At 46.0% G+C, this 286,464-nt stretch overlaps 6 protein-coding genes and 1 long non-coding RNA gene across 17 annotated transcripts; 2 read left to right on the top strand and 5 right to left on the bottom strand.

The window, feature by feature from the left end:
- Positions 1-241: 241 nt before the first annotated feature.
- Positions 242-38,188, bottom strand: PDPK1 (3-phosphoinositide dependent protein kinase 1). The gene is made up of 14 exons (XM_058157272.1): positions 37,996-38,188; positions 21,155-21,379; positions 20,512-20,554; positions 20,078-20,215; positions 18,726-18,870; positions 16,599-16,696; positions 16,438-16,513; positions 14,486-14,554; positions 13,638-13,734; positions 8,123-8,296; positions 7,106-7,323; positions 6,017-6,074; positions 3,344-3,496; positions 242-2,947 (listed from the first exon to the last, which is right to left on the bottom strand). The coding sequence occupies exons 1-14, from the start codon at positions 38,017-38,019 to the stop codon at positions 2,840-2,842; spliced, it is 1,626 nt and encodes a 541-aa protein (XP_058013255.1). The 5' UTR covers positions 38,020-38,188; the 3' UTR covers positions 242-2,839.
- A 100-nt stretch (positions 38,189-38,288) lies between these two features.
- LOC131185422 (interleukin-9 receptor-like) lies at positions 38,289-58,755 on the top strand. 4 transcript variants are annotated; one of them, XM_058157942.1, is made up of 10 exons: positions 38,289-40,413; positions 40,803-40,897; positions 41,563-41,683; positions 42,892-43,088; positions 43,305-43,450; positions 44,129-44,306; positions 46,272-46,365; positions 46,789-46,873; positions 46,988-47,809; positions 57,529-57,630. In XM_058157942.1, exons 2-9 carry the CDS (start codon positions 40,816-40,818, stop codon positions 47,378-47,380), a joined length of 1,296 nt encoding a protein of 431 aa, XP_058013925.1. In that variant the 5' UTR covers positions 38,289-40,413; positions 40,803-40,815; the 3' UTR covers positions 47,381-47,809; positions 57,529-57,630. The 4 variants fall into 4 exon arrangements, with proteins under 4 accessions (XP_058013925.1, XP_058013923.1, XP_058013922.1 ...); XM_058157940.1 differs by lacking the exon at positions 57,529-57,630 and adding an exon at positions 58,625-58,755 and having other exon boundaries at positions 46,789-47,809; XM_058157939.1 differs by having other exon boundaries at positions 46,789-47,809.
- Positions 58,756-59,688: 933 nt separating this feature from the next.
- IL21R (interleukin 21 receptor) lies at positions 59,689-81,626 on the bottom strand. 6 transcript variants are annotated; one of them, XM_058157936.1, is made up of 9 exons: positions 81,217-81,626; positions 69,050-69,140; positions 66,575-66,689; positions 65,999-66,198; positions 65,260-65,414; positions 63,903-64,074; positions 63,484-63,577; positions 62,957-63,041; positions 59,689-61,228 (listed from the first exon to the last, which is right to left on the bottom strand). In XM_058157936.1, the coding sequence occupies exons 2-9, from the start codon at positions 69,093-69,095 to the stop codon at positions 60,404-60,406; spliced, it is 1,692 nt and encodes a 563-aa protein (XP_058013919.1). In that variant the 5' UTR covers positions 69,096-69,140; positions 81,217-81,626; the 3' UTR covers positions 59,689-60,403. The 6 variants fall into 6 exon arrangements, with proteins under 6 accessions (XP_058013919.1, XP_058013916.1, XP_058013918.1 ...); XM_058157933.1 differs by having other exon boundaries at positions 69,050-69,134; positions 80,072-81,626; XM_058157935.1 differs by having other exon boundaries at positions 80,072-81,626.
- A 136-nt stretch (positions 81,627-81,762) lies between these two features.
- IL4R (interleukin 4 receptor) lies at positions 81,763-107,262 on the bottom strand. The gene is made up of 9 exons (XM_058157938.1): positions 106,873-107,262; positions 96,912-97,047; positions 95,566-95,738; positions 94,832-94,989; positions 93,698-93,845; positions 85,558-85,657; positions 84,185-84,263; positions 84,058-84,098; positions 81,763-83,841 (listed from the first exon to the last, which is right to left on the bottom strand). Exons 1-9 carry the CDS (start codon positions 106,931-106,933, stop codon positions 82,965-82,967), a joined length of 1,773 nt encoding a protein of 590 aa, XP_058013921.1. The 5' UTR covers positions 106,934-107,262; the 3' UTR covers positions 81,763-82,964.
- Positions 107,263-110,295: 3,033 nt separating this feature from the next.
- On the top strand, positions 110,296-115,031 carry NSMCE1 (NSE1 homolog, SMC5-SMC6 complex component). 2 transcript variants are annotated; one of them, XM_058157944.1, is made up of 7 exons: positions 110,298-110,481; positions 110,593-110,714; positions 110,842-110,919; positions 112,788-112,934; positions 113,042-113,158; positions 113,919-114,039; positions 114,399-115,031. In XM_058157944.1, the coding sequence occupies exons 1-7, from the start codon at positions 110,364-110,366 to the stop codon at positions 114,482-114,484; spliced, it is 789 nt and encodes a 262-aa protein (XP_058013927.1). In that variant the 5' UTR covers positions 110,298-110,363; the 3' UTR covers positions 114,485-115,031. The 2 variants fall into 2 exon arrangements, with proteins under 2 accessions (XP_058013926.1, XP_058013927.1); XM_058157943.1 differs by having other exon boundaries at positions 110,296-110,714.
- KDM8 (lysine demethylase 8) lies at positions 111,062-118,659 on the bottom strand. Of its 2 annotated transcripts, none has more exons than XM_058157946.1 (8): positions 118,462-118,659; positions 118,226-118,389; positions 117,977-118,109; positions 117,689-117,730; positions 116,052-116,201; positions 115,547-115,639; positions 115,153-115,355; positions 111,062-112,491 (listed from the first exon to the last, which is right to left on the bottom strand). In XM_058157946.1, exons 1-7 carry the CDS (start codon positions 118,522-118,524, stop codon positions 115,191-115,193), a joined length of 810 nt encoding a protein of 269 aa, XP_058013929.1. In that variant the 5' UTR covers positions 118,525-118,659; the 3' UTR covers positions 111,062-112,491; positions 115,153-115,190. The 2 variants fall into 2 exon arrangements, with proteins under 2 accessions (XP_058013929.1, XP_058013928.1); XM_058157945.1 differs by lacking the exon at positions 111,062-112,491 and adding an exon at positions 112,928-113,206.
- Positions 118,660-260,427: 141,768 nt separating this feature from the next.
- LOC131185013 (uncharacterized) lies at positions 260,428-264,957 on the bottom strand. Its single transcript, XR_009152075.1, has 3 exons — positions 264,904-264,957; positions 260,575-260,694; positions 260,428-260,486 (listed from the first exon to the last, which is right to left on the bottom strand). It is a non-coding gene; the product is annotated as an uncharacterized LOC131185013 (long non-coding RNA).
- Between the last annotated feature and the right edge of the window lie 21,507 nt (positions 264,958-286,464).

Consider the following 286,464-nt stretch of genomic DNA (forward strand, 5'->3'; position numbering starts at 1 on the left):
GCTAAGAGACATGGTCAAGAGACAGGGACTCCACACTTATTGGCGGAGTTCCATTTCCAATTGCCACTGTAATCTAAGGACTATATGAACAATATTAGAAATGCTTAGTTGCTCTTATTGATGCCTAAAGAGTTCCCTTTAGGGAATAACACCCATTATTGAATGCAAAGGTTCATATATTTTGCCACAACAAATATGTAGCTTTGGTTCATTTTCCTCAATAAATCAATGAAAATCAATATTGCTTTTTACTAATTTGTTTAATTGGGTTCTCAACTAGTTTTAGGACTTATATGGAAAACAGATCACATTTTAGGTCATATTTATGCAGAAACATTGAAAATTCAGAAGAATTTACAAACTTTTAAGCAACACTGTACAGTTGTAAATGTTTTGTACATTTGGAATAAAATAAAGTTTACTTTTTTTACTTCTCCTTTGAAACAAAATTGCTATTGATTTTTGATTACCGGACAGTGGGAAATTTCTTGGATTTGCAACAACCTAATAGGGACCAGTTGCAGGACTGGTCAGGCCTCTTACTATGATGTCCCAATCTGGAGGTAGGCAGCTACTTTGAACACATTCCCCAGTAGTAACTGATCATCCAACCTTCTTGTTATTCTCTCTCCTCTTCCGGGCTAATGTTTCTATTAGCATTGTACATGCTGCAAAAATGCTTTGGACTTTATGCTGGCTCAGCACCTCTGTGCTATTCAGTAAAATAACCTGGATTTATTCCTGACTTCTATGCTGCCCAAAGGCCTCTTCTTTAAATGAATCAACCTATATTAAACCATGCAACTTTTAAAGTAGCTGTGCTATTTTGCCCCTCAGGCTTGTGCAGAAAATTGGGTAGGGGTGGGGGGGGCAAAGAAAGCCAGGGAATTTTTATCAAAAGGAGACAAGTGCTGTGCTTAGATGAGAACCAAATCTTCTATATAATTTTTGAAGGCTAGCATTAATTTCCATAAATTCCCTTCACCCATTTATAAGACTGTCAACACCTGCATTTTGTTTCAAATTTGTTCCAAAGTGGTTTAGTAGTGAACTGAATTCTACCCTAAACCTGCCCAAATCCCCAGGACATTTCTGGTTTCTTCAATGATTGAAATAAAGAAATGAAAATGATCAGCAATGTGCAAATCCAGTTTGAGCGCTAATCCCCCCCCCATTCCACCATGCAATACAATAACACAAAGGAAACTCAACTTTATGCTCCCTGAATCCTGATCTGGTTTAAGGTTTTGGTAGGATCTCGTTATGTGTATCTGACTGCTTGACCTGGGGAAAAAGACCCGGGAGAGCAAAATACAGGCTTTTCTCATTGCCCAAAGTCCTTCTACAGTAGATCAGCCCCAAACCCAGAATGTCCTGACTCTGCCATGGCAAACCTCCTCATGGGCTCCTGCCAGAAGAGGCCTCTTTTGTGTTGCACAAGAAGTATCCCTTTGAATAGAGGCGTCAACATCTTCATCTGTTGGATCAGAAAAAGCCAAAGCGGCCATCGCTTGCTCAAACGCCTACTCTCAGCATGTAAAGGTGACAGGAACAGAAATGGGGGTGGCGAGACAGTCCAGAGCTGGCCCTGCACAAAGTGAAGGATTCCTGGAGGTGAGGAAACAACACCTCGCCTATATTTCAAGAAATGTTTGAGCGTGACAGTTTAATTGGAAAAAGACAAAAGAACAATATGAAACATATGATAGATATGACTCAAGTACCATACATTTTCCCCTCCTCTGTATCAACATTTTTACATGAACACAACAATTAGTCCAATTAATAGAGGGGCTTAAATATATTTAAATCATGTAAAATATTTTCAAAGTTGCTAAAAGGTACAATGCTTGGCCAATGAACAATACAGGAATATTTGTACACCTCGTTATACAAAGAGACAACAAATCAAGTCATCAGTCGTACAACAGCATTTCGTTTGGCCTTCTTGCCACACAAAAAGCCGGGCCCTGCAACCCTTTGCCCCTGCCAGACCTTGGAAAAAAAACCGTTTGCTCCCTCTTCTGAAAAAGTGAAGAGTCTATTTATTACGTCAATACGATTTTGTACTAACTAGTTCACCTTTAGTATTAGTTAAAATCATGCTGGTAACTTTTTATGCTCAGTTAAACATGTAAATGCATCAAATTAAAATTTCATGTTTTAAAAATGTCTGATACTAGAATGCCAGGATTTCAAGGGTCACGTTCACCATTCCTTTCACTTTCCATATGTGCCGGAGTGCATCTTGAAGGCAGACAGGCTGGCAGGCATTAGAAGTACCATCCTTGGAGATCCTGCAACTGGACATGACCTGGAGAATTTTGTGGGTTTACACCCAGAGTGATGACAAGTGCTGGATACCAAAGAACCAACGGTTAGAAATGAAAGTGACGGCAGCAGCATCAAGGGTGGCAACTTCTCGTGAAGAGAGATTTCCAAGCTCCCCAAAACACAGTTGCATGATTAATCAGAAGATCACAGTAATAATCCAGGCCCCACATGATCTGGGCTCGGCTACCTTAACTGGTCTAGGACGAAGCCAGCAATGCAAACTCCACTCATTTGCAGCAGAAGCCAACGTAATCAGTATCAGCAGAATGTGGGTGTGTGGGGGGGGTGTAGAAGCTCCACCAGAAGCACAAAAGCAAGCAAAGCAACCCTGAATTCCACTGGCTGGGCTTTTCCTCCTCCTCCTCCTCCTCCTCCCTTCTCCTCCTCAGAAGGAGAACTAGTTCGGCCCTGGAGCTGGAGGTGAGCCGGGCGTGGAAGAGTCCTCCGTCTGGGGGCACGTGGCACTCTAGCAGCAAAGGAGTGAGATGGGCACTGAGGGGCAGTCTCATTTTGCAGCATTCTGGTGATATCTGTGTCGCCAAACCTCTTGTATCTTTTTGCACCACTTATGAGCATTCCCACTTGGGTCCATCAGGTAGTATGTCCTGTTAGGCTGTAAGTAAAGAAGATTTAGCGCCTGTTCATTTCAGCAGCCAGTTAATATACTGCCAGCAGCACGTTTGGCTATAGGCACAAAGAACTCTATGCAAGCTTCTGCCCAGTGGGTCTTCCCCTTTACACGTCATCCAGTGTCCTAAGGCAAATGAACAGGGCCGCTCCTACTTTCTGCTGCCCCTAAAAGGAAATGGCTGCAGACGCCAAGCTCAGAGTTGCTGGCATTTTGGTCTATTTTGTTTCCCGATTAGGGATTTCTCACAGCTCCTGTTCTCAAAATAGCCTAAATGCCACCCCCCCACACATACACTTCAAAATTATTTGGATGAACATCCCAGCATAGAATTTGCAATTCAGGAAAACTCCCCTTGAACTGGCTGGGCAGGTTACTTACTGTGTGGACAAAAAAGGTCTTGAAGTTCTTTGCTTCTGGTCGGAGTTCCAGTGACCAAGGAATCTCGCCTTTCAGGACTTTGTTGACGGGATCAACATAGTACAGGTGTGGCCCTTCCGTAAGCAGCAGCTGTCGCCGGCGGGCAAACAGCCCCTGTGGAGAAGCACATCGCACTCAAAACCCATTAAAGGCTTTAAAAGCATGATCAGTACATAAAGTTCTATGGGATACTGTTTGGAACCTTAACTGTCTAGTTTCAGAAAATGAAGGCGTCACAAAAAGCGATTGTTATGCCACAACTACTATAACAAATCCCTTAAGTCGGAAAGCGAAACAATTCAATGCTTTCCAAAAAGCAGAGTTGAACATTAAAGCTTGATTTAGACTTGTCTGCAACTGTTACATTGTGAAGGGGCTGATGTTATAAGCATAGATGCGGATGGTTGTAGACGGGCCAATGCACACACCTCCCAAATCTCAACTGTAAGTTGTGTGATGCGCCTCCCGCATGATTAGTTGATCCAACTTCCTGTTGGACACATTGTTGTTTGAGTATCTCTATCCATAAAATTAACATTTACAGAAGTATAAATGCAATAGCCAGGCAACCATCTCCGAATGAGAGAGACAGACATTCCCTGACACAGAAGTCTAAATTGCCTTGCCAGAGTTCCCATCTCACCGGAAAAGCCCTAATTCTCTGCCCCCCGGCCAAGGGTCGCCTGTCTCCCAGATCAGGATGTTAACAGGGTCTGATGGGAGCAGTCATCCCAGGAAGCCACCAGCATGTCTTTTTCCCAGAAAGCCTTGGGAAGAGATGGAAAAGGAAACCCTAACCCGCTTCAGGATGGAAAGCCATGGCTGTTGCATGTTTGCCTAAATTACAGTTTATGACAGTTTTCATTTTAGTGCATTCCTTCTTTGTAAGTTGCTTTGGGCCTTCTTGAGTAGAACTGCATATAAACTGTGGCAAATGAGAAGAAATAAAATAAGAACCAATGACAATTGAATCCAAAGCTGCACACAGCCTTAAAAATGTTCTAAGTCAGGAACGGGGACATTTTTTGTCACCAGGGCTAGTCTTTATTGTTTTCTGTAGGCTACAGAATTAGGGTTAGGAGAACCCCACTACAATGTCATTAAACTAGAGCAGCACCAACATTTTTGACCAGGCATGGATAGTAATCAATGGATAGGTTCCCCTAACACAGATGCTCCAGCTGTCCCTCTTCTTATAAGCCAACAGCCCATCCATCGCCCAGGATATCTGCAGTTGTCATGCTCTGGTTCCCTTCAATTTAAAATGCCATTATTTGGGCTGTGCCTTCTCTGCTGCTGCTCCTACCCTCTGAAATGCCATCCTCCTAGATGCCTTTTGAGTCTCAGCCCTGCTTTGCTATGGAAGGCAATGACAACACGGCATTTTAAACAGGACATGAGCCAAAGTGTTTTGGGATCCTGAGAGGTGAGCGAAGAGCACTTTTTTTTAATGTTCTTCCTTTAGAGTTAACTTTTTGCACCTCCTACACTTTTCCTGTTTTCACTATTATAAGCTTCCTTGATTCTCTCGGATTTGGAGGCTGTATGTCCAATTAATGATGATGATGATAATGATGATGAGAGGCTACATAGTCAGCCAGATTTTTAGACTGACTTTTATTCATCTATCAACTCTTCCCCAAGAACTGAGATAGGTAGTTGCCGTTGTTTGATGGCGTTCAAAGATTTCGTCGCAGGATGTAAGCTGTTCCAAGTAAAGCTGCCTTGTGCAATTGACTGACAGGATTTTGTCAATGCGGATGGAGTCCAAGTGGTGCGCCAGTTGTTTTGGTGCTTATTATTATTGGTACTATCCTTGCTTTCTTTTGCCACAGCTGTTCTATTTGAAACTCTTTGAATTTTGTAATTTTTCCCCAGTTCTTTCTGTTCTGTTTTGGTATTACAGTTCATTTATTATTCCATTTACCCAAGAACCTAAGTGCAACCAAAACACTGTTTATATGGCTAGTAATCCACTTCTTTTACAGTACCTGTAGTCATTAACAATGCCTCTTCCTAAACAATTTGCCTATCAAAAGGTCAACCCAAGAATCTGAATATGCAACTAAGGCAGCTTTGGGGAGATTGTTTTCTTTGCCTCCCAAATGCACCAGTGGCATTTTTCAAAGATTTGCTCGTCTACCACTCATTAGACTGTCAGAAGCAGCCAAAGCAAAGACATCCTTGGGCCTGCAGTTACAATGTGAGCATTCAGAGCACAATTTCCAGAACAAGTGACCTACCGATCTTGTTCTAGAATGCTCCACATAAAAGGCCTGGGGGCTCCAGAGCCGCCTCCCACTGCTGCTGCAAAGAGGTTGGCTACAATGGCTAACTCTGGTCCAAGACTTCTAGAACTATCTTCCAGCAGGCAAGCAATTTACCTGCCATTATTCTATGGCCCTCACAATTCAATGCATTCCCATTTCCAGGAATTAAACCACAGCTACGGCGACCCTTGCTTAGTGTCCCCCCCCATGGCAGCCTTGTGGCAGAGAAACTGGAAGGTGTCCCCATATTTTGTCTCCCTGAATTAAATATTTTGGGGCAGCTGGATTCCACTTTTGTAACTTTGGGGGTTTCTAGTGCTGTGTTCCCAGAAGGCATGTCAAGCGACAGGACCAAGCAACTTACCTTTCTCTTGTCTACAGGCCCCATTTTCAGTATTAAATTGTTTTCTACAAACTGGTGCCTAAAGAGAAAACATCACAGCACATTATTCCATCATCCTATCTTTGAGCCACACCAACTTGCACCATGAGACAGCACAACTCCTCTGAGAACCAGAAGAGGAACATCATCCTTTGAGACCAATTTTCACATGCCAAGAAAAAACAGCCCTAATAACATCAACAAAGACCCAACATTTTGAGTCACAAATTGACTGGATTCTTAGAGTTAATTTAATTAAATTTTCTGAATCTATCTCTTACAAATCTGAGAATCTCCATCCTCATAATCAAGTAGGAATGTATGACTTCAAGAATAAGAATTTGATAGTTTTTTTACAATAACTTCTGAGAACCAAAGCTTCAAATCTGCTGTTACATTTCCACCAGCTTCTCCATTCTGAAAGCTTACAGCGCTTTAAAGAAGGAATGGGGAACTTGTGGCCCTCTGTAAATGGTCAGGAGACCACCACTTGCCATCTTCTGGATGGCTACAAGTTCCAGAGGAAGTTTCTTCTGCTTGCTAGAGTTTTATGCAATGTTGTTTAGTGATTTTAGACAACTCCTAAGAAGCCTTCTCTTGTCGCTGCACTTCAAGAATAGCAGCAGATGTTCTAAGCCCACTGAACTAAGTTTTCTCAGCTAGAGAAAATTCTTACAGTGTTCCAAGAAAATCTCTTCCATGTTGTCATATAGAAGCCCTTCTTCCTTCAATCTGAACAATTACTGTACTTCATTTCATGTTAGTCACATTCACCTTCTCATCTCCTTCTGGTTTGATCTTAAATTCTGTGGTTGTTTATTTTTAAGCCCGCCCCCATTCTTTACTCCTCTAAGACCCTCCTCTATGTTCAAGAGATTAAGGAATTCTATGGGACAATATTTTATTTATTAATCATTTTTTATGCTGCCCATCTCTGGGAGGTGACTCTGGGAGGTTTACAGTTTATAAATCAAATAGGTAAATAATTAAAATATATTAAAATATTAAAACTACACAGATTAAAAATTCAAACATTTTTTAAAAACTCAGCTCCGAGATCTCGAGACTTACCAAGGATTTCCACCAGCCTGCTTTGCCAACAGCAACCTTTTCTCCTCTTCTGAGAACTGGAGGTCCAGCTCAAAGGAATTGCTGTCCAGGTCATGGATGTATTGTTCTATGTTGTTTCCAGAAGTCTGCAAGGGACCCATTTCTGGGGAAGACAGTGACTGAGAAGAGGTTGAGGTGGAAACTTGCATGCAGCCAAACTGACTCAGAAGGTTGTCATACTACAAAATAAAAGCAAGCGCCATTTAGCACTTCGCTCTGAATATGGAGATACTGAGACAGATGATGACATGACAGGGCTTTCTGCCTTTATTCCAAAGGTGCCTTTTTAAAAAAAATGATAACTGAACTTTCTTGATTTTTCTTGAAGATGTTTTGCTTCTCCTCTGAGAAGCTTTTTCAGTTCTAACTAATGGAAGGATTTGCAGTCTTTTCAGTCAACCAGCCATTAACACTTGTCTTGCTGTGCTGCACTACCTATGCACAACAGGAGTAATGTCATCTACGCCGTGCAACATAGCGAGGCATGAGTACATTGGGGTGGGGGTAGAGAACCACTCCACAAAGGCATGGCTCAACACCAGAGAACTAATCATCAGGGCAGGATTCAGCAGTCCTGGAAAGAGGCACCAGCTTGGTCCTGCTGGCCCCTCTTGATTTGGCCATCCCTGAGGCTCAGACCCAGGACACCATGGTCCAGGATTCAGCTCAACTATAGTATAATCCCACCCAGAAATGTCTAGGTGATGGATTTCTTTTATACCCAAATCAAAATGTATTTTTCAATCCCTACGACTGACTCTCTTCAGGGATGCAAAGCCAGTCTCGGAGTATAGACAGACCAAAGTTAATGCTCCAGAGGCACAAAGAGCATCCTTCTCTGATGGGGATGATAGCGCAAACATGAAGGCTGTGAAGACGCAGTGGACACCCCAAAGCTGATCCAGGCGCATCACTCAACGGAGGAAATCAAGGTTTCTTGAAATCTGATTCACCTTCCTGTCACCCTTTGGCACTTACATTCCCATAGCAATCCTCATCGTCTTCAGACATGGCGGGCAAGTAGGCTGTGAGCTTGGGTGGGGTCTGATGATGCAAATTTTCCCAGGTGATGAAATCAAAGAACGGGTGGGCCCTCAGAGGTCCATAGCCTCCCATTTCTTCACATCCTAACCGTTTGGTAGCATCCAGAACCTGATTAAGAAATGACAGTTACTTTTTCCCTGAAACTGCTCAGCTTCCGATGACATTTTATTTGGGAAGGGTTCCTCCCAAAAACACACAGCCGGAGACTTGAAACTTGATCTTAACTCTTTCTACAGAGGATCAAAAGATCTATGTGGGTCTAAATTACAAACTGAGCCCCCCTGGAGTGCAGCCAGGGTGAACCAAGCCCCTTAGCATAGAAAAAAGGCTGCTCCGGCTCTCCATGCTTCAGTAACAACAGCTAAGACAATAGTAACAATTTAACACATTTTTATAGATTGTTATTATAAACTCAATCCCTGGGAAAATTTGACTGGGATGCATTATTCAAAATATAGTTCAATAAAATATTTTATATTTAGAATTAAATGACAGTTACATATTTAAAACAAGTCATTCTTTGAAAAAGGTTTTCCCAACTAGAACCTAGAACTTTTTAGAAAAAGAACCGTTGGTTGTGAGTTTGCTAACCATGGAGAACAAAGAGAAAGAGGGGAAAAACAAACGGATCTCAGTCTCTATTCGAATATGGTAACGATGTCCCTGGTTTATGTAACTTTCATTGTTTTTACCTGAAGAATATGCTAATTACACCTCTTGTGATCTTAAATTTCTCTCCTGGTTAGAGGAGAGGCTGAAAGGATCACCTGATGGCTTTTCTGACCCCATGTTCATTGGAGGGAGCAGAAAGCTCTCTGGGAAGGTCAGCAAAAGAAGACGATGCCAGAAGACATGTTACCAGAGCAGTGGAGGAAGACCCCAAAGAGCAGCCCAGGAGGAGGAGCAACTTCTTAGAGAGAGTGGGCAAGAAAGAATGCTGGAAGAACCAGGAAAAGTTTTGGTAACACATGAGATAGTTCTATTACTTAACAGCATCTTGGAGATCTTCTAACCCAACCCGCTGCTCAAGCAGGAGACCCTAGACCAGAGGTGGGGAGCTATGGCCCTTTTATGATTGTGGACTTCAATTCCCAGAATTCCTGAGCCAGCACGCACAACCTCTGAAGGCAAGCTGTCCCACTGATGAATTGTTCTGTCAGGAAATCCTACATAACAGAGCCCTACATCACAACTTTCATTGCCACAAGGGTCAACAAAAGCAAAATTCTCCACTGTTATGCTGCTCTCCTTGACACACAACAGACTCCCTAACTGAGCTGCTTGATCCTGTGGCTAGAGTGGCAGTAGTTCCCCAGATTTATGGTCCCGGGGGACATTGTCTTCCTTTGGGCCTGGAATTGGGGGCAGCTTGGAAATTCATGGACACCATAACAGCCCACAGACCACATGCACATTACTGAGGGCTTAACTCACAGAGGGACTCCATGCTACCTCTGATTTAGATCTCATAGCAGTAGCAATATGACCTGGAGTTGGAGGAGTTATAACACAGCTGGTAGAGCAGTAAGAACCGGGCCATGCCCATTGCTGCCTATATGCCACTGCATTCAGGACCTTCAAGGGCAGCTCTTTGTAGAGCACATTGCTGTAGTCCAATCCATATGTGATGAGGCATAATGCCATCTCTGTAAAATATTTGTCAAGGCCTTTCATGAAACCTTTATGGAGAAGATAGATAAACTTTACAGGACAGTGTAGTCCAATTGATTTGCAACTGGTTGAACAATCCCAACCAAAGTTCATGTAAACATTTCAGCATCAGTCCAGGAATTACTGAGTTCCATCCTTAGAGCTAACTCATTCATTATTTATAAACAATTCCGTGGCTGAATGGAAAGGAAGCTTATTTATTTATTTATCTGATTGATTGTTGTTGCCGTTGGCTGTCTGGGGAATTCTGGGAGCTGAAGTCCACACATCTTAAAGTTGCTGAAATTAAGAAACACTGGATTACTGAGTTTGTATTACAAGAGTTTTGAGGATGAACTTTTATAACTTTTAACAAAGCTCAAGGAATCCTATTTTACAGAGAGGAAGGATGTCCGAGACCTGGAAAGAGGCTAATATATCAGTAATACCTAAAGAAGATCAAGCTTGACTTTAGGAAGAAATTACAAACCAGTATCATTACTGAATAATGACTACAGTTGTTCACAACAATCCTAGCTGATAGAGTGAAAATAATTTTGCAGAATCTATTCATGAGGACCAGTAGGGGTTTTCATGTAAAAAACAGCTAAGGGACAATGTTACAACTGTTTTGTATATTCTTTTGAAGGGACTTTGTCTTTGTATATGACAGCTTCATTGAGACTATTCTGTGCTGAAAAATGGAAAGGTTCCATATCCCCCACAATGGAGGAATGGTTGGTGAAGATACTGGAACTTTTGGAGATGGCTAAATTTAACCCCTTTGATTAAAGAAAAAAAAATACATTTATGGCTGACAAGAAACTACTTACTGACTTTTTGTATGAAAGAGGGAAAAAAGCCCTTACGAATTACGGTTTAGGGAAAAAAATTAGATAGGAAAAAATTACCTTTTTATTAAATCATAAGAGAAAGAGATAACCTTCTAACCATACTTGTATTTGCTGCAAAGGAAACCAGAAGCTTCCTGTGGTTTTTTTTTCCTGCACTGTTGTCCTTTCTTCTTTATCTGTTTTCTTTATTCTGTCTTGTTTTTATGTGCTTTTTAAAGCTTTTGTATTTTAAAAAAGACAAAATGTTCTCTTGCCTCATTTCAGTTTCATAGCTTATACAGTTGCAACTTCTACATTTCAGTCATGCTTGGATGTTCTGTCAATTTCAAACTGGACTTGATCATGAAACTCATTCATCTCTTCTTCTGCATTGGGGTGAAGCATAAATTTGAAAGATTTGTCACATTAAAGGGCTGACTAAAAAGCAATTGAAATCACTGGTCATGGACTGCATGGTGTCCTTGCTAGGTTGTTCCTTCTTTCTTGTTCATATTCTGAGAATTAGGAGAGAAATGTGCTGGGATATTTAAGGGGACTGAAAAGTGAGGCCTCAGGGGACCAGTTCCACGTTTAGGCAATAATGATGTCTAGCTTACAAAAAGAAAAAAAAAGAAAAAAAATAATAGAAATCTATAGACTTCTAAAAGGCTGACATGTGCAAGAGGGGTGAACTGGTCTCTGCTGAAAACAAGAGCAGGGCAAGGATCAGCAGGGAGCCAAGCTGAGCACCTGGAGGAATTCTCTAAGCAGTGAAGCAGCTGACCCACAACGGGAGATATTCAAGTCAAGGCTGGAGGGCCACCTGGGATGGGTTGCTGGATTCCTGCACTGAACACGCATTTCCATTACAGATTCCTTAATGTCGGTTGTTTATCTAAAAAGGTTGCTGCGGATAACGAAGAACGCTCTACTTTCCACTGAAGACAACCTTGGTAGTCAAAATAACTAGATATTTATTTTCTACTTTTCTACTGTTTCCCTCACTGACAGCAGCATCTGGATCAGGGGTCTCCAACCTTGGCAAGTTTAAGACTGGTGGACTTCAACTCCCAGAATTCCCCAGCAAAGCTGGCTGGGGAATTCTGGAAGTCTGCCAGGCTTAAAGTTGCCAAGATTGGAGACCCCTGAAATAGAGGATCAATATATTTAAACAGGCCTTGCCTGCCAATAGCCTATTTTTATTAGCATCATTGAGAATCCTCTTTCATTATTGTTCTTAATAACAGTGATTATTTCATCATGACTCACTATAAAAAATAAGGAAGATGACTTTGTCCGAGATAGCAATAGCACTTAAAACTTATATACTGATTCGCAGTGCGTCAAAGCCCCTTTTAAGTCAGCCTCTTGCCCCAACAATCTGGGTCCTCATTTTACCAACCTGGGAAGGATGGAAGGCTGAGTCAACCTTGAGCCTGGTGAGCATCAAACTGCCAAACTGCTGGCAGTCAGCAGAATTAGCCTGCAGTACTGCATTCTAACCACTGCGCCACCCCAGCTCCTGCACAGCAAGAGTGATGAGTATGGAATTTGTGTATGTATTTAAAGGAATCCTTTGGGACAGGAATTACTGACACTAAGTGATTTGGTCATGTGACATCACTGTTTATGACTGAATCAATTAGTGCCAGCACTTTAGTGAGGACTGTGTGGTCATTAAACAAGGTTCACAACTCCAAATATCCTGCCAACTATCCCATTAAATTTTCTTGTGGGAAACCAGCAGAGAATGTTGGATATGACGTGACCACAGGGATGCTGCGACAGTTGGAACTCCCCCTAAGTGCCCCCACACGCACACTTAGCAGTGCTGCGAGTTCAAATGGTTACTGAATGAGTGGTTGTAACCTGAGGGTCACCTGTAAAAGGAGTATTTTTTTTCCTATCCTACCTGTAAACATTTAAGCCCTCCAGAACATCTCTGGAAAGGACCACAGTTGCTTTATCTACCCAAAAAAAACAGCTGTTTCTTCCCTTCCCCAAAGGCTTTCGATGGGCCAAAAAACCTGGTAGCCCAACAGTATCCTTCACTTCCCAGAGGTTTTCCCAGCCCAGCCAGTCTGGCTTTCCCTTCTCTCAGTATCTTTGGTAAGAAACTGATCTAATGTGGCTATACAATAAATAAAATAAAATAATAAAATAAAATAAAACCTGCAAAGTGCAGGCCCTGCTTATTCTCATGATTTAATCTCCACTTGGGTCCTCTATCCCAGATGTTCTTGCTTCCGCTTGACGGGCACCTTTTTATTAGGCTGGAGACGTTCGTTTTGCCATCTATCTCCAGTCTGGGCTTTTGCTCTTCAGGCATCCTTAAAGCAGCTCTACTCCTCCTAGGATACGAAAGAACCGCCCTTCCATACTACCCTGAAGCAAGCGGGAGCAACAGCCCGTTCAAAGGTGGAGGGAGGCAGATCAGCGAGAAGTACACTTTGGCACAGCTCCCCTCTCATCCAGCATGTCGTGCAACTGTGTCACTAAAGCCTTCCTGGCCTGTTCCAACTGCTCAGCAGGGGCAGTCCCGTAGGCCTGACCTTTTGCTCAAGCAAGAAGTCACTTTGGCTAGAGAGCAGCAGCTCCAGAGTGTAATAAGTCAATGAAGACTCAATCATCCAGGCGAAAAAATTATTTAATTATTTAAAGCATACTTTGGTCCGGTTGCCCTGACTGAACTTCTTAAAAAGTTCCTCCACCTTAGGGCAGACTTGCAAAAAAGAGCAAAGGATGGGCAGGCAGCCCAGGGCTTGAAAGAAAACAAAACCATAACAGATTGAGAATTATGGCCTTGATTTTAAGTTGTGAAAAAGCATTAAAAGGTGTGAAAAAAGACTTGCTGGAGAGGAAGCTCTGATGGTTATCAAACTCAAACCAGTGGGGGATGGGGACTTGGAGAACACACTTCAATGTTTTACATTTGTTTTTTTCTTTGGATAGTAAAGTTTATTTACCAGAAGCTTTTCTACAAGATCTTTTGCCTTGGGAAAGAACTTCTCTGGGAATTCATATTCCAGTTTGATTATCTTTTGAAATATGAGATATTCATTTCTGCAAAAAAAAAAGGCACATTAAAGTAAAATCCTAGGTAGCAAAGGAAGAAAACATATCATATCACACAAGTGGGCAATTTCTTCATCAGCAAGGAAATAGTCTCTGCTGGAAAATCTATGGTGAGGGTCAAGATATTATACTGCAGTGACCAGGCCAAAGTTGGTGCAAATCTCCATTGAATGCATCCAACTAGACACTGGCTTGAACCATACATTCTGCTTAAGCTATGGGTGAATCATTGTTTGTCTCCAGAAGTTAACCCACATTAAGTTGCACCTTGTGGCTTAATACAATATATCAAAACCATTGTGGTCCAAACACTATAGTTTGTTTCTTATAATTGTATGAAACCGACAACTGTAGCATTCAACAAATCACTCAGCAGATGTCAAGCCTTAAACAATGATTAGCCAAAAACAAACAAATTGGCAGGAGGAAGAGCGACACAGCTTCAGCTGTAACCATGGAGAGAGTGGCTAGAGTGTCTCTAAAAGGTCCACGAGGAAGTTCCCTTTTTTATTCCCATTCCGTGTCTCTTGAGGGAATCAGAGTCGAGACGGGCAAAAGCAAGGAATCTAGCTAGGGAGCCTTATGAAGCACAGACACAGCACTCTTTCCACAGTCAGAGATTCCAACCCCTCCCTGTTTCTCCTTTGCTTCCCATTACATGAGCATTCTCTTTCAAATCGTACTCAGGAAATCCTTTCTAAAAACTGGAAACTTGGTACAATTCAGGACATTGCCTTACCCAGCTCGGAATGGTGGTAACCCTGCTACAAGCTGGTACACGATGCAGCCCAGAGCCCAAAGATCAGAACTTCATCAGCAAGACGGACAAAGGGAAGAAACAAAGCACAGGAATTAATATGACATAAGCCACTTATTGTCATGTCTGCTTTCAACTGCCAAAACCACCAGATACAGGAAAACATTCTGCAGAGTTTCACCTACTACCCAAGGCGTTTCTGGCAAAGGAACTTTGACAACCCTTAGTCAAAATCCAGTCTTCGTGACCTTGCAAAAGAGGGTCAAACTGGGGCCCGTTTTGTCTCTGCGGGATGATGTTCCATAGGGAAGGACCCACCACAGAAAAGGCTCTTTTTCTTGGTCCCACTATATGAACTTCCTTAGGGGAAAGGACCCACAGCATTCTGTCTCCTCACTCTGGTGGGTCAGGTAGATGTGACCGGGAGAAGATGGTCCTTCACATCACCTGGTCCCAAGCCACGTGGGGCTTTAAAGGTGACAACCCGCACTTTGAATTAGAGCCAGAAGCAAATCGGCAGCCAAGAGAGAGAGAGAGGACATGTGTGCACATCTAGGCCAGCACAAAACCATGCAGGCCACTGCATTTTGAACCAACGGAAGCTTCCCCATACTTTTCAAGGGCAGCCCCATATACAGTGCATTGCAAGACACAAGATGACTAGGATGTGACTGACTGGGAGCAGAGATTGTTGGTTCAGGAAAGGGTATAAATGATATACAACAAAGGCCCTCGTGGCCATGACTGCCACCTGCTCTTCAAGCAGGAGTTCTGAGACCAGGAGAACCCCCGGATTACACATTGGGTTTCTCTGGGGCTGTGCCAACCCATCCAAGACCAAGTATGGCAATTCTCCATGGAACCCAGAGCCATCCCATCATACCAGGGTTCAGTTTCAGCCCATTGCTCCCCATCCATCCCTTAACTGCCTCCAAGCACTGTGAGAGAGAAGTCACAGCATCACTTAGCTCACCATGGGTTGAGATACAGAGCTGGGCATCATTAGCATGTTGATGATATCTCAGCCCCTGGTGACGGATGATCTCACCCAGCGGCTTCACGTAGATATTAAACAAAAGTGGAGGAAGTACTGAGCCAGACCTCTCACTTCCAATCAACACTGACTGAGAGCGGCCACAGAAGAAGTGAAGCAGGACAACACAAAGCCCTATTCCATTCCAGAAGGATACTGATGGTATCGACGGCTGCCAGGAGGTCAGGCAGAGCCAGGAGGGATGCACTGCCCCATCCTGCTTCCACCAGAGATCATCCAGAAGCACAACCGATGCGGTTTCTGTCCCATAACAGGCCTGAATCCTGACTGGTCTAGATAATTCATTTTATCCAGGAATCTTTGTATATGAGTTCTTTCGAAGCATAGCTTTTTCAAAGTACTTACAACACTGTAAGGTTATCATTTAAATTTTAAACTAAAAACAACAGCTAATAGACTATGTATATAGAAGTAGAAAACATTATTGAAAAAAAACTTTTGTTCTTTCCAAATAAGTTCTGTTTCGAAGAGATATAAGTTAGTAAGAAGATGAAGAGTATTTTAGCTGTAAATATTAAGAAACTTAGTTTAATTTAGCTGTGCTTTGAAATATAGTATTCATCCTTTATTGAGACTTCACTAAAAAAATATTGCCTAGTAGGAAAAAAGAATAAATAATTATTGTCTCATATCTGGGCAGAGCAAACGTTGTTTTGGAATGTTCTATTGAACAAATGTTTATGAGTTTAAAAACTCTCAATAAATTTGACAGTTTTTAGGATCCTTTTTAATCACCTGGACACCCCCCCCATGTCAAAATTTAACTGTCAACAAAGACAATGCAAAAAGCTTGGAGAATAGAGGTAAGAGCGCAAAGTCATCTCCTTAATGAAGCTCAAAAGAAAGCATAAAAGTATTTAAACGCATATGCCAAGCTCACCTTTTGCAGGCAGATTTTTCTGTTAATAACTCTGGAGACACGTACTGTGCTGTCCCTACAAAGGAGTTTGCTCGTGCTGAAAGAAGAAATACAGAAGTAAGGGAGGGCACTTCTCAAGGCAGTGCGACTATTTCAGGGAATGAAAGATAAATGACACACACCTTGTTTACTATCTGCAGACAATATTTTTGCTGTCCCAAAGTCCGTAATCTGAATATGCATCTCACCATTTAACAAGATGTTCTCTGGTTTCAGATCCCTAAAAAAAAGCAAAATGGTTATATGAATTGATCATCTATTCCTCCCCAAGGAAATGTTTAGCTCTACATGCAATGTCCAGCGTTGAAAGTGATATAAAAAAAGGGCTTTATACTATTGCAGTAGCATCAGAAAGATCACATTAGTAAGATGCAAACCAGAAAAGATTTAGTAGGCACTGAGGGCCTAGAGCTCAAACGCTTTTAACAGTAAATTCCATTTTAAAAACTCTTACTGCAGGATAAAAAGAAACCAAACACTGGAAAAAGGTACTGTTGTACATGTTTGAAAATAACTTGAAGTATTATTTATTTATGATATGAAAAACATGTTGCTGCTTTAAAGAATCCTCTCATTAAATATAATGCAACCTTTCTTCTTGTTTTGTTTGTGCCTTCTAGGCAGTGTTGCCTCCTGCATTTGACTGAATTACGAAACAACACTTAGGACTTGATGTTGGAAAAGTACTTTCAAATGTTGCAGAATATAGAACATCTTCAGGGATTTGGGCCAGGAATTTATTCTGGGATCCTGCAAAATACATCCCTCCTGCAACATGGTGGCAAAATCTCTGCACCACACAACCTCTGACACCTCACTTACTGCAGAGTCCTGCATCTTCTGCTGTATATGGAAGAATCTGGTCTATGTTTGATAATATTCGTACCAAATCAAGAAAAAAACTGATCTGTGAAAGGGTAGAAAAGCTTGTTTCAATCTGTGCAAACCTCAAGTTTTTAGAATTCCATGAGAAAAATGACAAGAAGAAGAAGAAACGGAAAATGATAGCAGTAGATCAGAAAATGAGATCGAATAAACTGCATGTATATGTTATGCCTTCTTCTGTTTCTTTTTTTTAAAAGCACCACTCAAAAGGTAAAACTTCTGTGGAGCTTAAATATTGAGGTGGACCATAACTTTATTTGCTATTAGTGCTAAGGGGCAACTCTGATTATTATTTTTTATATTGATGGTTTCTTGCTTTGTTGTTGTTTCTTTGTTATTGTTGCCTTTGAGGGAAAAGGGGGTGGTTACTTGTTTTACTGCAAGCATAATACCTTTATGCTTTTGCATTTCATGTAATTTGTAAAACTACTCCACACTGAACTTTTCTTTCAATTTTTCCCCAAAAAAACCCAGGGGAAAAAACAGGTTTTTTTCTCATGGCTTCAAAATTTTCGGAAATTTTACCCCTCTACTCTGGAGTCTTTGGTGCTCTCTGAGCTTGGTTGTTTTCTTGCAGACGTTTCATGACCCCAACCAGGATCGTCAGTGCTAGTGCTAATTTCTGGATAGTCTTCAAGGGCAGCCCCATGTCAAGAAAGTTGCAATGATCCATCTAGGAGTGCCACTGAATCATAGCTTCATAAAGTTCACGTGTCTTACAGAAATACATGAAATTTGAATTAACCTCAGCTTTTTTTGTTTCATTTATTTCATAGACAAAGTCATCCATCAGAGAATTTAGGGAACAGGGAAGAGTTATTATGAGATGGCAGAAAAGGAAGGGAGGGAGGAAGGAAGGGATTCACAAGAAAAAGTTAAGACAAAAAACCTGAACTGTGAATGTGGCCAATTACATGAAATGTCCTTGTCTACCGTATCTGTAATTCAGGGCAGAGCTATCTCCCCAGAGGACTAAGGGTACAGGGATAAACCCAGCATCCTGCAAGTTCCATATTGACTGCAGCCACACAAGCACTTTGGGCATGGGACAAATAAGAGTGAGACAAAGCCTTTAGGTACATGTTTCCTTCCTTGCAGTGGGCAAGCAGAAAAGGCCAAAGAGATCAGTCTTCAAGAAAGCCAAGGCAATGCAGAGACCCCTTCAATATTTTTGCCCCACTCAGCTTCAGAAGCATGGATGTTCCTGGTGGCAAAGGTGATGCTGAAGAGAAAGTTCAAAGCCTCAACCAGCAGTGGCTGGAAAGGTGGCTCCCATAGGCCTTTTGCTTATACAGTCACACGATAGAGAAATAACCCACAACAGGCAAATGAATCAGGAGGTGCATCAATTCAAAATACATTACCTATGGATAATTCCCTTTCCATGCAAGTACTCTAATGCAGCCACAATTTCAGCAGTATAAAACCTCGTACATGTCTCATCAAATGAACCAATCTTTCGGATATATTTTAGAAGCTCTCCATTTTTAGCATAACTGAGACCAAAATCTGAACGCCAAGTTAAGGATTATTTCTACTGGGTGATTATTTCTACTGGGTGATCTAGACAACACAAGCATCTATTTGGAGACAAGGCTAAAGAGAAAGCCATGAGATTGGAAAGCGGACAGCCCAGGGGACACAACTGGTAGAGAGGAAAGATTTTTACTGGTCTTTAAGGCTCTTTCCTTGAGTTAGGTTTCTAAACTAGGTATTCATTAGAGCTACTCCTCGATTTAGAACCATAGCTGGCCCCGGAATTCCATTGTAAGTCACTGAGGTCATTAAGTAAAGTCAGATTCAAATTTTAGGACAATTTTTACAGTGGTTGTTAAGCAAATTATGTAATCATTAAGAAAATCAAATGGTCACTAAGCAAACCCAGCTTCCCCAATGGGCATTTTTTCATGGAAATCAAGGTCACATATACAAATCATGTGACCATAGAAGGGTGCAACTGGTTGTAAATATGAGCTCTTGCCTGGCGGTTGAATGGCAATCCCATGACTATGGGTTGATTTGACAGTTTGTAAGTCACTATTATAGGGACGTGGTGGCTCAGGGGCTAAGACGCTGAGCTAGTCGATCGAAAGGTTGGCAGTTCAGTGGTTCAAATCCCTAGTGCTGCCGTGTAACGGGTGAGCTCCCGTTCCTTGTCCCAGCTTCTGCCAACTTAGTAGTTCAAAATCACATAAAAAATGCAAGTAGAAAAAATAGGGACCACCTTTGGTGAGAAGGTAACAGTGTTTTGTGCGACTTTGGCGTTGAGCCATGCCGGCCACATGACCCCGGAGACGTCTTCGGACAGCGCTGGCTCTTTGGCTTTGAAACGGAGATGAGCAGCACCCCCTAGAGTAGGGAACAATTAGCACGTATGTGCGAGGGGAACCTTTACCTTTACCTTTAAGTCACTATTTGCAAGGCTTTTGTAACTCTGAACCATGGTTACACGGTCGTATGTTGAACGATATATGAAGCAGGTATTTTAGTTTTTTAATGTTCTCCATGACAGAACTGGTGCCCTCCTTTTTCTGCAACTCAGTCAGAGGCGGCTCCAAAATCTTAGGATGCCCATCCTGCTCTTGAAACCATCCAGAAGCTGAGGAGATTCAGCATTCAGCGCACACACTTGGAATTCCAGTTCAGTTTCAACCAGAGACACCCTTCCATTTTTGCCCACAATTTTTACTGCCAATTCAAACACAGGAAAGGATACAGAGCTTTTCTTCATCTTGAAATGTGAAGTAGAGCTTCACAAAGAACGGGTGATCCAGGCGGGACATCACATCTCTCTCCCTGGTCACGTAGGGGACCTTATTCTCTTTGATGATATGACGCTTCTCTAGAATTTTAACTTTTAAACAACAGACAAATTACTAGACATTTGGACCTCGATCAATGAACCCCACTCTCTCTCTCTGTTTTGACCAAGTACAATAGTCACACCTTACAGCAATAGCAGATGTGACTTACAGCAGGGGTCTCCAACCTTGGCCACTTTAAGCCTGGCAGACTTCCAGAATTCCCTAGCCAGCTTTGCTGGGGAATTCTGGGCGTTGAAATCCGCCAGGCTTAAAGTGGCCAAGGTTGGAGACCCCTGACTTAGAGGGTCATCAACAAAATACAACCCAAGAAGCAAGTGATACTCACTGGCATATTCTCGGGAAGTGGTCAATTCTCTGGCCAGGACCACCTGTTTTTAAGGGAAAGAGAAACCGTTACATTCGGAGCATGTGACAAGCACTTGCTGGCAAGACTGGCATATACATTCTTGTAGAGCCAGGTGTTCTCTATCTGGACACTGTCATAATCAGGGCCGACAAAAGGGGTTAAGCACACTAAGGCCTTGCTGAAGTTTGCTTGGTGAGGTTTAGCATCTAGAGGGCATCAGTAGTGCAAGCCTGACATGCCATGCTTACAAAATGAGTATGGAAAAGTATCAGGTTAATTCAGCCAGTTGCTCCCCATTGTAAGTCCTACTCAGACTGCTCAGCCATTCTTACCAAGTGTTTCTTTGTATTTTTTGCTCAGAGAGACAAGATCCACAATCTTATAGGGATTTGTGGCAATCAATCTGAAGAAAATGCAACGCTTTGGGGAGGAAAAATAGGAATGGGAAGCAAGGGAGAAAACCAAAATCTGTCTAATGTGGTGAAGATCAGGCGCTCAATGACCTAAGCAGACTTGTCACCAAGCGCAAAGGCTAGGAGAAAAGCGACAGCAGCAGCAGCAGCAGCACACCTGATCTGGCCCTGGGCCTTAGCACTGACAAGGAGCTGCCGCAGATACTCACTGTGGAAAAAGATCCTTCCCCGAGAATCTTCCCAAACTTAAAGTCCTCTGGGCGTTTCTTTCGAGGCTGTGGAGGCTGTTGCAAGGTGCTCTCCATATTCAGTTCCTGTCTGCTGCCACAGGCAGCAGCAACAGGTTGAAGGCTGGAATCCACCTGGTTCCTCACCATTGATGGAGATGAGCAGGAACATAAAACCACACTGGACTGGATAGGAACAGCATCATACTGCAAAGTAGAAAGCACACTCAATGTTGTGGCCCTTAATCGATCAACCGTCATAAGACAAAAATGGCCAGATCATGAAACCTTGCAGGTGCTTACTGTCATTTTGCACAAGCTCCCATGGCCTAAATGGGAACAGCTCAAGTCAGAGGCGATCTCATAGCATCCTGCCTAGTTTTGGACCCTGAAATGTCCTTCTCTTGCTTAGGGTTCAAGTGGGGCACCCGGTGTCGTCCCTCATCTTCATCCCATTTTTTCATCCTCTGCCAATGGAAACTCTGCTTTCTATAGGATACTGAGCACTCTTCTCATTCTTCCCATCACCCATCTCCTTCCACTTATGATTGTAACTTTGTTGGTTGTATCCTTATGATTTATATTGATATTGTTTCCTGATTGCTTATTTGTTCCCTACGACTTAAGTGTTGCACCTTATGATTCTTGAGGAATGTGTCTTTTCTTTTATGTATGCTGAGAGCATATGCACCAAGACAAATTCCTTGTGTGTCCAATCACACTTGGCCAATAAAAAATTCTATTCTATTCTATAAAAAAAAAGGGGTGGTGGTGGTTCCAGAGACTCAGCATTTTGCTATGAGACCATCAGAATCAAAGAATGTTTCCATGTAATCATCAGAAATTAAACTTTTTTACTTTATCTCCTTTATCAAAATGACCTAACCTGATAAGTGAATCCTGCTCTCACTTTAGTGCCCTAAGATTTTATGGAAGAGATCTCCCTGGAGCTATGCTCCTTGAAAAGAGAACCAGACGGATGCCCTCATGGAGCTTCATTTGAAAAGCTGCTGGAACAAAAAGTCCCCAAAGATTCCCCTCAAGGAATAACCACTCCCACTCACGAATTCTCTCCAAACACGCCCAGTGCAGTTTGCTGCTCCTCACTTCCAAAAGATCAGTCAGCAACCCTCCCAGCTTGGTAGCCCAGAAAAAAGCCCAAATTGCTTCCTGTCTGTGTGAAAATTTTGTGAGCAGGACCTGCAGGGATTGGCACCTTCTTTTAGCTGCCCATGAGCAGCAAGAGGGGCAAATTCGATCTTCGTTCCATCTTGGGTTTGGTTCTGATTTGGATCCTGGCAGAGTAGTACTTGACTAGTACTAAGTAGTCGACTAGTACCGTACTAAGTGTTGCACTAAACCTGAAAGATATTACTCTCTACTTAATATTGTATATACATACATAAATACACATACACCTAGACATACATAGACATTAAGAAGAGAGAGTCAACCTATTTTCCAAACCACCTGAAAGCAAGTCAAAAAACAATGGATGGAAACTAACCAAGGAGAGAAGCAACCTGGAACTAAGGAGAAATTTCATGACAGAACAATTAACCAAAGGAAGTGCTTCCCTCCAGAAGTTGTGGATGCTCCATCGCTGGAAGTTTTTAAGAAGAGATTGGACAAACATTTGTCTGAAATGGTTTCCTGCCTGAGCAGGGGGTGGACTAGAAAACCTCCAAGGTCCCTTACAACTCTGTTATCCTGTGTGCGCGCACACACACACATGGTGGTAGCTTGGTACTCATTGTTAATTGGTTCCTGGAGTTGTGATGAATTTTTCCCCATAAAAAATAATGTAGTGAGTCAGAAGGCAGTCGACAGTGACAAGTTTTAGCTTCTGCGTTGAGTACCAAACAAACGATGAATACCGGGGCAAAATTTTTGTGTCAAAATTATTGTGTACCAAATTTGAGGAGTTTCAAAGCAGTTGAGTCCCAAGGTACCACTGTACATATATACCGTACATACATATGCAATAATTGCTTTATTTTTAAAATACTTTCTCTTAATTCTTCTGTCAAATTGCCATATCTTTTTCTGATCATCTTCTTTTCTGGGCTTTTGCGTCACCTCTCAGAATTATTTACTATATTTCAGCAAACGGATGGCCTTTCCTGCCAAGACAAATCCAGAGAGCCTGGAAACCGTAAAAACAGCCCACAACCCTCATTATCCTGCAAAATCTGCAGCACTTCATAGACAAGCAGAAAGCCGCAGCTAAAACACACTATTGACCTCAGCCCACAGGAGACTTCAGAATTTGACATGTCTTGGATTTTCCAGGAGAAGGGCAATCTGGCAAGTCTCACCGCCTCCATGCGTAGCTGCTTTCTTCCCTGTCCTCACTGCAGTGGAATCACACTTGAAATAGAGCTTGGGTTCAGCCCTGCAGTGTAGGCCAGCTCATTCACAAAGTGTGTGAGCCAGAAGAGTCACAGAGATGTCTGCATAGACCAAGATATAAAGGTGACCCTAGTGCACCTGGCTGCATACACAGGCCCTGGAGCCCAAAAGCAGGAGAAAAACCTCTGGGAACCCAATACAGGAAAGCAATTAACCAAAGACTGGGGAGGAAGGCAAGAACAGTTTCTCAAATGCTCCAATTAGAGATCTGCCTCTTTCATGCATGGAGGGAGGAGACCCTGCCCACAAGGCAACATGCCGATAGCTATTTATAATAGCTCCAAATAGCCTGTCCAGGGACGGGGCTTTCTGCCTGCCCAGACAGTTGCTGAGAGTTCGACCACCTTTGCCCAAAGGACTCTGTTCTACCACAGGCAGCTTCCCACAACGAGATAGTTAATTGAAGCCTTGCTTTCCATTTTTGCCTGGCAAAATCTGGTTTAGTCTGCTCTCAATGACATCTTCTTCCTCAAAATGCAGCCATGTTGTTTCGAGAGGATTTTCTTCTAAACTGGCTCAGACTGGATTTACTTGGATCTTAGGAATTTATTTTAAGAAACCTACCTGATTCAGAGCCACATATAAAATAGGTATGACAGATACACCCCCATTTGCAATTTAAGAAAAAGACAAGCAACTTCAACTAAGTTGGTTCATTTAATCATTTAGACAACTATTGCCTATTACCAGAATGGGTTCCAGAAATAAAAAAGATCATGCACGAGAGAGCTTTCTCATCACCTCTCGATAACCAACTAGAAATGTCCCCAGGGATGCTGTGCTCTGACAACTAAGTCACCATACTTCTCTTCTTTTTCTGCAATTGAGTTGAGACCTTTGCTAGGCTAGAATGGAGGTTTCTCAAATACATTTCTCTAGAAGTTACAAGAAAAAGTTATTGTGTACTTAATAAAATCAAGGTGAATATGTATATTTGTGTTTGATCCAAAATCATCTATGCCCCACTTTAACTGAAAGTATACATTGCCCAATTAACACAAACTCAAAACAAGAATGTGCTGGGGACAAACAAGCTTCCCAGAATAAACTTAATACTAGACTACACAGTATCAACAGTAGAAAGCTTCAAATTTCTAGGTTCTACCATATCGCAAGATCTAAAATGGACAGCTAACATCAAAAACATCACCAAAAAACACAACAAAGAATGTTTTTTCTGCGCCAACTCAGAAAGCTCAAACTGCCCAAGGAGCTGCTGATCCAGTTCTACAGAGGAATTATTGAGTCTGTCATCTGCACCTCCATAACTGTCTGGTTTGGTTCTGCAACCCAACAAGACAGACACAGACTTCAGAGGATAATTAGAACTGCAGGAAAAACAATGGCTATCAACCTGCCTTCCATTGAGGACCTGTATACTGCACAAGTCAAAAAGAGGGCTGTGAAAATATTTACAGATCCCTCACATCCTGGATATAAACTGTTTCAACTCCTATCCTCAAAACGACGCTATAGAGCACTGCACACCAGAACAACTAGACACAAGAACAGTTTTTTTCCCAAATACCATCACTCTGCTAAACAAATAATTCCCTCAACACTGTCTATTTACTAAGTCTGCACTATTAATCTTCTCATCATTCCCATCACCCATCTCCTTCCACTTATGACTGTATAACTATAACTTTGTTGGTTGTACAATTTATGTTGATATTGTTTCCTGATTGCTTATTTGTACCCTATGACTATCATTAAGTGTTGTATCTTATTATTCTTGATGAACATATATTTTCTTTTATGTACACTGAGAGCATATACACCAAGACAAATTCCTTGTGTGTCCAATCACGCCTGGCCAATAAAAAATTCTTTTCTATTCTATTCCTATTCCTTCTCTTCGATAGGTTAGACACATCTAATTCCCTTAACCTTTCATCATATAGTTTAGCCTCCTTAAGACAAGTTATCTGCTAGGTTTGTCAAGAACCTGTTTGATATCCCATTTGGTGCAGTTGTCTCCCAGTTGATATCTGGGTAAAGTCCTCCATTACTACTGTGATGTTTTTCCTGCACACCTTAGCTAACTGATTCATAAAAAGTTCATCTATTTCCTCTACTTAGTTGGACTGCCTGTAGTCTACGTTCATGGCACTGTCATTCCTTTTTCCTTTGATATTAACCCAAATGCATTCAAACTTTTTATATTTGGTTTTGTGCATTTCTGTAGAGATGTAGTTGTTTCTTACACATAAGGCAACTCCATCTCCTTTTTTAGTAGGTCTGTTTCTTTTGAACAATTTAAATCTTTCTAGCAGTACATTCTAGTCATGGGTTTCATCCCACCAGGGTTTTGGTAATGACAAGAGTGTTATATCTGCCCTTGTGTATTAGGACTTCTTGTCCATCCTGTTTGTTCCTCATACTTTTGAGCATTAATGTACAGGCATCTGAATCCTTTATGACTGACTCTGCATTTGCTTCCTACGATGTTTTCATCCATGTTTTCCTTTCTTCTCACTATTTCTTATCTCGTTGTTTGATTTGTTATCTTAAGGTTTATGCCTGGAATTAGATCCTAAAGACTGGTCTACTTCCCCTTTCAATTAAAATAAAAGCCCTTCGGATATGCCAGGGCCATTGTTTTACAAACATGTCCCGATTTTTGTGAGGTGTAGCCCATCCCGCCAGAAGCCCTTCATGCACATAATGTAGACCAGTCTAGGAATCTAAAATTCTCTCAACCGCATCATCCCTTAAGCCGATTCTCCATTCCCTCAGTTGATGTTGACTTTCCATTGGAAGTACCGATGAAAACACCATCTGTACTCCTAGCTCTTTGGCTTTTGTGTTCAGCTGCTCATAGTCTCTTGATATTTTCAGGCTCGTTGTTGTATAATTCGTTCTCATATTTAAGAGAAGAAAGGAATAATAATCTGTGGGCTTAATTATTTTAGTAAGCCTCTCAGCTACATCTTTGAGCCTTACTTCTGGGATAAGCAGATAAGATTGCCCAGTCTACAAACTGCTGGGTCCTTTACTCTGAAAAGTGTGTCTTCTACCGCCAACATGTATTTTTTTCCTTTGGGGAAGTCTTGTCTGTTTTCCCTGTCATACTGTTCCTTCTCCAGGTGTCTGCATGCTTTCTTCCAGGTGGAGAAGATGACATCGATTGCTCAGCTCCAGTGGGGACGGATTGAACTGGACTCAGCTGGACTGCAGGGGGTGTTCTCAGGGTGTGTTTTTTTTTAATTTGGGTCTTCAGTAGGCATGAATACATATATGGCACACATATATACATATCACAACAGGATTAGTCTTTCCATGACCTTATGTTTTTCTCGTGACTATGCTATTTGCAAATGCTCTGAGTCGTTCCAAGGCAGGGTGCCTTCTTTCTTTTAAAATTTGGTTTAATGAAGAGTTATGTTTTTAGCAGTATTTTCAGCAAGGCATCCTTTGGTTTTCAAAATTGGTCTTTGTGGTTAATGTTGAAATAAGATTTAAATGTTAATTTTTTGCTCCCTCTTGTGGCTAGTGTTGAAGTAAACTTTAAATATACTGGTAACTCATCAAAGGCCAATCAGATTGCCTTCAAGATGCAGTTGTAACCCAGAGAGGAATAGAAGGAAAAAAAGTCACTCGGCTCATTTATTGTAACAGAATATATAAAAATGGTAAATTCTCAATTCCTCCCAGGCAATTCTTTTTAGTAGGGTTTCTTAATTTTGTCTAATTTGGTGGCCTTTGGGGTCCATCTTTATTTTAAAAATTTAAAAACCTTGAATATTTTTATTTTTATTTTTATTTTTTTAAAAAATGAATTTAAGACAATAAATTGGACTATTTTTTAAAGTCTTTGGGTCCCTTTTTCTTTTAAAGATTTTAAAAATTCTAAAAATGGAAAAACCTAATTATTTAAAAAAAATAAAAATTTAACTGATTTTTAAAAAAATTGTATTTATGCAGATTTTTATTTCTTTCAACCTTCTTTAGATCCCTTTCTTTTTTGTTGTCATAAATTGGTCTTTTCTCCCATCTCGAGGTGTGGCTGGTGGTGATGATCACCTCTCTGTTCAGTTGTCCTCCTTTCTTCTCTCAGGGGTCTCACTGATTTATTTCAGCTTTTGTGTTGTGCCACTGTATTTTGGCACCAACCCTGATCACGGCTGACCCATGATCACCCATCACGGTCGGTTGTGATGCACCAATCTCACGCTACTGTCTTAGTTCATTCATTTATTAACAAAATTATGAAATATAGCTTGTCAAGCTTTTTGTCTATAAAAGGCTGTGTTACAACTGTGAGCTTAGATGATATTCCTCAACTCATAAACTGATTGCAAAACCTCAATTCCTGAGGACTTTCTGGAGTGCATGTGGACCATCTCACAATCTCTCCAGAGATCCAGGATCCAGCCACTGAGCACCATAAAGGCCATCTCCATCTGAAACACCATTCTACTTTAACAGGGACATCTAGCTCACCAGGATGCTCCTTGAAAGTTAGGTTTGTAAATTCACTTTCTAATCACTTTCAAAAATTATCTATTTGATAATCTTAAGGCTATTAGAGATCTGCAAAATGACAATAGATACTTGAATTTACCTTCATTCAAGAATCAATGAAAAATTATGTATAAGAATTTAAAGATTTGCATCAAATAGCGAAAAGCTAAATAAGATTTTAATCCAAGAAAGGTGTAAATTAAGAACTTTATAAGAGCAAAAGGATTTTTGCTATACAATTTTGGAAGTAATTATTAATTATTAAACTTTCATGAGAAATAAATTGTTTAGTTCATCTTAAGTCATATCAGAAACTTGAGGGGACTAAAATTTTGAAGCATCGAAGGAAAAATATAGGTTTGCTTGTTTATCAGCATGGAAACAAAAGGACACAAAATGGTACCCTATTTGAAATATTTCAGAAGAAATCTGAAGAACTGGGACAGAAACTAGCAGTTATAATGTCAGCAATGATGTCTGTTTTTATGGATAAAATACATCTAAAAAGTGTTATATAGAAAAAAAAGATAGATGGAAAAACAGAATATTCTGGAAAACCTAAAGGATAAAGAACAGAAACAAACCTCATCTGATTGAGAAATAGTAGTCTATAAAGAAATTACTAAAATACTGGGGGGGGGGGAACTGTGGCTTATAAAACAGAACAGATAGTAAAAGTGGGGAACAGAAATGACCAGTCAAGAGAATGACCTGCAGAGTAACTATTTACTGGATCAAGACAAGAAAAAGCCTCCAAGAAGGAATACAAAGTTGGTTTATTTGATTAAGGTTAAATTAAGATCTGTTTCTATGAAACTCTGGGAACCCTTTATGATGTTTGTTGACATCAGGGCTGAAATGTTAATGATTTATGGATTTGCTTATAAGTAAGAGATTAATTATGGGAAGAAAAGCTATTACATAAAACTTTACACGTGAATTATTTAAGCTTGTTTGTGCTTGTGATAAAGATCAGAAGTCACCTACTTAAATGTTCCTTTTCTCTTTTTTATTTTTCCTTTTTCCTTTCTCCTGCACTTTCCATTCTCTATTTTTCTTTTTTTCCCTCTGAGTTTAGTTTAGTTTATATTATCTTTTGTTAGAATCTTAGGGCTGGAAGGGACCTTGCACACAAGGCAGGAGTTCTTATAAAAATCCCAGACACATGGTTCTCCAATCTCTTCTTAAAACCCTCCAGCAGCAGAGCACAAGTCAGGAAGGCAAACTGTCCCATTTGATTAATGTCACTTCATTAATCTCACTGTCATGAAGTGGTTTTTTTCTTTAAAAAGCATGTGTTTTGTGTGTGTAAATTTATATTACTTATACACAGGTGGTTCTAGGCAGCTTACAATATTAAAAATCCATCAAATTAATTACTTGATCAGCTCCATCTCCACTTATGGTCCCCAGGCCCACTGACAAAACCACATCAGGATCTTTGGAAAAAGCAATAAGGGGTAGGGGGAGAGAACAATCGTACCTTGTGGGAACTGATGTTCCTAGGGAAGTGGCAACCACTGAGAAGGCTCTTTTTTATGGTCCCACATCTCTAATAGAGCAAACTCTGCCCTCCTGTCCTGGAAAGTTGGAGACAGGACTAAAGTTCTCCATCTGGGTGGGATCTAGTGATGGCCTCTTAAGAAGAGGCATAAAGACCGAGGCATCATGCCCTCTCCCAGAGAATCACTTATCACTGCCAATTAACCACCAGGAGGCTTTAACCAGCCAGGGGAGACATGGATCTAAAATGGCTGAGCTCAAATTCCCTAGGATCTTGTCCATTTCTTCAGGATCAACAGGGTCGAACCATTCCCAGGATCTACCCTGAGCATCTCCACTGGGCCAGTAACCACGCCAATGTCTAACTGAATGAATCCGAGTGATTTTCTCTGCCAGGAAATCAACAAATTCCTCAGCAGGCCCCTGCAGATGAACCTTCGAGTCCTAGAAGTGATTATATATATTCACCAGTAAAACTCCAACACTAATAGCAATATATCCTTGTCACAGTTAGCCAATTGGTCAATTGCAATAGTTCAAGTTCCATTCAGCAGAACAACAAAATTCTGTAATGACCCTTCAGACTCAAGCCATTTGCCACAATAAGTGCACATCCTCTTTTCCATCATCTTTCACCTAAGTGCAATGGGATACAATCAGTTTCTACTATTCTATTGGTGGTTAAAAAACACACAATAAAAGAACAATCATAACATTTGCTCAGAATGCTCAAGTTTTGGTCTGAACATGGAACAGAGTATTTTGTTCTAGATTCAAAGCATGGTGGTTACTTCAAGTTCAGAACACTGAGAATATTGAACTACAGGTACAAACCCTGATTAACAAAACATAAATTAATGAAGATACTGGTCAAATGCAACCTTGGAGATCTTGTAGTCTGACCCCTGCCTAGTCTAGGAATCCACTGATACCCCTTGGACAGCCATCCAGCCTCTACTTAAAACACCTGCTGCAAAAGTCCTACGTCACTGCTCAGAAGTTTTATTCTCAAGCTCTTATATCAACTTGCTTCCTTTCCACTCCAGTTTGGCAGTGTCCTTCCTAAAATGCAGTGCACATATGCTAATCTTCTGGCAATGACTGAATTGTGTTAAAGGTGCTTACAGACCTTACAATAGAGCTTGCAACACATGGGCAGACTTAACCATATTTTCAACAGGAAACTATGAGCATCCCAGACCAAGCCAAATCCAAAAAACCCTAGGGAATTCCTGGAAGCTTAGCCAAGACAAATCAGCCCTTAACATAGAGATAAATCATATTTACACAACATTCAAAAGAGGCAATTAAAAAAACTAAGAAGGAAACAAAAAGGCCAGAACATATCCTCTCCAGTAGTCTACACCCAGACAAACAGTGATTAACACCAGACAAACAATCAAGCAGAATACCTACCCTAATTAAGAAACTACCAAGGAGAATAACCACATCACCAACACTGGCAGGTGACTACATATAATCAGGAAGCAAACCTCACACTCAACTAGCAAGGATAATGTTACCTAGTTGGGTAACAAAATGTCTGCTAGCAAACAACCTACTCAGAGAGCACAAAGGATTCCACAATATACCAATTGCTCTCCCTAATGTGGGATGGACCGGGAGCAAGTTTTGACAAATGCTTAGACTTGTTAGAACCAGAATTGCAGGGTGAAAGGGGACCTCTGTTTCACCAGGAATTCTGCACTCACCCTCAGAGCACCACACGGTCCCTGGATGGACTGCAAATTATTTTTCTTTCTCACTGCTCTTGTGTCCCTCTCTTGATCTGTCTCTCTCTCAGTCTAACTCCTTTACCTCCACTATCAGCATTGCAACCAAAGGCTGCAGGTTGGATCAGGAAACACAGAAGAGTCTGCATTATTCCAATTCTTGAGTTTAAAATATGGGAAGGAAAGGCATAACTTTGTACAGAGAGGCTCTTTTTCCTAAAGGCTGAAATATGCTTTGGTTTGTTTTTATTACTTTTTTCTAACATTACAAACAAAGAAAAGAAAAAAAAATACATTATTCCACCCTTGTGCTATACATAAAAAAGGAAGATTTGGGTCTTCGGATATGTCCTCATGATTGCCAAAATCCACGTTCTCGAGGTACAGGTACCGAGGTGTCCAATTTTCCAAGCGCATAGTCCACAAATGGTTTCCAAATCTTCCAGAAAATATCTTCTTTATACACACTTCTAATTTTAATATCACATGTCATTTTATCATTTAAAACTAATTTCCACATTTCAGAATTCCACTCTTCTAAAAATCACATCTAGTTTCCAATATCTAGCTATTATAATTCTACCTATTATAATCATAATTCTAATCAATTCTTTTTCATATTTTGTTAATTCTATTTCCTTAATTACCAACAATAATATAGTTTCCACTCTCAATATTATTACTTTCCCCATCATTTCAAATATCATTTTCTCCAATTGTTGCCAAAACTTTTTAACCTTATCACATTTATACCACATATGTTCATAAGTCCCCAATTCCATCTCACATCTCCAACATTTTTTACTAATTTTTTTATCCATTTGTGACAATCTTACTGGAGTCAAATACCATTTCCAAACAACTTTATAATTATGCTCTTTAATCCTTATAGATAAAGTTCTCATAATTCTACTATTCCAATTCACATTCCAATCTGACTCTGGTATTTCAATATTAAGATCTTTTTCCCAATTTGTCCTCATCACTCTTTGTAGTTTTTCATCAGAGTTTATAATCTTATAAACCCTGCTAACGAGTCCCTTTAGCCCAATTTCATCTTTCATAATCCGAGATACTAAATATTCAAATTCAATTTCACATCTATTTATCGAATAGTTTTCCCTTAATTTTTTTGTCCATTTTTCTATCTGTATTTTTTCAAACCAGCTTAACCCTAATTTTTCAATTATTTCTTTGTTCCTCCTTTCATTTTCTAAAACTTTTAACCAATCTCTAATAGTTTCTATATTTTCATCTTTAATCACTTCATTACGTCATTTGAGGAAATGACAGGTCTGAAAGTAAATTGGTCAAAATCAGAATTATTGATGGATAGTAATGGTAATGAGCGCGATAATATGCAAGAGCAATTTGGGATAAGGATTAAAAATACATTGAAATATTTGGGTATAGTGCTTTCACTCAAGGTTAAAGAATTGAAAAAACTTAATTATGATGTGGTGATGAAAGAAATTGAGAAGAAGATAGATAAATATAAAATGTTAAAGTTGTCTTGGTTTGGTAGAATTGCAATGTGTAAGATGATGTTGCTGCCCAAGTTTAATTTTTTATTCGAGATGCTACCGTTAAATTTGACAGAGAAAGATATTGAAGGATATCAGAAAAAATTGGACAAATTTTGCAATGGTGGGAAAAGACCTAGATTAGTGAAGAAAATGTGGTATCAAAATCAAAAGGAAGGTGGATTAGGAATCCCCAAATTATTTAATTATTACTGTGCATATGGTATCCGGATAGTGGTAAAAATACTTAAAGGTGAAGATAATCATTGGAGAGATTTAGAGTTAAGGGATATAGAGAAATTTGGATCAAGGTGGTTTTTAGATAAAGCAAACTTAAAATGTGTAATTAGAAGTTATTGGTTAAAGGGATTAAGTAAAATGTGGAATAAATTTGTTAAAATTTTCATTCCGGATATAATCTTTTTGGGGAAGACAATTGAAATATGCTTTGTATTTATGCTACAGCCAAGAGGCGCTGTGCAGGTCGCAGCCCCTGAATGCATCTTCCCATTTGCAACCAAAGCACCACACGTTCTGGGCCTAGGAGAAGATGGGAAACACCACTCTAATGTGGAATCAGGTAAATGCTAAAGCAGTTTCAGTAGTGGGCCAAGATGAAGAAAAAAAAGGCTGCATCATGTGGGCTGTCCTTAAAGAAAAGGCAGTCAGGCATTTTTGAGGTGAGATAAGCAGATACGCCCTTAGGCTACATCAAAAGAGGATAGTTAATACGAGAACCCTCTGAATTAAACTGAAATCCATCGTGTTCTGTAACACAACAGGATGACCAAAGGATTGGAAATTATGTTTTACCAAAAAAAATCAAAGTAGCTGGGTGCATTAGCCAGATATGAGCTGAAATATGATAGCAATAGCCTTTCCTCCTTTTAGATCCTGTGCCAAAGTAGTAAGCTGAAACCTAGTTAGACATCCGAATTAGACACCGTTCCCACGTTAATGTCCCAGGAATTGATTAAACCGCAATGGAAAGCAGTCTCTTTTTAGAGCAGCAAGCCTACCTAAAGGAACCTGAGGAATGCAAAACAAACATGCTCCCCCCTCCCCCGGCTGCAACACCGGAAAGCAGGAGGCAGATGCTGAGCAGAGCTGGGCTTGCCCACTCACCTCCGCAGGGTCAGGTTTTGTGCTCCTACCAAACTCGCCCACTGTTGAGTGGCTGGGGCAGGGGGGAGAACCTGTGGGACAAGAGTGCCTGCCCACCCCTCCTCAGAAGCGAGGGAGCACATTTTACATAGCACTGCCCCACAATAAGGAACTGGCACTCCAGCTGAAGAGAAAGCAGGAAGAGGAGCAGTTTGGCTCTATCTGTGTTCTCTGGCAGGTCCTCTTCCCCTCTGGAACCGAAGCTCACACTGACAGCAAGAGTCCAGCAGCTTTCCTCACCTCCTTTTCTCCAGAAGCAAGGTAAGCAAGCGGACTGCCAATCTTCCCTTCCGTTGAAATGGCATTTCATCCAAGGGGGTGAAAACAAGCCTGATACTGCCTGAGCATGTTTAAAAGTTATTAGCTCTCCAGCATAGCTTAGGGTTGGGGAGAGAAACAGTTTTCCACTAGAGCCAATCTAGCTAGTCCATTCATAGTCGCTTAGCCACCAGGCGATGCAGCACCCCAGATATTGTTGTCTTGTCCAAAGAGCTGTTAATCTAAGGCAAATCAGAGCATGCTTAGGCCTGGAGAATGCGCCTGCCCATCATACTCCCCTCCTTTAGTGCTTGATCTCACTTGCTGGGGAGAGGACCAATCCCTCCAAGAATGGGCTGTCAAGCCATGCAGAAACACAGTGGAAAAAGGGGAACAAGGTGCCTTGAAAGCTGCCATCCAGCATCCTCTAAAACGAATGTGTTAAGGGGAAAAGTATTTCACAACCCCACTGGCAAGTGGGCAATTGAGGGGTTCAAGAAAGAGATCAGAAGATCAAAGACTGACCTCTTAATGGCTTGCAGAAAAGCTCCTAATCTCTATAGCAGCAATATATATATATATACATACATATATATACATACATACACACACACACACACACAATATACAACTTTTTAAAGTTGCTGAACATGAACAACAGAACAGTATATTCAGCTGTCAATCTGATGTGCTAAAGGAATAGACTCTATACCCAGAGACCTTCTGGAAGACTGGAAATATGAGAAGTCTCATTAGGCTGTTTGCAATAACAAATGAAAACCAATCTGGTTCCCCAGTGGTAAGCAATATAACCTTCTCAGGGTGCAATCACCCCATTCTGTTCCAGATGTTTCTGGTTTGCAGTATTAATCAAAGTAAGGAAAGACATCCATAATACCTTTCAACACAAACCAATTTGCTGAGCCAGAGTCAATGGTTGAGACCATCTTGACATCTAGGCACAAGGAAAACAGAGCATTTGACACGATGAAAGTTTGAACCTGGTGAAGAAGGAATCTTATGGCAGCACAAGAACTTCTTGGATTTCAATAAGTCACACTGGACTAGGAGGGCCTGATAATGAAAGCCTGTCTAGGCAGGCCACTTGGGCTTCATCACTCTGGACAAATGGAGTCCCTCTTTCAGGCATCCTTATGTGTGCCATTCAGGTGTATGGCTCTCATTTCCCCTCTGGCATCCTGTTTCCTTTCATGAAATTTAATACAGATTCACATGCACTGACATTGGAATTAAACAGATTCCAATCAATACTTCCTCTTGGAAACAGCTTTCCTAGTGATGCTAACCTCACCATTGAGTTGTCAAATTAGTAAGTGTTGATAACTTACCGGTAATTGATATTGATAAGAGAAGGTCTGGCCTCTCACCACAATAAGTTGATGTTAACGCCAGACCCTCATTTCATTTTTAAAGTTAATTCCAAGTCTCACAAGGCACAGAAGGTGGCACTTTTAAATTTCTGTCGCATCCTTTACCATCCAAGACGACATAGCTGATATAAGCTAGATATATTCAGGAGCTTAAGAACCAAGTGCATCCATGGGGACAGGAACATGGAATGAACTAGAGAGATATGTAATGTCTTCCTCTATTAGTAGATGGGTCAGGGAATGCATTTCAGTGGCTAAAACTAAGCAATTATTTGGGAGAATTACTGTCAATCAAAGAAGCTCTGTCAGCTGGGATTACCTGGTATGACATTTGTACAGAAGCCAAGTGGTCAGAATTATTTCCTTCCATTAAACATGACTGGAAAAACACATGGGCATCTGTAAAAATGGCCTTCGGTTACTCTATACTGACAAGTGTGCTGTACACCCCACACTCTAATAAAATTTCTTTTTTGCCAAAAACTTTCAGATAACCAAAAATGAAACTTGATCTTAAAATGACAAGTTCTGATTTTCGAAATAGTCCAACCCCTGGAAAGTCTTCCTAAGAGTTGTAACTGTCACCAGCAGGAAATGCTTGTGTTTTGTAATTAATGCTAAGCTATTATCTACTACAGCACTATCAATTGTATGAATACCTAGATTGAATTATTTTTCAACTAAAGATAATGCATGCAACTAAGGAGCTAGCCCTCACCAAATGACAAAAAGTTTAAGCCCTAAACTTTCTAGCCAGAGGAAGCAGAGTTAACCCTTTCTTGTTGGACCCCCACCCCTTCAGTGACATGAAGATATGCCTAAGCGAAGACCACTACAGAAACAATGGCTTCTGGCTTCCTAAGAATTACAGTACAGGTAGTCCTCAACAGTTTGCTTAATAACCGTTCGAAGTTACAACGGCACTGAAAAATGTGACATAACCATTTTTCAGTTATGATCTTTGCATCATGCCTATAATCATGTGATCAAAATCCAGATGCTTGGCAACAGGTTCATATTGATGACCGTTGCTGTGTCCCAGAGTCATGTGATCACCTTTTCTGACCTTCTGACAAGCAAAGTCAATGGGAAAGCCAGATTCACTTAATAACTGGCTTTTCAGCTGCAGCTATTCACGTAACAACTGTGGCAAGAAAAGTCGTAAAATGGGGCAAAACTCAATGTCCCACTTAACAACATAAATTTTGGGCTTAATTGTTGTTGTAAGTCGAGGACTGCCTGTACTGTATTTAAAAAACTTTCTGTCCCAAACGAAGTTGCTTAGAAGTAATGCTCACGAAAAATCAGGAGTGATCATATTTATATCAAGTAGAGAACTGGTGACCTGGTTGTGTCATCATTTCAGAGACATTTCCTTACTCATGCACTTGGCCCAACCCTTAGTCCCCCACCACACTCCAGAGCACCCTCTCAGCACCACAAAGTTAGACTGCCATCAACCCGTTGTGTTATTTCCTTACCTAGAGAGAAAACAGAATGATCACAGGTGGGGGGAAAGAGCAGGGGGAGCAGGAGTGATTTCTGACCAGTTCCCCCAAAGACATTCCTTGCAAGAAATGACAGCAATGAGAACAGGGGTGACCACAGCAGCATTAAAGAGCCACAGCTCTAAACTTCTGAGAGTTAGTTCGGACTCCTGGTAAGAGTCACTTGGACTGAGGCTGAGCTGCGGCTCCCTCTGACCTTCCTTGCAGACGGCCGTCCTCTGAAGCACCGTTTTACCCTCCACTCGGGGCTCCAGTTCCCGGACTTCCAGGGGCTTTTTTTTTTTGGAAAGGAGAGAGGCTACATACCCGAGACTTGCCTTCCGTCAAACGCCCCAACAAAGCCTCTGATCCCACCCAGCACCTGGACTCGGGGCAGGGCAGCCGCTCTTGCGACTCTTCCGATGGACCGAAACCCTCCCGAGAGACCCGGAAGGGGACCCGGCTGCCGCGTCGCCGCCGAGGCCCCGTCCCGTCCCTTCCTGCCCGCCAGGCGCCGAGACCGGATCCCGCCGTCGCCCCGGCAGGAGCCGAGCAAGGCTGGGCGGCCGAGGGCCAAAGGCGGGGCCGACGCCGGGCGCCGGCAGGCCGAGACCCGCGGGGCAGGGCAAGGCAAGGCAAGCAGAGCCGCGCGCCCAAGACCGCCGCCGCCGCTCGGGACACAGGCGAGCCGACGGGCACCGCGCAGCTCCGCTCCGACCCATCCTGGCGGAAGCAGCTCCTCCACCGGCCGGGCCTTCGCTCCGCGCACCCCGGGCGGGGCCTGAGGAACAGCCGCCGGCCCTGCCGCCGCCACACCGACCCGGCAGCCGGCGCCGTCGTTCGCTCCCGCGCGCGAGGGGCGGCCAGCGCCGCCGCGAGGCCTACCAGGGGGCTGCCAGCGCTGGCCATGGGCCCGCCGGCCCTCCGCCGCCTCCGCCGCGCCGCCACCAGGAGCGCGACCCAACGGGACGCCCGCGTCCTCCGCCAGTGACGTCAGCCACAACAATGCCCGCTTCCGCCCGGAGAGGTGGGACTTCCCCCCGCGCGCTTCCAGACTGGCTGTCCCGAGGCGCTGGAACCCCGTCCGCCGCTCTCGCGAGACTCTCTGCGCGCCACCCCTCCCCCCGGATTGACGCAGCCATCCTTCGCGGGGCCTGCTGGGTAGGAGGCCCGGATGTCGGGGGCGGGCCGAGGGGGCCGGCGGCGCTTCGGGTCTTTTCGTGGGAGCCCGGGCCGAGCGGAGGCGGGCGGCGTCCTGCCCGCGCAGCGGCCTCCCCGGCGGGCCGCGAGAGGAAGCGCGGAGGGGGGCTAGTGCCTGAAGGCCAAGGGCCGCTTCCCCTCATTCATTCCGCGACTCCGCCCCGTTTTGCTGCCCCCTGGTGGGCAAGTGTGAGTCCTGCAGCGAAAGGCGCGTCATAAGGATCCCCTTGAAAGCGACTCGGGATCCGGTCGGGCCGCTTGCCCAGCGCTGAGCTGAGCGCTGCTTCCGCACTTCTGAAGCGAGCCATGGAGGGCTAATCCGCCTTCGGCTCCGTTGTCTTTCCATAGCTTGACCCGCTTTGCAAACCCCATTTCGCCCAGCCGGCTTATCACGTGGTCTCCTGTCTGTCTCGGCCCAGAAAGTCCGTTCAGTCGGTAACGGCTCCACGTTGTCTGGGAAGTTGCAATTGAAGCGTCAGCTCGGCACAGTATGAAGACTTTTGACCAGGGCTCTCCAACCTTGGCCACTTTAAGCCTGGAGGACTTCAACTCCCAGAATTCCCCAGCCAGCTTTGCTGAAAAGCACCTGAAAAACTTTGCTGGCTGGGGGAGTCTGGGAGTTGAAGTCCTCCAGGCTTAAAGTGGCCGAGGTTGGAGAGCCCTGCTTTAGACTGAGGTCTCTGTGGTGCTTTTCAGGTTCCGCCTCAAAAGGCCACCGTGCCTGAAGTTAACATCGGAGGGAACTTCCGGTGACTTCTTAAAAAGAACCATATAAGGTGCCATTTTAGGACCAGCATCCTGCCAAAGTGATGTGCCCTGTCTACCACCTTCCTAGGTCTTCCTGCCTGCTGGCAAAGAGCTGTTTTCAGGATCATTCGAAAGGCCAGAGAACGGGCCCGTCTGATCTGCGGCAGGATGATGGTATTCCACAAGGCAGAGAAGGTTCTCTTCCTCGTCCTAATAAAGAAGAAAATTCGTAGCTCAGGATTGAAGTGAGGGGCAAGGAATGGCAGAGCAAGACAGTAGAATATAAACAGAGACTAAACCCCACTCCTTATACCACTGATGGTGTTACCCGGTTTGGGTAATGAAACATCTGCAAAACAACAAACAAAATAAACAAAACCCCAACCCAAGCTCAGATAACACCAAGGACCCTTCTTGGCCCTGCCAGACAATTGGCCCCTCCTTGGCTAATTGGCCCCTCCTGCCAGCCCTGATGAAAAGGGGAGATGCAACTGGGGACAGGCCTCTAGTCACCCAGCCTCAGCCCATATGGGGCTTTATAGGTCATTGCCTGAATCTTGAATCATCAATGTGGCTGCGGCTGAAACTCCTTGAGCAGACGGCGTAACATGCACAAAATTGTGGACACACGTAACTGCACACACAGCTGCATTTTGAACTAGTTGAAGCTTCCTAATATCCTTCAAGGGCAGCCCTGTGTAGAACACATTGCAGTAATCCATAGGAGAGGTGACTAAATGTGAATGACAGCCTATTGCACCATGATAATTTAGAGGCACAGTGAACCTATTGGCACTGTGATAGGTTCACATTCTAGATTAGGGGAAAATTGGGCAAGGCAGTTTACATTTGGTCTGTTAAGGGAAAACAGGCATAGTATAGCCAAGATGTCCAAACCAGGCCATTGCCCTAAACTATATTATAGCTAGGGAATGCAATGTGTTCTATGCTTTTAATCCAGTATTGCATCAACTCAGCCTGGGAGTCTCCACCCTGAAAAAGAGTGTGAAGGGCTACAAATGGCCCCTTCCAACATGTGTCCATTTGGACAGAGGAACTCTGCTTTAGGATCATTGTCAGAGTAAGCTGTGAATTGTTGATCACCAACACTCTAATCTTGTTGGGGCTTGTCACATGTCCACACTTATCTGCTGGCCCTCCAGATCAGTTCCCCAATCTGAGAGACGGTTTCCCTCACTTACCAAGTTTGAAATCAGGCAGGATATTATTTTGGTGCAAGAACCCAGTGTCTTTGGAGACCACCTTCTGTCTGCTGGGTAAAGGGCATCTTCCTTTCAGTGGAAAAACTTGAGAAGAATATCTGCACCTTCCTGAGCAGTGACAGAAGAGCCAAGGGTAAGGAAGTGCCCTTATTGCTCCCTGTGATTACTCTGTGCAGGCATCAGAAAGAAATGCTGCTGCTTGGCCCCCACCACCACTCTTGGACTCGGTTAAAAGGCAGACCTCTGCTTCCAACTGGTTTTCACCAGAGGCTTGTTTCTCAAGTCTGCCCTGTTTCCCTTTTCCTCCCTCCCTCCCTGTAGGGTCTGCTTGGGTGGGAGGTTGGACTAGATGACCCACAAGGTCCCTTCCAACTCTTAATCTGTATCTGTAACTTCCTGATTGGGTCCATCCACCCAGGCGTCTGTTGCCAGAATCTGCAGCAGGGGGATTCAAGACTTGGTTTGGGGCTGACTGAGTTCCCTTCCCAACTAAGTCAGTGCCATGTCTGTGTTGCATTGCAGACATCCAGAGGTCATGGGAAAAGCCTCCTGTGGGACAGCTGCCTGCTTGACGCTCTGGGCTCGGTTCTTCCTTCTCTCGGCAATGGAGCAAACAGGTATGTATGAGGTAGCAGCAAGAGCACCTGCTTATAATGGGATCTGTGACCCCAAACTGATGATGAGCCAATGGAGATTGGCATCCAAATCTTCAAGGTCCAGGTGTCAGAATATTCCTCCCTCTCTCCCCCTCTCGTCAATTTGGAGAAAAGCTGGGCATAAAAGTGGGCACCACACCTCTGTAGCTCCTGATGAGTGTAGCGGTACCTGCATCGCGGAGGGTGGGCTCTTCTTTTGACCAGAGCAGCAGTGCTGGAATAAAACAGCTGTACGACCCCTACAGGCCTCAAAAGGCCCACCCCTCAGTTCCAGAATCCATCTGCTCAGAAGCCCCTGAGGTGTCTCGTGTTCCGGGTCTTGACTTCTCCAGGCTGGCTACTGATTTTAGATGCGATGCCAAACAAGATGCCCATCGCTGGTCCAAGGAAGAGAAACACCGTGTCTTTTTTGCATACATCAGGTGGCCGCTTGAGGGCAGCTAAGGGATACAGTACGGACCAGTCTTCTTCTTTGCTGCCGTTGAATGGTTCTCTGGGCTTTGGCAGCCCGGGGAGAGTATTGCTAAGCCTCCGCTGTAAAGGGAGTGTGTGGGGGACACGACCGGGCAGGGGGAGGTGGGGAGAATTGTAATCCTCAGTTGCTTTCCTCTCTCTCCCTCTCTTAGCGGAGGCTGCCAGCCGGGTGCAGTGTCTCAACAATTACGGTTTTCAGGGACGCAGACTGGACTGCCGATGGCACCGCAATCAGGCTTTGGAGGGAACTCTGTTCTACCTCAATTTCTCTGAGTAAGATCCAGGGTTTAGTGGAGGGAGATGGCCTCTTGGACAGCAGGGTGGTCATTTCACTGCGTTGGTCTAATGTGAATTTGACAGTAGAAGAAAATGCGCCCACCCATTCCAGCCCATCTCCTTGGTCTTCTCAGGGCCCTGGAGAAAATGGCAGCTGCCTCTGGCAAATGGTCCTCTTCCCACCCCACCCCAGACTACCTGCCAGGTACACTGCTGTCCCACAGCAGCACAGGCACCCCCCCTTTCAAAAAACCCATCCTATACATCTGTCCCTCCACTGCATGTTGCAGGCCCTCCCCGTCCTTTAATTGGACAAGCGCCTATTGTGGGAAAGGGCCTTCCTGCGTGGCTGCTTCCATTTCCCTTCTCCCAGATCACGCTCTTCCCAAAAAATAGTATGGCCAACCAAGGGGAATCCCCCCTGCCCATCCCCCACCCCTGTTTCCTCACCAACTTCCATTCTAGCATGTTCTGCTCAGGGAGCTTCTGGGGTTTGAGCACAGAGAGGAAGCAGGGACGATTTCTGGGGGAGTCAATAGGGGAGCCTCCAAGCAGCATGGACTATAATGTCCATCCTTCCATCGATGGCCATGTTCAGTTCTATAAATCCGTGAAAACATTTTGGGGATTATCTACTTGTTTCATTCCAAGAACTCTTTCCAATGTAAAATTAATGGGACAATTAGTTTTTGTGTTTGGGAAACTATTTCACTAGAAACAGCCCAAAATTTCCTTTGCCCCTTCTTGTTTTTTCACAACCACATATTCAGGATCCGGACTTTTGAGACATCGAGTGCAGGGTCGCTTTCTGTTGCAGGGGAAAGCAGGATGGGGAAGGGCCACTTTTGTGGAAAGACTGAAAACAGGGGGTGCCCCCAGCAGAAGGGCAACAAAGCCTGGATCTGCCAGCCTAGGGAGAGGCTGTTGGGCAGCATGGGTGATGCCTGGCTGGGGGGATCTTTATCTGCACCGAAGAGCAGCTCATAAAAACCTTTGCAGCAAACTTGCCAGCGGTTGCCTTACCCAAGTAAAATTTCTAGAGATCAGATGTTCATGTTCAGAGGGGCTCTTCTCCTGAAATGGAGCCTTGAATGCCTCCCTCCTTCGGTTGGCTGCCAGGCACTTTGGGCTGCCCCTGCTTTGTGCCCTTCCATGAGTGATGCTTAGGGTGCAGACTGAAGCCGTGATGGCCTTTCTTCTTCCAGCACCCTTGGACTCTCCAGTGACCTCATCTGCCCTCTTTCCGCCTCCCCTGGCACCCCTGATCACTTCAACTGTTCCGTGCACAGCAAGGAAGGCGAGTTCACAGAAAACGATGAGTACAAAGTGGTTCTGCACGTCAGCTCCTTGGGAGAAAACCAGACCAACGTGATCTTTCTGAAGTATAAGCCCAGACTACACAGTGAGTGAACGTGAACTGGAGGGGGAGGATGAGACGCCTTTCTGGTGACCGCTGTGTTCTCTTGGCCTGCTCTGGCCTCTGCTCTTCTTCTCCATCTCCACGTAGCCTGGGGTCCTCGGGAAGGCTGCTAGCGTCTTGGGGAGTCTCAGGTGGAGCTCAGCAATGGGAGCCTTTGCATTCCCGAATCATTTCTCCCTGCCCGTCTTCTCTTTCCAGTTCAGTGCGATCCACCCTTTGATCTGCAGAGCAAATGCAGTGACAATACATGCTGTGTCCGCTGGAAGAGGCCAAAGGCCTGTGAGGAGATTTTGGAGGACTGGCAGTGGGAGCTGGCATTCAAGGCTGTTCAAGAGCCCTGGGAGGTAGGAGAAGCCAAGGGAAGGTGGTGAGATGGGAGGCAGCCCTCTGGGATCCTGGTGCTCCCAAAACCACCAGGTGATAAGGAGCAGAAAGAATGTTTTCGGGGGCTGCCAGGTCTCCCCTTTGGTCAGGACTAGGTAACTCAGCAGAGACAAATTTGCATCCATTTGCAAGTGGCTCAGGGCTTGCTTGATCTGCCCTCCAGTATCCCCAAACCAATTTGCTCACATGTGCAGTTCTCCGTCTTGCAGTGCCAGCTTTCTCACCTGAAAAGTTCTGAAATGTGTTGGACTGTAGTGCAACTTGGCCATTCCCTGCCATCACTTCCACAATGACAACCATTGCAGGCCAGAAGACTTTAATGGCAGAGAGCCAGGTAGTTCTCAGGTGCAGGACTGAGAGTGGAGACACCTGCTGGAGGCCCAAAAGCTGGCTGATGTTGAGCCAGCCCCATCTCAATGCCAGGAAGAGGGTAGTCGGGGCATCCCACTTCTGGATTTAAATGATCCTGGCAGTTGTTGTAAGACTGCAGGTCTGTATGGGTGGGTGTGTATGGCGGGGAGGGGGGAGGAAAAAGGGGGAGATAGAAAGATTCTGCAGCTAGACCACTTCCTCTGCTTTTTTTTGGGGGGGGGTGTTCATTCATCCAGGTACTTGATCGTTTCCCTCTCTCCTCCTAGCAAGCACAGAGAAGGGTCTTCGTCAACTCGGAAACCTGGGTGCACATAGAAAGCTTTGAGTTCAAGAGCGATAGAGATTATGTTGCAAGAATGCGCTGCAAAACCCCGGAGGAGAATCATCACTATGGCAGCCACTGGAGTCCATGGAGTTCCTGTGTCACTTGGACAGCTCACCCAGGTTGGCCTCCAGGATGCAACGTTGTCCTGATGTTGAATTGATGCCAATTTCCCTGATTTCTGTTTCGAGTGGTCATATTTTGAGAGTTTCTTAAACCTTAGTATTAAAAAGCCATTTTGCAGAAATTTGTTAGAATTGTTTATACAGGAAATTCTCCTTTAGCAACCATAGGTGGGACCAGCTACTTGGTTGTTAAGCAGAGTGGTCACTCTGCAAAACCACAAATGTGCTCATGACTTTACTTACGACCTGTGAAGGTCATAAAAGTGACGTTTGGCCGTAATGTTACATTTTCATCACCACTGTAACTGCAAAGCCACTAAGCAAGGCAGTTGCTAAGTGAGATCTACCCGTAAAAGTTTAAGGCATCATGGAGTTAAAAGGCACCTCAGTGAGTGTCTCATTTAAACCGATGGATCTTCTACGGTATTTTTGACAGATTGTCCCCAACCTTTGTTTTAAGGGGCGTGCATAAGAGCACAATCATGCCTACCCTTCCTGTCCTATTGTTTCCTTTCGTTATATCCAATTAATATAGTTATTACATACTCATACTCATATATATGCTTATATATTGTATAGTTATTTCATGCTTATGTTTATATATACTGTGTGACAAAATAAATAAATAAATAAATTCCAGGGAGAGGCCTCCTATCCCACTGAAATTCCTCCTGACAGGTAGCTCATCTGTGTCTGCTTCCCTGCATTTTCCACCCAGGATGATACAAAACGAGCTCCCTCCCTCCTCTACATGAGCACATCTTGATGGGGGTTCTTTTATCTCCCCTCGGTTTCTATTTTGCAGGAAAGACACAGCCCACTTCCAGTCTCTGGCTGAGGTTCTGGTTATCCTTTTCTGAACTGGCTGCTCTCACCACCCCACAGCTGGAGCAGTTACCAGCTGTGGCAACGCTGATAAAAGGAGGATAGCTTTGCCTTCTTTGGGCCCCTGCATTGCACCCACCCACCTTTTCTTACTGCATTTTTCTCTTGCAAGATTTCAGCATATTTTTTTCTTCTCTTTTACTCTCAAACAAGAGGTAGAAAACAAATCAAATTAACCCTTCCATAATAGCCCAATAGTAAAATTGAATGTTAAATTTTTTGCCAAGTAGGGTAGAGGAAGGAAATGCAGTTTGCTGCTCTTCAGAATAACCTTTCCTAGAGATGCATTTAAGATGTCCAGGTCTTAAATGCACAGTCTTTTTCATTTATTTATTAAATTTATATTTAATTTCCTGCCTTTTACAAATAATTTAAGGTGGCAAAATTATACAACACGCCTTCTTCCAATTTTCCCCACAACAGCCCAGTGAGGTGGGCTTGGCTGAGAGAGAGTGATGGGCCCTTAGTCACCTTTCATGGTTAAGGTGGGAATTCAGCTCACAGTCCCCTGCATTCCAGCCTGGGGTCTTAACCACTAGACCAGACTGGCTTTTCATACACTCATCGCAATCTGAAAAGCGGTTCTGGGTGGCTGAAATATAATATTCAGAAACGGCTCAGGCAGGTACCCACCTGATTTGCTGGTGTGTGTGTGTGTGTGTGTGTGTTCCTCCGTCCGTACAGCCGAGGCAGATTTCCAAGACTGTCCTTCTAGCCAATCTTAAAACAAGCAATTCTAATATTCCTGCACGGTTGATTTCTTGGCGGGGCCTACCTAGCCGAGCTGACGTAGACCAGGTCTCAAGCCAAGCCTTGTGAACTCAGTTTGGCTAGGCACAACTCTTTTTCTTGCCCTTGGCAGCAACTGAAATGGACTTGAAGCCCATCAGCCAGGCCGGCAGACTGGCAGCTCACCTCACACGCTACATGAGCCAGCAAGTTATGCCTCCGTGGTGCCCAAATGTCTCTAGAGGAAATAGCATGCTGGGTCAGGGCCTTCCGAAGCCTCTCTGCAGTGCTTCCTGCATGTCCAGGGCGGTCCTGCTTGTGCTCAGCAGCTCCTGTTTCCCATCCCAGGTGACTGGCAGCAGCTTGATGCTCCCATCTACCTCCTGTTCTGCCTCGGCACCCTCCTGCTGTTGCTGGCGCTGGCCTTTGCCCTCTTCAAGAGGTACGGTACCTCCTTTCGCTTTCATGGTGGCTCCCCTGCAAAGTTCTTACACCTGGGAGCTGTGCCAGGCACCTGAGGTGGCTGCAAGTGTCCCTGCCTGTTTTGCTCTTCCCCTCCCTCCAGCTGGGTCAAGGGGGGCCCTTTCCCGAAGGGGATTTCCTTCCCGCAGTTGCAGCCCACACAAGGGAGAGACCAGGGCCTGGCAGGCTTAACAGGAGAGCCCGTTCTCCAGTGCCACTTGTGGCGGGGGTGTGTGGCATCTGGGCTTCCCTTGTTACTGTTGGGCTGAGTGGCCAAAAGCAGCAGCTCTGCGCAGGGTCTTGGGAGGGGGGCAGCCGTGCTGGGCGCCCCTTGTGAGCCAACTGGGGGTGGGGAGAGGCGGGAGGCAAACGGCAGGACCAACCGGCCTTTCCTCGGCCACAGGGTGCAGAGGAGCTGCGGGGCCAGCATCCCCACACCAGCCACCTTCTTCCAGCCTCTCTACCTGGCTCACCAAGGGGTTTTCAAGGTAACGGCCTCCCGCCCTCCAGTGCCGGGCAAAGGAATCGGCTGTCCCCACCCACCCTTCCTTCCTGTGGCTTTGGCGAGCCCGGCTGACGCTGCTGCGCTCTCCCTTCTGCAGGGGTGGGCAGGGCTGGCCCCGGAGGAGGCAGCGGAGGCAGTTTCTCGGCTCTCCTTTCTGCAGCTGCCCACCTGCACCATGTCGGGGCCAGCCAAGCAGTGTGCATCTCCGCTAATCGAAGAGCTCCGGGGGGCGGCACTGGAGGCTGAGCACCCACCCAGTGACTACTGCACCCTTGGCGGGGCAGCCAAAGGGGTAGCCCCCATTCCTGCCCACTGGCCCCAGCCGCTGCTGCCTCCCAGTGCCCACTCGGGACCTCCAGCTGGCTCACTTCCCCTCTGCGGCAAAGGCCGAGCCCAGGAGCCGCCCGGCACCCCCGCCGCTCTGGGAGGGCTGCTCCAGGACAGCGGCCGGAGTGGGGAGGTGTGGCCGATGCAGCCCCTCTTCCTTTGAGGCTCCTAAGTAACGGGAAGCACGGCGTTGGGAAACCCAGTCTGTGAATGTCAATGGAAGACTATTTGGGCATCAATGCATCACATCCTTTTATATAGATATAAAAGAAATATTTCATTCATCAATTTCATTGATTTGTTTTTTTACAATTCCTCCTTTTAGGAAAAAAGTGGGTTTGGTTAACAGAAAAGTAGAATTGTTGTGAAAGAAAACTTACATGTTAGTAATCTAATGGTACAATTGACCTGAATATATATTGTAAGAATAGTTTTCGTTCAGTGCTTCTGCTTTCTCTTTTCCTTTTGCATATAATAAAATAAAAACATGAGGACGGACGGACCACGATTGATAGAAATTTCTTGCTTGAGGGGACTGGACTCCAAAACACTGTGCAATTATGGGGAGCTGCCCTGCCTGCTGCCTTTGCAGGTGAGGAAAAGGGAAGCCACCAAGAATCAGATGCTGCAGAAGAAGCTGGTTGGTCTACAGTAGCCAGAAATTGAGAGAGTGGTAGCATCTTCGCAGATGGTTGGACTTCTCAAAACAGTCCACAAAGTGGCTAAAAGATTTAAATAGGGATGAGGTGGGAGTTGGAGATGAGGGAATTTGTCAAAGGTCATCAGCAAACATGGTGTCTCAATGCTGTGCTTAGGTAGGTCTGAAATCTGATCGAGAGAGATCCAGCCAGTATTCTTCACATCTTTAAAAATGGTTTAGACCAGCAGTCTTCAAACCTTTTGGGTCCATGGACCAGTGCCAGCGGGAAGCAGAGGAGATGATTCAACACATGCACGAATAAAGCTTCAGGCACTCACCCACTGCTTCGTGGCCCGATTCCCAACGAGCCACGGACTGGTACCAGTTGGGGACCCTGGTCTAGATGAGAGAATAAAAGGGGAGGGGCACCAAATTTGCAGACGACACCAAGCCGAGGGAATTGCCAATTCTTTGTAAGATAAGCTGAGATTCAGAGGACTCTTCACAGGCATGAGCATTGGGCCCTATCCAACAAGCTTCAATTCAGTGGTGAGAAAAATAAGGTCCTGCACTTATGCAGGAAAAACCAGATGCATAAGTACAGAATAGATCCCCGATCTCAGGTCCTTCCACCGCGAGCTGAAGACGTTGCTGTTTCGAAGAGCAGGACTAGCTTGAACGTAGTTTTAAATTGGGGTTTTTAAATCAGGGGTTTTAAATGGGGTTTTAAATTTGTATTTAAAAGTTTTAGGGCATCAATTGAACTGAATTTTCTATTTTTTTTTGCTGTTTTATATGTATTATATATTTTCTATTGTTTTATTGGCTGTGAACCGCCCTGAGTCCTTCGGGAGATGGGCAGTATACAAATATAATAAATAATAAATAATAATAGGTGATACCTGACTCAACAGTAGTAACTGAAAGGGTTTCAAGTATCCTATTGGACTACTCTTTAAGTATGAGCCAGCTGTGTGCTGCAGCTTCCAAAAAAGCCAACGCAATTCTAAGCTGCATCAACAGAGGGATAGTACCAAGATCACGGGGAGTGACAGCACTGCTCTATACTGGACTAGTGCGGCCACACCTGGAATATAGCATCCAGTTCTGGTTGCCACAATACAAAAAGGATGCTGAGATTCCTGTTCTGTTCTGTTCTCAATTCTATTCTACTGTACTATACTGTACATAACTCTCATTCCATATTTTATTCTCTATTTTATTTCCTATCCTACTCTGGTGATCAATTTCTTTCACCATCCTTTCCTAAACAAGAAATGGTTGAAAACCAAACCAAAATTGTGCAATACAATCAATCTAAAAAGGTTGAACAAATTGCAAAAAACGAATGGAAGAACTGCAACAGAAGACACACTTCACTGACTGAAGACATTTTGAGAATATGAAGCAAGCCAGGGAAATTTTGGCATAGCAGATTAGAAAAGAAGAAGGGAGACAGATAATACCCACAATACAAGCAGTCCTCGCTTAGCATCCACAACTGAGGCTGACAACTCTGGTTAAGCAAAGAGAAGAATCATGTGACAGTGGCTGGGCTCTTTATTTTGCTTCAGCTTTCAGCGTCAGAAAGACGTGAGCCCAAAGGGCAGGGGAGGGTTTAGGAGCTCAGCGCAGGAGGCAAACCATGCAGCCCCTTTCCTTTCCCCTCCCCCCCTCCCTTTGGGAGCCTCCCCTTGTTGCTGGGAAATCGATGGGTGTATTTACACTCTTTGGAGAGGAAAAGAGTGCAAGGGAATAAGCAGGCACACAACGGATACAGATAGTCTTCGATTTACAACAGTTCATTTAGTGACCGTTCAAAGTTACAACAGCACTGATTTGTGTGACCATTTTTCACACTTGCAACCACTGCAGCATCTGCATGGTCCGTAATGAAAATTCGGACACTTGGCAACAGACTCGTGTTTATGACGGTTGCCTTGTCCTGGGATCACATGATCCCCTTTTGTGACCTTCTGAAAAGCAAAATCACTGGGGAAGCCGGATTCACCAAGCAACCGTGTTTCTAACTTAGAACTGCAGTGATTCACTTGACAACTCTGGCAAGAAAAGTTATAAACTTTTGTGGCAAAATTAACTGTCTCACTTAGCAACAAAACCTTTGGGCTTAGGTTTAACCATTATTAGATAAAATACGAGAATTAACGAAAATAGAGGGAATTAAGATTAGACAATATGAGTACAAAGTTAGAGCTTTTGCAGATGATGTAGTGGTTACCTTAACAAATCCTATAAATTCAAGTAGATTTTTGTTGGAAGTAATTGATAAATATGGAAAGGTATCAGGATTTAAAATAAATCAGAATAAAACAAAAGTGATAATTAAAAATATGTTTATACAACAGAAACAAAAACTAGAGGAAATGACAGGATTTGAGGTGGTAAAAAAGGTTAAATACATAGGGGTTTATATTAGCTCATCGAACAAGAAACTTTATAAGAATAATTATGACTTGCTATGGCAAAAAGTTCAGAATGATATGAGTGTCTGGAAAAAATTGCAGTTGTCACTATTGGGAAGGATTGCGGCTATTAAAATGAATGTGTTACCTAGATTTTTGTTTCTGTTCCAGATGATACCAATAATTAAAAAGGATAAAAATTTGGAAGATTGGCAGATTGGGATTAATAAATTTATATGGCAGGGTAAAAAGGCGAGGGTTAAAATGAAAATAATACAGGACTCACGGGAAAGAGGTGGCTTAAAAATGCCTAACTTTAAACTATATTATGAAGCAGTAGCCCTTTCAGTAATAAGTGACTGGTTTAATTTAACGGAGGAAAGAATTTTGAATATAGAAGGTTATGACTTGTTATATGGATGGCATGCGTATTTATTTTATGAAAAAAAAGTGGATAGGGCTTTTAAGAATCATGTGTTGAGAAGTGCTCTTTATGGTCTGGAAAAAATATTCTTATAAATTAGATTACAAGATTCCTATATGGGCGAGCCCTAGACATGCAATAGAGAATATAAATATAGAACAGAAACAGGAAATGATTACTTATAAAGAACTTTTGTATGCTGAAGGAGGTAGATTGCAATTAAAATCATTACAGGTAATTAAATGAAGAAGGGAGGAATTATACTTGGTTTCAATATGGGCAAATAAGTGCTAGATGGAAAGAAGATCAAAAAATTGGTATAATGCAAAGGGAGGAAAATTTAATAAAGCAAATTAGAAATCAGACCCAGGAGCATATAAAGAGATTGTATAATGTGTTGCTTGAAATAGATTCGGAAAAGGATTTGGTAAAGGACTGTATGATAAAATGGGCACAGAATATTCAGGAACCAATAATGTTGGAAACATGGGAGAAAATCTGGGTTAGAAATGTTAAGTTTACACAAGCACAGAATTTAAGGGAAAATTTTTATAAGATGTTTTATAGATGGCACTTAGATCCCAAAAAATTATCATGTATGTATCCTAATATCCAAGCGAAATGTTGGAGGTGTGATTGTGATGACGCTACATATTTTCATATTTGGTGGACTTGCAAGAAAATTAAGGCCTTTTGGATAAGAATTTGGTGGATTATTCAAAATGTACTGAAGAAGAAGATAAAGTTCCTGCCACAATTTTTCCTTTTGGGAATTATAACGGATTGTACAGGGATTGAGACTAAACTGATTCTGAATTTAATAACAGCAGCAAGACTGTTGATTGGACAATATTGGAAGAAAGAAGAGGTACCTACAATAGAAGAATGGATACTGAAAGTCATTAATTTGGCTGAGATGGCTAAAATCTCAGCTTTTTTAAAAGACAATACGCAGGAAAGATATTTAATTGAATGGAAAAAAATGGATTGATTATCTACAAAACAGATATCAGATTAAGAAATATCAGATTACCTTTGAATAATTAGAAAGTTATTTTATTTAATGGGGAGGGGGTTGGGAGATGAAAAGCTTTGGATGTGGTTATTTGGATTGGAAGGGAAAATTTTATTCTATGTTTGGTTTATGTATAACAATACCTTGTGATTGACCCGGGAAGCCGGGGGGAGGAGGAGGGAGGGGGGTTTTCTGGGAGGGAGGGGGGAAAAAAGAGGCAAAAATGTCTTTGTTTTTTTAAAAACTTTTTCAATATAAAAAAAACCTTTGGGCTTAGTTGTAGTTGTAAGCCGAGGACTACCTCTGCAATGGGCAATACAAAACACAATTGGAATACTGCATCCATTTTTAGTCACCACAGATATCACCAAAAGATACCAAAAGATATCAAGACTCGAAAGATTGCATAAAAGAGCAACCAAGATGATGAAGGGGCAGGAAGCTAAACTTTATGATGAACGGTTGCAGGAACTAGGTATGTCTAGTGGCTAATGAAGACAAGGACTGGGGGGCTGACATGATGGCAGTCTTCCGACATTTGAGGGGCTTGCCGCAGAGAAGTGGAGGTCGACCTGTTCTCCAAAGCACTTGAGGGCGGGACAAGAAGTAACCAAGGAGACAAGCAACCTAGAACGAAGGAGAAAATTCCTGACAGTGAGAACAAGCATCTGCAGTTTGCCTAGCAAGCCACTTAGGAGGCAGGCCTCCTAAGCTTCGAATGTGAAACTGATGATTAGGGTCTTCTCAGTGTCAGGCAGCAGCAGGAGCTGCCCTGGGTTTGAATTAAACTAAGGCCAGAGCTGAGCTTGTTAACTTACAATTAGCACTTTTTAGAGGGGCTGCACTGTGGAGAAAAGCAGACAGGGAATGGAGTGCATGTTTAGGTGACCTCTCTGCCCGGGGCAGGGAGGGCGGGAGGAAAAAAATGGAGCAGGCACAGGCCAACACGACTAAATTGTGTTCAAGTCACAGTTGAGGGTGGCCTTATCAAAGGGCAGCTTAGCATTTAGCGGCAGCACCTGAAAGCAGGGACTTGAAGGGGCACTGACCAGGAACTGGGGTAGAGTTTGGGGGCTGGAGTGCAAAATTGGAATGAGGTATCAAGATGGTATTGGATGATACCAGATTTAAGAATCTGCCCTGGCAGAGAAATGTCCAAATACCACTGGTTTCTCGATCACTTAGGAGGAAACTGACTTTTTTCCTCCCAAGCTATATTTGTTATGTACCAAGAATTGTTGAGGGCCTCCAGTGTGCAGCGGGCAAACTGAATAAAGATAAGGCAGTTTATCTTTCTCACATTGCTACAAGATGCCTATCTGGGTGAGATTATTGCAACTTTTTAAAAAAAGGAAGAGGTGGCCATCTTGCTCAGAAAATAACTTTTTTGCATGAAAGAGGGAAGAACTTAGAACTTAATTGAGTCACAACAAGACTCAGTTTTCCTGCTGCTCTTTCATCCTGCATCATTCATATAAAAAGATGTTGAGATTCAGGAAAGAGGGCAGAGAAGAGCAACCAGGATGGTTAGAGGACTGGAGAGTAAAACATGAAGAATGGTTGCAGGAATTGGGAGTGTCTAGTCTAATGAGAAGAAGGACTAGGGGAGACATTTTTTTTATTTTTTTATTTATTTATTTTGTCACAACATTATATACTAGCACATATATTGAAAGGAAACAATAGGACAGGAACGGTAGGCACTTTTGTGCACTTATGCAGACCCCTTATAGTCCTCTTAGGAATGGGGTGAGGTCAATGGTAGACAGTTTTTGGTTAAAGCTTTTGGGAGTTTTAGAAGAGACCACAGAGTCAGGTAGTGTATTCCAAGCATTAGCAACTCTGTTACAGAAGTCATATTTTCTGCAATCAAGATTGAAGCGGTTAACATTAAGTTTGAATCTATTGTTTGCTCTTGTATTATTGCGATTGAAGCTGAAATAGTCTTTAACAGGAAGGACGTTGCAATAGATGATTCTGTGTGTTAAACACAGGTCTTGTCGGAGTCGGCGGACTTCTAAGTTTTCTAATCCCAGGATTTCAAGTCTGGTGGTATAAGGTATTTTATTGTTTTCAGAGGAATGGAGAACACTTCTTGTAAAATATTTCTGGACTCTTTCAATTGTATTAATGTCAGAGATGTGGTATGGTATGACATGATAGATAGTGTTTCAATATTTCAGGGGCTCCTACAAAGATGAGGGTGTCAAACTGTTTTCTAAGGCATCAAAAGGCAAGATAAGAAAGAATGGATGGAAACTAACCAAGGACCTATAATTAAGGAGAAATTTCCTGTCAGTGAAAATAATTAATCAGTAGAACAGCTTGCCTCTGGAGGTTTTCAAAAAGAGACTACACAACCATTTATCTGAAATGATACAGGGTCTCCTGCTTGAGCAGGGGGTTGGACTAGAAGACCTCCGAGGTCCCTTCCAACTCTCTTATCCTTCCAGTTCTGTGCTTCCAAGGTTCAGGGGAAGAAAGGGGACCCCCCCCCACTTTCCAGCCAGGGAGTAGGGAATCCACCCAAGCACCATCTCCTCACTTTGCCTCATCTCTCTGTTGATTGTACCTCACGTCTTTGCAGCCTTGAGTCACCTCCTCCATCTGCAGTGACCAATGTTAGTCAGTTCTCTTCATGGTTTGCTGGTCATTCTTTTTCTCAGTTCTTCTCATCCTCACCCCACCTCCCCAAAAATGATGTTTAGTCTTGACAGAACCTGGCTGGTTTTCTTACAGAAAGCGCCCAGGACCTCTGACAAGTGTGGCTAATCCTGACTTGCAGTCCCTCCAGCCATGGAGTGGTGCAAGCCCTTTACCCACTCCCCCATGCAAGCTCCAAGCCTTGGATTCCCCAGATGCTGTGAGGGGACAGTGCGGGGGGTGTGTGTCTGCTGGATCTATTGGTAGCACTGGCCCAGGCTGGGCAAAGCTTCCTAGATCAATATGAGTGACCTTGTGTGTTCGAGGCAGTGACGATTTGTGACAATTGCCTGGACAAGTCCTTGCAGGGGTTTTTTGGTAAGGTTTTCAGAAGTGGCTTGCCATTCCCTTCTTCCTAGAACTGAGAGAGAGTGACTGGCCCAGGATCACCCAGATGGCTTCATGTTCAAGGCAGGACTAGAACTCATGGTCTCCCAGCTTCCCGCCTGATGTCTTTAACCAATACACCAAAGCGGCTCTCCAACCTGTGGTATCCAACCTAAGCAGGTCCCCCAGCTGTCCTTCCTGTTCACCTGCTGTCTTTTGCTCACTAGCAGAGAACCATTGAAGTGGGAAAGAAGGTATAACAGACAAGACTGTGGTATGGCTGGCTCGTTTCTGTGGAGGCAGCCCTTGTGGCAAGTTTCTCATTCAACTATGTTGCAGGAACTTAAACCATGGTTAGTAAATCAAACCATGGCAATAACTGCAATATCATTTGATCCTATATGATTCCTAAATTCTTTGTAATTTCTTTAGCAGCAGATACTCTAGGAAGCATCCTCAGTTTCTTCTGGGTGGCACAGAAATAATGCCCTGCCCTGCTCCAGAACACAGAGTAATAGGGTTGGAAGGGATCTTGGAGGTCTTCTAGTCCAACCCCCTGCTTAAGCAGGAGACCCCCTATACCATTCCAGACAAGTGGATGTCCAGTCTCTTCTTGAAAATCTCCAGTGATGGAGCACCCACAACTTTGGGAGCCAAGCTGTTCCACTGATTAATTGTTCTCACTGACAGGAAATTTCTCTATTTTAGTCTGGATTACTCTTTAATGATCTTCCATCTGTTATCCTTCAGAGGATAATTAGAACTGCAGAAAAAATAATTGCTACCAACCTGCCTTCCATTGAGGACCTGTATACTGCACGAATCAAGAAGAGGGACGTGAAAATATTTACAGATCCTTCACATCCAGGACATAAACTGGAAACAACTCCTACCCTCAAAATGACGCTATAGAGCACTGCACACCAGAACAACTAGACACAAGAACATTTTCTTCCCAAAGGCCATCACTCAAATAATTCCCTCAACATTGTCAAACTACTGACTAAATCTGCACTATTAATCTTCTCATAGTTCCCATCACCAATCTCTTTCCACTTATGACTGTATGACTGTAACTTTGTTGTTGGTAATCCTTATGATTTATATTGATATTGATTGTTCCTGATTACTTATACCCTATGATTATCATTAAGTGTTGTATCATTAAGTGTTATGACCATCATTTGTGTTGTAAATGTTGTACCTTGATAAAGGTATCTTTTCTTTTGTGTACACTGAGAGCATATGCACCAAGACAAATTCTTTGTGTATCCAATCACACTTGACCAATAAATGCTAAATGTCAAAAAAAAAATACTTCTTGTCCTGCCCTCAGGTGCTTTAGAGCAGGGGTCTCCAACCTTGGCAACTTTAAGACTTGTGGACTTTAACTCCCAGAGTTCCTCAGCCAGTTCACAAGTCTTCAAGTTGCCAAGGTTGGAGACCCCTGCTTTAGAGAATAGGTTGACCTCTGTGAGAGACCCTCAAGAAGACTAGGCAAATGGCAAGAGCTATGGGAGAAGAATTATAAATTAACAATGTCCATTGCATATAAAGAAAATCAATATAAAATGTTTTATAGATGGCATGTGCCACCTGAGAAACTGGTGAAAATTTTTGAAGATAAATCAGCTAAATGTTGGAAATGTTATCAGTTACCAGGATCTTATTATCATATGTGGTGGACATGTCCAGAAGCCAAAAACTATTGGGAGAAAATAAAGGGTTGGTTAGAAAAAATGACCCAACAACATATTGATTTAAAACCAGAGCTGTTTTTACTGGGGATCCTACCAGAGAAAATTAGTAAGGAAAACATTTATTTGATTATACATGTAATTACAGCAGCAAGAACAGTTATTGCGCTAAATTGGAAAGCAGAGAAAATACCCCTGGAAGGAGAAATTATTAGAAAAAATTTAGATTGTGCATAAATGAATAGACTAACCTTGATGATTAAAGAAAGAGAGGATTCAGAATATTTTAAGATATGGGATAAATTGTATCATTGGTTAGAAGAAAGGTACAGATAAGCAATGGATAATTATGTAAGAAAATGATAATAATGTATTTGTGGAAAAATGGTAATAGTTCAAATGGAAGTGAAGAAAAAAGAAACAACAAAACAATGGAGCCAGGAAGAAAACACCGAGATGTCACACGGAAGGAATTGCTGATGCTTTAAATGTATGTTTGTTTATAAAATAAAAAACTTTATTAAAAAAAAGGAAGACTGCTATCATATCACCGCTAGTCCTACTCTTTCTTGGACTAGACATACCTAGTTCCCTCAACTGTTCCTCAGACCCCTTATAATCTTTGTTGCTGTTTCCTGCACTCTTTCTATGGTCTCAACATCTTTTTTGTAACATGGTGACCAGAATTAGATGCAGTATTCCAAGTATGGCCTCTACAAAGCAATATATCACTCCTTGTGATCTTGAAACTATCCCTTTGCTGCTGCAACCTAGGACTGCATTAGCTTTTTTGGCAGCTGCCGCACACAGCTGGGTGGGTCATATCTAAGTGATTGTCCATTAGGACCCCTAGATTCCTCTCACAGTTGCTAATGTTGAGCCAAGTACCACTTGCTCTATGCTTATGTATTTAGTTCTCCTTGCCTCTGTGTAGGATCTTACTTTTCTCACTGCTGAATTGCATTTTGTTGGATAGGGCTCAGTGTTCAAGTCTGTCAAAGTCCTTCTAAAGAGTTATCAATTCCCCCCAGCTTGGTGTTATCTGCAAATTTGATGGGTTCCCCTTTCCCCCCCTCCTCTAGATCACTTATGAAGATGTTGAAGGGTGCTGGGCCTAAGACTGAACCTCGAGGTATACACCACTGCATGCTCCTCCTTCATGTACAGATGAAGGAGCTCCGTTAAGGACTGCACACATGGAGTACAGTTGCAAATGCATCTGGTGGCAGCGCCGTCTACCCCATAGGTGGCTGTGTCTGGTGTGCCTGCCTGCACTGTGGGCTCAGGACCGGCTGCTGGACTCCATTCCAAGTCATATGAGAGTGCAGCAGTTGCCAGTTGTTGAGCCGCTGCTTCTTCCATTTAGATGAAGTTTATAGTTTAAGTGTTTGGCATACAATTTACTGATAACTCTCAGAAGACTAATGGGTCTATAATTGCCTGAATCATTTCTCTTACCCTTTTTATAGATTGGTATAATAATTGCTATATTATAATAATAATAACACAATCTCTTGGCATACAACCCATTTTATCTATAAATGCCTCTCCACAGCAGGGACAGAATCTAGCAGGGTGTGTGGGAATCAGCAAGATATCTAAATGATCTGATCTTCCCAAAACAAAAAATAGCTTTCTTCAGAGCCAGATTTAATATTCTCCCCTCAGCACTTCTCCAGGGTAGGTATAAGAGAACACCAATAGCAGAACGGGTCTGTCTATGTGGTAAAGGAGAAGTCAAAAATGTTTTATTGTACGTGAGTTATACAGAGTATGTAGGTCAAGATATATTCTCCCCTTACTAGAGAGATTGCCAGGGAGGACCTATGACTTTTATGTAGACTTTCTCCTCTAAGACTCAAACCCGGCTACCATGCGTGCAATGGCAAAATTCTGTGTCGCTGCAATGACCACAAGAAAAAAATTGCTTACAGAATTATAGATGTCAACTTGTGCCAATTTTTTGGAGAGGTCAAACAATTTTTGGAAAAATAAATTTACTCATACTTATCAGCTCTCCACTCATGTAAATTAGGGAGTGACCCTAATGGTTTGAGATCATGTATTTTCATAACAGGGATGTTATTACAATTAATGTATTATTTTTAATTTATTGTATGTCTATTGCTGGTCGATGACCGTAATAAAGTTTATATTCTATTATTCTATTCCATTTAGATGAGGTGTGTGTGCGTGTTTCTGGATCATCTTTTCTTCAGCCCTTTTCAAACTCAGCCATCCTTTGCCACTTCTTCCTGCCCACCAACCTTGGTCACCTTCGGTCTAGTATCGTCAGGGTGGTCCAAAGCATTTCATGTCATTCCTTCCTAACATTCTGATGCGTTGGAAAGAACAAGGCCCTTTACCTTAAAAGAACCCAAGATGTTCTTGTGGAATGATGCTTCGGTCTCAGCATGTGACACTACATGACCAAATCCTTGCATGAGAAAAACAGAGGTGTGCATGCGACAATGGCGTGGCCAAATCACAATCGGACAATGCATTATGACCTCCTCTTCCATAGCCTGTGACTATCCATATCACTTCTGTGAGGCTGAAGACCATCAGAGACCAAGGACAACAATTCTTGAAACTTTTATTTGTAGGTCAGTAGATGGTTGGTGTCCATCTGAGTGGTCTCAGAAAGCAGGAAGGGAATCCCGACCAGCCTCTCCCATGGCACGAGCCACAATCCCAAGATGGGTGGGAATCCCTAATTCCTGTAAGTCAGTTTTACTCTTTAAACATCTTTATCAACTAAACATTGTGCAGAAGCAAAAGGCCACTCTAACTGGCCTAAAGGAGAGAAGGAAAACCAAGGGGCCGGGATACCTCAGGCAGTAGAGAAGCCTGTTATTAGAACACAGAGCCTGCAATTACTGCAGGTTCGAGCCCGGCCCAAGGTTGACTCAGCCTTCCACCCTTTATAAGGTAGGTAAAATGAGGACCCAGATTGTTGGGGGGGGGCAATAAGTTGACTTTGTAAAAAAAAATATACAAATAGAATGAGACTATTGCCTTATACATTGTAAGCCGCCCTGAGTCTTCGGAGAAGGGCGGGGTATAAATGTAAACAAAAAAAAAAAAGGCAGGAGCGGCCCAATTCAGCCCTGGGTGCAGCCCAGGGACCTGGCAACTGAGTCAGACAGTGAGGAGGCTGGGGAGAATAATGGGCCAGTCCTGGAGTCAGGGGAAGACCTGGACGAGGGCTCTGCATTGGAGGCAGAGATGGAACCAGGGCCATCTGGGAGCAATGTGCAGACTCTGGAGCCTCCAGAGGCGGACAGCAGAGAGGCAGAGGAACAGGAGGAGCCTGTTCCTAGTGTATGCATGTGAAGAGCTGCCAGGAGGCAAGAACAGCTGAAGAAAAAAGGACAACTCGGGAGTAAGGCCAGAAGATGATTGGCCACTCCCATAAGGCTTAAAAGAGCAGCAACAAGCCATTGGGTTCTTTGTAGAAAAGCAACGTTGATTTCCTGGCTTCTTGTCAGTGTCTCTTGAACTTTGTGGGGGTTTTGCCAAGAAAAGCCTTTGACAGGTTGCCAAAGACATCAAAGGTTGGTGATAAGGCCGATGGACTGGTTATTAAGAATTTTGTTTTGGACTAAGCTGAGAATGAATTAATTCTCAGCTGTTTTAATAAAATAAGTTTGTTGAGGACTGAATTGTGTTTAGTAATCACTACTTGGGCCTTGGGCACAACAGGTGCAGGCCTTCCCATTTGCCTTTGATGCCCCAAGATCCAATCCCTCCATTCCCGCACTGCCTGTAGAGCGTTACGTCTTCACAAAAAGAAAGCTGGCCACTTCTGGCATGGGGCAAAGGAGGGGAGACAGCATCACAAGCCTCTGAGGCAGAATAATCCTGCAAGGGCTGGCAGAGGCCTGTGGGATCCTCTTGGACTGAGCCGCTGCTCAGCCCCTGCCCAGCCCACCTGAGTCCCTCAGTGCCGTGGGACTAAATCCACTGCTTGACATATCTTGGCAGAAAGTCCTCTTTTTCAGGTGCCCCCACAACAGGGCTGGGATCAGACTGGCAACTGCAACCTGACGGCATTTCCTCCAGCTCCCCATCGCCAGGGCTCCTGCACTCGCAGTCTGCAAAGCCGCTGTCCATGGTGTCCAGATCCAGGTCGTTGACGGGATCGCTTTCCCCCTCCCAGTCGGGAGAGGGGGTTCCCCTGTAGAGGCCTTCCTCTGGGGCTGGGGCAGAGAGGCAGGGGCGGAGAAGCGAAGGGGCAGGCAGCAGACTGAAGAATCCCTCCCGGCCCCCTGGGGGAGAGCCAAAGGGAGGGTGGCTTGTCCAGGAGGCCGGCCCAGAGGGAAAGGAGTCCTGCAGTGGCACCTCATTCCCCAGCAGCAAACGGCCAGAGGCCAGGCCAAGGCTGCTGCTGCTGCTGCTGTCGAACTGCAGGCTGCGATAGGCCTCCTTCTCGCTGGTTTCTGTCTCCTCCTGCAGCTCCTCCTCCAGAGCCCAGCATGGGTGGGCGCTGTTGCACTGGGGGCAGTGAGTTGCAAAATCCTCCGCCACCGTGACGGTGCCAATGGAGAGGTGGCCATAGCCCTGCTCCCATGTGGCACTGCAGCCCTTGGCAAAGGCCTGCAAGTGTTCTGGCAGGAGCGGGGCGGACATTGGAGGCTGCCCATTCAGGCCATCATTCCAGTCTCCCTCGGCACAGCTCAAGAGAAGGCGCTTGTGTCCAGTACCAAATATCTCTGGCACAACTATGCCCCACTCAAAGGCATCGAGGGTTGTTCCAGAGCAAGGGGCGCCCACCCATTTCTGTGGAGAGAAGAAGAGAAATGCATGCAGTTCAACATCTAGAGGAAGAGGGTGCCATCCGGGTGGTTAGTTGCTCCAGAGAATATTGCCGTGAGCACAAACCACCTGCCAAGGTAACTTTGTTGTATTCAAACGATCAGTTGCTTAGTTCTCATCTACTCTGCCACTGTGACAGCCTTGCTTGCAGCTATGCTAAACATCAGAGCTGAAGGTTAGCAGCATACCAAGGACCCTACTCTAAATCCTCAGGCGACTGGGGTGTTTGTGGAGATGCGGAACATCGTAGGAAACAAGGTGGAATCCTGTGAAGCTCAAACTACAAATGTTTCAGCCATCAGCCATGCCAGAGAATGGGACTCCTGCAAACAGTTCTGCCTGCTCTGAGCTCAGCAGCATGGTCAACGGAACCCTCAGTCCTCGAGAGCTCCAGAAGTTGCAGGGTCGCTCCCTCTCTTCTGGCAATGGTCAGCCCACAGAAGGAGGAGGATTTCTGCGGCCCATTCAGGCCTAAACCTTGTTAGAAGTAATTCTGATCAAACTTTAGGAAAAAACAGCTTCCTAATGTTGGGGGTTTGATGGTGGGTGGATGTGGACTCCCCTTCTTTGGATGGGTCCCACCAGAGATAGCCATCGATTGGGGATACTCGAATTTGGACTCCTGCACTGAGCAAGGGCAGTTGCGTGTGGGGAGGATTATGGGTGGCAGGTTCACACTTCACTACGACACCAGCAAGAAGAAACTAAAGAGGAGTGGGGAAGCCCTAGCTCAGCCTCAGAGGACTCCACTGGAAGGCCTTAGTCCAAACATTGTCCGTGGACATTGGCTATTCTCCTCTGCCCCTCCGATGAGCGGAATAGGACAACTCACCATAGTCAACTTGACCACGGGACAAATTGCTGTGGCCCAATTCAACAATTCAATTTAATTATTTAAAATACTGTTAATTTTAAAAAACGTTTTAATTGTTGTTATTCATATTTTATTTTGAACCTCCTTTGCCATCCTTTCTTTAATGATTTGATTCCACTGTTTCTTCCATATTAATATAACTTTTGTCCTGCAGTGAGTTGGCCTCCCCACCCACACAACCCGCTCCTTTATCCCTCTGTTCTTGAGAGCATCAGAACTGTGGCCGGACCAATGGAGGTTGCAGCTCGCAGCTCGGCAAGAGCTAAGCTTCTGTTATTGACTCTGTTTGCTGGCCATAGGAGACCCGTGTTGGTGTCTTTCCCTAGCAAAGAGGGCAGAGACCTCTCAACTGTTTACAAATCCCACCTGTGTTTAGTTTGCTGATGTGGGACAGAGGAACATCTGTACAGGCAATCAGGACTTGGTAGCGACTGCAATGTGTGATGTAGGGGGAGAGGATGAGAACTGAGTGTGCTTTTTGCTGGGATTCCACTGCCTGCTTGGGCAGGAAATGGCTTCCCTTTTTCAGCCAAGAGGGTTGCCTGCTTAGGCTTTCTTCTGCTCGCAGGAGGGTGATGGAGGAAACCATGGTGTGGCAGAGTAGGGCAGGTTGCCAGGGTAGGCTGGCAGGAAGGGGGTGGAGAAACTAACCAATGCTGTTCCCTTGCCCTGAGCTGCCCACAGGCTGCCCTCCTTGCCACAGGGAGCCTCTTCTGGGCTGCCAGAAGCCGTGGGTGCTTCAGGTATCCCTTGCAACTGCAGTCCTCCCCTCCCCACAAATTACTTTGGTTAGCAACTGGTAAGGATCCGGCTCTTACCTTGAAGTCTCCATTGTGCCTCAGGTAGAGGGGCTGGAAGAAGGGGGCTGGGCTGGGGGTGAAACAGTCCAGCTTCTTCCACAACCTGTGAGGGGAAAGGCAGGCCGGTCACCAGATGTTGTCCCACCTGCTAAAGGTCAAGTGCTAAGCAGGAGTCCCATCCCTGAGTTGTTCAGCAACTTTTGTTTCTCAAGTCCCTGAACCCAGGAGGAGTCTTGAACTGGAGGTCTTTGCCCCACTCAGTGGCTGGTCTCCCTGGAAAGAGGGACGGTTGTGGCCCCAGGCCATCTTGAGATGACAACAAGGAGCTCATCTGCACCCTGGGATACCCTTGATGATTCTCTGGTCTCCAGCCTCTGCCGTTGGCCCCTTGAGATGCTCGCAGGAGCAAAGCACACCAGCCCCAGCTGATGCTGACTTGGATATTGGGTACGAGATGAAAAGAACACATTGGACGGGGGAATCCCTGCAGTGGAAGGAGACGTGGACTGGGCAAAGCGTCTGGCTTCCCCAGTAATGTCACTCACCTCTGGTGCCACCCCAGGAAGGCCATGAGGGCAACAATGGAGCTGAGCACCAATAAAATCACCTCCAGCCATTGGTTTGCGCCATGCTCTGAGGCTAAAGAAGGGAGGGGAAAGAGTCAGTTCGGTCCCCCAATCTTGAACAGCTGGTGCAGAAAGCCTCCTGCTGAGGAAGGCCCCGGAAGCCAGGTTGGGGGCCAGGATGAAGGTGTGGGGCAGGTCCTTTGCTCTTCATGAACTCTGGACTTCTCTGGACTGAGAAGATAACTGGGTAACCCAGGAGAGGCAGGGCTGCCCTTGCTCACGGAAGAGGCCAGAGAAGGGGCTTGAGGTCAGGAGGCCGTGCCTGGACTGCCTGTTTCCCCCACCATCCTGGCTTTGAAGGGGAAGGCCTGGAAGGCAGAAGAGGGCATGGGGCTCACCCTTGTGCGTGGTCTTAAGGGAAGCCAGGGAGCTCCAGTCACTCCATGTTCCCTGGTAAGAAGAGGCCGGCTTTGAGCGCACCTGGAACTCGTACTCAGTGTTCGGCTTCAACTCCTGGGGCAGAAGCCGCAAGCTGTGTAGGTTCTGCAGGAGGGATTTCTGGCTCTGCTGCTGCACAGAGGAAAAAGGAGAGAGAACTCCTGGGGGTGCTATTCTAAGCCCTCAAAGAGACCCCCAGGAGTTGTGGGATTAAGCTGACCAGCTGGGTCAGCTGGGTCACCTGAATTTTCCTAGGAAAACAGTCTCTGAGGGTCGGGGGTGGGTGGGATGGATACCCAGCCATGCCCAAAGTTGCCCAAGGAGATGTTCTAGATAGCCCTGACTTTGATTAGGCCTCAGAGGTTATTTCTTGAGTTTTTTTCAAAGCAGCCCCCACCCCCACCCCCGCTAGCCTCCACCCACACACTGCCAAGGAGGTTAGGAAGATGCCAGCCACAGTGGCTCCTCCTGAGCTACCATGAGATGATGGCTTGCTGGGGGCAGCAGAAAGACTCAGCCTTGTTCTTGAATCTCAGTCCCACTCAGCTTTGTTTGTAGGAATGACTACAGGACATTGATCTCTTACAGATTAACAGAGTTGGAAAGGACCTTGGAGGTCATCTAGTCCAACCCCCTGGTCAAGAAGGAGACCCTGCCTACACCATTTCTGACAGATGGCAGTCCAGTCTCTTCTTGAAAGCCTCCACAACTTCTGAAGGCAACTTCTGTCCCATTGCATGATTGTTCTCACTGGTGCAGCCAAAAAGGTGGCATTTCCTTTTTCATTGTGCCAGGGAAGTGCCAAGGTCGGAGGAAACCCGGTTTAAAAATGCTGCTTTTAATAGGAAGTCCAACCCCTTCTCCCACCTTGGAGATGAGGCAGGCTTACCTTGTTAAACAACATTATTTGCATTTTTAAAAAGTGGGAGTGTTAGTCAAAAAAACAACAACAACGAAGAGGAAGGGCAATTGCAAAAAGTCATTGGTCTTTCCCAAACACGAATTTTCCAAGTAATTGTCTCAGTTGCAAACATAAAATAATGCCTCACCTTCAGATAAAGCTTTTCTGCTTTTCCAGGTTTTCCTCATGAAAGGAGGGAAGACTCCCCGCCTCACCCTCCTGGGAGGAAGCTACTGCCTGGCTGGAGGCATTGGCTGGCTTGCTCTGGTCTGGTGCCCTTTGAGGAGGACAGGCCAGCCATAGGCTGCTCTGGACTGATTGTCCTGTGCCCGTGTCATTCCTCCCTGCTGGTGCCTTCGGATGGCCTCTCGAGCCCCATGCCTTGAATTCCTCCCCTTTCCGCTCTGCCTCCTCACCTGCCAAGGGTGGCCTTTTTCCTTGTACCGCAACTCATACTGCAGGTTGTCGCTCAGTAAGTGGTACTCTTGGTCCAGGTATTTGGTCTCCCAAGAAAGGGTGTAGCCGGCAGACGATGCAGCTGCGGCCAGGTGGATTGGCGGATATGGCTTAACTGGGAAGGGAAGAAGCCAGACTGGGGCACCCCTAAGCAGGGCGGCATTCTCTCCCCCCCCCCAAGGTGGACAGAATGCAGGTGGCCCAGAGGGCTGAAGGGGTAACCCTCACTTTAACTTCCCCTCCAAAACCCGCCTGAGTCCTTTATTTGCTTTGTCCTGCAGCAACCAGAGACAAAGGTGGCTTCAGCAATGGGACTTGGGCAGTTGCTGAAACAGCTTTTTAGGGACACATGAAAGTAGAGCCTGTTTCATGGTCTCATCTTGCTCTTTACAGCCTTCTCTTTGCATGTGTTGCGTGCAAAGGCTGCGCACGGCCTTGAACATCAGTTTGTTCACTGCAAATGCCCTTAAAGACGGCAAGCCAGGCCCGTGTTGCAGCCCTCCCGCTGCTCCGGGAAAGCAAATCAGGGCAAGGAGCGATGGGAGGCTCCCTGAGGCTCTGGGGAGGAAGGCCTCATGGAGGAGCAAAGCGCCACAAGGAGAGCAGCAGCGTTGGGGGTCTCTTTGTGCAGATACGACCGGCCGCTGAATCTCTGGCACCTGCCCGGGAGTTCTAGCACAGCTCCTTGGTTGCACTCACTGTGGTTCTGGAACAGGAACGTCTTATTGCAACCTTGCGGCAGCCGCGGAGGCTCCTCCGCAGGACTTGCGGCGGCGATGCTGACCTCAAAGGCATTGGTGGCAAAGCAGAGCTTCTGCTCACAGAAGCAGGCGTAGCGTGCGTGGGTGACGTTGCCGTCGATAAGGTTGAAGGAGCAGCTTCCGCCGTCGCCACAGTTCCTGGGGAAAGCAAATGCCTCGGGAGGGTCCGGCAAAGAGGCCGCTTCCCAGGGACCGTGGAGGGCTTGCAGGAGGAGGGAAGCGAAATGGCCGAGGCCCCCCAGGAGGCTTTCTGGGCTCTCTCCTGCTCTGCAGGCAGAAGCTCTTGACTGTAAAACTCCCTGGAGGAGCCTCCCTTGCAACAGGAGAGCCGCTTCCCCACCACTGATCCCCGGCATGGGGTTGGCCAGGCAGGACGACTGTCCAGGCCGACAGAGCCTGGCTGGGAAGCAGCTGCAGCGGAGGCTCCTGCACCTTGTTCAGAGTGGCTGGAGAAGCCCAGGGGCTGGGGGGCTGGGAGGCTGGGGGGGCCACAGCGCCTCATCCTCATACCTACCACTTTGCGCTGAGGTTATACCGGGCCCTGTGAGCTGGGCTGAGGCCGCCTCCCCACGTGCATTCCAGCCGCTGGATATAGTCCGCGAAGCAGGTGAGCTCCTGGCACGCGGAGGCTGTGTGGGAAGCAAGAAGTTGCCACGTCAGTTGTGGTGCCACAGGCCTCCCAAAGGCCAAGAAGGCCCAGCCTGACACCACCACCCCCATCTCTACCCCCCCTTGCCAGCAGGTGAGTCTCCTGCTCTGTCCTGGAAGCCCTTTTTCTTGGGAGTCACTGAGCTGAAAGGTCTCCAGACCCTCCGTTTCCAGCAATGAAAAGGTAGCATCCTGAGGGCCATGCAGGATGGACTTTGTAATACTTGAAACATGGTTTCTAGAGTATTGTTGCACTGGCTAACCATAACGAGTTTTCTTGTTTTTTCAAATGCACTGTTAATAGTTTGCCATAAGCCTTCAGGTAAAAGCTTCTCATCAGGACTGGCCGGAGAGTATTGGCTACGTTGCAGAGCCGTTTCCTTTTCTGCTGTTCTCAGGCCTCAGTGAAGAAAGCAAATAGTCAAGGCCAACCTTGGGAAGCTCTGAGAAGGTGCCATACCCAAATCCATTTGGATGTTTTTCCTTTCCAAACGTTTCTTTTACTTTTACTCAAAATACAATGCTCAAAATACTATGGCTATTCTCACATATTACTGGATGTTGTAACTCTTGTGATGTGATTGGACAGGTGACTATTTCTAAAGCAATCAACTTTTGCTTTGAAGTCCTTTGTTGTGCTAACTATAAAAGTGAATGTAATCCGTTTTTCCTGGCTCCCCTTTTCATAGGGAGACACCACTTTATCAGAGTACTCTAATAATTTCTTTTAAATGATCTTCCGACTCGGTGGCTTATTGCAAAAGGTAAACTGAGGCAGAACCTAGAGTCAGGTTTGGCCAACAGTTCCCAGCGAGGTTGCAGGCGAAGTGGAGAAAAGGCAAGGAAGAGCATTAGGCCACCTGGTTGGCTTCCCTCTTTTTCCATTCAGACATCTGGGGGGGGGGGAGATAGTTTGCCATGTTCTTCTGTCCCTTTGGGCAAATGGTCACACGGAGTCTGCCAAATTACACAGTAGCACAGTCACCACATTAGCACCAACTTTATGTTAAATTAGCACCGAAACACACCACTGGCTTCTATATTCAAACATTTGCATAGCATCAGTGAAGTGCTGATTAAAATAACTAAATTAATAAAGAAGATACTAAAAAAAGGCCTTTCTGGTTTCTACTATTTCAGAAACTTTCCTCTCACAATTTCCTTTGGCTTTTTCCCGGGACTCACCTCTCTGCACCAGGCTTTTGATTTACCAATAGTGGGTCCTCCTTCCCCAGGCACAGGGAAGCAGCAGAAGGGAGAAGAAATAAATGGGGACAAAGATACACAAACCAGCAAAGCTACAAACATCATTCTTCTTGTACACACATGCAGGGGTGATTTGAAGCACCTTGGTTATGATCTGCATGGGATTTGCTTGTGAGTACACAACATCGTTCATCTGTCCACCCGTTGTAGGGCACTGGGGGAAGAGCTTTTCCCCACCTGCTGCATTGCAGATACCTTAGCATGCAAGTCCCGTGCTGGGCCCTGTGCTGTGCAGCCAGGATGCTTTTGGGAGTGGAAGGAATCAGGTGGGCCTGAAAAGCAAAACGCCGGGGCTGCTGGTTGTTTGGCTAGAGCTAGATTTGTCCCTTTGATCCACTAAGCCTCAGTTCGCCTGCTGGTGAACGGGGCGGCCAGGTTCGCGTCTGTCTGGTTATCTTTGAGGAGTCAAAGATGGCAACCGAGCCACTTCTCAAGGCAAGGCTTCCTATGTGACGGTTGGCTTGACAGGCGAGAGTCATTCCTAGCATCATATGGAAGAACATTGGCCCACCTGCCATGATTTTTTTGCTTGGGTGTTATTTTTTTGCTTGGGTGTGATCAAACTCATCAGCAGTAATTGAGGTGCATTAAACCTCGTTTCGGAGCTGGTCAGGCAGAAACATTTTGGACGGCTGTAGAAATAGCAGGGAGGGAAATCCAGGCCTCCACCCCAAAAGTAGACTAGGGTCCTGGATATGAGGTCTTACCCTGAAGTGCAGCTCTGGGTTTTCAGTGTGTGCTCAGCTGGAAGGGAGAACCGTGTGGCTGTGATAAATGAAACTGGGTATCCCAGACTCCTTGGGCAATGGGGGTTGTCCAGGCAGGCTTTTTAAACTCTAGGTCACCCTGGATCAGGGGTCTCCAGCCTTGGCCACTTTAAGCCTGGCGGACTTCAACTCCCAGAATTCCCCAGCCAGCAAAGCTCCTCAAAGCTGGCTGGGGGATTCTGGGAGTTGAAGTCCGCCAGGCTTAAAGTGGCCAAGGTTGGAGACCCCTGCTCTGGATAACACAAGTGCTGAACATGCTAGCTAGAACTTGCCCTCAAAATGTCGAGCCAGATTACAAGGCAACTTACTGTGCTGAAGGAGAAGCAGCACCACAGCCATCTGGCCCAGCCGCATCCTTTCTTCCTCCTCTTAGGACTGGTTCACTGGCTTCTTCTGCGTCTTGGCCAAGAAAAGTTAGAGGTTAGCAGTGGTAGCAAGTCAGGCGGCAGGGCTTATGGGCCCCCAGATGCAGGCCTCTAGGGAGTCAGCAGAGACATATGTATTTCAGGGAAAGGACTATTTTCCAACTCAAAGCAGAGAACCAAGTTTGCAATCTTAGCCAGCCTGCCATCTCATCAACCTAGAGGAGACCCAAGGCCTCAAAATCAGACAAAGTACAGCACATTGGTCACCTATGCAGAATTTCCGATGATTTTACAGTGTTGATGGAACCAGGTCCATTTGTCCTAAGAGGCTAGGATTTAATCCAGGGCTATTTGGAATTTTCCATAATCTTCTTTTCTTTTGCCTTGTAGAACACCTAATTTCCATAATATTGACTTATGTCTAAGTATATTTAACCATGTAGTATGTCTGTATTACTATTATCCTTCTCATATGTTCCACTTTCTTCTCTTATTGGTATCATTATGAATATTATTACTTTGTTATTATGATTATGATTATTTTGTCATTTTGCATGTACACAGAACTTATGCACTGGAGACAAATTCCTTGTGTGTCTAATCATACTTGACCAAATAAAGTATTCTGTTCATCAGAGAGATTGCCTTGATTTTGTTGTGCCTAAGTTTCCCAGTTTCTCAGAAACTCCAGGGATTGTCCAAAAGGCTGATGCACAGAATGAGCTGAGGCAAGAAATGTTCAAACCAAGGGGGAAATAAAAGGAAATTTTGGCATATGCCAGACATGCAAAGAGGCTGTCAGGCCGTTGTGAAGAGAAAGGTGAAATGGAAAGGGGTAAAAAGCTTATAAGGATGAAAAGGCGGAAAGTTTCAACTCATAGTTTACATTTCTTAGGAAGGAAATGAAACTTTGGCTCTCCGTGGTTGTCCCACTAGTGGAAGGAGGATGTGGCAGGTGCTGATTAGACCAGGAGAGGGTAAAAGGCAGTTAGCTAACAGAAATGCCCCAGGCCAGAGGGATACTGAAAAAAATAAGCAAAGGTGAGCTTTTGGTTATCTTTGAGAACTCCCGGAAGGCTGGTGAGGTCCCAGAAGACGGGAGAAAACAGATATTGTTCCTTCACATGAAGGAAAGAGCTCAACTCACTTAATGACTTGCTTAGGGACTTGGTTAATGACTGGATAGGAAAAGATATTGTAAATCTGTCATACTCACATAATTTGCTTAGGTACCGTGACACTTATAGTAGCAGCAGAGCTTCTGGCCCCAATTGTTGTCCCTAAGTGAAGACTATTTGTATCTAGGATGCAGAGTGATTTTGCAGTCTTAAAAAATGGTGTCATAAAGGCTGAGAAAACATGGACTTTTTGCAATTGTAATGTGAAATACTGTGATTGTTGGGAAGAAACTTCTATAGGTGAACTCCTTGACCCTTGTGAATGGCCGGCCAGGAAAAGTTGAAAACTTACAATGCACAGCAGTCCCTGTGACTGGACAGAGCCCCTGTTGTGGAAAGCCTCTGTTTGGCCCTGAAATCTTCCCAGTGGATAAATGAAAACTTAATTGTTCCTAGAATTTCAGCAAATTCCTTGGTGAAACTATTGAATCCTCCCAGCCCTGAGGTGCAGGGAATGCTGCGGGAGATCAGGGGGAATGGAAGAGCCAACATTATGGGCAATTCTATGCCACCCGGAACAGAGAGAACTATGGGCCACTGTGGAGTTATCAAGATGGGGATTGACTCATCTTGTTGGTTTTGAGGAATTACTCTGGTGAGCACAGGAATCAGTGGCAGTAGCCACGGATGCAGGAAATCCTCCCCAAGAGAGGCTGTTCGCCTGCTGCCTTTCAGAGAAGCACTGAATGCAAGTGGACCATTCTCTGGGGGCAAATAAATATGGCTTGTTTCCAGGGCTGCGAAAGAAGGCTCTTTTTCCAGTTGTGCCTCACCTATGATCACAGATGGTTCACTAATATAACGTCTACTTCAGTAAGTTGAATCATGATAAGACATCGACAGATCTGGGATGTTACGCACCCTGGCTTGTTCAGATAAAAGACTACTGTGGTCTTGTCAGTAGCTATTTGCACAATTGCCTAGGAAAGTTTTGAGGGCTTTTCATGCTGTTGAGAATTCATTTACGCTGAGCATAGATTAGAAGCATCTTGGCTGGATCATTGCAGGCAGCCGCCCAGATGGAGAGACAGGCCTGCTTGAGTTATTCCAGAGTAAAAGACAAGTAGTGGGGCTTGGAATCTAAAGTGGGGCTAGAATGACGGTTGATGTTTTCTAAGAGGAAATGGGTACCTTGCTGCAACGGATGCATTTGCATATGGGATAATTTACTACTGTAGTTTTAGTAACTGCTGAATATAATTCAATAACACCTTATCTGAAGCTGGAGTGCCAAGGTTGTCAACTTAAGCATCAAGTATTTAAGTCAAAGCAGACCCAGGCCCCCTGGAGTTGTGGGCACTCCATCACTAGAGGATCCCTGCCTTGAGTGACAGGGCTGGACTAGAAAACCCCGAAGTTAGGGAAGATGTTAATGAACATGGACATAATATACTTAGACTTCAGCAAGGCATTCGACAAAGTAGACCACAACCTACTTCATCGTAAGCTAGAAAAAAGTGGGCTAGATAGCTTCACCACCAGATGGATTCGCAACTGGCTGACGAACTGTACTCAATGAATAGTCCTTAATGGGTCTAAGTCTACGTGGAGAGCAGTGGGGTGCCACAAGGTTCCGTCTTAGGCCAGTACTCTTCAATATCTTCATAAATGACTTAGATGAGGGAATAGAAGGGGAACTTATTAAATTTGCAGATGATACTAAGCTGGCAGGAATAGGCAACACCCTAAAAGATAGGCTCAAAATCCAGATGGATCTTGACAGACTTGAACACTGGGCTATCTAACAAAATGAAATTCAATGTAGAGAAAAATAAAGTCCTACACTTAGGCAAAAAAAAACCCCAAAAGGACACATACAGACCAGGCTTAATAGCAGTAACTGTGAGAGGGATATAATATAATATAACAACAGAGTTGGAAGGGACCTTGGAGGCCTTCTAGTCCAACCCCCTGCCCAGGCAGGAAACCCTACACCATCTCAGTCAGATGGTTATCCAACATTTTCTTAAAAATTTGGATTTTGGAGTTTTATTGGACAACCAGCTAAATATGAGCCAGCAGTGTGCAGCGGCAGCCAAAAGAGTCAACACAATCCTAAATTGCATTAACAGAGGAATACAATCAAGATCAAGGGAGGTATTAAACTCAAACTATTTACTAAATCTGCACTACTATTAATCTTCTCATCGTTCCCATCACCAATCTCTTTCCACTTATGACTGTATGACTGTAAATTTGTTGCTGGCAATCCTTATGATTTATATTGATATATTGACCATCATTTGTGTTGTAAATGTTGTACCTTGATGAACATATCTTTTTTTTATATATACTGAGAGCATATGCACCAAGACAAATTCCTTTTGTGTCCAATCACACTTGGCCAATAAAAAATTCTATTCTATTCTATTAATACCTCTCTATAAAGCCGTAGTAAGACCACACCTAGAATATTGCATCCAGTTTTTATCACCACACTATAAAAAAGATATTGAGAGACTAGAAAAAAGTGCAGAAAAGAGCAACCATGATGATTAGGGGACTGGAGGCTAAAACATACAATGAACAGTTGTAGGAACTGGGCATGGCTAGTGAAGAGAAGAGAAGAACCAGGGGGAGACATGATAGCAGTCTTCCAATATTTGAGGGGCTGCTACAGAGAGGAGGGGGTCAAGCTATTTTCTAAAGCACCTGTAGGCCAGACAAGGAAAAACAGATGGAAACTGAACAAGGAGAGATTTAACCTGGAAATAAGGAGAAATTTTCTGAGAGTGAGATCAATCAACTAGTGGAACAACTTGCCTTCAGAAGTTGTGGGAGCTTCATCACTTGAGACTTTCAAGAGGAGATTGGATTGCCATTTGTCAGAAATGGTGTAGAGTCCCCTGCTTGGGCGGGGGGGGTTGGACTAGATGATCTACAAGGTCCCTTCCAACTCTGTTAATCTGTAAACCTACAGAAAAGAAGTCAAGGCAGAGGGAAATTTCAGCGGGAAATAGTGAAGATATTGCAGTCAATGTGGGGGATTTAGAATTGCTTATGGGGGTAGTATAGTTGCTAGGTGGAAGAATTAACAGAACAATCAATCAGTGGAAAGGCTTGTCTCCAGAAGCTGTCGGTGCTCTATCACTGAAGGTTTTTAAGAAGAGACTGGACAGCCATTTGTCTGGAATGGTCTGGGACTGTGGTTCTCAACTGTGGTCTGTGGACCACTGGGGGGGGGGTGCAATGTTGCCACAGGGGATCCATGAAGACTTGAAGAAACGTTATAATCTAAATCTTGAGTTAAGTCTTGGTGGTTGTGGCCATGGTCCGTGGCCACAGAAGATGTTTAAAGGGGATCCATGGTAAAGAAAAGGTTGAGAACCACCGGTCTAGGATTCTAGGGTCTCCTACTTGAGCAGGGGGTTGGACTAGAAGACCTCCAAGGTCCCTCCAAACTCTGTTATTCTGCTCAGTTCAAATGAAGTAAATGGTGATTTTGGAGAATCTTGTGGAAGAATAGATTGAGGTGGAGAATAAGTCTTATTACTGGCTTTATAAATAATATTAATCTTGACAGAGGTCAGATTCCAACAGTTCTTTGATATGAACAAATAAGCAAGATTTTGAAAAGAGAGATGAGGGGCCAGGACTGAAGTCTTATATAAACAGTCCAATAATTATTATGTACTTTAATTGAGTTTAAATTTCCAGAACCAGTTAGAATTGTGACATAGGACAGGGGAGGAATTAGTTGATGGGATGGAGGAACGTTTATGCATTCTGCCCATTTGAGTCACAGCAAAGCAGCCAGGTGGCTGGAGAAGAGAAAATATGGCCCCCACTTTCAAAAGTGGGACGGGGAAAACCTACAATTTTCAGGCCACTCAGTTTGAATTAGTACTTGGCAATATTGTGCAGCAGTTCATGAAGGGTTGGGTCAAGAACCATGCAGCAATTTCCAGAAATGAGCACCCATTTATCAAGAAACGAGACTTGTCAAACTAAGATTATCTGACTGTTAATCTGTCAGCACTAACTTCCTTAGTATATCATATCTTGATTTTATGAAACCGCTTGACAAAGAACATAACATTCTGATTAGTAAGCTAGTTAAAGAGTGAGCTGGCTGCCATAGCAATTAAATACTGAGTTGGTTTGAAAATAGTACTCAGCTGGATCACTGGAGAAAGCAGTTGTGCTCGGAAGAGTTAGCAGTAAAAGGAAAGTAGGCAATCAAAGAACAGGGTGGCTGGATGCCATCAAGGCCGACACCAGCCAAAGCATAGAAAAACTCAAGGAAACAGAGCAAGATCGGAAGACAAGGAGAGAGACCTGGCCCAGAGAATAGCCAAGAGTCGGATTTGACTGAACAGATAACATCATCATCACTCATCTGCAGACTGTCTAATAAGGTCTTACAAGATCCAGTCTTGGGCCTTCTGCTCTTTTGTCCTTTAGGAAAGAGAAGTCAAATGGCGGGTGTGAGGCACCTGGCTTAGTCATAGGACTTAAAAACGGACTTGAAATTGTAGCTGATGAAAACCAAATGACTCCTGAGTAAAGCACAACTATATTTGTACAAACGTACAAAGAAAGATACAAGGAAGCAGAATAGGGCAAAGGAGGGGACTAAGGGCAGTTAGAGCAGGGGTCCCCATCCCTGGTCCATTTACCAGCATTGAGCTGTGGCATGCCAGAAACTGGGCCGCACAAACAAGTGAAGCCCCGTCCACAGGATGCAGATGGCACGCCAAACCACTCCCGCTCTGGCTCATGGAAAAACCTCTTTCCATGGAACCAGTCCCTGGTGTCTAATTCCCTGGTGTCTGAATTAGAGGGCTGCCCCATTTGTACCCAACCGTGCTCTGAATATGCCTGGGAACCTCTTTTTTTACCAGTCCCGTCGCCCACACTTCATGCCCAAATCATGACTGAATTTGCAACTGGAAATCCTTTGTTTGTTTATTTGTTTCTTTGATCTGACTTGGCACTGCCCAGTCCAGAGATTCCGGCCGGGTCAGAGTATGATCAACAGAATAAAAAACAGTGTAATAAAAACCACCACAGAACCAAAGAATTAGACCAGAAAAGAAAGAAAAGAATCAGATGAAGGTGAATTGAGCACACCACGCAGAACATAGGCCACCAACATCCAGAGGTTGCTCCAGCCACCTTAGCCCAGGCCAGTCAGTGTGTATCAGCTGAGCAGTCTCTGTGGAGGCAGGCTGGCCTCCAAACGCCCAGGACGTGCCACGTAGGACTTTAACCAGGAACCCTACCTGGAAACCAACTGGCAAACAGTGCAAGTCCCAAAGCAAAAGAGCCATATGCCGAGTGCCCATCAGTGTTTGTGATCCTGCATTCTGCACCAGCTGAAGTTCTCAGGAGGCCTTCGAAGACAAACCCCACATAGAGTGCATGGCAATAGTCAAGCTGGGGGGCAACCAGGACATGAGTGACTATCTGAAGGATCTCCTGATCTAAGAAAGGGCACAACTGGCCCATCAGACACACTGCACACAGGACTTCCTGGCCACAGCTGCCACCTGCTCATTGAGCAGGAACACCCCCAAGGCTGCTCAGTTGGGAGGTGCAACTATCCAAGGTTAAAGATAAGAGGTGCCAGATCTAGGTGCTTTAATATCTATGGCCACTGGGTCTTGGGAAGATTGAGTCCTTCCCATCAAACCCCACACAACCTCTAGGCACTGATGCTGTCATCTCCAGCCAATGAGAGGATTTGCATTTTTAGAATTATTTGGAATAAGAGGCAGCATTGGCATATCCTCAATTTTGTTGCTCTGGACCAGTGCCTACAAAGCTTAGCCTAAAGCTGAATCTGCCGTGCAGGACCTCACCCATCCGTTTCATGTAGATGCTGGAACAAGGGAAAGAGGAGACGGAGCTCCATGGTATCATCTCAAAGGTGGAACTGGGAGAGACTGGCATTGGCCCCAAAGGAGGAGGAGTATAGTGCCACCACCTCCCAATTCCCAGAGCCAATCCAGAAGGATATCATGGTAGATGGCATCAAAAGCGGTGGAGAGATCAAGGAGCACAAGCATGGATGTACAATCTTCAAGTCAGATTCATCACAGGTTGCCTACAGGTGTGACAAGGCTGCCTCTGCACCGAGTTCTAGTCTTAAATGGGACTAGATGATCCAGTTCCTGCAGAATTCTCAGGAATTCTGCAGGCTTACCTTTTCAACAACCTTCCCTACATGGTAGTTATCTAAAAGTGTTGGGTCTAAGGAGAGCCTCTTGAGGAGGTGCAGTACCATTTCCTTCAAAACTGAACGTACCTGAAAACCCTGTCTATGTACTTCTTCAGGCATTACCAACTCATCCCAGACCACACCCCAAGATGGCGCCCCAGGCATCTGGGACAGACCGACACTCTGTGTGTGTGTGTCTCTCTCTCTCTCCCCAAAATCTATAGATTAATTTATAGATTGATGGGAAATTTTATTTTTCTATTTCCTATATTCATTCATTTCTCACACCTTTATTACTTTTACAAATAACTCAAAGCAGTGAACATATCCAACTTATTTTCGCTTCCTTTCCCCCTAGAGAAATGGGTTTCATGTATCAATTTTTAAAAGTATATCAAATAAAATACTTTCATTCTAAAAAACTAATTTTTATATAGTTTTTAAAATATTTTAACATTTAACAATTTTTAAATATTTTAACATTTTATTGTACACCAATAAAACACCAGAATCTGTATTTGAAAGAGATGGGTGATTCAGAAATGTGAAAAATTGAATGAATGGATAAATAAACAAACAAACAAGTAAACAAACAAACAAACAAATATTGTTAAAAGTCTATTAGAGGGTGAAAGTAAATTGATGGAATTTGACAGCAGTATGTGTAAAATTTCTAACTTAAAACAGTACTAGTGAAAAACTAGACTGGAAGAGCATCTTAAAACTAGAGGAAGAGACATCAATAACCTGCGCTGTGCTGAGGATGCTCTGATAGTTAAAAATGCAAAGGATCTGCAGTCTCTAGTAATGCAAGTCAAATGGCACAGTGAAAAAATGAGATTAATTAAATATAAAGAAGACGAAACTAATGACAGCAACTAATGTAACCAGAATTGACAATGAAGATATTGAAGTGGTTTATAGTTTCTGCCTCTTAGAATTAACTAGGAACCAGCGGCCAAAATGCTCTCTGTGGATTAGCATTTGGTAGAATGGACACGAAGGCATTGGAAAAGGTACTCAAAGGTGGTGATATCTCTATACCTGCAAAGGTCAGAATTGTGTCGGCTGAGATGCTCTAGCGAAGCAAAAGGTGGACTTTAAAGAAAGAGGGTAGGAAGAGCATTGATTCATTTGAATTGGTGTTGGAAAAGACTCCTGGGAATATTGTGGACAATCAAGAAAGAAATCAATGGATCATCAAACAAAAGAAACCAGGGTTGTCCCTGACCAGGCTCAAATTATCCCATCTAAGACACGTGTGAAGATCCAGCTTGCTGGGAAAGAGGAGAAGACGATGACTGGTAGCAGGGTGGATGGGCTCAGTTACAGTAGCCGTGGGGCCCAGTTAGGGGACTTGAAAGACCAAGTTGGAGTCTGATCCTTCTGGAGAAATTATCTACCTGTGGGGCCAACTAGGAGAGTAGGCAAGGCTGACTCAATGGCAGTCAATCACAATCAATCAATCAATCAATCAATCAATCTTTTTTCAGACTTCCATATAAGCCTGAAAAAAAACTTTGCAGCTTTAAGTTTGCTCGAAAGGATAGCAGTGAAGTTATTCTGCCAAATTATTCCTGAAGCCTCCACAGCCTCTTAAAGGCAGCCTTTTGCTCTAAGCAACACTCTGCAGACCAGCCAGAGAGGCCTTGTGGCCCATAGGATGAATTTGGGAGAGGCTGCCCTGCTTCCCCCACCCACCCCAAGCACTCCTTGTCTTGAGTTTTCAACCCACGGTTACTTGCCAGGAAATGGCAGCTCAGCAAACTTCCCCAGAGGTCAACTCCCCTGACTTCACTAGCTCAAGGCTCACACTTCAAGGCCCTCAGACCCCCGGCACAACTAGATCAAAATCCTTTGCCTGCTAAGGCAACATCAGGAGAACTGACTGATCGTCCTCCTCAATATGGAGATGCGAGTCTCCCTCTCTAGGTAGTTTAATTCCAAGGTTACTTTTTCCCGCGTCCCTCTTCTGTTAACAGACGTTTTGTGCATGTCTTGGCCTTGAAATTGAGGACTGTTTTCTCTTTCCAGAGAAATTCACATTTGCATACTGGCTGTCCCAGGGCAGAGGGCCAGCCTGGCCACTCACATATTCTGTCCCTCTTGAATACGGCAGTGGACCTCAGAAGGCCAAAGAAGGCCAACCAGACTCCTAGAGGTCTCCAAGAGAGGCCGTCGCTGCCCATCAGCCGTGCCTGGCATTCACTGTAATGCCATCTGGACAACACTCTTATCCCAAGCAAAACCCAATGTGGAAGGCAAGGAGAAAGACCCCCTCCTCCCAGCCTCTCCCCAGTGCCCAGCATTACCGTTGACCTTCTATTCTGGCGATCGTGTCTTCCAGTAAGCGCATGTAGCTTCCCCAACTAAACCTTCTGAAGTCAGTGAGTCATTGCTAAACACCAGAGCTGCCTGCCCCACATTTACTGTTTCAGAAAAAGGAAGTGGTGAACGAGGTGGAGCAAAACGTCCAAGCCAGCTCACCTTGCAAGTCACAGGCAGCCTCTTCAAATACCAGCTAGCATCCCAGGACTGCTCAGAGCCACTGCCTGCCCTCTGCTAAGCAGCTACTGGGCTCACTCGGAGGCGGAAGCTCTGGGATTCCTGCTGCAGAGGAAGGGTGGCCACAGGTGCATCAAGGAGGGCCATGTGTGGAGACAACATCCCCTTCTGTGCTACTTGCAGACAACCTCCCTGCAACTATGCGTGGCTAGCACGGAACTGGCCAGAAGTGTCCTCTACATGGCCATCAAGGGCCCAACAGAGGCAACAGGTGCCCTTCCTATCTAGATCTGAAGGCTCACAACATTCATCCGGGGGCCTTGAATGGTCTAAAGCAACAGATTAAATGCAGGATCGGATCATTATTCTCTGCAGAATTAAGTGTTCGGTGTTTGTTTTAGGCAGTGAGGTTATAAATTCTGCGTTCTTCTTTCAGAGGGCGAGTTGGTATTATGGCCTTCTCTCCGGGTAGCAGGAAATTGAATGTAGCCCTAAACGTTAACCCTGCTGGGAAGCAGCCAGAGCGTAGCGCTCTCCAACCGCAGCTGGGAAGATCCGTGGCTGCAAAGCTGTTGCTGGAAAGGTCACGGTGGCCTTATGAGCTTTTTCTCAGAAGCAGCTGGGGATTTCCACCCCTGCCGGGGATTCAGCGCTTGCAGCCAACACATTGTGGGACCTGGAATGGAGCACAGAAGGGATTGGGCTGACCAGGGGCTTATTTAGGAGATTAAAAGAGTCACAGGCGAGAATTTGTCTCTCCCCCTGTGAAATACCAAAGTGCCAGGGAAATGGACATTTTCCTGGTCATTTGGAGTCAGGCCCCAGGATAGGCAGCACGGGTGTGCAGCCTACACTAATTCCAGGCATTATTGGTCTTGGTGGCTATGGCTTTTAGCCCACACTTATTTTTATTTTGTTTATTGATCGATTATTAATATATATATGCCACCCAGCTCACTATACAAAGTAACTGAATAGCTCGCACTATAGTGCAAGTGCAAAGATAAAAACATTAAAATTAACAGGAATTAGTTAAAGCTAGGAAAGAAGTAGACAAGCGGTAGGTAGGAAGGCTTGTCTTCTTTTCTCTGAAGGCTGATTTAGTTGCCTGCTGCTCACCTCCGCTGTGGAGGGTTGATGGGTAAGCCGACGGCTGCAGGCAGGCTGACGTCAACCCTCCCCAAATCCCAGCTGTGTAGTGTGCGAAGGTGCACATCCTGTCTGCTGATTGGCTGGTCCGACTTCCTGTTCTGTGCTTTGCTGTTTCAGGGCCACCTAGTTAGAATATTACATTTGCAGAAATATAAACGGAACACACTCTGGGAGGAAGAGGCTCCAAAGGGCGGGGGGGGGGGGGAGGGCATGGCAGAAAAGGCCCTTCTCCCAGAGCCTGCCTGCCAGGGTCCATAGATGCCTCTTCTGCAAGGGTGAACGGGGCACACCAACCCCATTGAGGCAAGATGGTTCTTTAGCCAGCCTGGTCCCATGTCGCCACTGGGTCATATTACGGTACAGAAACAACGGACGGAAACTGATCAGAGAGAAGCAACCTGGAATTCAGGAGAATCTTCCTGACAATGAGGACAATTAGCCAGTGGAACAGCTTCCTTTCAGAAGTTGTGGATGCTTCATCACTACGTTTTTAAGAAGAGATTGGACAACCATCTTTCTGAAATGGTATCGGGCAGGCAGGGGTGTCAAACTTGCGTCATCATGGCATGGTCCTATGACCTATTGGGACTTTCCCCCCCTTCGCTGAATGGAGGTGGGGCCCACAGGCTGCAAGTTTGACAGCCCTGTTATAGGGTCTCCTGTTTGAGCATGTGGTTGGACGAGAAGACCTCCAAAGTCCCTTCCAGCTGTATTCTGATTGAAATCCCTCAACAAACACCTGGGTTTGACCTGCCTTGCTCTGTCTGGACAAAATTGAACAGAATAAGGTGTTTTACTGGAAGAGGTTCCTCTGCCCTGTATCAGTGGGGATGGAAGGATTCCTCTCATTGCAATTGTGGGCTGCTATGCAAACTATTAACATATTGTGCAAGATTGCCCATGACGTGCATTCTCTGGTTCCCTAAAAGATCTGCATGAAGCAATGCCAGAGGCCATCGCTTGGATAGCTGAATTGTACATCCAGTTATGATGCCATGGTCGTACATCCATAGACGTTTTATATACAATTACTTGGATTGTGGGCATATGTTTACTTCTCTTCTGTTATGTTCTCATGACACGCTAAATAATAACTACGGTTGTAAGACTACCTGCATACATTTATGCTGATTCTCTGGCAGGGCTGTGGCCTCCAGATGGTGCCTGCAGGAGAAGAATGCGGTGCTCATTGGAAGAGAACGGAGGGGTCAAATTGGCTTGAATACGCAGAGATGGGGGTTGCATCCTCCAGGCTTCTTCGCGGCTCTCCCCTTTAGAGAGAGTCAACGGCATCCTTTTGCCTTTACCCCGGCTGGGCACTCGCAACACGGGACCCAGGTTCTCCCCATGTGCAACAGCGAGGCTGGCCAGTGGCCAAGCATGCCTTCCTTCTGCCACTAGCACCAATTCTGGCTTGCCAAAAGGCCCACCAAGTCCTGTTCCACAAGCATCTCAGGTGGCAACTCTGCTTAGCCTATTAGAGCTGTCCTGCATCAGCCTTTCTGCTGCCCCCCCCCCGCATGTTGGGAACTCCCAAAGATGTGAGCCAAGTTATGTGTGGGTGTGTGGGTGTCACGAGCCATGCATTTCAACCATGGGTGAAGTCGGAACAAGGTACTCATGGCCCCAACTTGTGCAATGTCAAAGCTGCAAAAGGGTTTGTTTATTCAGTTATTTATTAAATTTATGCCACCCATCTCACTATCCAAAAAGACTCTGGGCAACTTGCAATGCAATAAAGTCATATAAAAGCATTAACAAGAAATAGGAAAAGACTGAAAACCAAGAGCAGGAACATGGGGTCTTCTAAGAACATGGGGTCTTCTCTCTGTCCACCACCCACCTCCAGCGCGCAAGGCTCCCATTGGGGCCTAAAGCTAACCAGCTGAGCCAGGCTTTGAGGCTCTTCCGGGAGGACAGGCGGATGGGGATGGATCTCACCTCAAGAGGCATGATGTTCCAAAGAGGGGGGCCATGGCAGAAAAGGCCCTTCTCCTGGACCCCACCGGCTGAAGCTCCTCGACCCATGGGGTCTGCAGCAAGCCCCGCGAAAGGGGCAGGTTAGTCCCATTGGGGCGAGGTGGTTCCTTTCATAACCTGGTCCCATGAAGGGCTTTAAAGATAAAAACCAACACCTTGAATTGGACCTGGAAGCAAACTGGGTAATGGGAGTGTGTGTGTGTGTGTGTGTATTAGGTCTGGGAGACTTTTAAAGGCCTCATGGCTCTGCAGTGCATGTGTGTTTGTGTGGCTTCCCTGAGCCCTGAACAGCAGGCCACCTCTCCTTCAGGTAGAGAAGAGGAAGCCCTGAGCTGCACTGCACTCCTCATTCCAAGCACAACAGATCTGAAAGGCCCCAGAGCTTGCTTTCCCCCTCCAGGCAGGACCCCAAACGGTCCTTCCAGGAGGACCCTTGCTCCAGCCCACCCTTCCCTCCTACCTGTGGCCTGTGGAAGAGTAAGGAAGGTCTTGGAGGTTCAACTCACAGCTAAGGTTTGGAAATGCAGAGCCAGGGTGGGGACGGCTCAGGCAAGATGCTTTCCAGAGCAAGGGGCATCACCCAGGCTTCCTTCTGTAGCCATGGCTCTAGGAAGACCTGCAATCAGGAAGGGGCACAAGCCAGGACAGATACACCCCGTGATGTAGGCTGCCTTACCCACTACCCACATTCCCTGTTGACAGTCCACGAAAGCTGAAAATTGTGAGGCGGGGAAATGGGCTTTCATCAGTGGGCTTAATCTGCTTTTATCTGAAAAGGTGCAACATCTGTTTATCACCAAGTTTAAGCACAATCTCCCTTTGTCCTTACTGAGTTCCCTGCCCCCGAGAAGCCTCTCTTTGATGCCCGGAGGAAAGGCTTCTAGACGGGCTCCATGGAGAACTCCGGGGAGGCGAGGCTGCTCTGGAGGGCACAGTTGAAGGCCCGGTAGCCGGAGAAGAAAGCGGCCTTCGGACCAGGCAGGCTCTCGGGCCCTCCAGAGGCCCGCAGAGCAGAAGCTGCCAAGGCCTCTCCTTGCTGTGCAGGAAAAAGCCACATTCCTGGGGCAGCTGCTCCATAAAGGGAGAAGGCATCTCGACCTGCTGGGAAGCCTCCAGAAGTGTCTGACAGTGGAAGAAGGCTGGGCCCAGTGCTGCCCCAGACCTGCTGGCTTTGGGCTTCTGGGGCAAGACAAGGCCACTTACTCCAGGCCGGGCAGAAGCCGCTCGCCGGCTGAGCCTCCAGGCTGCTGAAGGACTTGTAGCCCGGAACCAAGGAGGCAGCAGGACTGCTCTCTGCCTGAGGGAGGGCAGTGCAGGAGGGATCCTCCAGCCCGGGCAGCCAGTCGGCTTCTCCTTCGGGAGTGTATGGGCCTCGCCCTGACAAAGGCAGCTCCAGCCCAGAGCCCTCAGGCTCCACTCGGCAGGCTTGATAAGCCGGCTGGCAGAAACCCTGCAGGCAGACAGGCTTCTCTGGAGCAGAGCAGCTTTGGGCGGAGGTTGCTGGGGCCCCCGGATCCTCCACACTCAGGACGCCACGCAGAAGGTTCCTGAAGAGACCGGCCACGGCGTCTTCGTGTGGGACCTGCTCCGTCTCTTCCTCTGCCTCTTCCGGGCTTCCTGGTTTGACACCTCCGGCACTGCTGTCTGTGGTTAGAGAGCCTTTGCTCAGGAAGACTTCTTCGGGGATTAGAAAGGGCTCCCGGTTCACACTGAGAGGCTGGTGAGGGAGATCAGCACCACCTTTGCTCTGAAACGGCCTGCAGTTGGCATGTCAGGAAGGAAAGGCACGAGGATCAGCGGACTGCCAGGACACGAGGGGAGGCCCCTTTGCTTGTTGGCCTCCCCCCTCCTGCCGCCTGGCTGCTCATTGGCCTCCCTTGGTTTTGATGACACAGCCAGGAACAGCGCTAGAGCAGCAGACCCGGCCCTGGCCTTCCTTAGAGACAAGACCAGCTACCCTCCGCTCTACGTACCGTCTGTAGGGAGCCGTCTCCATCTTGCCGAAAACCCAAAGCTGAAAGAAGCAGGAAGACGCTTGAGGGTGCTTGCATGGAAGGCGCCCTCTCCCTCCCCAAAAGGAGCCACCCTGGAGAAGCCTACCCATTTTCCCGCCGTTATATCCTCTGCCATTTTGCTCTTGCGGGGACTTGGGATCCCATCCCACCATTTCCTCTTCACCCTGCAAAGCAAGAAAAGAACTCACTTCGTTATCTGAAGAAAGGCAGGAAAACTGCAGCAGGCATGAGCCAGGTGGGACAGACCCTCCTATGCTGGATGCCCCAAACGCCCGAGGCTTTAAGACCCCAACACAAAGGGTTTGTCTTAGGCGCCACGTGAATGGGCACAATATTGCCTCGTTCCCCTCCTCTACTTCAGACTGATTCCAATTGGTGGGGATGGGGATGGAGAGGAAATTGAGGCTGAGCTCTTTCGGAAATTCCTCAGGGCTTAAACTCTCTCCACGTCTAGTCAACAACAACAGGAGGTTGCTGAACGAGGCCAACCTGGGGTCAGTTGATGCCCAACTGTGTCTCTTGATTCTTGGTTGACCAGGGATGCTTTTGAAGTTGTATCTTGGTGGTTTGGGATGGGGAGGGGCAGGGGCAGGTTCATTCCTAACCAGACTGAGTGACTGGATTCATGGAAGATGTAATTAAGGACCTGCTAATCTTGGTTGCTCATCCCAGCTGGTCTCTTGGATGTCTAGCTCTTGCTTGAGTACCAAATGACGGCTGTAACTAAAAAAGTTTTTGCACAGATTCATCTTGAGCACCAATTGTGTCCTTTCCTGGATCAGGAAGTCCTATGGCTGTACTACCACCATGTACTCTACATGGGTATGCCCTTGAATACCCATGTAAAGTACATGGAGCACTCAGAAGCTGCATCGTGGGCAGAATGCATAGTTTGAGTGGTAATGGGTGCACTTTGCTTCACCCCAACAGCATCTCCGCCCCATAAACTCCACAAGTTGCCACACAGCTTTTGGGTGAAATTCAAGGTAGTCGTCGTTACCAACGAAGTCCTTTATGGCTCAGGGCCTGGATACCTGCATATCTCCAGGTATGTCTAGCCATTGCGCTAGATCCCGCCAAGCACCTGGTCCAGTTATTAAAATTATGTCATCTTGTGGAGAACTCGAGACAGGACTGTTCTGGTGCTGGCTGTGTCCATGGGACAGAATCCCCCACCCCAATATCTGCTCAACTCCACTCTGGGGTTGCCCAGGAAGGCTCTTCAGATAAGGCTCCTGCAAAAGGCAGTTTCTGGTCCCACCCTGGGTGGGGGGGATTCTATTCCCTGGTTGTCGAAGTTTCCTTCTCCCATAGAGTAATACTTGTTTACTATTTCCTACTTGTTTTTTTATTTAAATGTTGTCGGTGGCTGAGAATAACTTGAAGCAGCTTATAAAACGAACTGAGGCGGCTTATAAAACGAACAAACAAACAAGCTAACCAATAAATGAAACCCACCACAGGAAACAGAGGTAGCAGAAGAGAATGAGACTAATGATTATCATGCAGAACCAAACAATGGACGTCCAGGATTTCTTTTCAGAGCTGGGCTCAAAATCTGCAAAGGAAGGAAACGGTTTCAAAAAGAGAAACCATGGAAATCAACATCAATTCAGGACTGCCCAAGTGGCTGAGCTGGAGAGAATTTGGGCCGAGCATGAAGAAGGAGCAGGTGTGGGTGAGAAGCACTACCAGGTCTCTCCCTCTCTCTCCCTCTCTCCTGACCCTTCCTCCCCAGGCGTGCCAGGCCAGGCCACCTCCCCCCATATAACTGTTTCCCCCTCTTAATCTGGATGACCTGGCATCAGCTGATTCCACAGTAAAGCCTACAGAGTAGGTCACATGAGTGTTACAAAAGCGAGAGTGATGAGGGGAGACTTTAACTACCCTAGCATTGGTTAAACTCTGCCAAGCAAGGTTTTTCAGGAAATGAAGTTCTCTTGCTGACAACTTTCTTTGGGATGGAAAAGGCCCAGGAGGATGACTTGATGCTTATGGACAGAGAAGACTTGACACTGATTGGCACAACCAAGTTCCCACAGAACAAATGGCTTCTTGAGTGAAGAAATTCTCATCTTCTCCTTGGACCCACCACACTAGGAAGGCTACCTCCATTCATATCTTGGACTTCAAAAAAGCAGATTTTGGTGAACTCAGAGCAAATATCAGCAGGATCCCACAGCAGGAGGAACTAATGGGGAAAGGACTTCAAAATGGGTGGAGGTTCCCAAGAAAGCGTATTAAAAGCATAATGGCAAGCCATGAAGGAAAAATGGAGGACAATTTGAGACAAGGGAGCTTCACAGATCGTTGAAAACAAAGGCAAACTGGAAGAGAGGTGGTTGTGGTTACTCCCAGAGCTTTGGTCAGGGAAGATGAAGCTCTTGATGGAGTTGAGCTCAATGAACAATGCTCAGAACAACCTAAAAGGCTTGTTTGGTATTTTCAACACCAAAGGAAAAAAAAATGGAAACCTGCAGTTAAGTGGCAGGGAGAAAATGGTAAAAGAATTTAAAAGCTGCATGAGTTCAGTCTTCTCCAACAAGAATTGGGTATGTCTAGTCTAGTGAAAAGAAGGACTATGGGTAATGTGATAGCAATGTTGCAATATTTGAGGGGCTGCCACAAAGAGGGGGTCAACCTATTTTACAAAGTACCCAAGGCAGGAAAAGAAACAATAAATGGAAACTAATCAAGGAGAGAAGTAGCCTGGAACTAAGGAGAAATTAACCAGCAGAACAGCTTGTCTTCAAACGTTGTGGGCGCTCCATCACTGGAAGCTTTTAATAATAATAATAATAATAATAATAATAATAATAATAATAATAATAATAATAATAATAATAATAATAATAATAATAATAATAATAATAATAATAATAATATTTTAATTTGTATACCGCCCTTCTCCCGAAGGACTCAGGGCGGTGAACAGCCAAAATAAAATACAAAAGGAACAATACATACAATACTAAGAACAACCCTTAAAAAACTTATTCAAATGGCCAAATTTAAAATACAATAACCCCTATAAAATTGACAGAAATTTAAAACCCATAAAATCAAATTAAAAATTCTAAAAATCAAGCCAGTCCAGCAAGGCGGAATAAATAGGTTTTAAGTTCGCGGCGAAAGGTTCGAAGGTCAGGAAGTTGGCGAAGTCGTGGGGGAAGTTCGTTCCACAGGGTGGGAGCCCCCACAGAGAAGGCCCTCCCCCTGGGGGCCGCCAGTCGACATTGTTTGGCTGACGGCACCCTGAGGAGTCCCTCTCTGTGAGAACGCACCAGTCATTGGGAGATAGAGGACGGCAGTAGACGGTCCCGTAAGTATCCCGGTCCTAAGCCATGGAGCGCTTTAAAGGTAATAACCAATATCTTGAAGCGCACCCGGAAGACAACAGGTAGCCAGTGCAGTCTGCGCAGGATAGGTGTTACGTGGGAGCTTCGAACTGCTCCCTCAATCACCCGCACTAACTGGAGTCTCCGGGTGCTCTTCAAGGGGAGCCCCATGTAGAGAGCATTGCAATAGTCCAAGCGAGAAGTAACGAGAGCATGAGTGACCGTGCATAGGGCATCCCGGTCCAGGAACAGACGCAACTGGCGGATCAGGCGAACCTGATAAAAAGCTCTCCTGGAGACGGTCGTCAAATGGTCTTCAAAGGACAACCGTCCATCCAGGAGCATGCCCAAGTTGCGCACCCTTTCCATCGGGGCCAATGACTCGCCCCCAACAGACAGCTGCATCTGCAGCTGACTGTACCGGGGTGCCGGCATCCACAGCCACTCCGTCTTGGAGGGATTAAGCTTGAGCCTGTTTCTCCCCATCCAGACCCGTACGGCTTCCAAACACCAGGACAGTACTTCGATAGCTTTGTTGGGGTGGCCTGGGGTGGAAAAGTACAGCTGCGTGTCATCAGTGTACAGTTGGTACCTCACCCCAAAACCACTGATGATCTCGCCCAGCGGCTTCATATAGATGTTGAACAGGAGGGGCGAGAGAATCGATCCCTGCAGCACCCCACACATGAGGCACCTCGGGGTCGATCTCTGCCCCCCTGTCAACACCGTCTGCGTCCGGTCAGAGAGGTAGGAGGAGAACCACCGATAAACGGTGCCTCCCATTCCCAAACCCTCCAACCGGCGCAGCAGGATACCATGGTCGATGGTATCGAAAGCCGCTGAGAGATCTAATAGGACCAGGGCAGAGGAGTAACCCTTATCCCTGGCCCTCCAGAGATCATCCACCAATGCGACCAAAGCCGTCTCCGTACTGTATTCGGGCCGGAAGCCGGACTGGAACGGGTCTAGATAGACAGTTTCATCCAGGTACTGGGGTAATTGACGTGCCACTGCACTCTCTACAACCTTCACCGTAAAACGAAGGTTGGAGACTGGACGGTAATTTCCTAAAACAGCTGGGTCCAGGGAAGGCTTCTTGAGAAGAGGTCTCACCACCGCCTCTTTCAAGGCAGCGGGAAAGACCCCCTCCCGTAAAGAAGCATTTGTAATCCCCCGGAGCCAGCCTCCTGTCACCTCCTGCGTGGCCAGCACCAACCAGGAGGGGCACGGGTCCAGTAAACATGTGGTGGCATTCAACCTTCCCAGCGAGGAAAAGTATTTTGAAACAAACGTTTGCAATGCCAGTTTTTAAGAAGAGACTGGACAGCCACTTGTCCGGAATGATATAAGGTCTCCTGCTTTAGCAGAGGGTTGGGCGAAAGACTTCCAATTCTTTTATTCTGTTAACAAAAATAATATGCTTCACCTGGAAATTGTCAGTCCTTCTTTATTGCAACCCTTAGCCTGCCCAAAGCAAAGATAACAGGAGACCTTAAGTGAGACACAAGTTTAGAAGAAGCAAAACCATGATTTCAAAACAAATAAAGCCTCATAATCGAAAGGTGATGATAAAACAGAAGGTTTAACTAAAAGGAAAAGCTTCACTGGAAATACAAGTGGTTCTGCCCAATTAAAAAATAATCCTAAATGCTAAGGAATGGCTATTCCATAATCCATCCAATTATGCTGCTCACAGGCAGGTAATCAATACACGATTAAAAACCAACAGAAACAAAAGGGGACAATCACATAATAACTTCAAGGGTGCCTGCAGACAATCTAAATGAATCCCTACAGCAACAGCCACACTGAATATGTACAGCTGTATAGCAACAACTATGACATTTAATGGGGATGTTTTTGTATCATAATCCAGTGACTCTGGTATATAAGAAGAAATATAGAATATATAGGTGGAGATTAAATGAGACTCTGCTATAAGCAATCAAGAACTGTAAAAAAGAGTTTGGTATGCAAATAAAATATTCTTGAGAGGACAATTTATATTACAGAATACTAAATTGAAGAAACTGACAAAAGATTGAAGTAAAAGAAAATGATTTAAAATATCACCTGGAAGGAAAAGTATTTTGAAACAAACGTTTGCAATGCCAGTTTTTAAATGTTGATGGATGAAGAAATAGAAACAAAAATGAATTTTGTTAAATTTTTTTTGAATGAGCAAATATATCGAGGACATGGCTAATAAATTTCCCCCTGGTTTGCGTCAATTACCTGACCTTCGGACCTTTCGCCGTGAATTGAAAACGCACTTGTTTATCCAAGCGGGACTGGCTTAATTTTTTAAACTTTTGAATTTTAATAATTTTAATTGGGGTATTTTATGAATTTGATGGGTCAAATTTGACGGTTTTAAATTTTCGGCCATTTATAGAATATGTTATTTTAATTTTTGTTTTAATTTGTATATTGTACTGTTTTTTAATCTGGCTGTACACCACCCTGAGTCCTTCGGGAGAAGGGCAGTATAAAAATCTAAATAATAAATAAATAAATAATATAAACTGAGGAAAAAAGGATGGAGGAAATGCTTTAAAATTACAAAAAGTGAATTATATGATAACAGATATCAAGATTATTCTTGAAATGTCTATGTGTGTTTGTGTGTGTGTGTGTGTGTGTGTGTGTGTGTGTGTGTATTTGTAGATTTTCATGGGTATAGGTATGCAAGTCTTGGCGTATTTGGGTCTTTTCCTGTGTAAGGTTGAGAGTATCTTGGCGACGTTTCAACGAGGTCCCATTCGTCATCTTCAGGCTGGTACTTTTGGCTTCGTGCTTTTGCGAGCAAAGCGTGGTCGGAGCTACCATCTCTCTATAAATAGGGAGGTATCATCATAAACGTGATAATACCTCCCGCCTACCAGACATCTGGAAACTAGCCCTAGTCAACAAATGAGTCCGAGCCATGAAAACTGACACTGGACCCAGGATAACACATGATGCCACCACCAATCATCCTCACCAGATTCAAACCCAAACCCACCCCATGGACAAAATACAACAACCATCCAGAAGCCAGACCACGGCGGCATCACCAGCTGCTGCACCCCCCTCCAATCCCCACGCAAAGCAAGCTGACACACGCCGTGAGTACATGGCAGGACCTCAGACTTTGAGCCAAGCCAAAGCCTGGGATGCTGCATCACAGCCATCTGCTCAGGATGTTGCAGCACAGCCCATTACCCAGGTCGTTAAGACAAATGGGCACACAGGCACACAGCTAAGACCACACTCACACAGGATGCTACACAGCCCATTACCCAGGTCTTTAAGACTAATGGGCACAAGGCACACAGCTAGGACCACACCCACACAGGATGCTACGAAACAGCCAACTAATCTGCAATCATCAACTCCATCAACCAATCAACAACACAGCCAACCAACCCGCTTACAGCAACAAAGCCAGCACTCCCCACGTCCCCACCAGTATTTATAGAGAGACGGCAGCTCCGACCACGCTTTGCTCACACGAGCATGAAGCCAAAAGCACCAGCCTGAAGATGACGAGTGGGACCTCATCGAAACATCGCCAAGATACTCTCAACTTACACGGGAAAAGACCCAAATATGCCAAGACCTACATATATATATATATGAATCAAGCATAAATATATATTCTCTCTATATATATACAAGTGTGTGTGTGTATGCATGTATAAGAGAAATTTATGAGGTAAAACAATTAAGTAGGAAAAGGAACAAGGACCAGGCAGTTCACCTGCATCTGACTGCAAATGCTTTGAAAATGGAAGGATGCAACTTTGCAAATAATGAACCCTATTTTGGAAAACAGTTTGATACCAGAGATTTTCCAAAAATCTCCAAAAAACAAATCCTGCTTTCATTCCTAAAGAAAGGCAAATTCTTATTTTACCAAAAAAAATGACCAGTCAATTTCTTCACTGCATTAGAACTATAAAGTATTTAGGATGGTCTTAGCTGAAAGAATGAAAGTTGTTATGAAAGATTTTGTACATGAAGATCAATATGGCTTTTTGCCTCAAAGACAGCTGAGGGGCAATATAAAAATATTCTTAACATACTAGAATATAATCAATATATGCAATCAAAAATAAGCCGTCTTGATATTTCTTGCTGTGGAAAAATCATTTGCCAGTTTGAATTGGATTTTTTGTTTAACATTTCTTGAAACAATGGATTTTGAAAATAATTTTATCAAATGAGTAAAACTCACAAACAGCACAAATAGTAATGGTAAATCGACTTAACCTTGTGAGATACACAAAGGAACAAGATTAGCTTTCACAGCTGTTATTCAGTTTGGCTTTGGAAGTCCTTACGAGAGATATAAGAGGAAAGAATAACTGGGGTGAAAGTGAAAAAGTAGTTATGTAAAATAAAAAGCATTTGCACACAGTTTGGTTTTAATAGTTGAACTTTTCTTGGAGGGAATAGATATATTATTGGAAAAACTGAAAGAATTTGATAAACTAGTTGGAATTAAAATTAATGAAGAAAAAACTAAAATCCTAGCAAAAAATATGAGGATGGAAAATCCAAATGAATTGATAGGAAGGACACCCCACTCATCTGGCTGTTAGCGCCTCCACTGAGAGCCACTGAGGCCACTTGGAAGTTCATCTGAGCCCTCAGCGTCGCTTGTATCAGGGTGGAAATGGGGGTGGGGCCTTCGTGGAAGTTGTAAGTTCTTACAAAAGAGTTCTTTCAGCACTTCCAAGAAGGTTCCACCCCCATTTCCACCCTGATATAGGTGACACTGAGGGCAGAGGGTGAGAAACCAAGATAAAATATAAAATTCTGCAGAGAGTTAAAACTACCCAATCTTAAATGATCTTTGCAGCCTATTTTTTGTTTTGGATGAAGGATCTCTAAATGAGTCTCTGGCCTGAGGAAGGAAACAGATTTCACCAGGAAGGTTCAGGATTCTACTCGGGTACTAGACCAGGACTGTCTTAGAAGTGCAGGTGGCTCAGAAGGACGAGTTAAAAGGAGCAGGAAAGGGCTGCAAGGGAGCACCATGTCAATCTGGAGGTGCAGAAATGCAGATATTTTCCTTCAGAGCTCCCAGGCATTTGAAGGCACCACGTCCATTGCACAAATGCTGCTTCCCAGGATCCCATGCGCTTCTTGCACCAAGAGGAAGACGATAGTGTGAAGTGCATGGCCAAGGCTCAGGCAAGGGCTGAAAGTTAAAGGAGGCAGGGCTAGGATCTCTGGGGTCAGAGTGCAAGACGGATGACCCCACCTCAGACCGATATGGATGACCCCACCTCAGATATTTCTTCATTTCTTGCCTGAGACAAAATGAGGGATTGCTGCAATCTAGTGCTCCTCCAGTTCCTGATTTTGCGTGCAAACCCATTTCTGCATTCTTCTACAGTGTTTCTCGTGAGATGAAGGAGGCTTAGCATATTGTGAGATTTTTAAGCTCAGGATTCCATCCTTAAAGCCTGGCCTCGTCAAGACCTGCATTTCCACAGGCTTCCTTTATAAGCAGCTTTGCAGGACTGGTGATCTCCATGTGGTCTCCTCTCCTTCCTTTGTCCCACCACTTCTAATGGACAGCACTTTATGTGTTCACCAAAACTCTTGTCTTCCATTACTTGTGTGTTTCCAGACTTGGCTGGCTACTGTTCTAGAAGTGCAAATTCTGGTGCCAAAGAACTATAAATTGGCTTTTAAAAAGTATTGCATTGCTTCCTTTAGCAAAATGTTGCTGTTTCTGTCTTATTACTAGCCTAACATACCTAAAATGTTTAGTAATTAATTAATTCTTCTTAGGCTATAATTCCTCTGTTTCTGGTTATATACTATAGACAAGATTACATTTTTTACAATACAATTAAACCAATAGATTAAGTCCAATCCCTTTTCCCTGAAGGTATCTAATAAATTAAGGAGAAATTAATCAACCTGAATGGGAACAATCTAACTCCCCCCCTCAAGAGAAAGTTGTTAATTACCCTTGAAAAATTATTTGCTGAATATACACTGTAGAAAAATCTCCTTTTTAATCTTGCTCCCAGCTAATTGCAGTATTATAACATCTATTTAGAAATATAAAGAATGCTTAGATCTTCCCCTGGGAAGCCACTGCTGAAGTGTTGATGATGGCTGCATAATTCAGAATAGTTCTAACGCAGCAAACGCTCAGGAAGTTCCTCCATTTTCAACCAGAATGTCCCAAGGTTGTTCTGCCCTGGGAACCTGAGAGGCAGCTTCCCCAGAGCAAACGTGGCCTTCACCACACTCACCATTGAGCCATTCACAAGTAGTACTCCAATCACTCCAGGTGTCCCAGAGCTTCAACTCATAGCGCACACTCGCTTCGTAGGTGGAGTCTGAACGGAGCTTGTCCGCGAAGAAAATATGACGGGATGAGTCCTCTGGAACAATGATTTTCTTGGAAGAGGAAAACACAGGTCAGCATGCGTGCACACACACATACACACACAGAGAGCAGCAACACCAAGTGAGGGAGATAACTTTGAGGGAAATAGGCAAGATTGTTAGCTTGGCAAAGAGGGCTAAAACATTCCTGAAGTCTTGGGAAGCAAGACAACATTTGGAAGAAGCTGAGACAGACCCTCCCTGATCCACTGGGATCCAAGAAGGAGGGGAGATCGAGCCCAATCAGACCACAAGATTGTCAATCAAAGCAGCCTTTCTTTTCCTCTGGAATTGATCCCCTGGGCTGATCTCTTCTTAGGGGGCTCACATACAATGCATAGCCTGAACCCTGAAGTGGCCCCTTTCTTTCTACTTCTCCTAAATGCTGAGCAGGCCAAGGAAAGGGCCACAAACTCGGTAAGCTCTTTTGGAAGATGGCTGCTGAAGCTGTGGGGCCTTGGCCAGGGGCGGAAGAAGGGAAGGTCCTGTTGGCTTCTAGGATCTGGCAGATAATGGAGTTTAATGCATGTGCCTTCTTATTTTGTACATCTATATCATTTATGGATTTTTAACATTTTCTTAGCTTTTAAAAATGTTCTGAAAAATTTCCCAGCCCTGCCTACGTTTCTGCCCGTGTTCATAATATGCTACTGAATAGCAGGGCAATCCTTAGCCCCTGCAGACATTTGAAGAACCATTTGACAGCAGAAAAAGCTGTCTGAGGCCTCCTACCTTGAAATGCCTGAGCCTGCTTTCTTTTCAAAGGACAGACTGTCTCTGGCTGAAGGTGCTGGGCTCTGACCTAATTTAGAAGCAGGCGAACTTTCCCTTTCGGGTGCCACCAAAGAAGAATAGATTACCTGTAAGCTCCTGCTTACCAAAAGTCCAGCAATTCTCGTATGAGGCTGAGGGAGCAACTCCAAGTGATACGATGTTCAGCTTCCAATCCATCAAATCTGCATTCCTCACCCATAGAAAGGGAGAGCGGGATCCCTTACCTGTTCTCTATGGTTTTTGGGCCAATAGGCAACCTCGTATCTTGCTGCAGAGTTTTGAAATGTGCTCGATTTATTGTAATCCCTCTTCCAGGTAAGGATGAAAGTGCGGTCCTCCTTCTTCTTCTCGACCGTCAGGTTGATCAGGGGTCTGGGCTTCACTGTGATGGTGAAGAAGTAGAGGAGGACACTGAGATGGGGAGAGGCATCTGGGGAAGGAAAACCCTGCAGACAAAGCATCGGGTGGGGCAAGGAGGACAATTCAGAGCCTCTCTGTATCTTTTCTCTTTCTTCTGCTTTAGAGACTTTTGTCCGAGTGTTGGAGGAAGCCCCAGGGTGGCTCCTCCTGCCCTCTCTGTCATTCAGACTCCCAGGTTCTGTTTCTCACGCACCCCCTCTGCACCCCCCACCCTCCGTTCAACTGAGAACTCTCCAAGCAGAAGAGGAAGGAGGCTTGAGATATCAACTGTTAGGATATCACCACAGAATTCTTTGGGATCTTTGTCTGGGAAACAAACACAAGCGCCATTTGGGAAGCAGAGCCAAGGGAGGAACCGACGGGCATTCTCTACTAATGCACCCAGCCTTGCAAATGAATTCTCCCCATCTCCTTTTTCCTACCCAGCATATCCATCATGCCAACAGATGCTCTTTTGCCATCTGAAACCAAAGTGGCTATGACTTGGGATGGTCCTGGGGTGGAAAGAGGTTTGCACGAAAAGCCAAGGGTATCTCACCAATGGAGTCCATATCCCAGGTCTTGTTGCTCCAGACCTTGGCATTGTTCTCTGTCCTGGCCAGCGATATGGTATACTTGACTCCTCTGAATTTATTCCCTCGAATCACGCAAACACACCAGGAAGCAGCGTCTTGGTCCTGCTCATTCTTCAGAGGGCACTCCTCTGGCTTCCTAGAAAAACGTCAAGAGAGAGCACACAATCCTTTCTTCATTTCTGCACAGCCAGAGATGGTCTGCAAAGTGCCAAATACCCTCGTGCTGCTTGGATTGTAGAGATGCCTCCATCCACAAAGGGAGCAGCGCTCCCAGCCTTGGGGGCTAGAGGACAAGGCGTGCTAGGCAGGCCCACAAAAGAGACCACGGGAGAAATTCTGCTCCTGAGACACGTTTCTCCCTCTTCACGTTTGGAAGCCAGGGATTTGTGCCTGACCGGCCCGGTGTTGCAGGTGTTGCTGGTGACAGGCGATGTTGGGGCACAGCAGATCCTGCAGGCAGTAGCCCTCATCCAGTCCACAGCAATGATCAGGCAACCATCGGGGATCTGCCCCAGTGAGCGTCACGGGCCTGCTAGAGGCAGCCCACCTCCCGTCTCAGGATGATCTCCCCCGCAGGTGGTGTGGGAAGCACAGCCTTTCCCAAAGGGGAGGGGGGCAGTGGTCAGCAACCTCTTAAGGTCTGTATTATCCATGATGCCCTGGGAAGATTTCTTCTCAAGAAGGAAACAGCAGCAGCATAACAGAGTTGGAAGGGACCCCCAGCCCCTCCTTACTAGATTCAACAAGCTGAGTTGCTCTAATTTATTTAAGGACTCTGTCCACTCTACTGGTTTTTGTGACCAGAGCCCATTCATGATTGCTGAACAAGACAGGCGCTGGACGTCTCTCTGACTACTAACAGCTTCGCCTAGAAAAGATCTTGCAAAGCCTTCCCAGGACTCATTCCCCTCTGTTATCCATCCAGGAGCTCTCTGCAAGGGCTCCACCAGGAAGGGACTGTCTCCTCAGGGCTACCACAGTACTGTACAACTCTACCAAAAAGCTAATTTGCCTCTGCCAAATGGGACAGCCAAACATCTCATGAAGGAAGTGAAATTCTGCCAGAAGAAACAAGAAACATTATAACATCAAGCAAGTTGGATGGACACAATTACAGCCATGATGTGTGCACCACTAGAAAACCTGAAGAAACCTGAAGAAGGTTGGGGACAGATGATCTAGCTACGTTGTCTGAATGAATTGACCCTCTCTTGAGGACTTTATAACTGCTTTATAACTGATCCCACATCTCCTACCCTTGAACGGAGGACTGTTGTGCCCCTCAACACAACACACAGCTAATACTTACTTTGCTAAACTAGAGTTTTGGTAGAGCACTTTAAACTCCGCGGTGCAGTTGGTGACAGCATCCACCTCCCAGCGACAAACCAGGTTAGTTTCATAATCGGTATGGCAGCGTGGCTGGACATTCTTTGAAGACGCAACTAGGAAAGTATAAAAGAATAGTTACTTGACGAAGCTGATACGTTCAGACAAACAGTCTGGCACAGCTCAAGGGGTTTCCCCAAAACTCTGCAGCAGAATGGACCTTTGCAGAAAAGTGGACCTCCTAGGTCTCTTGGAGCAGAAGTGAAAGAATCCTAGAAAACATTTTTTGGATTGGATCACATCCCTCTACGCTTGGGTTTCCTCGGCCAAAGGAGCAGGACCTTCCCTCGGCCTGCGTAACTTTCTTTGGCTGGATATAAGCAAACCAGCAGCCTGGTTGTAGTCCAGTTCCTAGTTATAAATAGCACATGTTATAAACATGGGGCTGTGATCTATGCTACTGCCCGACTCTTCTCCTTAATTGCCCAGGGATGGAGCAGGGCTTTCTCCGACAGTGGCTGGTCCTGGTTTTAATGCAGACTTACTGTAGGTGGGTCTGCTGATGCCATGGACGGTGGGCAAAAGGTAGCTGTTTATGCCACCCCTTTTTCTGTCATGGAGGGGAGGGGCTCCTCCTTCACCTCAGCCCAGGAAGCAGAAATGACCCCCTCCTCCTGCTTGTCAAATAGCCCGACCCGAAAGGGTGGATGGCACCCATACTCTCACACGGGACAATGTGTTATCGTTAGGAGAAAATAACTGTAGCAGTAATTAACACGTCTGTCTCCAAAAGCCCCAGAGAGGCTTCCTGGGCACCATCACTGGCTTTTCAAAGAAGGTTTTAATGGGTTGGTGGTAAACTTTTATCTAGAAAACGCGACTTAGTAACAATGAAGGAAGCTACACCCTACAGCATGTAGTAGTAGACATAATATAGTGAATCTCCTGGTGGAAAGGCAACTGTGGGGACATATTGTTCTAAGAACATTGTTGTCAAATCTAGGAGTGTATTAATTGCTGAAAACAATCACAATATTTCTATAGAAGAAGAAGAAGCTTTCCACGCCTTCATTCTACACAAAATCAGGTTGACAACGGGAGCAACAGAACATCCTTTGATTAACGGCCTCAGCGTCACAAAAGGAGTGCAAAAATTATTAATGGACTCATCTTGTTCTAAATGGGTTGATACACATAATTTGTGATACTGCAAGTTTGTGGCTAAAGAAATTGAATAATAAATAATCATACTGAAAGTAGCAAGCTGATCCAATTTAGTGGCAATACCTACTGAAAACAGCGGAGCATCAACAATAACAATCTAAACACAGTTCTGATAAAGAACTGATGATTTCAACAGAAAAACCAGAAGGAAGACAATGTGGTAACAGCAACAGGCAAAGAGGGGCTCATTTGCAGCCCCCCCCCAATCTAAAGGCTGCATCTCTTCTGAGCTAAAAACTAGCCCCAATATTCCAGTTTTTCTTTTCTCTATGGCCACAGTTCCACCAAATGGACCACAGGCTGTAGAAGATTCATCTCAACCCTTGGGATGAGCCACCACCACAAACAATTCAGCAACATCCTTATTCTGGCAAACTCAGCCAGATTTTGAAGCACCTCAGCCTCTGGGGTACATACTGGAGGATCAGGTCAGATTCACATCAATACTAGAAAATATTGCAACGAAAGACAGTCAACATGCTGATGAGTGGAATAGTCTTGGTTAGCTGTTTCCCCCCATAGTGGCTTCAAGGAAGATGCAAGTCACTCATCAATGTGTGTACTGAATATTTAGCTGAATATTTATTTGATTTTTTATTTAATTTATTAATTTGTCAATTATATATAAGATAACAGGTAAAAGTATAAACATAATTTGGATACATGAAAAGAGTAAGTAAAAATTAGGACAGGGATGGTAGGCACGCAGGTGCACTTATGCACACCCCTTACAGACCTCTTAGGAATGGGGTGAGGTCAACAGTAGATAGTTTAAGCTTAAAGTTTTGGGGGTTTGGAGAAGAAACTAGAGTCAGGTAGTGCATTCCAGGCATTGACCACTCTGTTACTGAAGTTGTATTTTCTGCAATCAAGTTTGGAGCAGTTTACCTTGAGTTTGTATCTATTATTTGCTCATGTATTGTTGTGGTTGAAGCTGAAGTAGTTATTGACAGGCAGGACATTGTGCTAGATAATTTTGTGTACAATGCTTAGGTCAGATTGAAGTCTGCGTAGTTCAGATTTCCTTGACCTGACACCTGCTGATGAATGACCAAAGAGGATCTATTACAATCCACTCTGGCCAGCTTCCTTTCCCTTCTCCTACATGAATGATTAATCATGTAACTCTCTCTGTATTAACTTGGAATCTAGCAGGATGGAAGGACAAGATTTGCCTGTATTTCTGTCCAGTTTTTATCACCTGATTGTGATAAAAAGGGCTTGGCTGAGGATATTTCAAGACCTGGGTCAATGGCATGGAAAGGGAAAGGCTGAGCAACAGGCGATAGGCCATATGGATCAGGGAAGATGGATATGGCAATAGGCCATATGGATCAGGCAGAGATATGATCATAGGTGGAAGAAGTCCTCCGAAGATGCTGTGCTGAGCGATTTTTCTCTCCTGCTGACAAACAGCTAATTTCACCATCAAAGTTGGGTCTTGGATTTGAACGACCCAAGCTGGTCCTTGGACAACCATGGATCAAAATGGGAAAAGGAATCTGGAAGATTGCAATTTTCAGTAGAAGCCACCAAAAGTCGTGTCTCCAACTTTTCCTTTCAGCTGTTTGTTTGTTGGTTTGAAGAATGCCTGGGTTTTAATTGCATGTTTTGATATTTCCTTTTAAATGTTAAATCGACTGGTTGAATGCTGTTTTATTATAACCCCTTGCTGGATATTAAAATGAATTTTGTGTTTTTACTGCTTTATTTGCTGTTTCAATCACTTTCTCCGTATGGAAGTTGATGGCGATTCCCTGGGTAGTAATCTGATTTGATTTACATTTGTATTTTCATTATAGGGATTTCACATTTTATTAATTTTAAAAAGCTCTGGTCTTATTTTTTAAATTGTTGATGGACATTTCCCTATTTTTTCTACTTATTTTTATTGTGGGAAAGATTATCTCAATGTTCAATTTTGTTATGGTGCTTCCCCTGTTCCTTGAGGGGAATTGTTTACATCTGGCTGTAAAGGCTCAGCTACAGAATGGTCTGGGAATATATCAAAAATGCAAACAATGCATCAACATAAGGATTGGAAAGCCCTTGAAAAAATGCTTTTCAACATACGAGTTCAAACTGAAATTTTAGATTAAATGTTTGATAAAATAACAATGGTTTTAAATCAACCCAAAGATGGTATTCAGATGCAAGGAACAGCAGTTAAACGAGACTTACAATCAGATGTTTGGCATCTAATTTGTTGCTGGCAGATTTGAAGGAGGGATTGGCATCGGCATCTGGTCTGAAAACGGCCAACTGGTTGGAGAAGACTAAAAAGGGCAGGGATTCTAAAGACTCAAAGTGGACAGAACTGATGAGTGATGAACTGGATGTTTCTAAGAAGAATAATGGGGAAATGGACTGGTTATATCTAACTGGAGAACGAATGTTAAGAGATTTTTCAACCTGTAGAAGATTTTTTGAACAACAAATGTTGTGGCAATACTGCCTACGACAAACTTATCAGATTTTGGGACTGATATCCAAGTGTTGGGGAAAAAAACAGTTAAAATTTTAGGGAAAAGCCTTATTATTAAGAATCAGTTGAGGATTTTTGATCCTGGATGGACGTGGACTTTCTACGAGTGAAATACATTAATAGATTCTTAACAGAGGGCTTTGAAGTCTAACTGTTGGTTTTACCTGTTATCTATGTTTTTTTTTCAAATATATATTCTGGGTAGATATCAGGTCAAATTGGTTAGGTAAACTTGTAGAAATTCATTAACTGTGCGCCTGTTTCGTGGTGTGAGAGAAACTATTATTCTTGAAATATATCAGTATTTGACTGGGGGGAACAATTTGTGTGTAAGTTTGTTTTTCTTTTTATAGACATATTTTTGTCTTGGTTAGTTTTGCTTTATTCTGTATTTTCTTTTTTATCCTTTTTTGGAGTTGTATTTTAATGTTTCGAATAATAAATAAAAATACCGGCAGTAAAAAGTAAATGATAGCTGCTTCATCACCTTTTTTGCTCGGCTGTCAAATAGGACAGGTGTCGAAGGTCTTACCCAGAGAAAGTCCATTTTGTTGAAAAACCCTTCGTGTTTTCTTTTTGGGCCTCACATCTATGCCTAAAATCCTTGGAAGACTACGTGATAGCCTTATCAAAGAACTTGAACCAGGCTGGCAGTTAATACAGGTTAACTTCCCCTTTCCTGCTGCAGACAGTTTGAGTTTTGCATACTTCCTTAACAGCCCCACCAGTGATGGACAAAGGCTCTCCTGCTTTAGTCAGGAGCCCACCTTCTGGGAGAGGCAGCCTCTGCCAGGGGTGTGAATCCTTTGTGGCTTGTTGCCTGCTGCTTGCTAATCACGTGACTTTGTTTTCCAAAGGTATATAAAAGCTAAGCTTCACCCCCCCCCCTCCACCTTTGTACTGTACAGAACAAACAGGCTGCAATTTTCTGCATTGTTCAATATTTGGCTACTTTGCACCAGGGAAAATCAAACCCAGCATTTGGCCAGGCCAATCTACGGTTTGTCTCTGGGATTCAATGTTTATACACTCCCACAAACGTCTGTTTATTATTCTCTAAGTATCTGGGTGAATTTGGAAGAAACCTTGGCAGAGGTCACCTTACATACTGCAATGCGAGGCTGGTGCCTCCTGCACAAGTTTATATTAGAACATGAACTTTCCTGAAGAATTCCACTCCCTGTTCCTGCCATGGCCTTTTAGGGAGCTGCAAAGAAATGCTGCTGATACGCAGTTGTTAAACCAGGAATGCCAGTGGAACCTGCAAATTGTAGACAAGATTCTTGTAGGCAAGAATCAAAACATTGCTTTCCCCTTTACTTACCATCAAGACACTTTAGACTGTATTTGTCTACTAAATCACTGTTTCTCAACCTTGGCAATTTGAAGATGTGTGGACTTCAACTTCCAGAATGAATCCTTGGACAAGATGTGGGAGCTGAAGTCCACACACCTTCAAGTTGCCAAGGTTGAGAAACACAACTGGACTGTGGAAACAGGACCGTGTCTCTTCTGCTTTACACACCAGAGGGCAGGGATCACCGAGCAGGTGCTGTCAATGTCTCTGTACACTCTGACCCCCCCCCCCGGGGTCTCGCTTAGCTTAGACCTCCGTAGGAAGAAGCGTATCATGGCCCAGAGGGGATGCCATGGCTCTGATATTGCCCTGCCTGGTAGACATACTTTCTTCACTTTGCACAAATGTTTTTATTGATTTTTCATATTTCTGAACCACCCATTTCTCTCAAAGAGGGTCTACAATAAAATGTTAAAATATAAAACAGTGTATATACTTTAAGAGGAGGGAAGACATTAAAATTAGTCAAAAGGCGAGGGAGGGTTTAGGGAATTAAGCAGCCCCACGGCTGCAAGCTCCCCCAGCCCCACTTGCAAGGCCATAAGGCAGGGATGATAAATTCAAGGCCAGGGGACCAGATCCAGACAGTGGGGTGCTGCCTGGAAACGGCAAAGGACCAGCCCACAGTGCCTCTGCCAGTTAAACAGAGCTGGCAGAGGGTTGCAGGAGGCTGTTGCAGCCAAAAACGGAGCTTGGGAGCCTGTTTTCTCTGGCAGACGCTCAGGCCCCTCCGACATGTGACGTTGAGCTGGCCATGCCCGCCCTGGCCATGCGCCCCCCCCCCAGGTCAAACACAACCCTGATGCGGCCCTCAATGAAATCGAGTTTGACACCCCTGCCGTAGAGGTCTTAGCTCCTTTTCAGAAAGCCAGGAGACTGAGCCTGCCCCATCTCTGGTGGGGTGGTGGTGGTGGGGAGAGAGGAGCATTCCACAGGTGAGGACAACAAGAGAGACCAATGGCGTTTCAGTCCCATATTCGGGCTTGAAAAGAGTCTGGATCATCCATTTCCTCCAGGATCCTCTGGAGTGCAACACTACCACCTTCTCGGTCACCTTCCCTAAAATGGGAAGGTGGGAGACTGGACAAACCTTGTCCAGAATTGTGGGGCCAGCAGTGGCCTCTTAAGTAGGGAGCTGGGAACACCCCCTCAGGCAACGAGGATGAATTCACCGTTACTTGGACCCATCCCAGGCGCCTTAAGCAGCCAGGAGCAACATGAATCAAATGCGTTGGTGGCGACGTTTGCATTCCAAAGGACCCCGGCCACTTCCTCAGCTCCAACAAAATCAAACCCTTCCCAGATAACTGGACAAGTCTCCTCCACAGGGCTTGTATCACGCTTGGTATTCAACTGGGAACAAATTGGAGTGATTTTATCCTCCAGATGCCAGGAAATTCCTCTGCACCACCCTGTAGGTAGATGTCTGAGTCACCTTTTCCAAGAAGAGGTTGTGTGACTCTAAACAAGGCTGCTGGGTGCCAGCAACAAGAGCAAAGTGGTATTGCTGCTTAATTGCTCTTACCACCACAAAGTAAACCTTAATAATGGCCTTAACTCCTGTTTGGTCGAGTTCCTTCTTCCTTTTCCTCCAGCACCACGCCAGGCACCTTTTTCCAGGTCCCCCGTGGGAACCATATGGAGAGATGTGCCAACAGAGGCCACATTGTGCCTAAGACTCCACCTGACACCCTATGCCAGGGTCTCAGTAGATTGGTAGCTATTTCCCCAGCTGCCTCTGAAACCCAGTTGGGTTCATTAGTTGCTGGGGGAACCCAGACCCCGAACTTCTCTCTTTAACCAAGAAGAAGCAGAAGGATCTATAGTGGACCACCTGAAGACATTGCACATATCCTGTTTGGCTGCAAATGGCATTCTGCTGAAAGGACCGTTTGCTTAGAGCTCTTTTAAAACATAAAAGACAGTGAGACACTTATTTCCTCTTACATTTCTTCCGGGGAACAAACATGCACATCGCTAGCAAGACTGCAATTTTTGTAACATCAAAGTCAAAGAAGATAAAAGACAAAGAAGGTGTCCTAAGAGAGATTGGGTTGAATGCTGCATTTATTATGAATATGCCCTTCTCTTTTCTCTGTATTGGTTTTATAGCTTTTTATATGCTCAGATAACTAATCAATAAAACCTGCTGATTTAATTCTGAGTTCAGACATTCAATCTTTCTTTGGCCAGGGTGAGGATTTCACTGCAGGTGGGTTGAACTTTCCATTTTACCACTGGGTGGTCATTCTAGCTCCAAGTCTGGAGGGTCCCACTGGGCTCCCTCCCTCCCTCCCTCCCTCCTATCCCGCCTTTATTATTATTCTTACAAAACAGTCAAGGCGGTGAACAACATGCCTTCCATTTCCCCCACCACAACAGACTACGACCCAGGCATGGAAAGGATTGGGCTGAGGACTTCTGTGCTCACAAAAAGCTGACTTTGGGGGAAATTTTAACTTTGAAAAATGCACTCAAGCAGAATTTGTAGTTATTTTGGGATAACATCAAGGGCGAAATGCTCCCAGCTTAGACCGGCTCGGCCGATCCGGTAGCGATGATGGCTGGTAGTTTGGAGAACTGGTAGCGATTGCAGCTTGAGGCTCCGTCCACCCACCCAGAAGTCATTTTTTGAGCCCCTGCTCATGCGCTGGGGCCAAGAGAGGCGGTGGTGGTGGTGGTACTGCATGTGCAGCCCCGTGACATCCGCCCTCTCTCCCGGAGTGCCGCTGCCGCCCCAGAGCTTGCCTTCACCTCTGCAGCCCACTAGCACTTCTCTTTCTGGGTGCAGTGCTTCTGCTTGTTGGGCCACTTCCCCGCAGTGCTTCTGCTGGTGCCACCACGCAAGCCTCCCGTGAGGAAAAAGAGGGAAAAAGCAAAGCGGCTGGCTGCGGAGCTGCCAGTTTCAGGAATTGGCCCAAAAGGCAGAAGTGAGGCGCCCAGAAAGAGACCTTGCCTCAGAGCCGCCGCCCACTCGCCACCCACTCCCCCTTCGCCTTGGGTCGGGGGCTGGGGCCCAGGGACGTGCCATTCCCCGAGGCCCCCGAGCCGCCCCTGCTCGCCGCCTGTCTCAACCGGGTCGGGGAATGCACCATTCCCCAACACCAGCCTTGCACCAGAGCCGCCGCCCGCTCTCCCTTCGCCATGTGGCGTGTCTGCCAGGGAAGGCAAGTGCCTGGAAGTTACCGGAGCCCCTCTCCTTCTTGAATGTGCTACTGCCATCGCCACCCTGTTCCATGCGTTGGCTGCACAAGCGCACATCGTTTATTTCATTTTCATCAGTGGCAGGTTGGTTGTGCGCTTGCGGACACCCCCTACCAAGCCACACCCACAGAACCGGTAGGGAAAATTTTTAGATTTCACCCCTGGATAACATAGCTAGTTTCACAATTTACAATTACAATATAAATACAATTCTATTTTTGAAACTTTTGCAGAGGTATTTTTTTAAAAGTCCAAGTCTGATTTATCTTAGACTTGGTCCAGATTACTTCTACTAGTTTAGGAGGGTTTGAAGAAATAAAATGTAACTTGTGATGTAGTAACCCTTTTTAATACAGGTGATACTGTAGTTGAGTATCAACTCAACTGTAACTGCAGTTGAGCGACTGTCACTGAGGCAGTCCTAAAGTGAAAAGTCACATGACTGCAGTTCATCGGATCCAGCTGTGGTGATCAAGCGAATGACTGTGGGTTGTTAAGCACAATGTCACATGACCGCCACCTGCGGCTTCGCACCAGCTTCCCCATTGACTTTGCTAGTCAGAAGTCGGCTGTGTAGCTTGCAAATGGTGATCGTGTAAACATGGAAGGATGCATTGCTCGTAATGAGGGCTGACGGCCAAGCGCCCAAGTTGTGATCATGTGACTGTGGTGACAATACAACAGCCACAATGTCAAGGACTTCGGGAAAGTTTCCTTATTCAGGGCAAGTTTGTTTGAACTGTTTGCTGAATGAGTGGTCAGAGAGCCGGGGCTGCCCGTAGTGGAAGGAAACGGATGAAACCGGAATAACAAACTGGAACCTCTTGTAGTAAACCAGTAAAGAATTGCTTTGAGCAACACAAAACTGCTTTTCCATGCTCTTAAAACAAGGTTAGTACTTGGCTCTGTCCAAAATTTTGAATACCATAGTAGAATCTTTCTAGGGCATCTGCTGCAAATTTAAGCTGAATTCTCAGGTTTTGACATGGATCCAGGCAACATGGAGATTGGCTAAACAAATGAAAGTATACGTGGCTGTTGGAAAGTGAGGCGTTTGTTGTTGTTGTTGTTGTTTTGCATGAGGGGCCCAGGCGGAGACTTTGGAACAGCAGAGTCAACGTGTTGGGAGTTCTGCTTCTAAGTAATCTTCCAGGTTTCCCCCTCCCTCCTTTTTTATTACTAGGAGTAGAACATCTGAAGTTAACCCGGTTGAATTAATGCTGGTCTGTTGTTGATTGTTCAGGTCAGCACTAAACTCACTTAACAGGAAGGTCGAGGCGTCAAAAGTCGGGAGGCCGCCGAGAGAGCGGAGCTCCGGGCCCCGTTTCTGGCTTCTCGGGCTCGACCGCGGCGCCCCTCGCAAAGGCCACTCTCCGTGGGAAACTCGGCCGAGCGGAACCCGATTCCCGCCCGCGGGCAGAGCTCCGCCGGCCTTCCCCTCCAGGCCAGCCTGGTCGCAAAGCGGGGCAGCCCACGGGGGAGGGCCGGGACTTTGGCCACCCTTTGCCCTCCGCGGGCGGCCCCGCGCTCCCCGCACCGCTACGGCCGGCCAGGCTGATGGCGGCGGGCGGGAGACGAGGGGCCGTCGGCGGGCGACCGAGCCTCCGTCCCCGGCCGAGGCGAGCTGTCGGGCCGTCGCGCCCTCCCGCCCCACCCGCCGCCGGGACTCACGGTGCCACAGGAGGCAGAGCAGCCCCGCCGCCGCCGCCGCCGCGCTCCGCCACGAACCCATCGCCGCCCGCCGCCCGGGACGCGCCGCCCGTCCTCGCCGCTGGCGCCACAGCCGCCCCGAGCCCCGCCGGGCGCGGCTTCCCAGAAGGAGCCCGGGCGTCCCGCTGCCTCCTTCCGCGGAAGGGCAGGACAGGCTGGGCGGGCCACGAGGGCGGAGGCGGCGTCTGCTGGGGCTGAGCCCTCCCGCGGAGGCCGAGGGAAAGACTGGGAGAGGGCTCGGCCGCCCCCGCCTCGCGGGCCTTCGGGGGCTGCTGGCCCGAGCAGACGGAGCGCGCCCCGGACTCTGCCCGCGTTCCCAAGCCGAGCCCTGGTCGGCGGGGATCCGTCCTGGGTTGCGTTAAGCGGCCCGTCTGCGCCCTTTGGCAAAAAGCGGAGCCCGCCCGTGGGGTAGGAAGCTCCTCGGGCGGCCCGGGTCAAGGGGGTCCTTTGCTGGGGTTCCGGTTGGCGGGTCTTTGGGCACCGGAGCCGCTTCTAGGGCGCCTGGGCTGCTCTGGCTCTCCCCTTCCCCAAAGCCCAGCCGGGCATCCCTTTGGCAAATGCCATAAAAGCGCCAACGCTCTTGGTTCTTTCTCTTCCAGCCGTATCTGCCCCGGATGCCCCAGTTGGAGAGGAGAGGAGTAAAGACCCCCTAAGTCCCAAGGCAGGAAACTGCCCCCCCCCTCAGCAGAGGATGATGAGCCCCCCCCTTCTCCACAGACCCTTGGGAACTTACAGCTGCCTATATAGGTTATTTTAATGTCGGTTTTAATAACTTTATGTAATAAGTTACTGGTGGTCATTTTGATATACTTATTTATTTTTTATTTTTATTTATAATTACATTTTTATACCGCACCATCTCCCAAAGGACTCAGGGCGGTGTACAGCCAATATTAAAATACACATAACACTATGATATAAATATAATAAATAAACACTATTTAAAAACAATTTAAAAACAAATATTTAGTGGCCGAATCACTAAAACGGTCGAAGACCGATTAAAAACCCATTAAAATTTACTTAAATAGTAAAGATAAAGGTTTCACCTGTCTGGCTCTAGTTTCTTAGCTGAGGGAGCCAGCGTTGTCCGTGGTCATGTGGCCAGCATGACATAATGCTTCCCACCAAAGTGATACCTATTTATCTACTCACATTTGCAGGCTTCCAAATTGCTCCATGGGTAGGAGGTGGGGCAAGTCACCCCATCCTGCAACCCTTGGGTCTCGATCTTAATCTTAAATTGCTGAGCCATCGTACCCCTTTGATATACTTAAAATGGTCTAAAGACCACTAGTATTGGTATAAATTATTGGGGTTCACCACAATCAGCCATATCTTCTGTATGCTATACAAAACAGGATGAAGCCACAGCTACCAGTTTTTTAGCTGGTGTCGCTGTCAGATGCATTGTGTTCTTTCTATTCTCACAATATTTTAACCTATTCACTTTTTTCTACTTTTCCTACTTTATTTTCCTACCATGTTTTTATTACTGGCACATGATAATTTTTAGATGTTCCAGTGAATCATTTTGGCAACCATGTAATGTTGTTAATAATCAATTAGTGTCATTTTACACGAGCTGAGTATATGATCTATTGTTTCTTCTGCTTCTTTGCATAATACACACTTTGAATCCTTTGGTGATTTTTCAAGTTTGTACCTGTATGCGGGTTAGAGAGCCACAGCACTTTTTGCCATAACCACAATATCAAGCTGGATTGAAACTGAAATTCAGCCTTCACCAGGAATTCAGCCTGGTGAATTCCTGGTGAATTCCTGAAGGAATTCAGCCTTCACCAGAAATTCAGCCTTCACCAGGCTGGATTCAGCCTGTGAAGTTTTCACCAGGCTGAAAACCAAAAGGCCCTGAGTTCTAGGTCCATTTTAGGCACAAAGACAGCGGAATCACCTCAGGCCAGTCGCTCTCACTCAGCCCTAGGAAAGAGGCAAGGGCTAATCACTCCTAAAAACATTTGACAAGGAAACAGGGAGCAGTCCAGGCAGTTGCCAGAATAAACAGTGACTCAGAGACACAAAACAAAACAAAACAACCCAACCACATGGCAGCCTGGGTTAAAAAACAACCAGCGCCATCGACGACATACAACACGGGCTTCACTAGCAGACTCTGCTCACTTTGCAAGGTCTTTGCGGCTTTCCAGGATCCCCATGCCTGCCTCTGGGGAATGGAGTTCCAGAGGGCAGGGTTGCTTCCTCGATCCAGAAGATGGCAACATGGAGGCCAGTTTGGAGAAGTGGTGAAGGAGGGGGAGAATTCTAGTCCTGCTTTAGCATGAAGGTTGGCTGGCTGGCATTGAGCCAATCCCTCTCAGCCCAACCTCCTCACAGGATGATTGTTGGGGAGAAAATAGGACTATGAGGTAGGTATAACCAAATGCATAGGCATAGAATAGAAAGTGCCTGGCTCAATAGCTGCAACTGTTAGGTGTCCCAGTGGGTCACCGCTTAAATATGAGCCAGCCGTGGTACTGCAGCTGTCAAAAAAGCCAACACAGTTCTGGGCTGCATAAACAGACGGATAGAATCAAGATCACATGAAGTGTTAATACCACTTTATAATGCCTTGGTAAGGCCACACTTGGAACATTGCATCCAGTTTTGGTCGCCATGACACAAACAATTGAGACTCTGGAAGAAGGGAAGAAGAGAAGAGCCACAAAGATGACTAGGGAGCTGGTTCAGTGGTGGGATTCAGCCAGTTCGCACCACTTCGGGAGAAACAGTTGTTGGAAGAAATCATTAGGGCAGAGAACCGGTTGTTAAATTACTTGAATCCCACCACTGGGCTGGTTGCTAATCTGTACGATGAACGCTTGCAGGAATTGGGTATGTCTAGCAAGTCTCTAGGAGAGAAGGATAAGTGGGATCACGGTGGGGAGGCATAAGGCTCCTGCCTTAAGTAGAGGGTAGGACTAGAAGACCTTTGAGGTCCCCTGCTCCAGCTCTAAGGTTCTATGTTCTGTATGTTCACCGCCTTGAGTTGTATATAAAAGGGGCTAGAAGTGGGTAGACAGGCCGGTCCTTGCAGGCAGCAGCCCAGCACGGGACACCGCCGGAGGGGCCACCGATGCCAGGTGGGCTCCTGCGCCTTCCAGACCGGCGCTTCCAAAGGCCTCCGGAGCGGCCCTCTGGGGTCCCGTGCCGCTTCCTGGAGTCACACCCGGATTGGGGGCTCTGCTTTCCGTGGCAACAAAGGGACTCTCTCTTCCCCCGGGAACTGAAGGCGCCCCCCGGAGTTTCAGGCGAGCCGTCGGACCATCCGCTCCCAGGGAGGCGCCGGCGGGCGCCAGACAAGCGGCTGCTGCAGGCCTCCGCCCGCCAGAGGGCGCTCTGGAGACTGGAGGAGGTGCGCTAACCAGCTGCCCTGCCCGGAAGGCGCGCGGGGAAGCCCCGCCTCTACCGGAGCCCCGCCCCCGCCGACCGCCATGGCCGCCGCGCTGAGCGACGCGCACCGGCGCTTCCTGCAGGCGCTGCTGTCCCGCGGGGTGGTGGAGGCGGCCGAGGCGGAGCGACTGCGCCGGCTGTGCTACCAGCGGCACCCGGGTCAGTGCGGGGCCGCCCTTGTCTGGAGGGGCGCTCGGGGGCCTCTCTCGGGGTGGGGGTGGGGCGACGGCTGCCTGACGCTCCCCCCTCCCCCCTCGTGCCTCCCGGCAGCCCCCGGCGCCAACGACCCGCTGGACGACTTCCTGGCCGCCCTGAACGCGCAGCTGCAGCCGCTCTCCATGGAGATCCGGAAAGGCTCGGCGGAAGACAGCGGGGAGACCTACGTCGCCCTGGTGAGCTGCCGGCTGAGGAGGCGCCCGGCCCCCTTCGGGCAGCCTGACACGTGCGGTGGATGGCGGCCCCGCCCGTGCCGAGCCCCCAAGCCCGCCTTTGAGTCCCCCCCCCTCCTTTCCATCCCAGGTGAATCTGGCAGAAACCGACCTCACCAAAATGGCCACTGACTTCTCTGAAAGCGAGCTGGAGCTCTTCAAGAAGACGGTAAGTAGGCGGCCTTTGAGGGATGCCCAGGACTGCTGCTGGTGCTGCTGCGGTTACTCGGGAGGTGTTGGCAGCAACACCCGGGAGGAAATGAGCCGATCCTGACCTGCTCAAGGGTCCCTCAGCCTCCCATCCTTCTCAGGTCAGTAAAACCAGGTTGCTGGGGCCAATAGGCAGACTCTGTAAACCACTTAAGGGGGCTACAAAGCACTGTGACCTGGTAGAGAAGTCCAAGCTGCTTGCAGGTTGCGGGGGTCTGTCCAGCAAATTGATACGAGGGGCGTCTTCCCACCTCTGGGCAAAATAGCCTTCAGAGCTTGGTTTGACATGCAAGACAAAGATACGTCAATCGTGACCTTTGTCATGTTCTTGTGAGGACCCCCGTCCTGCTCCATCCGATTCATGGCAGAGGCAGCGGAAACACATAATTTGTGGCACTTTGAGAATGAAACCGTCATTGATTTGAATTGGAGCTACTGATGTAGAGGGATTCTGCTAAGATAGATAAATTCTGGACACCGGTTTTAACTTTACATTTGATTGAGTTTATCTTGGGGCTGGACTTCGATCTCTCATTCGTGTGACTGTTCATAGGATGGATCTTATTAAAGTCTGGATAGAAGCTAGAGGCATGTGAACTTCTGGACCATTTAAGGGTTTCTTGTATGCTTTCCTCTGTTTCACAAACTAACCGGTATAGAGGGATAAAAGTAACAGAATTCTGAGGAATATTGGCAAAGGTTTTTTGTGGCTAAGTGCAAGGATAGTAGATTTCCTTTAAAACTCTTAGGCAGAGTACTAGTTTTTGGAGCTGGAGCTGCTGAAGGCACTGGCACCTATGAGGTGGTCCAGCTTTAGATCCCCCTCAACCAGAATGCGCTGTTTGCTTCCTCTCCATTAATTCTGCTAAAGAGAATTCTTTGGGAGAGCAAGGAGGAGAGGAACTACCTCGTATAGCTTCTCCTGTAGTTTTAGCAGCTCCTGGATCACTAGTATTTTGTGCTATGAAGTGGCCTGAATATGTTCTAAATAATCCATATGAGGGCTCCTGGGTGGTCTCTGAGCTTGGTTGTTGGTTGCACTGGTGATGTCTATGGAGATTCTGAGTCATCCAGGTTATACTTGACTCAAAGGTGCTTTTTGCAGCTGGACTGTTTTTTTCCTTGAGGAAGACATTTTGTTTCTCATTCAAGAAGCTTCATCAGTTGTGGTGGTAGGGGGATGGAAGGAGAGGTACTGACAGGATGGTGGTAGACTGCACTGATGATGTTCCCTAGTCGGGTAAGGAAACGTCTGCAAGCAAACAGTCTACCTCAGAGAGCACCAAGGACCCCCCAGTTACACTCTGAGCTAGAGAGATTCTCTTTCATTGGAATAATCCAAGTGGTTTGAGATGACCAATCACAAAAACTTTACTGGAATGCACTGATGAAGTGGAGGCGATTCTGCAGGAGGTAGTCCTGACCTGACATTCTGATGTCCTTATTTTTTTTCTTGAAGCATATCACCAATTTTAGGATAAAGCTGTTTTTTTCTCTTCTGTTTTGGCCCATGTGTGATGTGCAAAATGGTCTGTAGAGATAAAAACAAAAATATAATACAAATCTCTCCAGGGCTGTAGCCATAATCACCTATTCCAGGAAAAACACATTTATTAAGTTCTAGTGGATGATAGTCTCTAGTTCCTACATGCATTCTGCCTCTTGGGTCCTGTTGGGCCAGGGGAGGAAGGGAATAGCCCATCAGGTCACACCATCCCTGATTGGAAATTATTGGGACGGGGGGGATGCTTAAGATATGGCACCCCATGTCTGTCTGGGGAAACAGTTTTTTTGGCAGAAGTAACATTAGATCCTTTGTTTTTGCAGCTGGACCTGATCCTGTTGTCCAGGAACGGCTTTGCATCGTCCACCGAGATCTTGAACTTGGCTGATCAGTTGAAGCCAAAGAAAATGAAGAAAATGGAGGTGGAACAAGTGCTCCAACAGCTGGTGCAGAAGAAGTGGCTGTGTGAGGTGGGCAAAGGTCTCAGTGATGACAGGCACATCACACCTCCTGCACAGGAGGGAGGAAGGGCTGATGGGCTCCAAGGAGATTGACAGCCTCTTGATTTGTTTTACAGAAAGGAGGGGAGTACACCCTGCACATCCGCAGCATCCTTGAACTGGAGCAGTACATCTTCCGCCATTACCCGGAGTCTGCCCGGAAATGTCATATCTGCCACAGCCTTTCTATTCAGGTAACGCTACCAACCCATCTTGTGGCAGATACAAGAGACATGGATCACCTGTAAAAAATCAGTAGTAGATTGGTAATTAACCGTGAACTAACCTTTCATGGGCTGCAGTTCAGTCATACCTTGTAACAAAATCTGTTAGTAGAAAAGAGGGCTACCAGACTCCTGATGCTTGGCTGCCACAGACTAATGCAGCTGCTGCCTTGCAGTTTCCAACTGTAAGCAGGTGATGGGCCAAACCCTTCACATTAAGATGGTCAACCCCTTGGGTGAATTCCTGACCATTTAGCAACTTTTCCTTGGACTTACTGCAGAAAAGGGCTTCTCCTTGCTCAAGTGGTTTGGCCTCTCTGGAAGCTGGGATCCCAGCACAGCACAAAGGCTGGGAGGTCCCTGGCAGTGGGTGGGCAGTTGTTTGAGGAGAGTCCTCCTGCTTGTAACATTCTATTTTGGAGGTCTGAACGACACAGCTTTGCCAGGTCACTTGAACGCACAAGGCTAAAAACAATTACAAATCACCAAATGCATTTCTAGACTTTCCTATAGAGCAGCTGGTGGTGATAGAATAAGAGGACAAGCCTAGCCAAGTCTGTTTAAAGGAGAGCTGCCATTCCCTTGCTTCCTTTGGAGGGAGATGAGGGCTTTAAGATTCGGCAGCATCATTTCGTCCCAACCCATTAAAACCTCTGAAGAGTCAAATTATCTGCTCAGAGGCCTGGGCATCTTCTGTATGTGTGACTCAATGGGACTGTTTCTATTTCAGAATCAAACATGTGAGAACTGTGGAATTGTGCTCCATTGCTCTTGCCTTTCCAAGTACTTTCAAACCCAAGCAGAGCCCCGTTGCCCTCACTGCAAGCAGTTTTGGCCTCACAGGATTCCAGGTAAAAACCTCAGGGTAGCGTGTCTGTCTGTGGAATTATGTTTTTTCCTAGGGAGGCGAGGCCAACCTGGCAGCAGTGTCTGATCAATACAGGCGATTTGGCCTTTATTTCATTTTATAAGACCGCTAAGGCTGCTGGAAGCGGCAACCTCCTTCAAATAGAGGCTTTTTAGAGGGGAGGACCAAATGAAAATGGTAACATTTCAAAAGCAGAGAACTAGCCGGACCCACAGAGCCAAAGCCTTTCTTTCCAGAAGTCGAGGTGGCCTGCCATCACAATAAAAGTGGGATGTGAGCCGACACCATTCTGGTTTATCTTCCTTCTTCAGCTCATCCTGCATTTTCTCTTTCGCTATGCAGACCTCCACCCTCCCAGCCAGCTGCCCTCAAGTGCCAGGAGAGAGAGCAGGAAGGCCTCCAGGACAGGCTTCAGGCACCAGCAATAGCAGCAGCAGCAGCCTCTGACCTCTCGGATGACACAGAGGAGCGGGTTCTTTCTCTGGGTGCACGTGGACAAAGTGGGGCTGTGCGGAGGTTAAAAGTTGAAACTGCACAAGTGCCTGTGCTGCCATCTTTATTGGCAGCCATGTTGCCTTCTTTTTGCTTTGAGTGGTGGTTGGGCAGTTGGCCTGCCACTTATTTACTGCCTGTGGAGCATTGTCCTCAACATTTCTCCTTTATTTTATAAAGGGAATCACTGTAGATGGGGGTCCTATCCCACTTAGCACAATAGGATATGCCTGAGCACCTATTCCACTCACCCAGCGGGGCCATCCCTGCCTCTTCTCAAAGACATTTTGCTCTTGGCATCAATCATCCTCTATGAATTGGTGGGATTTGAGTGGGTTGTAGATCCATTAGAGAATTTTAATTTCCTTGCATACCACCCAAGAGCGAATCCCTTTGGGATTCTGCAGGATGACTTACTTAAGCCGTAATGTTGGTAGCTGCGAGTGACATATTTTCTACTGACAAAATAAATTTGGGACTGAATATTGCAAAGTGTGTTATTCCAGGGCAATTGGAAGTAGCAGGAACCAGAAGACTAGATTATTCTGCTTGCTGCATCTGTGGGTAGGTGTGCTTTTCTTGGATCAGCCACAGCATTCTGTACCTGTACTGTGGTTCCTCTTGATCTGTTCTCAGCATAAACTAGGACCACCAGAAGCTAACAGAGAAGCTGGTGTCCAGGGCTCGGACATAATGCCAGTAACTGGCCGGGATAAACAGGACCTCTCCAGGGTTCAAGAAACACTCTTGAAATGCAGCTGCCTTAAACTTTGGAAACTTCACTAAGTCGGGGTCTTCCACATCAACCTGCAAAAGAAATGTCTTTTTTAGACTGGACACTTCAAGAAGCTCAGGAATACCCTTACAGCCTCAGAAGATGGGGAAAGAAATGTCTTTGATACTACGCGCCTGTGGCAAAGCCTTTTTGGGCTGTTAGCTTTAAAAATCACAGTGGACAACTAGTGGCCATTGTTTCGTAAATCACAGGTGCCACCCACCTGGCTGGTGTTGCGAAGAAGGTGCCCTTCATGTGGATACAGTTTTTCAGACTGATCAGGAGAGAACAGGCGGATGTATTTGCGTCCCATCACCTGAAAATGGGAACATAAAAAGTTAATTGCCTGTCATGATGGGGAGATGTCGTCTACCCCACCCTTCTCTCCCTTCAGATGTTCCAGACTAGGCCCTTGCAGGGATGGCACAATTTCTTCATGCCCCGAGAGTTAGAAGGAAAGCCATGGACAGTATCCTTTTCTCTACTAATTCACAGGGTGAAGTTAACAGTCTGCTATGAAGGCACTTGGAACACCCAGCAAATATCTCTAGTGCCCCATCAATAATTTGGACCAATTGAAGCAGTGGGAAATGAATTTTTGGCAATGCCAGAAGTTAGATAAAGATGGTGGTCCAGAGCAAACTATTGCCCAAAATATTATGTTAAGAACCATAAGGAGTCGGCCTTGTTTCTGCCCTGGCAAAAACCTCTGAAGGTTGTAAACAAACCTGGACCAAGAAATTTTGTTGTGGATCCTGATGAAGAGGTGAGATGGTCCCTGATGGGCCAAACCAGGCATTGATGGTAATCTCCTCTTCATCATTTTTGCCCAGGCAACAATAGTCCGGGATGCCAATATCTTCTTTCAGCTCTGGAATCTGGTGATGTCCCATCAGAAGTAAAAGTAAAGAGGGTGTCTGAGGTATTGCATCATGCAGAGAACAAGATCTATAGCTAACTTGCCATTAAAATTACGCGGCTTATGGGAGTATAAAATTTACACTGTAAAATATATAGCGTGAAAGCATCACAAAGAGAAGATGACACTTATATGTCTTTCACCACTATAAGACCTCAGCTGACTATTACATATGGGAGGCATTAGGCTAGCATGCCTGTTTGTTGGATCAACTCCACTGGCTCCTCTGAGAGCCTGCAGCAGTTGCTCTTCCTCTTGCACGCACTGCTCCTTTGACTTGGATATCAGAGAGACTGATGGCCAAATTTGGGCTCCACAGTCTGACATTCCCCCCTCCCCCATAGCTTGTGGGATGTTGCACAAAAGACCTTTGATCTGACATGGCGCTCTGCGGCAATCCACAGGCAAAGTTATTTCTGCCTTGGGATCCTTGGGACTCATGCTCAGTCCCTAACACTGATCCCTTCTCTTCCTTGCTCAAGATGCCTCTTCGGTAAAGAGTAAGAAAAAAGGAGTCAGGACAAGCTTGCTAAAAAAGTGAAATAATACTGGATGTAGCCATACACTCAATGCCATTTAGACTAAGCACAGCTATCTCATACAAATATATTTCCACAGCAAGAAGCACCAATCCAGTACTCCCTCTGCAACAATACCAATAGAGCTTTACTACTGGGGTGGGCAATGGACTTTTGCTATGGAATCTGAGGGTCCCTGTGATGTAGTGGCAGCAGCCTTCCCCCGTGGAGTGCTTTAGGGCATAGTTGTGATTCGGGCCAGCATGGTGGATGATCTGCATCCAGAGTCATGATGCAAAACATCCAAAAGAGCTCCAGGGTGAAGGGAGAAGCATGAGACAACGTGGCTGGTTTACAAGGGACAGGATCTTCCCCAGTAAGGTTTAATATATGCTAATTTGCTTCTGAAGTGCTGGTTGTCATTCAAAGCCCTTCATGTCTTGGGAGCAGGTTATCTGAAGGACTCTCTCTCCCAGTCACATCTACCCAACCCAGCACGGCAGGGAATGCAGGACCAAGAAGGGCCTTCTCTCTGGCGACTCCCTAACCTGTGGAATATCGTCCCCATGGAGATAAGATTGGCCCCCATTCTTGCAAAGCCGTGAAGCCCTGGGACCCAAATGAGATGGAGCCCATCAAGTGGCTTATCTGATTGTTATGCCAGGAGAATGACAGGTTCATGGTTTTTATATTGGGCTTTACTCTTGTAAACTGCCCAGTCACTGAGACTCAGGTGGGCAGCCATATCATTTTTCATAAATAAATTAATTGGGGGTGGGGGAGGCTTAGGCTTCTGACGACTTTTTTCCATCAAGAGATCTCTCTTGAGTGAAGGGTAATTGGAGGGGGCCGAGAAAACACTTTGGGGTGTGATTCGGGGCAAAGAGAAGCCCTGTTTTCTAGGATCCACAGTAATTTCTGCATTTACCTGGTCAAAAAGCTGGTGCTGAGCAAGGTATCCATTGGGATTCTGGCATGAAAAAGAAGAGGCAGAAGAAATAGACCGAGTCATGTAGAGCAGCAGAAGAGGCAAAACCAGTCTTTGCAGCAGACCCTCCCCCTCTCCCATTTGCCCCTGTAAAGACTGAGCCTCCCACTTTCCCTGAAGAGGGGCTCTAACTCCAAATCCTGCAAGGGAGGCTCCCCATGAAGGCAGGAATACCGACTCCTCTCCCTCCCCCTCTCCCGGGGACTCCGCTGAAGGAAGAGCTCAGACCTCCTGCTCGACGAACCGGCTGATGAACTCGGCGACCGTCATGAGATTTTGGGACCAATCGTGGTCGGTGTAGCGAGCACCCAGCTCCACCGGGACGGTGCGGTTGCCGGCCAACTGCCGCAGGTAATCCACGCTGCGGGAAGAAAAGGCGAAGCTTTGAACGAGATGCCCCCCCCGCTCCGGGTGGTCTTCGGGAGGCCCAGCGGGCCCAGGCTGACCGGGGAGGGGGAAGGCGGGAGGGCCCCTCACCTCCACTTGCGCAGGCAGGGCCAGTGGTCCACCACGCCCTCCAGCACCAGCGGCGCCCCGGGCAGCAGGAAGCGCTCGCGGAACCGCTGCAGGGACGGGCGCCGCGCCCGGGGCACCGCCGCCGCCTCCTCCTCCTGGGCCGGGGGCCGCTCCGTGCGCGGCTTCTGGGGGGGAGGGGAGGGGTCAGAGGGCGTCCTCCCTTCCCGCGAGCCCCTCCCAGCTCCTCGCCGTCCCACCTTGCAGGGCGGGCCGTCCGGGGCGGGCAGCAGGCGCTGAAGCAGCGCGGCCAGGCGGGCCATCTCGGGGCCGGGCGCGCCCAGCAGCAGCCCCAGGTCGCAGGCGCGCAGGGCCTCCGCGCAGGCCCCCCGCGCCCGGCACAGGCAGAGCGCGCGCAGCAGGCAGGCGTGGGCGAAGAGGCGGCGCCAGGCGCGGCCCACGCGCTCCCACGGGCCCTCCTGCAGCCGCTCCCACGCCCAGTCGCCCAGCCGCTCCGCCGCCTGCAGGCAGGCCTCCCGCGCCGCCGCCGGCCACCCGCCCCGCCGCCGCCGCCTCGGCCTGGCCCAGCAGCGCCGCCGCCTCGCTCAGCAGCGCCGCCGCGCCCGCCCCCACCTCCGCCGCGCCCAGCCCCGGCCCGGCCCGCGCCGCGCGCAGAACCTCCGCCGGCTCCAGCGCCGCCCAGCCGCGCCCGCCCTCCCCTCCCCTCCCCTCCCGCTCATGGCCCCCGGCCCGCAGCCAGCCGGTCGCCCGCCCGCCCGCCCGCCACGCGTCACTTTCGGGCGCCGCGGGAGCCCCGCGCCTGCGCAGACGCTCGCTTCCCACCGCCGCGCTCACCCAGCGGGACGCCAGGGGGCGGGCTGGCCGCGCCTGAGTCGCTGCGTGGGCGGGGCTGCGCCTGGGCCGGCAGGAGGAGCTTTGGCCGAGCTGCAGGCCCAAGCCCCGCCCCCGTGGGGGTGTGGCCTGGGAATGGAGATTTTACAATATCCTTCCTCCAGGAGTGGGGAGGGAATGGGGCTTTTGCAGTATCCTTCCCCTGCCACGCCCACCAAGCCACGCCACGCCCACAGAACTGGTACCAAAAAAAATTGGATTTCACCATTGATACATGAGCATGATTAAAGCCTTTACGCAAAACAGACCCTAAAGCAGGAGTCCACCTAACTTCACTCTTTCTCGAACAAGCATTCGTGTTGCTTTGTGAATCCTCCTCAATCCCTTCTCCATCTTGTCCCAGGCTGCAAGCTCAGTTTTCCAAATACTCTGAGACAAAACGAGGTGGATGAGAAAGAGAAGTGGATGATGGTGGGAAACAGGCCAGTCCAGTGGGAGCTGTTTTAAAGAACAGACCGGCAATCCCTTAAGGGTTTCTGCCTTCAGGAGTCTCCCTTGGCTGAGGGTTCTGTACACCATGGTCACAGTGAAGATTTGGGTATTTTCTGCCTAATGAGAACAGAGACATCGTCAGCGTGGTTGGGAAGAACTGCTCTGAGAAGTGGCACCTGGCTGTGGTGATCTTCTCTTCCCCAAGGATGAAGAGGTTACTGGGTCAGGTTACCCTGGCAGCTCGTGACAACGGAACAGTCATGAAGGCTCAGTAGATATAATTGCCAGAGTGATTACTTAGCACCCATCGTAGAAAGCCTTAAATTGTTCCCCTCAAATTAACATTCTTTTTTTCACAGACAACAGCTGGTCCACAGCTTGAACGCAACAGCTAAGATAAATTAAATAAAAGAGGCAATAAAATTCAAACCTAATTTAATTTGTGGTACATGCAGATGCTGGCAACACTTTTAAAATACAACAAAATATGTGAATGTCAGCAATCTCCAATAACTGCTTGGTTCTCATTACTGCAGAGGTCACAAAACAAAATAAAGCAAGATTAATGTGGCAAGGCCCGAGAAAGAGTAACTCTCCTTGAAGGACCAAGACTTGTGAATTCAGGAAGACTTTCAGGCCTCCAGTGGCATCTCTCCTTGGCAAGCCCACCTGCAGTTTGTTGTGTTGTTCCTGGAGAGGAGTAAAGAGTCTACTATTTTATTTATATCATGCCTTTCTATTTAGGAAGCTGGGGTTTAAGTTAAGCATCATTTCAGATGGAGAACATTTGCCAGTCTGGGTGCTTGAGTCAGGATGAGCAGAGTTCCCAGTATAGAATGATAGCATATGTTGACTTTATGGACTTGGGTTTGAACAGCATGTGCTGTTTTGTTTTGTTTCATTATTTTTTTGTAAGTTGCACTGAATCATGTTGTCTGAGTTGGACAATATTACTGATCCTTTCAATAAATAAATAAATAAATACACCTACACAAAAGAAAAATAATTAAACCAATTTTTTAGAAACAGTCTCAGAGAAAGTGGAAAATCTGAAAGTAGGAAGAACCGTTGCAAGAACTGGACATGACGAGTGTTAGATCGGGCGATGGAAGAGACAGGACTCAGTGCTAACAGTAGCAACAGCTCTTTATTAGTAGATCAGTACAACCAAACAGCTGGCTTGCCTGACTGCTTGCCCTTTTATAGGGAGCTGCTAGACGGGTCGGCCAATGAGGTTTGAGTATTTTCCCACCAGATTGGGGGACCTGAGTGAAGCCTATGCTCACTCAATTTCAATATGTAACAGCTAGTCTAGTGAAGAGAAGGACCAGGGGAGACATGATAGCAGTGTCCCAATATTGAGGGGCTGATGCAGAGGAGGGAGTCAACCTTTTTTCCAAAGCACCTGAAGGCCAGGCAAGGAATAATGGATGGAAACTGATCAAGGAGAGATTCAACCTAGAAGTAAGGAGAAATTTTCTGATAGAACAATCAACCGATGGAACAGAAGTTGCCTTCAGAAGTTGTGGAAGCTTCATCACTGGAGGCTTTCAAAAAGAGACTGGACTGCCATTTGTCAGAAATGATGTAAGGTCTTCTGCTTGGGTGAGGGGTTGGACTAAATGACCTACAAGCTCCCTTCCAACTCTTATTCTGTTATCTATAGTACCAGATCATGGGACTCTTCTGAAGTTGATCTGGGCAACCGTTGGGATGACTTGTGGGAGCAGCTTTCTTGCTAATGAACTTCCCTTTTTAATCAACAACAAAAGACGTGGAATCTTAGAACTGGGAAAAGCTGTTTTGTCTCTGCTTTATTTACGGATCTAAATGAAAGTGCTCTGGGTTTGCCATTGGCTGTCTTCTGCTCTGTAGGAAATTCTGGGAATTTTCTCATGGAGGTGGCAAGAATTCAAAGGGGAAGAGGAGGAGGCAGCCCTGAGGGCCTTTGTGGGCAAAGGTGACTCCACTGGTATGGCAATATGAGATTTTACGGAGTTAGAAAGGTTGTGGGTCTGCAAGGCTAAATTTCCCATGGCTCAGCCTCAGGAAGGAGGCGATTTTGCCAGGAAAACTGCAGGGACACTAGGCAGCCTCCAGGAGTCCAAACTGACTTGAAGGCTTTATACACACACAGAATACACATACACACACACCGTTCTCAGCCCAGCTGGCCTATAACAGTTTCAGTCCCTCTTCTGGGATTTTAAGAAAGTGGAATGGGAGAAGATACGTCTAATGGGAAGTTAGCCCCGGTTCCTATTCCCTCAGAGCTCAGCAGGATATTAATTGGTTTATTTTACTCAGGTTTCTATGCTGCTCATTGTGGGAATGGATTCCTGCTTAGATTCTGACTTTCTGGCCAGAAAGTTCTAGCTGTCGGCTACTGGCAAGTAGAGATTGCCATTTTGTAGTGAATTGGCTAGTCAGGGCTGGATCATGATTTTAAATTAAAATAATTAAATATAATTACAAATGGAAATACAGGGATGTAGAGTCTAAATCTGTGTTCACATAAGACATTTACAGTTGAGTGAAAACTTTACAGATGCATTTACAGAATATGCTCAACTGTGTTAATTTTAAGCTTGGGTATTTTGCCATTTGAGCTTAGTTTATGGTTTACTGTTCTGTCCAATCAGAACCTATTTCTTTAGTCCATGATTCAGTGTAATGTGAGAACCCGGATCATGGCTTAATTCAGCAACCTGGCCAAGCCTTACGAATGAAGCTAAATCTTGGCAGGCGTGGTACGAGCTCTCATGGAACTCAGCAAAGCTGGCCTTTGAGTCAACCTGTGTGGGATTGTGCTATAAAGTATTTTTAATTGCCTCCCTGCTATTTGAAAAACGTTGAAGCCTTGCAGTCTGCTTTGTAACAAATAATTAGACTGCCACTGAGAGCAATCCGGCAGATTCCTGTATGGTCCTCTTGTGCAGGCAAATGCTATTGACTCATAAAAAGGGAAATGGGGAAAGCAGCAGGCTGGCTAAATCACCCCCCAGAATGGAGTGGCTCTTTTCTTCCAAAAGCTGCTCCGAGAAGCAGGCTGGTAAATCAGCAGAGGTGCAACCAACAAGTCAGCAGGAAGGGTGCCCCCCCCTCTGGAGAAGGGGATGCTCAGAAGAGGCTTCCCTCAAGTACAAGCACACCTTTATCTCCAGCACACATTGAAGGCACCAGGAATAATGTCACCTTTCCTTGGTTAACATTATACCATCCTGCGATAGCAATGAAATTATGACAATATGTTGCTTTATGCAAAAGTACACAACAGAGCTATTTGTGCGACCCAGCAGCTGCCACTCTCCATGGAGCAGATGGCCCTGATAAAAACGCAATGCGGGGAACAGGTTGATAAAGGCATCACAGTCGTTACACCTGCCTCATCCTATTAGATGCTCAACTGCAAGAGGCATGGCTGAAAGACTGCAAGAACCAGCTCTCCTATTCACGGAATTGAGTTTTGCTCCCCCCCAAAAGGGAGCAAGATCGTGGTGAGAAGAGCAACCTGCCATTTTGGGGAGGCAATGACTTGCCCTGCCGTCTACGGAAAAATGGGAAGAAATGTCTTATCCAGTCATGGAAATCAATCACTCTTGTCCCCCCAATCAAAACGAAGCCAGCACACGTCAGTTCAGGATCTTCCATGTTAACAGCATGTTGTACTTGGTGGAACTTTCAAGAGCAGGAAATGTCTACAGAGAAGCTAAACTATGGAGCTGTCCCTGGCACCAAAGGAACTTCCTTGCTCGTTTATGTTTTTTGTGGGAGTTTCTTCCTCAATCCTTAATAAACTCTTGGCAGTTGCAGATAATGACAAAAACTAAAAAGGTTCGGTTCAAATAATGCAGAAACAAATCCTCACTATATAAAAATAACAGATTTGGAAAGGGAGATTAAGTCCAATATTCTGCCCCAAGCAGAAATTCAAGCATCCTAGGCAGTCTTGCATCTTTCCACAACCTCCTCTCTTTTCTTTTTAAATTAGCTGACCCAGAGAGGGTGAAGCCTTGGATGCGACTGGTTTGTCCGTGGCATCATGGCTGCAACTGAAGCGTCATTAAAAAACTCCTCTCTGAGTCTTCTGGACTCTTCTGGTCTCTGGTCATCAGATCTCTAGAGGGCAGTTGACAAGTCCCACGTTGGTCCCCACATCTGGACCCCTTCCTCACATCCCAGCTCTGCAGCGTTGATTCCCTGGCTGCAACGTCTGCGTGACCTATAGATAGAAGCCAATAACTTTTTTTAAATAACAGCCATCTAGTAGCTAATAGTTAAAGAGCTCATCAGGTGACAAACAGGAATGGAGAAAATGTTCCATTGATTGATAGTACAAAAGGGGGAATCCTCCCCCCACCCGCAAACAACGCATGGGGTAACCAGCGTGCTTTGCTTGCCAGTTGGAGGATGCTTCTTATGGGCTGGATGTTGAGCAGCGTTCCATTCAAGGGAACCACCAATAGCGGACTAAAGAGAACAGTCCAGTCCCAACCTGCTCTGGATAAGGACAGATTTGGGGGTGGCAACATTCATGGCGGCAGGACTGACCAGCTCTGCAATTGGAGGAGAGCTGGTCAGACAGCTGTATGGACGTGGCCAATTCCAGCTTCCCTGCTGCCACTTGTTTGGCACCAGATTGATTCCTGGTGGACCATTTTTCTGTTGGAGAAGATTGAAGCAGTTGAGCAGCTTGGCATTTCCTTGGTAACTACCTGTCAGCATATGGTCCTTGTCAGACTTGATGCTTCACAAGAAAGGGAAGATATCCCCCTCCCCCACCCTTGACTATGAACCACAGTTATATGGAGGATTGTTGACTGTTTTATTGTAGCTGGATTTTTAATCTTTCTTTGCCACTTAGACTCGTGGTTGAGATGGGGGGCATGTAAGGGTTGTTGTGGGGACAAAATTAGAATGAACCCTTGAGTGTCTGCTCAATTAGACTTAAGCCTCCTTAAACATCAAGAATGACAAATGTAATTAGTACTTGCAGATTTTTATTGTACCCTAGAAAATAGCCGTGGAAACATTCTGAATCAGGATTGTAGGAGGCATGATACTTTATCCATTTTCTAAATATAAAACAGTCTCACAATTGCCAGTGATTATCATAATCCTGTGGAGAGGATCTGGGAAAACATACATGAAGAAGGAGCTAAAAATATAGAAATTACGCCTACCTCAAAGGGGAAAGAAAGAAAAGAGGCTGTGATAGATAAAGGGTGAATGGGTGTGAGGGATAAATTATAAAATGAACAATCGAAACAGGCCGTACTTCCTTAAAAAATAAAACTCAAAGACCAATCTGCAACCACAAAAATTTGGAGGGGAAACATGTTACGGACAGGAAGGACTCCTCAGTCTTGCTAAAGTTACTGGGTAATCTTGAAATGTTAGGGATTGGGCAAAGTGAATGCCTTTGATTCACAGGTGAAATTCAGTTGGTTCTCGCCGGTTCTCCCAAACCTTTAGTAAATTGCATAGGCAGTTTGGAGAACTAGTTAAAAATAAAGTGCAAGAGAGGGTTCCCCCCCCTTCAGTTAATAGCTCTACTTAACAGTTGCAGCTGGAATGCAGCCTATACACGTCAAGTCAATAAACAATAAACAATATAAACTGACATGATTAGGGCAGGGAAACCCATCAATCACCCATCTAGAGATGGGATTAACCTCTTCCCTTCAGGAAGAAGGACAAGATTACAAACATTTTCTTTATAAAAGCTGTGATCAGCTGATACTCCCTGGAGTTTCCCCAAGACCTTTTATAGCTGATGCAGTGTTGGCTACTTCTTGTTTCTTCCTAGGGGAAAAGATACAGGAGGGGACAATGATGCAGCTTGATCATACAGGCTGTGAATTTAATGCATCTGTGGTCCAGCCAGCTGTATTGCTTCTCCTATGAAGCACCCAATTTAGAACATAGAGAACATAGAATAATAGAGTTGGAAGAGTTAATGGCTTTTGGCAGCACACCTAGGCTTTCAATTAGCCTGAGCAACTGCTCTTAGTTTTCCTCTCAGCTGCTGCCTTTGCTTTGGGGTTGACTTTTTTAAAAAAGAGGAATGGCTGTTCTAAGTTTTCTGCATTATTTTAGTGGTTCCTGGCACTGTCCTTTTGGGATGTATTTCCCTCACTCTTTTTGAAAGTGATGGCAAGCTATTCCATTGATTGATTGGTCCCACCTTAGGTTATTTCTCCTTAGTCCTAGGTTGCTTCTCTTTGGTTAGTTTCCATCCATTGTTTCTTGTTGTGTCTTTTGGTGTTTTGGAAAATAGATTGACTCCCTCATTTTTGTAGGACCCCCTCAAATTTCCTGACCGAACAATTAATCAGTGGAACAACCTGCCTCCAGAAATTGTAAATGCTCCAACACTGGAAGTTTTAAAGAAGAGATTGGATAATCATTTGTCTGAAGTGGTGTAGGGCTTCCTGCCTAAGCAGGGGGTTGGATTAGAAGACCTCCAAGGTCCTTTCCAACTCTGTTATTCTATTCTAAATATTGGAACAATGCTATTATATTGTGAGTTGGACTAAGGAGGAATTTCCTAAGGGTGAGACCAATCAAGTTGGCCACGCTCTCTCAGCCACATGACCTATTTCCCACAGAAAACACTGGGAGCCACAAAACCTGGGTAGGTGTGGCTGGGGGGGCTTCATGTGACTGGGTGGGAGTGACATTGAGTTGGCCATGCCCAGCCACTCACATGACCACCAAGCCACGCCCACAGAACCGGTAGGGAAATTTTTTGGATTTCACCACTGCTTTGATTTGAGTGGCATTACACCATCAGCCATAAATTAGGTACTTTTGCTACTTCATATATTTTTAGCAATTTTCAAGTCCTTCAATGGGACAGTTCCTCAGCTGTTGTTTTATTCCGCCCAGACATGGCTACCTCTGTATACAGATCAAATAACCACTGCCTTTCCTAGCTTAATTCACACAGCTGGTGATTACTTGCCGAGCTCCTGTTATAATCACCCAGGGAAGAATTATAAATAAAATGTGTACAAGCAACAGATGTTATCACTTTAAAAATGGATCCATCATGCATCACAAAAAAATGACCCATGTAGGATTTGAGTGGTGAACTGCTAAGCAGGTGGTCTGTGGTCTTTTATAACCTCCCCCAAAATAGCAGAGCCATTGTGATTAATTCAAATTAACAGGGGAAGAAAAAGGACCTCAGAGGCGCCTCCTTCCTGTGATTTCCTGGGAAAAATGTCCTTTCTTCCAACAAAGCTCTTTGTAGGTTTGTCAACTGCCAAAGGAAAAAAATGCTGGCTTTTGTCTCTGCAGTTCATGGCTTAATGAACAGAATAAGAGAATAACAGACTTGGAAGGGATCTTGGAGGTTCTTCTAGTCCAACCCCAATGGAAGAACTCTCCATGGATATCTCAGGATCCACTAAAATATTTAGGTCAGGTGGATCTCCAGCCTGCTGTGAAGGGAAACTGTCAGGGTATGTAGATTTAATAGCTGTAAGCGGAAGGTTGTAAGTGGAGACATCTGAAAGCTGATGCAATAGGAATGAGGCAGCAGGGTTACTGCCACTTTAAGAAGCTGGGTCAGAAGCTGTCTTTATAAGGGAAGCTATTAGAGGGAGTTTCCCTTCTCCTCATGTTCTCTCTGTATCTCATTGCTCTCCTTGTGTCAGTAGCTGTATGATGAGGTATTTACCATATATAAGTCTGTATATACTTATTTAGCTGTATATAAACCACTGTTAATCATCTGAAGGCGCTTTGCTCCTGGGTTTATCTCATAATACTAGTCACACTGCCTAAACTCTGACAGAAACATCCTAATAAAGAAAACATCCATGTGGCCACGTTCTCCCTTATCTCTAACATTTATCGGGTTTCCTTATAGTTCTGATTCATTGGTTCTGGTCCTGCTCTCTGGGGAACATAGAACAAGACCAGTCCCTCCCAAATGTAACACTTGTTTCATTTTATTATTTTATTTTAATCAAAAGGGATAGTGGCTGACTAGCCTAGGTTTAAAAATGAACTGAACAAAATAGCCTTTACATTTAAAGAAATCACTGATAGTAATGGTCCTCTAGGACAACCCAAATGGTTAGTAAATCACAGGTGACACCAACTATCTTCCTGTCTCCCATACTTGAGAAAAACATCCATGTTTTTAAGTCTTTCTGAAACAGTTGCCAGGGCCAACAGAATTTCAGGGGGCAGGACATCCCAAAGGACAGGCTCTGCAACAGAAAAGGCACATCCGCCCTGGGTGCTGCTGGGTGATGTTCTTAAAGGGATGGAACTCGGAGACCTAACGGGATAGGTAGAAATAATTGCCAAAAAACAGGTCCCATGCACTACAGGTGACAACTTTGGAATACACCTGGAAGCCATTTGGGGGATAGGGCAGCTCCTGCAGCGGGTGTGCATGAATGGCTGCCTGCTCTGCTGCCTTCTGGATCAGTCACACTTCCAGATATTCTTCAAGGGCAACCCTGGCAGAGTGTGGCAATCCATGCTGAGATTATCAAGGCAAGAATGATTGTGTGTAGCATTTTCTGACCCATGAAAGGGTGAAATTGGCCCACAAGATGAAGTTGTAAGAAAGCCCTCCTGATAAACCAAGAGCACAAGTCTAGGAAGGCTCCCAAATGGTATACCAGTTGTGTTTGGGAAAGTGCCATCCCATGGAGAACTACGGATGGCAAAGAATGGTGAACTCTCCCATGCTGTGCCACTGTCCCAATGGAAAAACCAGATCGGATGGAATGGAATGGGAAATTATTTATTGACCAAGTTTGATCGGACACATAAGGAATTTGTCTCCTCTTTCTGGTTCATATAGTATAGAGATCCTCAATGGAACGCAAGCTGGTTGCGGTGTTTTTTTCTGGTCCTAATTATCTGCTGAAGTCTACCTGTTGTCAGCTTTGGAAGCCATACTAGGCCGTAAGCTTCCGTGCTGCCACTTTCTCATGTATGGGAATGTAGGAGGGGGGATTTAGTAGAGGGGCCCATTAGACACAATAACATTCTTCCTGCTGGTCAAGGTCAGGCCAGTCCTGCAGTTGGAGGAGGAGTGATAGGAGTGATGACTTGAGATGGGACGGTTGGCGATTGGAGCATGTGATCAGCGGAGGAATCGGGGTGGTTTTGGGGTTTTGATTTACTGAGGGAAAACCCAGATCTTTCAGATTCGGATTTTCCCAGATGTGCCAGTTTACCTATCCTAGTAAAAGAACTTTGAAAGATGCGTGCTTTGGAGTTTTTACTTGGTGAGGGGTTTTTCTGGAACGCTGACATCTGTCCTGTTTGGATGCTGTGCCAAACCAGACAGTTATAAAGGTGCAGATGACAGACTCAATAATTCCTCTGTAGAATTGGATCAGCAGCTTCTTGGGCAGTTTGAGCTTCCCGAGTTGACTCAAGAAGAATATTCTTTGTCCTGCCATTTTAATGACGGTTCTAATGTTAGGTGTCCATTTCAAGTCCTTGGGATAATAGAACCTAGAAACCTGAAGGTTTCTACTGCTGATACTGTGTTGCCTAATATTGCAAGAGGTAATAGTAGAAGTTCTTCTTAAATCTATTATCTCTACAGTTTTAAGAGTGTTCAGGCCCAGATTGTTCCAGCTGCACTACAGGGCCAGTTGATCTATCTCCCGTCTATATGCAGACTCATCATTGTCTCAAATGAGACCAATGGCTGTTGTATCGTTAACAGAGGGATCCTTTGAGATGCAGCCATTAGTATAGAGAGAGGAGAGTAATGGATAGAGAACACAACCCTTGGTGGGTGTGGTTGTTCCTGTGCTAATTGAATGGAGGTTCAGTGTGATCTTCCCTAGCTTCACCTGCTGCTTCCTGTTCATTAGGAAGCTTATGATCCATCTACGAGTGTGGTCAGGCACAGCTGAGTCAGTTTAGAGAGGAGGATTTCAGGAATGGTGAGATTGAATGCTGAGCTGAAGTCTACAAAAAGGACCCTTACGTAGTTCTTTGGGGATTCAAGCAGTGGAGGGATTCAGCCAGTTCGCATCTATTCGGGAGAACCAGTTGTTAACTTTCTAAGCAGTTCAGAGAACTGGTTGTTGGAAGAAATCTTAATTTTGGTTTTTTCCACTTTACAGGGCTAATCCTGCAAGGAAGGCAGGAAAGAAACATTGATGTTGTTTCTAGCCTCATCTTTATTGCCCTGCTTACAGAAACGGCCTCTCTGGTTAACCCTTATTACATTGTAACAGCTAAGGTGAAGCACCCATCCATGAGGGTGACGTTGAGCTGGCCATGCCCACACGGTCACAAGACCACCGAGCCACGCCTACCCAGCTGGTCATTAGGGCAGGGAACTGGTTGTTAAATTATTTGAATCCCACCACTGGATTCAGGATGTTGTAAGATGTAGTGCAGTGCCACATTGATATCATCCTCTGCTGATCTATTTGCAGGGTAGGCAAATTGCAAAGGGTCCAGCAGCAGATCTGCGATGCCCTTCAGGTGGGCCAACACTAACCTTTCGAAGATTTTCAAAACGAGGGATGTCAGGGCAACTGGTCAATGGTCATTCAGCTCTTTGATGGAAGGTTTCTTCGGCACTGGAATGATAGTAGAGCGTTCGAAGAAAGACATAACATGTCTCCAGTAATTGATTAAAGATGCAGGTGAAGATGGGGGCCAGTTGATCATCGCAGACGAAAGCAGGAGGGAATTACCCTGCCTGGCCCTGGTGCAGTAGCTATTATTCTAATATTTTCAGTAAAACCCTTGTCTTTGTAGTGCATCTTTGCAGAAAGTTAGCTCCCACCCCTCTTAGAAGAATGAAATATTTTTGGGAATATTAAAAAGGCAGAATATTATTTTATTAATAATTTATTATATATTAAAGGAGAAACATGTTTCTAAAGACAGAAACATAGTTTCCGCTCCCTGTCCCCAGATTTATTTTTTTTTTTGAATTTATATCCCACCCTTCTCCGAAGACTCAGGGCGGCTTACACTATGTCAAGCAATAGTCTTCATCCATTTGTGTATTATATACAAAGTCAACTTATTGCCCCCAACAATCTGGGTCCTCATTTTACCTACCTTATAAAGGATGGAAGGCTGAGTCAACCTTGGGCCTGGTGGGGCTTGAACCTGCAGTAATTACAAGCAGCTGTGTTAATAACAGACAACCTTAGTCTGCTGAGCCACCAGAGGCCCTTCTTTGGTGCCCATTGAGAAGGACTGGGCCAGCCTATCTACAAAACAAAAGACCTTCAGCTCCAGGGTGAGGGGATTAAGACATGACCCTCAGGACATAATAGGATTAGCTCTCTACCATCTAGCAGCAGAGCTCACCACATGGCACAACAAGCCCCTTCATTGCATCACCCAGCAAGCTTCAACCAAGCCTGGGACTCAGATAGCCTACAAAGCTAGCAGTGACCCCTACAACTGTGATGGCGAACCTATGGCACATGTACCAGAAGTGGCACGCAGAGCCATCTCTCCAGGCACATGAGCAGTTGCCCATTGCTCTTCTGTGTTCCAGTGTGCCAGCCAGCTGGTCTTCACATGTGCAGGAACGCCAGAAACCGGGAGAACAGCCGCTTGTCCATGTGCGAGCCGAGCAGCTGCTCTTCCAGTTTCTGGCACACACCTGTGCACCAGTCACCTGGTCTTCTGGTTTCTGGTGCGCATGCACATGTGAAGATCAGCTAGCCGGAATATATGTGTGTACCAGACACCGGAAAATCATCTTCCTGGCAGACGCATGCGCACTGGGTGGCTGCTCTTCTGGTTTCCAGCATGCATGCGCTCGGTGCCAAAAAGTTCACCAGCACTGCCCTACAACAACCAATAGAATACATTTCTTGCACAGGAACAGGAAGTTCAAGGGCAAGGCTCAAGAGAGGGTATCAATAACCCTCACTCTCATGGGGTCAGCTGCCCAGGACCTCAAACCCATGTGGTCCTGTTCGTGAATAAGCCATCTTTCCAATCAGCCTCCATGTTTCCAGTGTCTTTCTCCTCACGTGGAACTGAACCAGATGTATATTTCTTCCAACACCTTCATTCCCTTAGTACTTCTGATTTCCTATGTTACATTATACTTAGTTTTGCATTAGCCCTAGATAGGTTTTTCTAATTTTGCGTTTTTCAGATTGCAGGCCAGATAACTTCAGTAGCTAAGGGGCGGGGGTGGGGTAGGCAGAATGGGAAGGATTTATTTAATTATTTAAATTAAATTATTTATTATCTTATATAATGTAAGCCTTATATATGTTGCCCCCTCAATGCACGCATGTAGAAACACACACACAGTCTCGAAACGGATTCCATGGATGGAAATCCTGAAGGGGAAAATGCCCAAGAGTTGGAAAACAGCAACCAATGACAGGATCCTCCATGTTTGAAGAGGATTTTTCTGAAAAGGATCACCCTTAGAATTAACTTCCTGGCTGGGGACCAAAAGAGGGTAATTGTTACATCATCTCAGGCATTTGTCTGCCTCTGTAAAGCATTTTATCTTTATTCTTCAATGTCCAATTTATGTGTAAGATCTATTTTTCAGCAGCCTTCTTTATATCAAACCTATGATTTTCTGTGGGAAGGATTAAGGTCCTTCCCTCTGAACAGGGCAAGACCGTGACTTTTGATAGTGATCTCGTTTATCTGCAGAGTCTCCTACAACAAGGTTTCATAAAAAGTAGAACGCAGGGACACATTGTCCAGTGTCAACAATGTAAGTGTGCCCCCAAGCCATGGTTTGATACAGAATGTGGGGCAACCCAAACAACTGAATTCCCAATTGTAAGGTGTAAAGTTAAATTACCTATAATGTTAGAGCAAATCATTTTTTTTAAAAAAAGGCTTCTTTATAAGCAACTTCTCCAATCTTAAGAAATTATTAGAGTGCTGGACATTGTAGTCCTACAACATCCAAGTAGTTATTGTGCAGGTAGAAATGAGTGCAGCCTTTATTTTGCACATTTAAAAAATGGACCAGGGTTGAAATATTCTGCTTCTTATTAACAGCTGAGACTCGGGAGAGGAATTTTAGGAAACGGTATAATGAGGTGGAAGATCAGAAAAGGCCTCAGCCCTCAGCAGACCTGGTTTGGCCTCCAGCAATGCTTGCAGAGGTTAATGACTAATCAGCTAATTAAGATCAGGGAAGGCCCAAAAGGCCTCAGCCAGGGATTTAAGATGTTCTCAATTAAAGTGACCCAGTCTCCTGAGTTTCACTGTTTGTAGATAGCACCCCTGGGGATCGAGGCCTTGCAATGATAGCACTCTCTGAGGAAAAGAGGGGAGATGCCTCAACACATATAAAGCTATGAATTTGCTTTCAGCAAAAGAATACATGCCATACGGGAAACTGAGGAAGTGGGTAGAAAAATCAGGTGGGAGAAAAGAAAGGACCAACCTACTGCCCTGTTTAGTCTTCCAGCAGTTAATAGAAAAATATTCTACCTCTTCTGCAATTTTCCTTTATGTAGCCTTCATTGATTTTAAGTCACCTTTTTTTCTATTCATCAAGATAGTGGGAAAAGCTGGAAGCTCCTTGCCTGAGTTTCTTCTAATTTCCAAAGCTTCATAAAAATACAAAGCTGAAGGTCAGATGTCATTTCCCAAACTATGAGATTAGGCATGGATTATCCTCGCCCCATTGTTGTTTTTCTATATACATAACTTGGTAGGCAATTTAACAAATTAGGACATTCATCTTAGAAAGAAATCTATTTCAATAGTGCAGTAAATCTATTTGTGCAGTAAATCTAAAGCATTTGCCTGTACTTGTGATATGCAGATGATGTAGTTGTATTTCTAGGATCTCAGAAGAACAGAGGGCCCTAACACAATTTGCAAGCAGGATAGGCTAGAATTACATAACTACTGAAACCAAAGACCAAAATGTTTGGTCTTGCTTGGCTTACCGAGCAAGTAATATCCTTTAATTGGGAGCTGGCTTGTCTTATTTCTGCTAAAATAAGTCAGTGGTGGGATTCAGCCAGTTCGCACCACTTCGGGAGAACCGGTTGTTAACTTTGTGAGCAGTTTGGCAAACTGGTTGTTGGAAAAAATCATTAGGACAGAGAACCGGTTGTTAAATTACTTGAAATAAGTACCAACTTAAAAAAAAAAGATATTTGCTCTTCTTTAAATGTTCGCATTACACAAAGACTGATTACATCCCAACCGTCTCACATTATTTATGCTGGACATCATGGGCACAGGCTCCTCTCCTGACTTTGGCCCTCTGGACAAGGGCAGTTGCCTGGCTAAAATTGGCACTGCAGCTCCTTCACGCATCCCAGACACGCCCCAGCAGCGGTAGTGGGATTCAAATTTTTTTACTACTGGTTCTGTGGGCGTGGTTTGGTGAACGTGGCAGGGGAAGGATACTGCAAAATCCCCATTCCCACCCCATTCGGGCCAGCCAGAGGTGGCATTTGCCAGTTCTCTAAACGACTCAAAATTTCCGCTACCGGTTCTCCAGAACCTGTCAGAACCTGCTGAATAGCCCCCTCTGCCTGACAGTCAGAAGCTGGTGACTGACAGTGGAGGCTAAGCCTTTACTGCTGACCCACATTCATGGCTAAAGCGATCCTTTGTTTCTTCTAGGCAGAGCTGCTGGCTTTGCAGGGGGGATTCCAGGCAGCTTGGAAGTGATCTCTACCAGGGAAAGTAGATTATTTCGGGTTGTCTCTTTTCCATCTATTTATGCTCCCTGCGGCTTGATCAGCCTCGCTTAATGCAAAAGCAGCCGATTCTGAGCGTAGACTGCCAGGATATCCCAGGAGCGTCACACACCTCCCTAATTGTCAGCAGAACCAGCAGATAACCTGACCTGGAATGCCTAATTTCATCCGACCTCCCAGCACATCAACACACCCACAACCAGCAGGTGGAAGCAGTTCGGAGGGGATGCGCCACTTCCAGAGTAGATCAACCAATCCCTCTAGGGTGCCTCAGCTGCAGACCTGGGGTGGGTGGGGTGGGGGCTTCAGAAACAGAGACGTATTTGAAGCATACATCCCTGTGGAACAATTTGCCCCCCATCCCAGAAGAGAGGCAGGTCTTACTTTGCTGATAGACCCTGAAGTCCAGGTTATTCCCTCATGTGTTAGGCCAGTGGTTCTCAACCTTTATAGTGCTGCGACCCCTTTAATACAATTCCCCACAATGTGGTGACCCCCAACCATAAAATTATTTTCGTTTTGAATTTATCGCGCCTGAAGCCGTATTGGCTAGCGATCTGAACTGCTTGCGATTGCCTTGAGGACGGAGGCATTAAAGCGGAGACTCCTCCCCTATTAAGTTTATCGCGCCTGAAGCCAGATTAGGCTAGCGGTTGGGAGTGATTGCAGCTGGCCTGAGAGGGAGACCTCAGAGCAAAGATTTCTCTCTTTTTTAATTCATCGCGCCTGAAGCCGAATTTGGCTAGCGATTTGAAGAGCCTGCAGCTGGCTTGTGGAGTCAACCATTGGAGCGCGATTCTTCGACTCGCAAGTATACTTCCCATATTTCCGATGGTCTTAGGTGACCCCTGGCAAATTGTCATTCGACACCCAATGGGGTCCCGACCCACAGGTTGAGAATCACTGTGTTAGGCTGAGTAGTGGGGCAACTCTGGCGTGGGGGGCTCTGGATCTTGTAGCTTTGTTTTTATTGACCTTCAGGACAATTTCGGGGTTTTTGTTTGTTTTCCGCATAACTCTGCCAAGAGCTTCCTGGAGAGATGGGCAGCCTTATAAATTGACTGACAGACTGAATAAATAAATAAGTAAATCTGGTAAAATGCACTAAGAATATCAAAAACTGAATTTGGATGGAAAGTCATGCTATATGCTGATTTAAATGCAGAATTAGGTAAGTTTCTTTGAAAATGCCAGTTGGAAGTTCTCCCCCCCATCCTTGGGAACAGGGCGCCTTGCATTGCTCCAGAAGTAGTCAATTACAGCCTTTTTTTGTGGGGGGTGGGCAGTGTTGGTAGAATTGACGGTAAGGAACTTGGCCACACATGGACACTTCAGGCAAGGGAAGGAAAAGCCTCTTGGCCCACCTTGGGTTGATAGAATAGTCCCGGTTCTCCTCCCCACCTCCTGATACCCTCTCCTTTCAGGTGCACAACACCCACGGAGAGGCAAAACGACTGGGACCCCTGCTTCTCCTTTGCAGAGCCGGCCCTGCCCCTCGCCCTAACTCACCACCTCCTCCAGTCTGTTCTCCCCCAAAGCGAAACCTTTTCAACAGAAGCTTTTCCGAAGGGCTGCCTGCAGTCAGGCCTCGGAGCAAAAAGCCCGAACCCCCTGCCTGAACCGCCATTGGAGCCGCCTTCCTTGGGGTTCCTTCTGCCTGCGGCCAGGCCCTCCCTCGGGTGAGTGGCCGAGAGGGAGGCCCTGAAGGCGGAATCGTCCCCGCGCTCCAGGCTGTAGAGGAGCCCGCTCTGCCTGGCCAGGAAGGGGCGGAGGCACCTGCGGCCGTTTCCTTCGTTGGGAGGCGAAAGGAAAGCGACGGGGCTTCGTCTCTTCGGGGACTCGCACCCGCCTGGCACCCAGAGCCGCGCACTCCCGGCGGCCACTCGCTCCTCCGGGGCTTCATCCCTGCACTCGAACAGCTGTTGCGCGCATGGCGCCAACCGCCGCTAGAGGGCAGCATTGCTTAACTTCGTGCCCACCTGAATCCCGGCGATGCCCGAAGGCAACAGGTGGCCGCGCCCGCCTCCCCCCGCCCCCGCCCGGCTTCCTCCTGAAGGGCCTCCTCCCGCCCCCCGCCCCGACTGAGAGCCCCCCCGCGGGCCCCTTAATGGGAAAGGGATCCCGCCTTTTCCAGAATCACTCCGCAGGGTCTGCTGGATCGCCCGTTATCTTGGGGTGGGGCTGGGGGGTGCCGTTCAGGAGCCGGCGGACCAGAGACCGGGCAGGAGGGGACCTTTCCTGCCGGGCGAGGGGGCGCTGAGTCCGGCGCCCGACGGGGAGGGGGCCGTGAAGCCATCCCAGGAGGGCGAGGGTCTACCCCAAGGGCGGCTGAGGCCGAGGGCTCCAGCCCTTCCCGGGCCGGGCCCCGGCTAAATAGGTCCGGGGGCAGCGGGGCCGCAGTTCCCGGTCAGGGGCTTGGCCGGCATTTCCTGCCCGGGGGCTCCCGCCTGGCCTCCCTGCAGGCGGCCCGAGCGGACTCCCGAGCAGCCGGTGGGCAGGGAAGAATGGCCGGCCCAATTCCAGGCCGTCCCTGCCCTTTGCGGCCCATCCTGACTGAGAGTTGCGCTTCTTTGCAAACGGCCCAGTCCGCCCCGGGGCTTCCGATCCGCTTTCCTCCGGCCGAGCTGCCCTGAGCCCTCCCAGCCGCTTCCCCCTCGCGGGCCCTTTGGGGCAGCCCATTTCCAACGTTGCAGCCTGCGCCGAGCCGGCCTCGGGATGCGGGCGAGGGCGGAGGGGCTGGAAGAGCAACGGCGGGACTCCTTGGGTCTCTCGGTGATTTGAAGCGCCTTTTCTTCTCCCGGGCTGGTCCGATCGGAGCCCCCTTAACTGGGCTCCCCTCGGTGCTCTGGGACCCCCACTCGGACACCCTCCCCCCACCCTCTCTGGGGCCGCTGAGCAGGCGCAGCCCGGAGCCCGAGCCCTCCTTAGAGGGGAAGGGAAAAGTTTGGGAGGGGGCGCGGGTGGTCTTAAGGAGGCGAAGGAATTGATGGCAGGAGGCTTGCGGCGAGAGGGCTGCGCGCGTCTGGAGTGTGTTTGTTTTTGTAACTGTCAGCACAAACGTTAAATTAAAAGCAAATACACGCCTGACACGATCCTCGGGTTTCAGCGCTTAGCCAAAGCTTTGATGGGAATCCGGTTCCAGCGAAGGCCGGCAGGCTCTTATCAAATGTGATCCAAGCCAAGAGGAGAGGTCAGCCAGAAGGAGGTTTTGCACTGGGAGGAGTACCGTAATTCCTGGAAGCCCCCTCCCAGCAGCCAAGGCCTCTTGAAAACCCCTTGCTCTGGGTAACAAGGGAGGGGCCTTCAAGGCCTTGTTGGTGGGGGTGGCGCTGGTAGGGATCTGCTTTCTGGAATGAATCTACCAGCGCTGCCTCCTGTTCTACCCCGCTTCCAATGGCTCAAAAATGGTTTAACAAAGTTTCCAAACTACCGAAAGGAACCGTTCCACTTTCTTTAGCACTGATCAACCCCTGAGCGCTGTACACCATTCTGGGCTTCACACCATAAGGATCAAGAAAACGGGCAACCGAGTAGGCAAGGAGGAAGATCCGGGAATCAGACAGTGAGGAAACCTGAAGGAACTGGTTTTACCTCTCAAAGGCAGGAGAGGAGAGAGGGCCCATTCTTCAAACCTTTAGAAAGCTGTCACTTCTTTAGTGACAGCTTTCTTTAGTTTTCGTGGAAGTTACAGGACAGAGAATACAACTGCAAGTTGGAAAAAAAAAGTTCCAGAACTAAGGGCAGTTTGAGAACAGAGCCGATGATCCCGAGAGATGCTGAGCTCCCTTCCTAGAAATGTTCAGGACTGGTGGGGCAGCCTTTGGCTGGGGCAGTTCATCTGATTCTTGCCCTGAGCAGAAGGTTGGACTTAGGGACCCAACAGCTTTTTCTGATTTTAGCATTTTATCAGCCTTTCCTTTCTCCAGGATCAGCCTGATTTGGGGGCTTCCCTAGTTGCTTGCAGGCCATATTCACAGGTTCAAAATCTGCACCTTTTGATCCAGAAAGGAGTATTAAGCACCCAGCGGCCGTTCCAAGATGAAAGGCAAACTGTCCATCCTGGGTGCATTCAAGGGAAGGACAGGAGCAAGCTGGACCATCATCGGGGCTGCCCCTTCCAGTGGCTGCACTGGGATCCTTGGCTGGGCTTTAGGGGATAAAGATGTGAGCTGCCTTCTTGGAGTCTGTCTGTTCTGCTGATCCAACCGTGATCGGTTTGCTTACGCTTCTCTGAAGTGCTGACTCAAGGAGCTTTAGCTGCACTGGGCAAAAACAGTGACATGGCTCAGTTACGGTTTTTCATGGGAATTTCACATAAACAACCTTTTAGGCAATGCCCAAAATGCAAACATTTGCCGGTTGTTGCTACCCCAGCCTTGCCAAGACCTCCCAAGGGAGTAAGCTGTAGTTCAGCCACATCCTTATGGGACTTGGTCCATTTTGTGAAGGCCGCTGAATGCCGGAGAGCTACGAAACTGTCAGAGCAAGCCTGTTGTCCCCTGAGTGGCCCTAATCAGTGCAGAGGGCAGAAAGGCTGGATCTCTGAGCCTGGGGTGGGGTGGGGATGGGGGGCTCTGGAGCCTTAGCTAAGTCTGAGCAGGGCAGAAATGATTGCGCGACCACCTGAGAGAGGGGCTTGCACCCCTTGCCTGACCCCAGGTGGGTCCTCCTCTGAATGGCACCTATGGAGAACTGAGCCTCTTTCCCCCACAACAGGAACCAGGGCTGAGAGAGAAGGACCGGCTGGCCCAAGATTTGGACTGCACATGGAGGAGATCCTAGCATGAGAAGGAGGACGTCGAGACTAGCTCATGCTTAATGCAAGAATCCCAATGAAAAGCTCCCCGACAGATGATTGTCTCCTGTGGAATAAGGCCGGATAAAGAGAAACTGGCCAGTTTTCCAGAAATCGCTTTCCCTGCTGAGTTGCTTTTACTGGGAAAGGCTCTTCCAACACTCCATCAAAATCTGCCTCCCTCCGGCCCGATTCTGAGCAGCTCCTGTACTGGCCTTTTTGCATGTCTTCCTTTTGGGTTTATTTGTTTATTTTATCAAATTTATATGGCTGTCCATCTCACAAAAAGTGACTTTGGGCGGTGTAAAGCAATTCCACCACGTCTCATCCCACATCAGTCATATTTTCTTCAGGCTAAATATATGCAGCTCCTTCAATCACTCGTTCACTCACTCAAATAAAATAAATCTTTATTTCAGTCATAAACCAGCATAAGACATCAGTAAGAATTACTGTAGAGTCATTTTAGTAATAACACTGAAACCTGTGAGACCTTAAACATACCTAAAAGCTAGCATTATTGGCACAATCATATTAAAACATGAAGATCTTGGTATAACATTCCTTAATGTTAATACAAAGACCTCACGCTACAAAGTGAAAATATAGCATAGGATATAAAACATGACAGAATAATTAAATTAAATTTGAAGAGTATGCAGAAATAATGGAACAGTTTTCATCTAATTTTATTTACTTATGCTCGTAGCTCAAATCCAATTAAAACATAAAACATAAAATAATAACTGTAATACATCCTCAGTTCTGCCGGTGGGTTTTACAGCAGCTGCGCAAAGCTTGGCAGTCCACGTTGCTTGAGAGAGAAGAACCAAGTCTGGCATGAGCCTCCTTCAGCTGGAGGAGGACAACTCGCCACGGCCAACTCGCTGCAGGACAATTTAATAATTCAATGTAATTAATTAAAATAATTTAAAAATATTTTAATAAATAATTTGTCGTGCACATTCACATAACTCTTGTCCCACGGTGAGTTGGCCATGGCCAGTTGGCTGCCATGGTGGGTTGTCCTAGACTCCCTTCAGAGCCCATCTTTGTTCTGGTCCCTGAACGTCCCTCTTGCCCGTCACTGAAGCTCTTCGGGGTTCTGAATCCGGAAGGGCTGCCCAGAATGTCGAAGCAATGAATAGAAACCGGGTTGGCATTTGGAGCTCTTCCCACTGGGAATTCATGTCCCATCCTTCATGCAGTTGATTAAAAAGCTGGCTGGTTGCCTGATGGGGGGAAAACCATCCTATTATTTCCTCATTTTTCTTACTTTTTCATTATCACGAGAGGTAAAAATGAGGAACATGGGGAACCTGGGAGAAGCTTTCTTTATCCCGTTGCTCCCGTAAATGAGTCGGTGGGAAATTTCTGGTGGCTCGGAGCTGGTGGAGCCCTTGCAGATCCAGCGTGGGAAACTCGAGGCCAGGCAGCAGAGCAGCTTCTCTCACTCTCCAGGTGTTGCTCATTTGTAAAGCAGGTTTTATTGCTTGTTGATATTTTAACCTTATAGCTGTGGTGCCCTGAGGGCAACTGAGAGACATTAATAACAGAGCTGGTGATTATCGTCCAACGTGAATACAATTATCGTTGTAGTCCTGCATAAATCATGGAGCAAGATGACAGATCTCACAGCCAGTCCTGGTGGAGATACAGCAAGTGACCCAGGTAGAAGCGGTATTCGGCCATCTTAGAACAGGGAGAGACCTTTTGACTGTAATTGATTGTCTATGATTCCACCTATGCCGATTGTCCACACTGGCTGGTTATGAATGTCAGATCAGGAACAAGGTTTTCCTGCTGAAACATCTGAAGAACGGCATTATCTTTCACCTCTTCCCCACAGCAGCCAGCACCACAAAATCAGTGGGCTGGCTGAACAACTAGGCCACAAACCGTGGCTGGGATTTTGTAATTGCCTGTGACGCTTCCTGATTCTTACCGAAGGGTCTCTGTGAGCAGCATCCAAAGACTCTATCAGTAGAAGAGAATATTTGCAGCTCAGGGTTGAACTGTAGGGTCAAAGTTGGGACTCTGAGCACCGATGTGGTCCTGATTAGCTGGTTTGTCTGTAAGAAAACAACCAAGCTCTGAGAGCACCAAGATTTAGATTTTAGATTTAGATTTTATTAGATTTTTATACCGCCCTTCTCCCGAAGGACTCAGGGCGGTTCACAGCCGGAATAAAACAATAAAATATACACAGTAAAACAATAATTAAAAAACTTATTAAATATATGGCCAACATTAAAATCCCTTTAAAACCATAAAAACCCCATGAATTTACATCCAAAATATTAAAAACTACTAAAATTTCTATGCCAGTCCTGCGCGAATACATAGGTATGTCTTCAACTCGCGGCGGAAGGTCCGAAGGTCAGGCAATTGGCGGAGTCCTGGGGGAAGTTCATTCCAGAGGGTGGGAGCCCCCACAGAGAAGGCCCTTCCCCTGGGGGCTGCCAGCTGACATTGCTTGGCAGACGGCACCCTGAGGAGTCCCTCTCTTGAGAGCGCACGGGTCGGTGGGAGGCAATAGGTAGCAGTAGGCGGTCCCGTAAGTAACTCGGCCCTAAGCCATGGAGCGCTTTAAAGGTAGTAACTAACACCTTGAAGTACACCCGAAAGACCACAGGTAGCCAGTGCAGCCTGTGCAGGAGTGGTGTTACATGGGAGCCATGAACGGCTCCCTCTATCACCCGTACAGCTGCATTCTGAACCTACTGGAGCCTCCGGGTGCTCTTCAAGGGGAGCCCTATGTAGAGAGCATTGCAGTAATCCAAGCGAGAGGTAACAAGAGCATGAGTGACCGTGCATAGGGCATCCCGGTAAGGAAGGGGCGCAACTGGCGAATCAGGCAGACCTGATAAAAAGCTCTCCTGGAGACGGTCGTCAAGTGATCTTCAAAAGACAACTGCCCATCCAGGAGAATGCCCAAGTTGCACACCCTCTCCATCAGGGCCAATGACTCGCCCCCAACAGTCAGCTGTGGCTGCAGCTGACTGTACCGGGGTGCCGGCATCCACAGCCACTCCGTCTTGGAGGGATTGAGCTTGAGCCTGTTTCTCCCCATCCAGACCCGTACGGCTTCCAGACACCGGGACAGTACTTCGACAGCTTCGTGGCCTGGGGTGGAGAAGTACAGCTGCGTATCATCAGCATACAGTTGGTACCTCACCCCAAAACCACTGATGATCTCACCCAGTGGCTTCATATAGATGTTGAACAGGAGAGGCGAGAGAATCGACCCCTGTGGCACCCCACACGTGAGGCGCCTCGCGGTTGATCTCTGCCCCCCTGTCAACACTGTCTGCGACCGGTCAGAGAGATAGGAGGAGAACCACCGATAAATGGTGCCTCCCACTCCCAAACTCCCCAACCGGTGCACATGGTCGATGGTATCAAAAGCTGCTGAGAGGTCTAATAGGACCAGGGCAGAGGAATAACCCCTGTCCTGAGCCCTCCAGAGATCATCGACCAACGCGACCAAAGCTGTCTCCGTACTGTATCCGGGCCGAAAGCCAGACTGGAACGGGTCTAGATAGACAGTTTCATCCAGGTATTGGGGTAATTGACGTGCCACCACACTCTCTACAACCTTCGCCACAAAGCGAAGGTTGGAGACCGGACGATAATTTCCTAAAACAGCTGGATCCAGAGAAGGCTTCTTAAGGAGGGGTCTCACCACCGCCTCTTTCAAGGCAGCAGGAAGAACCCCTTCCAACAAAGAAGCATTAATAATCCCCCGGAGCCAGCCTCGTGTCACCTCCTGCGTGGCCAGCACCAGCCAGGAGGGACACGGGTCCAGTAAACATGTGGTGGCATTCAACCTCCCCAACAACCAAGGACTCCAAAGACTGTATTTCAGTGTAGAGACCGAAGATTTCAGTGCCTCTCTTAGGAAAGTAGGATCACCTGAGGGAATTTTTTTCCTTATCTTCCTTCCTTATTCCTTACACATCGTAAATTTCAGTCTCAAGCTTGCAAAATGGAACATTAGTGCAACATTAAGAGAACTATTGAAATCATCAACCACAGAACGTTCCCAGTGTGTCTCAACAATGCAGCTTTGAGACTAACTGCTCTGCGCTGGACTTGGGGCTCCCTTTCTGAGGCATTCTACATGTGTCTTGGGCACATGGGCTCAGGTTGGTGCAGAAGTGAAGCGAGTCTCCCTTGGATTGTCAGGGGTCCCATTTGGTGCCATCCATGAGGTCAGTCTCAGCTTCCTCCTGCTTCAGTGGGGTAAGAGGGTCTCAGTTTACCTTCTTGTGCAGATCCAAAGCCACCTGTGACAATGCCCAGACAGGCAGCCTGGATCCAGAGTAGGACGAGCATGGCATCCTCAAAAACCAGCGCTAAGAGCCAAGAGGCACTGCATGCAAACCAAACCGAAAGCCATCCGGGTGAGCTGAACGAATCTTCCCATCCTCCAGTCCCAAGTTCCCTCTGACGTTTATATGACAAAAAAGAACATGTTTGTTAGCGTCACCCAGTTGCTGCCAACCTAGCGTGGTCATAAGCCAGAGGGCTATAAGTTCTGGCCCAGGACAAGTTTTGTCTCTTCCTTCAGTTCTAGGATGGTAGCTGCACCCGAGGAATCTCACACTCGCCATTTTGCACCAGGGATGTCCACTTGCGCTTCATCTTTCTGTGTCTTGCCCACAGAGCTTTGTCTTTCAGGAAGCTCATATATAAAACTGATAGCCGAAGCACTTGCTCTAAGAAGTTGCAGGTGATCATTAATTATGCTGGGCTTAAACTTCTCCAGCACTGAAAGGAGCTGCTTCCTGAAAGGTTTATTAATCTCCCTCCAGGCCCCTTGACACGGCCCTGTTCCTTTTCTCCGCAGGGTGGAGGGTGATAGGATTCTGGCTGGTATCTTTGCAGCTCGGGAAGCGGCAACCATGAAGGTGAGGCTGGCTGGCCTTCCAAAGGTGGAAAGTCAACGCAGAGGCTTTCACCAGATGAGTATCTGGTGATCACAATCACAGCTGTTCTCCAAAGATCCCCCAGAAAGATCCTAGACATGAAAAGATCAGTCAATAACAATGCTGGCTCTAAAGCACTCTGTACTCGCCGCCAAAATGCTCAGGACCTTGTACATCCCCCAACAATTTCGCCGCAAATTGAAAACATATTTGTTTATTCGCGCGGGGCTAGCTTAAACGTTTTTAAACTGTTTAGCTTTTAAATTTTAAATTCTATTTATATTTTAAATTGGGGTTTTTAGATTTTAATTATTTTAATTTTTTCGGCCAATTGTGTAATAAGTGTCTTAATTTAGTTTTTTAATATTGTATATTGTGTATGTTTTTTAGCCTGGCTGTACACCGCCCTGAGTCCTTCGGGAGAAGGGCGGTCTAGAAATTCAATAAATAAATAAATAAATAAATAAACAAGCCCAGGAAATGTCCAGCCAGGAGGAGGCTTCTGACCTCCTGCCCCACTGCCACATCCAGTGTTGGGCAAAACGCAAAGCTCCCCCTTTCTTGGTGGGCGAGGTAAGGACAGTCACTTGGCTTCAGGAGAAAGGCGGCGGGGTGGGGGAAGAGGCAGAGAGCTGGAACAGTGGAACCAAGAAGGTTCTCTCCTCCCCCCCCCCACTGCATTTTGCGGAAAGGTGAACCAAGAAAGTCCTCCATTAATCAGTTCTGCTGTCACTGAGCGGAAGGACCCAGAGACCCAAGAGTCACCAGTGGCTTAAATTAAAAGTTATGCTTTGAAGCCTTTACTGAACAAAACCCTCTGTTTAAAGGTCTACGCATGGTTCCATGATCCAGTAGTTTTAATATAAAGTTTGCAGATCAGTAAGTACTATATCACTATTCCACCTTATTGTTAGATGGTTATATGACCCTTTGGTGCAGTCCTAAAATTAAGCCAGAAGCAAGTGACAAAGTGGCACCACAAAGCTGGTGTGCCACTTCTGTGTCACATAGCATCTCGCCCCACTCTCGAGGGCTCTATATTAAAAATATTAGGGAAAAACATGTGCAATCAAGAATAGCCTGTTGTAACTGAAGGGAATTGAAATTCTGCTGGGTTGGCTCCCCTTCTGCCCCCCAACTGGCGCCAAGTCAAGCTGCCTTAGGTCTTGCCACCCCCCCCCCCGTCGGCGCCCCCTCACTGCACCCCTGAAATGGGCCTGAGAGATGCTGCTGCCCATAGAGCTTCCCAGGCCTTGTTCGAAGGGCCATGACTGGTGGCTCCATCGGCCAAAGTCCACCCTGGGCAGGAGCAGCACCTGAAAAGGTCCGTCCAATTTACCAGGCACCTAATTCTGGAATTCCAGGCACTGAGGTTTTTTTTTCTTTGTTACTTCACTGTAACATTGTGGGGGGGGGGGTTCAGACAGCTGGTCATGCCCTGGTCACCTCCTGGCCTGATGACTGCAATCAAGGGGGCTGCCCTTGGAGACCATTGGGAACTACTCCTGGCCAAGGACGCAGAAGTGCAGAGAGAGATGTGCAGGCCTCCCAGGTTGGCTACTTCATGAGCTGAACTGGTTGCCTGTGGTTTTGATTCAAGGCGCTCTCACTAGCTGTCTAGCCCTACCTGGCATAGGGCCTGGTTACTTGAGGGACCACCTGTCTCCATTAGTACCACCCCAGCCAGTCCTATCCAGATTCCTTTAATTAAGCTGTGTCATCTTTTGGGAACCCAGAAATGCTCCTTCTGTCTCACAGCATCTTTCCTTTATAATGAAGTCCCCTCCCCGAGATCTGAATGATCCCCACTCTGCTGTTGCTTTGAAGGGCCTCTGGCAAAGGCCCCTTTTCTTCTTTTTCTCATCTTTTAGTATACCTTCCTGTCACTGACTGAGTGATCTGGGGGGTGCCTGCAGCCAACAAAGAGCATTCAGTGGCCGAAGGGAAGAGTTAGAGCCCTTCTGAGTCTATTGCTGGAATAAGAGAGGGGCTACTTGGAGATCCATTATGGGGCTATGGAGGAATGGCCTGGACTTCAATGCAGTAATGATGCCTGCTCTAAGAGTTGACCTTACGGCTTGCAATGGTGTGTGGGAATGAGCTTCGGAAATGATGGGGAGAGGTGCTGCCTAGGGAATCATCAGATGTGGGGGGGGAGCCCCCAGCTGCATAACAGGCAGAGAAAAAGGGGCCTTCCTAACTAATCAGATGATAAAAGAGACGGTGAGAAGTTTGTACTTTCAGAGTTGCAAGATTCTGTTAATGTAGCCCCACAATAAAGTCGAATTAGCTCATTCTGTCATGTTTCCTGTCTGTCCTACTTGGGAGGCTGACAGTAACTGGTGTATTCTGTACCTGCAGAACTTTTTGTAGTTATGCAAATGTTTTGTCAGTGAGCCCAAATGCCAGTAGAAATATGTCTGCTGGCAAAACATAACATATATACATATTGTGGGGCTAAATTAACACAATCTCTCTCTCTCTCTCCCTCCTGCCCTCCCCCTCCCTCTCCCTCTCCCTGTACATATATACATATATATGTATACACACACACATACGTATGACAAAACATACCAAAAGAGATTAGAGGAATTGAATATCTTCACTCTGGAGGACAGAAAGGAAAGAGAGGGACATGATTGAAACCTTGTAATATGTTAAATGTGTGAAGAAGGTTCTAGTATTTTCAATATACTAGGCCTCTGTGGCTCAGACTGGTAAGACAGTCTGTTATTAACACAGCTGCCTGCAATTACTGCAGGTTCAAGTCCCACCAGGCCCAAGGTTGACTCAGCCTTCCATCCTTTATAAGGTAGGTAAAATGAGGACCCAGATTGTTGGGGGCAATAAGTTGACTTTGTATATAAATATACAAATAGGATGAAGACTATTGCTAACATAGTGTAAGCCGCCCTGAGTCTTCGGAGAAGGGCGGGATATAAATGCAAATTAAAAAAAATATTAAGCAAAAATCAAGAACCCCGGGGGCATCATCTCAAACTGATGGGAGGAAGTTTGAAAGTAATGTTAGGAAGTATTGCTTTACAGAAAGAGTGACTTTCTTGCTTGAGTAATCTCTTGCTTGGCACTAACTTCCAGCAGAGGTAGGGCATCAGTCATCAAGAACTGAGTTTAAATACAGTTGGGATAAACTCTAGGCTGCCTTTTAAAGGAGATCACGGCAGCATCTTCTTCATCCTTGGACTGGTACCCATGTCTGCCTCGGGGTCAGCTGGCATCCTTATCAGTTCTAAAGCAATCCTTTCTCCTATTGGTGGTCTGTCCCTAATACCCCCTCAAAGAAATGCAGCTCACCCAATGAAGTGATCGCCAGACCTTTGTGCATAGCCTGGAGTGCTGCTTCCCCCACCCACAGCTTCCCCATAGCTGGGAGAGTTGACCCAGTGAGAGGGAGGGACAGGCCAAAGTCTGCTGATCAAGGAGGAGGAGGATGGCTGTAGGGAAGGGGCTGAGCGTTAGCACTCAGATGGTGGGGAGGGGGCTAAAGACGAAGCCAGGAGGAGGAGCAATATCAGCCTCCCGGATTGGAATTGTTAGAATCCTAGGATAACAGAGTTGAAAGGGACCTTGGAGGTCTTCTAGTCCAACCCCCTCTGTTTGAGCAGCAGCTGATGTTATTGCATCTACAGACAAGACAACTGGCCATCATTATTGCTTCAGCAGAATTTTCATATAAAATCTCTCTCTACTCTTCAGTTTCAAGGACACCCTTTCAAGCTCAGTATGGAAGACACCCAAAGGTCTCCCAAAGAGCTCTGGCCAAGAGTCACCTGTTGCCTTTCCCCTCCCATTGGCTCCCTCCAGGAAGTTCATCCAGTCTTTCACCACTCATTACTGCTTAAGGATGCCCCTCCCGCAAGCACCCTGCAATCCCACCTCCAGTAATTCTGGATGGGAAACCATAATATGAAGTGGAAGTAATCAGGGGCTCATAGGTCAAGGAATTCTGTGTTTGCTCCAATGGGGTGGGGGGGGGTATCCAAAATCTGAAGGCTTGTGGGAGAATGCACATCCCTGATTTCACCTCTGATTCCCTGAGGAACCACAACCTGTGGTTGCTTATGATGGCCTTCAGCTCCCGGGGCCTTGTAACACTGTTCCTGCCTTCCAGCAACTGCCCTCCGGTCTGTCTGTCTGTTTCAGAAGTGGGGGAGGAGGGTTCTTTGGGGCCACGGCTTCTGTGCCAAGTTCCCATGAGGACTCAGATTTGGAAGAGACTGTTCAGGAGGGGGAGAGCAGCTTCAAGGAGCTCCTGGACCAGGGAGGGGGCCACGTTGGAGGGGACAGTGATGTAGGAGATGAGCACACTGACCTGAAGGGAGGTTAAATGAGACATTAGACTGGAATATTTGCATTCCCACAAGCAACTTAAGTCCAGCCCTCAGTGAATTCCTTTGAGTGCTATCTAGCCCAGTTTAGCTTTGGCCATTAGTTGACCAGATTCTTTGTATAGGTAGCAATAATAAACTCTTCAGTGCTTTGGTCTCGGTGAATGTTCCTGGTTCTTTGTGCCAGACAGTCGATGCAGTCTAGGACTGTGTTGGCTTTTTTGGCAGCTGCAGCAGACTGTTGGCTCACACTTAAGTGGTTGTCCACCAGGACACCTAGATCCCTCTCACACTTACTGCTACTGAGCGTTTCTTACTCTTTCCACCACTGAATTGCATGTTGCTGGATAGGGCCCTCTTTATACATTTGCTAATTTGCACTATTTTCAGACTTAATTAAAAGTCAGACTTTATATTTGCCATACTGTGTTAGGCGTTCATAGATGGGGACGATTCTTGCTTTAAAGTAGTTAATCTTCTGTTGGATAAGGGTGCTGTTAGTTTTGTCACTGCTGTGTATTTAAGTTCCTAATCAGATATTGTTGGGATTGTGTCCTTCTTCCACTATGGACCAAAGTTTATTCTCATTGCTGCAAGCATGTCTCTCATTAAATCATGATATTTGTTAATCTATGGTTTCATTTCAAATTAAATTCCAGAATTTTATGCATTGCACTGTGTAAGCCTTGGCTTCCTATCTCCAGTCAGTTCCTGGTGGGCGACGCAGAAGCTTCTCCCTCAGCCTTCTGCAAGAGGAACAACCCCCATGCTGTGAATTGATCCCTCAACCTTTGCTGGGGAAGTGCTATTGATTGCATGGCTGCAGCAAATCTCCCCTGGATTCTCAAAAGCATTTGGACTTATGACCCATGGATGGAGACTCAGACGTGGGGCCCGAAGCTGCTCTTCACACCAAGTGTTCTGTATGGACAAGGATGGAGCCAACATGAAAACAGGTGTGATATGCAGCTAGAAATAGAACAAAGAATCCAACCTATGGGGACCCGTTAGTGTAGAAAGGCTAAATTTCTCTCAGTTTTACTCTCAACTGATTGAACTTGCTCCCCAACCCCTCCCCCCATTGCTGTTTCTTGTGCTAATAAGTTCCTGGTTTTCTGTGTTGATTCTGCCAACACAAGTGGAGATCTACTCCACTGTCAGGATTCTGAATATGGGATCAAGGCTGACTGGTCCAGTTTATAGCATTGGATCAATTCCAGATTTTAAAGTTTACATTGACTATAGCACATGTAAGACTAAAGGCAACTTAGGCATTTATCCAGAGCAGTCAGTGGTGGGATTCAAACTTTTTCTTCTACTGGTTCTGTGGGCGTGGCATGGTGGGGAAGGGTCATGTGGGGGTGGCACTTGGCTGTGAGTGACATCGAGTTGGCCATGCTCACTCAGTCACATGACCCCCACGAAGCCACATCCACAGAACCGGCGGAAAAGACAGCTCCTGTGGACTGTCCCTTTATGGTTCCCCCCCTCCCTCCTGCGTCGGAGTACCTTAAAGGGACACCGCAGTCTGGCTGCCTTCCGAGCAGCTCCGCTGCGATGCTGTTCCTCCAGCTCAGCAGGCCGTTCTCCTGGCCAGATCTGGCAATGGAGTGCTGCCGCACACGTGCACCGGCAGGCAATGGGCTGTGTGTGTGCAGCTGGCGTGAAGAACAGAGCGGTGACGACAGGACCGCAGGCCCCTTTTTTGGCCTGTAGTTTTCGGCGCAAGAAGCCTGCAGCCGCTGCCTCTTTTTTGGCGCCAGTCTTGGAAAGCGGGTGGAGGCTCCAGGGCCTTGGGGAAGGGTGCCATGGCCCCTGACCCAAGGCGAAGAGTGAGTGGGTGGCATGCTTACCTTTGGTGAGCTGAGCAGAGCGGGCGAGGCCACTGGCAAGGTGATTAGCTGGGCCGCGTGGTGAAGGCAACATAATAGGGCTGGGGCGGGCCTGGGGAGTGATGAGTGGGTAGGCAGGGCAAGCAACTGAGCAGGCATGGGCAGGGCCAACCAGAGTTGTTATTTACCGGTTCAGCGAACCAATTCAAATTGCTGCTATTGGTTCGCCCAAACTGTTCCGAACCGCCTGAATACCATCTCTGAGAGCGGTGGTCTCATCTTTTGGGCACCAGGGACCATTTCCATAGAGAGAGGTTTTTCTGCACGCCAGAGGGGCATGGTTTCATGTACTGCCTGCATTCCACGGATGGGGCTTTGCTTGTTTGCATGGCCCAGTTTCTGGCACCCCATGGCCTGTTGCCAGTCCATGGCCTGGGGGTTGCCGATCCCTGATCTAGAGCACCTAACTGGGCACCAATTGGGAAGAATGAATACATTTGAGAGGAAGTAGGGTGCCAATTGCATGAATTCTTGGGGGAGCCAGTGGGGATCAGCTAGTGGAGAGCTACCACTGACCACTACTGTCCAGAGGGAGTGAGCAGCCATCAGGTTCACTGACAAGTGCTGGATTAAATCTTTCCTGGTTTGAAGACTGATGGAGAAGCATGCTACCAAATGTCACTTGTGTTTCTGGCCTGCCATCCTCTGCTCTTTTCTTGCTCTGGGTCATCAGCCTGCCTGATCACCCAAATCTTGGCAGCAGATTTCAATCCGGACACCATCAAGTCCGCCCGGAGTCTGCCCTCCGGCAGCCTAACCTCAGAAGAGCCGGCTCTGTCCTCAGCCTTGCCAAGATGGCCCCTCTGCCTAATGCCAGTGAGGAGAGGTACCTTCCAACATGTGGGCAGCCCTCCTGACTCCCTCAAGCCCCCCAACAACCAGAGGCAGCAAAGCGCTACTGCCCTATAAAGGCAAGTCACTGGGAAGACCAGATTTTGCTGATATTTACTTACACACACACACACACACACACAAACTATGTGATGTGACTGCCCAGCTTGCTAAATGTCATAGTATTGGAAGAACTGTCCATCTGGGTTCAGATCCAAGTGGGAAGAAAGAAACTGGAAACATGGAGGCTGCTTGGAAGGATGGTTAAATGATGAAGCAGAACCACCAAGCACAGAGGAGAAAGAGATATATATTTATACCCCCTCTTGGGCCTTGCAAGAAATGTCTCCTACTGGTTGACAGACTCCCAGGGGGCTAACTTGGTAGGCAGTCTTTGTCCCAGGCTTGCTTGAATCTTGCTGGGTGATGCAATGAAGAGCTTCGGGCTTCATTGCATCACCCTATTATGGCTGAGGGCTAATCCTACCTTTGTTGGATCTTGGGTGAGGGTATTTGCTTCTGAATAGAGCTATCTATCTCTTTATCTCTTAAGTGCTGACATCTGCTGTGGGCTATTGAGGAGGGTGGGGGCTATTAAGAATGACTCTACTTTCTGCTTTAAAAAAAACAGTTTCTCCATTTCTCATCCGGGGAAATATAATATTCTGCCTTTTTAATATTTCCTAGAATATTTCATTTTTTTAGGAGAGGGGTGAGTACTAACTTTCTACAATAGCTTCTAAAAATTAAAACCACATGCTAAAAAAGTAGAAACCATAAAATGCCAAGGCAACTGCGCAGCTGACAAACATGAGATCTCATGACACCCCCTCCCAAAACCCCCGGGAAAGCAGGAGGTCTGGTTGGAGCCTCACTTGGAATGGACTTCCAAAGGGTGGGTTCTGCAGCAGAAAAGACCCCTGGGATCAGTGGTGGGTTGCTACTGGTTTGTTTGGGCAAACCAGTAGCAGCAGCAGTGGGTGGCTCCCCCCATCTACTTGGACGTCATCAAATATGATCTGCACATGCGCAGAAGCTTCTCCCTCAGCCTTCTGCAAGAGGAACAACCCCCATGCTGTGAATTGATCCCTCAACCTTTGCTGGGGAAGTGCTATTGATTGCATGGCTGCAGCAAATCTCCCCTGGATTCTCAAAAGCATTTGGACTTATGACCCATGGATGGAGACTCAGACGTGGGGCCCGAAGCTGCTCTTCACACCAAGTGTTCTGTATGGACAAGGATGGAGCCAACATGAAAACAGGTGTGATATGCAGCTAGAAATAGAACAAAGAATCCAACCTATGGGGACCCGTTAGTGTAGAAAGGCTAAATTTCTCTCAGTTTTACTCTCAACTGATTGAACTTGCTCCCCAACCCCTCCCCCCATTGCTGTTTCTTGTGCTAATAAGTTCCTGGTTTTCTGTGTTGATTCTGCCAACACAAGTGGAGATCTACTCCACTGTCAGGATTCTGAATATGGGATCAAGGCTGACTGGTCCAGTTTATAGCATTGGATCAATTCCAGATTTTAAAGTTTACATTGACTATAGCACATGTAAGACTAAAGGCAACTTAGGCATTTATCCAGAGCAGTCAGTGGTGGGATTCAAACTTTTTCTTCTACTGGTTCTGTGGGCGTGGCATGGTGGGGAAGGGTCATGTGGGGGTGGCACTTGGCTGTGAGTGACATCGAGTTGGCCATGCTCACTCAGTCACATGACCCCCACCAAGCCACGTACACCAAGCCACATCCACAGAACCGGCGGAAAAGACAGCTCCTGTGGACTGTCCCTTTATGGTTCCCCCCCTCCCCCCTGCGTCGAAGTACCTTAAAGGGACACCGCAGTCTGGCTGCCTTCCGAGCAGCTCCGCTGCGATGCTGTTCCTCCAGCTCAGCAGGCCGTTCTCCTGGCCAGATCTGGCAATGGAGTGCTGCCGCACACGTGCACCGGCAGGCAATGGGCTGTGTGTGTGCAGCTGGCGTGAAGAACAGAGCGGTGACGACAGGACCGCAGGCCCCTTTTTTGGCCTGTAGTTTTCGGCGCAAGAAGCCTGCAGCCGCTGCCTCTTTTTTGGCGCCAGTCTTGGAAAGCGGGTGGAGGCTCCAGGGCCTTGGGGAAGGGTGCCATGGCCCCTGACCCAAGGCGAAGAGTGAGTGGGTGGCATGCTTACCTTTGGTGAGCTGAGCAGAGCGGGCGAGGCTACTGGCGAGGTGATTAGCTGGGCCGCGTGGTGAAGGCAACATAATAGGGCTGGGGCGGGCCTGGGGAGCGGTGAGTGGGTAGGCAGGGCAAGCAACTGAGCAGGCCTGGGCAGGGCCAACCAGAGTTGTTATTTACCGGTTCAGCGAACCAATTCAAATTGCTGCTATTGGTTCGCCCAAACTGTTCCGAACCGCCTGAATACCATCTCTGAGAGCGGTGGTCTCATCTTTTGGGCACCAGGGACCATTTCCATAGAGAGAGGTTTTTCTGCACGCCAGAGGGGCATGGTTTCATGTACTGCCTGCATTCCACGGATGGGGCTTTGCTTGTTTGCATGGCCCAGTTTCTGGCACCCCATGGCCTGTTGCCAGTCCATGGCCTGGGGGTTGCCGATCCCTGATCTAGAGCACCTAACTGGGCACCAATTGGGAAGAATGAATACATTTGAGAGGAAGTAGGGTGCCAATTGCATGAATTCTTGGGGGAGCCAGTGGGGATCAGCTAGTGGAGAGCTACCACTGACCACTACTGTCCAGAGGGAGTGAGCAGCCATCAGGTTCACTGACAAGTGCTGGATTAAATCTTTCCTGGTTTGAAGACTGATGGAGAAGCATGCTACCAAATGTCACTTGTGTTTCTGGCCTGCCATCCTCTGCTCTTTTCTTGCTCTGGGTCATCAGCCTGCCTGATCACCCAAATCTTGGCAGCAGATTTCAATCCGGACACCATCAAGTCCGCCCGGAGTCTGCCCTCCGGCAGCCTAATCTCAGAAGAGCCGGCTCTGTCCTCAGCCTTGCCAAGATGGCCCCTCTGCCTAATGCCAGTGAGGAGAGGTACCTTCCAACATGTGGGCAGCCCTCCTGACTCCTCAAGCCCCCAACAACCAGAGGCAGCAAAGCGCTACTGCCCTATAAAGGCAAGTCACTGGGAAGACCAGATTTTGCTGATATTTACTTACACACACACACACACACAAACTATGTGATGTGACTGCCCAGCTTGCTAAATGTCATAGTATTGGAAGAACTGTCCATCTGGGTTCAGATCCAAGTGGGAAGAAAGAAACTGGAAACATGGAGGCTGCTTGGAAGGATGGTTAAATGATGAAGCAGAACCACCAAGCACAGAGGAGAAAGAGATATATATTTATACCCCCTCTTGGGCCTTGCAAGAAATGTCTCCTACTGGTTGACAGACTCCCAGGGGGCTAACTTGGTAGGCAGTCTTTGTCCCAGGCTTGCTTGGATCTTGCTTGGGTGATGCAATGAAGAGCTTCGGGCTTCATTGCATCACCCTATTATGGCTGAGGGCTAATCCTACCTTTGTTGGATCTTGGGTGAGGGTATTTGCTTCTGAATAGAGCTATCTATCTCTTTATCTCTTAAGTGCTGACATCTGCTGTGGGCTATTGAGGAGGGTGGGGGCTATTAAGAATGACTCTACTTTCTGCTTTAAAAAAAACAGTTTCTCCATTTCTCATCCGGGGAAATATAATATTCTGCCTTTTTAATATTTCCTAGAATATTTCATTTTTTTAGGAGAGGGGTGAGTACTAACTTTCTACAATAGCTTCTAAAAATTAAAACCACATGCTAAAAAAGTAGAAACCATAAAATGCCGAGGCAACTGCGCAGCTGACAAACATGAGATCTCATGACACCCCCCCCCCAAAACCCCCGGGAAAGCAGGAGGTCTGGTTGGAGCCTCACTTGGAATGGACTTCCAAAGGGTGGGTTCTGCAGCAGAAAAGACCCCTGGGATCAGTGGTGGGTTGCTACCGGTTTGTTTGGGCAAACCAGTAGCAGCAGCAGTGGGTGGCTCCCCCCATCTACTTGGACGTCATCAAATATGATCTGCACATGCGCAGAAGCTTCTGTGCATGTGGAGATGGGGCGTGCACACAAGCGAACTGGTAGCAAAGGTAAGTGAAACCCAGCCCTGCCCGGGGTGCCATTCTCCAAGGAAGAGGATTGTGGGCAGGAGAGGAGAGGAAGAGGCCACTGGAACTGCAGAGTCTGTCCTCATCGCATCCCAGTGGAGCGAAGTAAAGAAATAGCTGAACAATCTGATGAGCAGTTTGAATTATTCCCACCTCTAAAAAGGGCAAAAAGAATTAGTGGCTCCTCACTGAGTCCCTCCCAACAAAGGCAGATTGGCTTCTTTCCCTGATCTCTCTGCTGTGCCTGGAGGGGATTCCTGGAGTTGCAAAGAAGATGGAATCCCTGTCAATCATCAGAGCCTTCTTTTTCCTTCTAACCCAGGGGAACCAACAATTAGTTGCATTTTGGATGGAACTGGTCTTTAAACCGCTGGAGAACAAATATCCTGAGAGTAAGACATAAACAATTCCCATTAAGATATCATTAACTGGAATGCACAGCATTTCATTCAAATCATGACAATTTGTGTCTTCACTTATTTATTTATTATGTGTTAGTTTGATTTACGTCATGGCTTTCTGCCCATGAGATACTTAAGTAATTAGGAGAAGGAATGCAAAGCAGGTAGTTTCTACGGAGTAGGCACACTGGAAGAATAAACCCAGAAAGAGAGCTGGAATTTGGCAGAGGAATTCAAGGGGGAGCACCTAACAAATTGCTGCTTTAAATAGCTTATGCAACGGACAGAAATGGGTGGCAATTACTGCTACTCTGATGTGCAAAGCTTGTGACAGGTTTCTGTGCCAGCCGGAAAACTCTCTGGCATATATTTGCAGGCAATGCAAGCTTGTAGCATCCTTGCAGATAGAAAGAGGAGCAGAGCAGAGAATGGCTGCACTCCAACTCCTTAGAAAAGACTCTGCAGGAAGAGGAAGCAGATCAGACAAGGACCAAGGAACTGCGAAACATCACCGCCCTCAGTGTTCTGCCCAAGGCCAGCTCAGCAACAGCTTTCAAGCCCGGGCTCTGGATTGCCCTGGCAGGGAGAGAAGGCAAGGCTGGATGGGAGACAAGAGAGCGGAAGGCAGAAGAGACACAAAGGGCAGAGATTTGTAAAAGTTGTTTGTCCTTTGTAATATGACAAAGCTGATGAGTCCAGGTGCCTCTGCTGGCTTCTGAATTGCGCTGGCTCCTGATAAGCACTGTGGGAGTTAGTGGGAGAGAACCAGACTCAAGACCTAGTAAATCATTACAGTACATGAAAAATCAAGAACAACATGGATTTATAAAGCCATTGGTCATCCTGGCCATGAATGTAAGAGACAAACTATTAAATTCTTATTGTAGGAAGGCAAATATAGAGAAGGCAAACCGAGAGTCACTTTGGTGTAGTGGTTAAAGGTGCTGATTTACAAACCAGGAAACTGTGAGTTCCAGTCCGGTCTTAGGCATGAAAGGTGACTTTGGGCCAGTCCCTCTCTCTCAATCCAACCCACCTCACAGGATTGTTTTTGTGAGGAAAATAAGAGGAGGAAGGAGCATTAGGTATGTTAGGAGCGCGGTGGTGCAGTGGTTAGAAGGCAGTACTGCAGGCTACTTCTGCCGACTGCTGGCTGGCTGCAATTTGGCAGTTAAAATCTCACCAGGCTTAGGGTTGACTCAGCCTTCCATCCTTCTGAGGTTGGTAAAATAGGCTGACTCTGTAAACTGCTTAGAGATGGCTGTGAAGCACTGTACACTATATGAGCCAGCGGAGTAACAGAACTGGAAGGCACTTTGGAGTCCTCTAGTTTAACCCCTGCTCAAGCAGGAAATTGTCGGGCAAATGGCTGTCCAATCTCTTCTCTCCCTCAGAAACAAGGTCAGTGGTGTTGCTATTTATCAGCATCATGTCTGGAGGTCAGAGTGCTGACCTGGGCCCACATGACTGCCCCCCCCCAAAGAATGGACACACACACACACATACCCGCCTCATTTTAGTCATTCACTGAAGCTGCCAATGCCGGTTCAGGGCCCCTCTGTAGGTCTCCATTGGAGTTAATAAACAATCCAGGTAACCTGTTTCCTTGAAGGCCCTTCACAGCTCACTTTCTCCAGAACCCTCCGGAAGCCCTGAGCTGTTTTGCCTTCTCAAGGCCGGTCACGGTTGGGCAGCTGCACCAGAAGCTGCGACTTCCAAGCGTTGCAGAAGTCCAAAGGTCTCCACAATGTTATTTCCAGTGTTACTCCTTACTTCGTAATAAAATACTCGAGACTGAGAGGGAAATTGGAAATAATCCTATATTGAGAGAATTCTCCTGGAAAGAAAGTTCAGCAAAAATGAGCTTCTAAATAGGAACCTTTCCATTTTTCCGAGACAGTTCACTTCTTGCTGCCTCTTATCTTGCCAGTTAAAAAGTCTGAAATGCTTCAGTGATTCCAAATAAAGGAAGCAGGGCGGGCTTAGTCAAATTTTAGAGTGGGCGCAAAGAAAGATCTGCTAACATGGTAAATGTCATTTTTCAAGTAATTCTTAAAAACAATTAAAAATAGCACTCTGGCTGTCAGGGCTCAAACTGCAACCTGCATGTTTACAAACCAAACAAGGCAATTAGCAATGGGAAATGAAACCTTCTCCCAACTTTGCCGTTCATCCACAATCTGTCAGAAAAGAGGGAACACGAGAGCCAGCTTCTCCTGGATGGAGGCACGGAAAGCATCAATAACTCCTCAGCTGAAGGACCGGATCTGAAGAGGTCTCATAAGCCAGTTGGAGACGAGCGTGAAGAGAAAGGATGAATCCTGTGCTTAGGACACTGCAGTGTTTTATTAAGAGGTAGAAGGTAGGTAGATTTGCAGAAGATACAAAACTGAATATGACAGCAAAAATTATCCAGTCCCGCATATTGCAACTGGTTCACTGCTGAGCTGCTCCTTCTCGGGATGTTTTTCTTAACTTCAACCAGAAAAAAACTTGGATTCAGTCCTTGGTCTGGCTCTGGAGACTTTAACTGTTCCCAAGAAGCCTGACTGCTTGGCCATCCCTCGACTTACTTGGATGGCCACCTCCTCCATAGGACAGCTGCTCATCATAAACCCAGTTGAACTCAGTTCTCTTGGGGAGAAATTGGAAGCAAAATAGGAGTTTAGGATCTCTGTTTCTCCTTGTTGTCTGTTTCTGTTGCACCGTCTTCTCTTGGCAGCTGGGCCATGCCTTCCTCCTTCTTGCTTTTAATGATAACACAACAACAACAAAATTCCTTCTTGTGGTTCTTTGCTTTCCTTGTGAGCCTGCATTCCTTCCTCATCTAGCCTTTCTACCTTTCTGCAGATATCTGCTATTTCCTAATATTCTTCCCTGGGATGACATTCATGCTTTATTTCCTATTAATGGCCTTCTTAACAATTCAGCCTGAGGTGCCATCTAGACCTGTTTCCTAAAGCTGTCCTTTCCTTTCCTTTCCTTTCCTTTCCTTTCCTTTCCTTTCCTTTCCTTTCCTTTCCTTTCCTTTCCTTTCTTTCCCTTCCCTTCCCTTCCCTTTCTCCTCCCTCTCCTTTTCTTTGCCTTCCCTTTCCCTTGCTGAAAAGAAATACAATTTTACTTCCAATATCAGGGGTTCAAGGCTTTCTGAACAGCCCTGGGCTCTTTCTGTCCTGATCTAGACACAAAACATTTAGTACTACTCTGAGTTGTTGGAGGTGGTTCTACTGAAACCTAGTATGTAAGTACAATTATGTTCCAAATACTTTTCTGTAGTACTTCAAACCCCCAAGAAGATCTGATTTCTCTCTAAATTCCCATTGCTTTTATCTCTTCAGAAAGCTTTTCCATATTGGTTAAGTACCAATCCATTTATCTGGTCTTAAAATCTGGGAAATAAACCAGCAAGAGCACTAATGAATGGGGGGAGGGGAGGGGAAATCTTGCCATTTTGGCTGACTTTAGGATTCTAACAGCTGTGTAAGGAGTCGGTATCCCACTGTGATCATGATGCTTGTCATCTGGAGGGCAATAATAATAATAATAATAATAATAATAATAATAATAATAATAATAATAATAATAATAATAATAATAATAATAATAATAATAATAATAATATTTTAATTTGTATACCGCCCTTCTCCCGAAGGACTCAGGGCGGTGAACAAGCAGATAAAATATAAATACACACAATAATTAAAAACATCCCTTAAAAACTAATTTAAATGCCCAAAATGTTAAAAACGACTCCCCGTAAAATAACAAAATTTTAAAACCCATCCAATAAAAATAAAAATCAGGCTAGTCCAGCCATACGAAATAAATAAGTTTTAAGTTCATGCTAAAGGTCCTAAGGTCAGGTAATTGTCAAGTCCGAGGGGAAGTTCGTTCCACTGGGTGGAGCTCCCACAGAGAAGGCTCCCCTGGGGCCGCCAGTCGACACTGTTTGGCTGACGGCACCCTGAGGAGTCCCTCTCTGTGGAGCGCACGGACGATGGGAGATAGAAGCCGGCAGTAGGCGGTCCCGTAGATAGCCCGGTCCTAAGCCATGGAGCGCTTTAAAGGTGGTAACCAATACCTTGAAGCGCACCGAAAACAACAGGTAGCCAGTGCAGTCTGCGAGGATAGGTGTTATGGGAGCCCGAGACGCCCTCAATAACCCGCAGCCGCTCTGAACTAGCTGAAGTCTCCGGTGCTCTTCAAGGGGAGCCCCATGTAGAGAGCATTGCAGTAGTCCAGGCGAGAGGTAACGAGCATGAGTGACTGTGCATAAGGCATCCCGTCCAGGAAGGACGAACTGGCGGATCAGGTGAACCTGATAAAATGCTCTCCTGGAGACGGTCGCCAAATGGTCTTCAAAGGACAACCGACCATCCAGGAGCATGCCCAAGTTGCGTACCTTCTCCATCGGGCCAATGATTCACCCCGACAGACAGCCGCATCTGCAGCTGACTGTACCGAGGTGCCGCATCCACAGCCACTCCGCCTTGGAGGATTAAGTTTGAGCCTGTTCCTCCCCATCCAGACCCATACGGCTTCCAGACACCGGGACAGCACTTCGACAGCTTCACTGGGGTGGCCCGGGTGGAAAAGTACAGCTGGGTGTCATCAGCGACAGTTGGTATCTCACCCCAAAGCCACTGATGATCTCACCCAGCGGTTTACATAGATGTTGAACAGGAGGGTGAGAGAATCGACCCCGCGGCACCCCACACATGAGGCACCTTGAGTCGATCTCTGCCCCTGTCAACACTGCCTGCGTCCGATCAGAGAGGTAGGAGGAGAACCACCGATAAACGGTGCCTCCCACTCCCAACCCTCCAACCGCAGCAGGATACCATGGTCGATGGTATCAAAAGCCGCTGAGAGGTCTAATAGGACCAGGGCAGAGGAGTAATCCCTATCCCTGGCCCTCCAGAGATCATCCACCAGTGCGACCAAAGCTGTCTCCGTACTGTATCCGGGCCGGAAGCCGGACTGGAACGGGTCTAGATAGACAGCTTCATCCAGGTACTGGGGTAGCTGACATGCCACCACACTCTCTACAACCTTCGCCGTAAAGTGAAGATTGGAGACTGGCCGGTAGTTCCCTAAAACAGCTGGGTCCAAGGAAGGCTTCTTGAGGAGGGGTCTCACCACCGCCTCTTTCAAGGCAGCGGGAAAGACCCCCTCCCGCAAAGAAGCATTTGTAATCCTCTGGAGCCAGCCTCGTGTCACCTCCTGAGTAGGAGGTGCCCAGATTTCCCTCCAGTTTTTTTTAGTCCAGGCCACAATGACATTGATCTTCCTTGCACTCTAATTCAAATACACAGGTTCAAATCGACACATTTCCTACACCTATAATGCATCTTTCTCTCCCCCCCCCCTTTTAAAAAAGAGCTATGCTCTCAAATATTTGAATATCACTCATGAATTCCATCCTGTCTGTTTTCAGCGATTCCTACTAAATCGTATTCAGCCTCTCTGCATTAAGACATCCAGTTCTTCATGTTTGTTTCCCATGATCATTGGGATTTCCTTGGCTGAAAATACTTCTCTGCATTCCCTGCTCATTATTGGATTCCTCCATGTCTTGTGGATCACTTTAAATCACCTGCCTGTTCTTGGGGTTGAAACAGGTTCTGGGCTCTCTTCTCCCACTCACACAACATACAGATTATAGCTCTGCAGGTCAACTGTCAGTCGCCCACTTCCTTACTCCCATGAGCTGCAACCCATCGCTTGAGAGAGAAGTCAGAATTGCTCAGATTCTCATTGCTCCACTTGCTGGCTTCTCTAAACATGGTCCAGGAATGTACCAGCTAATATTTTCTGACTAACTGTGGGATGAATGTGAACTTGAAGTCCTCACCTTGTTGTGTGTGGTTGGAGTCCAGAGGGCTGCAAGTGGCCGCAAGTGGCTGACGCCTCCAAGAGTCCATCTTTCATGAGATCCTTTTCCACCCAAGTTTTCATTGGATCTGATCACTCTACTTTCCAACTACAGGGTGTGATTCCCAGAGCAATCATGAGGAAGTCATGCCATGCAGTATCAAAAGCGCTATATTTGATGCTTTTGAACTTCATTCAGCTGCCCAGATTCTGCACAGCATTGATAGCATCGACGATGGACAGAGGAGCCTTTTGGTGGGGCATTTCTTCTCCTTTTTTCACCAGAGACCCCCTGTCACTGCTGCAAACAGCTGGGCAGCCTGGCCAGGACAGTTGCTGCCATTGGCTGGGGGAGCTACTTTCTGCTGCTTTAGGAAGGTTGAACTGAATTGTGCTGGAATTGTTCAGTCTGCCCAGGCTGTGCTTCACCAAACAGGATGGTTGCCTGGAAGGCATCAGTTGCGGACAGCTTGGTGCTGTCAGTACGGAGACTTAAATTCTGATGAATAATCAGCAGTTTTTATATTGAGGAGGATGTCACAGACTTATCTTTTACTGTTTGCAAAATCATGCTGTCATCAGCAAACATGAGATCTGAGACGAATTCGTCCTGTCCAAATCTGACACAGACTGACCAGCAAAGTCTTTACACATGGCTGCATCGATCACAGTATTGAGCAGCGAGAGAGATGAAAAGTAGGTTTTGCTTGTGTCAGTCCATGCGAGGAGGTCTCTGGACATTCTGCCATAAGAACAAGAAGGACTGTGCTATCCCTTCCATCAGTGGTGGGTTGCTACCGGTTCGGGTGAACCAGTAGCGATGGTGGTGGGAGGCTCCATCCACCCGGACATCATCAAATATGGTCTGCACATATGCAGAAGCTTCTGCGCATGCACAGATGTGGTGTGCGCGCTCGCTTCACTCGTGCACATGCGCAAACAAGCCGGTAGCAAAGGTAAGTGAAACCACCTCTGCCTTCCACACTATGCCTGTTGCAGGAGGCGGCTCTCTCTTTTGGCCTGCTGCCCAGAGAGGCTTCGTAGCGAAGGCCAGTGGACAGTACAAAGCCAACAAATGTGGCGATGGCCTGCTTTCCACTCCAGGAGTATCCCTGACCAATTAGTCTAGGATGTTAGTCACAACATCCTCTTCCAGGCATGAAACGGGCCTTTCAGGCGAGCTGCTGTTTTCTGAATCCTTAGTAGGCGACTCAGTACCTTTCCCACAACTGGCAACAGGCTGGTGATTCTTCAACTCCGATTGTCTCTCTTGAATTGAAACCAGAGGCTTTTCTTTGGGGACTGAGGGACAGGCAACTTGGCAAAAGAACTTTGTTTTTATATATGACAACTTCAGCAAGGCTCTTACATGCTGAACAGTACAAAGGTTCAATATCACTCCAAATGGAGGAAAGGTTGGTGAAGATGATGGAATTTGCGGAGATGGCTAAATTAACCTCTTTGATTAGAGGAAAACCAGTATCTACATTTATGGCTGTCTGGAAGTCCCTTATAGACTTTTTGCATGAAACAGAAAAAAATGAATATGACTTGCAGTTTCGATGATTAGAAAAAAAATAGACACTAAAAAGTGAGCTTGGTTTTGGCTTCTCTTCTTTTCTTGGAAATCTCTATGGTTTGTTCTGAGATTTAGTTGCTTTCTTCTGTTTCTTGATTTTTGGTAGTCTTGTTTCACATTCATCTTTAATCACTTCTTTAAGTCCATTCCATGCTTTCTCTGATTCTCTGTTAATGAGGCTTAGGACCTAAAAGCAATTACTGATGTTCTCCTTGAATATGGTGGGTCAAGATCATCTTGTGAAAAACTTGGCTTTCTCCTTGCACCTTAATTTCACTTGGGGCTTGGGTACAACATATATATTGTCTAACTGTGTAATATATAGTTACTTCCACGTTGGAGGATAAGCACTGCTGGGCTTCTCTCTAAAATTTGAAATAAATGCAGAGCTAAATATTTAGCTATGCAACCAAACCTAAAATATATTTAGTCAAATAGAAGTCTCAGTTAGGCTTCTATTTTCCCACCGAGCCTTTTTAGTTTTTTGCTGACTGTCTCTTTTGCTTAAATTTTTTCTACCCCCTTAATCAATTGTTTCCTACCCTGTTCAAGCACTGCTGAAACTGCCTTTGATCAATCAGCTTCTGTTCCCCAGAGACCATTTACTTTCCCTTTATAGGCCACATAATTGCTCATTGTTGTTTTTAAAATTTTATTGTACGTGAAACTTCTGTACTTAAGAACATATGGATAAAAAAGAGAGGATCGCTGGAGGCCTGTTTTTCCAAGCAACTGCAAAAGAAAAGAGCTTTTTCCCCCTAGTCTTAGATGGTTTAAGTTGGCATAGAAAATGTATTGAAATATAAGGGTCCCAATTTGAATGTGATTCTTTATTGATACCCTTCCTGCTCTTCTGCCATGATTGGCCTCTCCCACTGGTGAATTTTCCCTTTGCTTCTCTATGGCACAGTCCTAGAAGCCTAGAGTGGCAAGGGGGGCCAGCCTCCTGCTTATAGTGCAGAAATGCACAGGGAGCCATCTGGGGAGATGCATCTGATTTCTGCTTGGGCACAGTCGGGGTAGGGGAGGGTGATGGGGACAATGCCCACTTAAGTCAGGAACCAAAGCCTTGGAGACAGAGGCAGGCCAGGGTCTTGACTTGGCAGGCACAACTGCCTGATCATAAAAGCCCAGTCCAACATAATACCACTGAAAAAGGAAAACAAGAAATCCAAGAAAAAACCAGCATGGCTGCACAAAGATCTCTCTGATAAACTGAAAGACATAAAGGATAAGTACAAAAAAATGGAAACAGGGACACAAGGCAGAATATCAGCAGATAATTCTAACAGACAGGAAGCAGCAGGTGAAGCTAAGCAGAATCACATCAGATACCTATACAATTAGCACAGCACCCCCCCCCCCGCAAGGCTGTGTGCTATCTCTACTTCTCTTCTCTCTGTATACCAATGACTGCATCTCTAACGATCCATCTGTTAAACTACTGAAGTTCGCAGATGACACAACAGTGATCGGTCTTATTCGAGACAATGATGAATCCGCATACAGACAGGAGGTTGAACAACTAGCCTCGTGTTGCAACTGGAACAATCTGGAACTGAACACACTCAAAACCGTAGAAATGGTGGTAAGTGTTAAGTTCGGGCAATGAAGAGGCAGGAGACAATACAAGTGACAACAGCTCTTTGGTTTATTGTGATCCCAGCAAAAACCAACAGGCAAAACCCCTCTTTAAAGAGTGTTTTGGCTGAGGCATCAGCCAATCAGCAACGTGCAATTTCCCGCCCAAATTTCTCTCCTGAAATTCAAATACATTACACTCCTCCCCTCCCAGAACACATTGTACCATATTTACATAGTTTTTTGCATAACATTTACATGTTATTTTCCACGTAGTCACGCAGGTAGACAGGGCGTCTCCTAACTCTTTCTGACCTGCGCAATTCATTCCCTGGGAGTGAGTCGAGCTGGTTGGAGGGACTGTTTGTTCCTCCCAGCTCCTCCTCTGGGCCATCCGGCCCTGGATTATTGGCAGAGTCGTCCCTGCTGTTCTCTGGAGGAGCCGGTTGGCGTCGCTGGACTTCTTCAGACTCAGCTAAGTCCTCCGATTGCCTCGGGGTTGAGTTAGCTGTTGGTTCAAATATTGGGTAGTCAGGGTCTGGCTGTTTGGTTTCTGGATTGATTTGTATTCTTTTTCGTAATTGATCTATGTGGCGTCTCCACACTCGGCCATCCCCCATGTCGACCGTGTATGACTTTGGGCCTGTCACTCCTACAATGGTTCCCTTTAGCCATGCTGGGCCCTCACTATACTTATGTGCCCATACCGGGTCACCTGTTGTCATTGTTCTGGTTCTTCCCGTTGTGTTTTGGTACCCATCAGGGGAGTATGTTGTGTTTAACCGATCTAGGGGGCACCGGAGTCTTCTACCCATTAGTAACTCCGATGGGCTATGGCCGGTGGTCACACAGGGAGTTCTATGTTGGACTGCTAGGAAGGTATCAATTTTGGATTGCCAATCTCCTGGGCTAATTCTAGATAGCGCTTCCTTGGCACTGCGTACGAAACGTTCTGCAAGTCCGTTCGTCGCCGGGTGGAAAGGCGCTGGAGGACATGTCGGATGCCCCCTTCTGCCAAGTACCCCTCAAACTGGGTGGCCGTGAATTGTGGGCCGTTATCGGACACTAGAGTGTCAGGCAACCCGTGTGTCACAAAAAGATGCCTCAATACTGTGATTACAGCTTCCGCTGTTGTGGTTTTCATGAGTAAAATTTCTAACCACTTCGAGTAGGCATCTACCACAATTAAGAAGGTCTGCCCATGGAATGGCCCGGCAAAATCTATATGGATCCTGGACCAAGGACCCTAGGGTTTCTCCTAATCCCTTATGGGGGCTGTTGGGGGTAGTGGCCTTGATTCTTGACATGCTTGGCATTTCCCTACCCTGTCGCTAATGTCTTTATCCATTTGTGGCCACCACACATAACTTCTCGCTAGGCTCTTCATCCTCACAATCCCCGGGTGGCCCACATGCAATAGTTCCAAAACATGCCCTTGTAATTTCTCCGGAATTACCACCCTATCCCCCCATAACAGACAACCCCCTTGTACCGACAGTTCCGAACCCTTTTTTGTAAATTCTTTGAAACGATCCCGCGGTGCAGTGGGCCATCCCCTCTGCACCCAACCAATCACAGTTCTTATGACAATGTCTTTGTAAGATGCCCTAGTCACTTCCGCAGATGTGACTGGGCCAGAGTCCAAAGAGTCAATTAACAAGACGGGCGTCCCTGGGGTCGGGTCTTCGATAGTCTCTGGCAACGGGCACCTACTTAAAGTGTCCGCATGTCCCAAATCTTTGCCAGGTCGGTGAGACAGTTTGTACGAATATGCTGCCAGGAAAATAGTCCAACGGGTCTGCCTGGGTGATAATGCAACCGGTGTTGGACAGTCCCCTGCCAATAGTCCCAATAACAATCTGTGGTCTGTGACTATTTCAAATTGCCGCCCAAACAGGTATTCATGGAACTTTTTAACCCCAGAAACTATAGCCAGGGTTCCCGGTCTAGTTGGCTATAGTTCCTTTCCGCTGCGGACATCGTGCGGGAAAAATATGTGATAGGGGCTTCTGAACCGTTCGGTAACCTGTGGCTGAGGACAGCCCCTACCCCGTAGGGTGATGCATCACAAACTAGTACTAATGGCAACGTCCCATTGTACTGGATTAGAAGGCTATCACTAGATAAGAGATTCTTAATGCCTTCAAATGCCTTAGCCTCAACCCTGCCCCAAGTCCAAGCAGATTTTTTCGCTAGCAGTTTATGTAGCGGTTCGGCTACCGTTGCCTTATTTTTTAAAAATACCGCATAGAAGTTTACAAGCCCCAAGAATGCTTGTAATTCTGTTTTGTTTTTTGGGGTTGGGGCTTTTCTAATGGCTCGCACTTTGCTCTCAGTTGGATGGATGCCTTCCTTATCTATCCGGTAACGCAAGAATTCTACCGATTCAACTCCTATCTGGCATTTGTTGAGTTTAACCTTAAGTCCCGCAGATCTGAAAATGCCCAAAACCTTCCGCAATTTGACCCCTAATTCTTCCAAGTTTTCTGCTGATACCAGTACATCGTCGAAATATGGGACTACTCCCGGCAGACCTTGTAGGAGTTGTTCCATTAGGTTTTGGAATAACCCGGGGCTACACTAACTCCGAATTGAAGTCGAGTGCATTTAAAAGCACCCTGATGTGTGACAATCGTCTGCGCTTCAGCCGTTTCGCTGTCAACTGGTAATTGTTGGTAGGCTTGGGCCAGATTGAATTTGGCAAAAACCTGTCCCTGTCCTAACGAGTGCAACAAATGTTGCACTACGGGAACGGGGTAAGCACTCTTTTGCAATGCTTTGTTGAGCGTTGCCTTATAGTCAGCGCAAATCCGGACTGATCCGTCCGGCTTGACTGGGGTCACTATTGGTGTCTCCCATTTTGCATGGTCGACGGGGACTAGTATTCCCTGGCTTACTAATTTGTCTAGTTCCCTGTCAATCTTGGGTTTTAGGGCGAACGGGACCCTCCTAGCTTTTAATCTAATGGGAGCCACCTGGGGGTCAAATTGAATGCAATGGGGGTCCCCATGTACTTGCCCAGGCAGTCTTGGAAAACGTCCTCGAATTCTCTCAATAATTCGTCCTTCAGGTTGACTCCGCTTCGGTGAACCCCAGTTACCTCCATGCCCAAGGCTCTGAACCAGTCCAGACCTAGCAAACTGGGCAGGTTTCCATCTACGATGGTGATCGGCAGGGTTTTCTTGAATTGTCCATATTTCACTCTGACGGACGTGACTCCTCGAACAGGGATTCGGTTCCCCTGGTAGTCTTGCACTCTCAGCTTTTGGGGTTGCAGCTGGCGTTTCACGACATCTGGCAGGTCCTTTGCGATTGTGTCCCAAGACATAATCGTGATTGATGAGCCGGTATCCACCTCCATTTTACACTGCACTCCTTCGATGTGTGTCTTGGTGAATATTTTCTTCTCTAGCCGTGTCGATGCGTGGCCCACTCTCACAGTGGTCTGATTCAACTTTGCGCCCTTTTTGAACTGACCAATCCCTGGCCGCTTCGCGGATCCGGCGCCCTGTTGATTGGCCAGTTTGAATCTTGGGCGGGAAGGTTGAGAGGCTTGGGAGGCCTGAGCTATGTGTCCTTTCTTTTCACACCACCGACAAATTGCGTCTTTGAACCTACAATTCTGTCGTTGGTGTTGGCCTCCGCAACTCACGCACTCATCCCGGTCACCTCTCTCCGGTCTCCCGGTGTGGAAGACCTCCTCCTCTTCTTCATCGTCCGACTCGGCCTGGATTTCTTCACTGTGGACCGGCGTCGCTTTCGCGCATTTGGCGTGTTCGGCTTTTGTAAGGTTTCTGCCGCTTTGGTGGACATCTTGTGTGCCCTGGCCTCATCCATGGCTATCGACAGGGTTAGGTTGCTTTTCGACAGCAGCCGCCTCTGTAGTCGGATGTCCCTGACCTCACAAATGAGTTGTTCTAATAGAGAGTCCTCCAAGTCTCTATACTCACAGTAGTTTGCGGCTTTCCTTAATGCGGCCATATACACGCTTATCGATTTGCCCTCTCGCTGAACTCTTTGCCTCAACTCGAACTGTTGTACAAACTTCGATGGCACCGGCGCGTAGTGTGCTCATAGTGTTGTCTGTAGAGTTTGCCATGGCACCGACTGTACCGGTGTTGGTTCCGACAGCGATTCGGCGGTATCGAAGACTTCTGGCCCACAGTGGCTCAGGAAGTAGGCTCGCTTCCGATTATCCAATACTCCTTGCAGTTCGTTAGCTTTGAGGAAACACGCAAAATGAGCCATGTACGACCCCCATTTCTCCTTGGCTGGGTTGAATGGCACTGGCGGTGTATAGCTAGACATCGCTATGTATCCGCCCTTGATACTGGCTGGGTTTGCAGTTACGTTGCTCCTTCAGCTCTTTTCATAGTCTTACTGCCTTCAATATCCCACCTTCGTTGCCAATGTTAAGTTCGGGCAATGAAGAGGCAGGAGACGATACAAGTGACAACAGCTCTTTGGTTTATTGTGATCCCAGCAAAAACCAACAGGCAAAACCCCTCTTTAAATAGTGTTTTGGCTGAGGCATCAGCCAATCAGCAACGTGCAATTTCCTGCCCAAATTTCCCTCCTGAAATTCAAATACATTACAGTAGGCTTTAGGAGAAACCCTCCCATACTATCAGCTCTTACAATACTAGACAACAGTATCAAATTTCTAGGTTCTACCATATCTCACGACCTAAAATGGACATCCAACATCAAAAACATCATCAAAAAAGCACAACAAAGAATGTTCTTTCTGCGCCAACTCAGAAAGCTCAAACTGCCCAAGGAGCTGCTGATACAGTTCTACAGAGGAATTACTGAATCTGTTATCTGCACTTCTATAACTGTCTGGTTTGGTTCTGCAACCCAACAAGACAGACACAGATTTCAGAGAATAATTAGAACGGCAGGAAAAACAATGGCTACCAACTACCTTCCACTGAGGACCTGTATACTGTACGAGTCAAAAAGAGGGCTGTGAAAATATTTACTGACCCCTCACATCCTGGACATAAACTGTTTCAACTCCTATCCTCAAAACGACGCTATAGAGCACTGCACACCAGAACAACTAGACACAAGAACAGTTTTTTCCCGAAGGCCATCACTCTGCTAAACAAATAATTCCCTCAACACTGTCAAACTAGTTATTAAGTCTGTATTACTATTAATCTTCTCAACATTCCTATCACCCATCTCCTCCCACTTATGACTGTATGACTGTAACCTTGTTGCTGGTATCCTTACAATTTATATTGACTGTTTCCTAATATGATTTGATTGCTTATTTGTTCCCTATGACTATCATTAAGTGTTGTACCTTATGATTCTTGACAAATGTATCTTTTCTTTTATGTACGCTGAGAGCATATGCACCAAGACAAATTCTTTGTGTGTCGAATCACACTTGGCCAATAAAGAATTCAATTCAGTTCTGTTATTCTATTCTATTCTGTTCTGTTCTGTTCTGTTCTGTTCTGTTCTGTTCTGTTCTGTTCTATTCTATTCTATTCTATTCTTGCAACCCAAAGGTGCTATTCAAGAGGCAACTTCTGGGTTTTTTTAAAAGACATTTCACTTCTCATTTGACGAAGCTTTTTGGATGAGAAGCAAAAACATTTTCAAAGAAAAACCAGAAAGTCCAGTTGCCTCTTGAAAAAGCACCTTTGGGACAGCCATGACCTGGATGATGGAGAATCTCCAGAAACATTAATCTTGCAACCATTCCTGTTTCATGATCTTTGCAGGTCTGTAAAGCAAAGAAAAGCTGAAGTTAGACCATAAGCCCAGGTGTGGTTTCATTTAGCAACCACTTAACAACTGCGTTGCTGACTCCAATTGTGGCTGCTAAACGAAAACCACTTGTATATTCCATAGCTGAGATGTTCTTCCTTTTGATTCGTCCCTTCTCCTCTCTTCCCTAGATATTCCTGTGTGACAAGGTTGGAGGTAGCAATGGGAATTTCCAAGCCACCCCTTCAGAACCATTCTTTTAAGCAGAGAAGTAAACCTGTATGAAGTATTATTTCTAGGCTTTCTTGGGTGCAGTTGAAGAGAGAAACACTTTTGTCTGCTTAGCTAGAAAGATACCTTTCAAACTCTGGGGCTGTTGCTCCCAAGGTCAGAGAGCCTGGCCAGACTAACAGGAAAGGGCTGATCTATCTCTTGAGGTTGGAAATTCAGTCCCAGAAAGACTGAAAAAGTTTGAAGGAGCTGGAATTCCAGAAGGGATAAAACATTTTTTAAAAAGATAGAACAAGAGAAGGAGAAGAAAAATAAAAGGATCTCCAGAAGTGAAGTAAGGATCTGGAATCAAGAAGACTGGAACTGAAGACGGGAGAGATTAAAAAGTGGAAAAAAGTGGATAAATTTTATGAATTTATCATTAACTTGACTTTTAGGTAGCTAAGTTTCCCCTTGGGGCTGTTTCAAGATCCGGGCTCAAAGATTTTTGCCCAGTCTATTTTATCACTCATCTGAAGCAATGCACCTTCCCCAGATCCATGGGGCAGCTGCCCCATTCACAGGAAGAGAAGTGGGGGCACCAGGCAGGCAGTGGCTCAGCTCCTGGGACAATTGCTATGAATATCAAATCCTTGAAAGACACAACAGAAACCAGCGGAGCAAATTAAAAATTACAGACCATTTCATTATTGAACGCTGAGTATAAAATATTTGCATCAATAATGGCAAATAGATTAAAAAAGTTAAATGAATTTATAGACATGGATCAAAATGGTTTTTTACCTAAAAGACAGATTAGAGATAATATGAGAACAATTTTAAATACTCTAGAATATTATGAAGTGCACTCAAATAAGCAAATGGCAATGATATTCTTGGATGTGCAAAAAGCATTTGACAATGTGATTTGGCAATTTATGATACAAATTATGGACTTTGGGGGGAGATTTATAAATATAATAAAAACAATGTATAGCAAACAGTCAGCAAAGGTAATGATGAATTGAGATATGACAGAAAAGTTTAATATAATGAAAGGAACAAGACAAGGATACCCTTTATCCCCATTATTATTTGTATTGACATTAGAAGTATTAAATAGGAATGTAAGACAAAATGAAGAAACAAAGGGATTGAAAATCAAAAAAGAAGAATATAAACTACAAGCCTTCACAGATTTATCTTGGAGGAATCTCAAATAACAGGACTTAAATTAATAGATCAAACAGAAGAATATGGAGATGTGGCAGGACTGAAAATAAATAAAGAAAAGAAAAATATATTGGTGAAAAATATTACAGAAAAACAAGAGAGAGACTTAATGGAGAAACTAGACATTCAGATTGCGAAGGAAGTAAAATATTTAGGAATCCAATTAACTTCAAGATGTGTAACGATTAAAGAGGATAATTATTATAAACTGAAAAATCAAATTGAGAAAGACTTGGAGAAATGGAAAAATCTACAGTTATCACTAATGGGATTGCAATAATTAAGATGAATATATTACCAAGACTCTTATTTTTATTTCAAACAATACCGATAAAAGTAGAAAAGAAATATTTTGAACAATTAAATAAAATAGTAATGAAATTCATATGGCAAGGGGAAAAAATGAGAATTAACATAAGGATGTTACAAGATGCGAGACTTTGAGGAAGCTTTGGACTACCTAATTGGGAACTATCACTATCAGGCAGCGGCATTGACGTGGATGAGAGAATGGATTGAATTAAGAAATACAAAACTATTCACTTTGGAAGGACATGATTTATAATTGGGATGGCATGCTTTTTTATGGTATGGCAAAAATAAGATGCACAGTTATTTTCAAAGACACCATGTGAGAAATGCATTATTATTTGTATGGGAGAATGTTAGAGATAAACATTACTTGAAAATACCAATATGGTTATCTACAATGGAAGCGTTAATACATCCAAATATTATTAATATGGGGACTATTTTTAGATATAAAAATATACTAACAGATAAGGGGAAACTGAAAAAGAAACAAGAAATAGAAGAATAAGGGATTGAAATGGATTGATATACGCAGTTACAAATACAAACAAGGTATGAAAAAGATGCTAAACTATATGGTTTTTACTTGGAAATGACAGAGCTGGATGAGATACTCACAGGAACAGATGAAAAAATGATTTAAAAACTATACAATTACTTATTGAGAATTAAACTAGAAGAAAGGGTAAAAGAAACAATGATTGTTCTATAGATGACACATGGCACCTGAAAAATTGGCAAAAATGTTTAAAGATAAATCAGCGAAATGCTAGAAATGCCATCAGATACCAGGATCGTATTATCATATGTTGTGGATGTGTCCAGAAGCGAGGAACTACTGGATTAAAATTAGAACACGGCTAGAGGAAGTGATGCAACAACGCATTGATTTAAAACCTGAACTGTTTCTATTGGGTATCTTACCAGAGAAATATAGTAAAGAGACAAATTCCTTGTGTGTCCAATCACACTTGGCCAATAAAAAATTCTATCCTATCCTATCCTATCCTATCCTATCCTATCCTATCCTATCCTATCCTATCCTATCCTATCCTATGAGATTATTTATTTATTTATTTATTTATTTATTTATTTGCATTTCTATCCCGCCCTTCTCCGAAGACTCAGGGTGGCTTACACTATGTCAAGCAATAGTCTTCATTCATTTGTATATTATATACAAAGTCAACTTTTATTGCCCCCAACAATCTGGGTCCTCATTTTACCTACCTTATAAAGGATGGAAGGCTGAGTCAACCTTGGGCCTGGTGGGACTTGAACCTGCAGTAATTGCAAGCAGCTGTGTTAATAACAGACTGTCTTACCAGTCTGAGCCACAGAGGCCCTTGATTATACATATTACGTGCATAAGAGCACGTAATAATTATATGTACATAATATTTATTTGATTATACATATTATGTGCATGAGAGCACAAGCGTGTCTACCATTTCTGTCCTATTGTTCATATTGTTCCTGTCCTATTGTGCATAAGAGCACAAGCGTGCCTACTGTTCCTGTCCTATTGTTTCCTTTTGTTATATCCAATTAATATAGTTATTACCTACTCATACTTATATATACTATGTGACAAAAAAAATAAAAAAAATATTGTAACTGCAGCGAGAATTGTATTTGCGAAAAATTGGAAAGCAGAGAAAATCCCTTTAGAGGGAGAAGTAATTAAGAAAATATTGGAATATGCAGAGATGAATAGATTAACATTGGTAATTAAAGAAAAGGAAGAATTGGAGTATTTTAAAGTATGGGGACAATTATATCAATGGTTAGAGAAGAGATGTATATAAAATTTAGATAATTGATGAATTAATATAAGCATAAGAAATTTAGGAAGAATGAGGTAACAATCTAAATGAAAATATAAAGGTAAGATAGAAATATAATATGAAAATGATGGAGGAGGGAGTAGAAAACACAAAATATATACTCAGATGAAACACTGAATGATTAAGGATGTATTGTTTGTCTGTATGTTTGTTTAAAAAAAACTTAAAAAAAAGAAAGCAGGGGAGCAAAATTAAATTTTTAAATGAGAGAATTTAACTTGGTTTTTCAGGAATTAACAAGATAGTTATTTCTTTTTACAACATATGTTTCTCAATTATCTTGATGGAAAATGGCTAGGAAAGGGAAAAGGCCACGTACGGTCACAGCATTGGGTTTACCCATAAGCTCCACACCTGTTGTATTTTCTGCACAGAATCTAATGCTAGCATTGCCTTTGCACTCTCTTATCCTTTATGTCCCTTTTATCCCTGAGAAAGACAGGACGATAAAAACAGGGTGGCTACAAGTGCAGGTAAAAAGGAAATTAAAATGTGCCAGCTTGACTTGAAGCTGTGCTCTAGAAATGCATACACTTCACCTAACAGAGAGGCCAAGCTCCATTACTAAAAGGTGGTTCCACAACAATGCCCAGGAAGGATTTGTCAAAGGCCACCAAAAAACTGTAGCAAAAACAGGTGGCATTCCCTCATTCAGTGCACCGAGATGATTGGAACAGAGGAGAATCAAGATCCAGTCAGATGCCACCATACTGACTCCTGACTGGCTCAGAGTCGGGGGGGGGAATCTGATCCCCTGCTTAATTGTTCTCACGTGGGGCCTTGTCCCCATCAAATGTTCTGAGCAGCTAAATCAAGTCCTGGGCTTCCTGGACAAGCAGCCAAGAGCCATTTCATTAGAGGCTCCAGAAAAAAACTGGTTCAAAAGAGTCCAATGAGCATCGTGCGGTGAACTTCAGAGCCATGTCCTCAGCAGGAGAACAACAAAGACTCGGAGCAAAGAGTTATTGGGAGCAAATATGGAGGAGAAACAAGCCATGCATGGCTGGGCCTGTCCTTCCTTTCCTCCAGCTGGCCTGTAACTGGAGAGAACCCCAGCAACCATGCGGTGAGATGCATACCCAGAATCCCAGAAGAAAGCCTTTGAAATACAGACCTGGAGATGGCCGGAAAGGACGGAAAAGGAATTTTCCAGAAGGTGAACTGAAGAGAGATCCAGTGACAGAGAAGGACCAGGGGAGACAGGATAGCCATCTTCCAATATTTGAAGGACTGTCACAGAGAGGAGAGGGGGGACAAGCTATTCTTCAAAGCACCTGAAGGCCAGACAAGGAAGAATGGATGGAAACAGACCAAGGAGAGATTAAACCCTGGAAATAAGGAGGAATTTTCTGACAGTGAGAACAGTCAACCAATTGAACAGAAGTTGCCTTCAGAAGTTGTGGGAGCTTCATCACTGAAGGCTTTCAAGGAGAGACTGGACTGCCATTTGTCAGAAATGGTGTGGGGTCTCCTGCTTTTGCGGGGGGAGGGGGTTGGACTAGACAAGCTCCCTTCCAACTCTGTTATTTTGTTATTTTTCTTCCACTTAGCAACTCTGGCTGGCATTTGAATGTGTACCAGAAGTGTCGGTTGACCACAGTTCTCCTCTAATGTGCCACATGGAAAAGATGGAGATGTTCTGTAGACCCTCTTAAGTGATGCATTTATGGTGAGGGAGAACAGGTAGGTCAAAATCCTACAGAAGAGGAATGTGTTGGGAATGGGAAGCTCTAGGTGCGGAGGGGGGGGCAGGGCAGGGCAGGACGGGGCAGAACAAAGAAGGCTCCAGCCCTCTTGAGTGCCGTTCTTCTTCAGTCAGCACCTGGGAAACTCCTGGAAAGGATAATCAATTGGCGGATTTGTGAGCACCTCAAAATGAGCAAAGCTATTACTAGAAGCCAACATGGGTTTGTTAAAAACAGATCATGCCAGACAAACTTTATTGCCATCTTTTATAAAGTGACTAAATTAGTGGATTTTAGCTGCTAAGATTAAGTAAGCAGTTAGTTCTTCACTTTGACGGTTAAGGTTAGATTGCATAAATAAAAGCAGTCACCCTAATTCTGGGACCCATTCAATTATTTCTTTAGTTATGATGCTTATCTCACCAAAAATTTTATGCCAGAATGTATCCTTACCATTTGACCGACACAAATGAAATCTAACATTAACCGCAAAAATGAAGATCTCACTGTATTTAATCTTAGCAGCTAAAATAATAAATGCTCAATGACGGAAAACTGTAGGCAACCCTAATAGTTGAGATGTGGACCGACAGGGCTCCTTCAATTGCTCTGTTAAAAATGGTTACAGATAAATTAAGAATTATAATGATAGAGAAGAGCAGCTGATAAAAGACCCCGGAGACTAAACCATGTGAGGAACAGCTGCAGGATTTGAGTTTGGTTAGTCTAAAGAAAAGAAGAATTAGGGATGATGTGATAGCAGTATTCCAGTATTGGAGGGGCTGCCACAAAGCAGAGGGGGTCAAATTATTCTCCAAAGCCCCTGAAGGCAGGACAAGAAATAATGGTTGGAAACTAATCAAAGAGAGAAGCAACCTGGAATTAAGGAGAAACTTCCTAACAGTGAGGGGAATTAACCAGTGGAAATCGTGGGTGCTCCATCACTGGAGGTTTTGAAGAAGAGACGACACAGTCACTTCTCTGAAATGGTATAAGTTCTCCTGCTTGGGGGTGGACTAGAAGACCTCCCTTCCAGCTCTATTCTATTCTATAATCTACAGAGGCAGGAGCCAGAATTAAATCTGGGCAGATTTTACACATGATCGTAACACCTACTACAGGTAGTCCTTGACTTACAACTATTCTTTAGTGATCCTTCAAAGTTACAACAGCACTGAAAAAAGTGACTTATGACCATTTTCCACACTTAGGATCACTGCAGCATCCCCTCGGTCACATGATTTACATTTGGATACTTGGTGACTGACTCACATTTATGACGGTTGCAATCTGCTGGGTTCATGTGATTCTCTTTTGCAACTTTCCGACAAGGAAAGCCAGATTCACTTAACAACTGTTACTAATTTAACAACTGCAGTGATTCACTTAACAAATGTGGAAAGAAAAGTCGTAAAATGAGGCAAAACTCACTTGACAAAGTTCTCACTATAAATTCTGGGTTCAATTGTGGCCACAAGTGGAGAACTGCCTGTATTTGCAATATGTGGCCCGATTAATCTATTGATTAGTCAATTGACCAGATTAGGACACAACAGAGCATCGATTGTTGTGCCTCCAATTCTTTGAATGGTGATAAAGTCAAATCCACAGTGATGGTATTGATCAACAGAATTGGCACTTGGACAAAGAGCTTACTGAACAAATTTCCTTCCCATACCTGGACTGGCTTTTTCTGATGGAGGGTCATAAGCCAACCACCTCAAAACAAGTTTAGTGAGAATGCAGCAAGTTACAAAGCACCACTTAAACTACTTAGCTATAATTATCCAGGGGTTTACAAGGTTTACTAAGGGTTTACAAGGTTTACTAAAGGTTTACAAGGTGAAAATAGCTGCCATGTTGACTTAGGGTGCAGACCTGTGAGATCTATTAAAGCCTCCTTTATTGAACCAAACGAGACCCGTTTCTTAAGATGCAGTTACCAGAGCTTATAAAACATTTGCTAGACCAATTCTTGAATACAGCTCGCCTGTCTGGAACCCATACCACATTTCAGACATCAATACAATTGAACGTGTCCAGAAATATTTTACAAGAAGAGTTCTCCACTCCTCTGAATACAACAAAATACCTTATGCCACCAGACTTGAAATCTTGGGTTTAGAAAACTTAGAACTCCACCGCCTTTGACAGGACTTGTGTTTAACTCATAGAATCATCTATTGCAATGTCCTTCCTGTTAAAGACTATTTCAGCTTCAATCACAACAATACAAGAGCAAACAATAGATTTAAGCTTAATGTTAACCGCTTCAATCTTGATTGCAGAAAATATGACTTCTGTAACAGAGTTGTTAATGCTTGGAACACACTACCTGACTCTGTAGTCTCTTCTCAAAATCCTCAAAGCTTTAACTAAAAACTGTCTACTATTGACCTCACCCCATTCCTAAGAGGGGCGTGCATAAGAGCACAAACGTGCCTACCGTTCCTGTCCTATTGTTTTCTTTCATTATATCCAATCAATATAGTTATTACATACTTATGCTTATATATATATATGCTTATATATTATATAGTTACTTTCATGCTTATGCTTATATATACTGTTGTGACAAAATAAATAAATAAAAATAAAAAATAAAAATAGAAAACTGACAAACATAGAGGTGGGCCAGCCTGGGTAGTCAAAGCTGAAATCTCTCTTGTACTTGGCTATTGAATAATTAAACCTTCTAACTATTGATGGATGATGGTCTTAATGGATCATGGGAGACTCCTGAAAATGTGTCGTAGAAGAATGGATAGGTGTGGCCCAGCCCTCTATGTGAATTAACCAACCTATTAAGTTATTTCACAGCCCAGCCTATCAAACTAAGATCTCTCTTGGCCAAGGAAGTCTTTAAACAGGGAGGTCTGAATATCATTAGCCAAACGGTATAGTTGCTTGCAAGTCATAGATCTTCAAAACAGTTGGCCAAGGACAAACCAATATTTCAGATAGACAAATACCTGATGATGGGTTTGACATGGAACCAAAGGACAGCTTTTAATAGAGCAAGGGATGGGTCATGGGATTTTCTGAGAAAACACTGACACTTCCACCAAGGGCTGAACTAATGGAGGAAGGGCATCCATAGAAGGCACCCTGTGCCTCTGTCTCGAGGGCCAATTATATGGCCAGGTAATTGGAACCATTACTTGAAGGGACCTCAGGAACAGACAGTCACCCTTCTGCCAGGGTACCAACATCCACGTGGCCAGCAGAACTGCCAAGGGGGTAGACAAGGCTCTTCCACTGAGAGTCTGCTTTCCAGAACAGATCAGAGTTACATGCCAAGCAGATGCATTCCCTGTTCTTTTCCATACATTTATAGCTATCTTACTTTGTTGTTAGCTAATGCTGTATTGTATCCTGATACAGGCAATCATCTAATCAAGAAACTAATTACATACTATTGATAGATGGCAAATATGGAAGGGATTCATTACTGTTTATCTTTACTTTTTGTTTTTTAACTGAGATTTCCTCCTTTTTTCTATCTGTTATAGATTTAAGTTATTCAATTGCTTTAAAATGTTCAACAAAATAAAAAATAAAAGTAATTAAAAAAAACATTTCAAGAAAAGGGCTGATTTGAGACAGGGCAACAGCTGTCTAAACCAACTGGATTCTGGCTGGCCTCCTGAGGATGGAAGAGCCAACCAGGCATAGATCTCACTCAGAGGGGACCGAGTGCTGCCAGGGAGCTCTCTTTCCAAGGACCAACAGGCACCTTGGCTAACACTGCAAGATGATACATGCAGACTGCTGTGCCAGGAGGGGCAGTGAAGCAGGGCAGTTGCCACCTGAGCAGCTGGAGGAGAGAATTTGGGCTGGTCGGGAGGGGCAGATTGTGGACTGTCTCTTCAAGGGAGATGCCACTTTCAAATGCAGGGCAGCTAAGGGATCAGACCATTTATTGCCTGGTTTGGGACGGCTGCTTTTGAGCCAGAAAAGAAGATCAGAGGAAATAACAGAAACTAGGCCCTGGAGGAAGCTGGATCTCAGCAACTTTGCTGGCAGAATGGTGTGCAAAATGTTTCCAGTGGCCAGGCAGGAGATTGCCTAAATATTGTCCACTCTAATGGAATTCAGCACCCTGAACATGCCCACTGGCTGGCCACACATGAACCTGGTGCCTGAACTTGGGCTCCTATTTATATTTGGCCAGATATTCTGCCCACAGCTCTGGAGCTCTCCCTTTCCTGGAGATCCTGAGTAAACCAGGAAGTCAACTGGGAGGAGATTGTTCTGTCTCCTTCCCCACTTCGGATTAACGAGCTGACCTTCAGCCAGTGGATTCACCGCTCTTATCAGTCCTGGCAGAGAACTCGCAGCTGCCTGCCAAAGTTCAAACAAATGACTCATGTAGCAAGACTTTCAGCTCTTTTTGAAATGGTTCAGCTAAACTTTTGCTTCCCGTGGAGTGAGAGCAGTCCTAAAGCTCCTTATATATCCTGTGGCGTGGGGCTCCTGCCCCACCCTTCCCTTTGATGACGCCGCCTCTCTAATCTTCTGAAGCGCGGGTCAATCCAAGCTTGATTATTATTATTGTCAGCTGGGTCTGAAGGCGTAGCGTAATCCTCTGACTGGCCTGGTTCTGGCTCCTGGAGCCGGGCCAAAGGAATCGGTGCTCCCGAGGTAAGCCTTACCGGCCCTTCCCCCTCACTCTCAGAGTCACTTTCGGGCATGGGGCCAGGTTCAGGGGCTGGAGTCACAACAGGAGATATTCCTGATCAGCCTGGATCACCTCCTGTGCCATAGCTAACCCGGGTCTCAGTGGCATCCCCCAAGTGCTCTGGGGAATCCGTATAGATGCATCCAGTATCTGGGGCAGATTATCTTAATCTGGCCATTTGCTTTATGATTTACCCATGGCAATAGCTGGAGCAGAGCCCCCTCCGTGCTGAAATCTTCCAAAGGCCATAGGCTTGTCCCAAGCAATCTCAGGCCCGGCACATATGGAAGTGCTTGTCTTAAACCAGGGATTGGATCATCTGGATGTGGAGGGCACTGCCATGGTTGGATTCTGAGTCTTCTTCCTGGTTCTTCCTTCCATTAGTCCATATAAGCCAACTGGGTTGGAGGGACTTCTGTCCCTTCTTCCAGCCCCTCCATTGGCTGCCTCCAGGGCCCAGTTTCTATTGCTGCCTCTGAACTCTTCTGGTTTGGGAGCAGCCATCCAAAATTAATGGTTTGATCCTTTAACATTGGCTGCCCTGCATTTGAAAGTGGCATCTCTTGCAGGTGCTGCCCAAGCTCTCCCCTCCGGCTGCTCAGATGGCAGCTGCCCTGCTTCCCTGCCCTTCCTGGCATGGTAATCATCAAGGGCCACCAGTCTAAGTCACATCCTGCAGGCCAGACAAGTCTTTCCGGGGACAAAGTTCTGGCTTTCCACTGACCTTTCCGGTTTCTCATTCTGAGCTCATCCAGCTCCAGAACTCTGCCACTGATTCAACTAACCTGCCATGGGATGTGGGCAAGAGCTTGAATGACAGGGCAGAGACGCTGCTTGGGTTAGATAAGAGAAGGCAGAGCCCACAGCTTCATCAAGGGTTGACAAAGAGGCTCAGGAGTTAGGACTTCCCTTACGGTCTCTGCAGTGGTGGGTTGCTACCAGTTCACCCCGGTTCGGGTGAACTGGTACCAGTGGTGGAGGAAGGCTCCGCCCACCCACCTGGACATCATCAAATGTGATCAAATGTGATCTGTGCATGTACAGAAGGGGTATGTGCACGAGCGCACACTGGTAGCAAAGATAAGTAAAACCCACCTCTGGTTCTCTGGTTATAACGGTGACGGTTAGAATATTTTACAGTCACTTTCAGGATTCCGTTAATGTAGATTCACAATATGGTGGAATTAGTTTATCTGGCCATGTTTTCTGTGTGCTCCACCTAGTAAGGTTGTCATAACCCTAATCTAGTTCCTGCAGTATAAATGCTCTGCCTTCCACTCAGCCAACTGGGCTCTGTCTCTGCTCCAAACTCTCCATCTTCTCACTCTTTCAGACTGATCATCCTCTCAATCAATCACCCTCTTGCCAATAAATAAATAATAAACAAACAAACAAATAAATAAATATTTTAAAAAAGAGTTATAGCAGTTTGAGTCAAATTGTGCTGTCAGCGAATATTGAATCACGGACTTAAATCAAATCATGGTCGTTTCAAATTCTTATTTTCAATTTGAATCAAATCAAGGTTGATTTGTGCCTACCTCTGTTTTTATGATGCAAGTTGTTCTTTTAAATTATGAAAGACCTGAATGGTTTGGGGTCAGGAGACCTGAAGAAATGGCTGCTGCCCACATGAACCTACCTGTAAATTTCCAGTGTGCCTGTAACTAAAAGAGGCCAGGGGTCTTCACACCAGCTCACCTCCCCACCCCAAATCCCAAACCCCCTCCCAGTTTCCATGGCAGCTGAGGGCAAGCAAGCTGCAAACTGCATTCTGGAGATCCAGCTGACATCAGAGTAGCAAATGCACCAGCTGTGGCTTGTCTAGTAATCTTTCCCAGCAGTTTTATGTAGATATAAAATCAGGATGGGGAAACAATTGGCTTTAAGGCCCATGCAGCTGCCAATAACTTAGAATAACAGAGTTGGAAGGGACCTTGTAGGTCATCTAGTCCGACCCTGTGCTCAAGCAGGAGACCCTATGCTAGTGTTAGTGAACTTTTTCAGCAGGAGAGCGCGCACGCTGTCGTGTCCCACTCCTCTGCTGACGGCCGGGTCAGGGAAATCCGAATCAGGCTTGCCTCTGCAGCTTTGCCCAAAGTCCTAGCAAAGTCCTCAGAGCAGGCAGGAGACCAGTAAGTGACTTCAGCAAGATAAGTTCGACTTTTGCCTGACTCAGAGACTGCCAGAAAGTAGCTCCTTTATATAGGCCATGGGGTGTGGCTCCATGACTCAGCACTCATTAAGGCCTGCCCCTCCCTTCCTTCTGTTGCCTCCGCCTCTCCAATCTTCTGATGCGAGGGTCACTCCAATCAGCTGTTCTTGGGAGTAAACCCTCCTCAGGCTCACCTGCTGTGGAGGAGGGGGAGGGGTCTAGCTGCTCCGTTTGCCTGGGCATGGAGTCAGGGCTGGGGCAGGGAGATGCTCCTTCTTCTGCAGTTTGTGTGGGCATGGAGCCAGGACTTGGGCTGGAAGGCATACATTCCTCAGTGTTGGGGAGCAGGTAAGAAGGCCCCGGCTGCTCTGAGGGCGGGCAAGACACAACATGCGCATGCATGTATCAGACAGCTGCTCTTCCGGTTTCCAGTGCACACCAGCCATGTGGTCTTCCAGTTTCTGGCGTGCATGCTTGTGCGGAGACCAGCTGGCCAATGTGCATGTGCTTCCCTAGACTAGCCATGCCCAGTTCCTACAACCGTTTGTCATAAGTTTTAGCCTCCAGTCCCCTAATCATTTTTTTCCTGAGACTTTCTAGAGTCTCAACATCTTTTTTATAGTGTGGTGACCAAAACTGGATGCAGTGTTCTAGGTGTGGTCTTACTAAGGCTTTATGGAGTGGTATTGGTACCTCACATGATCTTGATTCAATCCCTCTTTTAATGTAATTTAGGACTGCATTTACTTTTTTGGCTGCTGCCACACACGGCTGGCTCACATTCAACTGATTTTTCACTAGGATTGTCCAAGATCCCTCTCAGTTACTGCTATTAAGTCAGATTTCACCTCAACTGTACAGGTATTTTTGGTTTTTCTTGCCTAAGTGTAAGACTTTATTTTTCTCTATATTGAATTTCATTTTGTTAGATAGGGCCCAGTGTTCAAGTCTGTCAAAATCAGGGGTGAAATGCTCTCGGTTCGGACTGGATCAGCTGATCCGGTAGCAATGGTGGTGGGTGGTTCGGAGAACAGGTAACAAAAATCTCTGTCCCCCTGCCCATGCCCACCCAATTGCCCACTTAAAATTTAAAAAATGATTTGAAAAGGTTAAAAAAAGGCTCTGAGAATAACAGCTAAGCTGCCTGATGTCAGAGCCTTTTTTTTTTTTACTTTTAAAAACATTTTTTTACAACCTATTCCTTAGGATAGTGTTAGATTCGGGCAATAACGAGGCAGGAGACCAGGATAGTGACAACAGCTCTTTACTATATGGTGAACCCAGCAGCCAGTGCTGGGAAAAACCTCTCTTTATATACAGTTTAGCCGGAGGCTTCAACCAATCAGCAACGTGCTATTTTCCCGCCAAAACTTTTAAAGATACATTACACTCCTTCCCTCCCAGAAAACACTTTACCAATATTTGCATAAAATTAGCATCTTATTTTTCTACGTAATCACGCCGGTAGACTGGGCGTCTCCTGACTCTTTCGGACCTGCGCAATTCACTTTCTGGGAGTGAGTCGAGCTGACCGGAGGGACTGTTTGTTCCTCTCAGCTCCTCCTCTAGGCCATCCGGCCCTGGATTATTTGTAGAGTCGTCCCCGCTGTCTTCAGGATGGGCCGGTTGGTGTCGCTGGACCTTCTGGAACTCAGATAAGTCTCGCTTGCCACGGGTTTGAGTCAGTTGTGGATTCATTCGTTGGGTAGTCAGGGCCTGTTTCGTCTGTTTCTGATTTACGGTTATGCTTCCTTATCTGGTCTATGTGGCGCTTCCATACCCGGCCATCCTCTATCTCTACTAGATATGATTTTGGTCCTGTTATTTCTAGGATTTTCCGTTACCCAGGTCGGACCTCGCTGTAGTTGTGTGCCCACACTAGGTCGCCTACTGCCATCCCTCTTGTTTTACCCTGTACCCCTTTGTAACCGCCTGGTGTGTAGTTTGGGTTTAAACGGTCTAGTGGGCACCTGAGCTTCCGACCCATTAATAGCTCTGCCGGGCTTCTGCCAGTTGTGACACAGGGGTTCTGTGTTGGACGCCAGGAAGGTATCGATTTTGTTTGCCAGTCGCCTGGCCTGATTCTGACAATGCTTCTTTGCGCCCGAACGGAACGCTCTGCAAGGCCATTCGTCGAGGGTGGAAAGGCGCCGAGAGGACATGCCGGATGCCCTCTTCTGCCAAATATCCTTCAAACTGGGTTGCCGTGAATTGCGGGCCATTATCAGAGACTAACGTGTCGGGCAACCCGTGGGTTACAAATAGGTGCCGAGGACTGAAATCACGGCCTCGGCTGTCATGGATCTCATGAGAATGATTTCCAGCCATTTGGAGTAGGCATCGACTACTACCAGAAAGGTTTGGCCGTGAAGGGCCGCAAAATCGATATGGATCCTAGACCAGGGCCCTGGGGTCTCTCCCATTCCCGAATCGGGGCCGTTGGGGTAGCGGTCTGACTCCTGGCAGGCCTGGCATTTCCCTACCCTTTCAACAATTTCCGAGTCCATTAAGGGCCACCACACATAGCTTCTCGCTAGACCCTTCATTCTCACGATCCCTGGGTGGCCTTCGTGAAGGAGGTCCAATACCTTTTTCCTCAATTTCTCCGGGATCACCACTGATCCCCCATAGCAGGCACCCCTTGAGCTGAGAGTTCCCACGCTTTTACAAACTCTTTAAACGCCGCCCGCGCAGCGGGCCAACCTCTTGTACCCAACCAATTACAGTCCTTATTGTAATGTCCTTGTACGAAGCCCGAGCCACCTCTTTGGATGTGACTGGGCCAGAGTCCAAAGAGTCAATTAGCAGAACTGGTATCCCCGGAGTGGGGTCTTCGATAGTCTCTGGTAACGGGCATCTGCTCAGGGCGTCTGCATGCCCTAATTCCTTCCTGGCCGGTGTAGTAATTTGTAAGAATACGCTGCCAGGAAGATAGTCCATCGGGTCAGTCTGGGCGAAAGTGCCACGGGCGTTGGTCGCCTGCCAACAGACCTAGTAAAGGTCTATGGTCCGTGATGATTTCAAAATCACGACCAAATACATATTCATGGAATTTCTTTACTGGAGACTATAGCCAAGGCTTCCTTATCAAGCTGGCTATAATTCCTTTCAGTTGATGACATGGTTCGGGAGTAATATGCAATAGGGGCTTCTGTGCCATTTGGTAACCTGTGGCTGAGCACAGCCCCACCCCATAGGGAGATGCATCGCAGCTTAACACTAATGGCAGCGTGCCATTGTATTGGATAAGGAGGCTATCACCGATAGGAGATTCTTTACCCTTCGAATGCCCTAGCTTCCGCCTTTCCCCAAGACCATGCAGCCGTCTTTGCTAGTAATTTATGCAGCGGTTCGGCAATTGTTGCCTTATTTTTTAAAAATACCGCGTAGAAGTTGACCAGACCTAAGAATGCCTGTAACTCCGGTTTGTTCTTTGGGGCTGGGGCCTTCGTGATGGGCCGCATTTTGCTCTCAGTGGGTGAATCCTTCCTGTCTATCCGTAGCCCAGGAATTCCACAGATCCAACCCCGATATGGCATTTGTTCAGTTTAACTTTTAGACCGGCAGACCGGAAAATGCCCAAAACTTTTCGCAGCCTTACCCCTAATTCCTCTAGGTTCTCAGCGGATACCAATACATCGTCGAAGTATGGTATCACCCCTGGTAGTCCTTGCAATAGCCGCTCCATGAGGTTCTGAAATAACCCTGGAGCCACACTAACCCCAAACTGTAACCGGGTGCACTTAAAAGCCCCTCTGTGAGTCACAATTGTCTGTGCTTCGGCTGTGCTGCTATCTACGGGTAGCTGTTGATAGGCTTGGGCCAAGTCTAGCTTGGCAAAAACTTGCCCTTGCCCCAATGAGTGCAGTAAGTGCTGTACCACCGAACGGGTAAGCACTCTTTGCAATGCTTTGTTGAGCGTTGCCTTGTAGTCAGCGCAACCGGACCGACCCGTCCGGTTTGACTGGGGTGACTATAGGGTCTCCCATTTAGCATGGTCAACTGGCACTAGAATTCCTGGTTTACTAGCTTGTCCAGTTCCCGGTCAATCCTGGGCTTTAGGCTAACGGGACCCTCCTAGCCTTTAAACAGATAGGGGCAACTTGTGGGTCTAAGTTAAATGAGATAGGGGTCCCTGTACTTGCCCAGGCAGTCTTTGAAAACGCCCCAAACTCCTTCATGAGTGCGTCTTTGAGGTCGACTTCGCTTCTGAAGATTCCAGTCACCCCATGCCCAATGCTCGGAACCAGTCCAGACCCAATAAGCTTGGCAGGGTCCCATCGACGATGGTGATGGGCAGAGTTTTCTTGTATTGTCCATACTGACGTGGACAGACGTTACCCTCGAACAGGGATGCGATTCCCTTGGTAGTCTTGTACCTTTAATTTCTGTGGTTGCAGCTTGCGCTTATGATGGCGGGTAAGGCTCTCACGAGATTGTCCCAGGACATGATCGTGATCGATGAACCGGTGTCCACCTCCAATCGGCACGGCACCCCCTCAATCTTTGCCTTTGTAAAGATTTTTTTCTCTAGGCGTGTTGATGCGTGACCCACTCTCACAACAGTCTGATTCAACTTCGCCTTTTTAAACTGACCAATCACGGCCGCTGCCGCTCCCCGCGCCTGATTGGCCGGTTTGAATTTTTGGCGGGAAGGTTGGGGTGCTCGACAGGCCTGTGCTATGTGCCCCTTCCTTTCGCACCGCCGACACACCGCATCCTTAAACTTGCATTGTTGTCGTTGGTGTTGCCCTCCGCAACTTGCGCAGTCACCCCGGTTTTCTTTCTCCGGCCCTCCGGTGTGGAAGACTCCTTCCTCCTCCTCACCCTCCGATTCGGCCTGGACCTCTTCATTGTGGACCGGGGTTGATTTCGCACCAGCCGTCGGTGCGACCTGCTTTTGTAGGGTTTCCGCCGCTTGGGTAGACATCTCGTGAGCCCTGGCTTCGTCCAAGGCGTTTGCCAGCGTTAGATTGCTTTTGGACAGCAGCCGCCTCCGCAAACGGATGTCCCTGACCCCGCGGATGAGTTGCTCCAGCAATGCCTCATCCAAGTCTCGGTACTCACAATGTTTTGAGGCTTTCCTCAGGGCGGCCATGTATGCGCTGATGGACTCGCCCTCTTGCTGTCTGCGCCCCGACCAACCGCTGCACATACTTGGACGGCGTTGGTGCATAATGGGCTTTCAATAAAGTCTGCAGAGTTTGCCACGGTACCGACTGTACGGCGTTGGCTCCGCCAGGATTCTGTGTCGAAAACTTCTGGACCGCAGTGGCTCAGGAAATACGCTTGTTTCCTGTTGTCTGAAACTCCTTGAAGTTCGCTCGAGGAAACACTCAAACGAGCCATGTATGACCCCATTTTTCCTTAGCTGGGTCGAATGGCGCTGGCGGTGTGTAGCCGGACATCGCTGCTTTCCGCCCCTTGTTTGCTGGGTTCGCGTCTTCCTGGTGAGTTCAGCTCTTTTCCTGGCGCTCTTAGCCTCGAGATCCCACCTTCGTCGCCAGTGTTAGATTCGGGCAATAACGAGGCAGGAGACCAGGATAGTGACAACAGCTCTTTACTATATGGTGAACCCAGCAGCCAGTGCTGGGAAAAACCTCTCTTTATATACAGTTTAGCCGGAGGCTTCAACCAATCAGCAACGTGCTATTTTCCCGCCAAAACTTTTAAAGATACATTACAGATAGGTTAAGTTAGGATTCTCTCTCTGGCACAGAATTCAATTTCTCCCTCGTTCACAGTGGAGCTGCTGCTACAGCCTGCCTGCCCCTTTAAGGTACTTCAATCCGTGGGAAGGAGGGGGGTGGACCACAAAGGGAGCAGCAGCTCCGCTGTGAATGGAGGGAGAAAATTAGATCTGTAAAAAATGCAAAAATTAAGAGAAATCATGCAGAAGTAGTTCCTGTGTCCATTGCAAAAGTAACATAAAAAGTACCAATTCCTTCTTTTTGGGAGTTGCGCAGCTTGTTGTGCTTGTTCAGTGCAGCTGCAGGCAAACCAAGTGACAGTGGGATGAGGGGCTGGTGCATTGGGATCCCCTCTGCCTCCTCCTTTTGCTGGTGCCACCACGCAAGCCTCCCATGAGGAAAAAGAGGGAAAAAGCAAAGCGGCTGGTTGCGGAGCTGCCAGCTTCAGGAAGTGGCCCAACAGGCAGATGCGCCACACCCAGAAAGAGACGGGCAAAAATCGTTCTGTGCTGAAGCAGAGACATTCCGAGCCTTTAGCATCTCCCAGGATTGCAAGGCTGAAGGTTCGCAATGGAGATTTTTTCACGAATGGCAGGAAAATGGGGAGGGTTTTTTTCCTACCTACCATTCTTCCTTCAGACTGTGCTGAGCTTGAGGAATGGATGGTAGGCAGGAAAATTCTCCTCCCATTTGCGAGAAGGAGTGGCTGGGAGGGTGGAGGGCCAGGTGACGCGCCCCTCGGTGTGAGTGATGTCGAGATGGCCGCACCCACCCAGTCACATAACCCATCCACCAAGCCACACCCACCAAGCCGCGCCCACAGAACCGGTAGGGAACATTTTTTTGTTTTAACCCTGGTCAAGATCCTCCTGGATCATGAGCCTATCATCTAGAGTGTTGGCTATTCCTGCCAGCATAGTATCATCTGCAAATTTGATGGGATCCCCTTCTGGACAACAGAAAGGTGATAATTGGGACAGATCACCTTTTGAATCTGAGCCTCCCAACTGGAGCAGAACAGGATTGCTGCATGGTCTGATTTCTATCCCCAAGGACATCATGATGGGTGCTGCCTCCAGGACTGGGCCTAGAAGAATCAACCTAGTTATACTCTGTCATTGATCATCTGGCACAAAGTGATCCCAGCAATGCTGCTTCCAGAATAAAGACCAGAAACCCAACTGGGTGGATTTAAATGATCCATTTCATCTCAGAGAGAGACTGAAGTTGCCAGGACCAGCCCAGGGGAGGAAGAAAACAACCCACTGCATTTATTGGAGAATGAAGTACTGACGTTCTCTTAAACTCCAGGGAGTTTAAATCAAATGTAGGGTGAAAACCAAATATTGGATGTTCCCCACATGTGCTGGACTGATGGCATTGGGGGAGCACAACCCTTGGTGGTTATGAAGACACCCCCAAATCATACTCAAGTGCTGGACACTGTCTTTGCCCTGCCTGGAAGGCTCTTGCTCAGCAGTACATTGGTACCATTGCCAGAGAAAGCAAATGAGACACCCAGTTCAAGGTCCAGAGAGCAAAGATGGCCGTTCCATAGAGGACCGGAATCCTTTCCCCAAAGATGAGAAAGTCATGCGCAATTGAGGCTCTGGACAAATAATCTATAGCCAGATCACAAAGTAGGTGCTGCACCCACCAGCTGCATTCATTCAGAAGACTGACCATGCAGGCTGGGCTCACACAATCCGTGTTTCCACCCAAAAACCACTCAAAATTAAAACTAAACCAAAGTAGGACTAGGGGTTCAGCTGAGGAATTACCCATCTGTTCTAATGCTGGCTTGACCGAGTTCAGCTGATTAACGGTGTCAAGTGCTAGTTAGTCCAGGGGACAAAGCGAGTTAGCAGCTCAGCCAGTGGGTTGGAGGACTATGGCAGAGAGGCTTAACCGAGAATTCTTCCTGCTGCTGAAACAGAGATGCGGATGCCTTCTTTGGACTTCCCTGAAATCAGGAGGCTCTCCTGAGAATGAGGCAGCATTAATTGGCCTGTTGTGATTCATCTCAGGCAGAGCAAAATCACAAAAGCAGCAGACAAGACAAGGCCCAGCTAGTACCAAGGGTGTGTTGCGTTCCTCCCTTGTAGCCCCTCCTTTTGTAAGGAAATCTCTCTAAGCTCTGCAGCCTTATGCTCTTGTCCTTCGCACCATGGCGCACAGCGGATGCAGAATCCTCAAGATGCGGAGGGGGGGACAAGGGCTTTCCCAGCTGCTGCCTCTTCTGTGTTCTTCCATGCTTTCTATTTACAATTTCCACTCCACTTTGCACCCATGGATTAACCAGAGTAAAAGGCCAACTTTTTCTTTCTTTCTAAAAGTTACTTCTCACGTTTTCATTGCTAAAAAGAACCTGTAAGAGAATCCACGCATCTAGGAAATTGTACATTTTGGGGCATATCAGACCGTTCTGTCAGTTTCACGTGATGGTGGCGTGGTATCCAATTTTAATTTGGTTCCTTTTCGAACTCCCAACAGGGCACAGTGAGCAACTGCGCGGCAGAATCAAAAAGAGGATGTTAAGCAGCCCAAGAGCAACCAACACCACGTTTAGCACAGCGAAAATTAGCAAGTAGGAGAGTCGTAGTTATTTGCAAACAGGGAGTTAAGGTGGTTCAGTTGGTTCCAGAAGGTGGGCAGCTGAAGCCTTCCTCTCCTTCCCCCTGGGTTGACCAGGGATGATGGTCTTGCTGCTTCTTTTGCACACGAGGTGGTTTGTGTATGAGACACTTGCTGATTGAGAAAGAGGTTGTTATGACAAACTTGACTTTTGTCGTGAAAAATTGGCCCTTTGTTGTTGCGCTCTTGCTTGACGGTCAGAGTCAGCTTTCTTGTTGACATTTCTTGCTGATGTGTCTCTTGGCCAGTTATCCTGCTTGTTGACCAGCTGAATTCTTGCCCACATCTGCTCTTTTGGGTGCTGACTGCGCTTAGCCCAGCCTTGTTTCAGGGAAATAGTTCCATGGAAATTGTTGCCGTGCCCTTAATTGTTACTTACAATATAAATAAAGCAATGTACGCAGCCAGACATTGACATGTTTATATATACATTGTTTAACCTCCCTGGCTCTTTCTTTAATACTAAGAACTGAGTATTCTTTAATACTCAGGTCATGTCAGTAAGCACAGGCTGTTGCCTAGATTTGATGTTCATACAGGAGATTTTTCCAGAAAGAGGCTAGAATCAAATAAGAAGAAAGAAGCATAAAACATTGAACTTGTTCTGGGTTCTGATTCAGCACTGTATGTATTTATACTGAGAAGAAAAATGAGAATAATAATAGCAATAGATACCTTTAATACTACCAAACAACAGCATCTGGCTATCCTAGGTCCTTGGGAAGGACTTGATAAGTGGATAAAAATGCCAAGTCCAGGCTAAAAAACTGGCGATCTGTGTGGCCGGTCATAACAGCAACTGAAAACCAAAGAAGGTTGGATGCTGAGCTGGGCTGCAAAATGAAAGGTGGGCAGTCTTGACTCACAGAAGCCATTTAGATTTTATCCACAAGGCCTTCACCTTCTTGACTGGTCACTACTATTTCTAACCTCAATTTCTTTTGGGTGTGGGGGCATGGTTTACTGAGAGTCTCCCCTTAACTTTGGCGTCTGAGACTGAGAGCTCTTACAGTTTATATCCTTCCTTGTAACCAAGAATGGGAGAATTTTCCTTGGCCCACACATTTTTTTAACAGGCAGAAGCTCTTGTGAACCACAAGTCACATTGTGAGTTGCATGGAGTGGCTCAAGAGATGAAGAATTGAAATCGGGGTGAGCCAGAGCAGAGGAAGACAGGGACTTATGCAGATTACACGTGAGACAGATTAAAAGCACCCTATTAATTCACCATAATAATAATCTCTCATAAAATTCCACTGGGATGTCAATAAATTCTATCCCTCTGTCAACTTTGGTTTCAGCCTGGTTAGCTGATAGCATTGGAAAACTACACACTATTAGATAAACCTCGTGTTATATGGCCGCTCAGCCTTACCTGCGTCAGCTTCTACTCTGACGCTCCATCATCCAGGCCTCCAACCACATTTGTTCTGACTCTCTTGACAGGGATGCTCAACTGATGGAATTAAACTAGGCATTCAGGACACCAAACTCTCCACCCAACGAGATCAATAGACAAATCAATAGAGCCAGATTGATTCCCAGAGAGGACTTATTAAAAGACAGACCATAAAAACAGAACAGAACTGCATCGGTTGTCACCTCATAGCTCAAGCTACTCAGATATATTAATATGCTACGATCCATACCGGACTGCACCTGCAGAGAGGCCACCACCCAATTTAAGCAGGTTCTCACAGGAAGAAGAAACAGCGGGACAATACTGGCAATCTAGGAAGCAGCCCTGCAACAAACCCAGATCTCTGCTCAGCTCCCACATTTATCTCCACAGCACTCTCACAGGCTGGAACAATTTCCTACCCAAGATGAGAGCACTTAGTGCTAAGGTGGCAGATGCCACTGTCTGCTCCCAGGGCGTGCTGGCTTCTAGAATAGAATAGAATAGAACAGAATAGAATAGAATAGAATAGAATAAACTTAGGAAAGAATAGAATAGAACAGAACAGAACAGAACAGAACAGAACAGAACAGAACAGAATAGAATAGAATAGAATAGAATTTTTTATTGGCCAAGTGTGATTGGACACACAAGGAATCTGTCTTGGTGCATATGCTCTCAGCGTACATAAAAGAAAAGATACGTTCATCAAGGTACAACATTTACAACACAATTGATGGTCAGTATATCAATATAAATCATAAGGATTACCAGCAACAAAGTTACAGTCATAGTCATAAGTGGAAAGAGATTGGTGATGGGAACGATGAGAAGATTAATAGTAGTGCAGATTTAGTAAATAGTTTGACAGTGTTATTTGTTAGTGTTATTTGCTAAACAATTATTTGTTTAGCAGAGTGATGGCCTTTGGGAAAAAACTGTTCTTGGGTCTAGTTGTTCTGGTGTGCAGTGCTCTATAGCGTCGTTTTGAGGGTAGGAGTTGAAACAGTTTATGTCCAGGATGTGAGGGGTCTGTAAATATTTTCACAGCCCTCTTTTTGATTCGTCCAGTATACAGGTCCTCAGTGGAAGGCAGGTTGGTAGCCATTGTTTTTCCTGCCGTTCTAATTTGAAGTCTGTCTCTTTCTTGTTGGGTTGCCAGACAGTTATAGAGGTGCAAACGGCAGACTCAATAATTCCTCTGTAGAACTGAATCAGCAGCTCCTTGGGCAGTTTGAGCTTACTGAGTTGGCGCAGAAAGAACATTCTTTGTTGTCCTTTTTTGATGATGTTTTTGATGTTAGCTGTCCATTTTAGATTTTGCGATATGATAGATTTATTTATTTATTTATTTATTAAATTTTTATACCGCCCTTCTCCCGAAGGACTCAGGGCGGTGTACAGCCAACCTAGAAATTTAAAGGTTTCTACTGTTGATACTGTGTTGTCTAGTATTGTGAGAGGTGGAAGTATGGAAAGTGTAATGTATTTGAATTTTAGGAAGGAAATTTGGGCGGGAAAATGCACGTTGCTGATTGGCTGATGCCTCAGCCAAAATACAATTTTGGCTGAGATCTGTTGGCTTTTTCTGGGATCACAATAAACCAAAGAGCTGTTGTCACTTGTATCGTCTCCTGCCTCGTCATTGCCCGAACTTAACATTGGCGACGAAGGTGGGATTTGGAAGGCAGAGAGACTAGGAAAAGAGCTGAAGGAGCGACTTAGTTTAAAACCCAGCCAGTAGTAAGAGCGGATACATAGCGATGTCTAGCTATACGCCGCCAGCGCCATTCGACCCAGCCAAGGAGAAATGGGGGTCGTACATGGCTTGTTTCAAGTGTTTCCTCAAAGCTAACGAACTGCAAGGAGTATTGGATAATCGGAAGCGAGCCTACTTCCTGAGCCACTGTGGGCCAGAAGTCTTCGATACCGCCGAATCGCTGTCGGAACCAACGCCGGTACAGTCGGTGCCATGGCAAACGCTACAGACGACGCTACGAGCACACTACGCACGGGTGCCATCAAAGTTTGTACAACGGTTTGAGTTGAGGCAAAGAGTTCAGCGAGAGGGCGAATCGATAAGCGTCTACATGGCCGCATTAAAGAAAGCCGCAAACCACTGTGAGTATAGGGACTTGGATGACTCTCTATTAGAACAACTCATTTGTGGGGTCAGGGACATCCGACTACAGAAGCGGCTGCTGTCGAAAAGCAACCTAACCCTGGCGATAGCCTGGATGAGGCCAGGGCATACAAGATATCCACCAAAGCAGCGGAAACCTTACAAAAGCTGAACACGCCGAATGCCGTGGCGAAAGCAACGCCAGTCCACAGTGAAGAAATCCAGGCCGAATCGGATGGTGAGGAAGAGGAAGAGGTTTTTCACACCGGGAGGCCGGAGAGAGGCGACCGGATGAGTGCGTGAGTTGCGGAGGCCAACACCAACGACAGAATTGCAGGTTTAAAGACGCGATTTGTTGGCGGTGTGAAAAGAAAAGACACATAGCTCAGGCCTGTCAAGCCTCCCAACCTTCGCACCAAAGATTCAAACCGGCCAATCAACAGGGCGCCGGTTCAGCGAAGCGGCCAGGGATTGGCCAATTCAAAAAAGGTGCGAAGTTGAATCAGACCACTATGAGAGTGGGCCACGCATCGACATGGCTAGAAAAGAAAATATTCACAGTGCAGTGTAAAATGGAGGTGGATACCGGCTCATCAATCACGATTATGTCTTGGGACACAATCGCAAAGGACCTGCCAGACGTTGTGAAATGCCAGCTGCAACCCCAAAAGCTGAGAGTGCAAGACTATCAGGGGAACCGAATCCCTGTGCGAGGAGTCACGTCCGTCAGAGTGAAATATGGACAATTCAAGAAAACCCTGCCGATCACCATCGTAGATGAAAACCTGCCCAGTTTCCTAGGTCTGGACTGCTTCAGAGCCTTGGGCATGGAAGTAACCGGGGTTCACAGAAGTGGAGTCAACCTGAAGGACGAATTATTGAGAGAATTCGAGGACGTTTTCTAAGACTGCCTGGAAAAGTACGTGGGGACCCCCATCTCATTCAATTTGGACCCCCAGGTGGCTCCCATTAGATTAAAGGCTAGGAGAGTCCCGTTCACCCTCAAACCCAAGACTGACAGGGAACTAGACAAATTAGTAAGTCAGGGAATACTAGTCCCCGTCGACCATGCAAAATGGGAGACGCCAATAGTGACCCCAGTCTAACCGGATGGATCAGTCCGGATTTGTGCTGACTATAAGGCAACGCTCAACAAAGCATTGCAAAAGACTGCTTACCCCGTTCCCGTAGTGCAACATTTGTTGCACTCATTAGGGCAGGGACAGGTCTTCGCCAAACTCGATCTGGCTCAAGCCTACCAACAATTACCAGTTGACAACGAAACAGCCGAAGCACAGACGATTGTCACACATTGGGGCACTTTTAAATGCACTCGACTTCAGTTCGGAGTTAGTGTAGCCCCCGGGTTATTCCAAAACCTAGTGGAACGACTCCTACAAGGTCTACCAGGAGTAGTCCCATATTTCGACGATGTACTGATATCAGCAGAACACTTGGAAGAATTAGGGGTCAAATTGCGGAAGGTTTTGGGCATTTTCAGGTCTGCGGGGCTTAAGGTTAAACTCAACAAATGCCAGATAGGAGTTGAATCAGTAGAATTCTTGGGTTACCGGATAGATAAGGAAGGCATCCACCCAACGGAGAGCAAAGTGCGAGCCATTAGAAAGGCCCCAACCCCCAAAAACAAAACAGAATTGCAAGCATTTTTGGGGCTTGTAAATTTCTATGCGGTATTTTAAAAAAATAAGGCAACGGTAGCCGAACCGCTACATAAACTGCTAGCAAAGAAAGCTGTTTGGACTTGGGGCAGGGTTGAAGCTAAGGCATTTGAAGGAGTTAAGAATCTCTTGTCCAGCGATAGCCTTCTTATTCAGTACAATGGGACATTGCCACTGGTACTTGTTTGTGATGCATCACCCTATGGGGTAGGGGCTGTCCTCAGCCACAGGTTACCGAACGGGTCAGAAGCCCCTATCGCATATTTTTCCATATTTTTCCCACACGATGTCCGCAGCGGAAAGGAACTATAGCCAACTAGACCAGGAAGCCCTGGCTATAGTTTCTGGGGTTAAAAAGTTCCACGAATACCTGCTTGGGCGGCAATTTGAAATAGTCACAGACCACAGACTGTTATTGGGACTATTGGCAGGGGACTGTCCAACACCGGTTGCATTATCACCCAGGCAGACCCGTTGGACTATTTTCCTGGCAGCATATTCGTACAAACTGTCTCACCGACCTGGCAAAGATTTGGGACATGCGGACGCTTTAAGTAGGTGCCCGTTGCCAGAGACTATTGAAGACCCGACCCCAGGGACGCCCATCTTGTTAATTGACTCTTTGGACTCTGGCCCAGTCACATCTACGGAAGTGACTAGGGCATCTTACAAAGACATTGTCGTAAGAACTATGATCGGTTGGGTGCAGAGGGGATGGCCCACTGCACCGGGGGATCCTTTCAAAGAATTTACAAAAAAGCATTCGGAACTGTTGGTACAAGGGGGTTGTCTGTTATGGGGGGATAGAGTGGTTATTCCGGAGAAATTACAAGGGCATGTGTTGGAACTATTGCATGTGGCCACCCGGGGATTGTAAGGATGAAAAGCCTAGCGAGAAGTTACGTGTGGTGGCCACAAATGGATAAAGACATTAGCGACAGGGTAGGGAAATGCCAAGCATGTCAAGAATCAAGGCCACTACCCCCAACAGCCCCCATAAGGGATTGGGAGAAACCCCAGGGTCCTTGGTCTACAAAGAGGACCCTTGCATAGGTCTTTGGAGACTCAAGATGTTGTAGGCTGTAGTGCAGAGCCATATTAACAACATCATTTGTTGATCTATTTGCTCGGTATGCAAATTGCAAGAGGTCTAACAGCAGATCCGTGATGGTTTTCAAATTTATTTTATTTATTTTATTTATTTGATTTTTATACCGCCCTTCTCCCGAAGGACTCAGGGCGGTGTACAGGCAAGATAAAACATACAATGTACAAATTAAAATACAATTTTAAAAACTTGTTTTAAAATTAGCCTGAAAAAATTAAAATATGCCATGAACTAAAAACCCCATTTAAAATTAATAAAATTTACAAAATTTAAAAATTAAAATTCAATTCAAGCCAGCCCCGCGTGAATAAAAAGGTGTGTCTTCAGTTCGCTACGGAATGTCCGAAGGTCAGGTATTTGGCGTAAGCTCGGGAAGCCTGCTCCAGAGTGTGGAGCCCCACAGAGAAGGCCCTTCCTGGGGCCGCCAGCCGGCATTGTTTGGCGGACGGCACCCTGAGAAGTCCCTCTCTGTGAGAGCGTACTGGTCGGTGGGAGGCATGTGGTAACAGCAGGCGGTCCCGTAAGTACCCAGGCCCTAAGCCATGGAGCGCTTTAAAGGTCGTATCCAACACCTTAAAGTGCACTCGAAAGGCCACAGGTAGCCAGTGCAGTCTGCGCAGGAGCGGTGTTACGTGGGAGCTATGCGTAGCTCCCTCTATCACCCGCGCAGCTGCATTCTGGACTAACTGAAGCCTCCGAGTGCACTTCAAGGGGAGCCCCATGTAGAGAGCATTACAATAATCCAAGCGAGAGGTAACGAGCGCATGAGTGACTGTGCACAAGGCATCCCGATCAAGGAAGGGGCGCAACTGCCGAACCAGGCGAACCTGGTGGAAGACCCTCCTGGAGACGGCCGTCAAATGATCTTCAAGCGACAGCCGATCATCCAGGAGGACACCTAAGTTGCGCACCCTATCCTTTAGGGCCAATAACTCGCCTCCAACAACCAGCCGCGGCTGCAGCTGGCTGAATCGGGATGCCGGCATTCACAGCCACTCCGTCTTGGAGGGATTAAGCTTGAGCCTGTTTCTCCCCATCCAGACCCGTACGGCTTCCAAACACCGGGACAGCACTTCAACAACTTCATTGGGGTGGCCCGGGGTGGAAAAGTACAGCTGGGTGTCATCAGCGTACTGCTGGTAACTCACCCCAAAGCCACTGATGATCTCACCCAACGGCTTCATATAGATGTTGAACAGCAGGGGCGAGAGAATCGACCCCTGTGGGACCCCACAAGTGAGGCACCTTGCGGTCGACCTCTGCCCCCCTGTCAACACCGTCTGCGACCGGTCGGAGAGATAGGAGGAGAACCACCGATACACGGTGCCTCCCACTCCCAATCCCTCCAACCGGCGCAGCAAGATACCATGGTCGATGGTATCAAAAGCCGCTGAGAGATCTAATAGGACCAGGGCAGAGGAATAACCCCTGTCCCTGGCCCTCCAGAGATCATCCACCAATGCGACCAAAGCTGTCTCCGTGCTGTATCCGGGTCGGAAGCCGGACTGGAACGGGTCTAGATAGACATCTTCATCCAGGTATTGGGGTAGCTGTCGCGCCACAGCACTCTCTACAACCTCCGCAACAAAGCGAAGGTTGGAGACTGGACGATAATTACCCAAAATAGCTGGGTCCAGGGAGGGCTTCTTAAGGAGGGGTCTCACCACCGCCTCTTTCAAGGCGGCAGGGAAAACCCCTTCCAACAAAGAAGCGTTGATAATCCTCTGGAGCCAGCCTCGTGTCACCTCCTGAGTGGCCAGTACCAGCCAGGAAGGGCACGGGTCCAGTAAACATGTCGGGCGTGAAGCCTCCCAACAACCTGTCCACGCCCTCGGAGCCACAGGGTCAAACTCATCCCAAATGGGCTCAACAAGACGTGCCTCTCCTCGCTTGATCATCCCAATTTCGTCCAGACCGTCCCGGAGCTGAGCGATTTTATCGTATAGATAACCACTAAACTCCTCGGCTCGTCCTGCAAGGGTCATCCCGCACCTCCTGGTGAAGGAGGCGGGTCACCAAACAGGGCGGCCGGGCGGTTATCTGCCGACGCAATGAGGGTGAGGCGTGACGCCGCCTCTCATTGCCACTAGGTAGGTCCTAGAACAGGACCTAACTAGTGTCCGATCAGCCTCGGAGCGACTGGACCTCCAGATGCTCTCTAGGCGTCTTCTCTGGCGTTTCATCTCCCTCAGCCCGTCGGAGAACCAGGGGGCCGGGCGAGATCTGCGCTGGGTCAGAGGCCGCAAAGGCGCGACACGATCCAAGGCCCCAGCCGCGGCCTGTTCCCAGGCCACGACCAGTTCCTCAGTCGTGCCGTGGGCCAGATCCTCAGGGAATGGCCCAAGCTCCGTCAGGAACCTCTCAGGGTCTATCAGGCGCCTGGGACGGAACCAACGTGTAGGTTCCGTCTCCCTGCGATGGTGAGTGGCGGTTTGGAAGTCTAGGCGAAGGAGAAAATGATCGGACCATGACATTGGTTCTGTTACTAAATCGTCTAATACCAGATCATTTAACCACTGTCCAGAGATATAAATCAGATCCAGCGTGCCTCCCCCCATGTGCGTAGGGCCATCATTTACTCGAATCAGGTCCAAGGCCGTCATGGAAGCCTGGAACTCCCGAGCTGCCGTCGATAACAGACCAACTGATGGCAGGTTGAAATCCCCCATGACTATAAGTCTGGGGGTCTCAACCGCCACAGCGGCCAGTACCTCCAACAGCTCAGGCAGGGCTGTAGTCACGCAGCAAGGAGCCAGGTACGCGATCACCAAGCCCAACTGATTCCTATGGCCCCACCGCACATAGAGGGATTCACAGCCGGCAATCTGAGGAACAGTGGCCTCCCTCGGCTCTAGATCTTCCTTAATAACAACCGCCACCCCCCCACCCCTACCTTGGGCCCTCGGCTGATGAAATGCTCGGAAACCTGGAGGACACATCTCAACAAGGGGAACCCCCCCCTCTGGGCCCAACCAGGTCTCCGTAATGCCTATGAGGTCCGCGGACTCCCCCTGAATAAGGTCGCAAATCAGGGGAGCCTTATTAACCACGGACCGGGCATTACATAACATCAGCCGAAGATCCAAGCTCTGAGGATCATGGCCGCCCGAGGAACGGGTAGGACTGAGGGCTGGAGCACGTGATCGCTTTCAGACATCGAACACGTGCTCCCAACTCTCGATCGCCCCCCGCCATATCTGCCTCCCACTTACCGTACAGATCGAACAACCCTCTAGTCCTGGAACAACGCCTCCCCTGCCTTGAACCAGATGGAGTGGTGTCGCGAACTAGCACAGGGCTGGATCCTCCCGACGGGTTCTCTCCCCCACCCGTCTTGTCCCTCCCCACCCTTAAAAAACCCTTATTTAAAAATCTATTTAAAAATCCCCATAAATTCTTCTTAGCCGCATGCTAAAACAGGAATAGGAAAGCACTAGCCTTTCAAAGGTTTTCATGACTACAGATGTTAAAGCAACTGGTCTGTAGTCATTCAGTTCCTTGATGGTGGGCTTCCTCGGCACTGGGATGATGGTAGAGCGTTTGAAGCAAGAAGGAACATAGCACATCTCTAGTGATTTATTGAAAATATGGGTGAAGATGGGATTCTTCTTCTACTTGGTCAAAGAGCCAGCCTTGTGCCAAGGCCTCTGCTGTCCTGAAACCGAGAAATGTCCCTCGCACAGTTGAGCCAGAAATGGGCAGATTCACATACATTTAATTTATTTTAATTTAATATTTAGCTTAATTTAATTTTAATTTAATTTTAATTGTATTAATTTATTTATAACTTTTAAATTCTAAGGGTTTTATATCGGTCTATGACCGTTTTAGTTTAAATTGGCCTGTTAAATATTTCATTTTAAATGTATTTTAAATTTGGGTTTTGTATTGTGTATCTAGGTGTTTTAAATAAGGCTGTACACTGCCCTGAGTCCTTCGGGAGAAGGGCAGTCTAGAAATCTAATTAATAAATAAATAATAAATAAATAAATCAAAAGGTCTCAGATACTTTGCCAGAATGGTTGCTACAGCCCACCTTCCCTTAAGCTCTCAGAGCAGAAATGCAGGTGTTGTGCTATGTTTCTCTCTCATTCTCTCTCTCAGCCTTTGCACCCAGTTCATGTGATTCCTTGGAGGAAGAAATGTTGGCATTGCTTCATCTCCTTGGGGTTTTTTTCTCTTTTCTTCTTCCCCAGGACACTAAATTGTCAACTAACACCATCCTGTCCTGTGCAGGTGCCTGAGTGTTTCTTTGTGCGAGTGATTGATGTGTGTAGGAGAGAATTGCTGACATATGCAAAAGGGATCCTCAATTTTGTAAACTAGTTACCTTATTTTACAGGCAATTAATTTTATTTTCTATTAAGTACTGCTTTGTAATTAATGCAATTAATTAGCTAGGGTATATTTATTTTTGCATTCTTCCCTGTTGTTGCAGTGTGGCTTCTGATAGATATATGTACACAAATGTACAAATGTGTCATATGCACATATTTATTTTGTTTGAGAGAGAGAGGATTTCATGAGCATTTAATCTGTATTTATTTATTGTCCTGTCTATTTGTCCTTTGTGGGTCATTTATATGCAGTGGCTACAACCAATCACACCCCAGTGGAAGCAAAATACCTTGAATGGCATATAGGCATATATATAGGCATATATATTTTGCATTTATATCCCGCCTTCTCCGAAGACTCAGGGCGGCTTAACTATGTTAAGCAATAGTCTTCATCCATTTGTATATTATATACAAGTCAACTTATTGCCTCCAACAATCTGGGTCCTCATTTTACCTACCTTATAAAGGATGGAAGGCTGAGTCAACCTTGGGCCTCGGCTGATGAAATGCTCGAAAACCTGGAGGACACATCTCAACAAGGGGAACTCCCCCCCCTCTGGGCCCAACCAGGTCTCCGTAATACCTATGAGGTCCGCGGACTCCCCCTGAATAAGGTCGCAAATCAGGGGAGCCTTATTAACCACGGACCGGCATTACATAACATCAGCCAAGATCCAAGCTCTGAGGATCATGGCCACCGAGGAACGGGTAGGACTGAGGGCTGGAGCACGTGATCGCTTTCAGACATCGAACACGTGCTCCCAACTCTCGATCGCCCCCCGCCATATCTGCCTCCCACTTACCGTACAGATCGAACAACCCTCTAGTCCTGGAACAACGCCCTCCCCCCTGCCTTCGAACCAGATGGAGTGGTGTCGCGAACTAGCACAGGGGCTGGATCCCTCCCCGACGGGTTCTCTCCCCCACCCGTCTTGTCCCTCCCCACCCTTAAAAAACCCTTATTTAAAAATCTATTTAAAAATCCCCATAAATTCTTCTTAGCCGCATGCTAAAACAGGAATAGGAAAGCACTAGCCTTTCAAAGGTTTTCATGACTACAGATGTTAAAGCAACTGGTCTGTAGTCATTCAGTTCCTTGATGGTGGGCTTCCTCGGCACTGGGATGATGGTAGAGCGTTTGAAGCAAGAAGGAACATAACACATCTCTAGTGATTTATTGAAAATATTGGTGAAGATGGGATTCTTCTTCTACTTGGTCAAAGAGCCAGCCTTGTGCCAAGGCCTCTGCTGTCCTGAAACCGAGAAATGTCCCTCGCACAGGTGAGCCAGAAATGGGCAGATTCACATACATTTAATTTATTTTAATTTAATATTTAGTTTAATTTAATTTTAATTTAATTTTAATTGTATTAATTTATTTATAACTTTTAAATTCTAAGGGTTTTATATCGGTCTATGACCGTTTTAGTTTAAATTGGCCTGTTAAATATTTCATTTTAAATGTATTTTAAATTTGGGTTTTGTATTGTGTATCTAGGTGTTTTAAATAAGACTGTACACTGCCCTGAGTCCTTCGGGAGAAGGGCGGTCTAGAAATCTAATTAATAAATAAATAATAAATAAATAAATCAAAAGGTCTCAGATACTTTGCCAGAATGGTTGCTACAGCCCACCTTCCCTTAAGCTCTCAGAGCAGAAATGCAGGTGTTGTGCTATGTTTCTCTCTCATTCTCTCTCTCAGCCTTTGCACCCAGTTCATGTGATTTCTTGGAGGAAGAAATGTTGGCATTGCTTCATCTCCTTGGTTTTTTTTTCTCTTTTCTTCTTCCCCAGGACACTAAATTGTCAACTAACACCATCCTGTCCTGTGCAGGTGCCTGAGTGTTTCTTTGTGCGAGTGATTGATGTGTGTAGGAGAGAATTGCTGACATATGCAAAAGGGATCCTCAATTTTGTAAACTAGTTACCTTATTTTACAGGCAATTAATTTTATTTTCTATTAAGTACTGCTTTGTAATTAATGCAATTAATTAGCTAGGGTATATTTATTTTTGCATTCTTCCCTGTTGTTGCAGTGTGGCTTCTGATAGATATATGTACACAAATGTACAAATGTGTCATATGCACATATTTATTTTGTTTGAGAGAGAGAGAGGGATTTCCATGAGCATTTAATCTGTATTTATTTATTGTCCTGTCTATTTGTCCTTTGTGGGTCATTTATATGCAGTGGCTACAACCAATCACACCCCAGTGGAAGCAAAATACCTTGAATGGCATATAGGGCATATATATATAGGGCATATATATATTTTGCATTTATATCCCGCCCTTCTCCGAAGACTCAGGGCGGCTTACACTATGTTAAGCAATAGTCTTCATCCATTTGTATATTATATACAAAGTCAACTTATTGCCTCCAACAATCTGGGTCCTCATTTTACCTACCTTATAAAGGATGGAAGGCTGAGTCAACCTTGGGCCTGGTGGGACTTGAACCTGCAGTAATTGCAAGCAGCTGCTGTTAATAACAGACTGCATTAGCCTGTTGAGCCACCAGAGGCCCATATATAATTTCAATGCTCATTAAATAGAGTTTGACTGCCCCTTTAAGAAATTCTGCCTCTGGAATCGAGGATAATTTTAGCCAAAGAGACAGGGAAAATCCTGCAAGGCTGCTGAAAAGTCATTTTCGGAAACCCACCAAGCCTTACCTCTTGCCCAGAGGGTCTCTCATGCCAAGGGCATCAGATGGCAAATCAACTGGACCTCCTTGGTTTGATGGAAAAATCAAAGCTGCTGCTGCTTCTTGGCATCCTTCCTGCTGGCAGAGCCTTTAATTGTATTTTGAGTGGGTTATATTCTATATGTAAATATCAGAGACTGCTGGAATTCTTCGTAGCCAAGCTGTCTGTTTATGCAAATTGCCTTCTAAAACCAGCATTTCTGCTCCAGAATCGAAGTGCCTCTTATTTAATGCCATCCTCTTTCTCTCTGCCAGGTGGGAGGGAAGGAGAAAGGCACCATTCATGGTTTCTCCTCTCCCGGGGCCCTGAGAGATCCCCGCACCCTCCCTTCTGCAGCTGCGGGATCCCGTCTGAGCACTCCCGGAGCAGACTCTGTCCTCCCAGGGGTCTCTTGCAGTGTCCTCACTGAAGATCCCATGGCAGAGACGATCACACAAGGAACAGCTGCTGTCACTGCTAATGAGCCATGATAGCCCAAAGGCCACGTGCCCTCCAATTAAACAGCTTTTTATGGCTTGTCTTTGCAAGTGGTTTACCATTCATAATTTCTTCACCAGTTAAATCCTACTAATGTTAACCACTCCCCCATGGCCTCTGCAGACCCCTCGGTGGAAAGTGTAATGATGCAATGAACTTGGCCTTAAAACAGCAGGTTTTCCTAGCAAGAAATAGGCAATTTTTAAAAGAAAGGTCTTGCCCAGAGCCTCGGGAAGCCATGGGCAAACATGGTGGCAAACTTCATGCTGGGATGTAAATTTGGCATCAGAGCAATGGAGTGGGGATGGGAGGCTCCTCTGTAACATTTTCCATAATTTTGAAACTACAATTATTCACATTTATCAGATTACCAGTGAGATCTAACAAAGGTTCTGTCTGAACATGTAGCTTATTACAGGAATAAGTACAAAATTTCCAGCTGCTAGTTCTTTGTGTGCTGGATATTCCAATAACCTTTCTATGACTTTAAGATGTGATGACATTTAACACATGTCTCCAGCTCCTTTAAATGTGCAGCTCTTACCTCTAATTAAATCTGTTTTTGTGTTGCCCCTATTTATACATCTACCAATTGCACTGGAGAATCTGAAGGTACAGTCAGGATATTTTCTAGAAAATGATATTTGGTCTCCCATGTTTAAGATTTAAGATGCAATTATCATGTTCCTATGTGGGAATAGTATCCAAAATACATAGCAAGTAAGAAAGAAATTGCTGTCAGTTGGGCCTGATACAGTTTGAAAAAGATTCAGACTTTGAAGAGAGCATAGATTGATTCAAGCCTGTCGTTGGAGATTTCATGGCAACCCAATTTTATGAAAACTGATTTGAGATTGAAAACAATTTGTCAATAAGTCATAGTGGGGAAACTTTAAAATGCCTAAAACCACTTCAGTTTGAGGCAGAATGGATGGAAAACAGCAGGGATGGTGAAAGTATGTTAACCCTGCCAAATTCTACTTGGATACCCTCAAGGATTTTACTCTGTGTATCTTTAAAACATTTCCCTTGTAAGACTCAAAGGGGCTTTCTTAAAAGGCAACTTTGTTTTCTTTGCTTTTCCTCAAAGATGTTTCGTTTTTCGAGGTAAGGTTGGCAAAGATGTTTAAAGATAAATCAACTAAATGCTGGAAGTGCCACCAGGTACCTGGATCTTACTATCATATGTGGTGGACGTAGAGAAGCAAAGAAGTATTGGACAAAAATTAAGACATGGTTGGAAAAGATGATACACCAACGTACTGAGTTGAAACCAGTTGAATTTCTGCTGGGGATTGTACCTGAAATTTATAATAAAGAGAATGCATATTTAATTGTTAATGTATTAACTGCAGCTAGAATTGTATTTGCACAACATTGGAAAAGTGAAGAGTTTCCCATTAATGAGAAGGTGATTAGGAAAATATTAGAATGTGTAGAAATGAACAGATTAACATTAGCAATTAAGGAGAAAGAACAAACTGAATACTATATGACTGTGATGGTGAACCTATGACACACATGCCACATGTGGCACGCAGCACCCTCTCTGTGGGCACATCTTTCGTAAACACCAAACTTAGACTCTAAATCCATTCCACCTCTAAAAAGGCCAAATGGTGAAGATTGTAACAATGATGCCGCTAAAGCTAATTTCTTCAACACTTTTTTCAGTTCAGTCTTTGTCAACAGCAATGGCATCTCCCCCTCATTTCCTAGTTGTACCTCATCCAATTGCAATTATCTAATCCACATTGATTTTACTGAAGATACTGTCATAAGGGCACTACACAATCTAAAGCCATCTCTATCTATTGGTCCTGATGGAATATGTGCCTTCTTTCTTAAAAAGCTTTCCTCAGCCAGAGCTGAATCTCTGAGCACCATCTATGAAGTTTCTTTTAGAATGAGCTCCTTGCCTGACATTAACAACAGTCATCCCTATCTTCAAAAAAGGTGACCCCGGCCTTGTTGAGAATTATAGGCCAATCTCTCTTTGTTATGTCACGTGTAAAGTCATGGAATCCATCATAAACCAATCCATCACCCTCCACTTAGTGGCAAATAACCTACTCTCTGATAAACAATTTGGTTTCCAGAAAAATTTGTCATGTAATCTGCAACTCATGCACTGCAAAAACATCTAGACCTCTCAACTCGACCAGGGCAAAGCAATAGATGCAATTTACATAGACTTTTGTAAAACCTTTGATTCAGTAGTGCACGAAAAACTACTTCTGAAACTAAAATCTTATGGCATTTCTGGACCCCTACATAATAGCTGCGTTCCTGTCAAACAAGTGGTCAAAATAGGCAGCGCCCTATGAAATCCTGCACCTGTCAACAGTGGTATCCCCCAAGGCAACATTCTAGGTCCAACACTCTTTCTGCTTTATATCAACAACCTTTGTGATCAAATTATAAGCAGCTGTGTCCTCTTTGCCGATGATGTTAAACTATTCAACACCACAGACAACCTTGCTATCCTTCAAAATGACTTAGACTATGTATCTGAATGGTCAGACAATTGGCACCTCCAAATTTCTGCTAACAAATGCTCAGTCCTGCACATTGGCAATAGAAATTAGAACATCAAATATTTGCTGGCTGGAAATGATCTAAAAGTTGACCCACATTCTGTCAAAGACTAGGAGTACTCATTTCAAAGGATCTAAGTCCCAGAGCTCACTATAACATCATTGCAAAAAAGGCAATAAAAGTTGTAAATCTTATTTTACGAAGTTTTCTCTCTGGTAATGTTATACTCCAAACAAGGACATAAAAAACCTTTGCAAGACCTATACTTGAATACTGCTCACCTATCTGGAACCCTCACTGTATTTCAGACATCAATATATTAGAGAGGGTCCAGAGATATTTTACTAGGAGAGTTCTCAAATCTTCTGCTCAAAATAAAATTCCCTATACCACCAGGCTTGAAATTTTAGGTCTAGATAGCCTCGAACTATGTTGTCTACGTTCTGACCTATGCTTAGTTCATAAGATTATTTATCAAAATGTTCTACCTGTAAATGAGTACTTTAATTTCAACCATAATAACACAAGGGCTATTAATAGATTTAAACTCAACAATTCTATTTTAGCTCTAGAGTCTGCAGTGATAGCCCACCAGCAAAGATATCATCTGTGGGGCAGGAGATTAAGAAGAAGACTGAGAAGGCATATAGTGAGATACACCCGCAACAGCATCTAACTGGATTTTCGACTTTTTCCATGCACAGATTTGAACCATTCAACTTTAATCCCTGCACATTTAATGATTTTTTAAAGGAACGTATCTTTTTCTGCCCACCATCTCTTGGACTGACTGGACATGCTGGCCCTCCAGGTCTTCCCTTGGTGCTGCTTTCTGCATTTGGTAATGAATTTCTTGGCACAGTTTTAGTGCAGAATCCAGGCTGGTCAGGATCAGCGAGCCCAGCTAGGTATCTGACTAGTTCTGCTTAGCAAAAGTCCCAGGCACCTTGTTTTTTTTTTAATTTATTTATTTATCTTTGTCACAACAGTATACACAAACATCGTCATAAATAAAAACAACACATCATGGAGGAAAAAAATATATATAAGTAAAAGTATGCAACATTTGATTAATTTGATATAATGAAGGGAACAATAGGACAGGAATGGTAGGCACTTTTGTGCTCTTATGCACGCCCCTTATAGTCCTCTTAGGAATGGGGTGAGGTCAATAGTAGACAGTTTTTGGTTGAAGATTTTGGGATTTTGAGTAGAGACTATGGAGTCAGGTAATGAGTTCCAAGCATTAACAACTCTGTTACATAAGTCATATTTTCTGCAATCAAGTTTAAAGTGGTTGACATTAAGTTTAAATCTATTGTTTGCTCTTGTATTATTGTGATTGAAGCTGAAGTAGTCTTTTACAGGAAGGATATTGCAGTAGATGATTTTGTGTGTTAAACACAGGTCATGTCGAAGTCGGCATGATCCAATAAATATAGATTTATTGTTTTATTTATTTATTTATTTATTATTAATAAATTGATAAAGAAATAGATTTATTTATTTATTTATTATTAATAAATTGTTGGCAGGATCCAATAAATATAGACTGAATAATACGCCCTAGGCATGAAACATCTTGTCTTTGACAGACCAGAAAAGCAGTGACTGTCTGAAAGACCAATTATGAAAGTGTTCAAGGGAAAATGATTTTCAGTGGAAAATAGCATCGGAGAGACAGGTTGGCGTATGTGTTTATGCACTTTGTGAATGGAGCTGTTGTCCCAATGATGAGCTATAACAACACCCAACACCGTCATTCGGCAGCCTCTTTCCCCTCTTCTGTGCATGCCTGAGCTGGCACTGGTGCCTCTGCTGAACAAAGGACTTTAATTTGTTTAAGAAAGATTACTCTGAGGCAATCCAGGTGGCAGGGAGAGAACGGGAAGGCCACTGGGGGAAGGAAATGCCTGCTGCCACCTATTAAGGGATGGCATGGTTTTTCTATAAGAATCTGGGTGCCAGACAGAGGCTGACTCAGAGAAGTGGGGTGAGCATCAGCCATCTGACTGTTCCCCCAGCCCACCCCCAGCAGCTCTGAAAGTCTGCCAGCTGCAGAGCTGCAAACAAAATGCCTTTCTGCTGGGGGACAGCCTCCCCCACAACCCCTCCCCCAGCAGCCCCCCACCTAGTTATCCCCCTTTCCAGGTGGTGGCCATTCCTTCAGGCAGAGGAAGCCTGGCTGTGTCTGAGGGGCAGGGAAGACACTGGCAGTCTGTTTTATATTCTTTTTCTCTGATGGTTTTAATTAAACCCATTCTCTCCTGCAAAGCCTGGAGAGATCACAAGCCTTGGTTCTCTTCCCCCATGCTCTGAGAGTCTTCTTGGTGTGAGCGAAAGGGAGCCCCCACAGCAGCCCTGGGGATCCTGCCTCTGCCGGCCTTGAAATAATCAACATAAAATTAAAACCCTGTTCCAGCAAGCCGCCAAGTCATTAGGAGCCCTTGTGCAATTGTGACTTTGATCCAATCTTTCATGCAATTTCACAGCGTTCAGGAGGAATTGACCATGCATAGGCTGATCTTGTTAGCTCTGGCTTGATTATCTGCTTGTACAGAGACAAACAGGCGTGTGGCAGAAAGGCTGCCTCATCCTTTGATCTGTAGGCTTCCCAAAGCCGGCTGCCACAAGAAGCCACAGCTGGCAGGAGCTTCCCGTGACTCATCAGCACCCGCAGCAACCATCTTGGCGGCTCAGATGTTCAAAACATCCCTGAACTTGACACATTTCGGCTCTCAGCTGTAATAGGTAACACAAGAGGGAGGCATCTGCTGGAATCAGCTTGGGCTGGTCTCTCTCTCTCTCTCAGTCCAACCCACCTCACAGGCTTGCTATTATGGGGAAAATAGAAGGAGGAAGGAGTATTATGTGTCACCGATGATGTAAAATTATTTAACCACCAACAATGCTGCTACCCTTCAAAAAGACCTTGACTTTGTGTCGGAATGATCAAAAAATTGGCAATTGCAAATCTCAATCAACAAACACATTGGCAAAAGGAATCAGAACACAAAATACAAGCTGAGTAGACATAACCTTGTAGATGACCCTCACTCTGTCAAAGACCTTGGACTACTCATATCAAATGATCTAAGTGCCAAAGCCCACTGTAACATTGCCAAAAAGGCATTAAGGGTTGTAAACCTAATCTTGCATAGCTTCTTCTCCAGTAATATTACACTACTAACCAGAGCATACAAAACATTTGCTAGACCAATTCTCTAATACAGCTCGTCTGTCTGGAACCTGCACTGCATATCGGACATTAATACAATTGAACATGTCCAGAAATATTTCACAAGAAGAATCCTCCACTCTCTGTTCGCAACAAAATACCTTATGCCACCAGACTTGAAATTCTGGGTTTAGAAAATTTAGAACTATGCCGCATTCGGCATGACCTGAGCATAACTCATAAAATCATCTGCTACAATGTCCCCTACCTGTCAATGACTACTCCAGCTTCAACCACAATAATACATGAGCACACAATAGATACAAACTTAAAGTGAGTTCTGCTCCAAACTCAATTGCAGAAAATATGACTTCAGCAACAGAGTGGTCAATGCCTGGAATGCATTGTGCATAACTCTGTGCTTTCATCCCAAACCCCCCAAAACTTTAACCTTAGACTGTCTACTGTTGATGTCACCCCATTCCTAAGAGGTCTGTAAGGGGTGTGCATAAGAGCACCAGCGTGCCTACCGTCCCTGTCCTAATGTTCCCTTTAATTGTATTCATTTTATGCACTCAGTTCATGCTTATACTTATATGTATTATTTAATACATACTCGACAAAAATAAAAATAAAAAAAATAAAAAATGTTTATCACCTTGAGTTACTTATTGTTGGGAAACTGGAAGGAGGGGTCAAGCAAGAGCCTAGCCATGAGTCCTTGCACAGCACCAAGAGGCATAAGCTTAACTTCCCCTTTCATCCGTGTGAGCCTCAGTGGTGCAATGGTTTGAATGTTGTACTGCAGGCTACTTCTGCTGATTGCCAGCTGCCTGCAATTTGGCAATTCAAATCCCACCAGACTCAAGGTTGACTCAGCCTTCCATTCTTCCAAGATGGGTAAAATGGGGCCTCAAATTTTGGGGGGCCAGAGGCTGACTCTGTAAACCACTTAAAGAGGGCTGTAAAGCGGTATATAAGTGTAAGTGTTATTGCTATTGCTATTGTTCCCAGGGGAAGGTAAGCAGCCTGATGAGATTCTTGTAACATAGGTGGTTACTTTCACAATTCATGAGTGACTTTGGTTGCTTGTACCTGACATTTACACAGAAATAATAAAGGCAGGATAAAAATTTAATAAATAAATAAATAAATCATATCCAGAGGAAAGGAAGAACATAATGAAGGGCCTGGAAGGAGACGTCCATGAGAAATGGTTGGAAGTGCTGGGTTGTTTCAACCTGGAGAAGAGAAGGTTGCAGGGGACCCAGTAATTGTCTTCAACCATCTGAAGATGAGAAACAGTTGTTGACAGATGAGCTTAACTTACAAGAATAGAGGTTTTGGGAGGCCACTAAGAAAACCTCCTAGCCATAAGAGCTGTTTTGCAATGAAACGGGATGCCTTGAGAGGTCGTGGAGGTGTTTAAACAGAGGGTGAATGGTCAGGGGTGGTAGAGCGGTGCATTCCTGCCTTGGACGAGAGGTTCAATCGGTCTAAGGGAGAATTACTCGCCATCAGCTGCTGCCTGGGAGTCAAAGCCACAATGAAGCCATTTGTCTCCCCCCAAACTTGTCCTTGGGCTCTGCATTGGAGAAAGACTTCATCTCTGCCAGAAGACTTCATCTCTGCCAGACTTCATCTCTGCCTGAAGACCCTATCCTGCTCCCTCGGGTGACAGGGCTGTCCTCCTGGATGCTTGGAAAGGCTGAATCCAGACTGGGAAGGTCTCGGGGCCATCAGTTATGTCCAGGCTCCCAAGGGTCTCCCTGCATCCCTTCAGCAAGTCCAACAGAAGATTTTACAGAAAACTCAGGTTAGGGCCAAACTGTGGATGGCAGATATGTGGATGGTCATAATAGTCAGAGTGCATATTTCCATTATTATTTCTACTATTATTTCTACTTCCCAACAAATTTAGCAGAGCCCTTCATGAACTCTCCTCCCTCCTACAGCAAAGACTATTGGCAATCCTTTCCTCTTCTACTCAGGATCTTCCCCCCTCGCACCTCACCAGGTTACAAAGAGGCCCTGGGACATTTTCAGGCAGGCTTTGACTCTGCCTTGTTGCCAGCCCAGGAGGGAGAGGCTTTGTTAGCCCTCACCCTCGTCTCTTCTCACAGGAATTCTAACTGCCCCTCATCACTTTTCCTTTCCAGCTCCCTTAGTTTCTCTCCTTCCAGTGCCAGAAGTAGACGTGTCAGTTTATATGGACTCCCCTGAACTAAGCAGCCCAGCTCTGTCCTTGTTTTTTGATGGGTGGTGGCTTTAGCCTCCTTTAGTCACCCCCCACTTGCTGGATGTTCAACATCCTCTTCTTCCAAGGACCCAGTATTGCCTGTGAAGCCCCCCCCCAATCCCGCAGACAATTAACATGACATCCTTGTCATTGTCAACTGCTAATTGTTGAGCAAGAGAAAAGACATGTAGATTAATTAGCAATAATTTGTCCTGACAGCTCCAGGAACTGCCACTTTTTATTGATTAAAGGCCCGAAGTTCAGGAATTTATCAGGACTGCTGTAGTTTCCACCAACGCAGCCAGAGCGGGATGGAGCTCTACTGTCCCCTGTATCCCTCGGCCTCTCCTTGCACCACGTTTTCTGCCCATTTTGTTTTCTTTCCTTTCAGACTCCGGGACTTTCTCACTGCCCTCCTTTGCAAATGCCTAAAAGTAGGTTATACCGAGAAAACTTTTTGACGAATCCACCCTGAGCTCTGGTAATGATCATGTTGTTTTCAAAGTGCTGACACTTTGCGATTAGCTTCGGAATCTCTTCAAGTGGGCTTGTCAGACTGACTGGTCTGTTGTTTCCTGGATCCTCCTTTTTCAAGAGAGGACGTTGGCCCTTCTCCAGCCCTTTGCGCTCGGTCAAGGTCAAGGATTTCTCAAAGAAAAATCTGTAATAAAGCTTTGTCCATAACATCAGTGAAGTTTAGTGCTATCCTAGGATAAAAATCCTTTTGACTCAGCAGAAGCGAATTCCAACAAAGTAAAGAGTCTGTTTCTGAGTCTGTGCCCAGACCAGTTGCTTCCTCTTGCTTTCCCAGAAGTCTGGTGGAACGCAGGTTGGCTTGTCTGGGTGTTCACTGAACGGATTGTTTCCTGAACGACGACGTTTCCTGAATGTTGCTGAAACATTCTTTCTTTTGAACACAGCTCAAAAAGCCATTGTTGTTATTCTAGCATCCTTTGCTGATCTCAGCTAAGTTTCTTTCATTAAGTTCAAAACATCTACCATAGAGAGAGCAACAGGCTGTTCCGGTTTGAGATGCTTTCTCCTGCCCCAGTTGGTCGTGGCTGCGTTGGCTGGGGAGAGACTTGACAGTGGGGGCGGGGGCAGGGGCGGGGAGGGGGGCATCAGTCTTCTGAGCTTCAAAGGAAACCATCTGTCACCACTTCTGCTCATAAGTGGTTATCAGAAGAGAAAGGAGGAGGAAAGGGAGCTGTGGATGGGGACATCCTGTTTTGTGGATAGTGCAATGCAAGGGATGGCAGGTTTGACAGGCTCTTCTAAAATTCCCCACACCTAGAAATAGACTTCCGAGGGCTCCCTCCCATCTCCCCACCTGCTTATTATTTTGCTGAAACCCCAAATCAAGAATAGCTACAAGGAGGAGGTCGAAGGCTTCTGAAATCATCTCAGGATCCATCCAGCCTGGCACGTTCCAGCTGGAGAACAGAATGTCTTGTGTTTCCGGCTCACCTTAGGACAATTCTATTGTCAGGCTAGGAATGTGTGGCTCAGAGCAAGGGGCCCTTGGCAAAGGGTGACGCCGTTCTTCAGAGGGGTCTCTGTGATGCCCCTTGAATACAGAGCTTGTCCATGTCCATTCCTTCCAGGCTTGCCTGGCCCAGGTTTTGAGAAACAGAGCTGTAAAGAAGAATATTGTGACTTGAAATAAATGGCACTATTAGCATAAAGGGGCTCCCTAATTAATCAACACTCACCCATTACTGTAACTTTTATTTCATTAAATTGCAATCATAGAAGAGCTGTTGATAATTCACTGAAATGTTTACTATACAACTTTCTATATTATTTATGTCTGTGAACATACATCCTGTATCTTTTGTTTTATTTTTTAGCTCCCATTTTTCTTCTTTAATAATTTTGTTCTTTCTTTCTTTCTTTCTTTCTTTCTTTTTCTTTCTTTCTTTCTTTCTCTCTCTCTCTCTCTCTCTCTCCCTTTCTCTCTCTCTCTCTCTCCTTCTTGTTTTGTCTTTAGTTAATTTTAAAATGGGAGGAACAGCTCTTGTTATATTCCAGCAATGTATCTGACATGCCTTCCCAATAATTAGTTCCAGAAGTATTATCTAATTTAAATTTTAATTAATTAAAAATTCTCACCACTATTCTCCTTTGCTTAGTACTGGGGGCACTTTTAGGAACTGGTTTTCTGTAAAATTCATCCAGATAATTTCAACATTTGTCATGCCCATATATGGTATAACATTAGTTGGATATTTTTGATCTCTGGATGATGCTTCCAATATATTAATTGCCTGAATGTAGATCTTAACAGATTTGCACAGCCTTTAGTTCTGATGACAGGTCCACCAGAGATGTCCCAGGGCTTCCAATTGCCCTCCCTCCTGGCCGACATCCCAGAGGCCTGCTATGCAAGCCACAATCTGGCATTACTGAGTTAACTTTGGTTTCCCTGCTCAGTTCTCCTGCAAGTGGTTAATACATTATGGATTGCTTTGCCCAACTTCCTTAGTGGATTGCCATAGAAAATAATTAAAACCAAGCCATGGCTTGTTTGGTTTGTTCCCACAGGAATAAACCAGAGTGCTTAATTTGCAAAGTGTGTTAAACAAATCATGGACCATAATTTGTCAGTATAACTGAGTGTAATCATACTACTGGCTGGCTTCTCACGACTTGTGACAAGGGATCTAATCAATGACCAAAAGGGAAAGTGATGCCAAGACTAAGTGGATAGTTAGGCAGTTGAGCCCTATCCAGGATGCCCCAGGGAAAGAAGTTTAAGGTGTGAGATTGCAAGCTGAGTTTGGCGGCAGATAAAGGAAGGTGCCCAGTCTGTACTTGTTGAAACCCAGATCCTTCCTCAGCTGCAAAGGAGCAGACATTCCACCAAGAGAAGGCGACAGGGGCTGAGTGGTGGCAGAGATGGGTCTGGAAGCAAAGGAAGTGGACAGCAGTGGATGAGGCGTATCCATCAAGAAGAAGCTCAGTGGTGAGAAAAGTAAGGTCCTGCCCTTAGGTAAGTACAAAGTTAGGCTTCAATAGCAGCAACTGTGAGAGGGAAGAGAGTCCTAGTAGGCAATCACTTAAGTATGAGCCAGCAGTGTGCTGCAGCTGCCAAAAGGGCCAATAGTTTCCTGCTTTGGGCAGGGGGTTGGATTAGAAGACCTCTAAGGTACCTTTGAGCCCTATGATTCTAAGATGGAAGATGCCAGACTAACTCATGCATTTTTCACCAAGTACTACAAATCAACTGATGGCAGAGGAGTCAGTGCCACCCATATGCTCGCAGGCTCTTAAGGCAGTCATGACAATTCACTTCTTTTTTTTCTCCCGACCTTCTTTGGAGAGATTTTGGGGGCCACCACAGAGAAAAAAGGGCCTCTGGTGGCTCAGACTGCTAAGACAGTCTGTTATTAACACAGCTGCTTGCAATTACTGCAGGTTCAAGTCCCACCAGGCCCAAGGTTGACTCAGCCTTCCATCCTTTATAAGGTAGGTAAAATGAGGACCCAGATTGTTGGGGGGCAATAAGTTGACTTTGTATATAATGTACAAATGGATGAAGACTATTGCTTAACATAGTGTAAGCTGCCCTGAGTCTTCGGAGAAGGGCGGGATATAAATGCAAAAAAAAAAGAAAGAAAAAAGAATCTATGAGCTGTGCTTTAAACAACAGTCCCCTAAGTGTCCTGTGCCATGCTCTTCAGATAGGAGGTTGAACGACTAACCTCGTGGTGCGAATGGAACAATTGGAACTGAACACACTCAAAACCATAGAAATGGTGGTAGACTTTAGGAGAAACCCTTCCATACTTCCACCTCTCACAATACTAGACAACACAGTATCAACAGTAGAAACCTTCAAATTTCTAGGTTCTATCATATTGCAAGATCTAAAATGGACAGCTAACATCAAAAACATCATCAAAAAAGCACAACAAAGAATGTTCTTTCTGCGCCAACTCAGGAAGCTCAAACTGCCCAAGGAGCTGCTGATTCAGTTCTACAGAGGAATTATTGAGTCTGTCATCTGCACCTCTATAACTGTCTGGTTTGGTTCTGCAACCCAACAAGAAAAACACAGACTTCAGAGGATAATTAGAACAGCAGAAAAAACAATGGCTACCAACCTGCCTTTCATTGAGGATCTGTATACTGCACAAATCAAAAAGAGGGCTGTGAAAATATTTACAGACCCCTCGCATCCTGGATATAAACTGTTTCAACTCCTACCCTCAAAACGACGCTATAGAGCACTGCACACCAGAACAACTAGACACAAGAACGGTTTTTTCCCCAAACGCCATCACTCTGCTAAACAAATAATTCCCTCAACACTGTCAAACTATTTACTAAATCTGCACTACTATTAATCTTCCCATTGTTCCCATCACCCATCTCCTTCCACTTACGACTGTAACTTTGTTGCTTGTATCCTTATGATTTATACTGATATTGATTGTTTCCTGATTGTTTATTTCTAGCCTATGACTATCATTAAGTGTTGTATCATTAAAGTATTAAATTGTACCCTATGACTATCATTAAGAGTTGTAAGTGTTGTACCTTGATGAAGGTATCTTTCATGTACACTGAGAGCATATGCACCAAGAAAAATTCCTTGTGTGTCCAATCACACTTGGCCAATAAAATTTTATTCTATTCTATTCTCTACCTCTTGGTCCATGTTCCTTGCAGGCACTCCTTGCCTTCCAACACGGAGTCACCCTATGGAAATTGGGAAGCCATATAAATTTATTTAATAAATAAATAGACATAAATCTGAGACTTGCAAAGGCAATTTGCAAGGGGGAGAGGACAGTCCCTGCTCATCACCCCTCTGGCCCATCCCAACTCCCAGACTTCCTCACTGAAGAGATGGCATGTTAGACATACATGATACTGAAGTTTGGTTAGACCTTTGAGATAAAGCCATATTAACCTCAAGATGGTACCTGAAGCTGTCCACATTTGCATACAGTTCTAGCTAGCGGAGAATTTCGGACCCATTGCCAAATTCTAGGTGTATTCAGAAGTTAGATGCACCCTGATGCTTGGCTCAAGACAGATGTTTCCCATGCATGCTGGCCTCCCATTAAGCCAGTCTGAATCTACCCTTTCATCTGGCTTGCTTTTGTTTTTCCAAGTCTCCTTTCTGTAATGATGGGTCTCTTACATCTACTCCCAGAATGGCCAGAACTGTATGACACAGAGCCTTTCCGGTTCTCATGCTATCCCCAAAGACTTTTCTCCAATCCAGCCGAGGCTTAGATCTTGTGGTAGGCTTCTCTGGACCCATTGGCCGGCAGAAACAGCCAAGGGCATCTTCTGACTATGGAGTTTCCGGTAGAAGACCAGATTCCTTCTCCAAACGAAGCTTGGGGAGTCGGCCTCCTCCTCCTGAATCAAGCTTGGTTTCCTCGGAGGCTGATCTGTCGTGTCCTCCTCCTTCAGGCTTGCCATGGAATGAAGAACATCCCTCCACTAGTCAGACCAAAATGTTCCCGTGGATGGTTGTTAACAAGTTCATAAATTCTTGTACCGTTCACACCACCCCCATCCCAGGATTTATTACGCAAAGTCTCTTTGCTCATAGTAATGAGATTTTCACACTGATCTGCAATGCTTTTGACAACTGCTGTTATTCACAGGAAAATAGGGAAGTCTGGTGAGGACAGCTGGGTGAGTTTCCTCTGCAAGGGGCATAAGCAGCTAGACTGAATATGGTGATACCAATCCATGAGGCCACCTAGCAAATATTCACTGCATCCAAATATATATATGTGATTAGGGAAATCAGTCAACCACACACCTGTGACGCTGGGCTCCTGGCCCAGCCTTGTATCTTCCTCTCTTGCTGCAAGCATTGAATGGCCAGGAATCCACATTTAGCCTGGAACAACTCTCTCACTCAAGTCAACTTCTACTTCTAGCCTGTAGCTTCACCAAGCACAACTGCTTTCAATATCAAAGAAATGAATAACTTAGCTGTTCCTAGCCCCAGAGGTCTGTTCTCGGTGGCCTACAAGTCTCCTGAAATGTGTTTTTATTTCCTGTAAGTGCCTTGAGTTACCGTGTCTAGGTGGCAATATACATTTCCCAATAATTAAAATAAAATAAATAAGTCTGTTGCCTATGAATTTTTAAAGAACCTGTGTATTTCTTCTGAGCCCCAAAATTGAGATGGCTGATCTTCAAACCCCAACCTCCTGCTATACTCTGACCCCCCAGCTGAAGCCCCTGAAAAAGAGCCAGCGTGCCAAGAGTGGAGGCAAAGCACTCCTGTTGCTCTCAGGCTGCCCAGGAGGACTAGGCTGGCCAGTGATGCCGGAATGCTGGCTGGATGAACCCAAGTCATCAAACACCTGTGTGTTCACAGAGGACAAAGGCCTCCCCCAATAGATGAAGGGGGAGCTCTGAGCACTGCCAGTTCTCCACATAACCATTCCATGCAGGAATCGCCATTCTCACTTTTGGCACCTTGTAGAGATGGGAAGGCCTCGAGAAGATAGGGCAGGTCCCCTTCTGAGGAATTCCTCACCTGGGTGGCTCAGGGACAGATATACGGCAGGTGTTTTCAGGCATCCCAAGGAGGTCTCTGGTAGTCTGCTAAATTGCGTTTCCATGCTCAGGGCAGCCTATTGACAGGTCCCCCGTTCTGGACAGGCAGGCCCACAAGGTGCAACATGCAGACAGTTGAATTTGTCTAGGAGAAGCTTTCCTGCCAATTAATGCTCTGAGCTGGGAGAGCCACACAGGGAGCACAAGCCTCGGCAACAGGATTCAGAACTGCCTTTCGAATCTACATGCTGGCAATCTGGTTACTATGGCTACTGAGGTATGAGGGAGGGAGAAAGATGGGTTGAGGAATGGATTCAGCAAGCAAGACCCCTCCCTTCCTTGGTAGCCTCAGGCTGCTCCTGAAGCCTTGCAAATAATTTGGAGGTTCTGGGGGTTCCCCATCCCCACTGAAGATGGGGAGTCCCAAAGCGGTTTTCTTGCAGGGATGGCAACGATGCACTGAAGGCTGAGCTCAACCCTGGGAGACGCTGCCCAGCAGCAGAAGGGCCCAGCAGCAGCCAGCCACAGGGGTTGCCCTAGAGGGGGGTGTGGGAGGGAATAGATGACGGCAGCTCAGCTGAGTCAATCTGGGGTGTGTTTGTGTGTATGAGCAAGGCATCATGGGAACATCGGAAAAGGCGAAGGAAGGTGGCCAAGGGAGTCCGACAAGTATGGCTCTGAACAATGCTCCCCCCTCTCTGTTTCATTTTATACCAGGCATAATTGATCATCACTTTCCATAAGGGCCGGTTGCTTGCACAGGTGCAATGGCTGTTCACTGATTGTGCCAGACAGGCTTGTCTCCTTCCAGTCATCCTACAGCTTGATCTCTTGGCCTCCAATGATGGGCTGTACTGCCAGGTGAACTTTTAATTCTAAATGACAGTCAAATTTAGGAACTGCTTTTCGCATGGCAAACGTCTTCCAGAAATGCTTCTGCGCAACTCCACGCTGAACACCTGCTGATATGAGGCTTGTCAGAGAGGAGAGGAGGACAAATATGTGGTTGTGTCTTTCATTTCTCCCTCCCTCCAAAAGAACAAAAAGTCTTATTGTAAGGATGAGTCATGATGAATCAGTTGAGCAAGGTTGACATCAACCACAGGCTGGCGGCCCTTCTGAGTTTAGAAGCTAAGCAGGATCAGGGCTGGTTAATATGTGGATGGGCAACCTCCAGGAATTCGAGCTCTGGACTTGACTGGGAAGCTGGAAGAACATCCTAGGTAAGGCAACTTTCATGGTCCAGGAAATTGCCAGGAGTCGAGTTTGAAAGAGGCTGGACCTTATACATCAAGCAATTAAGGTAGTGGACCTGATGGCAGCGTGAAACTTCCGCCTAGCATGGGTTTTCTGGAACGCTGACACCTGGACTAATTACGCAGTATGTGAATTTGCTTTCAGGATCACCTCCTACATGCCAGGTGCCTCCACCTTCTCCTACAATTCCACTCAGAACCAGCAACCTTCTCCAGGTCTCCATAGCAGAAGACCCACTTTGCAGCCTCCGTAATGAGGTCAGGAGGGGCTGAGTGCCCACGACAGAGTCCAAGAGGTATCCTGGCACACCTTGTTGGTTGGCAAGAAGGAAGGGACAGTCTGGGCAAGATGCATGCCTGTGTGGCAGTATACCTGTGACCTGTAGAAGGAGACAGCAGCCTGTTTCTTAAGGAAAGCTGCTAAGAGTGGATGTAGGGCTTTGTTAAATAAGTTGCTGAATCAAGGTATAATTATGTCTGCAGCCTTCCTACTATTGATTAAGGAAGTTACCTGGTAAAAAAATGAGATAAATTAGCAGGGCCAGTTTTATTCCTGACAAATCTGTGTGAACCAGAAATTACCACAATCTCTTCAAAGTACTTCCAGGTCAATCTCTTGAGGCCGTTAAAGTGTCGGTATCAGAATGACTGCTGTGCCATTCATTTTTCCCGTGTTCAAAGATAGGGATAAACTTTGCTCTCCTTCATTTCTTTGTGTGGATGTGCTGGCTGTGGCATATGGAATGTGCTCCACCCACGGCCCAAGGCAGAAGGGCACGGAGGGGAGGGGACGGCTGCTTGCAGGTGGATGTCCAAAGGTTTGTGACAGCCCCAGGCAGGGAAGGGCTGGGCAGAAGACGCAGCAGGAAAGCCTCAGCAAGCTCTGTCCAGAAGGCGCACAAGGGGCTCTAAGCAGATGGCAGCATAGCTCAGCCAGTGCCCCCCTTCTCTCTCCAAAAGAGAAGCTGGGGTGGGGAGGATGAGTGTGTGTGTGTGTGTGTGTGTGTGTGTGTGTGTGTGTACCGAACAGCCTGGGAAGAGTTCTGTTTCTGCCCTGATCTTGGCACGGGATCCACATGGCAAAGGAACCCGAAGAACCTCCACATCTCTGTCTCCACCAGGCTCCTTGAAGTCATGCAGACACTCGCACTCAGCTCTCAAAGTTGCTTGTGACAATGAAGCGGACGCATCACCTGGGGACTTTTTAGTTCTAAAAATAGGTTCGGCCGGACCCTTGGCTCATTTCTTCAGGATCCTGGTCTGGAATTCACCTGTTTTAAAAAATGCCAGCTGAAACATTTGAACATTAGTGGGTTTTTATAGGGTTTTACCTAGGTTTTAGTTTTGATAAATTTTAGCTAATATTTTAAGTTACAGCGATTGAATCAGTTTTTTAAATTTGATAGTGTATTTTAAATTTTTGGGATTCTTGTCGTTTTATTGGCTGTACACTGCCCTGAGTCTTCGGAGAAGGGCGGTATAAAAATATGAATAAATAAATAAATAAATAAATAAACACAGCTCAGCTCCTACAACGGTTCAGAAGACGGGCTTTTTGGCGAAGGTTGTTGAGAGTGTGGTGGCATATCAGCTTCCCCGATACCTGGAGGAAACCGTCTATCTAGACCCGTTCCAGTCCGGCTTCAGACCTGGATACAGCACTGAGACGGCTTTGGTCACGTTGGTGGATGACCTCTGGAGGGCTCAGGACAGGGGATGTTCCTCTGTCCTGGTCCTGTTAGATCTCTCGGCGGCTTTTGATACCATCGACCATGGTATCTTGCTGCGGCGGTTGGAGGGATTGGGGTGGGGGGCACTGTTTGTTGGTGGTTCTCCTCCTATCTCTCTGACCGTTCGCAGACGGTGTTGGCAGGGGGGCAGAGATCGACCGCGAGGCGCCTCACGTGTGGGGTGCCGCAGGGGTCGATTCTCTCGCCTCTCCTGTTCAACATCTATATGAAGCCGCTGGGTGAGATCATCAGTGGTTTTGGAGTGGAATATCATCTGTACGCTGATGATACTCAGCTGTACATTTCTACTCCGAACCACCCCAACGAAGCCGTCGAGGTGATGGGCCAGTGTCTTGAGGCCATGCGGGTCTGGATGGGGAGGAACAGGCTCCAACTCAACCCTTCCAAGACAGAGTGGTGTCCTGGTACAGTCAGCTTTCGCCTTCGCTGACTGTTGGGGGTGAAGTATTGGCCCCAGGGGGAGGGTGTGCAACTTGGGTGTTCTCCTGGACGATCGGCTGTCCCTAGAAGAACATTTGACGACTGTCGCCAGGGGAGCATTTTATCAGGTTCGCCTGATTCGCCAGTTGCGCCCCTTCCTTGACCGGGACTCCTTACGCACGGTCACTCACGCCCTTATTATTTCCCGCCTGGACTATTGCAATGTTCTCTACATGGGGCTCCCCTTGAAGAGCACCAGCGTGCCTACCGTCCCTGTCCTAATGTTCCCTTTAATTGTATTCATTTTATGCACTCAGTTCATGCTTATACTTATATGTATTATTTAATACATACTCGACAAAAATAAAAATAAAAAAAATAAAAAATGTTTATCACCTTGAGTTACTTATTGTTGGGAAACTGGAAGGAGGGGTCAAGCAAGAGCCTAGCCGTGAGTCCTTGCACAGCATCAAGAGGCATAAGCTTAACTTCCCCTTTCATCCGTGTGAGCCTCAGTGGTGCAGTGGTTTGAATGTTGTACTGCAGGCTACTTCTGCTGATTGCCAGCTGCCTGCAATTTGGCAATTCAAATCCCACCAGACTCAAGGTTGACTCAGCCTTCCATTCTTCCAAGATGGGTAAAATGGGGCCTCAAATTTTGGGGGGCAAGAGGCTGACTCTGTAAACCACTTAAAGAGGGCTGTAAAGCGGTATATAAGTGTAAGTGTTATTGCTATTGCTATTGTTCCCAGGGGAAGGTAAGCAGCCTGATGAGATTCTTGTAACATAGGTGGTTACTTTCACAATTCATGAGTGACTTTGGTTGCTTGTACCTGACATTTACACAGAAATAATAAAGGCAGGATAAAAATTTAATAAATAAATAAATAAATCATATCCAGAGGAAAGGAAGAACATAATGAAGGGCCTGGAAGGAGACGTCCATGAGAAATGGTTGGAAGTGCTGGGTTGTTTCAACCTGGAGAAGAGAAGGTTGCAGGGGACCCAGTAATTGTCTTCAACCATCTGAAGATGAGAAACAGTTGTTGACAGATGAGCTTAACTTACAAGAATAGAGGTTTTGGGAGGCCACTAAGAAAACCTCCTAGCCATAAGAGCTGTTTTGCAATGAAACGGGATGCCTTGAGAGGTCGTGGAGGTGTTTAAACAGAGGGTGAATGGTCAGGGGTGGTAGAGTGGTGCATTCCTGCCTTGGACGAGAGGTTCAATCGGTCTAAGGGAGAATTACTCGCCATCAGCTGCTGCCTGGGAGTCAAAGCCACAATGAAGCCATTTGTCTCCCCCCAAACTTGTCCTTGGGCTCTGCATTGGAGAAAGACTTCATCTCTGCAGAAGACTTCATCTCTGCCAGACTTCATCTCTGCCTGAAGACCCTATCCTGCTCCCTCGGGTGACAGGGCTGTCCTCCTGGATGCTTGGAAAGGCTGAATCCAGACTGGGAAGGCCTCGGGGCCATCAGTTATGTCCAGGCTCCCAAGGGTCTCCCTGCATCCCTTCAGCAAGTCCGACAGAAGATTTTACAGAAAACTCAGGTTAGGGCCAAACTGTGGATGGCAGATATGTGGATGGTCATAATAGTCAGAGTGCATATTTCCATTATTATTTCTACTATTATTTCTACTTCCCAACAAATTTAGCAGAGCCCTTCATGAACTCTCCTCCCTCCTACAGCAAAGACTATTGGCAATCCTTTCCTCTTCTACTCAGGATCTTCCCCCCTCGCACCTCACCAGGTTACAAAGAGGCCCTGGGACATTTTCAGGCAGGCTTTGACTCTGCCTTGTTGCCAGCCCAGGAGGGAGAGGCTTTGTTAGCCCTCACCCTCGTCTCTTCTCACAGGAATTCTAACTGCCCCTCATCACTTTTCCTTTCCAGCTCCCTTAGTTTCTCTCCTTCCAGTGCCAGAAGTAGACGTGTCAGTTTATATGGACTCCCCTGAACTAAGCAGCCCAGCTCTGTCCTTGTTTTTTGATGGGTGGTGGCTTTAGCCTCCTTTAGTCACCCCCCACTTGCTGGATGTTCAACATCCTCTTCTTCCAAGGACCCAGTATTGCCTGTGAAGCCCCCCCCCAATCCCGCAGACAATTAACATGACATCCTTGTCATTGTCAACTGCTAATTGTTGAGCAAGAGAAAAGACATGTAGATTAATTAGCAATAATTTGTCCTGACAGCTCCAGGAACTGCCACTTTTTATTGATTAAAGGCCCGAAGTTCAGGAATTTATCAGGACTGCTGTAGTTTCCACCAACGCAGCCAGAGCGGGATGGAGCTCTACTTCGTCCCCTGTATCCCCTCGGCCTCTCCTTGCACCACGTTTTCTGCCCATTTTGTTTTTCTTTCCTTTCAGACTCCGGGACTTTCTCACTGCCCTCCTTTGCAAATGCCTAAAAGTAGGTTATACCGAGAAAACTTTTTGACGAATCCACCCTGAGCTCTGGTAATGATCATGTTGTTTTCAAAGTGCTGACACTTTGCGATTAGCTTCGGAATCTCTTCAAGTGGGCTTGTCAGACTGACTGGTCTGTTGTTTCCTGGATCCTCCTTTTTCAAGAGAGGGACGTTGGCCCTTCTCCAGCCCTTTTGCGCTCCGGTCAAGGTCAAGGATTTCTCAAAGAAAAATCTGTAATAAAGCTTTGTCCATAACATCAGTGAAGTTTAGTGCTATCCTAGGATAAAAATCCTTTTGACTCAGCAGAAGCGAATTCCAACAAAGTAAAGAGTCTGTTTCTGAGTCTGTGCCCAGATCAGTTGCTTCCTCTTGCTTTCCCAGAAGTCTGGTGGAACGCAGGTTGGCTTGTCTGGGTGTTCACTGAACGGATTGTTTCCTGAACGACGACGTTTCCTGAATGTTGCTGAAACATTCTTTCTTTTGAACACAGCTCAAAAAGCCATTGTTGTTATTCTAGCATCCTTTGCTGATCTCAGCTAAGTTTCTTTCATTAAGTTCAAAACATCTACCATAGAGAGAGCAACAGGCTGTTCCGGTTTGAGATGCTTTCTCCTGCCCCAGTTGGTCGTGGCTGCGTTGGCTGGGGAGAGACTTGACAGTGGGGGCGGGGGCAGGGGCGGGGAGGGGGACATCAGTCTTCTGAGCTTCAAAGGAAACCATCTGTCACCACTTCTGCTCATAAGTGGTTATCAGAAGAGAAAGGAGGAGGAAAGGGAGCTGTGGATGGGGACATCCTGTTTTGTGGATAGTGCAATGCAAGGGATGGCAGGTTTGACAGGCTCTTCTAAAATTCCCCACACCCAGAAATAGGCTTCCGAGGGCTCCCTCCCATCTCCCCACCTGCTTATTATTTTGCTGAAACCCCAAATCAAGAATAGCTACAAGGAGGAGGTCGAAGGCTTCTGAAATCATCTCAGGATCCATCCAGCCTGGCACGTTCCAGCTGGAGAACAGAATGTCTTGTGTTTCCGGCTCACCTTAGGACAATTCTATTGTCAGGCTAGGAATGTGTGGCTCAGAGCAAGGGGCCCTTGGCAAAGGGTGACACCGTTCTTCAGAGGGGTCTCTGTGATGCCCCTTGAATACAGAGCTTGTCCATGTCCATTCCTTCCAGGCTTGCCTGGCCCAGGTTTTGAGAAACAGAGCTGAAAAGAAGAATATTGTGACTTGAAATAAATGGCACTATTAGCATAAAGGGGCTCCCTAATTAATCAACACTCACCCATTACTGTAACTTTTATTTCATTAAATTGCAATCATAGAAGAGCTGTTGATAATTCACTGAAATGTTTACTATACAACTTTCTATATTATTTATGTCTGTGAACATACATCCTGTATCTTTTGTTTTATTTTTTAGCTCCCATTTTTCTTCTTTAATAATTTTGTTCTTTCTTTCTTTCTTTCTTTCTTTCTTTCTTTCTTTCTTTCTTTCTTTCTTTCTCTCTCTCTCTCTCTCTCTCTCTCTCTCTCTCTCTCTCTCTCTCTCTCTCTCTCTCCCTTTCTCTCTCTCTCTCCTTCTTGTTTTGTCTTTAGTTAATTTTAAAATGGGAGGAACAGCTCTTGTTATATTCCAGCAATGTATCTGACATGCCTTCCCAATAATTAGTTCCAGAAGTATTATCTAATTTAAATTTTAATTAATTAAAAATTCTCACCACTATTCTCCTTTGCTTAGTACTGGGGGCACTTTTAGGAACTGGTTTTCTGTAAAATTCATCCAGATAATTTCAACATTTGTCATGCCCATATATGGTATAACATTAGTTGGATATTTTTGATCTCTGGATGATGCTTCCAATATATTAATTGCCTGAATGTAGATCTTAACAGATTTGCACAGCCTTTAGTTCTGATGACAGGTCCACCAGAGATGTCCCAGGGCTTCCAATTGCCCTCCCTCCTGGCCGACATCCCAGAGGCCTGCTATGCAAGCCACAATCTGGCATTACTGGAGTTAACTTTGGTTTCCCCTGCTCAGTTCTCCTGCAAGTGGTTAATACATTATGGATTGCTTTGCCCAACTTCCTTAGTGGATTGCAAGCCATAGAAAATAATTAAAACCAAGCCATGGCTTGTTTGGTTTGTTCCCACAGGAATAAACCAGAGTGCTTAATTTGCAAAGTGTGTTAAACAAATCATGGACCATAATTTGTCAGTATAACTGAGTGTAATCATACTACTGGCTGGCTTCTCACGACTTGTGACAAGGGATCTAATCAATGACCAAAAGGGAAAGTGATGCCAAGACTAAGTGGATAGTTAGGCAGTTGAGCCCTATCCAGGATGCCCCAGGGAAAGAAGTTTAAGGTGTGAGATTGCAAGCTGAGTTTGGCGGCAGATAAAGGAAGGTGCCCGGTCTGTACTTGTTGAAACCCAGGTCCTTCCTCAGCTGCAAAGGAGCAGACATTCCACCAAGAGAAGGCGACAGGGGCTGAGTGGTGGCAGAGATGGGTCTGGAAGCAAAGGAAGTGGACAGCAGTGGATGAGGCGTATCCATCAAGAAGAAGCTCAGTGGTGAGAAAAGTAAGGTCCTGCCCTTAGGTAAGTACAAAGTTAGGCTTCAATAGCAGCAACTGTGAGAGGGATCTAAGAGTCCTAGTAGGCAATCACTTAAGTATGAGCCAGCAGTGTGCTGCAGCTGCCAAAAGGGCCAATAGTTTCCTGCTTTGGGCAGGGGGTTGGATTAGAAGACCTCTAAGGTTCCTTTGAGCCCTATGATTCTAAGATGGAAGATGCCAGACTAGCTCATGCATTTTTCACCAAGTACTACAAATCAACTGATGGCAGAGGAGCCAGTGCCACCCATATGCTCGCAGGCTCTTAAGGCAGTCATGACAATTCACTTCTTTTTTTTCTCCCGACCTTCTTTGGAGAGATTTTGGGGGCCACCACAGAGAAAAAAGGGCCTCTGGTGGCTCAGACTGCTAAGACAGTCTGTTATTAACACAGCTGCTTGCAATTACTGCAGGTTCAAGTCCCACCAGGCCCAAGGTTGACTCAGCCTTCCATCCTTTATAAGGTAGGTAAAATGAGGACCCAGATTGTTGGGGGGCAATAAGTTGACTTTGTATATAATGTACAAATGGATGAAGACTATTGCTTAACATAGTGTAAGCTGCCCTGAGTCTTCGGAGAAGGGCGGGATATAAATGCAAAAAAAAAAGAAAGAAAAAAGAATCTATGAGCTGTGCTTTAAACAACAGTCCCCTAAGTGTCCTGTGCCATGCTCTTCAGATAGGAGGTTGAACGACTAACCTCGTGGTGCGAATGGAACAATTGGAACTGAACACACTCAAAACCATAGAAATGGTGGTAGACTTTAGGAGAAACCCTTCCATACTTCCACCTCTCACAATACTAGACAACACAGTATCAACAGTAGAAACCTTCAAATTTCTAGGTTCTATCATATTGCAAGATCTAAAATGGACAGCTAACATCAAAAACATCATCAAAAAAGCACAACAAAGAATGTTCTTTCTGCGCCAACTCAGGAAGCTCAAACTGCCCAAGGAGCTGCTGATTCAGTTCTACAGAGGAATTATTGAGTCTGTCATCTGCACCTCTATAACTGTCTGGTTCGGTTCTGCAACCCAACAAGAAAAACACAGACTTCAGAGGTTAATTAGAACAGCAGAAAAAACAATGGCTACCAACCTGCCTTTCATTGAGGATCTGTATACTGCACAAATCAAAAAGAGGGCTGTGAAAATATTTACAGACCCCTCGCATCCTGGATATAAACTGTTTCAACTCCTACCCTCAAAACGACGCTATAGAGCACTGCACACCAGAACAACTAGACACAAGAACGGTTTTTTCCCCAAACGCCATCACTCTGCTAAACAAATAATTCCCTCAACACTGTCAAACTATTTACTAAATCTGCACTACTATTAATCTTCCCATTGTTCCCATCACCCATCTCCTTCCACTTACGACTGTAACTTTGTTGCTTGTATCCTTATGATTTATACTGATATTGATTGTTTCCTGATTGTTTATTTCTAGCCTATGACTATCATTAAGTGTTGTATCATTAAAGTATTAAATTGTACCCTATGACTATCATTAAGAGTTGTAAGTGTTGTACCTTGATGAAGGTATCTTTCATGTACACTGAGAGCATATGCACCAAGAAAAATTCCTTGTGTGTCCAATCACACTTGGCCAATAAAATTTTATTCTATTCTATTCTCTACCTCTTGGTCCATGTTCCTTGCAGGCACTCCTTGCCTTCCAACACGGAGTCACCCTATGGAAATTGGGAAGCCATATAAATTTATTTAATAAATAAATAGACATAAATCTGAGACTTGCAAAGGCAATTTGCAAGGGGGAGAGGACAGTCCCTGCTCATCACCCCTCTGGCCCATCCCAACTCCCAGACTTCCTCACTGAAGAGATGGCATGTTAGACATACATGATACTGAAGTTTGGTTAGACCTTTGAGATAAAGCCATATTAACCTCAAGATGGTACCTGGAAGCTGTCCACATTTGCATACAGTTCTAGCTAGCGGAGAATTTCGGACCCATTGCCAAATTCTAGGTGTATTCAGAAGTTAGATGCACCCTGATGCTTGGCTCAAGACAGATGTTTCCCATGCATGCTGGCCTCCCATTAAGCCAGTCTGAATCTACCCTTTCATCTGGCTTGCTTTTGTTTTTCCAAGTCTCCTTTCTGTAATGATGGGTCTCTTACATCTACTCCCAGAATGGCCAGAACTGTATGACACAGAGCCTTTCCGGTTCTCATGCTATCCCCAAAGACTTTTCTCCAATCCAGCCGAGGCTTAGATCTTGTGGTAGGCTTCTCTGGACCCATTGGCCGGCAGAAACAGCCAAGGGCATCTTCTGACTATGGAGTTTCCGGTAGAAGACCAGATTCCTTCTCCAAACGAAGCTTGGGGGAGTCGGCCTCCTCCTCCTGAATCAAGCTTGGTTTCCCTCGGAGGCTGATCTGTCGTGTCCTCCTCCTTCAGGCTTGCCATGGAATGAAGAACATCCCTCCACTAGTCAGACCAAAATGTTCCCGTGGATGGTTGTTAACAAGTTCATAAATTCTTGTACCGTTCACACCACCCCCATCCCAGGATTTATTACGCAAAGTCTCTTTGCTCATAGTAATGAGATTTTCACACTGATCTGCAATGCTTTTGACAACTGCTGTTATTCACAGGAAAATAGGGAAGTCTGGTGAGGACAGCTGGGTGAGTTTCCTCTGCAAGGGGCATAAGCAGCTAGACTGAATATGGTGATACCAATCCATGAGGCCACCTAGCAAATATTCACTGCATCCAAATATATATATGTGATTAGGGAAATCAGTCAACCACACACCTGTGACGCTGGGCTCCTGGCCCAGCCTTGTATCTTCCTCTCTTGCTGCAAGCATTGAATGGCCAGGAATCCACATTTAGCCTGGAACAACTCTCTCACTCAAGTCAACTTCTACTTCTAGCCTGTAGCTTCACCAAGCACAACTGCTTTCAATATCAAAGAAATGAATAACTTAGCTGTTCCTAGCCCCAGAGGTCTGTTCTCGGTGGCCTACAAGTCTCCTGAAATGTGTTTTTATTTCCTGTAAGTGCCTTGAGTTACCGTGTCTAGGTGGCAATATACATTTCCCAAATAATTAAAATAAAATAAATAAGTCTGTTGCCTATGAATTTTTAAAGAACCTGTGTATTTCTTCTGAGCCCCAAATTGGAGATGGCTGATCTTTCAAACCCCAAACTCCTGCTATACTCTGACCCTCCAGCTGAAGCCCCTGAAAAAGAGCCAGCGTGCCAAGAGTGGAGGCAAAGCACTCCTGTTGCTCTCAGGCTGCCCAGGAGGACTAGGCTGGCCAGTGATGCCGGAATGCTGGCTGGATGAACCCAAGTCATCAAACACCTGTGTGTTCACAGAGGACAAAGGCCTCCCTCAATAGATGAAGGGGGAGCTCTGAGCACTGCCAGTTCTCCACATAACCATTCCATGCAGGAATCGCCATTCTCAATTTTGGCACCTTGTAGAGATGGGAAGCGTCTCGAGAAGATAGGGCAGGTCCCCTTCTGAGGAATTCCTCACCTGGGTGGCTCAGGGACAGATATACGGCAGGTGTTTTCAGGCATCCCAAGGAGGTCTCTGGTAGTCTGCTAAATTGCGTTTCCATGCTCAGGGCAGCCTATTGACAGGTCCCCCGTTCTGGACAGGCAGGCCCACAAGGTGCAACATGCAGACAGTTGAATTTGTCTAGGAGAAGCTTTCCTGCCAATTAATGCTCTGAGCTGGGAGAGCCACACTGGGAGAGCACAAGCCTCGGCAACAGGATTCAGAACTGCCTTTCGAATCTACATGCTGGCAATCTGGTTACTATGGCTACTGAGGTATGAGGGAGGGAGAAAGATGGGTTGAGGAATGGATTCAGCAAGCAAGACCCCTCCCTTCCTTGGTAGCCTCAGGCTGCTCCTGAAGCCTTGCAAATAATTTGGAGGTTCTGGGGGTTCCCCATCCCCACTGAAGATGGGGAGTCCCAAAGCGGTTTTCTTGCAGGGATGGCAACGATGCACTGAAGGCTGAGCTCAACCCTGGGAGACGCTGCCCAGCAGCAGAAGGACCCAGCAGCAGCCGGCCACAGGGGTTGCCCTAGAGCGTTGGGGGTGTGGGAGGGAATAGATGACGGCAGCTCAGCTGAGTCAATCTGGGGTGTGTTTGTGTGTATGAGCAAGGCATCATGGGAACATCGGAAAAGGCGAAGGAAGGTGGCCAAGGGAGTCCGACAAGTATGGCTCTGAACAATGCTCCCCCCTCTCTGTTTCATTTTATACCAGGCATAATTGATCATCACTTTCCATAAGGGCCGGTTGCTTGCACAGGTGCAATGGCTGTTCACTGATTGTGCCAGACAGGCTTGTCTCCTTCCAGTCATCCTACAGCTTGATCTCTTGGCCTCCAATGATGGGCTGTACTGCCAGGTGAACTTTTAATTCTAAATGACAGTCAAATTTAGGAACTGCTTTTCGCATGGCAAACGTCTTCCAGAAATGCTTCTGCGCAACTCCACGCTGAACACCTGCTGATATGAGGCTTGTCAGAGAGGAGAGGAGGACAAATATGTGGTTGTGTCTTTCATTTCTCCCCTCCCCCCTCCAAAAGAACAAAAAGTCTTATTGTAAGGGATGAGTCATGATGAATCAGTTGAGCAAGGTTGACATCAACCACAGGCTGGCGGCCCTTCTGAGTTTAGAAGCTAAGCAGGATCAGGGCTGGTTAATATGTGGATGGGCAACCTCCAGGGAATTCGAGAGCTCTGGACTTGACTGGGAAGCTGGAAGAACATCCTAGGTAAGGCAACTTTCATGGTCCAGGAAATTGCCAGGAGTCGAGTTTGAAAGAGGCTGGACCTTATACATCAAGCAATTAAGGTAGTGGACCTGATGGCAGCGTGGAAACTTCCGGCCTAGCATGGGTTTTCTGGAACGCTGACACCTGGACTAATTACGCAGTATGTGAATTTGCTTTCAGGATCACCTCCTACATGCCAGGTGCCTCCACCTTCTCCCTACAATTCCACTCAGAACCAGCAACCTTCTCCAGGTCTCCATAGCAGAAGACCCACTTTGCAGCCTCCGTAATGAGGTCAGGAGGGGCTGAGTGCCCACGACAGAGTCCAAGAGGTATCCTGGCACACCTTGTTGGTTGGCAAGAAGGAAGGGACAGTCTGGGCAAGATGCATGCCTGTGTGGCAGTCTACCTGTGACCTGTAGAAGGAGACAGCAGCCTGTTTCTTAAGGAAAGCTGCTAAGAGTGGATGTAGGGCTTTTGTTAAATAAGTTGCTGAATCAAGGTATAATTATGTCTGCAGCCTTCCTACTATTGATTAAGGAAGTTACCTGGTAAAAAAATGAGATAAATTAGCAGGGCCAGTTTTATTCCTGACAAATCTGTGTGAACCAGAAATTACCACAATCTCTTCAAAGTACTTCCAGGTCAATCTCTTGAGGCCGTTAAAGTGTCGGTATCAGAATGACTGCTGTGCCATTCATTTTTCCCGTGTTCAAAGATAGGGATAAACTTTGCTCTCCTTCATTTCTTTGTGTGGATGTGCTGGCTGTGGCATATGGAATGTGCTCCACCCACGGCCCAAGGCAGAAGGGCACGGAGGGGAGGGGACGGCTGCTTGCAGTGGATGTCCAAAGGTTTGTGACAGCCCCAGGCAGGGAAGGGCTGGGCAGAAGACGCAGCAGGAAAGCCTCAGCAAGCTCTGTCCAGAAGGCGCACAAGGGGCTCTAAGCAGATGGCAGCATAGCTCAGCCAGTGCCCCCCTTCTCTCTCCAAAAGAGAAGCTGGGGTGGGGAGGATGAGTGTGTGTGTGTGTGTGTGTGTGTGTGTATGTGTGTGTGTGTGTGTACCGAACAGCCTGGGAAGAGTTCTGTTTCTGCCCTGATCTTGGCACGGGATCCACATGGCAAAGGAACCCGAAGAACCTCCACATCTCTGTCTCCACCAGGCTCCTTGAAGTCATGCAGACACTCGCACTCAGCTCTCAAAGTTGCTTGTGACAATGAAGCGGACGCATCACCTGGGGACTTTTTAGTTCTAAAAATAGGTTCGGCCGGACCCTTGGCTCATTTCTTCAGGATCCTGGTCTGGAATTCACCTGTTTTAAAAAATGCCAGCTGAAACATTTGAACATTAGTGGGTTTTTATAGGGTTTTACCTAGGTTTTAGTTTTGATAAATTTTAGCTAATATTTTAAGTTACAGCGATTGAATCAGTTTTTTAAATTTGATAGTGTATTTTAAATTTTTGGGATTCTTGTCGTTTATTGGCTGTACACTGCCCTGAGTCTTCGGAGAAGGGCGGTATAAAAATATGAATAAATAAATAAATAAATAAATAAACACAGCTCAGCTCCTACAACGGTTCAGAAGACGGGCTTTTTGGCGAAGGTTGTTGAGAGTGTGGTGGCATATCAGCTTCCCCGATACCTGGAGGAAACCGTCTATCTAGACCCGTTCCAGTCCGGCTTCAGACCTGGATACAGCACTGAGACGGCTTTGGTCACGTTGGTGGATGACCTCTGGAGGGCTCAGGACAGGGGATGTTCCTCTGTCCTGGTCCTGTTAGATCTCTCGGCGGCTTTTGATACCATCGACCATGGTATCTTGCTGCGGCGGTTGGAGGGATTGGGGTGGGGGGCACTGTTTGTTGGTGGTTCTCCTCCTATCTCTCTGACCGTTCGCAGACGGTGTTGGCAGGGGGGCAGAGATCGATCGCGAGGCGCCTCACGTGTGGGGTGCCGCAGGGGTCGATTCTCTCGCCTCTCCTGTTCAACATCTATATGAAGCCGCTGGGTGAGATCATCAGTGGTTTTGGAGTGGAATATCATCTGTACGCTGATGATACTCAGCTGTACATTTCTACTCCGAACCACCCCAACGAAGCCGTCGAGGTGATGGGCCAGTGTCTTGAGGCCATGCGGGTCTGGATGGGGAGGAACAGGCTCCAACTCAACCCTTCCAAGACAGAGTGGCTGTGGGTTCCGGCGTCCTGGTACAGTCAGCTTACGCCTTCGCTGACTGTTGGGGGTGAAGTATTGGCCCCCAGGGGGAGGGTGCGCAACTTGGGTGTTCTCCTGGACGATCGGCTGTCCTTAGAAGACCATTTGACGGCCATCGCCAGGGGAGCATTTTATCAGGTTCTCCTGATTCGCCAGTTGCGCCCTTTCCTTGACTGGGACTCCTTACACACGGTCACTCACGCCCTCGTTACGTCCCGCCTGGACTATTGCAATGCTCTCTACATGGAGCTCCCCTTGAAGAGCACCAGGCGGCTCCAGCTAGTCCAGAATGCGGCCGCGTGGGTGATAGAGGGAGCACCGCGCTGTTCCCATATAACACCCATCCTGCGCGGCCTGCACTGGTTGCCGGTAGCCTTCCGGGTGCACTTCAAGGTGTTAATGACCACCTTTAAAGCGCTCCATGGCTTAGGACCGGGATATTTACGAGACCGCCTTCTGCCACCTATAGCCTCCCAATGTCCTGTGCGCTCCCACAGAGTGGGCCTTCTCAGGTTGCCGTCGACCAAACAATGTCGGTTGGTGGCCCCCAGGGGGAGAGCCTTTTTTGTGGCAGCACCGGCCCTTTGGAACGAGTTGCCTCCGGGTTTACACCAACTTCCCGACCTCCGGACCTTCAAGCGGGAATTGAAGACGTTACTCTTTCATCGGGCGGGACTAGCCTAAGTATATTTTAATGTGTACTTTAACTGTATTTTAAGGGGTTTTAAGTCGATCTTTGACTGTTTTAGTTGATGGCCTTCTTAATATTTAAAAATTCTTAAAAATTTGCTATTTATTTGTTGTATTTTAAGATGGCTGTACACCGCCCTGAGTCCTTCGGGAGAAGGGCGATATAAAAGTTTAATTATAAATAAATAAATAAAAAATTGTGCAGAGATTGTGGCAGCATCGCTTCTCTGCAGGACCTTTTTCTTTGCGCCAACTGTGCCTTTCCCCAGCAGTCAGCAGTTGCATAACCCTCCCCCTGGATGGGGAAAGAAAGTTACCTGATTGCAACTTCTGAAGTTACAAGTCAGTCCAGGCCTATTTATAACGCTGCACATCATGCACTTGGCTTGTACAGAACAGCAGCCCCCTCTTCCTTCCTTCTCCCTTCCTTCTCCCTTCTGCCACTAATTAATAAGATTCCTTCTGTGGTGCTAATTCCAGATGCTGAAATGAGCAGCCAAACCAGGCAGGCTGCCAACACTGCTGAGTGCGGCCCACTGCAAGAGCAGGGAGGAGGCCGGTGCATAGCCCAGGGGGGAAGGAAATGGAGGGAGGGAGAGGACCCCAGGAGGCAGCCTAGTCCAAGGCCCGGCTGATGAATGCTGGAGCGGTTGAGACCACAGAGAAGAAGGCAGAGCGCTCTGTGCCCTCTCTGGGACACGGGGTTGGGGGTTGGGGGTGGGGGGAGAGCTGACCGATGGGCCATTCATGTTGTCAATGCTGCAGAATCAGAGCAACCTGGACCATTTTTCATGTCACTGGCAATTAATAGGAGAATGCAGCAGGCAAGGCCTGGCGCCCTGAGCAGCAGGCTTGGTGATCTGCAAACAAGGAATAGGGGAAGTGAAGGGAAAGGGAGAGAGGGAGAGGGAGGCAGGAAATAGGGTGTAGGGAAAGGATTTAGGCCAGGGGTCCCCAACATTTCAGATCTCAGGGACCACTAAATTCATAATTTTAAATCCCACGGACCACTAAAATGATCTCCCACGGACCCACAGGGCTGGGTGGGTGTGGCTAGAGTTTTGCCTTGACCACCTGGGTCATAACAATGGTTTCGCTTTTTGCCACCTTCTGGCAAGCAAAGTCAACAGGGAAACCAGATTCATTTAACTATATTTTTTTTAAATTAAAAATTAAATTAAAAATTAATTAAAAATTAGTAAAAAGTATTACTAATTTAAGAATAGAATAAAATAGAATAACAGAGTTGGAAGGGACCTTGGAGGTCTTCTAGTCCAACCCCCTGCCCAGGCAGGAAACCTTACACTACTTCAGACAAATGGTTATCCAACATCTTTTTAAAAATTTCCAGTGTTGGACCATTTGCAACTTCTGCAGGCAAGTTGTTCCACTTATTGATTGTTCTAACTGTCAGGAAATTTCTCCTTAGTTCTAAGTTGCTTCTCTCTTTGATTAATTTCCACCCATTGCTTCTTGTTCTACCCTCAGGTGCTTTAGAGAATAGTTTGACTCCCTCTTCTTTGTGGCAAGCCCTGAGATATTGGAGCACTGCTATCATGTCACCCCTGGTCCTTCTTTCCTTAAAAAAACAGAGTTGAGCACAGTTCCCGCAACCGTTCTTCATATGTTTTAGCCTCCAGTCCCCTAAGCATCTTTGTTGCTCTTCTCTGCACTCTTTCCAGAGTCTCAACATCTTTTTTACATTGTGGAGACCAAAACTGAATGCAAAGTGTGGCCTTACCAAGGTGATGTTGGTATTAATATAATATAATAGAATAGAATAGAATTTTATTGGCCAAGTGTGATTGGACACACAAGGAATTTGTCTTGGTGCATATGCTCTCAGTGTACATAAAAGAAAAGATACGTTCATCAAGGTACAACATTTACAACACAATTGATGATCAATATATCAATATAAATCATAAGGATTGCCAGCAACAAGTTATAGTCATACAGTCATAAGTGGAAAGAGATTGGTGATGGGAACTATGAAACGATTAATAGTAGTGCAGATTCAGTAAATAGTCTGACAGTGTTGAGGGAATTATTTGTTTAGCAGAGTGATGGCCTTCGGGAAAAAACTGTTCTTGTGTCTAGTTGTTCTGGTGTGCAGTGCTCTATAGCGTCGTTTTGAGGGTAGGAGTTGAAACAGTTTATGTCCAGGATGCGAGGGATCTGCAAATATTTTCACGGCCCTCTTCTTGATTCATGCAGTATACAGGTCCTCAATGGAAGGCAAGTTGGTAGCAATTATTTTTTCTGCAGTTCTAATTATCCTCTGAAGTCTGTGTTTTTCTTGTTGGGTTGCAGAACCGAACCAGACAGTTATAGAGGTGCAAATGACAGACTCAATAATTCCTCTGTAGAATTGGATCAGCAGCTCCTTGGGCAGTTTGAGCTTACTGAGTTGGCGCAGAAAGAACATTCTTTGTTGTCCTTTTTTAATGATGTTTTTGATGTTAGCTGTCCATTTGAGATCTTGCGATATGATAGAACCCAGAAATTTGTAGGTTTCTACTGTTGATACTGTGTTGTCAAGTATTGTGAGAGGTGGAAGTATGGAAGGGTTTTTCCTAAAGTCTACCACCATTTCTACGGTTTTGAGTGTGTTCAGTTCCAGATTTTTTTGGTTGCACCACAAGGCTAGTCGTTATAATACCAATATTATAAAGTATTAATACCTGGTATTAATACCAATATTATAAAGTGGTATTAACACTTCACATGATCTTGATTCTATCCCTCTGTTTATGCAGCCTAGAACTGTGTTGGCTTTTTTGGCAGCTGCTGCACACTTCTGGCTCATATCTAAATGGTTGTCCACTAGGACTCCAAGATCCCTCTCACAGTTACTATTATTGAGCAAGATAGCACATATACTGTACCTGTGCATTTTGTTTTTCTTGCCTAAATGTAGAACCTTACTTTTTTCACTGTTGAATTTCATTTTGTTAAATAGCGCTCAATGTTCAAGTCTGTCAAGATCCTTCTGTATCTTAAGCCTATCTTCTGGAGTGTTAGCTATTCCTGCCAACTTGGTGTCATCTGCAAATCTGATGAATTCCCTATCTATCCCCTTGTCCAAGTCATTAATGAAGATGTTGAAGAGTACTGGGCCTAAAACAGAGCCTTGGGGTACTCCACTGCATACCTCCCTCCATGCAGTTCCATTGAGGACTACACATTGAGTGCGGTTGGTCAGCCAGTTACGAAGCCATCTGGTGGTGATGCTGTCTAACCCATATTTTTTTTCTACTTTATAGTAGTAGGTTATGGTCTACTTTATCAAATGCTTTACTGAAGTTCAAGTAAATTATATTGACAGCATTCCTCTGGTCCACTAATTTTGTCACTTTGTCAAAGAATACAATAAGATTAGTCTGGCATGATCTGTTTTTAACAAACCCATGTTGTCTTTTGGTTATTACTTTGTTTGCTTCTAAGTTTTTGGTGATTTGTTGCTTGATTATCTTTTCCAGAATTGCAGTGATTCGTTTAATAAATGTGGCAAGAAAAGTTGTAAAATGGGGCAAGACTCATTTAATAAATTTCTCACTTATCAACATACATTTTGGGCTCAATTGTGATCGTAAGTTGAGGATTGTCTGAATTTTATCACGTGGCCGTGGGAATGCTGCTGTGGTTATAAGGAAAAACGGTCATAAATCAGGCCAGTGCTGTGGGATTTCCAGATTTTCAATGCGTTGTTTAAGAGCATTGAGTACACATTCCTACCCCATCATTAAAAATGTAATGTATTTTGAACTTTGAGAGGGAATTTTGGGCGGGAAAATTGCACGTTGCTGATTGGTTGAAGCCTCGACCAAAAGAGTATTTAAAGAGGGGTTTTTGCCGGTTGTGCTTGCTGGGGTCACAATAAACTAAAGAGCTGTTGTCACTCACTGGTCTCCTGCCTCTTCATTGCCTGAACATAACATTGGCGACGAAGGTGGGATGTTGAGGCAGTGAGATCGTGAAAAGAGCTGACGGAACCAGGAATTCGCAAACCCAGCCAGTTCTCGAAGGCGGAAAATAGCGATGTCCAGCTACACGCCGCCAGTGCCATTTGACCCAGCAAAGGAGAAATGGGGGTCGTACATGGCTCGTTTCGAGTGTTTCCTCGAAGCAAATGAACTACAGGGAGTCTCGGATAATCGGAAGCAAGCATACTTCCTGAGCCACTGCGGTCCAGAGGTCTTTGATACGGCGGAGTCACTCTCAGAGCCAACGCCGTACCAATCGGTACCGTGGCAGACACTACAAACAACACTTCGAGCGCACTACGCACCGGTACCCTCAAAGTTCGTCCAACGGTTCGAGTTGAGGCAACGGATACAGCGAGAGGGCGAATCAATAAGTGTGTACATGGCCGCGTTGAGGAAAGCCGCAAACCACTGTGAGTACAGAGATTTGGAGGATTCCCTACTCGAACAACTCGTTTGTGGGGTCAGGGACATCAGACTACAAAGGTGGCTGCTGTCCAAAAGCAACCTGACTTTAGCGATAGCCCTGGACGAAGCCAGAGCTCATGAGATGTCCACCAAGGCGGCGGAGACCTTGCAAAAGCCAAACACGCAGGGTGCCGGGACAAAGACTACACCGGTCGACAGCGAGGAAGTCCAAGCCGAATCGGAAGGTGAGGAAGAGAAAGAGATGTTCCACACCGGGAGGCTGGAGAGAGGTGACCGGGACGAATGTGTGAGTTGTGGGGGGCAACACCAATGGCAAAACTGCAGATTCAAGGACGCGGTTTGTCGGCGGTGTGAAAAAAAAGGATACATAGCTCGGGCCTGCCGAGCCCCCCAGCCTTCCCGCCAAAAATTCAAACCGACCAATCAGAGCGCGGGAGCAGCGAAGCGGCCCGGGATTGGTCCATTTAAAAAGGGCGCGAAGTTAAACCAGACCACTGTGAGAGTGGGTCACGCATCGACACGACTAGAGAAGAAAATATTTACCCAAGTCTACATTGAAGGGGTGCAGTGCCCAATGGAAGTAGACACTGGGTCGTCAATCACAATTATGTCCTGGGACACCATCGTGAGAGACTTGCCAGCCATCGCAAAATGTCAGCTACAAACCCAGAAGCTGAGAGTGCAGGACTACCAAGGGAATCGGATCCCTGTTCGAGGAGTCACATCCGTCCAAGTCAAATATGGACAATTCAAAAAGACCCTGCCAATCACCATAGTAAACGGAACTCTACCGAGTTTGCTAGGACTGGACTGGTTCCGAGCTTTGGGCATGGGAGTGACCGGGGTCCACAGGAGCGACGTCATCCTCAGAGATGAACTACTGAAGGAGTTTGAGGACGTTTTCAAGAATTGCCTGGGCAAGTACGTGGGGACCCCTTTTTCTTTCAACCTTGACCCCCAAGTCGCCCCCATCCGGTTAAAGGCTAGGAGGGTTCCATTCGCCCTAAAGCCCAAAATTGACCGAGAATTAGACAAGCTAGTAAGCTAGGGAACACTAGTCCCCATCGATCATGCAAAATGGGAGACACCCATAGTAACCCCAGTCAAACCGGACGGATCGGTCCGGATTTGCGCTGACTACAAAGCAACGCTTAACAAAGCATTGCAGAAAAGTGCATACCCCGTTCCAGTGGTACAACATTTGCTGCACTCATTAGGGCAAGGGCAGGTCTTCGCCAAACTCGATTTGGCCCAAGCCTACCAGCAGCTACCTGTAGATAGCAGCACAGCGGAGGCGCAGACAATTGTCACGCACCGCGGGGCTTTCAAATGTACGCGACTCCAGTTCGGAGTTAGCGTGGCCCCAGGGCTCTTCCAGAACCTAATGGAGCGATTATTACAGGGCCTACCAGGAGTGGTACCATACTTCGACAATGTATTGGTATCAGCTGAAAACTTAGAGGAACTCGGGGTAAAACTAAGGAAGGTGTTGGGCATTTTTAGGTCTGCTGGGCTTAAAGTTAAGCTCAACAAATGCCACATTGGGGTGAAATCTGTAGAATTCCTAGGATACCGAATAGACAGGGAAGGGATCCACCCCACGGAGAGCAAGGTACAGGCCATTAGAAAGGCCCCAGCCCCCCAAAATAAAACAGAATTACAGGCATTCTTGGGGCTTGTTAATTTCTATGCGGTATTCTTGAAGAATAAAGCAACAGTAGCCGAACTGCTACATAAGTTGCTAGCAAAGAAAGCTGTGTGGTCCTGGGGGAGAGAAGAGGCTAGGGCATTTGAGGGGGTAAAAAACCTTTTGTCCAGCGATAGCCTCCTCATCCAGTACAATGGCACGTTGCCACTAGTGCTAGTTTGTGATGCTTCACCATATGGGGTGGGGGCGGTGCTCAGCCATAGGTTACCAAATGGAACAGAAGCCCCTATAGCATATTATTCCCGGACGATGTCCTCTGCGGAAAGGAACTACAGCCAGCTAGATAGGGAAGCGTTGGCCATAGTCTCCGGGGTTAAGAAATTCCACGAATACTTGTTCGGGCGAGATTTCGAGATAGTCACGGACCACAGACCCCTTCTAGGACTCTTAGCGGGTGACCGCCCAACACCCGTGGCACTTTCTCCCAGGCTGACCCGATGGACTATTTTCCTAGCGGCATTCTCCTACAAATTGCTCCACCGCCCAGGAAAAGACTTAGGGCATGCGGACGCTCTGAGCAGATGCCCTTTACCAGAGACAATTGAAGACCCCATCCCGGGGACACCCGTCTTGCTAATTGACTCTTTGGACTCTGGCCTAGTCACATCCAAGCAGGTGGCTAGGGCATCTTACAGGGACATTACAATACGGACTGTAATCGGTTGGGTGCAAAGGGTTGGCCCGCTGCGAGCGTTCAAAGACTTTGCGAAAAAACGATCAGAACTGTCGGTTCAAGGGGTGTCTGTTATGGGGGATAGGGTAGTTATCCCAGAAAAATTACGAAAATGTGTTGGAACTGTTGCATGGGCCACCCAGGGATTGTGAGGATGAAGAGTTTAGCGAGGAGTTATGTATGGTGGCCCTTAATGGATAAGGACATCAGCGACAGGGTAGGGAAATGCCAATCCTGCCAAGAGTCGAGGTTGCTACCCCTACAGCCCCAGTTAGAGAGTGGGAGAAACCCCAGGGCCATGGTCCAGGATTCACATAGATTTTGGGGCCGTTCCATGGGCAGACCTTTTAATTGTAGTAGATGCCTACTCAAAATGGTTAGAAATCATCCTCATGAAAAGCACAACGGCCAAGCAGTAATCACAGTCCTAAGGCATCTATTCGTAACACACGGCCTGCCCGACACCCTAGTCTCTGACAATGGCCCGCAATTCACGGCAAACCAGTTTGAGGGGTATTTAGCGGAGAGGGCATCAGACATGTCCTCTGCGGAAAGGAACTACAGCCAGCTAGATAGGGAAGCGTTGGCCATAGTCTCCGGGGTTAAGAAATTCCACGAATACTTGTTCGGGCGAGATTTCGAGATAGTCACGGACCACAGACCCCTTCTAGGACTCTTAGCGGGTGACCGCCCAACACCCGTGGCACTTTCTCCCAGGCTGACCCGATGGACTATTTTCCTAGCGGCATTCTCCTACAAATTGCTCCACCGCCCAGGAAAAGACTTAGGGCATGCGGACGCTCTGAGCAGATGCCCTTTACCAGAGACAATTGAAGACCCCATCCCGGGGACACCCGTCTTGCTAATTGACTCTTTGGACTCTGGCCTAGTCACATCCAAGCAGGTGGCTAGGGCATCTTACAGGGACATTACAATACGGACTGTAATCGGTTGGGTGCAAAGGGGTTGGCCCGCTGCGCCGGGCGAGCGTTTCAAAGACTTTGCGAAAAAACGATCAGAGCTGTCGGTTCAAGGGGGGTGTCTGTTATGGGGGGATAGGGTAGTTATCCCAGAAAAATTACGCGAAAATGTGTTGGAACTGTTGCATGTGGGCCACCCAGGGATTGTGAGGATGAAGAGTTTAGCGAGGAGTTATGTATGGTGGCCCTTAATGGATAAGGACATCAGCGATAGGGTAGGGAAATGCCAATCCTGCCAAGAGTCGAGGTTGCTACCCCCTACAGCCCCAGTCAAAGAGTGGGAGAAACCCCAGGGGCCATGGTCCAGGATTCACATAGATTTTGCGGGGCCGTTCCATGGGCAGACCTTTTTAATTGTAGTAGATGCCTACTCAAAATGGTTAGAAATCATCCTCATGAAAAGCACAACGGCCGAAGCAGTAATCACAGTCCTAAGGCATCTATTCGTAACACACGGCCTGCCCGACACCCTAGTCTCTGACAATGGCCCGCAATTCACGGCAAACCAGTTTGAGGGGTATTTAGCGGGAGAGGGCATCAGACATGTCCTCTCGTCGCCTTTCCACCCAGCGACGAACGGCCTTGCAGAACGTTTCGTTCGGAGCACCAAGGAAGCGCTATCTAGGATAAGTCCAGGCGACTGGCAAACAAAAATAGACACTTTCCTGGCCGTCCAACATAGGACCCCTTGTGTAACAACTGGCCGCAGCCCAGCCGAACTCTTAATGGGCAGGAAACTCAGGTGCCCACTAGACCGACTAAACCCAACTTATACCCCAGACGGGTACAAGGGTATTCAAGGAAAAATCAGGGAAATGACAGTGGGTGACCAAGTATGGGCACACAACTATAGCGAGGGCCCAATATGGTTAAAGGGGGAAATTCTGGGCATAACCGGACCCAAATCATACGTAGTAGACATGGAGGATGGCCGGGTATGGAAACGCCACATAGACCAGTTAAGAAAACGTATACCAAACAAACTAGAAACCAAACAACCAGGCCCTGACTACCAATTGTTTGAATCTGCAGCTGACTCAAACCCTAGGCGAGCGAAGGACTTATCTGATTCCGATGAAGTCCAGCGACGCCAACTGGTTCCTCCTGAAGGCAACAGGAACGACTCAGCCAATAATCCAGGGCCGGACGGCCTAGAGGAGGAGCTGGGAGGAACAAACAGTCCCTCCGACCAGCTCGACTCTCTCCCGGAGAATGAACTGCGCAGGTCAGAAAGAGTTAGGAGACGCCCTGTCTACCTGCGTGACTACGTAGAGAGATAGCATGCAAATATTATGTAAATAGCGGTACAAAGCGTTCTGGGAGGGAAGGAGTGTAATGTATTTTGAACTTTGAGAGGGAATTTTGGGCGGGAAAATTGCACATTGCTGATTGGTTGAAGCCTTGACCAAAAGAGTATTTAAAGAGGGGTTTTTGCCGGTTGTGCTTGCTGGGGTCACAATAAACTAAAGAGCTGTTGTCACTCACTGGTCTCCTGCCTCTTCATTGCCCGAACCTAACAAAAAACACTTTCCTGGAGAAACCAAGATGGAATTTTTGTTAGAATGTCCAACTATTAGGTAGAATTTCTGTGATTAAGATGAATGTTTTTGCCTATAATATTATTTTTGTTTCAGACAATACCTATTCTGACAACTGATGTACTATTTAAACAATGACAGAAGGATGCATCTAAATTTGTACAGCAAGGAAAAACACCATGAGTTAAATATAAGCTGTTAAAAGATATGAAAGGAAGAGGAGGAATGGGCTTACCAGATCTGAAACCCTATTTTGTTGCCTGTTTGGTTTGGATAAAGGAATGGGGATTTTAAGAAATAGGTTATTCCATTGAGAAAAGGCCATGATTTGAGACTTGTGTGATACAGATATCTGTGGTATGATAAAGCAATGGAACAGGAGTTGCCTTCAGAAGTTATGGGAGCTTCATCAGTGGAAGCTTTCAAGAAGAGACTGGGCTGCCATTTGTCAGAAATGGTGGCGGGTCTCCCGCTTGGGCAGTGGGTTGGACTAGATGACCTACAAGGTCCCTTCCAACTCTGTTAATCTGTCAATCTGTTAAAGCTTTAAAAATAATTGTGGCAGGTGGACTATTCTTAGGGTATGGAATAAATATAAACATAAATCCTGCCTGAAAATGTCTTCGTGGCTTTTTATAGAAGAAAAACGATATGCAAACATAAATGATGTTTATTATGTTGTACTTTTTCAGATTTTTTCAAAGAGATTGTGAAATGAAATCAAGATAAGGTTTGATAACAAGGATAGCCTTGCTGATGGTTTTCTTTTGTAAACGGAAAGAGTTAAACTGGATAAAAGGTTTTATGGTTTTGAACAGAGTGAGCTTGAGCTTGAAATAGAACTATGTACTAATGCTAGTGTTATTGCTAAAATTTAGGAACTTTTGCTGAAACATGAGACAGAAGGACAAATGAAAGAATGTACAATAAATGGGCTGAAAATTATCTATAATATACAAATGGACCAGTAAGAAAATATGTGGCTGAAAGGACTGAAATTCACATTATGTTCTAGCCAAGAGAATTTTTATCAAATCATATATTGTTGATATTTGCTACCAGAGAAATTTCTAGAATGTATAAAGTCACTTTGAATCTTTTCTGGAAATATAAACAACACGAAGGGACATTTTATCATGCTTTGTAAAAAAAAAAAACAACCAAAAATTTGGATACAAATCAGGGGTGCTATTCAGCAGGTTGACAGGTTCTGGAGAACGGGTAGTGGAAATTTTGAGTAGTTCAGAGAACCGGCAAATACCACCTCTTGCTGGCCGCAGAGTAGGGTGGGAATGGAGATTTTGCAGTAACCTTCTCCTAGAATGGGGTGGGAATGGAGATTCTGCAATATCCTTCCCCTGCCATGCCCACCATGCAACACCATGCCCACTAAGCCATGCCCACAGAACCGATAATAAAAAAAATGAATTCCACCACTGATAAAAATACATACATTAATTCAAACGATTTTAAAGGTTAAAGTACAATAGAAACCATTTGGGAACGAATGGGTCAGCAACTAGAAAAAAATCGGATCTTTCTTTTCATATATGACAACCGCAGTGAGGCAATTCTATGTGTAAACTTGGAAAGCCTCACCACCATCTATGGAAGGAACAGTTGGTGAAGATGGTGGACCTTGAAGAGATGGCTAAATTAACCATTTGGACTAAAGAGAGAAAAAAATGATAGCTACATTTATGGCTGACTGGAAACCTCCTTAAAGACTTCTAACATGAAACTGAAAGACATGCATTTCTGATTTGTGGTTTTGATATTTACAGAAAACTGGATAATAGAAAAGAATAAGCTTTTTTGGTAACTATAGAGTAAGAGATAATTGTGTAGCTGTGTTATATTTGCTGTAAAGGAAATCAGAAGCTCTTTTCTTTTCTTTCTTTTCTTTTCTTTTTCTCCCTCCCTCCCTTACTTTCCTGCAATTACTTTTAGTGTTTCTGTTAGTTTTTATCCTCTCTCTCTCTCCCCGTCCTTCCTCCTCCACCCCCATCTCCCAGGCCATTCGGGCTTGGCTGATTCCTCCTCAGTCCAAACCTTGGTGCATTTTTCACCTCTATCCCAAGATCTCCCAGTATGGCTGCCTGGACATCTCTTCCCTTTAACCAGCCTGACCATCGGCAGCCTTCTAGGTGCTGCAGGGGAAGTGCTAGGAAACGGGCCTTTGCAGCCACTGCATTGATGCAGGATCAATTTTGGCATGTTCTGGCTTCTCTCTTGCCTCCTGATTCCCCACCGGGAGTAGAGAATAGTTGCAGCGATTGAATCCAGCAGCATGTCCAGCAGACTCATTCATCTTGGAGCCTGGCCCAGACTTCCGAAATGGCAGAGGAAGAAAAGAGGAGTCCTGATCCATTCCGAAGGCCAACATCCCGTGCAGAATCTGGATGTTGTTCAAAGTGAAGGTGCGGCACGTGGTGCTGGCACCTTAGCTGGTCTCCTCACCCACCAGAATTGTAAGCAGACACCATGGTGGATGCCACTGCGGATCCTAGGATTCCCCATGAAGAGCTGCTTTCTGGAGCACCAGCGGGCAATCTCATGGCTTCTCCTTTATCCAGAGAGGTTCCCTAGGTCCAGTCTTGCACCTAGATACAATCTCTGCCTCAGCATTGTCCTTGCAAAGGCATATCTGTCCGCCATTTTCTGCATCAGGAAACCCTGTTCAATGTAACTATGTAACTATTTTTACATCTTTACTCTGCATCTCATTTGTATAAGTAACACCTTCTTAGAGTCAGCGTCTGTTGCCGAGGTTGGTCAGGGGGGCTGATGGGCTCTGCCTCAGCTGCTCACAATTCTTGGCTGCTCCTGAAGCAGTTCTTCGGTTAGGGCTGCCTCTGCACACTGGCATCCCCCACTTCTCCTGGGCAGCATCTGTTGATTGGCTTCCCCTTCAGCTCTGGTGTGCCACACTGCCCTCCACTATCTCTGACATTCACCAGCTCCTCCTCCTTCTTTTGACAGATCCCCAGGAGGCTCTCTCTTTGCAGCTGGATTGCAGCCCTGGCCAACCAACGTGCCCTCTAAGTCCAAAAGGGAAAAGAAAGGGAGGAAATGACAGGCTGCAATCTGTCACAGCTACACCATCTGGGTCTTAGGGACTGCTTTCCCAGGAAGTGTAACAGGTGGCGCTTCCTTTCCTTGCCTACAGAGAAGCCTCTTCCAGAATTCATCCAGGCTTCCTATCACAGCCTTGGCTGTGGGGAGCATCTGCTCTGTACTTTGTGGGTGTATTTGCATTACTCAGAAGGAGAAAGAAGAGACTGGGAGTCTTCGACAGGCCTTGTTGCTGCCCAGCTGCCTTTGGAGATTACCCTGATGAAGGAGTCCTGAGCCTCTGGGTGCCCTCTGCACCCTGATCTCCTACGGAGTTCCTTTGAAATGTTCTGTTGGGTTGGGAAGAGTGACCAGGGAATGGGAATCGACCCCTGGGGCTTCCTTAAAGGGCCCCTAATGCTGGCTTGTTGCTTCACCCAAATGATAACATGCGCCTGCTCTTCCCTCCCTTCCCCTTTTCAATGCTGTCCACTTCTGTGGGGCAAAAAGACTTGAAACCCTGATGGACATTAGGCAAGACCTCAAGGCTGCAGTTATTTGGGGAAATACTCAAGGGAGGTCAGTGCAACAAGAGGGGTGGTAACAGAGCACTCTGAATGGAGCATTGAACTGCCAGCTTCACCCCTAAGATCATCCAATGCTTCCAGAAGACTCTGCTCCAACCTTTCCATGCTTGGGGGAGGGGGATGCATTTCCAGGAGAGAGCTGGAGGAGACGCTCATTTCTGGATAGCAGATTTGGGATTTGGTCAGCAGTAGCCGGTCTCCAGGCTCAACGCAGGGCAGCCCAGGCAGAGGAAATCAGCAACTCCTCTCCAGATGCCCCCAGGACCACCTCGGCAGGAGGCTCTGGAGGTCATTGCCAGGCCTGACCTGGCTGGACTGGTGGAAGCTATTCCAGCCTTTGGTGGGGGATGCCAGTGTGGAGGGGTCTGAGGTGCCAGACTCTGTTTGCACAGAGCATCCGCCTGTCAGTTGGGAAGCAGCCACGTCTTCTGGACTCCAGGAAAGCCCATGCAGGGAAGCGGTTCTGCCCGCTTCCTCCCCATGTCTGCTGCCCTGAGAGCAGCCTTCAGTTAGGGGCCCAGGGGTCCTCTCAAGGGGGTGGAGGCCAAGGTCTAGAGCGGGCAGGGCAAGCCGGGGGAGTGAAGCCTTCCCTTGGCTTGCGCATATGCGTGTGCATGAGTGTGTTTGTCTTTAGTTCCAGGAATTCAGTTAAGCCTTCTATAGAATAGAATAGAATAGAATTTTATATTGGCCAAGTGTGATTGGACACACAAGTAATTTGTCTTGGTGCATATGCTCTCAGTGTACATAAAAGAAAAGATACGTTCATCAAGGTACAACATTTACAACACAACTGATGGTCAATATATCAATATAAATCATAAGGATTGCCAGCAACAAGTTATAGTCATACAGTCATAAGTGGAAAGAGATTGGTGGTGGGAACTATGAAACGATTAATAGTAGTGCAGATTCAGTAAATAGTCTATCAGTGTTGAGGGAATTATTTGTTTAGCAGAGTGATGGTGTTTGGGAAAAAACTGTTCTTGTGTCTAGTTGTTCTGGTGTGCAGTGCTCTATAGCGTCGTTTTGAGGGTAGGAGTTGAAACAGTTTATGTCCAGGATGCGAGGGATCTGCAAATATTTTCACGGCCCTCTTCTTGATTCATGCAGTATACAGGTCCTCAATGGAAGGCAGGTTGGTAGCCATTGTTTTTTCTGCAGTTCTAATTATCCTCTGAAGTCTGTGTCTGTCTTGTTGGGTTGCAGAACTAAACCAGGCAGTTATAGAGGTGCAGATGACAGACTCAATAATTCCTCTGTAGAACTGAATCAGCAGCTCCTTGGGGAGTTTGAGCTTTCTGAGTTGGAACAGAAAGAACATTCTTTGTTGTCCTTTTTTAATGATGTTTTTGATGTTAGCTGTCCATTTTAGATCTTGCGATATGATAGAACCTAGAAATTTGAAGGATTCTACTGTTGATACTGTGTTGTCAAGTATTGTGAGAGGTGGAAGTATGGAAGGGTTTCTCCTAAAGTCTACCACCATTTCTACGGTTTTGCATGTGTTCAGTTCCAGATTGTTTTGGTTGCACCACAAGGCTAGTCATTCGACCTCTCATCTATATGCGGATTCGTCATTGTCTCGAATGAGACCAATCACTGTTGTGTCATCTGCGAACTTCAGTAGCTTAACAGATGGATCATTGGAGATGCAGTCATTGGTATACAGAGAGAAGAGAAGTGAGGAGAGCACACAGCCTTGGGGGGGCCCTGTGCTAATTGTACAGGTATTTGATGTGATCTTGCTTAGCTTCATCTGCTGCTTCCTGTTTGTTAGGAAGCTTGTGATCCATTTACAAGTCTGTTCCGGTACCTGTAGCTGGTTTAGCTTAGTTAGAAGAGTGTCTGGAATGATGGTATTGAATGCTGAACTAAAGTCTACAAAAAGGACCCTTGCATATATATATAGGACTTGCCTGTTCATACTTTCCCTGAGTGAGACTTGCAGGGCCAGAGAGGCCGGGTATCGGCGCCTGTGAGGTGCTTTGGCTCCTCTATCCATTCTTAGTCACCCCATCCAGTTCTTCAAAAGGACTTTTAAGGCCCATCCTTTCCCATGGGGAGGGGGGCTTTCAAGCCCCTCCTCAGGGGGCCGTAGGGTCATTTGACAGGGCTTGACTTGCAGTGAAAATACTTAATCAGTGCTGGGATGTGAGCTCCTTACAAGGGCCCCAGACATTAATTCCAGTCACAGTTGGGCACACTCTATCGCCCTATAAACACCTCTCCAGTTTCAATTAACATTTTCCATCTCCTGTTTCGCTGCATATTATATTGAACTAATTTAGAGGGATTGGTAAAGATAGTTTTCACACTTCACAGGAAAGCTTAATGAAATAATTATACCTCTACCTACAACAAGCATGAGGGTATTGCATAAGCATCTCTGAAGTCATTGAAAGTTGAAACTTCTCTGGGATACCTGCGCAGACCCTCCAACGCATCAGCCCACTCCAGGAGGGGGCTTTGGGTCAAAGGCAGCCCAGTGTGAAGCACGTGGAGAGGAGGAGAGGAGGAGGAGGAGGAGGAGGAAGCTCAAGGGTGAAATAGCATGGAATCTTAACTCAGGCTGGACACCCTCTGCCTCCACTCGGAGGACCCCACTGTTTGTCCATCCTTTGCATGGGATCCTGCAGCATGAGGCCTAGACCCACCCAGGGGCCTTGTGCCACTAAACCCACCGAGAATCTTCCCTCGGGAACTGAGCTTCTTGAGGAGGCTCACAGTCCTGGGCTCTCTCCACTGCTGCTGGCCTTCAGCAGGGAAGAGATCATCGTCCTTTTATTCAGGGGAGGAGGGATAGGTTGTCTTAATGCACAAGAAGCTCTCCCTTCCCTCTGCCCAGCTGAATCACCTTGCTCCAATCTTTCCAGAAGCTTTTTTAGGAGGAACTTTTTCTATCATCCCCTCTGCTTAGATATGAAGGCCAAGAGATTTGCTTTGCCTTGATCTCCCAGCCCATCTCCATGCAGGAGAAGAAGCCAAACTTCACTTCACTCATCCAAAGAGGTCTTTTTCTATACCCACCATAACTGTGATTGTGACTCTCATGGACGGCAACCGACAGCCTTGGAAACTGATGGCAGCAGGAGCTGAGATTTGGGGTCCTTGTGCTACACTCCAGAGTTGCTGCAGAGATTTGTTTGGTAAGAGCAGGAAAAGGATTAGACCTCTGGCCTTCTTCTAACTTGGGGAAGAAATGCAATCAAAACCAGGAGATGACCTGGATTGTCCAAGCATTTTGCTAGAGGACGTTTGTAGTTTTCAAAGCAGCTCAGCAAATGTCTTTTTGTGTGCAGGGGAAATTGTTTTTCAGCTTGGGGCTTACAGCATTGCAATCCCAGGTCCTGCACCTGACAATTCTTGACCTAGAGGCTGTCTAAACAATGATATCTAGGCACATGAAAGTTTTTTATATGTGTCCTGCCCGGTCATGCAACTGAGAGCCAATTGTCTCTGGATCAAACTCCCTCTTCCTGAAAGGGCTCCTGGATGCTCTGCTGCCAGCTCAATAGAGAAGCACAGAGCCCAACAAGTCCCCGTCCGACTCCTTGGCCAGCAAACAGGATTCTGAGGGGAAGGATGAGTCACAACAGGAGAAGCTCCAGTACCTGTGCAAAGGTACTGGAAGGAGCAGGTTTCAGACCCACAAACCTTGGGAGAAGGGAGCCCCACAGTACATCTCAAGGGATGTGCGGGCCAGTGAACCTCAGGAGGCTTGGGAGGAGCAGAGCTTCAATCTGTCTTCCTGCCATATGGGGGGATCTTACCAGCTCAGAGATCCTCAGTCAATGGGGGGAGAGGCAGCAGGATGGGCTAATGGGACCTACAGCTGCAGGAAACAGGAGGGATCCACCAAGTTCTCTTCCAGGTGCTCTTCAACCCCACCAGCCAACCTCCTCCCACCACACCTCCATGGCCTTGCCCAGCTGGCTCTGTGGCCAGAAATGTTCACTCTACCTTGCTCTGAAAAGTGCTCAGACCCTGAATTGCTTGGGTAAATTCTCTTGGGTAAAACTCTGCCCCTGGGCGGGGGGTGGGTAAGCAAGCGTTTTTTTTCATTGGCCAATCAGGAATGTGGTATCCAAGCAAACAAGCTTGACTTGCTGAAAATATCAAACTAGTGTGTGATTGCTGCAAAAAAGACAAATTGTCTGATAGGGATTGCTAGAAGATGAATTGAAAAGAAGGCAGTCAATGTGAATTGGAAGCTTAGAAATCCAGAGAGATTTCTTCCAGTAAAGGGGAATCCATCACAGCACTAAGCACCATGTTCCATTGGTTAACGGCTCTTATTATCAGAAATTCCTCCTAAGAGGCAGCTGGCAATGCCCAGGCTGGGGCTCCTGTTCCAAGTGTGATTTATCTATTGTAGAGAGAGAATTGTTGCTTCCGCTAATTTGGATGTGATGCTTTGTTTTGGGCTCAGACTGTCTGGCTTTTGAGCTGCTTCAGCACCGCTTTTTTTAAACAAACAAACATACAAACAAACAATACATTTTTTTCTGAATAGAGTATTGACCGAGTCAAAATTTATACAGTTTATAACATAAATATTTCCTAAATATAATTTATATATTTCAATTTCTTTTTTCTACTTCTTTACTATTCATCTCTACTTTACTATTCATCTCTACATATTTAATGAATATTACCATCCGCCCTGATCCAATCTTAATCTTATTTAATTTCTTGATCTCATTTCTCCATTTATCACATATATTTCTCAAAATTACCACATTTGTAAATTATCCTCAATTTATTTTCTCCTTTTTCCTTATTTCTCTTAAAACCCTTTAATTTAAACTTAGTCATTTTCATTGTTAGTTTCTATTTTTTTTATTCTAGCTTGATATTTCACATTTGTCTCTTAATGTCAATTATTTTCCAAGGTGGACCAATTTATCATTTCATATTTCCCTATTAATTATTTTGTCATTTTACCAAAAACACTATATTTCTTCAAATTTGTTTTTCACACCACCCTTTTCAAATACAAATACAATTATCTTAATTTCTTAATCATCTTCTTTTTCTTAATTTCTAGTGATATTTTATTCAATTTCAATTTCATTTGAATTTCCATATCTTAACCTAAATACATCATATAATTCATATCCATAATTCCATTTTTACAATACTGATATTAATACAATTTATTTAATTCTATAGGTATATAGTGTATTTCCTTGCCTCCTTTCCCTTGTTTTTCTCCATTCTACCATTCGTATTACACAATATATTTCATATTACAATCACAAATATTAATATAATTCACTTATTACTATAGGTATATATCATATTACCCTTCCTCCTTTCCATTAATTACTCCTTTTAACTATTTTCTCTTGGTCCATCCAGCAATCCACCTCTTAAAATTTTCCTCCCTTTATACCATTCTTATATTTTCTTTTTTTTCTTTTTATAATTATCATGTATTTTCTTCTGTATCTTTCCTTTGACTTTTAAGTCTTTTACTCATCTAGTTTGCCCTAAGTTTTGTTCTTCTCCCTGCATTAACATTCCCCAATGCCAAATAGCTGATATTTCCTTGCCAGGACTTCTTTTAAAAATTTAAAAATACTTCTTTTTTACTTGTGAGTTGGCCAATCGCTCACCTGGTACAAATACTCCGTTCAAATCACCACTCCTGCACAAAACTTATTCCGCTTGCCCCAGCTTCATGAAGGCCACAATGGCCGCTGCCCCTGCTGCCGGATTGAAGGGTTTCCTCCGACCTTGCCTGTTCCTCTTGGTCTTCCAATGTGCCTCTCCTTCTTCATCATCCCTACAGGATGGATCTGGTCCGAAGACCCCCCCCGCCCCCCGCAACAGCAGTTTGTGTGCCTGGATTTATGCAGGGCTCATCGGAGCTGCTATTTTCCAGCCTCTCAGTGATGCTTCCGGTTCTCTCCCTGCCTAACTGCTTCTCATCTGGGCTGCTAGCTAGCTTGTTGAATAACATTGGCTCAGTCCTCCTAAGTACTCAGTCCTCCTCCTCCTCCTCCCCCCCCATGGGGGACACTCCTTTCCATATGCATGTTTGCCAAGGCCATTTATATTAGAAAACCATGGCTTGGCATTCTTGCTGAACTCTCTGAATTGTTCTGACTTCTTCGACCATGGTGTTGTGATCTGTCAGCAGCCCGCGGACCTGGCAATGGAGTCAGACAGTGAGGAGGCTGTGGAGGACAATGGGCCAGTCCTGGAATCAGGGGAAGGCCCAGACGAGGGCTCTGCATCGGTAGCAGAGATGGGGCCAGGGCCACCTGGGAGCGATGCACGGACTCTGGAGCCTCCAGAGGTGGGCAGCAGAGAGGCAGAGGAACAGGAGGAGCCTGTTCCTAGTACACACATGCGAAGAGCTGCCAGAAGGCAAGAGCAGCTGAAGAAAAAAGGACAACTCGGGAGTAAGGCCAGAAGATGAATGACCACTCCCATAAGGCTTAAAAGAACAGCAACAAGCCTTTGGGTTCTTTGTAGAAAAGCAACATTGCTTTTGGTCAGCATTTCTTGAACTTTGTGGGGGGTTTGCCAAGAAAAGCCTTTGGCAGATTGCCCAAGACATCAAAGGTTGGTGTTAAGGCTGACGGACTGGTTATTAAGAATTTTGTTTTGGACTAAGCTGAGAATGAATTAATTCTCAGTTGTTTTAATAAAATAAGTTTTTTGAGGACAGAATTTTGTTTGGTAATCACTACTTGGGCCTTGGTCACAACACATGGCTTGTTTGATGGGTGAACTCCAACTGTTTGGTCCTACAACATGACAGCAGAAGAAGGAAGGAAAGCTAAAATTGTTTGCTTTTAAATTTGATTTTATCATCTGCTACTCATTCTGTAGTTTAGGTAATTAGTTATACTGAGTTCCAGGGAAGTTGGATGCTTTAAAAAATAGGTATAATTTGACTGTATTGATTTTAATCAAGAAATCTTGCCTTCCTATTCATGCAAACTATCTGGTATTTGCAACTATGAATTTCCAAACTTTATTGTGTTTGCACTGCAGCTTAAAATGGCCATGAAGTTTTAAAAAATAACAAATAACAAACAAAACAAAAATAAAATAATCCTTATGTTTCATAGACTTGCTTTTCTGTCTAAAAATGAGAAGAGTTAGGATTACATCTCAACAAACTCTATCATATTTGGCACTTTTTAAAATTCATGTAACAAAGCATGTTGATTCTGGCAATATGGAAGGATAATATCAGAAAATAATATTGCCGTGTTTTATTTGACTTGGCTTTGAAACACATTATGCTTATTGATTTTCAATAGAGTGCTTTTAGCTGAATAGCTAAATGTCCTTCAATAAAGAGGCTAAAAGTGTACAGGATTTCCTTTGGTCATCCCACCCATACTAAATCGAGCTGCAGCAGAACGTCATAAAATCCTCGAAGGGATCAAATGACAGCTCCATGCAGGATCTGGGATCTAAAGATCTCTCTGCTTCAGTGAAGTCATCCCAAGTCAGGTCTTCAGCTCGTGCTGTGAGAAGTTTCTCCTAATCTTCACTTGAAGTCTGCTTCCACCACCCGATGGCTATTTTTGCTGAACAAGGGAAGCTTGTTCCCCAAAGATGAGGATCAGTTCAAATCAAACCCCAGCCCCATGTGATCCTACCGTATCACCACCAATTAAACCAGATCTATTTCTGGATTGGCTGAGGCTTATTTGACTCCCAGTAGACCAGTCTCTTATTTTTAATGCAAGGCTCTGCGGGAGTTTATAGATGATCGGTTGGTTTCCCCTTCTGAGACGCTGATGCCTTACGATGACCCCAAATTCCTCCTCCCCCTGCACTTTTTTAAAGGAGAGGCAGCTGGGTGAGTTTACTGCTACTCTTCATATGGGCTGCTTGGATTTTGGAGGCTTGCATGCCACCAATGAAAAGACCTAGACTAGAGGAAGGTTGTCTGGTTTCCCTTCTGCATGGAAAGGATGTAGAATTTTTGTTACTGCAGGTTATGCAACAGTCGATGACAGGATGGACTTTTTCTCAGCAATGCAAGATTGCCAATTGCAGAACTCTGAGGGCTTCTGAGGGGTGGAGGGTAGAAAGAGCCACTCCTGCTTTCAGTGGTGGATTTGGAAGGCCAAGCTCATTTCCCTCGTCCACACAGTGTGAATGGAAACGGGCCTGTGCTGCTACCTCCATGCCTCATCGGCTGATAGAAGGGACTTTGGAGGTCTTCTCCTCCAACCCCCTGCTCAGTGCTGAGTCTCCCTGGAAGAGAGCGTGAAAGCAAGGGACCTCTTCACTCCCTAAGCAGCCTCTTTCTGGGCTGAAGAGCTCTGGCTTTTAGGAGATGCTTCTAGATCCTCTCGCCCCTTCTGTTCAACATCTATATGAAGCCGTTGGGTGAGATCATCAGTGGCTTCGGGGTGAGATACCAGCTGTACGCTGACGACACCCAGCTGTACTTTTCCACCCTGGGCCACCCCAATGAAGTTGTTGAAGTGCTGTCCCAGTGTCTGGAAGCCGTACGGGTCTGGATGGGGAGAAACAGGCTCAAGCTCAATCCCTCCAAGACGGAGTGGCTGTGGATGCCGGCATCTCGATTCAGTCAGCTGCAGCCGCAGCTGACTGTTGGAGGCGAGTTATTGGCCCCAAAGGATAGGGTGCGCAACTTAGGTGTCCTCCTGGATGATCGGCTGTTGTTTGAAGATCATTTGACGGCCGTCTCCAGGGGGGCCTTCCACCAGGTTCGCCTGGTTCGGCAGTTGCGCCCCTTCCTTGATCGGGATGCCTTGTGCACAGTCACTCACGCACTCGTTACCTCTCGCTTGGATTATTGTAATGCTCTCTACATGGGGCTCCCCTTGAGGTGCACTCGGAGGCTTCAGTTAGTCCAGAATGCAGCTGCGCGGGTGATAGAGGGAGCTTCGCGCAGCTCCCACATAACACCGCTCCTGCGCAGACTGCACTGGCTGCCTGTGGCCTTTCGAGTGCACTTTAAGGTTTTGGTTATGACCTTTAAAGCGCTCCATGGCTTAGGGCAGTGATTCCCAAACTGTGAGCCGCGGCCCCCCAGGGAGCCGCGCTATTGTCATGGGGGCGCCGCGGAATATCTGCGCCCGCTGGGTCCGGTGCTGATGCGCCATTTCTGGGGCGTCTGGTGCGCATGCGCAGTTGCAGGTCGGATTTCCGGGGGAGCCGCGGGCGCATCTGGTGCGCATGTGCAGTTGCAGGTCGGATTTCCGGGGGAGCCGCGGGCGAAAAAGATTGGGAACCTCTGGCTTAGGGCCTGGGTACTTACGGGACCGCCTGCTGTTACCTCATGCCTCCCACCGACCCGTACGCTCTCACAGAGAGGGACTTCTCAGGGTGCCGTCCGCCAAGCAATGTCGGTTGGCGGCCCCCAGGGGAAGGTCCTTCTCTGTGGGGGCTCCCACACTCTGGAACGAGCTTCCCCCAGGTTTACGCCAAATACCTGACCTTCGGACCTTTCGCCGCGAACTGAAGACACATCTTTTCATTCGTGCGGGGCTGGCTTAGATTTTATCGATTTTAAAATCTTTATTATTAATTTTAAATGGGTTTTAGTTTTTATATATTTTAAATTTTTAGGCTAATTATAATAAGTTTTTTAATCTTGCATTTTAAACTGTATATTTTCTTGTCTGTTTTTATTTTGCCTGTACACCGCCCTGAGTCCTTCGGGAGAAGGGCGGTATAAAAATCAAATAAATAAATAAATAAATAAATAAATGTCCAGCCGAAAGCTGCCGCCGTGTAATCCAGTGTCTCTTCTGTTTTCCAGAAAACATAAAGACAGATACGAGAAAAAGACGGAATCCCCAAAGACTTGTCCAGAACAATTTACTTTAATTGACATGACTGCCCACATCACAAGACTTTTATTGCCTTTACTGCTCCCCCCTGAATAAGTCTCAGGTTTTCACTGGCTTTCCTAAAAGAGCAGAACAAAACAGAACAGGAAAAACTGAAGAAGCCTCTCGGATGAGAAGCAAAACATTTTCAAAGAAAAAAAAATTCAAGAAAGTGCAGATGCCTTTTGGAAAAGCACCTTTGGGACAACCATGATCTGGATGATTGAGACAGAACAGGAAGAAGTATTCTAGTGTGGTTTGACCAATGCAGAATGGGGAAGAATGATCGCGCCTTTTGATCTTGACACAATTCTTTGCAGCCAGGATGGCATCTGCTTTTCTTCTTTTCGGCTGCAGCACCATTGCTAGTTCAAGTTCAGCTTGTGACTCACTACCAGCTAAAGATGCTCTTTTTACACATAACGGTGCCCAGGATGGTTTTCCTCACCACATCATCCACGCCACTGATTTCCCCACATTTGTCTCTTTTAAATTCATTATGTTGTTCCTGCCCAACTGTCCAGCTTGTCAAGATCCTCCTGAAAATTGATTCAGTCCATCAAGGTGTTTGCCATCATCTTTGTGTTGGCTGCATATCTGATCCTCATATTTTCTAACCACTCATCTGAGTAATTTATACATCTGTTGAACGCACAGGGCTAGAATGGACACTGACATTTCCAGCCATCTGCCCACTCATTGGGCATCACGGGTCATCTAATAGTATTGCTCTTTTGTCATTATGGTGCCTCTCAGCGGAGTTTCTAATTACCACCACCCATCTCCTCCCCCCTCCCCCAGCACAATCTCTTCCCTTTGCAGAGTTTGAAGCACCTTCCTTCCTTCTCAGCCCCTGATGCTCACAGCCATTGCGCTCATTCAGGGCCAGAGAGGTCATCCACCGTGAGAGCTTTTCTGAAGCTGCAGAATACTCTTGGTCCTCTCGGTCACATCCCTCCATCTCCCTGCCCCCTCCGCTTGGTTTGCTTCTCTCTTTATGGCACTGTTGTCTCCCTTAAGGCTTCTTTCCAAGAATCCCTGATAAATTGGGAGATAGACCCTTCCCTTTCTCTTCGTGGCAGTCAACCAGCCTGCATGCAGGTTGTCTTCAGGAAGAAAAACAAGCATGACCCTGCCCCTCCTAGGAGCAGCTTCCCTCCCCCTTTCTTTATGATAAATCCAAACCCCAAAGGGTCAGACTACTAAACTCGCTGCTCGCTCTCCCTGGTCACTCATTCAGGGAGTACACCGTCCGGCCACACGGCTTCCTTATGCCTTCTCTGAACCTGGTCAGCAGCGGAATCAGCAGTAAAATGGTACCTGCAGCACAACACTCAGCCTCTTTCATCTCCTCTGCATCCTCCTCCCTCCTCCCTCCTCCCTCTTCTCAGCTGAACCCCTGTGTAAAAACCCTCTTTCTCCTCTCCCTTGGTTCCTCTTGTCTTGGGAGCTGGCCATCCACAAGCAGGGCTCCAATGACAGGCATCAGCAGAAAAGAGCAACTGCCCATTCCTTCATCCTGGTTCCTGCTTCCTCCTCTTTTCCATCTCTTCCCCCTTCCCCTTCTGCTGAATTGCCACCAAATGTTGGTTTTTCTCTTTTTGCAAAACTGTTTGCTGATCCTGTTTGCTTGCTCAGTAAGCTGGACTTTGCAGACAATCTTCCCACGGCTGCCTCCAAGGGTTGCCTCGTCCTGCAGCACAATCACAAACAAGCCACAGTCATGAAAATCTGGCTCTGAGTGGCACCATGAATATCCCTCCCCCTCCTCCCAACTAGTCACTTTCAGTCCATTTCTGCCAGGGGGAGAAAATGCCTTCAGGGACCCTCTCAGTCACAGGTGTGCCCACATGCACCAAAGCTGACGCCCCACAGGAAGATTTGCAACCTAGCAACCGGGAAAGGTCAAGGGAGGCTCTTTCTCTCCCCGAAGGTGTCCAGCTCTGCTTTGGCCATGCCCTTCACAGGTCAGAAGGAAAGGAGGAAGCGATCTGGCCCTTCCAGCTTCCTGAGAAATGCAGCAGCATCCAGTGGACAATGAAGTTGCCACTCTTCATGCTAAGATTACAGTTCGGAGCGGGGGGGGGGGGACACCTCCAAAAGTCAGGAAGCAGCCTTGCTCAGTCTCCCCACCCCCAATATTTTGGAAGGAGAACTCTGAGCTATGCAAATCCAAAGTTACAATATTTTAAATGCATGTAATTGTTTCAAAACGCATAGATGTGACAAGACAAAATCTTTTCCTGCAGTGAAGTAGCCATTAGCTGCCCTGCCAGTCCAAAGTTATAATCCCCCATTACAGATATAATCAAATGCAATTTTCTCTATTTCACGAATCAAACACACCATTAAAAGCTCCGTTTTTGTCCTGCTTTCACCCGGAACTCCCTCTCTGTTCTCGGGTTCCATTGAGCAGATGACTGCTAAGGGCGCCTTACCCTCAACGGCTTCTATTAACTAAGAGAGAAAAGAAAGAAAAAGACAGCTGGAAGTGAAAATATGAAAAACGCTGCACTTGTGACAGAAAAAGGCCAATTTTTATTACCTGAATAGGCAATTTGTGACAAAGAGAAATTCTCAACTGAAATCAGAAGCAGCCGAGAGGCAGGAAGGCAACATCTGGTGACACTGAGGGGCAGCTGAGTTGGGGGGAGCCGTGTGGAGTCTGAAATGCAAGAACAATTGGGGGGGGGGAGCATTGATTCTGGCTTCAGCAAAGCTCAGTCTCTTTTTTTCCTGGGTCAGGGGCAGGGGTGAAATGCTCCTGGTTTGGACCGGGTCGCCCAATCCAGTAGTGATGGCGGCGGGTGGTTCAGAGAACCGGTAGCAAAAATCCCTGCCCCTCCCCCCATGCCCAGCTGAGCAGTGCGATCATCAGAGGTTTTTTTTTTTACTTTTAAAAGCATTTTTCTTCAGCCGAAAAAATGCTTTTAAAAGAAAAAAAACCGCTCTGATGATCGCGCGGCTTAGCTGGGGTCGTCAGAACCTTTTAAAAGCATTTTTTCTACAACCTCTTTGGGCCAAAGAGGTTGTAAAAAATGCTTTTAAAAGGCTCCTCTGAGCTGAGTTGCCTGATCGTCAGAGGCTTTTTTTTTTTTAAAGGCAAAAAAAAATGCTTTTAAAAGTAAAAGCCTCTGACAATCAGGCAACTCAGCTGGGATCGTCAGAGGAGCCTTTTAAAAGCATTTTTACAAAAAAAAAAAAAGTTGGCAACACCCACCCAGTCACATTACACCCCTCCCCACCAAGCCACGCCCACAGAACCAGTAGTAACAAATTTTACATTTCACCCCTGGTCAGGAGGAAAGTTTTTTGTGCATGGAAAGGGCCGACCTCCCCCACCTGACCCACTTAGCAGTGGGTCCTTTGCATGCCAGCCCACCTTCGCCCTCTTTCCCCCTCCCAGCAGGGGTTTCTGACACCAAGAATCTGATTATCCCTGGTTACATGACCAATTCCCTTTCCTCTGTGGGACAACTGATAGCAGGGCAGCTAAGGGTTCTTCCAACCCTCTGCAGCAGGAAACCAAAGGCCAGACCCCGCAGGCCAAAGCAGAACCTGGCTAGAAAAGATGCTTCTCTTCCAAAGTTAACTATCGATCCTAGAGAGAAGTTTCCCAAAAACCATCGATGGTGTTGAGTGTAGGAATTGCAAGAAGAGACAGGACGACAGCAAGTAACTTCAGCTCTTTATTTCAAGTTAGTCAACCTCTGCAATCTAAAGCTGGCAGTGCTCCCGTTTTAAAGGGAACTGCCCGCCAGTTCAGCCAGTTGCTTTACTTTTCCCACTGCTTGAATCCACCAATCAGCGGCGGGCATGCTAATGTCCAGCTACACCCGGACCTGAGTGAAGCCTTCGTTCCTGGCTTCACTCGCTATTTACATATTTAACAGATGGGTTCAGCCCTTCGAAGAAAAGTTCGCATGTAAAAAAATTAGCCAGGGATGCCTGCTACTGTCCCACCAAAGCGGGCCAGTTACTCTGAGAGCTGACTCATATTGGTATTACCGTATGATTACATTCCATCTTGGGAGGTAACTTTTGTTTTATTAATAATAAGCAGTAATACTAGTGATATTACTTCAGGGGTGAGAAGTCATGCTGGATTGACTGATGTCCCCAGATATTTTAGTTCTGTGTATCAAGAGGAATATTGACCGTATCTGCTCTTAAGGAGCTATTCTGACCTCTGATACTTCTGATATGGACTCTGCCCAGGAGCCCCTCCTCTTTATACATATACACACAAACACACACACGTGCACCTCCCTGCAGAGGCATATGTGTATATTGAAGTCCCCATACCCAATTCTCTCTCTGTTCAGAGCATGAGCCACCTTCCATGGATGGCTTCCAGTCTCAAAGACCAGTAAATAAAATCAGTCTATTTACATTTATTTTAAAAAGATAATTCACTTTCCATATTTTTCACGTGAATGTGAAAAACTGCATTAAGTGATACCATTTGTACAAATGACCAGAATGAGGGGCTGAAGTAAGTTTTTGAGAAATATATTAAATCTAAGCGAGAGCTTCCTGAAATAAAGGACCATCTTTAGTAATAAAGCTCATGGTTTCATTGGAAAAGGTCAGTGATGCTAGGAATGGTTAGTGGGTCAAGAAGAAGAGGTCAGAAAAGAACCCGCTGGCTTGATTCCCTCAAAGCTGACAAAAAAGTGAACACCCAACAACTGACAGGGTAGCATGGAGAACACATGACTACAACGTCACCAAAAGTCAGACACGACTGCATGGTTAAAACTAATGATCACTATAGCTCAAATACATCCAGTAAAGAGAGTTTTTGGTCCCACTGTTAGAAGTTTCCTGAGACTAAACACCAATCTTCTTTCCTGTGACTTCATGATTTTGTGTCCTGCAAAAGGCTTGGCCTTTTGCTCCTAAAGCAAAATAGCCTCAACTCTTTCTCAATCTTTTTATTGGTCTTACTTTACACCCTTCTTTATATTATATCTTCTATATAGCAATAAAACTGTCCTGTCTGTTTGTGTTCTTCAATTGGGTGCATTGTAGAGCAACAATTTTCGAATCCAGGTACCTGAACATAAAGAATGAATGACTCCCCTGGGACTGACATTACAAGGATCTCCAAACCCATTGTACTGTATAGGGAAAGTTGTAGCTGCTGCAGCTCCACCAGGCTGCCCTGCAGTGCTATTGTGCCCTTGCAATCAGCCATGGTCCTATGATCATGATTTTGGATGCTTCTGGCCAGCAAAGTCCATGGAGAAGCTGGCAGGAAGTTGAAACTATCTCTGACTGCCACTGCTTGTTTGCTCACCTGTGGTCCTTCTGTTTATTGGTTTAGCTGAGGAAATATCTCTGAACCTAACAGATTATCGGTCGTCTCAATATCTGTTATAGTTGAAGTCCAGAATTTGACAGAATATTCAGAAGTGGAATGAATCCTTCCAGTGATTTTGGAAACTATTTCTCTTGATGCAATTTAAGATTACATTTGCCTTTTTTCCTACTTCAAACTGCTGACTCATATTCAGTTTCCATTGTTCCAAGTATTTTTCACAAGTACAGTTACCAAGCAGCTAGCCCCCCATTCTATCCTTGAGCATTTGATTTGTTTCCTAAATGAATAACTTTGCATTTATCTCTGTTAAATTTTGCCCTGTGTTATTTTCATTTTATTTTGCTAACTTGTAAGCTTGTCTTTGGTTTTATTCCTGTCTTCCAGGTTATTTAGCTACCCCAACAAATGTTATGGCATTGATGAATTCCCTCCCACCTCATCCAAATCATGAATAAAAATGTTGAAAACTGCAGGGCCTTGCAGGCCTCACTCCAATCTGATCATCACATATCTCAAGGAGCCATTTGTGTGCCCAAACAGGACCTCCCCTCCCTCAGAGGGCTGTTTGCTTCCTTTACAACTAGTTGTATCCTTCCGTTCCATGTTCCCTCATGAGATTCACGAGACCATCAGGTCTCACTTGCCGAAGCTGCCTTCTTGTCCTAAAGAAGCCATGCTCCCCTTCCTTCCCATGTCCTCCTTCATGCTCCCAACCACCACAGGGTTCAGTTTGAAGCCCCCTTTGAATCAAGCTCATAGTGCTTTGGCCAACCCTTTTCTTAATCAGTCTCCCTAGGTCAGCTGGGCAACACCACTGTTGAAAAAGGGAACAGAGAGGGTGTGTTTGTGATGAAGAATAAAAACAGATCTTCTCCAACCATCTATTAAAAAAGATCTTCCTATACAGCTTTCAGTAACCACCAGTGCTCATCCCCACCTCAGGAGCCTTTATCTCCCCACTTCCTCAGTCCCTGGATCCTCTCCAAATAATTCACATCTTCACTCCTTTTGAACATCACAAGGGGCAGGTCACCCCATAGGAGGTGGCAGAAGAATGCTCATCACCCCATGTGGGAGCAAGCACACTGATTGGACGTGCACTCTGCTCTGGCATAGTTTGGCTGGGTGATTTTACTGTCTAGAACAGCGGTTCTCAACCTGTGGGTCATGACCCCGTTGGGGGTCGAATGACAATTTGCCAGGGGTCGCCTAAGACCATCGGAAATATGGGAAGTATACTTGCGATAAACTTAATAGGGGAGGAGTCTCCGCTTTAATGCCTGCGTCCTCAAGGCAATTGCAAGCAGTTCAGATCGCTAGCCAATACGGCTTCAGGCGCGATAAATTCAAAAAAACAGTTTGCCACTTTCCCCCCCCTGCTGCGGCTGCTGAGGCGCGCTGAGATCGCTGCCTATCATTTGCACATGCTTGCGTACGATTTTACGGTTGGGGTCGCCACATCATGGGGAATTAAAGGGGTTGCAGCACTGGTCTAGAATCTCACAGTCAACTAAGTGTAAAGTCACCTAGAACTCTATAGGTTCTTACCAGTTCCTTGGATAACACCTGGACACAAATCAGCAACCAAGGCAACTCTGCAGCACAACTGTAACAAGACAATATGGGTTGTTTCTATTGTTTCTATTGGCACATGGGAACGTGGGACATTTTATACCAGCTTCAATTTCCAGATTGTCTTCAAGTCCCATGTAGAGCAAATTGCAGTAATCCAATTTCTGCACACCCAAACCATTCAATGAACCCCGCAGCTTTATGCAGATGTTTTTATTTATGTAATAAATTTATATGCCACCCATCTCACTAATAAGGCGACTATGGATAGCAATAGCAATAGCACTTAGACTTATGTACTGCTTCACAATGCTTTCCAGCCTTCTCTAAGCAGTTTACAGAGTCAGCCTATTGCCCTCAACAATTTAGGTCCTCATTTGACCAACCTCAGAAGGATGAGGAAAGACTGTGTCAACTTTAAGCCTTGGTGAGATTCGATCTGCCAAATTGCAGGCAGTCGGCATCAGCAGAAGTAGCCTGTAGTACTGCATTCTAACCATTGCATCACTGCAGCTCTTACAAATGGTGAAAAGATAAATATAAAAACAAAATTTAAAAAGTTATATAAAAACTAGAAGTGGGCGAGCAGATGACAAGGGGGTGATGTCTTCTTGTCCCATCAACCACCTCCAGCATAGAACGCCCCATCCAGGGTCCCAAATCAACCGACAAACCCTGGTTTTAATGCCCTTCTGGAAGGCCCAAAGGGTTGGAGCAGATCTCACCTCTGGCAGCTGAATGGACAGGGGCCACAGTGGAAAAGGCTCTTCTCTTCTGGAAGACCCTGGAATTCCTTCCCTTAAAAGGAGTGGGGGAGGGGAGACCTTGAAGCAGCCATACTGAGGTGCCATGGAGCTCAACTTCTCCCCAGGCACAGTGATGGGAACCATCCACTCAAGAAAAGATGAAACCACTACATAATACTGCCCCAAGCTCCATCCTCTTCTCCCCACTAAAAGGCTCTGACATTTTCAGTAAAAATTTGTTTGTGATAAAACAGTTTTGCAGTGATGGCTTTCTTAGAGGAAGCGATCCATCTCATGTGGCACAGATCCTAAGAATTTGGAGCACTGGCAAAATCTCACACCTTGTTAGATCTGACAGACATTGTTTTTCTCCTCTTTTGATCTGTATCTTATCTACATTCCTGTCTTACAGGATGAAATACCAGGAAACTGTCACATAAGCTGGAATCTGATCTTCTATGCTTCTCCTCTCTTCATGGCTCTTCTGAAGGAATTCAGGTCTCAGATAATTTTCTTTTTCTTATTCACTTAGGCCTATTACTAGAATAGAATAGAATTCTTTATTGGCCAAGTGTGATTGGACACACAAGGAATTTGTCTTGGTACATACACTCTCGATGTACATAAAAGAAAAGATACAATTGTCAAGAAATATAAGATACAACATTTAATGATAGTCATAGGGAAACAGTCAATATAAATCTTAAGGATACCAGCAACAAAGTTACAGTCATAGTCATAAGTGGAAGGAGATGGGTGATAGGAACAATGAGAAGATTAATAGTAGTTCAGATTTAGTAAATATGTCGTTTTGAGGGTAGGAGTTGAAACAGTTTATGTCCAGGATGTGAAGGGTCTGTAAATATTTTCACAGCCCTCTTTTTAACTCATCCTCAATGGAAGGCAGGTTGGTAGCAATTATTTTTTCTGCAGTTCTAATGATCCTCTGAAATCTCTGTTTGTCTTGTTGGGTTGCAGAACCAAACCAGACAGTTATAGAGATGCAGATGACAGACTCAATAATTCCTTTGTAGAACTGGATCAGCAGCTCCTTGGGCAGTTTGAGCTTTCTGAGTTGGTGCAGAAAGATCATTCTTGTGCTTTTTTGATGATGTTTTTGATGTTGGGTGTCCATTTAGATCGTGAGATATGGTAGAACCTAGAAATTTGAAGGTCTCTATTGTTGATACTGTGTTTTCTAGTATTGTAGCAGGTGGTAGTATGGGAGGGTTTCTTCTAAAGTGCACCACCATTTCTACGGTTTTGAGTGTGTTCAGTTTCAGATTGTTCTGGTCGCACTACGAGGCTAGTTGTTCAACCTCCTGTCTGTATGCGGATTCATCATTGTCTCGAATAAGACCGATCACTGTTGTGTCATCTACGAACTTCAGTAGTTTAACAGATGGATCATTAGAGATGCAGTCATTGATATATAGAGAGAAGAGAAGTGAAGAGAGCACACAGCCTTGTGGGACCCCTGTGGTAATTGTACAGGTATCTGATGTGATTCTGCTTAGCTTCACCTGTTGCTTCCTGTCTGTTAGGAAGCTTATGATCCACTTATAAGTGTGTTCCGGTACCTGTAGCTGGTTTAGCTTAGTTAGAAGACTGTCTGGAATGATGGTATTGAATGCTGAACTAAAGTCTACAAAGAGGATCCTTGCATAGGTCTTTGGAAATTCAAGATGTTGTTGGATGTAGTGCAGAGCCATATTAATAGCATCATCTGTTGATCTATTTGCTCGGTATGCAAATTGCAGGGGGTCTTACAGCTGATGATAGTAGAGTATTTGAAGCAAGAAGGAACATAGCACATCTCTAGCAATTTATTGAAGATATGGGTGAAGATGGGGGCCAATTGGTCAGCACAGACTTTTAAGCAAGAAGGAGTTATCTTGTCTGGGCCTGGAGCTTTTCCTGGCTTTTGTCTGTGAAATAGGTCTTGTACTTCCTTTTCTGTGGTCACTCAATGGGGTGTTGTGGGGTTGTGGGGGTTGTGAACTCAATGGGATGGGGTCAGTTGTAGGACCTTTGGCTGTTGTTGGTGTGTTTTGATTTTTTTTGCCAATGTGCAAGACAGAGCATTTGTTGGTTGAGATTTGAAGTTGCCACTTGTTTGACCAATCTGACACATAGTCAAGGGTTAGTCTCATTCTTTCATATGTCCCATAGTCCCATTCTTTCATACGGTAGGGGTCAATCTCCCCCCTGCACCCAGGCTCCTCAACTGTGGTTATTCTTCCCAATGAATAGTTGTGCCCTCAGTGCCCCTCTACCTGTCCTCTGATACATCCATCACACCCTCCTTTGCTCTGATCTTGCTCAACCCTCTTCTGACTCAGTTTCTCCAATCTTCTTAACAGTCCCCCACCCATCCAGCTTCTGCTGCTACTATGGCATTTCCCACTTTGACCACTTGGGACTCCTTTTCCTCTTCTGTAATCCAGTAATCTTTGCTCCAATGGCAGGCAGTCTGACTCTCTGTCTCCGTTTCTGGGCCATTATTTAATCCTTCACTGGTCCCCAATGGGGCTGGGATCTGGTCAGCAGCACCCTCATATTCACCCATCCTTGGCAGACATTTAGCTCCTATTCTCATAGACTGGAGCCTCCTGCCATGGTGTGATTTTATGGACCCTGCTTGCTGCCCTGAGTGCCAGGCTAACCAATGGCCCTGGTCACTGCCCTTTGATCTCTCTCCACGCTTCCTGCCTGCCTGGCCTCTGGCCTCGCTCTCTCTTTTCAGTGGCCATTTTTCATAACACACTTCATCATGGAAGAGTTGATTTCCTGACTACCCTAAAACATGAATATCTGCCCAATCCATCTATCAATCCAGTGCATCCATGCACTACATCCAACAACATCTTGAGTCTCCAAAGATCTATGCAAGGGTCCTCTTTGTAGACTTTAGTTCAGCATTCAATACCATCATTCCAGTCACTCTTCTAACTAAGCTAAACCAGCTACAGGTACCGGAACAGACTTGTAAGTGGATCACAAGCTTCCAACAAACAGGAAGCAGCAGGTGAAGCTAAGCAAGCTCACATCAAATACTTGTACAATTAGCACAGGGCCCCCCCAAGGCTGTGTGCTCTCCCCACTTCTCTTCTCCCACTCCCACTCCCTCCAACCGGCGCAGCAGGATACCATGGTCGATGGTATCAAAAGCCGCTGAGAGATCTAATAGGACCAGGGCAGAGGAACAACCCCTGTCCCTGGCCCTCCAGAGGTCATCCACCAACGCGACCAAAGCTGTCTCCGTGCTGTAACTGGGTCGGAAGCCGGACTGGAACGGGTCTAGATAGACAGCTTCCTCCAGGTGCCGGGGAAGCTGCCATGCAACCACATTCTCTAAAAAGCGAAGGTTGGAGACTGGACGGTAGTTTCCCAAAATAGCTGGGTCCAGGGAAGGCTTCTTCAGGAGAGGTCTCACCACCGCCTCTTTCAAGGCGGCGGGGAAAACCCCTTCAACCAAAGAAGCATTTATAATCCCCTGGAGCCAGCCTCGTGTCACTTCCTGAGCAGCCAGTACTAACCAGGAAGGACACGGGTCCAGTAAACATGTAGTTGCATGCAACCTCCCCAGTAACCTGTCCATGTCCTCGAGAGCTCAGAATCAAATAACCTCCACAAGACGTGTCTCTGCCATCTCGGCTGAATCATCGCAATCATGGTCCAAGCCATCACGAAGCTGAACGATTTTATCGTATAGATAACCGTTAAACTCCTCAGCTCGTCCCTGTAGGGGGTCATCCCGACCCTCCTGTTGAAGGAGGGAACGGGTCACCCGAAACAGGGCGGCCGGGCGGTTATCTGCCGATGCAATGAGGGTGGAAATGTAGGAACGTTTCACCTCCTTCATTGCCACTAGGTAGGTCTTAGTAAAAGACCTCACTAGTGTCCGATCAGCCTCGGAACGGCTGGATCTCCAAATACTCTCTAGGCGTCTTCTCCGGCATTTCATCTCTCTCAGCTCCTCGGAGAACCAGGGAGCCAATTGAGATCTACGCCGGGTTATGTACATCCTGGACATAAACTGTTTCAACTCCTACCCTCAAAATGACGCTATAGAGCACTGCACACCAGAACAACTAGACACAAGAACAGTTTTTTCCCGAAGGCCATCGCTCTGCTAAACAAATAATTCCCTCAACACTGTTAAACTATTTACTAAATCTGCACTACTATTAATCTTCTCATAGTTCCCATCATCAATCTCTTTCCACTTATGACTGTATGACTGTAACTTTGTTGTTGGCAATCCTTATGATTTATATTGATATATTGACCATCATTTGTGTTGTAAATGTTGTACCTTGATGAAGGTATCTTTTCTTTTATGTACACTGAGAGTATATGCACCAAGACAAATCCCTTGTGTGTCCAATCACACTTATTTATTTATTTATTTTTCATATTTTTATACCACCCTTCTCCGAGGACTCAGGGCGGTGTACAGCATAGATAAAACATAGATATCAAAATTTTTTAAAATACAATATTCAATTAAAAATCTGATTCAATAAGCTGCATGTTAAAATTACTGAGTAAAAGTTACTAAATAAATTAAAACCCCTTAAAAAACCCACTAAAAACCCTCAATATTAAAATTAGACCAGCACCGCCTGGTTTTGAGGTTTTGAAGAAGGTTTTGAGTTTGCGCTTAAAGGTCCGAAGATCAGGGAGAAGACGTAGTCCCACAGGTAGATCATTCCACAGGGCCGGAGCCCCCACAGAGAACGCTCTTCCTCTGGGGGCTGCCAGCCGACATTGGTTGGCCAAAGGCACCCTAAGAAGGCCCTCCCTGTGAGAGCGCACTGGTTGATGGGAGGTAACTGGCAGCAGCAGGCAGTCCCGTAGATATCCCGATCCCATGCCATGGAGCGCTTTAAAGGTGATGACCAAAACCTTGAATCGCACCCAGAAGACCACCGGTAACCAGTGCAGCCTGCACAGGAGTGGTGTTACATGGGAGCTACGAGGCGTTCCCTCAATCCCCCGCGCGGCCGCATTCTGTACCAGTTGGAGCCTCCTGGTGCTCTTCAAGGGGAGCCCCATGCAGAGAGCATTGCAGTAATCCAGATGGGAAGTAACGAGGGCATGAGTGACTGTGCATAATGAGTCCCGATCCAGGAAAGGGCGCAATTGGCGAATCAGGTGAACCTGATAAAAAGCTCCCCTGGCGAAGGCCGTCAAATGATCTTCTAAAGACAGCCGTGCCTAAATTGTGCACCGACGTGTCTTCAGCCCCAGTCCTGGCACCATGCCGAGGCAAACAGAGCAACTAAACCCCTCCCCCACAGCATGTGAGCCTGAAGAATGTGAAGCCAGTCATGAGCTAAGATTACCAACAGCTGGAGGCTGGAGAGATCGTCGCTTCCGGAGAGTAGAGAGGCGACGTCAGCAAAAGGAAGGGAGGGGCAGGCCTGGATAAGTGCTGAGTCATGGAGCCACACCCCATGGCCTATATAAAGGATCTGCTTTCTGGCATTCTCTGAGTCAGGCAAAGTCTACCTTGGATTGCTGAAGTCACTTCCTGGTCTCCTGCCTGCCTTGAGAACTCTGATAGGACTTTGGCAGAGCTGCAGAGGCATGCTTGGTATGGACTTCCCCGACCAGGCCGTCAGCGGAGGAGTGGGACACGACAAAACTCTCATTAATAATAACCGCCACCCCCCACCCCTGCCTTGAACTCTCGGCTGATGAAATGCTCGGAAACCCGGTGAACACATTTCAATGAGGGGAACCCCCCCTTCCGTGCCCAACCAGGTCTCCGTGATGCCCATCAGGTCCGCACCCCCCTCTTGTATCAGATCTGAAATGAGGGGGGCCTTATTAACTACGGACCTGGCATTGCATAGCATCAGCCGAAGGTCACGGCCCTGAGGAATCCCGCCACTCGGGGAACGGGAGAAGGCAGAGGGACCGGAGCGCGCAATCGCTTGCAAACAGCGAGGGCACGCTCCCCGAACATGATGTGGTCCCCCTGTTCTGCCATATCTGCCCCTCCCATAGACCGTGCCGGTCGAATAGCCCTCTTGGATATGGGCACCAGCCTCCTCCCCCAACACCCTCGGACCTGCCTTTATGTCGTGAACTCTAGCAAGGTCTGGCCCCCTCCCACATGGATCCCCCCTCCAACCCACCCTAACCCTCCCTCCCCTTAAAAGCCCCTTAAAAGTCTTCATTAAAAAGCTCCTCAAACCCCTTTTAGCTGCATGCCACTTGGCCAATAAAAAATTCTATTCTATTCTATTCTATTCTATTCTATTCTATTCTATTCTATTCTATTCTATTCTATTCTATTCTATTCTATTCTATTCCATCTGATTAAAACACTGTCTGCTTCCCTGGAACAATCTCAGAAGAAATCTATGCATCAAATACAATCTTGATAAAACCTTATGACTAAACTCCTATTTTGTAAATAAGCAAGTAACAACAAAAATACAGGAAAAAAATTAAACCATACTTCAATGAGGAAGATGCTTATTTTTGCGTAACTCCCTGATGTCCAGGCTTCATTTCAAAGTCAAACTGCAGGGACTTGTCCAGCTGCCAGGACTCAATACTGACTCAGAGGCAAGGAATAAATAAAAGATTTTAGCTTCTTTCAAACTTCTGTTAAAATATGCCTGCTTGTATTGGCAGGCTGTGAGTATAATAAAGTCCCAAATAAAAACAAAACCACAGACACCTGATGAGACCAATGTGGTTGCATGAAGCTCTCTGAGAAGCTGAGGGACAAAAAGGAGAAGTATAAAAAAATAGAAAGAGGGGATAGTAATTCGAGCAGAATACCAGCAAATAATCTGAATTATTTCTGCAATTCTGCAGTTCTGCAAGAACTGAGTCAGGAAGGCCAAGACTCAGAATGAACTAAGACTTACAACAAAAGCCAACTATAACAAAAACATTCCTTTCAGCATCTAAAAAGCAAGGAAAAAAACAAGGAAGTGGTTGGTGCTTTAATGAGAGAAGATGATGGCCAGCAGAAGGGAGACGGTAGAAGTGCCTAATTAATTTTTGCATATTTTTACACAAAAGCAAAAAATAATCCAATCTATCAAAAACAGTACAGAACAGGAATGCCAGTCAAAATAGGCAAAGAATTGATAAGAGAACACCTATCTGCTTTGGATAAGTTCAAATCTTTTGGACCAGATGGTTTACATTCCAGGGTGCTGAAGGAGCTGGCCAATGTGATCTCGGAACCACTGAATGAAATCTTTCAGAGATCCTGGAGCACAGGAGAACTATCAGAGGACTGGAAAAGAGCTGGTGGGGTTCAAATCTTCCAATCTTACTAGAAGGCAGCACAGGTTTGTTAAGACAGGTCATACCATACAAACCTTATTGCTTTATTTGATAAAGTGATCAAAACAATGGACTAAGAAAATGCTGTGGATATGGTATGCTTAGACTTCAGTAAGGCATTTGATAAAGTAGACCACAGCCTACTTCTTAGCAAGACAGAACAATGTGGAATAGACAGCACCACCCCCAGATGGATTCATAGTTGGCTGATTAGTCGCACTCGGCGGATAGTCCTTAATGGAATTACTTCTACATGGAGGGATCTACACAGTGTGGTTTCTTAAGGTTCTCTCTTGGGTCCAGTGATCTTCCACTCTTCATAAATGACCTAGCTGAGAGGATTGAAATTTGCAGATGACACCAAGCTGGAGGGAATAGCTAACACTTGGAAGATAGATTCAAGATTCTGAAGGATCTTGACAGACTTGAGCATTGGGCTCTATTAAAAAAGATACAGTTTGCTGGTGAAAAAAATAAGGCCATGCATCTAGGCAGAAATACCCAGATGCACAGGTACAGGATAGGCAGTACCTGACTCAACTGTAGTATGTGAGAGGGATTAGGTGTCCTGATGGACAACAATGTAAATATGAGCTAGCAGTGTGCTGCAGCTGCCAAAAAACCCCAACACAGTTCTAGATTGCATCAACAGATGAATAGCATCGAGATCACAGTTAGTACTGCTTTATAAAGCTTTGGTAAGACCATACTTGGAATACTGCATCCAGTTCTGGTCACCACAATACAAAGATGCTGAGGTCATAGAAAAGTGCAGAGAAGAACAAAGAAGATAAAGAGGTTTGGAGGTTAAACCGTATGATGAACAGTTAAGGGAATTACATATGTCTAACCTAACAAAGCAAAGGCTTAGGGGTGGCATGATAGCCAACTTCCAATATTAGAAGGATGTCATATAGAAGAGGGGATCGAATTATTCTCCATAGCAACTGAGGGCAGGACAAGGAGCAATGGATGGAAGCTTGTCAGAAAAACATCCAACCTGGAACCAAGAAAAAACAACTTGCCTCCAGGAGTTGGACTGGAAAGCCATTTGTCTGAGATGGTATGAGGACTCCTGCCTTGAGCAGAGGGTTGGATTAGATTAGAAGATCTCCAAGGTCCCTTCCAGACTATGATACCAAAAAATTGTTGAGATTATAGAAAGAGCGCACAGAAGAGCAGCAAAGATTATTAGGAAATCTGGAGGTAAAACATATGAAAAATGATTGCAGGAATTGGGTACATCTAGTTTAATGAAAAGAAGGACTAGGAGTGACATGATAGCAGTATTCCAGTATCTGAAGGGGCTGCCATAAAAAACAGGGAGTCAACTATTCTGCAAAGCACCTGAAGGCAGAACAAGAAGCAATGGATGGAACATTATCAAAGAGGGAGCCAACCTAGAATTAAGGAGATTTCCTGACCATGAGATCAGTGGAATGGCATGCCTTCAGAAACTGTGGATGCTCCATCACTGGGGGCTTTTAAAAAACAGCCATTTTTGTGACATATTTGGGCAGGGGGTTGGACTAAATGACCTCCAAGATCCTTGTCAACTCTGTTACTCTGTTATAATTCCCTTTGCAAATAGTCATATTTTTTCATAGGGATGGGGCAGACATGATTTTACCTTTGCAAAGCAAACATGGCTTGGTAAAATAAATGTATTGCTTTGCATTTGGCAAAATGTTTGCACAACATTGGTCAGCCTACTTGAAAAAAATTGTCTCAAAACTCTGGTGGAGTTGTGAACCACACCTTAGTAAATATACTGTAGGCCACCAACTACTATCCTCTTTGTCACTTCCCAGATAGCAGCCATGTCCCTTCGCTTTTCAGAACCTTCCCTTCTTGTCTACTGTTTAGCTCGGTGTTTTTTCCTGACATGGAGACTCAGAGTTTGTTTCTCCTACGGAAGTTTGAAAATCATTTCTGAAATCTGGTTGTTATGTCCGGGCAATGAAGAGGCAGGAGACGGTACAAGTGACAACAGCTCTTTGGTTTATTGTGATCCCAGCAAAAAGCAACAGGCAAAACCCCTCTTTAAATACTATTTTGGCTGAGGCTACAACCAATCAGCAACGTGCTTGTTCCCGCCCAAAACTTCCCTCCTAAAGTTTAAATACATTACACTCCTTCCCTCCCAGAACGCATTGTACCCACATTTACATAAAATTTGCATGTTATTTTTCCACGTAGTCACGCAGGTAGACAGGGCGTCTCCTAACTCTTTCTGAACTGCGCAATTCATTCTCTGGGAGTGAGTCGAGCTGGTCGGAGGGACTGTTTGTTCCTCCCAGCTCCTCCTCTAGGCCATCCGGCCCTGGATTATTGGCAGAGTTGTCCCTGCTGTCTTCAGGAGGAGCCGGTTGGCGTCGCTGGACTTCTTCGAACTCAGATAAGTCCTCCACTCGCCTCGGGTTTGAGACAGCTGTTGGTTCAAACATTGTGTAGTCAGGCTCTGGCTGTTTGGTTTCTGGATTGTTTTGTACTCTTTTTCTTAATTGGTCTATGTGGCGTCTCCACACTCGGCCATTCCCCATGTCCACATACGATTTCGGCCCAGTTATTCCTATAATTGTTCCTTTTAATCACGCTGGGCCTTCACTATAATTATGTGCCCATACTGGGTCACCTGTTGTCATTTCCCTGGTTTTCTCCTTCATACTTTTTTACCCATCAGGGGTGTATGTTGGGTTTAATCGATCTAAGGGGCACCTGAATTTCCTACCCATCAATAGTTCTGATGGACTGCGACCAGTTGTCACACAAGGGGTTCTATGTTGGACTGCCAAGAATGTATCAATTTTGGTTTGCCAATCTCCTGGACTTATCCTAGATAGCGCTTCCTTGGCGCTCCGAACGAAACATTCTGCAAGTCTGTTTGTCGCTGGGTGGAAAGGCGCCGAGAGGACATGTCGGATGCCTTCTTCCGCTAAGTACCCCTCAAACTGGGTTGCCGTGAATTGTGGGCCATTGTCGGATACAAGAGTATCGGGCAGCCCGTATGTTACAAATAGGTGTCTCAGGACTGTGATGACTGCTTCAGCTGTTGTGGTTTTCATAAGTATGATTTCTAACCATTTCGAGTAGGCGTCTACCACAATTAAGAATGTTTGCCCATGGAACGGCCCGGCAAAATCTATGTGAATCCTGGACCATGGACCCTGGGGTTTCTCCCACTCCCTTATGGGGGCTGTAGGGGGTAGTGTCCTTGACTCTTGGCAGACTTGGCATTTCCCTACCCTGTCGCTAATGTCATTATCCATTAGTGGCCACCACACATAACTCCTTGCTAAACTCTTCATCCTCACAATTCCCGGGTGGCCCACATGCAACAGTCCCAACACATGCCCCCGTAATTTTTCTGGAATAACCACTCTATCCCCCCATAACAGACAGCCCCCTTGAACTGATAGTTCCGAACGTTTTTTCAAAGACAAAGTCTTTGAAACGCTCCCCCGGTGCAGCAGGCCATCCCCTCTGTACCCAACCAATCACAGTCCTTATGATAATATCCTTGTAAGATGCCCTAGCCACTTCCTTAGATGTGACTGGGCCAGAGTCCAAAGAGTCAATTAGTAGGACGGGCGTTCCCGGGGTCAGGTCTTCGATAGTCTCTGGTAAGGGGCATCTGCTAAGAGCATCCGCATGCCCTACTTCCTTGCCCGGGCGGTGGAGCAATTTGTACGAGTATGCTGCTAAGAAGATAGTCCAACGGGTCAGCCTGGGTGAAAATGCAACCGGTGTTGGACGGTCGCCCGCTAAAAGTCCCAATAAAGGTCTATGGTCCGTGACTATCTCGAATTCCCGCCCAAAAAGGTACTCGTGGAATTTTTTAACCCCAGAGACTATAGCCAGGGCCTCTCTGTCTAGTTGGCTGTAGTTCCTTTCTGCTGTGGACATCGTGCGGGAAAAGTATGCTATAGGGGCTTCTGATCCGTTTGTTAATCTATGGCTGAGGACAGCCCCTACCCCGTAGGGTGATGCATCACAAACTAATACCAGTGGCAACGTCCCATTGTACTGGATGAGGAGGCTATCGCTGGACAAGAGGTTCTTTTTTTTTTTTTTTTTTTTTAACCAAAAAGTTTTTATTGGTCAAAAAAGGTTTATACAAATACATATCAGGTATGGTAAATTTTCATTTTTCTTATACAAGATAAGAATTTTACTCAAAATTTTAAACACATACAACAGCCATATGGCAAGCAGGTGATACGAAGTAGCTAAGTTTATCAATCTTACATACGCAATAAAGAAGGGTCAAGAATAATCAGAATATCATACAAAGGAGAATAAGGAAAACCAACACACTACCAAATATCATTGTCACTTCCTAGTTTTGGATCTCAGAACTCTGGGTTCAGCCTGACCCAACTCCAGGGCCGCAACAGCGGCAGCCGCCTCCTCCCCATGGTCTATAACCTCCCCTTCTTCAACTCCTGGGTCATCTAATTCCAGGAGGGCTTTGTGTTCCTCCACGTAGGCCGCAGCCTCCGCAATTGTACTAATTTTTTCGTAATGCCCTCCCGGAAAATCATCAATCCTCTGGCATCAGCCATCTGAAGCCTACTCCTTCTGGTACAATTTGCTTGACAAAAGTAATATTTCTTTCTCATTTCACGTACCTGTCTGGGAATCTGCCTCAGAATGGCTATCTCCCTGCCCCTATAAGTCAGTGCCCCACTCCTATGTTTTCTAAGAATTTCATCTCGCCTCTTCTCACAAATTTGACATGAACCTCTCTAGGAACTGCATGCGTGCGTGCATATTTTGAATTAACTCTATAAGCTCGATCCACATCCCAATTCATAAAGTCAACACCTCTCCCAAGAAATTCTCCCAACAGTTTAGTCACAACATCTCTCAAATCTTCTTGGTCCACTTCTTCCAGATTTTGAAACCTAAGGAAATAAGACATTTTATCCATCTGTAGTCCAAGCACAGCATTGCCTGTCGTCTCCTCTCTTTTCTGCACTGCCGCATCTCTCCTCCAGACCTTCCACTTTCTGCTTGTTTTCTGCTGAGACTTGTTGAGTGTCCTTTAAATCCTTTTGGATAGTCACAATTTCTGCTCTTATTTCATCCAGTTTCTTGTCCATATTAGATAACTTTTCCAAAATTCTCTCCATTTCTCCAGCAGTTGGTCTCTGACCTTTTGCCATTTAAAAAATTTTTTTAAAATCCTCAGGCAAGCACAGTATCCTTGTAATTTCCTCCGGATCCACCAGGGGGCACTCACAGGAGCAACGAGTCCAGAGTACAGTTAGTCAACCAGGAAGCCGAAGGGAAGTGATGTCATCAAGATTCTCATAGTGAAGGAGGAAGCTGGACGCCACCATTGTTCCCCAGAGGGAGGGGGGGCCTCAAACCCTCCCTCCTAAATTTCTCCATCACCTCTTCTCTCCAGAGCTCCACAAAACCGGTAATCTTGTTATTTTAAGTTCTCCTCTCTCCAAAGTGATTCGTGCTCCTTCCAGTCGCAGGGGAGAGAAACCCCCCCGCACTCCGGAGCACTCCACTCACATTTGCCGATATCTCCTTCCCTTCTCCCTTCCTCAATTCTTCTCCGTTCCCTGTTCGCCACCAGGCTGCTGCAATTATAAATCCAAAGCCCCGGTGTCACTGGGCACAGCGGCCCAGGCGACGACCAAAATAATGGCCGCGGCCTGAGGCCTCCGAACCCCTCCGAGCCTAGGACGCGCCAGCATCGGTCCCCCCAGTCCTGTATGTCGGCTGGGAGACCCCTGGCGAGCCGTCCGTGCGGCAGGTGTCCTTTTCGGAACACCTGGCCCCTAAGGGCCTCGGAGGCGGCCGGATTCGGACACTGGAGGCAGGAGAGGCACCTCCAGATGTCCGTTGCCGCCGGATACCAGAAGTCGTCTCCCGCTGGACAAGAGGTTCTTAACACCCTCAAATGCCCTAGCCTCAATCCTGCCCCATGTCCAAACAGCTTTCTTCGCTAGCAGTTTATGGAGCGGTCCGAACTGTTGCCTTGTTCTTTAAGAATACCGCATAGAAATTTACAAGCCCTAAAAATGCTTGTAATTCCGTTTTGTTTTTTGGAGCCGGAGCCTTTCTAATGGCTCGCACCTTGCTCTTGGTGGGTGGATCCCTTCTCTGTCTATCCGGTATCCCAGGAAATCTACAGATTCAACCCCTATTTGGCATTTGTTAAGCTTAACCTTAAGCCGAGCAGACCTGAAAATGCCCAATACCTTCCTCAGTTTGACTGCTAACTCTTCTAAGTTCTCCGCTGATACTAGTACATCGTCGAAATATGGGACTACCCCCGGTAGACCCTGTAATAGGCGTTCCATTAGGTTTTGGAATAACCCGGGTGCTACACTAGCTCTGAACTGAAGTCGAGTGCATTTGAAGGCGCCTCGATGCGTGACAATCGTCTGTGCCTCGGCTGTGCCGCTGTCTACTGGTAATTGTTGGTAGGCTTGAGCCAAATCGAGTTTGGCGAAAACTTGCCCTTGTCCTAACGAGTGCAACAAGTGTTGCACTACGGGAACGGGGTATGCACTCTTTTGCAACGCTTTGTTAACCGTTGCCTTATAGTCAGCGCAAATCCGGACGGATCCGTCCGGTTTGACTGGGGTCACTATGAGTGTCTCCCATTTTGCATGGTCGACGGGGACTAATATTCCCTGGCTTACTAGTTTGTCTAGTTCCCTGTCAATCTTGGGCTTTAGGGCGAATGGGACCCTCCTAGCCTTTAACCTAAGAGGGGCAATTTGGGGATCCAAATTGAATGAGATGGGGGTCCCCACGTACTTGCCCAGGCAGTCTTTGAAGACGTCCTCGAACTCCTTCAGCAGTTCATCCTTAAGGTTGACTCCATTGCTGTGTACCCCGGTCACTCCCATGCCCAAGGCTCGGAACCAGTCTAGCCCTAGCAAACTCGGTAGAGCTCCATCTACGATGGTGATCGGCAGGGTTTTCTGGAACTGTCCATACTTTACTCGGACGGCCGTGACTCCTCGAACAGTGATCCAGTTTCCCTGGTAGTCTTGCACTCTCAGCTTTTGGGTTTGTAGCTGGCGTTTCGCGATGTCTGGCAGGTCCCTCGCGACGGTGTCCCAAGACATAATCGTGATTGATGAGCCGGTGTCCACCTCCATTCTGCACGGCACTCCTTCAATGTATGTCTTGGTGAATATCTTCTTTTCTAGTCGTGTCGATGCGTGGCCCACTCTTACATTGGTTTGGTTCAACTTCGCGACCTTTTTGAATGGACCAATCCCTGGCCGCTTCGTTGCTCCTGCGCTCTGATTGGTCGGTTTGAATTTTTGGCGGGAAGGTTGAGAGGCTCGGCAGGCCTGAGCTATATGTCCTTTCTTTTCGCACCGCCGACAAATTGCGTCTTTCAATCTGCAGTTTTGTCGTTGGTGTTGGCCCCCGCAACTCACACATTCGTCCTGGTCGCCTCTCTCCGGCCTCCCGGTGTGGAAAACCTCTTCCTCTTCCTCCCCTTCCGATTCGGCCTGGACTTCCTCACTGTGGACCGGTGTTGTTTTCGCCCCGGCACTCTGCGTGTTTGGCTTTTGTAAGGTTTCCGCCGCTTTGGTGGACATCTCGTGAGCCCTGGCCTCATCCAAGGCTATCGCCAGGGTTAGGTTGCTTTTGGACAGCAACCGCCTCTGTAGTCGGATGTCCCTGACCCCACAAATGAGTTGTTTGAGTAAGGAGTCCTCCAAATCTCTGTACTCACAGTGGTTCGCGGCTTTCCTTAATGCGGCCATGTACACGCTTATCGATTCGCCCTCTCGCTGTACCATTTGCCTCAACTCGAACCGTTGAACGAACTTTGAAGGTGCGTAGTGTGCTCACAGTGTCATTTGCAGCGTTTGCCATGGTACCGATTGTACTGGCGTTGGTTCCGACAGCAACTCGGCGGTATCGAAGATTTCTGGTCCGCAGTGGCTCAGGAAATACGCACGTTTCCGATTATCCGAAACTCCTTGTAGTTCATTTGCTTCGAGGAAACACTCGAAACGAGCCATGTACGACCCCCATTTCTCCTTGGCTGGGTCAAATGGCGCTGGCGGCATATAGCTAGACATCGCTATGTATCCGCTCTCGATACTGGCTGGGTTTGCGACTTCAATACTCCTTCAGCTCTTTCCTATCTCACTGCCTCAACATCCCACCTTCGTCGCCAATGTTATGTCCGGGCAATGAAGAGGCAGGAGACGGTACAAGTGATCCCAGCAAAAAGCAACAGGCAAAACCCCTCTTTAAATACTATTTTGGCTGAGGCTACAACCAATCAGCAACGTGCTTGTTCCCGCCCAAAACTTTCCTCCTAAAGTTTAAATACATTACACTGGTAGTGCAGAATGTTTCTGATGGTCTTTGAGGATAGGAAATCATGCGGGAAAGGACAGGTGAATGTCTGAGCCCCAGTTAAAATCATAGAACCATAGTGCTGGAAAGGACCATGGAGGCCTTCTAGTCCGACCCGCTGCCCAAGACAGGAGTCCTTCTTCCATCTGGACAAAGAATTGTTCTCCAAGGAAAAGCAGGAATGGCTCATTCCGGAGTGACTACCTTTCCTCTCCACATCAGCAATGTTTCCTTCAGAAGAAAATCACTCCTGTTCAGTTACGTCGCCCAGTAAGCATGAACCAAATCCAAGCAGCCACTCCATGAATGCCCCGTGGCCAGAGGTACAGCTGTGGTCCCTTCACGCTTACTGGAATTCTGTTCCTTCTTGGCGAGTGTTTGATGAAAGTCATCTTCTACGTACGCTAGGTAAAGGTAAAGGTTCCCCTGGCACTTATGTGCTAGTCGTTCCCGGCTCTAGGGGGCGGTGCTTATCTCCGTTTCAAAGTCGAAGAGCCAGCGCTGTTCGAAGACGTCTCCGTGGTCATGTGGCCGGCATGACTCAATGCCGAAGGCGCACGGAACGCTGTTACCTTCCCACCAAAGGTGGTCCCTATTTTTCTACTTGCATTTTTTACGTGCTTTCGAACTGCTAGGTTGGCAGAAGCTGGGACAAGTAATGGGACCTCACCCCATTACATGGCAGCACTAGGGATTCGAACCGCTGAGCTGCCGATCTTTCGATCAACAAGTTCAACATCTTAGCCCCTGAGCCACTGCATCTCTATGCTAGGACCAGTCAAAAAATGTGGCTGATATGGACCCCAAAGGCTAGGCAGGCGGCCTTTCCGTGGTGCCTCTAAAAGGCCACCTCCCTGGCTGGCCGAGTGCTGGCCTTGCCGATTTTGAAGACCCAGCCAGACTGAGTTTGTGCACAGTCCTAATTCACTGCAGGAAAGAGCTCAGCTACCCTAATTCTCCCTTCTTCCTTGCCATCCGTCAAATACAGGCAGCTCCCCCTCCCCCTCCAGTTCTAGGGATAATAAGGAAGGTAGCTCACCTAATGAATGTATCCAAACTTGATGCATTTAAATTAAATGCATGCATCACTGAACAGGTCACGCTCTGTTGTCTCCCTCCTGCTTCTTCTCTCGGTGCTCGTGTTGAGAGGGAAAGGGAAATATTCATCTGCCAAGAAAACAGAGGCGTTTAATTACAACTAGTGGTTGTTTGGAGGATGTGATTTTGGAACACTTGCCAAAGGAGCACAAGAAGCAGGAAGGCAACTGTGAGAGACGCAACCTCCTGTTTTTGTGGCTGAGATGTTTATTGCTTGCTCTGATCCAGCACTCAGAAACTATAATTTAACTAGAGAACTATTAACTGTGAATCAGACTCAGATCTGGTTCCATCCAAGTCTGAGCAGTTGCTTCCTTTCCTACCTCTCCTTCCCTGGCAAACCTGGGTTGTCCTTGGTGTAACCTTGTTGAGCACAAGGCTGCCGGTGACTGGGGTCAGAGAGGGGCTGTGCTGCCAGATTGGAACCAGCAAAGCATTTCTGATGGAGGGAGAGAAGACAACAGCCACCCCTCTAGAGGGTGCAGGTGCTGAAGTTGGGGCTGCTACTGTTCTGCAGAATACCCTTTGCTGCTGTGCTTCACTCTGCTGCGCATTCTTAGAGAACAGACCAAGTACCTCCAAGGCTGGATTCACACGGTAGGCAGGCTATCTCTGTCTGGTTCAGACTAGCATCACCTGATGTATGGACTATTCGCTACCTCCAACGGACATGCTTCATGAAATCACATACAGGCTGCATTCAAGGGACCCGAGCCGGCCAGCTCAAATGACCCATTACTTGGTACCGTCAACTGATCAAAGGGCCCACATTTGCATAACAGGTAAGACTCAAATGTATAACCCAAGATCAATATCAAAAGAGCTCGCTGTATAGAGTGAAAACACAAATACTAACATTAATTAATGCTGATTCATTTTGTTCTGAACTTGTTTCCTTCTAGTTCTGTGGCTCCCAAGTGGAGCTGCCTCCAGTGTTGCTTTCCCCCCTTGCCCGCAGACTGTATTCCTGTGCCACAGGGACAGTTTTCACACATGTGGACATAGCCTTAACCATCTCTCCCCATCCCTGCAGAGCAGCCAGATTTTCAGCTTGCAGAGAAGTCCAGAAAACCGGCCCTCAGGCTTCCCTCCTGATGACCACCCAGCAACCCCTGGGAGCTGGGATCTCTTCATCCCAGTGGGAGACCAGCCCTGCCTTTGCCTTCCTCCACAAGGAGGGCAGGATTTTTTCCAGGACAGAATGCTAAGGAAGGGTTCCTATCACCTGGATCCAGAAATCACCTGGTTTATGGGCTTTTCCAGCTGCTCTGGAAACACGAGTGGCCCTGGTTTGAGGGAGCTCTAAGGAAGCTGCTTTGAGCAGTCAACCTCATTTTCAGCTGCTGCCTGCTTGTTCATTTGTTTGTTCATTTGCAGGGCTTATAGGTTCAGCTGACTCGAAGTGATGTACACTCTCCAGTACATTATACTGAGGATAAAACAAGGCAAAGCAAATTTCAAAGTAAATCATACCATTTAACAACCCAAATCTACCCAGAAAACTAAAACTGATGCCTCCTCATAACTACCGATATGCAGATGCTGCTCTGGCAGATAACTGTGGCTGGCCAAACGCGCAAGTGTAGCTCCCTACTTCTCAGGAGAAACGCAAGTGTCCTGGGACACTGTTCCACCAAGGTCTGGGTGCTGCTTCCAAACAATGAGCAAAGAAGACAGCTGTGAATCAGATGGTGTCTCACTGCATGTGTGGATGACAGAAGGTTTTTGGAGGGATGGAATTGTGGCAATTGGAGGAGTCCTCAGAATCCACGCTCTCTTTGTGTCTGGGTGATAGGGAGACCTCTGGCTTTCAGAGGAAATCGGGGAGATGAAGTGGGAGGAGGAGAACAAAGAGGGCATCCTGCTCCCATCTATTCTCTGCTAATAAATTTACCACAACAGCCCAGTGGAGGCCAAACTTGACTTACCTTCCTGTTCACACCTAAGTAGTTAGCAGGAAAAAGAAAAACACTCCATCTTAGCACATAGGGCACCTCACCCCCTATACATTTAACCCACCATCTGAGGAAGGGCATGCAGCCCCTATTCCTCCCCAGCCTTCCACCAAATTATCCAAATTTTTGATCAAGAGTCCAACTCAACTTACCACTTTCAAACCTCAGGAATTCCAGGATAAAATCTCTAAAACTTTCACTAGCAGTAACCACCAAGGCAGAGTCAACTCCACCATCTTATGGCCACTGAGCAGACTCAGTTAGGGTTGGAGGTAGACGGATTTCCTGACCTCCTCAGTCTAACTGATCTTGCTTAATTGGTCAGATTTGATCTGTGTTCTCCACAGGGCAGGTGGCTTCTGCTTCATGCTTGGTAATTCATCTCAGGTGTTGCAACAGCTGGACAAATGTTTGCACATGGCACATCTCATGTCACAGCTGGTGTAGCTGTTAGATGCTTACCTGGAAGAGATCACCAAGACCAATCCAGATTGTTTATTAAATATGATGCACAAGATATCTAAAGATTTAGCCATGATGACATGACCAACAGTGGACAAGGAACTTTGACTTAAATGTGCTATGAAATCTACCTGTAGGGATCTGCCCCAACAGGTCCCTCAGGAAAGCAAAACTCTTGACACCATTGAATTGAATCAAAAGAACTTTTACTGAGAGAATGTGGCTGCAGTAAAGTCAGGTGGGATCTGAAAAGCCCACGCAAAGCACAAAGCAGTTATTTTGTGTCCCGAAATCCAACCCCCCTGACCAGTCTACTGGCAGCCAATATGATGAGGCAAGGTTGTTTTGAGAACACTGAGGTGCTAGGTAAATAACAGTTCACCCTCAGGGTATGACGACCTTGGAACAAGGCTGGAAGCAGCTGGGAGGGAGTCTGCTCTGTCTTCAAAGACTATCCCCCTTCCTAATTCCCAAGAGGTTACAGCAAAAGCAAAAATATATGAAAAATGCCAGCAAGCCTCCCCCCACACACACTTCCAACATAATGGCAGAATACGATGATGGATCATTTGGAATCATTTCTGATGGGAACGGACATTCCATGCCATGGGCTTTGGAGTCATGACATCCAAAAGAGAGCTGGAAATTGGATCTGAACTCCCAAAATTTCTCTCTGGATAAAGGAGAGAACTTGAGAGGACCCATATGAACTCTGGATAGCTTTTTTTGTTAAGTAGATAGCAGAAATGGGTGTTTTTGCAGTTGCTTCAGATCAGCTGGCAATTCCAACATGCTCTGAACTGTTAATGTAGTCTTTTTGGGGAGATTGAAATGTTGACCAAATCTCATCTTTTATCCTCTATTGCGCTTATTCCTTTTTCCTTATTATTATTTATTAAGATTGAAAAACCCTTGAACCACAAGTTTAGCTTGCACTAGGTAAGTGTCTCTACAAACTGTTTAGAAAAAAAGGCGCTTATGTGACTAAAGGTTTGTAACTTTTATTTTTTCTAATATACACTAAAAGATTATTGTGTTGATTTTAGAAAGTGTTTTTTAACAAACAAAAGATTCAGATGAATTTGAATTAAAGAAAGACTTTGAAGATAATCAAAAGGACCCTCTCGCATGGAAAAATCTTTTTACTTACTAGTGATAACCAGACTTTGGAGCCTAGATACTTTGCTGCAGATGGCTACTGTAAAAGAAATGTTTGATGCTTGGATCCAAGAAGTTCTCCCACAATTTATAACGGACACAAAAGGTATTATAAAAGAGGAAAAGATGGAAGTACTGGATTTACAAATTGAATTGGATTAGGACTTAAAAAGTTTAAAAGATACACAATAATAATAAAATGAAAGAGTGATGTGGGCTTTTTAAAATTTTAGACTATAAGGAAATAACTGGAGTTACTTTGCTGCAACTCAAGAGGATTTTGAAAAAGATATCAAGAACTTTGAGAGAAGAGATTATGAGAAAACAGATGTTGGACTACCCGTGGGACTTTTAGCCGGGGAACCCAAAATCCCTTCAATCAACTTTTCTCCTCAGCTGGTGACCACTCATTTGGAGGGAGGGTCTTCCCCATCCAGAAA

This window comes from Ahaetulla prasina, chromosome 14 (genome assembly GCF_028640845.1).
Source record: "Ahaetulla prasina isolate Xishuangbanna chromosome 14, ASM2864084v1, whole genome shotgun sequence".
In the NCBI taxonomy this organism is placed as follows: Eukaryota; Metazoa; Chordata; class Lepidosauria; order Squamata; family Colubridae; genus Ahaetulla; species Ahaetulla prasina.

What these genes read in the sequence shown, in the direction of transcription:
- NSMCE1 (XM_058157943.1), top strand. Translation starts at nt 110,364, where the DNA reads ATGGCCGCCGCGCTGAGCGACGCGCACCGGCGCTTCCTGCAGGCGCTG. An exon ending in GCCACAGCCTTTCTATTCAG is followed by an intron (nt 113,159 to 113,918) that starts GTAACGCTACCA and finishes TTTCTATTTCAG; the next exon opens with AATCAAACATGTGAGAACTG. An exon ending in TTGGCCTCACAGGATTCCAG is followed by an intron (nt 114,040 to 114,398) that starts GTAAAAACCTCA and finishes TTCGCTATGCAG; the next exon opens with ACCTCCACCCTCCCAGCCAG.
- PDPK1 (XM_058157272.1), bottom strand. Translation starts at nt 38,019, where the DNA reads ATGGCCAGCGCTGGCAGCCCCCTG. An exon ending in TCAAGATGAAGAAAAGCTCT is followed by an intron (nt 18,871 to 20,077) that starts GTATCCTTTCCT and finishes CTTGGCGTTCAG; the next exon opens with ATTTTGGTCTCAGTTATGCT. An exon ending in TTACCACCATTCCGAGCTGG is followed by an intron (nt 13,735 to 14,485) that starts GTAAGGCAATGT and finishes TTTTTTTTGCAG; the next exon opens with AAATGAATATCTCATATTTC.
- LOC131185422 (XM_058157940.1), top strand. Translation starts at nt 40,816, where the DNA reads ATGGGAAAAGCCTCCTGTGGGACAGCTGCCTGCTTGACGCTCTGGGCT. An exon ending in CTCGGCAATGGAGCAAACAG is followed by an intron (nt 40,898 to 41,562) that starts GTATGTATGAGG and finishes TCCCTCTCTTAG; the next exon opens with CGGAGGCTGCCAGCCGGGTG. An exon ending in CACTTGGACAGCTCACCCAG is followed by an intron (nt 44,307 to 46,271) that starts GTTGGCCTCCAG and finishes TTCCCATCCCAG; the next exon opens with GTGACTGGCAGCAGCTTGAT.
- IL21R (XM_058157936.1), bottom strand. Translation starts at nt 69,095, where the DNA reads ATGCGGCTGGGCCAGATGGCTGTGGTGCTGCTTCTCCTTCAGCACA. An exon ending in GTTCCTGTTCCAGAACCACA is followed by an intron (nt 65,415 to 65,998) that starts GTGAGTGCAACC and finishes TTCCCTTCCCAG; the next exon opens with TTAAGCCATATCCGCCAATC. An exon ending in AAAAAGGCCACCCTTGGCAG is followed by an intron (nt 64,075 to 65,259) that starts GTGAGGAGGCAG and finishes TCCTCTGTGCAG; the next exon opens with CAGCAGAGCCAGAAATCCCT.
- KDM8 (XM_058157946.1), bottom strand. Translation starts at nt 118,524, where the DNA reads ATGGCCCGCCTGGCCGCGCTGCTTCAGCGCCTGCTGCCCGCCCCGGAC. An exon ending in GCCGGTTCGTCGAGCAGGAG is followed by an intron (nt 117,731 to 117,976) that starts GTCTGAGCTCTT and finishes TTTTCATGCCAG; the next exon opens with AATCCCAATGGATACCTTGC. An exon ending in AGCACCAGCTTTTTGACCAG is followed by an intron (nt 116,202 to 117,688) that starts GTAAATGCAGAA and finishes GGACATCACCAG; the next exon opens with ATTCCAGAGCTGAAAGAAGA.
- IL4R (XM_058157938.1), bottom strand. Translation starts at nt 106,933, where the DNA reads ATGGGTTCGTGGCGGAGCGCGGCGGCGGCGGCGGCGGGGCTGCTCTGC. An exon ending in GCTCTGCCTCCTGTGGCACC is followed by an intron (nt 97,048 to 106,872) that starts GTGAGTCCCGGC and finishes ATACTTTCCTAG; the next exon opens with TTGCGTCTTCAAAGAATGTC. An exon ending in TACTTGTGAATGGCTCAATG is followed by an intron (nt 85,658 to 93,697) that starts GTGAGTGTGGTG and finishes CTTCCTTTGCAG; the next exon opens with ATTTTGAGCCCAGCTCTGAA.